This window comes from Lepidochelys olivacea (assembly GCF_965140295.1).
Source record: "Lepidochelys olivacea isolate rLepOli2 genome assembly, chromosome: 1".
NCBI classification, from domain to species: domain Eukaryota; kingdom Metazoa; phylum Chordata; order Testudines; family Cheloniidae; genus Lepidochelys; species Lepidochelys olivacea.
The window spans coordinates 251,123,229-251,328,767 of record NC_140411.1 but is presented as its reverse complement, the minus strand read 5'-3'; the positions used below and the strand labels follow the sequence as shown (position 1 = coordinate 251,328,767).

Genomic DNA, 205,539 nt, shown 5'->3' with positions numbered 1-205,539 from the left:
ATGCTATTGTAAAACATCAGCTCAAATTATATGATCCCCACAGCCAGTGAATTGCAAAGCTTCAATCAGCTGCCTTTTTTTTTTCTTTTCTGTAAAGAGAGAGGGAGACAGAACTGTTTCACCAACTTCTGTTGACTGTTCCTTTTTTCTCGTGATTGAAATGTGTTGTTAAACAAGATCCCACATAATCTCAGTAGAGGGTTTCTCTCTCTCTCTCTCCTTCTGGGAAACTGCGATCAGTGCCATCGGTATTTGATTATTTGCAAACTCCCTTTGCTTTTTTTTCCCCGTCTCCCCCTCTCTGTCTCTGTCTCGCTCTCGCTCTCGCCTCCAATGCAACTTTTGCAGAAACCCCCAACACACACAGACATGTTGAGCTGAGAGCTAGGGGGATCGGCTGAGTCCCCCCTCCCCGACCCCAAGTCCCAAATCTGGGGGGGGGCCTCTAATCACCTCTCCCCCCACCCTTGACCTGTCCACTGTGCATCGACCCTCCCCACACCTCTTCCACTCCCTGCTCCTTTTTTTGGTGGTGTTTTTGTTAGATGGACAGGATCAAGGGTGGATTTTTCTGTCTCCCCCCTGATGAAGTGAGGCGGTGATGCAGGAGGCTGGCAGCTTCGACTGTACGGAGAGACACAGGCTCAAGATGGCAGATTTGTATTGAGTTTGGGGGGCTGAGATCTCGCTTCATTTTTAAATGTTTTAATATATTTTTTTTTGCCATGAATAACACATTCTTGCACCGATGGCCCCTATGTACGAAGGTAAGGCAGCTCTGGGTCTTTTATTTCCTTCCACCCCTCCCCATCCCTGTCCTTTGGCTATCTCTGGGCACCAGGCACCCCTCACCTCCCACCAAAAAAGAGAAAGAAAATGACCACAGATCTGAAATCAACATTATAGCATAGCTCATTGTCGCTGCTGTGAGGTTCAATGTATGGCTCTGCCTTTTAAAAAATTAGTATTCTTAGTATTTGAATGGAGGTTGGTTTTAATTTGCTTTCCATTTCTTCCTTCTGTCCACCCATGATTGTCTGTAAAATTCCTCACCCCCTCTTTATTTTATTTTATTTTGTTTTGATTATTTCGGTCCGTGGTCACGAAGGAAATGGGTGGAAAAGTCCATTTCAGTGCCGAGCCGAACAATGAAATTGACTAAGATTGCCCTGTAATTGCTCTCTCTCTCTCTCTCTCTCTCTCTCTCTGTATGAAATGTAGTTTAAATTCAAGGGCTGAACACCCTATTGCTTTAGCCTGTACTCCAGAAAGCATTTGCTTTGGGATTTTGCTGATCAACTATATTTTTAGGTTAAAAAAATAATAGCGTATCTAGGCATATATGTCAGGAAAAAATTCTAGCAGCAGACTGTCAGTTCTTTCAGTTTCTAGTTAAATCCAACCGGCGATTGCAGTGAAAATTGAAAGTGAACTTAGTTTTTTTTTTCAGTTTTTAAATCTCTCTCTCTCTCTCTATCTCTCTTTTTAGGACTCGTGTTTAAAAATAAATCCGGCTTAATTTATATCACCTACCGTTGTATTTATGTCCTTCCTTTCTGTCCCTGTCCCCGTCCCCGTCCCCCCTTTTCTGGTTGAGAATTGGTTAGAGAGCATTTATGTAAACTGGATAGAAATCCTCAGTTTATTTTATTTTATTCAGAAATGTCTTGACGATCGATTTATAGCAAGGGAGATTTTAATGTCTGGCAGGGGAAAAGGCATGCGGGAAGCAATACTTTATCTGTAGTGCGTCTGATAAAACTTATCTGAGAAGAAAATCGAGTATTAGTTGGAGTGTTCTAAAGGAACCAGTTTTTCTGACGGTGTAAAGTTACCGATGTTTTTATTGATGGCTAGGATGCTTCAGGGTGGTTTACAATTGTGGGGCCTGTAAATAGTCTGAACTCTAAAATAAACAAAGGGGATTGTTTGAAGGCAACACAAATAAGTATTATTCCAGTTCTTTCTTCCCTGATCCTGAAGAGCATAGGTTTAATGTAGCCATTATTTTTTTCTGCAGTGTGACTAATGAAAGGCAAATGCAAGAGATCTGCTGAAAAAAGAGAGTGTGCAAAACAATGAGGGACATTTATTATTAAACTGTATCTGTAAAAAGGGGCTACAGTCAGTGCTGGAACTGTCTGGGGTGTTGAAATGAAATGAAATAATGTTTCTCTTTAAACACCTCCTGAACTCGCCCTCTGCTGGACGGTTAAGGTCTGGTTTAGAAAAGAAACTTGCCACTGAATGAAGAACTGTTAGGAGCAGGCTTTGCCCTTTCAAGGGAAAAGAAGTGTCTCTATTTGGAAAGCCTTTCTTTTGCAATGCTCATGGTCATGGTTGGATGTGAGGCTTGTGGCAGCGAGATGCTAACAGAAATTGCTAGAGGCAGGTAGGTGCCCACCCTGCTCTGACATTGCACCTCCATCCTGACCTGCTGTTCCTGTCCTGGGCTCCATACTTCCCAGCTGTGTAAGGGCATCCGAATCTTTACCTGCCTCACTTCCCTGCTAGTCTAGATTTGGGGCCCCACAGATGGTAACACTGCCAATGCATTTTAATCCTGACCAAATCAGTTCCCTGCTATTGCAGCGCTGGACTCCTTACACAGCTAGTCCAGTGCACTTTAGGCCTGTCCTACATCACAGTGCCTGCTGTCCCCGTCCTGAGCTTCTCTGCAACAGAGTCTACTAATCAGGTTGGATTATGCAGTGATTTTGTGATGTGGACTAAAATCCACTGTGGGGTAGGATGAATCTTCCAAGATCATGTTCATTTATGATGTCCCCCAGGTCTCCAGAAGAGGGACATTTAGCTTACTGTCACACTCACCCCCTTGATCTGAGGAGAGAATAATTAACGGTGTCTATAGGGCAGTGTGAACATGATTTTTACCTTATCTCCTTTGTGGAAAACTGAGCTCATTTCTGTAAATGTTTCATTAAGCCTTCTTTCTGCAAAAGTGCATGGCACCATCTCCAATTGAAATATTACAGGAAGATTGAGTCTAATGGACATCAGCCTGGTGGGAGCCAGCATACTGGATTCTTCTCTAGATTCATGGTGACGCATTGAGGCTTTTAGCCGGAGTTTAACAGTTACTGCACTCTCACGTCAGCTGCTTCAAGGCACTTGGGTGATTGAAAAAAAACCCAACAACCTATAAAGAAGGCCTGTTTGGAGCCATCTATAACAGTCTTGCAGCAGGGAAGGTCCCACAGCAAAACTTTGCAGCCTATTAAAACATCCCAATCCTTAAAGCTGGAAAATCTGCAATATCCCAACTCTCAAGAGTCCACATAAGGTACAAGGGGGGTTGAATTTTGCATTAAAATAGGTTTGTGGGTTGGACTGTTTTTTTTGGGGAGGAGGGGGCGGGGGTTTCATGGCTATGCTGTCCTCCCTGATAGTCATGAGAGTTCTTCAGAGTTCCCTGACACGTTATAGGGCAAGGATGGAAACTTGCACTTACTTGCATGTAGAATATGAATCTAATCGTAAAAGGAGAGTGTGTGGTTCTGGTCTTTCCTTCCCGAAATGATAGTCTGCATATCACAGGCTCTCTTGAGCCTTCCTCCCGAGCATCAGGTACATTTAAGCCACTGATGGAAGCATAATTGTAGAGGTGCTGGCTCAGTGCTGTAGTATGTAACAGCTCCTCTGTTCCTATTGTTTGACTCTTGCGCTGTCAATGGATTACTATTGTAACACACATACCCCCCCTACACCCACCACCACCACCAAAACGGACGATGGAATATGTGAGAAGATATCTTTCCCAGCGGTACGGGTTTGAAAGCACAGAGCTCTTTTACAAAAACATGTTGTTAGAAAATGTGACACATTAAAAGATTTATTAAATGATTCCAATACATCTCTGTTTAAGTGAGCTATGTACAAAGACCTTTCTGAATACTTCGGTGCGTGCTCTGCGTGACGATACTAAACTGCTGGCCCAAGTAGCAGCTCTTGTGAGCCAGACCGTGCATAATAAGTAAATACATAGGATGAAATCCTGGCCCCGGTGACATCGAGGAGAGTTTTGTCATTGACTTCAGTAGAGTCAGGATTTCACCTGCCACATGCCTGTTCTCCAGCCTTTCCTGTTCTTTTTCCTTTTTAGAACTGAAAGGGTAAAATGAAGGAAATAAAATAGACCGAGCAGAATAAAAATAGAAAGGCAACTAAAACTAACGTTCAGCACCTGGGTTGGATTTGAGTCGCTTTAATCTTAATGGAGAGTGGAGAACTTATTGGGCTAAATGCAGGAATCACTGAGTGAGGTTCTATGGCCTGTGTTATGCAGGAGGTCAGACTAGATGAGCATAACTGTCCTCACTGGCATTAAAAATAAGTTGTCCAGTTTCGGAGTTGGCGTTAGCTGATGAAGTTCCCCTGGCTGCAGCAGAGCTATCCTGAGTCACACCAGTGGAGCACCTGGTCCCATGACTCTGAGAGAGGATGGCGCCTCACCCTGTATTGACCTTTCTGCTCAAATCAGTTGTGATACTTTCGCTGGGTGAAATTCTGCCCTGTGCAGAGGTCAAGCAAAAAGCCTATGCACCACTGAAGTCCCACTCAAGCCCTATTTTAAGGGTGCATAAGCTGGACTTAAGTGGTGCACAGACTTTGTGCAGCCTTCTGCATAGAAGTGAATTTCACCTGCCCTTTCCTGGGTGGCTCACCAGCACCTGAGATTGGCAGCCTTCAGAGCACAGCATAAAGGGGTGTTAGTTTGCTTTAACCTTTATTTTTAGAATGATTATTACCTCTTGTTTTGGTGTGATGCTGTTGTGCTTTGCTTATTACTTATCTTTGACAACTTTGTTGCAATTTACAGTCTATTATTAGCAGCAGCGTCAGTAGTTTTATGTGTGGGTGGCTTATAGAATTAATATCTGTATTTTCTGTAAATTCTACCTAGCCACTACAGGGACATTGATGGGGCTTCATGTGGCAGAAAGGTTTGCCCCCAGGGAGCTCTTCGCAGGATCAGGTTGTTGGAGGCATGAAATTCTGACCCTGAACATGTCTAAGGTCAGATCCTATTTAACTGGCTAGTGTTTTCCCAGAGCTTCTGGGACAGGCACTTTACAGAGGCAACATGTGATCATTTTAATGGATTAACCTTTGGCACTTTGTGAAGGGCTTTGCCCCAAAACTCTGTGCGCTGGGATAATAACTGAATGGAGCTTCCTGTTTATGAGGTAATAACCATCACCTGAGCTAAATCAGTGCTGGGACCAAAGGCACAGGTTTTTATTAGCTCAAGAGGTGGTTGTTTCCAAGATAACAGAAAATCCCCTCCAGTTATAATTATTGTTGTTATCATACTGAAATGTCTAATGATTAAATATTATTGAGATGAAATGGGTGAGAGATGTTGTTTTATTTTCTGAAATGGAAGAAACCCTGTAAGGGCTAGGATAGTGCGGGCAGATAGACAATGTGTTCTGAGGGGAACAGCCACTCAGAATGCAGGAATATGCATACTGGCCACACTTCAGGCTTGGGCTGGCTCCTGCATGGGCTTACACATCGGCTTAAGTTAACACAAGTGACAAACCCCATTGACTTCAGTTGGATTCCTCACCGTGCATGTAGAGAGTTAAGCACATCCATAAGTGTATGCAGTATCAGGCCCAAATTTGAAAATCATGGTCAGTTTGCAGAATAGGGGCTTAGGTGCCTAAAAGTTTAACTTGGGCAAGTCACCGTCCCTCCCAGTGCCTCAGTTTCCCCATCTTTAAAATGGGGATAAAGATAGTGACCTCCTTTGTAAAGCTCTTTGAGAGCATGAATAAAAAATACTATATAAGAGCTGAGTAGTATTATTATTCATTATTTTAGGCATCTCAATGATTGCCCTGATTTTCAGAGGTGGTGAGTATCCACAACCCTAATTAACTTCCATGGGTATTTTGAACACTCATCACCTCTGCAAATCAGGCCACTTGGAGACTAGGCTTGGATCTAGGTGCCTGCTTTTAGTTACCCCAGTTTATAAGTTTGGGCCACCACACAATGTTGGTTTTCAACCGTTGGCATATGGTAGCTTTGGAGAACCTCTCTGGTGATCTCCAGAGTGAAGGTTTTTGAGAGCCAAGCCATTATAGGATTGGGGTGTTGGGACTGGAGGTGAGTCCTTGAGAGGGTCCCTGTGTCTCACAAAGTGGTCCCCCACGTGAGAAATTTGCAGAGCCCTCCATTCTTACAATTACTGAAAACTGTAGTTCAGATGTGAGTACAGCATCCCTGTGTTCAGACTGGCAGAGACTATTTCACTTCAGGATGGTGTAGCACGGACCAGTGGTAAGAGCAGGTGTCTGGGGAGCTGGTTTGGTGCGTGACTTTGGACCTGACTGTTAGAGTAGGATTTTCCAAAAGCACTCGGTGTTGGCCTTACTCTGGTCCTATTGAAATCAATAGGTTTCTGTGCAGTAGAGTTAGGCCAAGACTGTGTGTTTTGAAAATCCCACCCTTAATCTATGGCCTTAATTCGGGAAAGTACTTACATATGTGTCACGCTTTAAGCACATGAACAGTCCCATTGACCTAGACTCTGTGCCTTAGTTAGTCCATTTGTAAATGGACTACTCACCCTCACTCGGGAATTTGTATTCTGTAAGTTCAGTGTATTACTATTATCATTGCTGTCTTTTATTTGTTGCTCTAGTGGAAGATTTATTTACTTTATCCACCTCTTTATTAAGGACCAGTCCAGCTACAAACATTGCTGCATAACCAAAAGAGAGATGTAAACCCTAATTAGAAAAAAGGGTCTCTTACTTATTTATATACCTAAATATGGATTTAGGAGCCTAACTTTAGGCATCCTCTTTTGGAACTGTTGGCCTAAAAATTATTTCACTTTTTTAACCGTTCTAAAAATCTACATTCAGACCCAAATGATAACGTTCCTCCAAGTCAGCAGCTGCTCAGTTTGTGTGTATATAGCATAGAAAAAGCAAAGTCACTTTATTTCCTGTGAACATTTACAGCTGACCGGTGGAGAGAGTGAGCCCGATTCTCCTCTCACACCAGGGTAAGGCTCCGATTCATGAACGCTCTTGAGCATGGGGTTAAGCGCCATTCCTGAATACGGATGCTTTTCTGAACGGGGACCTGAACTAAGAGTAATTCCATTCACGCTAGTGGAGTCACACTGAAGTAAATGAGCTCCCCATGTTCCCATAGCATGGTGTGAGGGACATTTCCGGATTCACACGTATAACCTTAGAGAATCAAAAGTCAGGGTTAAAAAGAATAAATAAACCCTACTGTCTATTGGTATAATAATAATAATTAATAATAAATTCCCACCGTGCACTTGTGTAGTTCTTTGCATGTTCAAAGTATTTTATAAACTGGCTGACGAATCCAGGTGAATTTCAAGCCAGTGGAGGAATGTCAGCCCTGGAGAATGAAGTCCTCTACTTATCTACAATGTGGGTACAAAATGAGCAGCAGCACTGTGAACTTCCCCATGCCCAAGCTTCTCTAGCCAGTTCTTGGCTTGATTCTGGTCTCACTTACACCAGGTGTAAATCAGCAGTAATGCCACTTAAACTAATGGAGCCACACAGGTATAACACTGCTGTAAGTGTGTTTAGAATCAGGCTCCATAGACTGAATTCTGAAGACAGTGGGAGTTTTGCTGAGTTGCGGACTACAGAATGTACTACAGTATTTTTAAGGTCTCCCCAGCAGTTTGATAATGTAGCAGTGTCTGTCAGGTTCCACTGAACGGGCTATTTGATTAGAAAAGTTGAGCACTGCTTTTAATCACGCCCCTTTCTCTTCCCTGCTCAGCTTCCAGTGTCTGCATTGACAACTACCTCTAGAAGAAGAAAGGGTAAAGAGATCACTTAAGGCTGCCACATTTAAAATGTGATAAAATAGTCACACCACAAGGTGATGATGTTCTGTCAGACCCAATGATATTCCAGGAAGCTTGGCAATCCCAGAAAACTCAGGAGGGCAGCAATGTTTCCTGTTCATTACAGTCTTTACACTTAAGGGGATTAGCAAGGCTTGGTCATCTGGAATAACATTTCCACAATGCATAGCTCCTCACTGAACTCCTCTAAAGACTGACAACTTCATAGGGACACAGTGGCTCATGCCCAAATTTCACCCCCCATCAAAATATCAGCTTTGTTTCCCACTGTGCTCTCCTGATCCTGGAAAACAAGGGAAAGGCAAATAGGTTAATGTAAAATAGGAGCCAAACCTTGGTCCAAAACTTGAACAAAGTTCATTTAGCAACTTCCCTGTTCCGTTATTTTTCATCTTTGTACTTCCAGGCACTTCCTGGCTCTAGCTGGGAATGGAAGCAAAAGGGATGCTATTGCCTGAGAAATTCCATTCACGGGAGATTCCCAGTCCAATTCCACATGATTAAGAAGTTCATATAATCTGGGTAAACTCTGGTGAAGTATTAGAATTTTTGGAGGTTTAATTGATCTGATTCCTAACACTGAAATTCTTGGGGTTCCCCCATCACCATTATCAGCCACTCCAAATCGAGGGCTCAAACACAGAAGCAATTCAAATAGACCCACCAGAAGACCCCTACAATCCCTGAGTGCTGAAATTTTCTGCAATTTTATGTCTGCGCATAATGCGGCAAAGGCACGTGTGGCTGTCACATAATCTCTCCTTTCCGTCTGTCTGCCCCATTCTCACGATCAGGCCAGGTGATTGAAATGTATAAAAATCTAAAGGTGCATCCAGTGTGTGTGTGACTTAGTAAATAGGTGTGCCTGGCATGAAAGCTGGATGGCTTGACAGCATTGGTCCCAACGTTCTCTTTTCTCTAACATCAGATCAGCTGTACCAATGTATTTGCCATTGTATCAATGAGGCTCTGCTTTTATGCTTGCCTAGGAGGACAGGAAAGAGTCCTTCTTGCTTATCATTTTAGGTTAGTGAGTTTATTGCTATTGGATGTAATCCACTTGTTTTTTTCATAGATTCCAACGCTAGAAGTAACCACTCTATTCATCTAGTCTGATTTCCTGTAAAACACAGGCCATGGAATTTCCTCAAAATAATTCCTAGAGCAGATCTTTTAGAAAAAAACATCCAATCTTGGTTTAAAAATGGTTAGTGATGGAAAATCCACCACATCCCTTGGTAAATTGTTCCAATGGTTAATTGCTCCCATTGTTAAAAACTTATGCCTTATTTCCAGTCTGAATTTGTCTAGCTTCAACTTCCAGCCATTGGATCATGTTACACATTTCTCTATTAGATTGAAGAGCTCATTATTAAATATTTGTTCCCCATGTAGATACTTATAGACTGTAATCAAATTATCCCTTAACCTTTTCTTTGCTAAACTAAATAAATTGCGCTCCTTGAGTAGATCATTCCGAGGCATGTTTTCTAATCCTTTAATCCAGTGATACTCAGAGTGAGGCTTGCAAGCCACAAGTGGCTCTTAAATGTGTCCCCTGCGGCTCTTTGCAGCACATGATATTAAAACACTGTGTGATTTAATTATTAACCAATCTAAGTTATTAACCAATCAGATGCTTTTACTATGTTATTAACCAATTGCAGTTGATAAAATAATAATACTTGGTCAGTCATTTTGCTGTGAGAATAATATATTTCCCCTCTCATACTGTTGAAATGTGAATATATAGTACTATAGTAAACAAAACAATGCATTCACACTACTGTGGCTCTTTTGGATAATGTTGATTGCTAATTTGGCTCCTGAACGACTGAAGTCTGAGTATCACTGCTGTAATCATTTTTGTGGCTCTTCTCTGAACCGTCTCCAATTTCTCAACATCCTTCTTGAATTGTGGGCACCAGAACTGGACACAGTATTCCAGCAGCGGTCGCACCGTGCCAACTATAGAGGTGAAATAACCCCTTTACTTGTATTCAAGATTCTCCTGTTTATGTATCCAAGAATTGCATTTACCCTTTTGGCCATCACACGGGGAGCTCATGCTCAGCTTATTGTCCCTCATGATCCCCAGATCTTTTTGAGAGTCACAGCTTCCCAGGATAGAGCCCCCATATCCTTTAGTATGACCTACATTCTTTGTTCCTCGATATACACATTTACATTTGACCATAGAAAAATACATATTGTTAGATTGCATCCAGCTTGCTCCAAGCAATTCAGATTGCTCTGTATCCCCAGTCATCTTCATTATTTATCACTCCCCCAGTTTTTGTGTCATCTGTAAACTTTATCAGTGATGATTTCATGTTTTCTTCCTGGTCATTAATGAAAATGTTAAATAGCACAGGGCCAAGAACCGATCCCTGCAGCATCCCAGTAAAAACACACTTGTTTGATGATGATTCCTCATTTACAGTTACATTTTGAGACCAATCATTTAGCCAGCTTTTAATCCATGTAATGTGATCCATGTTAATTTTATACCTTTCTAGCTTTTCAGTCAAAATGTCATGTGGTACCAAGTCAAATGCCTTACAGACATCCAAGTCTATTACATCAACACCATACCATTATCAATCAAACTTGTAATCTCATCAACAAAAAGATATCAAGTTAGTTTGACAGGATCTATTTTCCATAAACCCATGTTGATTTGCATTAATTATATTACCCTCCTTTAATTCTTTATTAATCAAGTCCCAGCCGCTCCATTATCTTTCCCAGGATCAATGTCAGACTGACAGGTCTATAATTATCTGGTCGTTCCATTTACCCTTTTTAAATACTGGCACAATGTTAGCTTTCTTCCAGTCTTCTGGAACTTCCCTGGTGCTTCGAGACTTATTGAAAATCAACGTTAATGGTCCAGCGAGCTCCTCAGACAGCTTTTTAAAAACAACTTATCTGGACCTGCTGACTTAAAAATGTCCTACTTTAGTAGCTGCTGTTTAAAATCCTCCTGAGATACTAGTAGACTGGAAAGAGTGTTAGCATATAATATGAGTACATCCCTTGTTTCTCCCCCCAAAATACAGAACATAAATATTTATTGAACACTTGTGCCTTTTTGGCATTATTATTGGTAATTCTGCCATTTCTATGTATAGTAAAGGACCAATACCACTGTTAGGATTCTTTTTGTTCCTAGTATATTTTAAAAACTTCTTATTGTCCTTAACACTGCTGGACATAGATTTCTTCTTGTGTCCTTTTTCTTCCCTTATCAATTTTCTATAATTCCTAGCTTCTTATTTATATTCATTACTATCAACTTCCTATTTCTTGTTTGTTGTATATATAAATATTTTATTTTTTTACAGCTGCCTTCACTTGCCCACTAAACCATGTTGGTTTTTTAACCAATATGGCTTTCTTCCTCAATTGTGGCTTTTTGGGCATCTAGTAAAGTAAAGTTCTTAAACAAGTCCCGATTATCATTTACATTTTTTTTCTGTTAAAAATCTTCCTGCCAGATGATTGGCTCATCCTTGTTTTCAGCTGAGTGAAATTGGCCCTTTTAAAGCACCAAGGATATATATCCCTGGTCTGAACTATATTCTGCTTGCACAAGTCAAGGTCATTGGTTGGTTTGAACTAGAATAAATGGTGGATTCTTTGGAATTTGAAGTCTTTAAATCAAGATTTGAGGACTTCAGTAACTCAACAAGAGGTTTTGGGCCTACTACAGGGGTGGGTGGGTGGGTGAGGTTCTGTGGCCTGCAATGTGCAGAAAGTAAGACTAGATTACCATGATGGTCCCTTCTTGTCTTAAGTCTATGAGTCACTTGTACCTAAATTACTATTAATTTCTAGTTCTGTGACCAGTTCCTCTTTATCTGTCAAGACAAGGTCTAATATAGAATTCCCCTGTATTGGCTGCAACACTTTTTGAGTTAGGAAATTCTCCTCTATAATGTTCAGAAAGGATGTTTTAGTACTGGGTGCATGAGATCTCCAGGATATGTCACTCATATTGAAGTCCCTCAGGGTAGCACGTTTTTCCCTACACATTATAGATAGGTGTCAAAGGAGCTGGTCATCCTGTTCCCTAGTGTGATTTAGCAGTTGGTAGCAGACACCAACTAACACCCCACCTTGTGCTTTATCTGTTAGGACATTGACCCATAGGTATTTAAGAGCATTTTCTTCTGAGTCATCAGTGACTTGGAAACAAGTTCGGAGCTTCTCTATTTATTTCTGATTAAAGATCAAAAGGACCCATAAGATGGCAGCCAACCAACAAGATCCCTACTGATCAGCCATATTGTTACAGGTGCATTATGCCAGCACTTTTGATGGGAGTTCTGGAACACACACAGTGTAGTGATGTGAGGGAGACCCAGCCTCAATCAGTGAGTCTGAGAGAATATCCTCCACAAGGAAACTTGCAAAGAATTTCTGAGAAAAACTAATTTTTGAAAATGCTTAAACAGCTTTGCACAGATGCTTTTTGCTTCTTGGGGTAAAAACTGTAAACACCTTTTTATTTTGAAAATGATGGGCCAAATTCTATTCCCAGTTACAGCGACATCAATGCCACTTGTTTGTTTATTTTCCATTTCACATTTGCTGTTCCTGGAATGTCTCCTACTCAGCAGCTATTTGTAGGTGTCTTTTTCTCTCCCATTATAATGTACCTTTTCTTCCTGTTCAAGACATCTATAATCCTCTCTTTGTGACATCATAGTTGTTTCCGTAGCAACAGATTATGATACTAGAACAGAGGATAATGTCAAACAGGAGGAGGAAGAGATAAATTATGGTGTGTGTGTGTGAGAGAGAGAGAGAGAGCATGATTATATATTCCTACATATATTCCAAGGATGCTGTCTGTCTGATTTCTTTTCTGTCTTACTTTCCTTTGAAAGGTAGAAACCCCCCCGCCCCCCCAGTGGGTAGCACAATATGTGCACATTTATGGGTCAGCTCAGATCTGGTTTGCTGTGCTTTATTCTTGATACCAGCGATAGCCTCTCCTGTGTGTCTCCTGAAGGTGCATCTACACTATGAAAAAATGGAAGCATAATTCACCACTGATGCAGCTTCACAATTATTATTACTATTTGTTATGTGTATTACAATAGCAGCTAAGGACGTAAATCAAAGGTAATTGGGCTAGGTAACGTACACAAAGAAGGCAAGTATCTTTCCCAAATAGCTCATAATGTCACATCAGAAAGGACATATCGGGTGGCCACATCAGACAAATAGACTGTGTGTGGTTGGAAGGATAAGGCAACACAATGAACAGTGTTAGCAGAAATATAGACATCTCACAGGTGGTAGAAATGTTTCAGTGTAGACAGGGCTCAGATATTTTTACCACCAGCACTTTTGGTCTAACCCACTAGGGCAACAACAGTGGTAAATATGTCTTAGATCTGTCTGTACGTTAGCTTTCACCCGTACTATTGCTGATGGAGTTGCACTGGTGGTGAATTAGGTACCTGATTTTTGGCAGTATAGATAACTTTTGGTGGCTCAAGAACATAACCTCAGACATCTTCTGGCCTTGCCCACAATGTGATTGAAACTGCTGTAGTAATGTCTGTGGTGTTCTCTACTTCCATGGATAGAAGGGATGGTCATGTGTTTAAGGCTTGACGCTGGGAGTGAAGGGCATTTAGCCAGGTGCATTATGGCCTTTTTTTTTTAACCTTCCTGTGAAGCATTTTGCACTGATGGATTCCAAATACAGAATGCTGGCAGAGAAGGTCTTAATATTTTGAAGCAGGCCTGCAAAATGATTTGCCTTCTCCCTCTAAGTGCAGTCAACTGCTAGCCACCATTATCAACCCCACTATGCAAAAGACTGGCCTCAGAAGTTGGGGGGAAAGTTGGTAAGAAGATTCTTGGGACATGTCCCTAGCTTATTAGAAACATTTTACATTGAAAGTGTGTATGTGATCTTTAGAGTCCCCTCCTCTCAGTCTAACAGCCAGCTCTGGGTGCTGAAATAGCCAGACCAGTGGTCTGATTGGACATGGCAAGCCCTATGTGACACTCTCATTTTCCAAGCAATGGTGTATAGCAGGGATGGCTTAACTGTGGTCTAACTGCAAGCCACATGTGGCTCTTTTACCATTAAAGTGAGGCTCACAAGTGCCCCCCCCCGCCACCCCATTCTCCGCCTACCAGACTGGGTGGGTGGGGCAGGGAGAGCTTGGGACCTCTGCCTTGCACTGTGGAGCAGGGGGATAGGAGCTTCTGTCCAGTGGGAAGGAGGGCTCGGGGCTTCAGCCCTGCAGGGTTCACCTGCCAGGGCTTGGAGCTTCAACGGGAGTGGGGCTGAAGCCCCAAGCCCCGGCTCCTGGCACGTGTGCTCTGGCTCTCAAACTTCTGAAGATTGTTATATGCGGTTCAGAGGGCCAATAAGTTTGGCCACCCCTGGTGTATAGGCTCCGTAGGCCAACATGTAGGCAGTCAGATAACACAGCGATTAGTGGAATATAAGAGCCTGAATAGGATAGAATGTGGCGACCACTGCTGCATTGCCATTCTTAATCTCTCTCATGTAAACTGAATTGTTTGGGAGGAAATGGGATTCTTTTCATCTTCAGGCTCTCTGTGTGCACCTCAGGAGCATGACTGTAACACAATTTACTTAATATTGCAGTCGCCTTTTACAAACCATAATTAACTAATCCTCACAACACCTTGATGAGGTAGGTCAGTGGGTAGTATTATTATTTATTTCTATTTTACAGAGACTTTAAGTGATGTTCCCAAGGCCTCATAATAAGACAGTGGCAGCGCTGGGTTTAGAATTCTGGTATGCCTGGTCCTCAGCCCTGTGCTCACTCTACTAGACTACACCATATCTCTGTGACTTCTGGACTTTGGGTCAGGGATCTGGGATGCCCATAACATCTGGGAAGGACAGATTTTGCTTCCATATTGAATGATGGGTTTTACTGAGCCGTTAGGGTGGGGAGGACGGACAGGGAATTGAAGTGTCTCAGTCTGTGTGAAGTGTAGTCAGGGGTTAAAGTAGTTTGGAGTGTACCTGAGCACAGAGCACCTGCCTGGGAATCAGTGGGGAGGACACCTGCCTGGGTCACAGAGAACACAGGTTTACATTGCCAAGTCCCGAAATTGTGAGACCCCGCATTTGTGGGCTTCTCCTCATGGGTGGTATTTTAGACCAGTAGGGCTGGTGCTGAATGACTGTGGAGGTTGATTTTTTTTAATTCCAATTTTGATGAAAGCAAGTAAACAAATTGGCCTAGTGGTGTCAGGGGGCATCAATACATGGGGTTCAAATTTGGGGATGAAACATGGTCCTTTCCTTCCTGGTGAAGAAGACAAGGCGGGGAGTGTGGTGGAAGCAGCACCTCATGTCACTCTCAGGCAGCCCCCTCTGATTGAGGTGGCTGATGAGAGCGGTTGACAAGCCCTGGAGGGAGCTCTGTTTCTGTAAATCTCCACTGAAGTACTTCCTATGCTACGAGTGCCTATCCCATAGATTTAAATATGCAATACAATAGAATGTGAAGGGCTGCCCATGCATAAATCAGTAACTGCCAAACCCTACTGACTCCCAGCCCCTAACCTCAAAGCCCAAGAAAAACCACAGCCTTTTCTTCATGCCCAGTAGGTTAGGAAGACCAGGCTCTGGCAGACCAAGAGGGGAGTTCCAAGCTCCAGGACCTCTCACGGAGAACACCCTGCTAGAAACCCCCTCTGTTTATAGTGAGAGAGCTCTGGCTGGAGCCCCTTTACTGGACTTATTTCAGCTGTGTCAGTAGGACCAGGTGCCAAGCAATATTGGTTAAAACAAACATGTTGAATTCTACTTATTGCTTATTGACCAGCTTACTAATTTAATTGCTCCCACCGTGTGCAACTCCATTTAATAAGCAGGCTATGTTGTGCTGCACTAACCTCCATGTCTCGGTAGTCTCAAGATGTGGTTGCCTGTAGAATACATGACACCAATCAAATGTCCAAGCGGTGACAACCGTGGCAACATCCTTGCATAGGAGGAAAGGTTGCACCTTTCTCGCCAGACTTAGCAGAAAACGAGCACTCCTGGCCACAATCACTACATAGGCACCCAGGAGCAGCCCAGGATCTAACAACACACCAGAGTCACGTATTGTGTGACAAATGGGGTGTCGGGCTCAGTCAGGCAGGGGGGAAAATCTATGTTCCATCCACTTTTCTGGCTGCTTCACCAACCAGAAACCTGCATCCCCATAAAACTTTGGCTGCTTCACGCACCAGAAACTTGCATCCCCATAAAACTCACTCTCTGCCAACATCAGACTGTGTTTGTGCTCTGCAAAGGGGATTCAGTCGTCTTATACACCTGCTGTAAAGTAGCTATGCAACATGACGGAGAAGTTTGTACCCCAGACTTGAGACGATCCCATTGGTGGTGACCATTTTTTTTCTTGCACTGTCATTTTCTCATTGACTGGAAAGGGAAGGATGTGAGTTCCTGGAGGATGAAGGCTGGCAGTTTCTTATAGCCTGAATGCTGGAGTAATCGCAAAGCACATATGAGTATGAAGAGGAAGGAGAGGATGCTCTGTGTGTGTGCAAGCACAAGTGACAGGACATATGTAAGGCTGTGGCAGGGAGTGTGGGGCACGGGGCATGGAAGGGTCTATCAGCTTTGTATAGGGAGGGCAACGTGTGCCTGATTCTCATTAGGATCTCTTTATACTGCACTGTCAGTAAACTACATTTGAATCCACATTAAAAAGTGCTAGAAAAGGAAGTGCCAGAATGCAGGGTACCAGGAGGCCTGGCAGGGGAGCAGGGGGAGCTGGGAAGAAGATAGGGGAAGCTGGGGGAGGCGCAGGGGAGAAGAGGCTGACTCCCCGCAGAGCCTGTCCTGTCTCTACCACCTCATTAACTGTGCCCATCTCCTGCTTTTCACGGGGGGGCTCCCATATTCCCCTCTACAGTTCTTCCTGCAGCATCCCCAGCTCCTTCCTCACTGACCCACCACTGAGCGATGCCCCTGGGTCCAGTACCGGCACCTGCTGGGTCAGGGGACCCTCTGCAGCTGGGGAGGGAAAAGAGCCGCTTGGCCCTGACCCAGCAAAGGTATTGGAACGCTGTTCTGGCCGCCCAAAAAGGTGTCGTCATGGCATTCCTGAGCGTTCCAGCATGACTCAAGCACTCACGTGAAGGCCCCCTTAGGCTGTCAGCGTGGTGCAAAAAAGTCTGAGTGTAAATGTGAATCAGGCCCTCAGTGTGTGTACATGAGGCTCTGTCAGGATGGGAATTTGTGTCAGTGTGTTTGGTGACTGTATCAATGGGTGCACCAGACGTGTGAGGTTGCTTCAGAGTTTCTGTGTGTTGGGAGTGAGGTTAGTGTGTTTATGTAGAGGGGTGTTGTGACAGCGTGTGTGAGAATGGCTGAGTGTGTCTTGCCAGTGAGAGCCTTCTTCAGGAGTGATCTGTAATCCTGGATCTGCCAGTTCACCTGGCCTGCAACTTCCACAGCCATAGGACCCCGCCCACTGCTCTGCTGATGCGTATCAGCTTTCACCATTGGCATCCCTGTGATTCCAGTTCTGGGGTTCTTCTACAGTTCTGCTAATGCACCCTTCACTATTTCAATCCCAGAACAAATCATGCCAATCATACCGAGTGCAAAGATAGTTCAGCGATATAGACAAATGCAGTATCAGTTAGGGGATCAGTATTTATCTATCCATGCATCTACCCATACCATGCCAGGCCCTGCCACACCGTCCCATACCATACCAGTCACCATGGTAGCTGAAGTAAACCCATTCCAATAGAGGAGCTGTGTCTTTTCCAGAACACTCCTTAGGCCTCTGAGCCATCATTACGTTCCAGTTCCAATGTGGATGGTCGCATTGCATGGACAGTGTGTCCTGTCTCTGGAGTTGCCGCCTTTAGGATTGAGTTTGGCCTTCTACTCGATCCGATTTAAACATTTTTCCTCTTCTTCTGAAATCATTCCAGTTTCCCAGAGGAGCACATGACTCATTATCAAGTCCTGCATTTCCTCTAAGCTATGAAAGTCTGAAGGGATTTCAGGCAAAGGATGCTTTACAGGGGGATGTCTGCTTTTTCCTGCTGTTTTCCATCAGACACACAGCCTGGGCTGTCCTTGCCAAAGAGGCCCTGAACTTTGAAAACAGTGTGGGGAGAGCAAGGGAGGAGATGATGGCGTATGAGTGAATGGCAGGGTAGGGCAGGTTTTCAGGTGAGATCCCTGTGACTTTTGATATTGGGAGCAATAAAACAGATGTTTGTGGTTGCACTGGGGGTGAGTGGGGGAAAATGTGTGTATGTCATTTGGCATTGCTGGAACAAGTTACAGGTCATCGATTTTCAGTTGCGTTTAATTATGTCCCCACAGCAGCCGTCAACAGCTGGAAAGTTCCCTCGAATGCTTTGCAGATGCAGTCAGTAGTCCTGTCCACCTCACTCTCTGTCATTGCATTTGTTTGAAAAGTGGCCTGATCTTTTCCTTTCCTTTATTCCCATCATATGTTTTGCAATGTTCTGTGGCTCATTAGCACAATATTCTCTCACTCTCTCTTAGGGTATGTCTGTGATGCGATAAAAAACCTGCAGCACCGAGTATCAGAAACCAGGTCAGCTGACTCAGGCCTGTGGGTTCAGACAGCAGGGTTGAAAATTGCCATGTAGACATTCAGGGTATGTCTACACTGCAATTAAACACCCGCGGCTGGCCCGTGTCAGCTGACTCAGGCTTGTAGGGCTTGGGCTACTGGGCTGTAAAATTGCAGTGTAGACATTTGGGCTCAGACTGGAGTCTGGGTCTGAGACCTCACAATAGGGCAGAATCCCAGAGCCTGGACTTCAGCCCAAGCCTGAATGTCTAAACTGCAATTTTGCAGCCCCACAGCCCGAGCCTCGTGAGTCCTAGTCAACTGACACATGCCAGCCGCGGGTGTTTAATTGCAGTATAGACATACCCTCAGGTGTGGGCTGGAGCCTGGTCTCTGAGACCCTTCCCCTTTGCAGGCTCTCAGACTTTGGGCTCCAGCCCAAGCCTGAACATCTACCCTGCAATTTTATAGTCCTGCAGCTTGAGCCCTGCGAACCCAAGTCAGCTGACCCGGGCCAGCCACAGCCATGCTATGGGTCTTTTATTGCAGGGTAGACATAGCTTTTCTCTGCTAGCTTGGTTGAATGCCACTGGCAGCCAGTCACTGTAAAGTACATCAGGCGGTGGGAGGAGACAGGAGGAAAGGGGAAGCCTTGTGTCTGGAGATAGGGGAGTGTTAGGGGGTGACATTCTTGTTCCCCAGTGCACGAGCCATTAAAGCAATAGCTGAGAGTTGCCCTGTGCTCAGCATGTGTGTGCATTTGTAGGTATGGTACATTGCACAGCAGCTCCGGTGGGGAGAGTCTGCCAGAGCCTTCTCTGTTACTAAACCCCAACTCAAACAGGCCTTTTCAAGTCCCAGCCCGGAAGACACCATTTAAAAAAAGTTGCTAAAACTAAAGTAGCCCATTATTATTATTTTATTTATCTGTTTATTTATTAATTAATTGATTTATTAAATCACAGCAGAATACGCATTCTCAACCAATTCTCCTCCTTCAACCCCACATTCAGCTATTCATGACCGCTGCTCTTCAGGTGCACCCTGTGACAGTTTCTATAGAGCTGTATAACTGGGACAGTGCCTTACTGGGAGTTTCTGGAATCTGTGGTTGGTTGTAGATGGCTGAGCAAATCTACCCCAGCAGAAGACTTGACACAGAGAAAGCAAACAAGCTCCCAACCCCCATGGACAGCCAACTGGAGATGCACAGCCCACAGCTTGGGAAGCAGTGAGGTAGATATGAGGGCCACGCCATTCTTCCCCATTGCTCCAGAAGCCACTGGGATTACTGGGGTTTATTTATGATTTTATTTGATTGCAGAACCAGGGTTTTGCAGACAGAAAATGTCTCATCCCACCCTCAGGGGTTTTCAATGTAAGTGATAAGACATTGCCAAAGCATTTTAACACATCAAGAGAGAGCTTCTAAACATCCAGGCATAGATTTCTAGCCCATCTAGGGTTTTCATGGCAATGAACTGTGGAAATGCATTCACCAAGGACATAAAGGACTCAGACTTTCTAAATCCACTGATTTTCAATTGGAGTTGGGCACCCAACTCCCATAGGCTCCTGAAAAAAAATCAGCCTGTATGTATAGAATTGAGTGTGTGTATGTGTGTGTGTGTGTGTAAATTTACTGGAAGACTCTAAAGGTTCAGGGGAGAGCCTGGGAATGTAATCACTTGGTAAACTGGGCACAAGCAAACAATATGTATTTTAATATGGCTAAACGAAAATATTTATATCTAGGAACAAAGAATGTATGCCATATTTAGGGAGACCAGTTGTCCTGATTTGATAGGGACAATACCAATATTCAGGGCTTTTTCTTACATAGATGCCTATTAACCCCTGTCCCTGGTCCCAATTTTTCACACATGCTATCTGGTCACCCTAGCCATACTTACAGGATGGGGGGCCCTGTCCTGGGTAGCCATGACTCTGAAAAAGATTTGGTGGATAATCGGCTGAATATGAGTTCCCAGTGTGAAGCTGTGGCTAAAAGGGCTAATGTAATCCTTGGATACATAAACAGAGGAATCTAGAGTAGGAGCAGAGAACTTACTTTACCTCTGTATCTAGCTAGCATTGATGTGACCACTGCTGAAACACCTTGTGTGGTGCCCACAAATTCAAGAAGGATGTTGATAAATTGGAGAGGGTTCAGAGAAGAGCCACGAGAATGATTAAACGGTTAGAAAACATGCCTTATAGTGATAAACTCAAGGAGCTCAATTATTTAGCTTAGTAAAGGAAAGGTTAAGGGGTGACTTGATCACAGTCTGTAAGTACCTACACAGGGAACAAATATTTAATAATGGGCCCTTCAATCTAGCAGACAAAAGTATAACATGATCCAATGGCTGGAAGTTGAAGCTAGACAAATTCAAACTGGTGTAAGTGATTATCAGTGAGAGTAATTAAGCATTGGACCAACTTAACAAAGGGTGTGGTGGATTCTACATAACTGACAATTTTTAAATCATGGTCTGTTATGAAGAAAACTGTACTCATTTGTTCTCCATGTGCACTGGAGGAATGACAAGAAATAATGGGTTTAATCTGCAGGAAGGGATATTTAGGTCAGATTTTTAGGAAATTCTGTCAGGGTAGTTAAACTCTGGAATAGGCTTCCAAGGGAGGTTGTGGAACAGGTTGGACAAACTCCTGTCAGGGATGGTCTCAGTTTACTTGGTCCTGACTAACTGCAGGTGGCTGGACTTGATGACCTCTCAAGGTCCCTTCCAGACCAACATTTCTATGATTCTATGACTAGCCAATTAGATCACTCCTATTATCCAGCCCATCTGCATAGATTTAGCTATGTATGTTACTATTTTTATCTACACAGTGAACCTCTCTCTCTCTCTCTCTGTCTCCCCATCCCAATTGCTTCTCTCTGCTGGCATTAGCAATGGACACAGCTAGTTGGTGGTAGCAAATAACACCCCCTGCAGATTCCCTCCCTGCAAGGAAGCCAGCCTTCTACAGGCAGCTTTGCCGTTGCAAGGGTGCTCAGACAGAAGCAGCTCCTCACTCCCCTCTCCTGCCCACCTCCTCTTTCCTCCCCCCGCCCCCCACAGCTGCTCTTTACACAGTCACCCCCTTCATCTGGCACCCATGCAGCCACAGCTCCTGACCCTGGCTGTGGTGCCAGGGGCCGGAGTTGCTTGTCTGTGAGAATACAAGGCTCAGTCCGTTGCTGGCACCAAGTGCTCTTCGGCTTATTGATAATCACCCCGGTCTTGGGCTTGTAACTTGTCTCTTTTCATTCTTATTTATTTATTTATTTATTTTTAATGACTGTTCTTTGAATTTTTCAGCAAAGGAATTTTATAGACAGCAAAGAAAGAACCTTGCTGCAGAATTTAGGCCACACCCTTAGGTCTGGGCCCCAGTGAGTTCAGCACCTTTTCCCACCAGCTGAGGGTCTGGCTTCTTCTGTTCATCTCATTTCCCAGGACTTTTGGGGCCTGTAGAGGTCAATTTATTTTACTTTAAAGGCTCTTCATTTATAGACACTTGTGCTGTTGCTTTAGGAGAAACATATGGAAGAGAAACTAGGCAGGTCTAGCTTTGGAGAATGGAGGCAGGATGTGTGCTGAATTACTGGTGAGTTGCTTCAGAGGCTGACTTGTAGTTTTAGGAATGTGTGTGATGTGGTAGTGCGTGTATAAGTGCCTGTGTGTATTTGGACTAGGGTGACCAACTAGCAAGTATGAAAAATCGGGACGGGGTGGGGGGTAATAGGTGCTTATATAAAACAAAGCCCTGAATATTGGGACTGTCCCTATAAAATCGGGACATCTGGTCACCCTAATTTGGACAGGTGTAGCGGGAGGAGCCTGTAGGCTGCTGAGAGCCTCCTGTGACATCCTGAATCCCCTCAAATCTCATCAAAGTCTGTGGGAATTGAGAGCCATCGGCATCTTCTCAGGATTTTTGTACTATGTGTCTAGAACTGGAGAAGGGATCATAGGTGACTATTCACCTTTGTAGGAAGACAGATGGTTTATTAACCAAGACTAAGAGAAAAGCACAAACTGATGGCTAGGAGATGGATGTAAATCCTGAATCCTGTTTGTGTAAGTGCATTTTGTTTCAGTGTTAAGGAGATTTCTCCTTTCCCCAACTATGCACTGACTTCACAAAAGTGAGAATTTAGTTTGGATTCATTTGGATATAATTTTGCAGTTTGGTCAAGGGAGGCTTTCAGTTTCTATTTTGCACATTATTTTGGGAGTGAAGATGAAGACTTTGGAACCTCCTGGAACTAGAGATCTATGGATATTTTGTCTTTCACATGTTATCGGAAGAAAAAAGCAGAGGGGACTAGTTGTCTCAGGGGAGTGAGAATATGGAGTCTAGGCCCTGGTCTACACTACGAGTTTAGGTCGAATTTAGCAGTGTTAGATCGATTTAACCCTGCACCCGTCCACATAACGAAGCCATTTTTGTCGACTTAATGTGCTCTTAAAATCGATTTCTGTACTCCTCCCCAGTGAGGGGATTAGTGCTGAAATCAACATTGCCAGGTTGAATTTGGGTTAGTGTGGACGCAATTCGACGGTATTGACCTCCAGTTGCTATCCCACAGTGCTCCATTGTGACCGCTCTGGACAGCACTCTTAACTCGGATGCACTGGCCAGGTAGACAGGAAAAGCCCTGCGAAATTTTGAATTTCATTTCCTGTTTGGCCAGTGTGGCGAGCTCATCAGCAGAGGTGATCATGGAGTCCCAGAATTGCAAAAGAGCTCCAGCATGGACCGAAAGGGAGGTACGGGATCTGATCGCTGTATGGCGAGATGAATCCGTGCTCTCAGAACTCTGTTCCAAAAGATGAAATGCCAGAATATTTGAAAAAATCTCCAAGGGCATGAAGGACAGAGGCTATCACAGGGACCCGCAGCAGTGCCGTGTGAAACTTAAGGAGCTTAGGCAAGCCTACCAAAAACCCCAAGAGGCAAACGCCTGCTTGGGGTCAGAGCCCCAGACATGCTGCTTCTATGATGAGCTGCATGCAATTCTAGGGGGTGCCCCTATCACTGCCCCACCCCTGTACATGGACTCCTGCAAGGGAGGAGTCTCACGGAACAGGGATGAGGATTTTGGGGATGAGGAAGATCATGGGGAGGGGGAGGTTGAAGATAGCACACACCAGGCAACTGGAGAAACCATTCTCCCCGACAGCCAGGAACTGTTTATCACCCTGGATCCAATACCCTCCCAACCTGGGCTCCCGGACCTTGAAGGCAGAGAAGGCAGCTCTGGTGAGTGTATCTTTGTAAATATAATACGCGGTTTAAAAGCAAGCGTGTTTAATGATTAATTTGCCCTGAAGATTTGGGATGCATTCACGGCCAGTACAGCTACTAGAAAAGTCTGTTAACGTGTCTGGGGATGGGGCGGAAATCCTCCAGGGACATCTCAATGAAGCTGTCCTGGAGGTACTCCCAAAGCCTTTGCAAAAGGTTTCTGGGGAGGGCAGCCTTATTGCGTCCTCCATGATAAGACACTTTACCACAGCAGGCAAGTAGCACGTAGTCTGGAATCCTTGCATAAGAAAGCATGGCAGCGTGTGGTCCCGGTGTTTGCTGGCATTCAAGCAACATCCGTTCTTTATCTCTCTGTGTTATCCTCAAGAGAGTGATATCATTCATGGTCACCTGGTTGAAATAGGGAAATTTTATTAAGGGGACATCAGAGGTGGCAGTTCCTGCTGGGCTGTTTGCCTGTGGCTGAAAAGAAATATCCCTGCTGTTAGCCATGCGGTAGGGGGTGGGGTGAAGCGATCATCCCAGAGAATTGGGTGTGTGTGTGTGGGGGGAGGGGTTAGTTGGGTTAGTGCTGCACGTTAACCCGAAAACACCAGCCCCTCCTTTTAAATGGCCAATGTGTCTTTTTCAATTTTAATCTCCCTTTTTTCCTCCAACAGCTACAAATGTTTCAACGCTGCAACTAGCATCTCCGTCCCAGAGTCTAACGCAGATAAGAAGGCGAAAAAAATGCACTCACGATGAAGTGTTCTCTGAGCTCATGCAGTCCACCCAAACTGAAAGAGCCCAGCAGAATGCGTGGAGGCAGACAATGGCAGAGTCCAGGAAAGCACAAAACGAACGCAAGGACAGGAGGGACGTGTGAGAGGATAGATGGCTGAAGCAACAGGAGAAGTGGCCGCAGCGTGATGAGAGGAGGCAGGATACAATGCTGAGGCTACTGGAGGATCAAACTAGTATGCTCCAGTGTATGGTTGAGGTGCAGGAAAGGCACAGACCACCACTGCAGCCCCTGTATAACTAACTGCCCTCCTCCCGAAGTTCCATAGCCTCCTCACCCAGATGCCCAAGAAAGCGGGGGGGGGGGTGGGACGGGGAGCTCTGGGCACCCAACCACTCCACCCCAGAGGATTGCCCAAGCAACAGAAGGCTGGTATTCAATAAGTTTTGAAATACAGTGTGGCCTTGTCCTTCCCTCCTCCCCTCATCCACAACCCCACCTGGTGCTTAGAATCATAGAATCATAGAATCATAGAATATCAGGGTTGGAAGGGACCCCAGAAGGTCATCTAGTCCAACCCTCTGCTCGAAGCAGGACCAATTCCCAGTTAAATCATCCCAGCCAGGGCTTTGTCAAGCCTAACCTTAAAAACCTCTAAGGAAGGAGATTCTACCACCTCCCTAGGTAACGCATTCCAGTATTTCACCACCCTCTTAGTGAAAAAGTTTTTCCTAATATCCAACCTAAACCTCCCCCACTGCAACTTGAGACCATTACTCCTTGTTCTGTCATCTGCTACCATTGAGAACAGTCTAGAGCCATCCTCTTTGGAACCCCCTTTCAGGTAGTTGAAAGCAGCTATCAAATCCCCCCTCATTCTTCTCTTCTGCAGGCTAAACAATCCCAGCTCCCTCAGCCTCTCCTCATAACTCATGTGTTCCAGTCCCCTAATCATTTTTGTTGCCCTTCGCTGGACTCTCTCCAATTTATCCACATCCTTCTTGAAGTGTGGGGCCCAAAACTGGACACAGTACTCCAGATGAGGTCTCACCAATGTCGAATAGAGGGGAACGATCACGTCCCTCGATCTGCTCGCTATGCCCCTACTTATACATCCCAAAATGCCATTGGCCTTCTTGGCAACAAGGGCACACTGCTGACTCATATCCAGCTTCTCGTCCACTGTCACCCCTAGGTCCTTTTCCGCAGAACTGCTGCCTAGCCATTCGGTCCCTAGTCTGTAGCTGTGCATTGGGTTCTTCCGTCCTAAGTGCAGGACCCTGCACTTATCCTTATTGAACCTCATCAGATTTCTTTTGGCCCAATCCTCCAATTTGTCTAGGTCCTTCTGTATCCTATCCCTCCCCTCCAGCGTATCTACCACTCCTCCCAGTTTAGTATCATCCGCAAATTTGCTGAGAGTGCAATCCACACCATCCTCCAGATCATTTATGAAGATATTAAACAAAACCGGCCCCAGGACCGACCCCTGGGGCACTCCACTTGACACCGGCTGCCAACTAGACATGGAGCCATTGATCACTACCCGTTGAGCCCAACAATCTAGCCAGCTTTCTACCCACCTTATAGTGCATTCATCCAGCCCATACTTCCTTAACTTGCTGACAAGAATACTGTGGGAGACCGTGTCAAAAGCTTTGCTAAAGTCTAGAAACAATACATCCACTGCTTTCCCTTCATCCACAGAACCAGTAATCTCATCATAAAAGGCGATTAGATTAGTCAGGCATGACCTTCCCTTGGTGAATCCATGCTGGCTGTTCCTGATCACTTTCCTCTCATGCAAGTGCTTCAGGATTGATTCTTTGAGGACCTGCTCCATGATTTTTCCAGGGACTGAGGTGAGGCTGACTGGTCTGTAGTTCCCAGGATCCTCCTTCTTCCCTTTTTTAAAGATTGGCACTACATTAGCCTTTTTCCAGTCATCCGGGACTTCCCCGGTTCGCCACGAGTTTTCAAAGATAATGGCCAATGGCTCTGCAATCACAGCCGCCAATTCCTTCAGCACTCTCGGATGCAACTCGTCCGGCCCCATGGACTTGTGCACATCCAGCTTTTCTAAATAGTCCCTAACCACCTCTATCTCCACAGAGGGCTGGCCATCTCTTCCCCATTTTGTGATGCCCAGCGCAGCAGACTGGGAGCTGACCTTGTTAGTGAAGACAGAGGCAAAAAAAGCATTGAGTACATTAGCTTTTTCCACATTCTCTGTCACTAGGTTGCCTCCCTCATTCAGTAAGGGGCCCACACTTTCCTTGGCTTTCTTCTTGTTGCCAACATACCTGAAGAAACCCTTCTTGTTATTCTTGACATCTCTGGCTAGCTGCAGCTCCAGGTGCGATTTGGCCCTTCTGATATCATTCCTACATGCCCGAGCAATATTTTTATACTCTTCCCTGGTCATAAGTCCAACCTTCCACTTCTTGTAAGCTTCTTTTTTATGTTTAAGATCCGCTAGGATTTCACCATTAAGCCAAGCTGGTCGCCTGCCATATTTACTATTCTTTCGACTCATTGGGATGGTTTGTCCCTGTAACCTCAACAGGGATTCCTTGAAATACAGCCAGCTCTCCTGGACTCCTTTCCCCTTCAAGTTAGTCCCCCAGGGGATCCTGGCCATCCGTTCCCTGAGGGAGTCGAAGTCTGCTTTCCTGAAGTCCAGGGTCCGTATCCTGCTGCTTACCTTTCTTCCCTGCGTCAGGATCCTGAACTCAACCAACTCATGGTCACTGCCTCCCAGATTCCCATCCACTTTTGCTTCCCCCACTAATTCTACCCAGTTTGTGAGCAGCAGGTCAAGAAAAGCGCCCCCCTAGTTGGCTCCTCTAGCACTTGCGCCAGGAAATTGTCCCCTACGCTTTCCAAAAACTTCCTGGATTGTCTATGCACCGCTGTATTGCTCTCCCAGCAGATATCAGGAAAATTAAAGTCACCCATGAGAATCAGGGCATGCGATCTAGTAGCTTCCGTGAGCTTCCGGAAGAAAGCCTCATCTACCTCATCCCCCTGGTCCGGTGGTCTATAGCAGACTCCTACCACTACATCACTCTTGTTGCACACACTTCTAAACTTAATCCAGAGACACTCAGGTTTTTCTGCAGTTTCGTACCGGAGCTCTGAGCAGTCATACTGCTCCCTTACATACAGTGCTACTCCCCCACCTTTTCTGCCCTGCCTGTCCTTCCTGAACAGTTTATAACCATCCATGACAGTACTCCAGTCATGTGAGTTATCCCACCAAGGCTCTGTTATTCCGATCACGTCATACTTCCTTGACATCACCAGGACCTCCAGTTCTCCCTGCTTGTTTCCAAGGCTTTGTGCATTTGTATATAAGCACTTGAGATAACCTGTTGATCGCCCCTCATTCCCAGTATGAGGCAGGAGCCCTCCCCTCACAGACATTCCTGCCTGTGCTTCCTCCCAGTATCCCGCTTTCCCACTTACCTCAGGGCTTTGGTCTCCTTCCCCCGGTGAACCTAGTTTAAAGCCCTCCTCACTAGGTTAGCCAGCCTGCTGGCAAAGATGCTCTTCCCTCTCTTCGTAAGATGGAGCCCGTCTCTGCCCAGCACTCCTCCTTCATGGAACACCATCCCATGGTCAAAGAAGCCAAAGCCTTCTCTCCGACACCACCTGTGTAGCCATTCGTTGACTTCCACGATTCGACGGTCCCTACCTAGGCCTTTTCCTTCCACGGGGAGGATGGACGAGAACACCACTTGTGCCTCCAACTCCTTTATCCTTCTTCCTAGAGCCACATAGTCTGCAGTGATCCGCTCAAGGTCATTCTTGGCAGTATCATTGGTGCCCACGTGGAGAAGCAGGAAGGGGTAGCGATCCGAGGGCTTGATGAGTCTCGGCAGTCTCTCCGTCACATCGCGAATCTTAGCCCCTGGCAAGCAGCAGACTTCTCAGTTTTCCCGGTCAGGGCGGCAGATAGATGACTCAGTCCCCCGGAGGAGAGAGTCCCCGACCACCACCACCCGCCTTCTCCTCTTGGGAGTGGTGGTCGTGGAACCCCCAACCTCAGGACATAGCATCTCATGCCTTCCAACCAGCGGAGTCTCCTTCTGCTTTCTCGCCCCAGACATATCATCTGGTCCACTCTCCGCAACGATACCTGTGGAGAGAACATGAAAGCGGTTAGTTACCTGTGTCTGTGTTACTGGAACCCGGACATTCCACTTACCTCTTCTGGAGGTCACATGTTGCCAAGCTTCTTCACTGGCCTCTTGGCTCCTCTGTGCAACCTGCTCTATATCTGTAGAGCTTTGTGCCCCTAGAAGCCTATCCTGAGTTTTGTCCAGAAAATCCTCAGTTTCTCGTATGCAACGCAGGGTTGTTATCTGTTGCTCCAGACCTTCAATCTTCTCTTCCAATATGGAGACCAGCTTGCACTTTGTACAGACAAAGTCGCTTCTGTCCTGTGGAAGAAAGACAAACATGGCACATCCAGTGCAGGTCACAACAGCTGAACCCCCCCCTTCCATATCACCTTCCTACTACGAGCTTCCTCAGAGCAGTTTGCAAGACGTAAGCCTCACTGGGCTCACTCCAGGCGAACTCCCAGGCAAACTCCTGCTGTGAGCTGCTCTGCTGTCCCCGCTGCTCAGCTGGTCCGCCGCCGCTCAGCTGGTTTGCGAAGCTCTGGCTATTTTTAAACAGCCAGGCTTCCCTGTCGCAAACAAACAGACACCCTACTGCCCGCCCCCTGCAGGCTAGCAGCCAATCAGACACTCACTCAGGCTCTCACACTGCCCCCCCAACAAACACACGCTCGGATACTTCCTCAGCAAGCAAACAAACACACACTCGGATACTTACCAGTCCCAGGCAAACTCCTGCTTCCCTCCTCCCATACCCCTGCCAGGCTACTTTGGCAGTTATCCCCCTATTTGTGTGATGAATTAATAAAGAATGCATGAATTTGAAACAACAATGACTTTATTGCCTCTGCAAGCGGTGATCGAAGGGGGGAGGGGAGGTCGGTTGGCTTACAGGGAAGTAGAGTGAGCCAAGGGGGCGGATTTTCATCAAGGAGAAACAAACAACTGTCACACCATAGCCTGGTCAGCCATGAAACTGGTTTTCAAAGCTTCTCTGATGCGCAGCGTGCCATGCTGTGCTCTTCTAACTGCTCTGGCTGCGCGTAATCAGCGGCCAGGCGATTTGCCTCAACTTCCCACCCCGCCATAAACGTCTCCCCCTTACTCTCACAGATATTGTGGGGCACACAGCAAGCAGTAATAACAGTGGGAATATTGCTTTCGCTGAGGTCTAAGCGAGTCAGTAAACTGCGCCAGCGCGCCTTTAAACGTCCAAATGCACATTCTACCACCATTCTGCACTTGCTCAGCCTGTAGTTGAACAGCTCCTGACTACTGTCCAGGCTGCCTGTGTACGGCTTCATGAGCCATGGCATTAAGGGGTAGGCTGGGTCCCCAAGGATAACTACAGGCATTTCAACATCCCCAACGGTTATTTTCTGGTCTGGAAAGTAAGTCCCTTGCTGCAGCTGTTCATACAGACCAGTGTTCCTGAAGATGCGAGCGTCATGTACCTTTCCCAGCCATCCCACGCTGATGTTGGTGAAACATCCCTTGTGATCCACCAGGGCTTGCAGCACCATTGAAAAGTACCCCTTGCGGTTTATGTACTGGCTGCCTTGGTGCTCCGGTCCCAAGATAGCGATATGAGTTCCATCTGTCGCCTCGCCACAGTTAGGGAATCCCTTTGCAGCAAAGCCATCCACTATGACCTGCACATTTCCCAGGGTCACTACCCTTGATAGCAGCAGCTCAGTGATTGTATTGGCTACTTGGATCACAGCAACCCCCACAGTAGATTTGCCTACTCCAAATTGATTCCCGACTGACCGGTAGCTGTCTGGCATTGCAAGCTTCCACAGGGCTACTGCCACTCGCTTGTGAACTGTGAGAGCTGCTCTCATCTTGGTATTCTTGTGCTTCACGGCAGGGGAAAGCAAATCACAAAGTTCCATGAAAGTGCCCTTACGCACATGAAAGTTTCGCAGCCACTGGGACTCATCCCAGACCTGCAACACTATGCGGTCCCACCAGTCTGTGCTTGTTTCCCAGGTGCAGAATTGGCGTTCCACAGCATGAGCCTGCCCCATTGCCACCAGGATGGCCAAATTGCCGGCGCCTGTGCTTTGAGAGAAGTCTGTGTCCATGTCCTCATCAATCTCGTCACTGCTCTGCCATCGTCTCCTCACCTGCTTTTGCAGGTTCTGGGTCTGCATGTACTGCATGATAATGCGCGAGGTGTTTACAATGCTCATAACTGCCGCGGTGATCTGAGGGGGCTCCATGCTTGCTGTGGTATGGCGTCTGCAGGAGAGCAGGGTTGCAGGGGAAGCGGTGGTTGGATGACCAATTTTGCAGACCTACTGCACCGTCTGCTGCCAGGACACGACAGCTGAGCGGGCTGCACATTTGCCGTGGTATGGCAAGACAAGAGCAGCCGAGCAGAGTTGCAGCGGAAGCGGCCCTGCGAGACCACAAGGAGAGCAGGAGAGCAGAGTGCCAGCGGAAGTGGTGGATGACGACGGTCATATAGAGGACCTGCGAGGTGGATTCGTAGCATCAGGAGAGCAGAGTGGAAGCGGAAGCGGTGGATGATGACGATGACGACGGTTAGCAGTCCTACTGCATTGTCTGCTGAAAGCAGTGTGGCGCCCGCATGGAAAAAAAGCGCGAAATGATTGTCTGCTGTTGCTTCCACGGAGGGAGGGGCGACTGATGACATGTACCCAAAACCACCCGTGACAATGTTTTTGCCCATCAGGCATTGGGAGCTTAACCCAGAATTCCAATGGGCGGCGGAGACTGCGGGGACTGTGGGATAGCTACCCACAGTGCAACGCTCCAGAAGTCGACGCTAGCCTCGGTACTATGGACACACTCCGACGACTTAATGTGCTTAGTGCATTAGTGTGGGGACATACACAATTGACTGTATAAAATCGCTTTCTAAAAAATCTACTTCTATAAATTCGACCTAATTTCTTAGTGTAGACATTCCCTAGGTCTACAGTTCAAATTCATCCCAGCCTGGTAGTAACCAAAAATGATTACCGTTTGGCGGCCTATGTGTAATGAGTTTTGTGGCCTCACCCACATGCTGGTGGACAGGAGTCTGTATCACAATCCCTGCAGAGATATCTAGGACTGAAGATCCCTTTCACTTCTGAAAGGAGTCCCTCCAGAATGTAACTGCAATGCATTGGCAATGGGGTGTGGAGGAAACTTGCACTGCCCCTGCCTATGCTTTATCTGTTTTGGGAGGAGAGGACTTTCTCCCCAGGGCTGTCAATCATGAATCTTTTATCTGCACTGATTCACTTGAAAACATTACAACTTAAAAACCAGGGCAAAATCACATTTGTTATTTTTCATCTCGTTGTCCCAGCATCGCACCCCTCCCCCAGATGCTGTGTACAAAGGGGAGGGGGGAGGGGGCGGGAAAGGAAAAGTCACGTGGTAGATTTATCTCAGCTCCAGTTTTGCAGCCAGTGTGCTTGTGATGATTGGGGCTGTGACTTCCTGCCATGCTCTCTTGCCACACCGGTGGCTTTCTTGACACCACTTTTAGCACCTGGGGCTGGGTGTAAAGAGATGAGAGGATGGAGGAGATGGTATCAACTAATACAAGACCCAGTCGGAGGCAGTGACAGCCAGTGTTATTTCAATAGGTTGAGTCAAAACTTTCTCTCCCTGGCTCAGTCTGTCTCTCTTCAAATTGCATCTTAGTATCACTAGAATTGGAAAGGAGGAATTTGGGAGTTGTTGTTCATCATCCAATCATTGGTAATGAATATGCTGTTTGGTGTCATAATTCATAGCCCAGCTACAAAGTAATTCACTCCGCATTTGCAGGGATGACATGGATGCCGTAAGAATTCCACTGTTAGCATTAGTCAAGCATTAGAGAGAGGATATGAAAATAAATGGTGAGTTGTAGTTTTTTATGATTCATTCCAGGCACTTCGTGCCTTTGCCTTTTTTTCCCCCCCGTTGGGGAAGGAGGGGCCTCTACATTCCTTTCACTTTCACAGCCCTTAGATTTCTTCTGCTTTCAGCCCCACATGAATGTACAACTGTCCTCTCCCCACAACTTCCATATCTCACACCTTGACCACCAACTTCTTGGCTGAAGATGCTTGGCTGGGGCTGACACTGGAGCCCTGTCAAGGCTGCTCTTTAAGCGGCTGCAGGAGGTCATTGCTGAGTGACATGGTGCCAGAGCTGGCCTGAGCCTTTTGTGGTGGGCCTACAAAACAATTTTTTGTCCCCATCCCTCACAAAAAGTAACCAACTCCTGTGCACCGTGATCTCACTGCTAGGCACAGGGTGATTCTTTGGGACACTTCTGGACTTTCAGTGATTCACATTACATAAGAAAGGGAGAAGGATATTCAGACTGTCACCAGTCTTGTGCTGCAGGAGCTGAACAGAACGGAGCTGCTCGTGCTTGGGCCTGTTCATAGTTGCCAACATTAAAAAAAAAATTTCAAGAGGTTCTGTGGGCCACTTGGTCCATAACTGTTAGAGTAGGGTGACCAGGTGTTTGGTTTTTGACCGGAACACATCAAAAAGGGATCCTGGCAGCTCTGGTCAGCACAGCTGACCGGGCCATTAACTGTCAGTTGGCGGCACTGTGGAGTGGGGCTGGCAGGCTCCCTGCTAGCCTCCGCTTCACACTTCTCCCAGGAAGGGGCTCGACCCTACCACTAGAGCCCTGCAAATCCGCGGGTATCCGCTTTATATCCGTGGACCATATCTGCGGATAGCAGCGCGTATGCAGATACAAATTTTGTATCCACGCAGGGCTCTGATGATAAGAGCAGGCAGGCGGCTGTGGGGAGCCGCGGCGGATCCTCCACCTGCCATGGGCAGAGGGCCTGGCGGGCAGGGACAAGGGCTGGGGGGTGCTTGGACCCGACCCCTTCTCCTCTCCCCTATTTACTGGGTCACGACAGGCCATCAACATTTACAAATGTGTCCATCCAGAGTCCCAAAAGGTTGAGAACCACTGTACCAGACCATGCTGTTGAGCTGCCCCCTGAGTCCTCCGTCCCTTGTAGCTATAGGCCACACTGGCTGCTCAGCAGAAGAGTTGGCTCAGCTGCTGCAGATGGCTGGGAAGGAGCTTGTGGTGACCCTGCTGCCATTAAAGACACACTTCCCCTCAGCACTGCAGACCGGTCTGAGGTCCCCTTAAACATCAAGAGACCCATTTCCCAACTCCCACAGGCCAGCCCTGGGTGATTGTAACAGGGGTCATGAATACCCAATATCTGAGGGGAAAAGGCATGGTGACAGACTTTGAAGCACTAGCCACCAGTTATACTCTCAAGGTTCTCTTTGTGCAAGAAGTAGCCGTGGCCTTTGTGGGCCCAGAAAGTCAGCTGTGCATGAGACACGCCCATCCTGGATGGGCTGTGTGAAGGCCATTTCTTTTTTTTTACTGTTTTCCTTGCTCCTTACCCCAAATGGGGATTAATCTAAAATGTATGTAGGAAAAAGGAGCTGTCTTATTTTTCAGTTCATTGGCATTGTGAAATCAAAAGGCTTTGTATTCCACCACCTCCCCCAATGTGTGCGCTATGCGACCCTCTCCACACAGCAGGACTAATGCACCTCAGTGGGGAATGACCTATAGCATTTCCTGCCTTTCTAAGTCTGCCCCCGCTCCAGTTCTACCTGTGTTGCTCAGTCCTAACTTGACCTGCATCACTCCCTGCTATTCTAATGCTGATCACGTAACCAGCTCTCATCAATACACTTCATCGCTGTCCTGCAACTCTCAGTGCCGCTCTAGGAAATGGGAACCCTACGTTGCTCTGCCAAAGCACTTCAGTCCTGAGATGAAGCCCTGGTCCTTGCTGGGCTTTCGGGCATGGGCATCTCTTGAGCCACAGACTGATGGCTGGCTGCTGTGGGTTGTGCTGTGATTTTGCAAAATGCACAAATGGGGGATGACACCATCCAGCTCAGTTTTTCTTGTGATCCAAGATGGGTTTTTAATTCAGACCTCAAAGGGCAAGCTGTGTGATTTACCATGATGTTACTAATAGAGGCATATGACCTCATGGTATGAATAAGCAAGAGGAGATTAGCAAGGGAGAAGTAAGCATCTACTGAACATAAATGTCCACAGAAGAAATGACTTAACAGGATTTAGCAGTCTGTGTAAAAGAAAGCTGGAAAAAGTGACTGACGTACTCCTTTATCTTACTTTTATTCTTCCAATTGGATTCCAATTACTCATTTTTGATCCAGGTTTCTCTCCGTCTTGCCTTGGCTCTATCTGTTCTTTCAGGGAGAGAGAGGGAAGGAGAGAGAGGGAGGGCTGAGCAACGTAAGAGTTAATAGGATGTTTAGTGGGGATTATAAAACAGCCAGGCACTGGGAGATGTTTAAGAAAAGAGAAAGGGCTCTGCCAGGAGGGAGTGTGGAAGTGGAACTGGTGGTTTCTTTTTATGTCTCCCTACCCGGCACTGCAGAAGGTACTCCTAGAATGGGTAACAAGGTGAGTAACTAAGAGGTAATGGGGCAGATGGGAGGATGGGGGCTTTAAAAGTGGAATGGGGAATGGACTCCCCAGTATTCCTGCACCCTTTCAACAAAAGTCTCACTGATTCCTTAGTGATGTACTCCCTCTGGATGTGTGTCATTCCCATCAGCCGTGCTAGGAATTAGGGCCCACAGTGAGAGGGGATACTCGTATCCTGAGGATGAGATATACTCTTGCGTATTCAATACAAGAGGCAGGGCAGTGTCCCACTGTTGTCACTAAGCTGTGTTTTGGAAAGGTGTGTGTAGTGAAATCAGTGCTTGCGAGAGTACAGAATGGGTAGCAGTGGCTTATGCCAGGCAAAATGCAGGCAGGTCCAGGAAACCTGAGTAAGGGTTGTATCATGAGAAGTGAGTGGTGCTAATGGTTGTCTTTTGTGAGTCTGCCTGGTTGCAGAAATGTTCCGGCATGATCTAATGACATTGTCACATGCTGCTATGACATTGCATTGACTCACACGGTTATTATTTTTATTTATATTACATTAGTGCCTAGATACTGGGCACTGAGATTGGGGTCCTGCTACCTTAGGCACTAAACATGGACATAGTGAGAGACAGTCTCTGCCCTGAACAGCTTGCTGTGTAAAGAGACAAGACAGACAAAGGGTGAAGGGGGTAACACAAACTCACAGAGGTGAAGTGACTTGCTCAAGGTCACAGAGCAGGTCAGTTGCAAAGCCAAGCGTAAAATCCAGGTCTCCTGAGTCCCAGTCTTGTGCACTATCCCCAGGACCATGCTGTTGGTGACATTTCACTGCTTCCAAATGTAGTGGCACAATTTTGTGACCTAATGCCATGCCTCTGCTCAGGTGCTTTAACATCCTAAGAGCAAGTCATATGGCTTGCACTGTGATAAGTGGGGCTACCCCACAAAATCTAGGCTCAGCCTTCACCCTGTTCTTCACTCCTACCACATTGTCACAGGTCTTGAACATTGCACTGGTATTGTGGAATGACTGGATGCCCCATGCACATTCCCCTGTGATCTAGTTGAATGTAGCTGGAGTGCGTGTCTGCAATCATCCATATATTGCAAACAGAATCATTTTCCGCAGGGGTGAACCAGATGCAGTGTGAAGGGAGGCGGGTCACTCGCTTTACAAATGTCAGGGATTCTGAGGAAACAGCAGGAATTTGCTGGCTAACATGTGTAACTTAGTTCAGCATATCATGGGACTGTGAAAGATAAATACAGATGTAAAACTCCTTCTTTGATTTCTCAATTAAAACAAAATGTTAAGAAGAGAAAGGAAGGCGTGGGGAATCGCTAATCAGCCCCCTCCCCCCATAGTCTTTGTCCCACAGCCGGGTCATTTCTCGTGAGCCAGCATCCCTAAATTAAATGTTAATATGAAAGAGTGGCCTTTCACCTCTAGGTTACCAGCTCATGCTGGTGAGGGCCCCTCACTCTTTTAGCCCTGACATCAGTGTCCTAGCTTCAATTTGGAGTGTTTTGCATGGCGGGTAACCTTCCCCCCCCCTCCCCTCCCACTCCTTGTCTTCTTGAGGTGATCAGATGGCTAGTGCCCCCCCCACACACACATTCAGAGGAGCCCGCTACAGCAAATCTGCAAGTGGCAAGAGCCAACGAGCCAGAGTAGGGAACTGGGCCCAGGCCCAGCCCACAGGCCAAGAGCCATTGCTGTGGGGTGAGGGTGGAGCAGGATCTCTCTCCAGCCTACTCCCCTGTGCCTCTCCTTTGCACCAGGCCAGGATAGAGACAGTGACCCCCCCACACACTCCCCCCCCCCTTGTCCACACACACACACACACACACACTGGAGAGCGAAGCCTGACAGGTTTACTCAGTCCCGCTCCACCACCAAGAATATTTCCTGTGCCAATGAAGGAGCTAATCCTTGAGGTTCCAATAGCGGGGGGAAAGGGAGGTGGGACCCAGCACTCAAAGGACCATGTTTAGTGCATCTGGATAATATTTATCAGTTTCCTCCCCTCTTCTTTTTTTATGGGGGGAGAGAATACTTATTTTAATGGACTGGCTACTGACCTGCTGTTTGACTTTGGGTAAGTCTTTTTATGTTACTGTACCTCAGTTTATGCATCTGTAAAATGGTATAATGAGACTTACCTTTCTTTGGAAAGAGCTTTGAGATCTCTGGATAAAAGATCCTAGATACAAGCTCAGGTTTAAATGTGACTAGTGATTTGGAGTGCCTTAATTTTGGGTGCCCAACTTGAAACCCTTTGAAAGGACCCGATTCACAGAGAGTGTCGTGCTCAGCTCTTTCTAAAAATCCGGTTCCTCGGAAGTGTCTCAAGTTGGGCACCCAAAAATTGAGGCTGACAATATCACGAGCCACTTTTGAAAATTTAGGCCTAAGTATATTATGTAACCTGTTCTATGATCCTTCAAAGCCTGGCTCCGTGACCTGTTTACCAGGACAGCTCAAGTACCACATTCTTCCATCATAAATACATTCCACGAACCTGAACAGGACAGAAGCTGGAGGGAACAGGCTCTCTCAGCATGGGCTGCTGCTTTCCCAATAGTAGCATGTCTCATGCGGCTTGAAAAACTAGGTTATATAGCAGCTTTGATAGGGCTTTTTCCAGACACTGATTGACCTGATTCCTCAGACCAGCTGTTTTATTTATTAAGCAAAATAGGGAAAAAAAATTGTCTCTAACAGAAATTTGTTTTATGGGTTTGTTTCTTTGTGGGGAATAGGGAAGATTTGCATCTTGGTTTAATCCCATTTCTAGAGAGAGATTTATCTAATGTGCAGTGTTATTTGTGTAATGTGCAACTCTGTATGTAGTGGATACCCAGATCCAGCAGAAACAGCGGGTATTTAGGCACTGCTCTAAATCCTCCTGTAATTAAAAATAATACATTAGTCTATGTTAGCAGAGCCAGGAGTCTTGACTGTAGCTGTGAGGCAGGAATATGGAGTGAGGTCTCAGAACAGGACACAGAAACTGAGCATGTGTTTGTCTAGGGTGTGTGTGGTATGAGTTGTTGGGGTGGGGGAGCAGCATATTACGTCATTCACCAGGAATATAACTTGGGTGGCAAGAAGAATCATCAGGAATTATTCAAGGGATAGACTTTGCTTATTCATGAAGTGAATTGGCTCCTCCGCCAATTCCCTTGCTAGCACTCTTATCATTTCACTTCATCTCTGAGTCTTACACACACTTGATGGACAGTTGCAAGGCTGGATTTTATGCTTCTAATAAAGTAGTACTAAAAGTAATTTATTGTTCTGAAGAATGCTGGCACCTGGGGTCTTTCTTTCTTTCTTTCTTTCTTTCTTTCTTTCTTTCTTTCTTTCTTTCTTTCTTTCTTTCTTTCTTTCTTTCTTTCTTTCTTTCTTTCTTTCTTTCTTTCTCATCACCATGGTATCCAAAATGTTTTTTATTTAACTTCCTTTCTCTTACAAACAGAACACGAGGCTAGACAGAGTTAATACTGTAAGCAGAAGCTGCTGTTCAGAATTGAGTAACAAGACTTTGTTACTGTGCATTAAGATTAGAAATAAATGATTCCTGTTTATCTGAACAGAACCAGGAAATAAAATAGAGCTTTATCTGCAATTTGCATCTCAGTTGGGCTTCATTGTGTCTGTGTAACATCTGGCATATGTGGTTTCTTCTGTCACTGGATAACACAGTATATGAAGGAAACTTTTACATGTCTGTTTATATTATTTATAGACAGGGCTGGTAATGCCACTTTTTATTAAGGTTGCCCAACACTCCCCATTATAAAACCTTATTTTCAGATGCTTATAACTTTGCCAGACTGTAATCATTTGGGCTCAGATTTTACATGCTGAGTGTCTGCCGCAGGCTGATTTTTCTGGGGAGAGTTCAACGAAAATAATTCAACTGTTTCAGAGAACGAGGCTAGAGAAAAATAAGTTTTTCCCCTCATGTTAAAAAATTCTGGCAACCTTTTCTTTGAGAAGCTCCAGTGCCTCCATACTTTGGAGCCAGGACTTGAAATAAGGCAGGAGGGTAGCTTTTATGCCAGGGATTTTCCTTTTGCAGTCCCCATGAAAATCCATCCAAATTTGGCCAAGTTATAAGCCTGAAAATTTTTGCAGAATGAGCATGCTCAATAGAGACGTCTTAAACTTTAGCAGCTAAATTCCCCCAAAGATTCCATCCCCACAGAGCATGCTCCAGCTTGGGGAAGAGCCAGACTTTCCCTGCAATTGCAGTTCTGGGCTGCTGCTTACCATACTGGGTCTGGATCCAGGCACCTGAACTGAAAGAAGGAAGCCTGTCTGTCCTGTTCCCTCAGTGATCCTCCTGCTGGCATCCAGGGGAAATCTGTCTTCTTCAAATACAGAGGGGACAAGAGCCAGACTTTCAAGGGTGGTAAGGGAAGTAGACTGGGACAAGAAGTCAGGTGAGGAAGAGAGCCTGTGACTGGAGGTCGGTGGGAGTGGGAGATGGAGAGAGGGTAACTGGGCCTGGAAAACTGAGTAGGGAGGAGACTGGGACTAGCTAGGCAAGGAGACTGGGAGTCTGGAGGACTGTGATTAGCTGGACAAAGAGACTTAGGATTGGGAGATGAGGAAGGGAAATAAGGGTGAGGGGGGAATGAGATCAGATGAGGACCCAGGGGAAGACTGGGACTGGCTGGCCAAGGAAATTGGAACTGAGAACCAGTGGGGCAGGGAGAAGTAGATGAGAGGGGATAGGAGACAGATCTGACAAGGAGCCAGGGTGCAGGGGAGAACTGAGACTGCCTGGGCAAAGAGACTGGGAGAAGGAGCTGGGGAGGCAGACAATTTGGCCAAGGAGTCTGGGGAAGAAGTAGCCGGTGTGAGGTGGTACTGGAGGCCAGGGTAGAGAAACAGATTGGATGAGGATACTGGGGGTCCTGGGACTGCATGGGTAAGGAGACAGGAGAAAAGGAGCTGGGAGGTTGGGAGGGGAACTGGAAATAGCAGGGTAAGGAGACTGGGACTGGGGAGGACAGGCACGGGGATGCGGAGTTGAGAGTGTGAGACTTGGACTTGCTGGACAAGGAGACTAGAACTGGGATGAGTCGCCTGAGGAGTGGAGACTGGGACTGGCTGGGGAGGAGAATGGGACTGGTATGAGGAGCCACAAGTGGGGAAAAGACAGGATCAGGGCAGGAACAAATTGCAGGGGATGGGGCAGAATAGGACAAGTTTGCTGGGGATGGGAAGAAGAGTCTGTGCCCACTACAGCACACTCCCCTCCAGAGGCTGGAAAGGAAGGCAGGATTCCTGAGTCTCATCATTCCTCTGCTGTCAGCCAATGTTCTTCAAACCCCACTGGCAAAATGTCCCGTCCTCCTCTCGTGCTTGTCCACACAGAGTATGACAACCTACTACTGCTATTAATTACTTCCTTAGCTCAAGTGGCAGAGGTCTCTGTCGTGGAACTAAAGGTTCCAACAGTGCTGACAACCGATGTGGGTGTCAGTAGGAAGCCACATGTTTTTTTTTTCAATTCGCTTTTTTTAAATCCAAGCTAATTCCACACAAAAACATTAAAAGGACATTATTGGAGTTGCAAAGTCAAGCACTCACATGTCAGAAATGCCAGAATTAAGGTTGCCTGTGCAGTGACCTACTGGTTTTTCCACAGGTCCCCTACCTTATTCAGTGCCTAACATGGACCTGCTCTGTGGATGAGTCAGGGTTTAGTGAAGGAAACTGTTGTCTATAGGACCTATGACTCATTTGTTGCAGAAGTTGGAGGGTGGGTAGAGAATACAGCAGGGGCCTGCAGGAAGAGAAAGGAGATTCTCATGTGATCATGTCATTAAAGACTGTATCATAATGCATATGTGCAAGGGGACTGAATTCAGGTTAGACAGGACACCTTAGTTCTGGCATTTCCTAACACGAGTGCTTGACTTTCAATCTTAATAATATTCCTTTAATGTAATTTTTGTGTGTAATAAATATACAGATGTAACATGTACACAAGAATGAGTAAACAGGGTGTCATGTTTGGATCAGGAAACAAAAGGGCCATGCTAGGCCTTCAGCCTCTACAGCAAAATCTTCTTGGTGAAGCTTCTGCACCAGGGAGATTAAGATTTTGAACACAGATGTGCCAAAAAATGGGGCAAGTTAGAGAACAGAATAAAAAAAAGGGTTGCTTTTTTTTCCTTTTGGGGGCTGTTTAGTTTGTGCTGGCTTTCCAAACCTGTTCAACAGCAGTGTGCAGGAGTGCCCCAGATCACCACATTTGATCATTATGTTAAATCAGGGTAAGATCAGAAATGTAGCTATTTGGTATGGTTGTTATAGGAATGAAATCTTGAGTTTTATACAGGGAGTACAGAATTCTGATTTCTTTCCTCAGATCCTTCCCTCGTGGAGGCCTGAATGGCGCATGAATTAGTGTACTAGCCTCTAAACCCTAGAGGTTTTAGCTCAAATTATGCTCATGTCACTGATGAAAAGTTAGATGGCTTGATCATACTCTTTGCCCGTGTCACAAAAGCGCCACAAAGGCTGGTAAATTTGGCTGTGTCTTCTTTGTTGGCTCAGTAGTGGAATAGCAGGTCATTATAAAACTCCGTGCCAGACTAGGAGTGGAAGAGCAGGGGATGCTACAGGTCAAGATTTAGATGCATTGCTACAGTTGTATGGATACCCATGCCTTCAAGTGCTGCAGTTCAAGACCAAGGTGCATTGCAGAGCTGTTTGTGTACAAGAAGGTTGCATAACCTCTGCCTACGTTATGAGTCAAACTGGGATTTTTTAGTTCCTCACATCTATAATCCCTAAAATCCATTCACTGTTTAAAAACTAAACTCAAATAACTACCAGGGCCTCTTCTCATTGTAGTCATCTGGTTATGCCACAGTCACTTTTTCCCATGGAGTTTCTACATAAACTACATTTCTGTTTACTTGTTACCACTGCAGTTTTCAGAGAGCAAAATCACTCAAACTCCATTCTTTTTCAGAAGAAAACACCATCCAGGTAATTTGTATATTTTTCTCTCTCTCGTTTGTAATACCAGCTTGTAAATGAAATCGGTTTCCCTACAGAAACCTTTCCTTCTTCCTTTCCATGTGAATTCACACACAGGTTTGTCATGGTAGTTGTGGGGCTGCAAACAATGGTTTGTTATTGTAGGGTTACTCATGAGTATTAGGCTACTGGCTTGGATGTTGCCCTTCAGCCAACAATACCAGTATTTTTTAATGGGAACCCCTGTGCACATCCCCACCCTCGCACACACTAATAGAATGATATGGAATTTGCAAACATCTAAGGGGATAAAAGCAGGCATAGTTTTTATTTAATTGACCGTGAGAATGTCCCATTGTGGCTTCTGAACGTCACTTGATATGTAACTTGTTCTGGCAATTGGAAGGAAGGCCCTTTACTAGTGGAATAACAAACTATGGACCCTGTTTTTCACAGGCCTCTGACAATTTCTCACTGTATTGGGAACTTCCCATTGACCTGGATATTTAGCGAGAACACTGAGACACTGCATCACAATACCTCACTCCCCGTTCAGGGCCTATCACTGAGCCCCATGCATGCGTTGGCAGTCAGGGGACTACTTTAATGGATGGTTTCAGCCTGTGGCCAGAGTGGAAGTCGGGGTGCAGTGCCACAGTGTTTGGTCCCACCAAGAAACAAAATGAATGGTGATTGGTATTGGAAGGACTATGCGGTAGTGGAAGCTGGTTGTCTAGCGTCCCACTTCAAGAGAACTCTGGTTGTTCTTCTCTAACAGTGCCCCATCCCTCCCCAACCTTTTGGCTCACAGAAGAGATCTGGGACCGTTTCTCAGCATCGTACAACCACTGGAGATGAAGAAAAGGGGAGAAGATGTCTGTTAGAATCTTTCTTACCAGAGAAAGGGTTGACCATGGGTCAGCTCCATGACAAGAGACAGTGAGTGGGTTTGTGTGTCTGTGTACTGCTGCCCTCTGCTGGAATGAAACTAGCTTCAGTATCTATCACTTCCACTGACCACCTAAAGTAGCAGAACTGCTTCTTTAGCTCACCAGGTGGAAGCTCAGGTTTTTCTGGTGTCGAAACGTGGTGAATTCTACTCCCCAAGCTTCCAGGTAGTTGGTTGGTGACTCTTGTGTGAATGAATCACTCTAAATGCCTGATCTCTCTTTGTCTGGGAGAGGAAAACCCAAGGTCATTCTTAAACTTGTTCCTGTTGCAGAGTTAAAGATGCAACACTATGCTGGATTTTTGGGTTAAGGCTGTTGAAGCAAGCCCATCAGCCTGAAGAACTCAGATTTAGAAACAGAGGCCCAGATCCTCAAAGGTGTTTAAGCATTCAACTCTCATTGATTTAAATGGGAATTAATCTTCCAAAGCTCTTTGTGGATCTGGGTCAGAGTCTATAATAGCAGCCCCTGGAGTCAGTAAGGTATTATCAGTCCTTCATTGTAACAGTCCTGTGTATCACACCATTACTACAGGGTCACCATTAGCTTATTGTAAACAGTTCAGTCCTAAGGGGTGTTGGGCATCATAAGTGCAGAAGGTGTTTTCCTCCTTTCCTATTTCCTTCTGAAGAGCTAATAAAATTCCAGAGGCTGAAGGCAGAAGTTGGAAGGCAGGTAGGGAGCTTGCCCCATTTGAGGATCCAAGTCCTAATGCTATATGTTACCTCTCTAGGACTTGGCCTTATCTAGGAGATATAATTTCATTACTGCCTCTTTGAAAATGTCTTGTGAACATCCACTCTGACATATCTTAGTGTGCTAGTCAGGTGCATTGTCTGTCAGATCAAAGCTCATGGGTAGGGCTGCAATGGATCTGCTTCCTGTCCTTTTCATAAACATCCAACAGGCTGGCAACAGTACTTCTTTAGTTTAATTCTGGTTATGGTTATAACCTCTGCTTTTCAGTACATGTCTGGATGGGGGTCGAGATGGAGGGGGTTGGTTTTTTTAAAAAGTTACATTAATAAGTGACTTAAATGAAAAATTTCTTGTAGAAACATGGGCAGCATTTCCAGCTGCTTGTGGATTTATGAAGTATTTGGAAACACACAGTACGTTATTTCCTGAGAGCTGTTTCTTTTGCACAGCAACAGTGTTTGCTCACTCTGGGACAAGGACAAGACACAGAGGTCTTAAAAACCAAATGAAAAAAGGGTAGTAAATACATATTCCAAAGGCTGATGAAGCCAGTTTGCTTTCTTAACACAGTGGAAACAAAATGAAAGATACTTCAGTGTCTCTTGTAGAACTTTTAAAAACATTCTGTGTAGCAAAAACTCTGTTTATCATATATTTTCTGTATTTCTCTTCACATAACTTTTTTTTTTAATTTTTTTTTGCTACTGTGAGGGTTATTTACATCAAAACAGGATCTTTGTTTCTGAAGAGTTCATCTGGTCCTGCTGCTTATTTTCCAGTTGAAGTCACAATGGTCTGTCTGTGATATCACAATTGACTGCAGTGGAAACGATGTGTCATAAAGAGAGGATTTTGACACCAGGTGGGGAATATGCAGCAGGAGCAGATGAACTTTTCAGAAATCAAAGACTATGTTTTATACACATCACAGAAGATAAAGAGTGAGGGGAGGGAAAAATAATATCAGAAAATTCAGGGTAAAGGGCCCGATCCTGCATTTTTTACTCAAGAAAAACTACCTGCTGAGTCATTGGGAGTTTTGCCTGAGTAACAAGTGCAGAATTTGCAGCATTTCTATAGACAAAGCATTTCAAAGTTTTCCAGAATAAATCAATGGCTCTTTGAAAGCTTTAGAGGATCACGTGTTTTACTGTGCATACACAGTCTCTTTCCTCTGTTCCTTAAAGAGGACATTTATCAACTTGAAAACTATTCAATTTCAAAAAGGGAGTTAAAGTTGTTTCAAATGCTACTCCTGTTCGTGAGCCCCACCTGCCAGTTTTTGTGGTAAATGTTTTTCTCTCTCCTGTTGCTGTGTGAAAGACCCACGCACACAACAGGGGAAGCTGACTAATGCCCTGATCCTGCAAACACTTATGCATGTGGTTAACTCTGAGCGTCCTATTGAAGTCAGTAAGACAACTTGTGCTTAAAGTTAAACACATGCGTAAGTGTTTGCAGTTTGACTATACAAGAGAAAGAGACAAACTTAGGATATACAAAATCCTGCCAAATACAAGCACAGTCCCTGACCTGCAGCATTTGCTGTCTAAGGCCCCAGTCCCGCGAATACTTACCTTTTTCCCTTACCCTTGGTCTGTTGGCTCGTTTAATTTCCTACAATTACTGCAATTACTGTGCTGTGCTGTACTGTTGGGCGTGTCTGTGAGTGTTTGCAGGATTGTGGCCTATGAGATTTTGCAAATTTTTAAAAGAAGAGAAATATACAACTGTCTCCAGTTGCCCCTCCAGCTGTCTATTATTAGTTGACTAATTTCTTGTAGGTATCATCAGAGAAGTGGATCTTCTGGAGGGATCTGTGTGTGGATAGGGTGGCGGTCTTATGGAACAGCTCAAAAAGGTTGTGGGGGACAGCATGGAAGCCATTTAAACTGCTATTGCCATGCTGGCTGGCTGAGCCTCACAGCTGCATGAGCATGTGTGAGAACATAGAATCATAGAATATCAGGGCTGGAAGGGACCTCAGGAGGTCATCTAGTCCTGACCCTCTGCTCAAAGCAGGACCAATCCCCAATTTTTGCCCCAGATCCCAAATGGCCCCCTCAAGGATTGAGCTCACAACCCTGGGTTTAGCAGGCCAATGCTCAAACCACTGAGCTATCCCTCCCCCTGTCCCCCATGTGATTAGGAGAAGGTCAGTGCTGCTTCTGCAGTGCTACTTTCCTGCCTCAGCCTCCACAAATTCAGCAGGAGGAGCAGCACTGGGCAGACACCTCTTAAACAGCTAAATAAGCTCCAAGATGTGTTCCGTAGACACCCCCAAGCAATCCCATGATCCTCTGTGACAAAAGAGTAGCCCAACACATGAATGTTCCATCTCTCACAAGCCCCTATGCAGCCCAGGTTTTAACTTGGCAAGTCTTAAGGTTTTCAGTGGGATGAGGTCAGCTCTTATCCTTACCCCACTCAGCCACTTGGAAAAGTCTCCAAGTGTCAAAAGCCAGGGATATATATAAAACATGTCATTGATAAAACATCTGACTCCTGTGATAGCCGTGGCAAAAACGCAGCCCAATGGATGGGATGTTGACATTAGTTTGTTGTTGCAGGGCTGGCCGTGAGCATGAGGTTGCACACGCTGGTTTGTTGTTGTAGCAATACACACGAGTTAGAGGTTGCACAGTCTGTTATGCTATTGTAAGGTTGCTTTTGAGCAGTGAGCTGCATGCTCTGGTTTGCTATTGTAGTTATGATGAGCAAACTCCATGGTCTGGTGTGTTATTGTAGGGTTGCTCATGAGAGCTGGGATTTGGATATTCATTCGTGGTAGGGCTGCTATGAAAATGAGATGCCACCACTGACTTTTTAAAATAGAAAGAGCTTTGAAGCATTGGTTTAGAAATTTTAAAAAAATAACACAGAGAATGATGTGTATCTTGGAACCAATGGACAAAAGAGAGAAACCACCAATTTTGGGGCATGCTGATCTTGCCAGGATCCATTTCATATTTATTTACAACGTGGAGGAATAAAGTATAAAATCTGGAGGCTTCAGGGTCAGGCTACTTTCCCTGTCAGGTTTTCACCTCCAGCGTCTTGCTTTGAAATGTTGTGTTTGGTGTCAGGATGGAGGTGGGATCTGTCACTACAGGAACCGGGCAGATATTGTTATTTTATGTTAACAACTTAAAGACTTTCCTCCACCAAGCCTTTAAAAGTCTAGCTGTCCAGTCACACCTGCTCCTTTTTGACATCCAACTTCCCTAAGGCCTAAACACCATCCTGACAGGTTGGGTCCTTTAGTCACTGAGATGTCTGTGTTTCTTTCTCTCAGACATATTCCTTCTTGTAAATAAAACAAGTTTGTCAGGGCATCAGGGAACAAGACGGTACACTGCAGCACACCCTGTTTCTTTCTGCTGTTGCAGAGAGAGCAGATTGCAGATGGCTGGGCACAGAGAGCCGGTGAGAGGGATGCATCACAGTTCAACTGAAATCTGGAGGTGGGCTTGAGAGAGGGACCCTCTGAAGTTCCAGAGGGAAGCTGTCAGGGAACTAATGACTGGTAAATATAGAACAAATCAAAGGAAATACAGTTCTGCTTCATACCACATACAGTCACCTGTGGGGTTTGCTAGTGTGGGATATCACTGAGTCCATCATATATTGTGGGGGGCTGTTTTTAAAAGGGATAAATGATCTTGTGTTTCAGATTTAAGATGGTCACATGTGGAGGTCAGAAAGGGCTCCGCCCGATCCCTTCACTTGTAGCTGGCCAGTTACATTATGGGGTACTATCTTTCAAGTATTGCCCACTACAGGATGCAGAATACCAATCTAAACTTAATAAACTAATGGTCTGGCCTGGCATGGCAGATTCTTTATTCCTCCTTTCCTAAATTGGGAAGTGGCAACAGTTTTCAGAAAAGACTGTGAAAAGAAGAGATTTTAAATCCCTCAGATCAATCATTTAATGCCACATAAAACAAAGACCCTAGAAATGAAACTGTTATATTAACAGAGACTGTTAGAATCACCAGAAGTGTAAACTGCACACTTGAAGCAATAGATATGCTTGGGACTGAGGCAGAGCGGTTTAGTGCTCTGAAGTCTACTGAAGACGGATGAGAAATTTCACTTTTTTGGAAACAAGTGAAAATGTCTTTGGAGATTAGGACTTGCCATAACAGATCTGATCAGTTCTCCTAGTTCAGTATCCTGTCTGTGACAGCGGCCAGCACTAGATGCTTCACAGGAAGAAACCCTGCAGTGGGCAGTTATGGGTTAAACTTACCCCCATGGACTGTGTCTTCCTAACCCTCAACAGTTAGATGTTAGTTTATGTCATGAAGCTTGAGGGTTTATATCACTTTCAAAACTTGTTTATTTTTTAATATTTATTACAATATGGGATATTTCATTATCCATATAAATGTCCACTCCTTTTTTGAAGTCTCCTGAGCTCTTGGTCTCAATGATATCTTGTGGCAATGAGTTCCACAGGCCAATTGTGTGTTATATGAAAAAATATTTCCTTTTATTAGTTTTGAATTTTTCTTCAACTGAATATCCCCCAATTCTTTTGTTATGACACAGAGAGAACAGACATTCTCTAGAGAGGTACCTTCTCTAAGCATCCATTATTTTGTATAGTTTCAGCTTGTCTCCTATTATTTGCCTCCTCTACAAGGTAAACAGTCGCAATCATTTCAATCTCTTCATATGAGAGATTATCCATGCCTCTAAATCATTCTCATCGCCTATCTTTGAATCCCCTCTATTTTTGCTATAAATTCCATGAAGGTAAGGAATTCTTTACAAAACATGGATAAAGACAAGATCTGTGTCCTGAGGAGCTTACTGTCTAAACCCCAGATTCTGCAAGCACTTATATATGTTTTTAACTTTACACAGATAAGTAAAGATAACCATGTGAATAAGTGTTTACAGGATCAATGCCTAACCCAAATCAATAAAATATTTTCATCTTAGTCCATTCAAACCCATTATAGAATATGTCACATAGTGTGTCATGACTGGCAGCCTCTGCTCCTAAGGGTGGTGTAGCAGGTCAGGATCATGATAGTGTGTTCAGAACAGAAGTGCATTGTCAGATGTATGTGTGGGGTGGACGGAAGCTTGCACAGCATCTGCTCCCAACATGCCCAACTCAAGCTAGTTCTAGTCATCACCCTTTTTCATGAGCACTACACTCGCTCACAAAACTTTTAAAATAATCATAAAAGAGTCTGTAAGACAAATAATCTTCTGTGCACTAAAGTAATTGTTCCTGTTCACTTTTGTTCTGAAAACAATAGACTTCTAAATTAAACACAGACCTGTGCTTTCAAAAAGGTGACAATTACTCTGTACTCAGGGAGGTTGTATTTTGAACTTGAAACCGATTTCATAAAGATTTGATGGCAGTCTGGAGAAATGGAATTAATTGGTGCTTTGTCTGTAAAAGTGTGAAGAAAGGGTTAGCAGTTGCCAGAGAGCTGGTGGACAGAAGAGGAGACCATTTGTGGGGTCGGGAGCTGTTCTGACTGGTGTGGGGAGACGAGGTGGAAAAGGGCCTTTTGTCAGCTGCAGACTAGGTGGCCAGTGCTTGTTATCTATCCTGTTGGTTTCTTCTGAGCTCATAGAGTCATAGAGTTTAAGACCAGAAGGGACCACAAGATCAGGTCCTACCTCAGCAGGATGAAGTAATGGCTAGCAGTGATGCCAACCTTCAGCTCCTCCCGGTTAATGCATGACTGGTTGCTAAGAAGACTGACATCATCCACATTCTAATCATGTGGATATTTCCAAGCCTTGGCTGTATGACTCTGCTGGTCCTGTCATGACTCATCTCAGTCCAGTGTGGCTGTTCTGCCCAAACCCAAGGAGTGTGTCCATCCTGGAATAAAATGAATTTGGGATTTTGACTGTGTGCAGACCTCAGCTCAGTGGAATGCCTTCCTAATTTGCTGAGTTCTTGTTGGACCTGGTTGCTTAGTTCATCTTGATCTGTGTCCACCTGGATTCTCACGTCTGGGGAGAGAATTTCAAAAGCACGCATGGGTTTTGACTGTACAAATCTTGTTGAAAGTCAATGAGATTTTAGCTCCCAAATCCCTAAGGGCTCTTTTGAAAATCTCCGTCTTTGTGCATTTACTTGGGTTCTCATGCTCACCATAGCAACAAACATGGGACTACCCCTGATGGTTTCTCTCGCATGTCATTCTTGTGGTAGGCAAAGGTAGGACGTCCAAGATTTTATTAGATCTCTCAGTAGCTTTTGATATATGAAGTGTTGTTAACTTGTCTGCAGGATCTTGTGGGAGTGGATGATGTGGCTTTTCAGTGGGTTTGTTCTTCCTTGTCAGAAAAATCCTAAAGAGTGGTGCTGGGCAATGGCTGGTCCTCCCAAAAGGCTTCCAAAAGATGGGAGTGGGATTCTGTGGGGTTCAGTCTTGTCACCCTTCCTGTTTAATGTTTATATGAAGCCATTGGGTTAGACTGTGGGACAATTTGGGTGCAGTGTCACTAATATGCTGATTATATTTAGCTCTGTGTCTGTTGTTCATCAAGCCTAGATAGTACAACTTCATTATTCTTCCAATGTCTGAAAGAGAGAGGGGTTCTGGATGAAAGGGGGATGGCTGCCACTCAAGTAGGATAATACTGAAGTGACGCTTGTTGAAAGGGATAAGCATTAGAGGAATGGGTGGTAGTAAGTGTCTGCCCCATCTACCGATAGTGTATGCCCACTTGTTGTTTAAAGGGGTCAAGTTGGATCCATCACTGCTCCTGGTTTCTCAGATGAGAGTGGTGACCTGTTGTGCCTTTCATCATCTGCAGCTGGCCAGGGGACTATGGCTAATCCTTTCTAACATGGATTTCGCAGGAGTCGGTCGTCAATGCTTTCATTATAGCCTGTGTTGTCAGGCAGTCAGACTAGATGATCACAGTGGTTTCTTCTGGCCTTATAATCTATGAATCTCTAGGCTTGAGTGCTGTACTTTGTCTCTACCCATGAACACCACATAGAAACTAGTAAAGAATGCAGTTGCCCATTGCTTGAGTAGTGCGCAGGTCCCTGCACTGGGTTCTTGTTCCATTCTAAGTGCAGTTCGAGGTGTTGGTGTTGAAGCCCTGATTTTTGGGGCTTGTTTATTTGAGAGGTGGTCTCTCACACTACACCCCATTGAGGCTGTTAAAACGCTTGCTATTGGTCCATAAAGTATGAATACCCCATGTCTGCCAGCAAGGCTTTCTCAGCTGGGGGCCTTGCTTTTGGGAATTCACTCCCCTTGGTAGCCCATCAGAGCCTGAGTTTTGTAACCTTCAAGGCAAGCTGTAAAAGGTCAGTATTTTGCATAGCACTTGATTTTCTGCTTTTGCTTTCTTCCTTTTATTTTGTGTAATAGTTTCTATAATGGAAGTGGTCTAGCTGCCATGGCATTAAGCAGAATAGAAATGAGGAAATAAATATGTCAACAAATATAAACTGCATGAAAGAGAAACCTGGTGTGCAGATTGATGGCAGCCAGAGAGTTCAGGTGAAGGATTTTACTATTTTCTTTCTCTTAATGACTTCCCTTCCTCTGCTTTCTTTTCCTTCAGAGATTTGAGTGGTAGTACTTACTAGTCTCCCTGAACAGCTTTTACTGAGCTGCTTCATCACACTCAAGGGTCTTATATCCTTTCTCCGCAAGTCAGTTATCCTTTCGTGACCTTCTGGATGTTTCCTCTTCACAGCCATGAAATCCGTCCTTTAGTTCATCCCCAGCCCCAACTCGGGTTTTCTTTTAGGGCTAGAAATCTAGGGCTTCCTGGATCATCCAGTTCATCCCCCTCAGTTAGACAGGATTGTCCTCCACACTGAACCCGAAGTGACGGATGCCCTACAGTATCTTATTTCAAACAGAGCAGTGGTGAAGATATTTGGAAACCCATCAGTACATATCAAAGGATACAGGTCCAGTTTCACTAGGAGTATAGAGTAGGGTGGGTGTAGAGGGCTCGTATTTGCTTGTGACTAGAAGTTAATCTGATGGGATTGCTCTGTTTGGCTGAAGAGTCTGTCATTTCTTTCTGGAAAAGAGATGTCACTGCATGCAGTGGCACATCCCATGGCTCTGCAAGTATATGGGCGAGAGAGAGAGAGAGAGAGAGAGCTTACATTACCTAAAAGAAAATAAACAATTGGGATGGCCTGTATCGCACATTAATAGGGGCACCCAAAGATGTTCTCTTTGCCTATAGCAGTGTGTAATGTTCTCACTTAGAGTGTTTCACCTCACCATCCTTCCAGTCTCCCTTAAACTGTTCAACACACTCTGATGGGAGAAGGAATTCTGGGGATCGTTTAGTTACGTGGAATCTTCCGGTAGGGCCCCCTTTTCAGCTGTGTTTTAAGGAGAAAAGTACCTGAATCAAAATCCTGGATCCTAAGCCCCCAGAATGTTGGGGATGTTTGGATCTGGCCTGACTCTGAATTTTGTTGTTCAGCCCCAGCTCTAGTTCTGAGTTCTCCAGGCCCTCTCCCTTCTCATCTCCAACCCTTTTGGGCCTGACAGTCTTGCAACAGTCACCTTAAAAGACAAATAAAAACAAAGGAGATTGCTGAGGATTTGTCCATAATTTTCACTGCACAGGGTTTTTTTTGTTTTTGTTTTTTGTGTAGGATAAAGGCTAAGAAAATGGAAGGAGAGGGAGAAAATCGCAGTTTAGACAGGTGTTTCCCTGTGGAGCCAAAGGGCTGTTTTGTGTGCGTGTACATTTATAGCATTCTTTTTTTATTACTTAAAATGAGAGCAAATTGACTAACCTGATGGGTTCTCATCCTTAGCTTCCCAAAGTATCCTGTATTTAGCTGGAGATTCTTTGTGAGGGATTGTAGTAAGGCTTGTATTTAGCAGCTCTTATTTAGCCGTGAGGTGTTGATACAATTAAGTTAACCCTAATCATGTGACAGTTAAAAGTCTCTCTTTCTCTCAGAATCGTCTGAGATATGTGTAGCAGGCTTGAAGCAGTGTTTTCCTCTGTTTCCCTGCAGAGTAATCCATGCCCCTGCAGCCAGGTTCCTGTTTATCGTACTAACCTTATCCAGAGGCTTGTCTCTCTCCACCAGGTCTATTTCCTGATGGAAACAAACTGAAGGGAGGGACTCGCAAATCGGCAAACTGACCTTTTCAGCCCAGCTAGTGGCTGATATGAGGTTCAGATCTCATAAAAAATGAAGCGCTGACTGTCACGCAATGGCCTCTTTGCAAATGAAACACTTAAAACTCCTGAGCATAAGCGGCTCAGACAGGGACTGCAGAAAACTGCCCACATCTTGCTTTAAGCAAGGGTTCCTGCTGTTGACAGTGGCACACGGGAAGTGCTGTGGTTTCACTACTGGTAGGGACGGGCTTTACAGGTGGAAAGTCACCAGGTGAGGAGGCTGTGGTGGGAAAGTAGCCATAACATCCCTTCCAGTGAGGACTCCAGAAGCACAAAAATGTGTCAGAGCTAGGCAAGGGAGGGGGCATGGGCAGGACAGAAGAGGGATGCACTGATGCAGTTCATCCCCTGTGTAGACTCTTCTGGAGCTCCTGATGGAAACCAAAGGCACTCTTTCCTCCGGATCAATCTCCTCTCATGGGCCAAGAGGGGGACCAGCTGGTGCAATTTGTATGAATCTAGACCATAAAATAATTAAGGATCATAACCTCCCAGTGAGATAGGTTAGTACTGTTAACCCTGTTTTGAAGATGGGAAACTGAGGCAGACAGGTTAAGTGACTTGTTCAAGGCTACACAGAAAGCCAGTGCTATGCAAGGATTCTTCTGTAGGGAATACTGCACTCCTAACCCTATGTACAGGACATATCTTGTCTTCAGGATATCAGCAGATTAAAACTGCCAATCCATCCCCCGGCTGGGTAATGTTTAAGCTTCCATGCTCTGCCTTGTCTTCTCATTATGAAACTGAAAGCTGAAACTCTTGAACAAAACACCCTCATTGAGACTTTTATCAGTGCACTCCAAGAGATATGACAATAAAGCTTCAAAACAGAGTTTCTGTCTGTCACAATTACGAGTCTGTTTGGATCGGCAATATTCCCCCTTCCCACACTATCTGTGCTAAGGGGAGTCTCTCGTCTCCCCCTTAGGACCTTGGAAATCCCAATGTTTGGTGGCAGCACTGGTTCCTGACTTCACTGAGATATGCTTTTCTAAAATGTCTTTGCACTAAGCTGTTTGTGTGGGGCTCTCCACACCCCTTTGTAGATCTTGATTACTTTCTGCGGCTGTTGTCCCCTCATTCTTTACCGTGCTTCATCTTCACCTGATCCTGGGATTCTGCTAAGTGCCTAGCTCCGGAAGTCATCACAAGAGCCGGTGGCTTCCTACCCTGGCTCTAGAGGTTTTTGCTCAGCAAGATAAATATGGCAAGACTTTTTCACTGTTAAGTCATCGAGACCTTCCTCAGGCACAGTGGACTCCCAGATATCTTCTATTTGTCTGAAGAGCACTTTGATGACTTGGTGGATTTCCACAGAATTTTCAGGATTTCCTCAGAGGTGATGGTCTTGCTGCCATTCTTGACAGGTCTGCTGAAGAGGACTGGCTTGCCAGAATCTAGCTCCATTTTGTCAATGGCATAACCTATCTGATTTATGCACTTGCCGCCATCTTTTACTTCACTTTCGATAATATTTAAGGCAGACTGAGGAAAGGAAGGTGAGATGGCTTCTTATAATTTTCCATTATCCACACTGCCAAGCTCCTGTCCCTAAGATGGTATCTAAATAGTTAAGGTATGTCCTGGGAGTGCATCTCTGAATGTTAGGCCCTTGTCAGTTTTCCCACACCAAGAGCTAGAAGTCTCTGGAAGGTCAAATGGTTGGAGAGTCTGCAGAGAAGTAATTAGGTAGCAGAGACTCTGGTGAGGCATCTGATTTAACCGTCATCCTCAGGTTTTACATTACTAATTAAATAACATGTGAAACAGAAACATGGCCCCATAATTTACTTAAGAAATATATAAGATTTGTTTCCATTGCAACAATTCAAATATGAAGCGGGAAAACCCCCAAGAAATTCTCAAAACACAATCCTTTGCTAAGTTATAGTTAAGTTTCCAAATATAAATATATTGATCTGCCCCTGGGATTCTGTGTTAAGTGCCTAGATCAAGAAGATGTCAAAAGAGCTTGGCCTTAATACTTTGGATCTTGGGTACCTGGACCACATCAGGAGGATGAATACAAATAGTGATTTTCTAGTGTATATAGAGGGTAGATAGGATAGTTTGGGCTTTGTGGCTTGGAGTGTATTGTTTGTGAATTGTAATTAGATGATAGGATGTGACAAATGTGGTCTCTTGACTCTAGAGGAAAGGTTTGCTATGGTAGGGACAGATTTTTGGCATATTTATGGAAAGAAAAATGTGAAACAGTGTAGATGAGGCGGACGAATGGTGAACTGGAGGCGTGTCTGTGGTTGGGTGGGTGGCTTATAATTAGTAGTTACAGGTAAGTATTTAGCAGTAGTTACACCAAAGGTGGATGTTTCATACATTAGTAAGCAGAGTGTGGGACAGTTTGGGGGTGTATATTGCTCATACTGTAAATGCAGGAGAAGTCCGGTGTATGGGTGTAAGTATGTCACTGATATATAGGTGTAGGTCAAAGGCAGTAGGAAGGGGGCAGGGTTACGGTTGTTTTTGGAATCATAACAGCATTTCCTGACTTTCCTAACTGCAGCATCTTAGTGAGATTATTTTTGTTCTGGTACAGTATGTGTGTGTGTGTGTATCTGTGTGTGCAAGTTAGATATATTCATGTCATTAGGGCCTGATGAAATTCATCCTAGGTACTCTGAAGCAATCTCAGATTCCTTAACGATTATCTGTGAGAACTCATGGAGAACAAGTGAGGTCCCATAGGACTGGAGAAGGGCAAACATAGTACCTATCTTTAGAAAAGGGAACAAAGAGGACCCAGGGAATTATAGACCAACCAGCTTGACTTCAATACCTGGAAAGGTACTGGAACAATCTGTTACTAAACAATCAGTTTGTAAACACTAGAGGATAACAGGATAATAAATAATAGCCAACATGGATTTATCAAGATTGACAAACTAACCTAATTTCCTTCTTTGACAGGGTTACTGGCCTAACGAATGGGGGGAAGCTGTAGATGTGATATAGCTTGATGTCAGTAAGGCTTCTGACACAGTCCCACATGACATTCTCATAAGCAAACTTGGGAAATGTGGTCTAGATGAAATTACTGTGAGGTAGGTGCAAATTACTATAAGTAGGGCCCTACCAAATTCACTGCTGTGAAAATGTGTCATCTGGTCTTCTGTGTACTTTTACCCTATACTACACAGATTTCATGGGGGAGACCAGCGTTTCTCAAACTGGAGGTCCCAACCCAAAAGCAGGTGGTGGGGGGATTGTAAGGTTATCGTAGGAGGGATGCAGATTTGCTGCCCTGCTTCTGTGCTGCGTTCAGAGCTGGGTGGCTGGAGAGCCGCAGCTGCTTGCTAGGAGCCCAGCTCTGAAGGCAACCCCCCGCCAACAGCAGCACAGAAGTAAGGGTGGCAATACTGTGACCCCCCTTCAATAACCTTGTGACCTCCACACATTCTCCTTTTGGGTCAGAAACCCTATAGTTACAACCCTGTGAAATTTCAGATTTAAATATCTGAAATAATGATGTTTATGATTTTAAAAATCCTATAACAGTGAAATTGACCAAAATGGACCGTGAATTTGGTAGGGCCCTAACTATAAGATGGGCACAACTGGCTGAAAAACATAGTCAAAGAGTAGTTATCAATGCTTCCCTGTCAAACTGGGAGGCTGTATTTAGTAGGGTCCTGCTGGGGTCTGTCTTGGCTCCAGAACTATTCAATATTTTCATTAATGATTTGGTAATGAAGTGTAGAGTGTGCTTATAAAATTTTCAGAGGACACCAGGCTGTGAGGGGTTGTGAGAACTTTGGAGGACAGGATTAGAATTCAAATGACCTTGACAAATTTGAGATTTGTTCTGAAATCAATAAGATGAAAGTCAATAAAGACAAGTGCAAAGTACTACACTTAGCAAGGAAAAATCAAATGCAACTACAAAATGGGTAATAATTGGCTAAGCAGTAGGACTGCTGAAAAGGATCTGGGGGTTATAGCGGATCACAAATTGAATGCAGTTGCCAAAAAGGCTAATATTATTCTGGGGTGTATTAACAGGAGTGTTGTAGAGAAGACACGGGGGGTAATTGTACTGCTCTATTCAGCACTGGAAAGATGTGTGGACAAATTGGAGAGAGTTCAGAAGAGACCAGCAAAAATAATAAAAGGTTCAGAAAACCTGACCTATGAGGAAAGGTTAAAAAACCTGGGCATAATTAGTTCTGAGAAGAGAAGACTGAGGGGGAACCTGATAACAGTCTCCAAATATGTGAAGGGCTGTCATAAAGAGGATGTTGATCAATTGCTCTCCATGTCCACTGAAGATAGGACAAGAAGTAAAGGGCTTAATTTGCAGCAAGGGAGATTTAGGTTAGATATTAGGAAAAAATTTCTAGCTATCAGGGTAGTTCAGCTCTGGAACAGGCTTCCCAGGGAGGTTTTGGAATCCAGGTCACTGGAGGTTTTTAAGAACAGGTTCATAGATTCATAGATATTTAGGTCAGAAGGGACCATTATGATCATCTAGTCTGACCTCCTGTACAACGCAGGCCACAGAATTTCACCCACCACTCCTGCAAAAAACCTCTCACCTATGTCTGAGCTATTGAAGTCCTCAAATCGTGGTTTAAAGACTTCAAGGAGCAGAGAATCCTCCAGCAAGTGACCCGAGCCCCATGCTACAGAGGAAGGCGAAAAACAAATGCCTGTTGGACAAATGCCTGTCAGGTCTAGGTTTACTTGGTCCTGCCTCAGTGCAGGAGGCTGGATTATGTGATCTGTCAAGGTCCCTTCCAGCCCTACATTTCTGTGATTCCATGAGTCTATATAGCTATTTCTGTGTCTGTACGGTCTGGATCAGTTACACGATCCTAGAACTGTGCAACAGCTTATCTGGGAATATAACTGTGTGATGGTGCAGCTTATAGACTCTATAGGGTAAATAAACTCTTCTAAAAATGATCTAAACACTAAGAAAACTACCACTACTGTTGCTAACTACTGTTGATGACACAGGAAAGCATGATCTAAAAAAACAAATGAAGGATGTGGATGTGGAGTGAAGGTCCTGACCCCCTCATCTAGCCAGGGAGAAGGAGCTGAGACAGCTGAGAACCACACTGCCTTTTGTGTTTGGCTCCAAACATTCATTGCTTCAGGGCAGGGCGCTCATATGGCCTCATTATGGACAGGTGGTTTTCAAAGCTTAGCAGCACCAGGAGACATGTCTCACAAATAAGACCATGCAGAGGCAGGCCACCTTAAAGAAGAACACAGCAGAGTCTCCATACCCTGCAGTTCCTTCCTTCTCTGCCTTCTTAACTGAGGTGCAGAAAGGAGTATTTTAGCTCCTGCTTCCATGGGGAAACTGGAAGATATTTATTTTCAAGTGTGTCTTGGGTGCATCAGTGATATGCTATACACAAGCCATGCACTTTCAACAGTATTTTTCAAATAGACACGGTTGTTCTCTCTGCAGTCAGCAGCCTCTGGTTTCAGTGAGTCAACAGCTCTGCAGGTATTGCAGAAGGTCTTATTGCCTGGTTAATACAGGGCAGGGTCTTAGTCTCTTGCCACCCCTAAGGTCCTCATTATACATAAGCAGTCAGTACAACAAATAGAGAGGAAAAACAGCAGTGTCTTTCAAATTGTTCCTTGTTTAACTACCAGCTGTAATTCTTGCAATTTGGGGAGAGGTTTGGGGAGGAGGAGCTGTGATCTTTCCTCTGTTTGCTTCTCTGGAACTTATTGGATTTGATATGAACTATACAGAGGCAGGTCTATGATTTGTGTATGTATGAAGGAAAATGCTGTCTGAATTAGAAATTACTATTTAGTGAAGGCTGGGTAAGGAGGGGTGGTTGAGACTCAAATCTTTCAACTAAAGCCCTTTAATTAGTTTTAGAATTGTCCCCTCAGTGCACTCTACATACGTTAACTCCTGTTAATGCTAGGGGGAGTTACACGACTCATATCAAGGACAGAGCAGTCCCCATTAAATCCAGTTACTATCTATTGCGTGAGGGCCTTAAATGACTACACTAAAACTCATTATTAAAGGAAAGAACTATCAGCTTTATTTAATGCATCCTATCTGACCTCATTTCTGCATACGACTAACTAAAACTATCACAGTCGTGACCCAATATGCACAAGTGAAACCAGATATTGATTTTCCAGGGGTTGTTTTTATATTCCAGAGTCCTGGCTACCTCTTGACCATGTAAATGGAGTGACGGAGTTACCCTGCATCTATGCTTGGAAAAAGGCCACATTTAGGTCAGGCTTAGTTTGTGTGTGTTAGGTAAGCCCAACCTAAAGCAATCACTTTTCCTAGTCAAGACAAAGCTTCTGTGAACACAGGTGGAGCTCCTGAGGCTAACCTCAAGGTAGCCAGAAAGCCCTGTAAACATGGCTGCCAATTCTGTGCTGTGGGAGAAAAAGGCTGCTTCTTAACTCTTCCCTTTCCTGTTCCTGACTAGAAAGTGTGAGAAAGGCTGGTCCCCAGCTGCATCCTAAATCCCCTTCAGCAATTAGAGGTGGCACCATATTGGCAGGATCCTTGTCTGAAGTGAATTTAGAGGAGAGACACAAAGGCAATTATAGTGGTGCAGCTACTCTCAGGAAGTCTTTGCAAGTCTATGGGCTGCAGTTTGAGAACTCATGTTCTAAGAAGTATAATATCCTATTTCCCTATTTCCACAGTTTATAGCCTTTCAGTCTCTTGATGACCCATGGAATGATGACATTTCTCCAGCAGAGAAAGGTTGTGTGGGATGTTCAGAGCACATCAATGTCATATGTAGATTGAGCTGGGCTGGGGGTGCGGTCATCACATAGCAGCATAGGTTTGTTGCTTCCTTTACATACTTCTAGCTTTTGTCATCCTAAGGAACTAAGATGTTGGAACTGTGAATCATAATCCGGTCTCTAACATGGAACTAGAGAGCAATAACCACAGGGCCTTCCCCTATTCATGTTTTGTATTTTTAATACTGTAATTGAGCAGAGATCTTAAGGAAACACCCACCATCATCACCACAGTTTTTTAGCATCTGCCAAACATTTTGGGTTTGCATTTCTCTCAAATTAGACATGCAGACAGCATTGCAATAAAAATTACTTTGCTGCAGAAACTCTCTTTCCCACACGTGGGCTGTCAGTCAGACTATAATTTCTTGGCACCAGCTACATTGAGCAGCTACTCAAGCCGTTCTCCTTATGCCATGTGCCCCCAAAATATCAGCTGTGAAAAAAATGATCTCAGCAAAGGGAGGGAGTTTTAATATTTCTTTTAAAAGAAAAACTCTTCTAGTGCAGTGGTTCTCAATCAGGGGTACGCAGAGGTCTTCCAAGGGATACAGCAACTCATCTAGATATTTGCCTAATTTTACAAGTTACATAAAAGCACTAGCGAAGTCAGTACAAACTAAAATTTCATACAGTGACTTGTTCATACTGCTCTATATACTATGCACTGAAATGTAAGTACAATATTTATATTCCAGTTGATTTATTTAATAATTATGTGGTAAAAAAGAGAAAATAAGCAATTTGTCAGTAATAGTGTGCTGTGACACTTCTGTATTTTTATGTCTGATTTTGCAAGCAAGTAGTTATTAAGTGAGGTGAAACTTGGGAGTATGCAAGACAAATAAGACTCCTGAAAGGGGTACAGTAGTCTCTCAAGCCACTGTTCTAGTGAATGTTGTGCCTCATGGAGAGTGAAAGGTGCTGGACTGACAATGCTAGAGTTCAAAGCCCTCTATTTAGCCAGAAGGCAAGTACAGTGTAGGCAGCCACAGTTCTTTGTCCACAGCCTTTATCAGAGGGATGTGTTCTTGTGGTGACAGGATAGTTCAGTCTTTATGCTCATTCTGTGTTTGTTCTCTCTGTAGAGACTACAAAGAAGGGTGTCTGGTGCAGAGGGATTTTTAAATGTGGATCTGTCTCCAGGAAAACTGGACTGAGATCACCAACTTATTTCACTAAGGGGCATAGACAGTGATCTGACATCAGCAATTTTTCAGTGACCGCTAATCCTGGTTGGTATCAGGACAGATCCTCAGAGGATGTAAAATGGCATATGCCAATTTACACTAACTGGGGATCCGGCCCTTAATGATGGCTATTAATTACAGTAGCACCTAGATCAGGGTTTCTGAACCCATGGGTCACAACCCAGAATTGGCTCACCAGAATTTGTCAAAGGGTTCCATGGGAGTCCTGGGGGTGGGGTGTCAGTAGAGTGACCAGATAGCAAGTGTGAAAAATTGAGACAGAGGGTGGGGGGTAATAGACACCTATGTAAGAAAAAGCCCCAAATATCTGGACTGTCCCTATAAAATCGGGACATCTGGTCACCCTAGGTGTCGGGTCCTGCCCTGGGAGAGGGGAGGCCTATGCGGCTTATAGAACACACCCCACACTACTCCTGCAGCTCCAGTCTCTTGGGGCTGGTTGGGCTCAGCTCCCTGCTTCAGGTGTTGCAACCTGGTGCAGAGGGTCACAGTGCTGCTCAGTTTGGCCCAGCTGTCCCTCCATCATGATGATGGCAGTGGCGTAGCAAGGTGGAAAAAACAGGGGGAGCGGAAATAAAAAAAGGCTCACCTGGAGGCGCTCTGGGTCTCCAGCAGCCCTTCGGCGTCGGGTCCTTCACTCGCTACGCGGGGGTAGGGGGGAAGGTCCAAATTGGAGTGAGTAGCTCTGTGCCCCATGTGGCAGGGCAGGTCACAGCACCACTCACATAAATTTGGCCTGGGGACTCCTCATCCACCAGGCCAAACCTGAGTGGCACTGTGACCCTAGAGGTTGCAATGTTTGGAGCAGGGAGCTGAGCCCAGACAGCCCTGCAGGATAGGGATAGGAGATGCCACTATAGTACACACGGTGTACTTATTTAGCATTTATTACATCAATGTGTATATTATTTATCGTGGGTAAGAAATAGTTAGTAAGCAAAATGTTTTTTTGCACTAAAGCTATTCACTGGGTTATGAGAGGCCCCAATGGTTCCTGAGCCCAAAAAGGTTAAGAACCACTGACCTAGATAATTACAGCTGTTGTGCTGTGTATCGGTGGCTTTAATTTTGGGGTGACTAGATCATTTAAAGTTATTTTTAGAGCTATCTCTTATGGCTCTCTCCCCTTTTTTGTGTCAGGTTTTTTAACCTTAGGGATGGTAAGCAAGCAAACTGGAATGAAAGCCATAAAGCTATAAATTACACCTCTACTAGATCCACAATATGTTACCAATTACCTCTGCTTCATTATTCATGTCCCGGGGGAAAACATGCATCCAACCACCCCACAACCCCAGAAAGGTCAGTACTAGAATGAACACTGTGACGCTTTTTAATTAGTGGAAAAACAAACATCGCCTCTGCCTCACATATGATATTGGTGTCCAGGATGACAAGTTGAGTAATTTTGCTGCAGTTCTCTGAGCTCATTGCGTACCACAGGCTAAGTCATTCATAGCAACATTGTCACCCTCTGGAAAGTAGGGAGGAAAGCAGGCGCTGTGGGAGAAGGGTTGAAAGATCCCAGGAGACTGAGTAACAGGGACCTTGGAGGTTGTTTTTTTTATACAAGTGTCAGCAAAGAGTGTAGAAAATCACATTAAAGCTAGGGGTCACATCGGTAGACTATAGCAATCTGTACTGCTTCATCGCTGGAGGTTACAGGAGCTTTACACAGCAGGTTTTGGTGTTGGGGTGGGTGTTCCCCTTGTCCTGATTACGTTTCTTTGACTCTGCTCTATCTTTAAAAGCTGCTTGGGGCAGCAGGGCTGAATAGAGGGATTCTGGAGCAAAGTGGAGTGCTCAGCCTGCTAGCAGGGGTGGAAGTGACTTAAAAGTCTTACTAGTACGGGGGCCTGGCCCTGGGCCTCAGAAGGGGCAGGGCCTTGGGCCGAAGGGGCAGGGCCTCGGGCAGAAGGGACAGGTCTGTGGGTCAGCCTCCCCCAGCCAACCCTTTGGGAGGGCAGGGGGCCTTATCGTTGGCTGTATACAGGCCTGTACCGGCAGCCACTTCTTACTGGTACACCGTACCAGCCCACTTTCACCTCTGCGTGCTGGTGATTTACATGCAATTACACCGAATGCACTTTCAGCTCACCTCAGCTATTTCATAAGAGGTTCCTGGTTTCTGGCTCCTGGGAATTAACTGAAAGATTTGTGTATGTGTTTGCTTAACTGCGTTCTTTTCTCTGTGCTAATCAGCTTTGAAACTAGGAAGTAACTATATATGTAGCTACATATATATATATATATATATATATATATATATACACACAAACATAAAAGGATTTTAGAACATAGCAACACACCTGGGAATGGGCTAGAAGAGAGCTGGTTTCTCTCAGCAATTATGAGGAAAAAAAGCTGAGCTTTGTGCACTCTTAATTCCCCCCTGCCTGGGAGGATGCTTCAGGTCATCTGTGTATGTGTTGATTTTGTTGTATTTTTGTAAATGAAACATTCAGCCTTCAAATATTTTCCTTTTAAATTTAAAACAAGTCAAGGTATGTTTTCTCTTAAAAATTCAGTGATGGTGGAAGATCAGAATACTATTTTTTTCCCCCTCCACTGTCAGTCTTGGGGTTTATTACAAAACAAAGATTTGCAACGCTTGCTGAGAAAGGGCATGGCTTTCTGCCTTAACTCACTCCTAGTGTCGGGCTTCTTAAATACAAATCCACACTCAGCTTTGTGCGATTCACTAATTCTTCTTGCCAGCCCTATAGTCTCTACACTGGAGGAGAAACCTGGGAGAAGTTCTGTACTTGGTCTTCCACCTTCTATGGATCTCTGGTGGGTTCCCACATTTGTGCCTTTCTAACCACAAGGTTTTGCTTGGATTTTTTAAGTACCTGGGTAATTAGTTCTGTTTTGTTGTTTGTATAAATATCTACAGACTGTTAAGAATTTTTAGATTCAAAGAAAAAGATTGCAGGAAAATAATTTATGTCTTTTTTAAAATTTTGCATTAATTTAGAGCTAGATTCTGCTGCTCTCTTACTCATGCCAAATGTTACCTTATTCCAAGAATTGTCCTTTTAACTTTCAGCAGGATCTACTTTCCAGCTATGGTACTACTCACTATGAATGTGAATGGAAAAATGTGGCCCATTGTGATTTATGAAACCAAGGGAACTGACAGCAGGAGCTAAGGCTAATCTTTGCATAATACCTGTTTTCACTATCCATAAATGCTGACAAGCATTATGCAAGATTCCCACATACAGTTCTGGCAAGGGACTTCAATTATGACTTGAAACATCACCAGCTATTCCAGTTCTGGGTCCACAAACTTCTCTGTCAGCACACCTCAATTCTGACTTTCAACACCTCTTCCTATTCCCATCCTGGACTTCTGCTGAGCAGAAAACATGAACTGTACGGTGGTTTTATGTGTACAGAAAGAGGACTTGAATGAGACCCCACCCAAACGATGTCATGTATGACATACATCAGGGATTGGACTTTGGTCCGCAGAGGTAAAAGACTATTTCAGTATCCCACTACACCATCTCTCCATCAATGTCAAGGCCTTGTCTATACTACGGGGGGCGGGGAAGAGATTGATCTAAGTTACACAACTTCAGCTACATTAATAATGTAGCTGAAGTCAACATACTTAGATCTACTTACCACGGGGTCCACACTATGCTATGTCGACAGGAGATGCTCTCCCGTCAACTCCCCTTGTGCTTCTCGTTCAGGTGGAGTACAGGAATCGATGGGAGAGTAATCTGTCGTTGATTTAGCGGGTCTTCACTAGACCCGCTAAATCAACTGCTGATGCATTGATTGCCGTGTATCATCCCCCGGTAAGTGTAGACAAGCCCTAAGTTGTTGCTGGAGACAATGGGACCAGAAGGATGTTTAGTCGCAAAAGGTAAACCTAATCCTTAGATTACTGATATTAAAAAAATAGAGAGGGAGACTAATGGTCACTATTAATATATATGATTCAGTTAGTGCTGACTCTTTGTTTTACTGTACTGCACTTTATTTGCAATGGATACGTCTCTCGGTCTGTAAGAGCCTGGTCATTCTCCAGCTGTTCCTGAGGTTTCCCTCCCCATCATTCCATTTTCCCTTATTGCAACTGAAATGAATAAAAAGCTGGGGAAGAAATCTTGACACTGTTGTTTCTTTAAATGTTATCTTGCAGGTATGGCCTCGCATGTGCAAGTTTTCTCCCCTCACACCCTTCAGTCAAGTGCCTTCTGTAGTGTGAAGAAACTGAAAGTGGAACCGAGTTCTAACTGGGATATGACTGGGTACGGCACACATAGCAAAGTCTACAGCCAGACCAAGAACGTGCAGTCCTCCCAAGCAGCAGCAGCAGCAGTCAACGCCTCCCTCCAGATTCCCAACCCCAGTATCCCTTACGAACAGACCATCATCTTTCCAGCAAGCACGGGGCACATCGTGGTGACATCTGCCAGCAGCACTTCTGGTGTCGTTGCAGTGTCTGGGCAAGCATTGGGTGGACCTCACAACCTGATGCGTCGAAGCACTGTGAGCCTTCTGGACACCTACCAAAAATGTGGACTTAAGCGCAAGAGCGAGGAAATTGAGAACACAAGCAGTGTGCAGATAATTGAAGAGCATCCACCAATGATTCAGAACAATGCCAGTGGGGCCACAGTAGCTACTGCCACTACATCCACTGCCACATCCAAAAACAGTGGCTCCAACAGCGAAGGGGATTACCAGCTGGTACAACATGAAGTGCTGTGTTCTATGACCAACACATATGAAGTATTAGAATTTCTTGGCCGGGGAACCTTTGGGCAAGTGGTCAAATGCTGGAAACGTGGCACTAATGAGATTGTAGCTATCAAGATCCTGAAGAACCATCCTTCCTATGCCCGACAAGGTCAGATTGAAGTGAGCATCCTGGCCCGGTTGAGTACGGAAAGTGCAGATGACTACAACTTTGTCCGAGCCTATGAGTGCTTCCAGCACAAAAATCACACTTGCTTGGTCTTTGAAATGTTGGAGCAGAACCTCTATGATTTTCTAAAGCAAAACAAATTCAGTCCTTTGCCCCTTAAGTATATCCGGCCAATCCTCCAGCAGGTAGCAACAGCCCTAATGAAGCTGAAAAGCTTGGGACTGATTCACGCAGATCTCAAGCCAGAGAACATCATGTTGGTAGACCCATCCCGACAACCATACAGGGTCAAGGTCATAGACTTTGGTTCAGCTAGTCACGTGTCTAAGGCTGTGTGTTCAACCTACCTTCAATCCAGATATTACAGGTAAGAGAGTTGTGTCAAATAATGTCAAGGAAGATGTTTTTTTCTGGAAGATCCTATAAAAACCTCTATGGTCAGCTGTTTTTTCTTGCCATCTTTTGTATCTGTACTGAATGCTGAATTGTGATGGCTAGACTCTCATGATGGGTTGTATGTCCATTGCCAAAATGAAAGAAAAGTAATTTAACATCTTGGGGTGATGTCCATTAAAAGCCATTGTTAATTTGCAAATAACCTTCAAAAATTGACTGATTAAAAAAGGAGTTTGTCAATTAAAACTGACAAGATAATTTAGAAAAGCATCCCTTCTCCCTCCCCCCCGACTCCTGAGTCTGATTCCACAGTGTGAGCTAGATCCTCGGAGTTGTTGAGTTGGTGCATTTTCCTGCAAAGTCAATGCAAGCTACAGCGACTTGAATTTTAAAAGTTTTTTTTATCCGTAAACAATGAATTAACATTTTAAATATAAATAACCAGATTTACAGGCTTCTTTGTATGGCTGAAATGATGGACTTTATAAAAATGATGTGCAACCATATAAAGAAGTTGTACAAATCTAACAGTTGCCTTGAAATAGTAGTTTTCCAGGCTGTGGGCCTGATGCAAAACCCATTGGAGTCCACAGTCAGAGTCACATTGACTGCAGTGGGCTGTGGGTCAGGCCGTACCGGAACACATTTTAGTATATAACTTTGTTTTAATGGTAATTTATTTTCAGTGTTTGAAATTTACTCAGTGTGACAATCTGTACACTTATGTTCGCCCCTTTTACAAGACTATGATACATTTTGTACAGAGTATGCCTTGTGAGGTATCATTTGAAAACTCATAATTTGCTGATCATTATTGTCCTGATAAAATATTTGTGGCAACATTGTATGTAAAGTTATAAAATTCTACTACAGAACGTTACTGAGATGTTCCGATTTTAGAAAAGCAGGCACAGACCAGTTCCTCAAAGACCAAAGGCAAACTGATGCCTCAGCCAGGTGTCAACAAAATCAAATAGACTATCATCCAGTTAAGAGGCCACTCTTCAGCAGGAAAAAGGGTGTGAGTGAGAAATTTACATTTTGGAAAAGAAACTGCTAGAAGTTCTTGTCCCCACAGACTTTCTCTTTCTTGAGCCCCAGGCTGGAGAATTGATGGGACACAGCAGTTCATCTGTCCAGATTGTACCCTGGATAATGTCACAGCCAAGTAGGAAGGATGAATGAGTATTGTCCATATTTCTGGGTGGGGTTGAGACTGGCATCCTGGCTAAGGTTTATTGTTCTCCATTCATTGTACTTTTTACCCTTTAACCACAGGCAGGTGCTGTCTTAGGGTGAAATTCAGAATTGTACAGAGGGCACACCCAAGTTGCATGTACCATTTAAGTTCTGCTTAAGTCTGTAATATAGGGCTTTGGTAGTACCTAATCCTTGTGCATAGAGAGGAAAGAGGGTTAGGGCACTAGCCTCGCACTTGGGAGACCAGGATTCAATTCCTTGTTCCAGAACAGACTGCCTGTTTGCCCTTTAGCCTTTTTGTCCCTCAGTTCCCCAATCTGTAAAAATTTAGGATAATAGTTTTCAGAGTAGCAGCTGTGTTAGTCTGTATTCGCAAAAAGAAAAGGAGTACTTGTGGCACCTTAGAGACTAACAAATTTATTTGAGCATATATATAAATTTGTTAGTCTCTAAGGTGCCACAAGTACTCCTTTTCTTTTTAGGATAATAGTATTTCCCTACCTGACAAGGGGGTTAGGAGGATAAAGATTGCTAAAGATTGTGAAGTGCTGTGAGATATATGGATAAAAAGTGCTACATAAGAGGTAGGTATTATTTGTGCAGCCCCATTGGGGTGAATTTCATCCTTGGAGTGTGTCTTAACTCAAGGATGCAAAGCTTCCTGTGCAGATATATTCTCTCTCAAGAACCTTCCTATTGTCCCAGCCGCTTAGACCCAGAGCATTCCAAGGCTTTAGAACTGTGGCACCTCTGCTCGAAACAAAGAGAGAATTAGTTTACAGATGACAGCTGCATTTAGACATTTTCGGGAATTGTCTCTGTTGTCATAAGTCTCTGAAACAGCAGCGGTACAGTGGTATGGTGACTTCTTGAAATGATGATGACTTCCGTGAAATGATAACTTGTTGATAACTGATTTGATCAAAATCTGGCATGGCAGCATGCCTGGCTCATGGGTTAGATGCAATAGCTGTTTCTTGTGTAAAAGCAGATTAGTTGCTCCACTTCTAAAGAGGATGTTCATCTTTTACAACAGGAGGGCTTTTCAAACCCCTTCTCCCCCAAATAACTCAGCTTTCAGACACTACAGGCAAAGCCCAGCAGAGCTGGGAGGTGGGGAAGAGTTAATTTTCACAGTAACAGGAATTTTGACAGCTGTAACACTGCAGCAGCTGATTGTTATCTCTTTGTCCTTTCCTCTGAAGGAGGCCAAAAAAAGAGGAAAAAAAAGCCAGTTTATACCTCAGAAGAGGCTTAGTAAATGAAATATTCCACCTGATGACAGTCCCATCTTCCAGGGGAGACATGTTTCTGCTATAAATATGCAAAAGGTTTTAGGGTTGCAGTTACCTTGCTGGGTGGATGAAGAAAAATTATAATGATAATTCGGGCATTTTGTTGTCGAGTTATCTGCACTGGTGGCCCAGGTCCCAAGCTGAAAGACAGAAGGGACAGCTGGAATGAAATGTGAGATACAAAACAGAAATGAAAGAGAAAAATGGTTGGTTCTCAGTGACAGTCACAAAGTGCTTTTGTGACAGTCTCTGGGGAAGAAAAAAGCTTAATAACATTCTCTTATTATGCTTTGAAATTTTATTCCTGCCCAGACTGAAGCTGCAACTTGTTAGATAATAATTTCTACTCAACTAATTCCTCTCCTGATTTCCATTCCTGATGCGAGGGGGAAAGGACAGTAGTTCATTAAAAAAAAAGTATTTGGGATGAATTACATCGGCAGGGGGCTGCTGATGAAGCTAAATTCAAATAATGGACAAAATTCATATTATTCTTCCTTATGTTCTTATTGGGGCGGGGGGATAGCAGAAAATAAAGGCCTGCTTTATTCCAAAGAGAGGCATTTTCGTACTGGGGTATACATGTTGAATAATAAATCCATTTAATTGATTTTCTTGCCATGGCTATATAAGAAGTGATGGAATGACAAGCCAGGTGCTTGGCTGGCTGGTTCTTGCTCACATGCTCAGGGCCTAACTGTTTGCTATAGGAAAGGAATTCTCCTCCAGGACAGATTGGCAGTGATCTCCAGGGTTTTCCGCCTTCTTCTGCAGCATGTGGGTGCGGGTCTCTTGCCACGATTTTCTGGGTATCTCTCACTTAATCATTTTCCTGCCTTTGTGAGGGCCTTGAGCATTGGTGCATCTTGGTCCCCCCTATTCTCTGCTTGGGTTGTCTGCAGGAGCCTCCCCAAGCACCGGCTCTGCAGCTCCCATTGGCTGGAAACACTGCCAAGGAGCCAAAGGGACATGAAAGAAAGAAAGAAAGAAAGAAAGAAAGAAAGAAAGAAAGAAAGAAAGAAAGAAAGAAAGAAAGAAAGAAAGAGGCAAGATGTCCGCTGTCTCCCCCTCAACCCCCCCATCCTGTGTGCTGAAAGCTATATCTAAGCGGTTGACACTACCGGTTCATTAGTATAAGCCCAGGCACCTGATGGTTTCATAGCCAAAGAGCAGTTACACTTGTATCCTTTTTTTTCCCCCTAAATCACTGATCAGCCATTCAGGGACAATCCCACTTAGTTCTAATTTAGTTGTAAGCCTTTTACAGTAGCCTTTTCACCCCAGGCAGAGATTCTGTCAGTGTTGTGGTCAAAGATATAAGTGAAAAGGGGAATGCAGTGTGGTGAGGAGGAGACTTTTTTCTCCCCCACTTCTTCACTGCGATATAAATCATGCCCATTTCAATCAGAGCAATACGCATCCTGTATCACTCCTACCCTGCCTGATGCCTAAATGGTATATAAAATGGCACCTGTGGATGTGACTGGGTGCTGCTTTAACTTTCTAATAGAAATAGTTCCTAACCTGCATCCCAATAACCAGGGGCTCTGTTCTTGCCAAGTATCGCAAGCTAAGGAGGTTTGGGTCTGACCAATGAATGTTCAAAGAGAAGGTTAAGTGATGACTTGATCCTAATCTATAAGTACCTACGGTGGGAACAGAAATATGACCAGAGAAAGCTCTGTAGTCTAGCCAACAAAGGTATAACAAGACCCAATGGCTGAAGCTGAATCTAGACAAATTCAGACTAGAAATAAGGTGCACATTTTTAGCAGTGAGGGTAATTGATCACTGGAACAACTTTTCACTGCAGAGGTGGCTATATTTCACTTGTGGGGGAAATAATCACTTTATGAAGTATATATACATATATATAATATATATATATATATATATAAAATGCATAACATGCTTTGCAATCATTTAGGATTTAGGAGGCAGAATACTACAAATGTAAGATTATGACTATCACTCTGCCCTACAAACAAATAAAAATAATTGGAATGCTTTGTTTTAAAAGCATTCAGAATGTACTGTAAGTGGCCAGGGCGTTGGATGCTTATGTTGGAGGTAAGTAGGAAATCCTGAAATATCCAGGCTGTTGAGAATGAGATTTGTGAGTACTTTGGAAAGATGGTTTCATTGTTGCCACTATTTCAGATGCTGCAGAGAAATGTATAGATATTGCGTGCAAAGCTTTCCTGCCGTGTCTGGTAATACTAGCGATTTGATACTACACACTTATTGGCTGACAAATTTCTAGACTATTTTAGTGGGTAAATGACTCTCTGGCTATTTTACAAGTTTCTTTTGCCTGAATTTGTTAGATTAGCCAGGTAAACGTTAGTATTTGTGATGGCGAGAACTGGACATAGTGTTTCCTGACCCTTAGTTCTGTTAAAGCCCCTTATTCCTGTCCTGCCACAACTTGTGCTCCTCCAATCTCCTCAAATGGCAAAGCTAATGCACTTAACTTGTAAAACCTTCTGCAATTCTGAGCTTCCACACTTCTCTCCAAACATACCTCCAATTTAGATCTGATGCACCTTCTGCTTTTCCATCAGCGGAATCCACATAGCTCTCTCCCAGTGTGCTTCAATCCTTCTCTGCTTTGCCTGTCAGGTATGTCTCTGAGGTCCAGACTGTCAATTGTGCAAGATTACCTGATGGTTTTGAGAGGATGTTCCCTCTCTGGACTAGAATGAAACCACCAAGTTCATCACTGGTAATCTAAGGTCACAAAGCCTCCCTGAACTAAATGCACAGTGCATAAACTCACTACCTACAGGGCACACTTCCTACTCCTCCACTAAGGTGCCCGTCTCACTGCTGCGTCATTGAATTTTCTTTGTGAGCATTTGTTTTCAGGTCCTCACTTTAAAAAGTGAGAAGCCTGAAGAGCCATTTATCCAGCTCTGAAGGGATTAGGAAGGCCATACATTCTGTACCCTTTGGCTAGCTCCAGGGGCTCATTTCAGAGCCGGCCAGCCTGCTTTCCTGCTTTTCAGAGCTGGACAGCCTGGCCTTTTTAATTTTTGTTGAACTTGTGAGTATGAAGTGAAGGGCCGTCGAAGTTCTTCCATGAAAATCATTTCCATAATCCCATTTACCAGCATCTTATTGCAAGCTGATGGGCACACTGGCATGCAGATGTGCTCCTAGATACAGGACTGTAGACATCTTCCTTTCTGTATTGACATGAATGGTCCCCTCATCTTTCCATGCTGGTCTCTAACACTCCCTAGTCTCCATCCCAGTGGGTTGGTTGTGATATAAAGGTACTTTGGATTATAGCGTGTAGCAGAGACAATACAGACCAATACTGGATTTTATAAAGGGCAGTGCAAGACTGGAGTTCCTATTCGCGGTTGGTAAAGTCTGGTCTATTTAATTTCTCCTCCCATTTCAGGGATACAGAAATGTCAGGTTTCATGCAGTGACTTTTGGGTGCCACAGTATTGCAGAACAGCGGGTACATTTTAGAAGACTTGTGGGGTGGAGAGGGAACAAATATCCCATTTGAAACAATTCTGCATCGATACCAGACACGTACCAAGGAGGCTGGAGTTTGGATTTGCTTTTGCAGAACAAAAGCTCAGCTGAGGAAGTTTTGCAAAACCAATACCAAGGTTAGCTTAATCTTGGTTCCATTTTATCTAAACCACCAAAGTTGGGAGGGAAATTGAGGTTCCAGCTTGAAAGCTTTTGGCTTTTTCACAACACTTGATGGCCAAGCCAGGATGGCTTTGGTTTTGCAAAACCAAAGCAGGAGTGGTTCTAAGCCAGGTTCCATTTTATCTAGATGACCACAAAATGGGGATGAAAAGTCAGTGGAGCTCCCACAGAGCTCTGAACAGAGGTTATGTACTGTGTATATGCTAAATTTACCCTCTTCCTGGGATTTGGTTTTATTTAGAATAACAAAACTTAGACCTCACCCTAAGCTTTCTCATCAAGCCTGGCTGTCCCTAGGGTTTTCCCTGCAAAACCTCCTCTGTTACACTCCTAGTTCCCTCCACTGAGAGAGAGACATTCCAGGTCCTCTTTTGTCCTGTTGAAGTTAACAAGTGACCCCTTTCTGTATGACTGAGAAGTAATTACACTGCATCTCTCAGTCTGGGGCAGGCTCCTGACGTCAGGATGCCTTGACTAAGAAGCCTGGCATCCATCCTTATGCAGCGTCTTAAAGGCTGCTGTTCGGTTCCAGGGAAGTTCAAGAAAAGGTAGTTTATGTATTTATTAACTAAATGTATAAAATATGTCCAGTTATGCATATCACAAGATACACAATATTAATAATAATAAAACACACTATTGTGTAGAAGAAAACAGAGGGGCACTTCTCAGAACACTGCTGATCCAAATAGAGATACTTCTCATCCAAACATCCCAACCCAAGCCCCTAAAGCCTGAGGAAAGAGAGTAGTCTTGTGCTTTGCCCTAAAGGTTAATCCAGGCTTATTTCTGAGCTGAAGAAGAAATGAATTCCAGAACTGAGGGCCCTCTACTTAGAATGCTGTATCTAATGGTCCCTAAGGCAATGGATACACAGAGGTCTTCCAAGGGGTACATCAACTCATCTAGATATTTGCCTTGTTTTACAACAGGCTATAAAAAAAGCTCTAGCGAAGTCAGTACAAACTAAAATTTCATACAATGACTTGTTTATACTGCTCTATGTACTATACACTGAAATGGAAGTACAATATTTATATTCCAATTGATTTATTTTATAATTATATGGTAAAAATTAGAAAGTCAGCACTTTTTCAGTAATAGTGTGCTGTGACACTTCTGTATTTTTATGTCTGATTTTGTAAGCAGGTAGTTTTTAAGTGAAGTGAAGCGTGGGGGTAGGCAAGACAAATCAGACTCCTGAAAGGGGTACAGTAGTCTGGAAAGGTTGAGAGCCACTGTTCTAGGTGACTAAATCTGGGGCCTCTTAGATAAAACACCCCAGCACATCTCGGCTTTCTGGCAGCTCATGGAGAGAGAGCCAGACCCCAGAGCAAAGTCAAAAGCTTGAATTGTACCAAGAAACAAACAAAAAGACAGCATAGTGGTTAGAAGACAGGTCTACTATGTTCCCAATGGCTAATACTGCTGTTGAGGTGAGCAGGCTCATTCTACAGCGGCTGTAGATTCCAAACATTGCAATAATCCAAGGAGGCACAAAGGCATGGTTCACAGATCCAAGAGGAAAGGTTGCAGACATCCCATTGCACGCTCAGATGAAAAAAGATTTTTGCCACCAAAGTCACCAGAGGAGGAACCAGAGACCCAAAAGCACTGTATAGTCTGGGCTTTAGCCCATCTGTTATCTATACCTTGTATTTTCTGTATTTCTTTCCCATTGTTCTTCGCTGCTAGGGTTATTTGCATTAAAAAGGATGTTTGTTTCTGAAGAGTTCATAATTTCCAGCTGCTTCTCTCCCTGACCTGAAGTCATAATCCCTGCAAGTTAGGGGCATCACAATTGGTTAATATGGAAATGGACAGAATTTCCAGAGTGACAAACAGAGGTGGATTATGACTTCAGGTGTTGGAATAAGCAGCAGGAGCAGAGGAATTTCTAAGCAAAGATCCTGTTTTTATGAAAATGGCCATTGTACAAAAGAACAATCAAAATACAGAAAATAAGAGAAATGCAAATTTGTTTCTAAAAAAAGGAATGTTTTCCCAAAGCATCAGCAGCTCTTCAAGTGTGCCAGTGATTCGCCATTATAGCAGGTGCAAAGCTTTAAAACAAGCAGTGCCTTCTGAAAGATACCTTCCCACAGCTTTCAAATGTATCTATGTATGGCTCCTTTAAATGGTCAGATGTTTTTTGTGGTTCAGGCAGTGGACTGGGCCTCAGAATTCAGTTCCCAGCTCTGACTTAGATTGCCCGAGGGACCTTGGGCAAGTCACTTCATCTCTCTGTGCCACAGATCCACAATTGTAAAATGCTGGATAATAACATTTCCATTCTCCCACCCTTTGTCTGTCTTGTCTACTTAGATTTTAAACTCTCTGGGCAGGAACTTTCTCTTTCTGTGTGTTTGTACAGTGCCTAGCACAATGGGGCCCCAACCCTGGGCAGGACACTACCATTACACAAATAAATGTAGGGATTATTGGGTGATATAGGGAGATTCTGTGCCTGGATCAGGGTGATTAATGCAGCAGCCTCTGGTAATGGTATCATTTCAGAGCAGAGGTACTTATCCTGGCAAACCTACATGGCCACCTTTGTATTCAGTGGCGTTGCAGAGCCCCAAAATAATTACAGAGTAACATCTTGCCATTATATTATGACATCTGCATCACTGTGATACAGCGCCATATTCTGAGCTGCTGCCATGCTACCTTGTAACATCAGGACATAGCATCACAATTGTTTTGTGCATTGGCATGAGGCAGGGTGAGGATCCACCCTTGTGAATGGCATCTTTGCTGACTGCCAGACCTGGGGAAAAACAGTAAACAAAAAGCCCCATGCATCCCAGTTTTGAAACAAAATACTTTGGCAGTGTCTACGCACCTCTGGTATCCACTTTCCACAGATATCCTAGCAAATGAGTTTCCTGGCAGGAATGATTCCAGATTTTAAGGTCTGTTGAGGAGGAACCACAGAAAGCCAGTGCTGACTATGTAGACAATTTTGCATTGGAAATGTGATTGTAAATTACACTTACCCAGTCAGGGAATAGGATTGTACTGTAGGGTATCACATCAAAACTAAGCAAGAGCTGACGTTTCAAAAATCCACAAGTATTATTCGCCAAAATGCGTTGGTGAATAATTTCAAACACCACATAAGTCGAGGAAAATTGTGATCTGATCAGATATCTTGTGAAAAGAAAAGAAGACAACCGTCAAATAAGCTTTGTTAGCAGTTTGCCCAGCTCCACTTACAGAAACTCAGGAGCTGGAGCACAAAGTGAATTACTCAGTGAAGTATTCACCCAGGGTTGCATCGTAGTGCAAAACCTAGCATCCCTGCTTTTGCTGCCAAACTAGTTTTGGTAATGTGAGGAATGATCAGGATTTCAAGGTTACATACATTAGACTGAGCCACATTCCTTTCTGATATTCTGTCTCTGATATTACCACAAGAACAAGCAAGTCACGGGATTTCCTGCCTTCTGTTTTCTTCTTTCAAGCTCTGTAAGCACAACAAGTCTCTTCCTGGGTTGCAGCCTGATAAGGTGATATAAAATTCAAGGTCACTGTGCTATTTACTGTACCAGGGCAGGCCCTGAAATGGCTATAAAGAGTTTGTTTTATTTAGCAGCAGCTGTTTAAATAAAAAAGAAAAGGAAAGAAATCCAAACCATCCTGTTTCAGCCCTTGGCTGTGGTACTTTAGGTTATGTCTACACTACGTTGTAAACAGACTTGGGCTTGTGGAGTTGGTGTTTCCAAACCCATGCTCAAGCATTCACATTTCATTATAAACCTGGGCTTACAATTGCTAGACCAGGTCTCACAGGCATGCTGACGCATCCATACTGCACTACTCAGGCCTTCTGACTTGGATCTGCGGCTTGAGCTGCATCCTCATTGCAAAATGACAGGGCTTGGATCTGAGTCAAAGCAGGACTTAGGCTCTGACCCTTGCCCCTAGAAGGGTCCTAGGACCCAGGTTCTGAGTGCTTGCTGGTCCAAGTCAGACTGATTTGTATATGGACAGAAGGGAGGCTTGGGCTCAGACCTGAGTCAGAACCTGGCTTAGTATGCAGTGTAGACATACCCTTAAATTAGGGTTGCCAACTTCCTGATTGCAGAAAGCTGAACACCCTTGCCCCACCCCCTACCCCGTTGCCTCATCCCTGCTCTGCCCCTTCTGTGAGACCCCACCCCCTGTCACTCCAGGCCCTCTCCCTCCATTGCTTGCTGTCCCCCATCCTTGCTCACTTGCTGATTTTCGTTGGGCTGGCACAGGTGTTGGGGTGTGGGAAGGGGTACAGGCTCTGGGCTGGGGCCAGAAATGTGGGGTTCAGGGTGTAGTAGGGGGCTCTGGCTGAGGCAGGTGTTTGGGATGTGGGAGGAGCTTTGGGGTGAAGGCTCTGGGAGGGAGTTTGGTGCAGGAGGGGCTGGGGCCAAAGTGTTGGGGTACAGGAGGGGGTTCTGGGTGCAGGCTCTGAGCGGGTCCTGGAAGCAGCCGGCATGTTTCTCCAGCTCCTATGCAGAGGCGCGGACAGGCGGCTCTGCGTGCTGCCCCCATCCACAGGCACTGCCCCCACAGCTTCCATTGGCTGTGGTTCCCAGCCAATGGAAGCTGCAGAGCTGGTGCTCGGGGCGGGGACAGTGTGCGGAGACCCCGTGGCTGCCGCTGTGCATAGGAGCTGGAGGGATATGCCGGCTGCTTCCAGGAGCCACGTGGAACTGAGTAGGGAGCCTGCCAGCTCTGCGCCAACCAGACTTTTAATGACCTGGAGCTGCCAGGGTCTCTTTTCGACCAGGCATTCCGGTCGAAAACGGGACACCTGGCAACCCTACCTTAGCTTGCTGGTCCCTACTGGTGAGAGGTGTACTGCATGGTAGTAAAGATACTCATAAACCTCTGGTGGATTGGGAAGGAACACATTAAAATACACTGCAAGGTACTTTCTTATTCATTGTCATTTCCAAGTCACAGCACAATTAGCAGGGCCTAAACAGGAGCTGAGGTACGAGTTAGCTCTAAACTGACATGTGAGAGAACTTGAGTTTGATTTTCTCTCTTGGTCCCTCAGGCCCAGATCCTGAAAAGTATTTAGGTGCCTAACTCTTATTGAAATCAGTGGGAGTTAGAGGCCTAAATACCTTTCCATGGCTAGAAGCACTACAGTTTTCCATCTCCTCCCTGTCAGGTCACTCCTTTAGCATGGAAAAGGGGGAGAACGGAGAAAGGACTCATTTTCTCAGGCATTGTAACAGCGTGGTGGCAGCTGTTCTTTAGGAACAGCAGAGCATGGCAACCCACAAGCACTGCTCCAGGAAGAGGTGGCTGATGAAGGAGAAAGTGCAAAAATAACATGTCATTTCATGATTTTGTGTGTCATTTGCCACTTATTTCAACACTTGTGCCAGGTCATTGTGCTCGCTGGCGATTGGCCACCGAGAACCACAATGAGCTGACGAACCATTGGCACTAGATCAGCACCCGAAGTGTGAAAATGAGATTAGTTGCTAGGGAGACTCATCATCCATGCCTATTGAATAAAAAAGGCAGCACTAAGGACACCATTTACACAGGACTTCAATGGGTGTTTTGCCCAAATTGGGATTTGGTACCAAATGTTTAAATACATCAACCTGCACCTTAAGTGCCCCCTTTCCCTGCAACATTGCTCTCAGTAATCAAGAGCTGCATGTGTTATACAGAGGCAGGTGTATTAGACAAATCAGTACTTTGGTGAGGTCCATGTGTCCCCAGCACAGTGCAGTCGGGAACTAAATTACACTGGCCTTATGATAAAGAGCATCTGGAGTTGTGGATAGTATCTCCCACCTTACTGCTTAATAGGGGTGTTGCTAGGTAAGTGATTCGAGTTGGTTTATAAAAGGATTCAACAGAACAAGTAGAGGTAAATTACCGGAAGAGAACTTGGTCAATACATATATATAAAGAGGGTTAAAGAGTCACACCCTTCAGACTCCATCCAGACTGACTTTGGTGCCTAAAGTTTCTGCCTCAGTGCCTGCAAACTATTGCTGCACCTGTGATGCTTTAAATTGGTCCCAGCTGGAGGTAAAGGCAGCTGCCTGTCAGGAAGTAGCTAACAGCTGCAGTGTCTTTCTCCACGTCAAGCTGGAGGAAAAGAACATTCTCTATCAGGTGAGAGTTTCTACCTTGGCTGGGTCATACCTGTCTCTCTGCTTGATGTTAGTTGAGCTGTAGCTACTTAGTTAATTGTTTAAATTGGGAAATAGGGACAAAAAGTTTGCTGTTCCTTTTGGGGAAGGGTTGTGAGGAGTGAACTCTGTAGTGCTGTAAAAGAAAAAGGACACACAGGTACCCTATGATAAACATTCAGTGCAGACAGGGAATTAGAAATCAAAGAGGGATGTCTCTAGGGTCCTGGAGTGGGGAAGACACTTAGCAAGCAATTTTCCCCCTAGTATGTGGGTTCCTGAGAGCCTATCTTCCCTGGGTAAAAAGAAGTGTGGGGAGGAATTTAAGGCCAAATTTTACCACTCTTTTTCACTGTGAGTGGTTCATCACTCTGTGAATCATTTCAGTGGACTTACTTGTTAGATTTACCAGAACTCCTGGGTAAAGGACAGTGTGTAGTTGTTCTGTGACCAGATCAGGGAACAACTTGGGATGGGAGCTAGGCGAAATACTTTTAAATAGTAAATTTGTTTTAAAAAAAGCAATTGGGGGGCACTGAAACTATTCATGAATATGGGTTGAATTTGGCTAGTAGTTTTGTTGCTCCTCACACTCTTTCCCCCTCCCGCCCTGAAGTTTGAGAGCATTGAAATGTTTTGTTTAAACATTTTCAACACAAACTTTCAATATTTCTTTTTTGAATCAATATCTGAAGCATTTTGTTTGTCCTGAATAACATTTTTTTTTCATCTTGGTGAAGCTGCCCTGAAAAAAATCAGTTTGTGTTTGAAGCTCGTAATTATTTTTTCAGAGTTTTTTTGATGCAGACATCAAAGTGAAAAATCACCTATTCACTCAGCTCTACGTGGGACTCTCTTAGTTATGAATTGGTCCTTGGTCCAGTCGCTCTAGGGCAGAAGTAATCTGCATCAGATGCTTACTTGGCACAGCTTTTGGACCCATTTATGCCAGCTTGGTGATCCTGGCTGGTGTGTGGAGGGTTGAAGTCAATGTTCTGCCACTTCCCATTCCTGTGTGCCCTGCATCCAGTTCCAGGAGAGGGGGAGTAAAAGCTTTCTATGCATTGCTCCATCACATAAAACCCTTCACACCCTCAGAGCTGTTTCTCAAAGCAATTTTGTGGGGAGGATAGGAGCGGTCTTGATGTCTGAGAATTTACCTGAATCTTACTGAAGCAAACCTGAACCAAAAATTGTATGGTTCACATAGTCAGGTTAGTTCTTTCTCATTATTCTGCCTTTTCACACATCTCTGCAATTCCTAGTTCTGAGTGGAAGCAGAAGTTCCAAAGTACAAGAAGGAATTTTTTTGTGCTGCTTCTAGCCTGAAGATCAGAGGTTCTCAGCAGATTCAGATGAATATCTAAAATGTGGAGTGCTCATCAGAACCCAAGCTCAGGCAGTTGGCTCACAAGGCACAGTGGGGGTTTTTTTGTTGTTTTTTTTTCTTGCTCTATTTAGAAAATAGGGAGAACGGTGTGTGCTCCTGTAATTGATTCTAATGATAGTGCAGCTTTTGAGAACAAAAATCAGTAATGTTCCAGCTAAGTTTGATGGTGATCTTGTAATGAGCTGGCTGCTTGTGTTTTAACTCTTAGCTTGTCAATGGACTAAGCATAATTACTTTCTTTTCTTGATATACAACTCGTGCTTCTGTTAATAACATTTCCACATCTCTCTCACACACTATTTTTTTAAACTTGAGAAACTGTGATAGACTAGGATTGCCAAGTTTGTAATATCTAAAAACTGGACACTCCATCATGAATGCCAGAACCTCCCCTTCCCTGCTCCTTCACCCACCCCAAGGATTCGCGCCTGGTTTGCCCCTTCTCCACTGCGGCCCTGACCCCCCCCCCCATTTGCTCCTCTTTTTTCCCTCTCCCTTCCTGCTCACTGCTTTTGCCCTTTTCCACCCCTCCCTGCATGGGTCAGGAGGGACTCACCTGCAGAGCCAGGGCTGGGAGCTGCAGCTGCCCAATGCAGGTAGGAGGTGGCCCCGGCTGAGTAGGGGCTAGCGCAGGTGATGACTTCGCCTTCCTCTGTAGCGTGGGGTACGGGTCACTTGCTGGAGGATTCTCTGCTCCTTGAAGTCTTTAAACTACAATTTGAGGACTTCAGTAGCACAGATATACGTGTGAGGTTTTTTGCAGGAGTGGTAGGTGAAATTCTATGGCCTGCGTTGTGCAGGAGGTCAGACTAGATGATCAGAATGGTCCCTTCTGACCTAAATATCTATGACTCTATCTATGAATCTATGACTCAGCGCCTTCCCCACCCACAGTAACCAGACTTTGGGTATCTGGTCAGTAGATCTGACCGGACATCATCAGGTCCCCTTTTTGACTGGACTTTCCCATCAAAAACCAGACACCTGGCAACCCTATGATGGACAAGTGAAGGTGGCCTCTCTTCATTTAGGGCAATCAAGGGACTGTCACAGCTATTTGTAAACTGTTGCTCCATTAGGAAAAAGTTATATATTTGTGTCTTTTTCCTCTTGACACAACAATAAACAGCATGAAGAAACCACATATATAGTTGTTTTTATTAACTGTGTTTATTAAATATACTATACACAAACATGGCAGGCCTAGCTGCATACATACTGCTGCTCTGACTGGTTTCTAGCAGCTTGTAAACACAGAACACTGAGTACCATCAGAGTGCTCACAAACTCTTTAAAGGGAGTTTACCCTGTTCCTATTCGCTACAACATTCTCTGTGACAAACTGTCTGGCGTGAGGCTCTGTGTCTGGGAGGGAGAGGAAGGGGTGAATAGAACTGGAGTGGAGTTGTGTGAATATATCTGATGGTGTTTACGTATGTGATTGTGAGGACTGGCGTGTACTTTTCTGTGTGAAAACTGTTACGGATGGTCTTTTAATCATGTTTAACAGGGTAAGCATTCAAATTTAAACTAGGTTTCAGAGTAACAGCCGTGTTAGTCTGTATTCGCAAAAAGAAAAGGAGTACTTGTGGCACCTTAGAGACTAACCAATTTATTTGAGCATAAGCTTTCGTGAGCTACAGCTCACTTCATCGGATGCATACCGTGGAAACTGCAGCAGACTTTATATATACACAGAGAATATGAAACAATACCTCCTCCCACCCCACTGTCCTGCTGGTAATAGCTTATCTAAAGTGATCATCAGGTGGGCCATTTCCAGCACAAATCCAGGTTTTCTCACCCTCCACCCCCCCACACAAATTCACTCTCCTGCTGGTGATAGCATTTAAATTTAAACTAGTTGCTGCTATTTACAACACTGAAGGCTATGGACACAGAGAAAACTTCTGGTGGAAAAGGAGAGTATTTGGTCTCTTAGACACAATAAATGACACTTTTTAAAAAGAGTATTTTGACTGCCCCTGGGGGACTAAAAAACATGGAATCCTCCGTCAAGAAGAAAATGGAGTGTTTCATTTTGAGTGTCACAAATGCTATTAAGAAAGACAGATTGGCTGATTTTTTCCAAGCCACCACACTAAGATGTGGATGATGAAATATTACAAGTTGATTTCAGCAGGCAAGAGGCTGGGGGGCGAAGTCCTCTATTAAAAATAAAAATATTCCCCATGAGATATAGTCCCCCTAGTTGCCAGAAAATAGCTGCTCTTGTTTGTTAGTACTGTCGATCAGTGAACCAGATTCATGGGATTGCGGGGGTACAAACAAAAGCAGAATTTGGCCATAGAGCAGTTTTACGAAGGTCTCCTGGAGACTCATTTGATACCCGATCTCTTCTTCGCAGATGCAGGAACGCGGGTCAAACAGTAATCTCAGTTACACTGACGTACCTCTGGAGAATCTCACTGAAGTCAATAGAGTTACTCCCAGTTTACTCCTCCTGTAAGTGGGGTCAGAAGCTGGTCCCATGTATATAATAATGAAGGAAGATAAAGAAAGATAATAAAACTGCATTCAGGACACATAATGTTATTAGTGCTGATATCATTTTCAGCAAACAATTGCTGTAATTACAGGTATCTTCCTTCCCCGCCTCCCCACCCCCCACCTTTTGTTTAACTTGTCTTCTCAGTTTTCTTATGGCCACAAAGGGACATAATATATATCACCGTGGGTTGTAACCCAGAACTGGGTCGTGGAATGGAAGGGACTGAGTCGCAGCAGCTCTGGTCAGCACCACTGACCAGGCTGTTAAAAGTCCCGTTGGCGGTGCTGCCCGGCTAAGGCAGGCTAGTCCCTACCTGTTCCGACACTGCGCTGCGCCCTGGAAGCGGCCAGCAGCAGGTCCAGTTCCTAGGTGGGGGGCCCACAGGACTCCATGCGCCGCCCCTGCCCTGAGCACTGCCTCCACACTCCCATTGGCCAGTTCCCGGCCAATGGGAGCTGGGGGGGCAGTGCCTGCGGGTGGGAGCCGCTTGTGTACCTCCGTCTAGGAGCCGGATCTGCTGCTGGCTGCTTCCGGGGGCAGCGCGATCCGCGGTGCCGGGAGAACAGGAAGCCTGCCGCTGCGCCACTTATGGGAACCACCAGAGGTAAGCCTGCACTCCAATCCCCTGCCCCAGGCCTGAGCCCCCTCCTGTATCCCAAACCCCTCATCCCCAGCTCAGAGCCTGCACCCAGAGTCCAGAGCCCTGACCCCCTCCCACACCCCAACCCACTGCCACAGCTCTGAGCCCCCCCAAACCCTGAATCCCTCATTCCCAGCCCCACCCCGCAGCTCTCACATCCGCACCCCAACCCTCTGTGCCAGGCCCTCCCAAACCCCTCATCCCCAGCTCTGTTGGGTCGCTGGCATCAACAATTCTCTTCAATTGTGTCGCCAGAAAAAAAAGTTTGAAAACCACTGATATATATGGACTAGCACCAAATTAGGTTTGCTGTATCATTTAGAAAAAGGTTTGTAGTCATGTTTTTGGCCGTTGGCAAAATTATAAGGGCTGTTCTTGAGAGTCTAAAAACAAAAAAAGCAAAAACCAAAAGAAAATGCAGCTTTTTTGACTGGCATAATCAGTAACCCTTCGAGTCTGATCTGTGTTGTTGGAAGTAAGGAGACACAATATCGGTACTAGAAAAGCCATAAAATGTCTGTGCATTTTTTGCAAAGTAATCAAAATCTTTCACTTATTATCTATATATTTATGTTCATATAAATACACAGTGGGTATGCTTAAAAAGTAATTCTGGTTTTAAAGCATTCCTGGTTCCCGCAATCTTCCCAGGTCTTAAAGGCCCCGATCCAGTGCAGCATTTACACACGTGCTTAACTTTAAGCATGCGAGTAACCCCGTTGGCTTCAAGAGCTGTGAATTAAAATTAAAGTATGTGCTTAAGTGCTATGTTGGGTGGGGGCCAAAATGAGGAATCCTGGTAATACATCTGAAATGTGTTCACTCTACGTATGTATACTGGATGTGCATATCTGTGTGCACGTAGATGGGTATTATCTTAAATAAAAACCTGTTTATTATGTTGTTTTTGCCAACTGGTGCCCAGACATAGTGCACAATCTTCCTGTCTGCTGTGCAAACACCCTGAGTATGTACTGCAGCGGAGTCTAGAACCTGCCTAGTGCATGGAAGCCCCTCTGACAAGGGAACTGACTGCAAGCTTCGCCCTGGTTCAGCTGACAGAAGCCGTGCAAAGCTGGTCCCAGCTATACATTGCATTTTGCACATGTTCCTATTTCTCAGTATGATTTTCGTAGAGAGGCTGTTTTCTGGGAGGTCTGACACGGTGGTCAGGCTCTTTGAAGGGCAGATTTTTCCCTTAAACCAAAACAGAAGTTTGAGAGAGAAGCAGCAGGGGTACGGTGGGGAAGTGATAGGTCAGAGCAGAGGGAAACTGTAGAATGGCCATGCCCAGAGTTGCTGCTGATACGCCTACCAAGAATGCAGTATTCACAGCCCAGTTCTATGGGGTTGTCTTCTATCCGGGTTTCTGGAGAGAGTCACATCCATTTTAAGGGGTGTGATATTTATCAACCCTGGAGCTCTAGCATCTTCTAGACATATCTACAGCTTTTACATTAGCCTTGGGCTACTGAATCTAGCATTCCCAGAAATGGATCACTGACCTAGAAATGGTTATTTTAAGTTGTGTAAGGACCCTAAACACCGAGAATAATTGCAATCCTTAATTCTGTGAAGGACAACAGTCTGGCAATTGGATGGGAGGGGGAGACTGGAGAGGGAGCTGCTTATTTTACTGCAGAAACCCCATCTGATTTTATCTGTTTGTCTCACTCAGGTGTATCAAAATAAATGGCTATCAGGGGCTAGTAGCATTGAGGGGTGGCTGGCTGGGGTCTTATGGCCTGTGGGGCCATTTGTCATTCCCAGGTGACTTTTCTGGATGCCCACTTCTATTTCATTTCCCCTACTCCCATTTCAGATCCAGGCAGGTGTCATGTGTGTCTCCCTGTGGATGGATCAGAATTGTCATGCATTCCTTCATCACTTTGAGAGTAATGTGTGTTTTATCCTATTGGTTTATGTGGATTTAAATGTGTGCAGGACATACAGGATCATCATACTACTTGTTCCGGCTCTTCTCCCAACAGCAGACATAAGCTTTTTGTGATGGCATGGCTGGGCTGGGGTTAGATCACTTCATGCTTTGTAATGGCTAAAAGCCCTTATTACCAACAAGGAAAGGATGTGCATGTGTTTATGGGAGAAGAACCACAATGGAGTGGAAAGGACAGGGCAAGGGTTGCTGTGGCTTCTCAAGGGACCGCTAGATACATTGGGAATAATGGTGGCACAATGATTGCTGGGAAGGTGATGACACTGGGTCTGATCCTGCGGTCAGTGAAGTCAGCAGGCGTTTTACCATTGGTTTTGGTGGGAGCAGGATTCGGTCCTTACCCTGTAAATAACTTCTTGTTTCTCCTGCAGGCCAGTGACACTTCATCAACAACAGTGATAAAGACATTCATTGGGGATCAGGGAATATTTGATGGAATCTAGGGGGCGGGGGGAGACCTGTAATGTAGTTGTTCAGTCACAATAAGTATCTGAAATACTGCATTGGAACCTGATTATGAAATCCTTACTCACATCGGTGAGCAGTTACACACCTAAATAGTCCCATAGAATTCAGTGAGACTGATCATAAGAGTGATCGCTCTGCAGTGCATGTACAAGTTCACAATCTGATCCTCTGTATTTAACTGAGATACTCTAACAGTTGTATCAAATGTTATGTATGTATCTTAGATACCTAATCTGCCAGGGTCCATGGTAAAATGTTGCTTTAATTAAGTGTCCCCATGAATTGTTAGCCAGTATATGAAGATTGTGTGTGTATATAAAACAACTAACGTAACATAAACCAAAAGATCAAATGGTACTGCCTGAAAGAAAAAACACTGAATTGCTGTCCAAAAGGTGCAGCCATTAGAGAATAATATTTTTTGTTTGCAATGCAGCTGGGTCTACAGATGCAGAAGGAAAGACCTCAGTGATCTGTGCAATGGCTTAGTTTGTTTAATTTGCTAAAACGAAGAGCTGAAAAGCAGACAGGGTCTTCGCAAATATTCAGAATGATTCTCTCTGCCTGTGTGTGTGTGTCTCTCTCTCTCTGTCTGTCTGTCTGCATGTGTACATGCTTCAAATGCAACTAATCTTAATTAAATGCTCCTGAATGCCTTCCGTTCCGCATCTCTTGTCTAAATGCTGGAGCACTCTTCTGCCACGGAGTTACTATTTGGATCTGGAAAATAAACCAGTAATTTAAAGTCAAACAGCTACATTTTATAGTGGATTTTTTTAGCTTTTCATCCTTTGTAACGAGCTCTTAGTAGCTTGAAAATGAGATTACTTTCCTTACTGACCTTAGTGTTTTTCTATCTACTTAGCAAATATTGCAGTTTGCTATGTTTCTAATGGTCAGAAGCCAATGTGACTTTTTAAAATTGGATTCTTTGTGTCTGCACAAGAAAATCAATGGTGTTATCTGGCATGTGCACAGAGCTGTGAATAGTGCGGAACCAGCAGGGGTTGCTTTCACAGAGGGGTGTGGGGAAAGTCATACCAAAATGATTGCTTTTTATTTTTACATTTAGTGACAAATGAGAGAGCATCTTGCTACTTTTAAATTTAAGGTTCAGGAAGCATTCTTCATCCAGATATAAATATTTTTAAACTGGTTAAAATTTGGGCCTAGAAATGGGCTAAACACAGAGCCATTTATCCTGCCACCCAGAACTTCAGGAATTCAAATAAATTGGGATCTGAATCATCCTCTGGCTTTGTATAACTCTAAAATTATAGTGTTTGCCCCACTTCACCCCATTCTCACTGTGGGCCCCTTAAAAGACATAGAAATAGATATCAGATATAGGCACAGCAGCTGGTAAAAGGTTTTCTACTCTCATAAAGCTGAGTGTTTGTATGCAAACAAGTGAGCTGTGAACTTATCTGCCTGTGTTTATCTTTTGTGGGGGAGTGAACTTACTACTGCAGAACCATCATGGGAAATTATACTGCAGAAATTATTCTGTGGTATGGGGGGGAAAAAAACCTTGTTGAGTGTTCCAGCACTAATCTATAGCTCCGGGGAGAACAGAATTTTATTGAATGGAATGGGAGGAATTGACTCTTTCAGCATCTTTTCTTCAGGACATCAGGGGTAGAGTCATTTAATTAAGTGAATGTTGGTGCTGGCCTGATAGCAGGAGAGACTGGTCTCCTCTATTTATCCTCGAAGCAGATCCACCACATGCAGTGCATGCTTTCCCTGCTGCACTGCCAACATGTCCTCACCTGTTCTGGGGGACCAACTCTAATGCTGCAATGGAAGTTCAGCATCCATTCCAGTCTGTCCTTGGCCCTCTGTCCAAACTACTAAATGTGACATAGACACCTGTCCACGAAGAGCTAAACTGAGACGTCCATCTCATAGTAGGCCATCAAACAACCCTCTGTTTACAACCACTTTCAGCCACTACCAGTCTGGATCAGATTCAAACTAGGGACATTCTTTCCAAATGAAAGACTCCATAGCTAGAGTTGTGTAAAGAACTGTTGTTTGTTTGTTTTTTTCAGTCCACTGGCAATTTCGAAAACTGAGTCAAGTGGACCCAAAAATAACTTTAAAAAAAAATTTCAGCGAATTGAAAAAACAAATTAATTTGGGATCGAACTAAATACTTTGTTCAAATTTCAAGCATTTTAAAACATTGTTTAATTTTTTAAAATTAAAACCAGAGGAAATTTCAAAACAAAAGGTCGTTTTGATCAAAACTTTGAAAAATTTCATTTAAAATATCAAAACAAAATGTTAAGAATTTTTTTGGATTTTGTTCTGTTTTCTCCCCAACGTAAGCAATTAGGCAAAATGGTCAATAATTTGCAAAATGTTTCTATACTGCCGAATCTGCATTTTTGTCTAACAGTTTTGGACAAAATTATTTGCTCAGCTCTATCCAATCTACTTTCTGTCACCTTACACAAAAGCATGTGTGAAGGAAGTGAAATCAACCTTCTGAATGAGAACAGTCAACTTTCCTGCTAACCTGCAGACAACAAGCAAGCCTTGAGGAGCAGGAATGTCATGAAATGAAGGCTTTTGTCCAGCAATTAGTTTCACAAAATGACGTACTTCTGCTTTGTGGTGTTCTGCCTTTCAGTTGCACAATAAAGTTAGTATGTCAGTATATTTGGCCCTCAGTATGAATTACAGACAGATGGAAAGAGAGAGATGTATTCTAGCAGTCTTAGAACGGGACTGATAGCCAGGAACTCTTGAGTTGTACTCCCGAACCTGACAATTACTTCCTCTGGTGTTGGTCAAGTGACTTAGAAGACAGTTTTGAAAATTGGCACTAATTTTTGTTTTCAATGTCCAACTTTAGACGCCCAGGTTCTTATTTTCAGAGGCGCTTAGCACCCACATCTGCCACTGACTTCAGATGGAGCTGTGGATCCTTGGTCCCTCTGAAAATAAGGCCCGAAAATGGGCATCCAAAGACTGAGAGACCCAAAATTAGAGGCCACTTTCAAAATGTGGGCCTTAATCTCTCTGTCTTGTCTGTAAAATAGGAATTTTGAGCCCTATTCTCAGCTACCGTAATTGGGCATAGCTTCAAAGACTGGCTCATAATATGTACCTGTTTCACAGGGGCATAATGAGGATTAGTTAGTTCATATTTGTAAAATGCTTTGATGACTAAGAAGACCTAAGTGTTGCTAGTGGTAGTTAAGGCTGCAAAACTGCTTCCATGATATTCCTCTGTTTTTACTTGCACACAACTTTTTAAAAATTTCATGCGTTTGACTGAAATTTTCCATGCCTGGTCTCTGCCCCCAAGGTGAATTTACGTATTGACTTTTCAAGTTGGAGCAGAGATCTTTTGGCTGTTTTTTGTATTGGGTGATGGTGATTGTTGTGCCCAAAATGGTGTTTAGCAGAATCTAACGGTGTCCATAACGTATAGACAAACATGCACACACACTGTGAGTTTACTCTGCAGCATGTACAGTACCTATAAATGATATAGGCAAAATTCTTCTACTTGCTGACCGTTTAAAATAGTATAAATATTTTTTTTCATTCTGTCCATTCAAAAAGCCCATGTAATCAAGTGCATTTCAGTAGGGACTGAACAATATGTCTTCATTCTTCCCCGCCACACCATGCACAAAGAATTTATTTATTAATTTGCTTTCCAAATTTCCTGGCACCGTGGGTTTTTCTTCTACTTACAATTCATGTAAGAAGCTGCTTTTAGTACAAATGTGTCCAGTTAAGGGCTCACCTAATAGCAGTTTTAATAACCATTTAATTTTCATGTGCAATGCAGTTTCTAATCAATTTAGTGCTGTTTGAAATGTGCCAGAGCGACAGCCTTGGAGACTTATGTACTGCAAAGAACAGGTACATAATAGGCAGGCGCAATGTAGCCTTCCCTCAGACTGCTTTAATAAGTTCCCAAGATGGATCCGTCATTTCCTGGGGAGACCTCCTTTAAGGATGGGGGCAGAAATGTTTCCATGCTGCTGTGATATTAGGTCTCTGTGCTCAGGCTGTCAACAAGCTGGTCTATTGTGAATGCTGGCTCGTGAGGTGTTCAACAGGAGCAAGAATGAAAAACCTCCAGCTCTCTAAACAGCAGTATTGTGGTGGGTTGTTTTTTTTGTTTTGTGTTTTTTTTTTTTTTAAATCACAAGTTAAGCCCCCCAAAATCATGAGACTGGCTTAAAAATCATGAGAGTTTAAAAACAATAAACAATAGGTTCTTTGTATTTGCCGTCTGTTTTCTCAGCCTTTAAGGTTCATGTTTTCAAGATATTTGCCATAGCCACAAAGGCTAGAAGCTAACTTTACGTAAGCTCTCCATTTTTGAAAATCACATGACTTCAGGAACGGAGGGTTTAAAAAACACCTGATAAAATCAGGAAAGCTGACAATACAGGAACGGACATCAGGGGGACATTTGGGGGCTTACTGACCTTTGCTAGATGTAGATTAGTGACCTAGAGGTCAAAGGTTCCATTTAGAGCTAGCTGGGAAATGACTTTTATTTTCCCCGTGTAAAATTTTGCCAAAAATAAAACGTTTTTGTTGACAATTTGTTACCAAAATTTTTTTGGGTTTTCATGGGAAAAAATTAAAACTGAAAAGTTGTTGAAAAATTGAAATTTTCTGGTTTCGGGGTTATGAATGAAAACAAATACTTTATCAAAAATGAAAAAAAATTGATGAAATCCTATTTCTGAGGGGGGAGAAGTTTTTTTTTTTTTTTTTTAAACAGAGAGAGAGAGAGAATTCAACCAGCTCTGATTCCATATCCTGTTACCAAAGTCAGCTCCTTCACTCCCCTCCCAATTTGTTAATGAAATAGACATAAAGGTGAGGCTTGGGATACAATCGGATCGCTTTTCAGCTTTCCAAAACAGTGAAGGAAAAAGGGGAAAATAGTGAGATTTAAAAATCAGCCACTTTGTTGTCTTGGGATATGCAACACTGTACTTTTTTCAGCAAAAATTGGATTGCAGCATTATAAAAACAGACTGGGAATCAGGTTTACAGTAAGAGAAACAGAATTCATACCAAGCAAAGGATGTGGGAAATCAGTATCACTGTGATGACTGCTAAAACAACCAGACAAGCAAAACCCAAACAGATTAAGTAGGGGTTTTCCACCGTGCAGAGTAATTGCTGAAAATGACTAAAATCCATTTGTTCTGGGACCATGTAGTCCATCAAAGGGTTAAAAGTTTGGAAATAGCAGATGCAGAGCAAAGACCCTGCCACACTTATAAGACTCAGTTATCGGGAGTGCAGCACTGCTTACTTATTACATTTGCAAGAAAATTAAAAGAAAGCAAATTAGCTGGGAGCTTTTCAGAACTCTTCCTCCTTTTGCTGATGTTAATGAGATTTTCCCCATACCAAAGCAGCCCTAATAACTTCCGCCAAGTGGCTTCTGTAAGCCAGTGGTTATAAAATGAAACAAACTTGGTGTGACAGCACCTAAGTGAATGCCAAGGGGGAGGGGTAGAAAAAATAAGGGGGAGGAGAGAGTGAAAGGATCATTAGAGTATTTTGCAGTAGGATCTTACTTACGCACTCACATGCTAGTCAAATAGACTCACGCTCATGTGAAGATACATGTGCAAATTCTGTATGTGCATTACATGACACAGTCCTTTCATGCACATAACACCCCCCCTGCCCCCGAACATTTTATACTCTGTGGAGGCGTTGATTAGGATGATTCAGGAAGTAAAAGGTTTGCACACAACTGAAAAAAACTATCACAAACTATTCCCAGGCGTGGATTCAGCCACGGCGCTGTGGAGACTTCCAGGAAGATGAATTTCCTAAACTGGGGTGGAGGTCGGATGAGAAGGGAAGAAGGGCCTGCATGAACTCAGCTTCCTTAACAAGAATTCCTACGTTAAGTAAGAATCTGATGCTTTCCAGGAAACCGAGCCTTTCAGCATCCACCCAAGCGGAAGCAATCCTTCAGAGAAAGGAGAGGGGTGGAGAATGGGAGTGAAATGATCCATGTGTTGGGAGGCCCCTTGGTGGGGAACTGCAGAGCTGCCAGGTCACACTGAGCAAAAGCCAGGGGATCTATGGGCTGCCACAGATGGGAATGGCCAGAGCTCCTGTGCTGAAGGTGTCTCTTTAGAAGTGATGAAAGTCTATATGGGTTTGGATTCCAGAGTGCTGCAAAGGTGGTTGAGCAAAAGCCATTGGAATTCCAAGACATTGTCACTCGCTTCTGTTTTTAGTGTAATAATTCCTCTGAATAGATGGACAGATCTGTGCCTGTCTGAGAATGGGGGGGAGGAAACACACCTTTGCTTCCCTTAAAAGGAGTGCGCTAAAATGCATGCAGTGGGCATTTATACAGCATCTATGGCTATATGCACACAAATACAATATGCTGTGTGGTAATATTATATTTGAATTTCTGAGGCCTGTGTCCATGAAGTTCCATAAAATATAACCGAAAGCAAAATCACCATGACCTAATAAATACTAGATATGTAGTTTGTGTCTCTACTATAAAACTAAATTTCTGTGTATTTTGCACTTCCTGGTAATTATTGCCAGTTTAATTTCATGTTAATATTCTTATGCTGAGAATGTTCGGTTACATTTCACTGAATTCAGAAAATTGTTCTAAAATTATTTTTAGAACTAATAGTACAATGCACAAATCTAGCAAAGCTAAATAGCAATTCTAACTGATTTCCTGGTAAATGATACCTATATGTGCAGTGACAATGGGGCTGTTTCCCTCAGCTGTTTTTTCTAGGCAAAGAAACCTCCCTGTTGTTGTTCTAATGGTGACCTCACAACTTTCAAATTATTAAAAGTTGAGTAGGATTCAGAACATTCTATTCCAACAAATTCTGAACACTCTAAATATTTCATACCTGTCATCTAAAGCAGTTTCAGCTCTTCAAAACAGCAGGAGAAAAAATTATGCATTGTATATGTATAATACATGATGGCTGATCTCTTCTGACATTTATCTTCATTCTAGAGGAGAGACAGGATAACTCACTTGTGGCTATGAAGATAAATGTCATACCAAGATCCCATTATGTATTCTATTTATTAACCCCTTGGATTATTTTTCTTACCAATTACATTGGTTTAACAAGCAGTCATATGACCAAAATTAGATTTGCACTATTGTCCTCCCAGTTGGAGCCATAAGATTCTCGCTAGGGATCAGGACAGAAATGTGCAGCCGCCATGGGATTGATGTCAAACACTGAGGCTGCTGAAGGATGGGTGAGAATACCAAGTTACCATCCAGGAAACTAGTACCCCACTCACTGAGGTCAGATACAGTGTTGCCAGCTCTTGAGATTTTTATCATGAATCTCATATTTAGTGGAATTTTTTTCCTTAAAGTCTCAGCTCCTGCAGTCCTGGGATTATGGAGGAATCTCATATTTCACTTTTTAAAAAGAAAAAGTATGTTTCTAGCCCTTGATTATGGAGAAAAGCTTCAAAACATGACTCCTACGGGCTAAAACACAGATGATCAATTAAGACCCCAAATGTATAATGATTTTCAGATGTCAGGAGTTTTGGGGGCTTGACTAATGGTTATTGAATGGTTAGGGTTTTGCAATATTGGAAGAGGATATGCCTAGCCAGGTGACTTGTCCCCAGATTGTCCTTGTCCTCGTCCTCCTCGCAAAGCCTGCTTGCTTATTGTCATTCTGCCATTCTTGTTTACTGTTCTGAGTGCAGAATCCTGCACTTGCTGCCAGTGATGGGAAAAGACTGGCGTTCCCTCACCTTCCTCCAGTCTTGATTGGTTTGATAGGAGAGAGCTTTGGCTTTCCCTTCTACTTCCTAACTTCCCCTACAGAAAGTCACACAGATTTTGGACACCAGGGGAAGAAAGGATTAATTAATAATAATTAATACCATAATATAAAAATAATCCATTCAAGCCTCAAAACACAGAGCAGCATTTCATCCCCTGGAAGTCTGTAGATGTTTTGATCCAGTGGTTTCCCTCAGCCCATTATAAGGACAAAAGCCATTTTCAAAATCCAGATGTGGATCAGGGAACCCTTGCAAAGCTTGTGAGCTAGTGGCCAGCCTAGTCTAGGGTTTTGGTTTGGACCTTTCCCTACTAACAATGTAATTTATTAAGTGCCTCCTTGCTTAGGGATGTGGACATACAACATACTTTATCCATGGTATAATACAACATAGTAAACTAGCCACATTTTAAAAAAAACTAACAAAGTCAGTCAGGAATTGGGGAAATGGATAGCCAAATATAAGATATCAGCTCAAATCATCGCGTCCTATGGGAAAACCTGTGGGAGGGGATTCTGGGTGAGGAAATATCTGTGAGGATCTCTGGCATTAAGTTAAACTCAGACCTGATTCTCCTCTCAGTTAAACCAGTGCGGCTCCATTGACTTCCATGGAGTTGGTCCTGATTTACACTGGTGTAAGTGCAAAGAGGTCTAACTCATAGAGTTATTGGTCCTCCAGTTCCCAGGTAGGTTAAGGTTGTGTTGTACCCCCCTTATTATTATTAATATACAAAGGGACTTCTAGATTGGAGGTCCTAAAAAAGCACAGGGGTGTGTTTCTGCTCACAAAACAATCCCCTCATGGAGATCTCCTTCATGCATTATTGCCTTGTATGTGGTAGGAGGGTGGGGCAGTGTTTGTCCCCCAAGGAGAAGCTGAGGGTACCCATGCCAAACCTGGGAATCTCAAGTATCTACAGGAGGCCAGAGTTATACTCTGAAGTCCCTGTGCCTTTGCACTGCCCTCTGGCAGGGTCTAACTCCCTGGCAGTGCAGCTAGGGTTGCCAACTTTCCACTCGCACAAAACTGAACACTCTTGGCCCACCTCCTGCCCCTTCTCCGAGGCCCCACCCCTGCTCACTCCATCCCCCCTCCCTCTGTTGCTTGGTCTCCCCACCCTCACTCACTCTCTCATTTTCACCGGGCTGGCTCAGAGGGTTGGGATGCGGGAGGTGGTGAGGGCTCCGGGGTGGGGTCAGGGATGAGGGAGGGGCCTCTGGGTTGGGGGGTGTAGCGGAGGGGTTCCAAGTATGGGAGGGGACTGAGGCAGAGGTTTGAGATGTGGGAGGGGGTATGGGCTCTGGGCTGGGGGTATGGGCTCTGGGGTGGGGCCAGGGATGAGGGGTTTGGAGTGCAGAAGGGGGCTCCAGGCTGGGGGGTGGAGATGAGGGGTTTGGAATATAGGAGGGGGCTCCGCGCTCGGGCTGGGGGTGCAGGCTCCGGGGTGGTGCTGGGGTTGAGGGGTTTGGGGTGCAGGAGGGTGCTCCAGGTTGGGATTGAGGGGTTCAGAGGGCAGGAGGGGGATCAGAGCTGGGGAAGGGGGTTGGGGCATGGGAGGGGGTCAGGGGTGCAGGCTCCGAGCAGTGCTTACCTTAAGTAGCTCCCGGAAGCAGTGGCACGTTCCTCCTCCAGCTCTTATGCGGACATGTGGATGGGCAGCTCTGCAACGCTGCCCCGTCTGCAGGTGCTGGCCCAGCAGCTCCCATTGGCTGCAGTTTCTGGCCAATGGGAGCTGCAGAGCCAGCACTTGTGGCAGGGACAGCGTGCGGAGCCTCCTGGCTGCCCCTACACATAGGAGCTGGAGGGAGGACATGCTGCTGCTGCTTCTGGGAGCCATGCGGAGCCACGGCAGGGAGGGAGCCTCTCTTAGCCCTGCTGCACTGCCAACTGGACTTTTAATGGCCTGGTCAGTGGTGCTGACCGGAGCCGCCAAGATTCCTTTTCAACTGGGCATTCCAGTAGAAAACTGGACACTTGGCAACTCTAAGTGTAGCTCCACTGGAGCTGTGTCACCATAGCCTTCCCCAGCCATGATGGCCCCTACTCTTCCTGGTGTGGCTGTATGGAAAGCCTTGGCTGTGTTGTTGTTTTTGGGGTTTTTTTGGTCTGATTTACACAGGGCAGACCCCCTCCTCCCCAGGCTAACCCAGTCTCTACCTCTTTCCTCAGCACAGGCACTGTGTGGTACAGAGAGGCCTCCATGAGGTATGCCATGGATTTGGCTTTAGCCCTTAGAACTTTCCTCTCAGAAACAGGGAAGTCCGCACATGGATGGTCCTCTCCATGCGCAGATCCAGGCAGCACTTTCTGGCCCCTTAAGGTTAGGAACAAACTTTTCAGGAAGTAAACCAATGAAGAAACAAAGGGTGCACATAATGGTCATGGAGGCGTAACTGGCAAAGTGGCCAAGGGTCAATGCAAAAAGGAGGTGAGGACCAGGAAGGAAGGGAATGATGGCCATTGGATTTGAAAACAAGGAGGATAGAAAGGAAGTCACAAAGTCCAAGAAAAGGACACCACATGTTTTGTTACAAACGTTTTTATAAGGAAAGATTGTGTAAGAGATCAAAGGCAGAAAATCCAGAACTTGCCAATAACCACTGAGAGGGGCAGAGACAGAGGAGCGCTGATAGCAAGCCCATCTGAAAGGAAGGATTTTGATCAATTACAGCTTTATTTCATCACCAAACTGGCCGGTGTCAGACAGCACATTGTTTAAAACTGAGAGGAGAAACAGAAAATGCACTGTAACTAACTGCTTTGTGATCTGTCTTCTACCTGTAGGCAGCTGCAACTAGCTCATGAAAGCATCTGAAGGGGACAGGTTGAAAATATCAAACTAATCAATAGTCAAATTTGTAGGAAGCTTTTTCTAGTGGTTACAGGAGATCTGGAATGGGATCTGTTCTCTACCTACGAAGTGATGAAATCTGGCAGCCATCTACTGGCTTATTAAGGCTTTATAAAACTGCATGTTCTAGGCTGAAGCTTCTCAGACATCTCTACATACATTTTTAACAGGGTACTGGTGGTGGTTTAAACCCAGAATGCATGCCACCTTATAACCGTTATTGGCTAGTTTACATCCTTCGAATTCTAAATATGTATTAATGTTTTTTTTTTAAAAATCCACTATTTTGCATCCTTAGACGATTTGGGTTTTAAAAATTTTAGGACTTAAACAAAAATAATGTTTTATCCCCTTGGTTTCCTGTGTGATGGCAGTTAAATAATAAATAGTGTTTTCACAGAGCTGTTAAAGAAAGAAATGAAAAAGCCATGTTAATTTCAAACTTCAGTAGAAGAGGGAGGAATTAATGTTTGCCAAATGAAGAAGGGCTGAGCTGGTAGGAAGAGAAATTTTATTTTCAGGATTTTGAGAGGGTGTTACAGACAATGAAGGGTGAGGAGGGGTGTTTAAATCACAGCAGATTTGTACCCAACAGCAGGTCAGATTTTGCACTGATTTATGTTCATGCAATCCCACTGAAGTCAATGGAATTTCGTGAGGCATAAATCAGTACAGAATTTGAACCAGTGACCTTATGGATGTAGGGACATTTCTGCTCTCAATTACACCATTGCAAATCTGAAGTCACTCCCATGTAGTCAACTGAGTTATGGTGTAACTTACAGAAGAATTTGTCCCACACTTTATCCTTGTGACTTTTCAATTCACATTCCTGATTCATCAACCCAGAGAGAAACGCAGACTGGCCATGTGCTTTGAGAGAGATTTCAACCCAAACTGACCGATGATGCAGGACGTAGGAAACTGGCCCCCATCCATTGAATATGTGTCTCTTCTGGATCTGTAGGCTTCATAGCCTGTTCTTTCATTTTAGTCTTCAATATACATTATACTTGACATGATTTGAAGTCCCTAGGACCCGATCCTGGAGTCCTAACACAGGCTGGACTCAAAGTGGAGTTCACTGAAGTTCTGCTGGTGCTCAGAGTGCAGGATCGGGCGCCTGGAGACGTTTGGCAGTGGGTTAGGTAGTCTGAGGTGATCCCTGAGGAGTCATGATCATGTCTGGAGGTGTTGCCACCACCTTCCTTTCCTTTATAGCAAGATGGAATGAGGTCCCAAAACTTTTCTCAGTTAAAATATGTTGTTAGAGTATGGAAAATATTGAAACCCAAAGATCTAGAGCTGTAAGAACCCTTCTCACCACAGGTATAACTGGTAGCATGTGGGTATTTGCTGCCCCATGCTTATTTAGCCCTGGGTCTCTCACTCTAAATTAGCCTACCAACGGCAATTCTTCATTCCTCCAAGACCTGGGATGCACTGAGGAAGGACATTTGTACTTGGCACTGTGGATACATGCTGCACGTGTGCCTCTGCTGTACTGAAGGTAATGGGTTCCGCCTTTAAAAGACTAGAAGGCCTGACATGCAAGTGGCCATGGGAACGTCTGGAGGCCTGACACTCAAACGGTTAAACTTTCCTAAGTGCTTTTTCCAGTGGAAGTGAAAGGCCTGAAACTCCCAAGCCTCCTGCCTCTCTGGGATTCAGAGATGAAAAGACAGAGACAGCCCTCTGAAGCTATTGAGTAATGAGCCTCAGTTATGCTTAAATTAGCAGAATACCAGGCTGGGCAGCTAAAATATCAGAGATAAAATGAAACACCTTTATTGACTCCTGGTGTATCATTAGGAGGATACAAGGAGTCTTTAAAGGGTCAGTTCTGTGAAATACCTCTTTCTGGGTGGGACAGCTCACAGAAACATCGCCAACGGGTCTGTTGGCACAGCTGCTTTGCGAAACTCTTCAGACCAGGCCTCCCGCAGGCTTTGCGGGAGATCTGCAGCTCCCCAGACCCTGGGCAAGAGCTGCTTACAGGTCAGAGTATTAGGCTGAACTCTGCTTCAATCTTTTTCCTCGGAGGAGAGGGAGCCAGGCCTGTCTTGGTGGTGGTGTGAGGCAGAAGAGTAGTACTGATGCTTGCGGAAGATGCAGTGATTGGAACAGCACTACAAGTTGGCTTGGAGGACGTCAGCCTGGAAGGTGTCCTGCCTTGGTCTGCAATAGCTCCCCCGTAAGCTGGACGGGCTTTCTAGCCCTCAGTGGACAGGCCAGTCAGTGCTCAATCCCCATTCCCCATACGACACTGCCATTGAGTGCAAGGGAAATGTAAGCCCAGAGTCAGTATCATCGGGCTTAGTGGAGCTATACTGAATGGGGAAGAGAAAGGGAGCTCTATTTCTAGGGCAAGGTTTGGAAATCACCTTTTTGCCCACCATTGGCATTCAGTGATGGCCAGCAATACAGGGAGGCTTCGCTCTGGTGCTAGGCTTGAGCTCTTAAAGAGAGGAGAGCAATTTACCATGCTTTATCGCTGGGCTTTGAGATGCTCACTGAGCAGAGAACACCGAACTTGTTTCACATGGTGCTGAGGGGGGTGGGGAGAGGATGGAGAAACAAGTGAATACTGCATGAAATAATCCAAGTATATATTGTACTGTGGAAGGACGTACTGAAATCTGCCCCTGACTGTTATCCATTAGAGGAAAGCGGGGAATAAAGCCGGCACTGCAATTATAAAAGCTAATGGAGTCTGATTTACATTTCAGAATTTATTTCATTTTTAATTGGGAAATAATTTGAATTGCAAGTGAAATAATTAGATTAAAGAAAGCCACTCAGCAATTTACTGCTCGTATTCTCCAGAACTGGACTCTGGATTCATTGAGTAATTGTTAATATTTTGTGAGCTGTGCCTGAGTTTCCCCTACTCCCTTTGCCCTCTTTTCCTAATGAATTGCTTTCTAGAGGTAAAGGCATGTCTTCATTAACATTTGTATTTTGAATCAGGGCTTCCAGGGGGAGCGGGGATCACAAACGACAGTTTGGCAGTTTATTTTATTTTTTTTTTTGAGCTATGAAATTCATGAGAACCTGTCATGGAGGGGTTGGGGAAGGTGTAGTGGATTTCTCCAAGCCATTAAATCTGTTCCAGAGCTATACTCTAGAGGGGAAAGAATGTTCATGTTGGCCTTGGCATTGGGTCTTGGCAAGCAGTCAGAGGGATTCCAGGGTTGTTGAAATGAGGGAAAATCTGACCTAGGGCTTTAATAAAAAGAAAAGGAAATAAAGGACCAGATTCACCAAATGGAGGAGGAGATGCTCAGTAACCCACTGGTTAGGACATTACTTGGTATGTGAGAGCCCCACTCTGAAACAAGGACTTGAGTCCAAGTCTTCCCTCTCCTTGATAAGCACCCGAACCCCCAGGCTATAGGCTGTTTTGGACCAGGTCTCGATCTTGCCATGGTGGGCCATTGGCCTCGTGAGAGAGAGAGAGAGAGAGAATGTGTGTCCCTTCAGCCAGGTGTTAGGGCACACGCCAGGAAGGAAGGGCAACTGGGTTTTAGTCCCTGTTCCACGGAATATTTAATTAAGTGGAACAGGAGAGATTGAGAGCGACATGGCCCAGAACAGCCTACAGCCTGGGGGTTAGCGTGCTTATCGAGGAGGGGGGTGACCTGGACTCAAGTCCTTGCTCTAGAACAGGGATTCAAAGCTGGGCCTCCCACAGCCCAGTATGTCCTAACCACAGGGCTATTGGTGGGGTGGGATATGGTGCCAGCACCATCCTCCCCCTTGATTTTGCGAATGGTGCTTAAGTCTCCATGTGAATCTAGCCCAGAAAATTGGAATGGCTCATTGCTGATTTATTTGTTTGACCGATACAGTTTGCCAAAATTGCCATGAGTTTGCTAAATGTTCTGGTCCACACAACTTTGCAATTCCGTCCCGCCCCGCCCCCAAAAGAGTTTCAATCGAACAATGTCCCCCACCTCTGTTTGTAGGGTCACATCCTACCTACCACCCCTCTCTCTATATCTCTCTCTCTCTTATTATATGTATATAATATGGAAGAGATTCTTTCTGATTTGGGGAGTTACCTAGCAGTGCTCAGGGTTATTAATGTTATAAATCACTGTTTACTGGTTCATAAAAACAATCTATCATACATTATAGATCTCAAAAAGACAGTATCTTACAGAGCTCATCCAGAAACCAATCCATTTACTGTTTACTGTCTTCTTTCTCATTGAGCTAGTAGACTGCTGATTATTTTTCGATTACTTCTCCATTGTACGCCATCAGCATGTGGCCATACTGGGTCCTGTGACTTCTTTGCCCCTACTCAGATAGGAATCCAGTATTGCCCAGAAGAATAACTGAAAATTGAACTCATTGTTCTTTGGCTTGAAGAGTAATCAGGTGCATTTTGAAAAATAATCTATTACTGTAATCCATCATATTAGCCACACTAGGAGCAGAAAGTAGCCCCTTACCTTTTTAAGGCAGGGTAGAGTTTGCTAATCTTTGATAACAAATACGGTTGTTTTTCCAATATAAAGACCCCTTTTTCATATCGCCTCTTTTCCAGCTTCCTCGAGTTTCCTTAATGACTGAAGCAAAAGCAGATATTGTTAGATATGCAGCTATAAATGATTCTGACAGCTTTGCATAAAGCATGTGATAAATTCTGAGGCCGGTGTTTTGTGCCAGGGTAGTCATCCCAGCCAAAATATTGGTGCCAAACTAGGGTGATCAGAGAGCAAGTGTGAAAAGTCGGGACAGGGGTGGGGGTAATAGGAGCCTATATAAGAAAAAGACCCCAAAATTGGGACTGTCCCTATAAAATCAGGACATCTGGTCACCCTATGCCAAACTAACAGGGAAAAGCGTATTCCAGAAACTCGTAAGAGAATTACCACTTCAGGCACTGGTTCCCAGCCTTAACCTGGTGGGGCTCCCCCTTGTGGGTGTTAGTGAACACTCACCCATCCTATGTACCCTAGTCCAGTGGTTCTCAACCAGGGATCCTGAGCCTCTGGGGGGCCCACGAGCAGATTTCAGGGCGTCCTTCAAGCATGACCGGCATTAGACTCGCTAGGGCCCAGGGCAGAAAGCCGAAGCCCCACCATGCAGGACTGCAGCCTGGGACCCCGAGCCCATCACCCAGGGCCAAAGCCTGAGCAACTTCGCTTCATGGGGTTCCCTGTGGTGTTATCTTTTATTTTTAGATGGAAACATTTGAAAGGCACATAGGGATGAGCTAACCATGTAAGTAATTAGGCTGGGAGTGTAAGCAGAGGGGGCCATCCACACTCATTATTTAAGAGCCAGCTTCCTTATTTTTGCTGCTTGGATGGTTAGCTTAGCATTGATGACATTTAAAGGGACTCTGCCTTGTAGACTAGAAATACCTGGCCAGGTTCCTTTCAGAAGGGAGTTCAGAGGTTGGACATGACTCTCAGGGAAATTAAAATATAATATTTTGTATTTACCTAGCACTTTTCAATGCTAAAGATCCCACAGGATTTACAAACCACACAATCTATACAGGAATCCCTTCATCTGTCACTGAAATGCAGCCACCTCTGGGGTCAAATATGGGAGCTGTTTAACTGCACATGGTAATTTACCCTGATATTTTAGGGCAGGAACTGAAGAATATTGTATCTATCTGAAACTACAGGAGGAATGTAAGGCCCAAATGAGCTCAATTTTGCAAGGCACTATCAAACTTCACGCATACAGTCCTTGCTCTGAAGAGCTGACAGCCTAATGTCTGTCTTCGATATAAGTATTAACTATATCTGACCCTGCTTAGCTATTAGATGTGATGCGATCACAGTCCAAGGTGGACCAAAATATATTGGCTATCCCTGCTTTTCTTCTTCATGCCTAGGGTTATATTTTTTGGTGCACTGTTGGGACTTATCCCAATACCCTAAAATGAGAAACCATATTACTGTATCGCAGTTCCCTTGTACTTCCTAGCCACATGCTCTTCCTTACTGTGTATCACCCTCCCCTGCTGCCTATTGCGTACACTTTGGCTCTGGCCCTGCAAGCAGCTCCGTGTGAGCAGACCCTTACACTTGCATGGAGCCCCATTGCAATGAGTGGGGCAGCACACAGGCTCAGGGATCTGCCCGCACATTGCAGTTTGAAGGCTCAGGGCCTCAGATCATGAACCATTGAGGACAGGAGTGCCTGGCATGCTTCTAAGCATGATATAATAATAATTAATAATCCTGTCTGATCTCCATTTCTGAGCATTGGTGCTATTTTATTGGAGCACTTCTCCTGCCATCTAAAATTACCCAGAAAAATTAAAAGGCTCAGCAGCCACCTTGTCGGTGGGGGACCGGTTGGTTCTTCAGCAAATGACAGTGAATTAACTGAACCATACGTATCTCCAGGCTGCAGATGAAACGGTCTCACCTTGTATGTTCTTTGTTTCCTGGCTACTCTGGCCTTTAGAGCAAACTTGTGCTGAGCTCAGGAGAATTAATTGCGGCGGCTGCCACCCTTGCGTGCAGTGCTGCTTTGTTGCCATGTCAACTGTGCATGTCATTTGTTTACATTTGATTTGGCAGAACATTCCATGATAAGAACCAAGGTCTCCAGTGACTTTGAACTGCGGGGTGGTTGGCAGGGGATCTAAAGGATGGGGAAGGAGGAAGAGGGTATGTGTCTTCTATCCCTACGTTTCGTTCTGTGGCTACTTGGCCCCTTCTCTCACTAGCTCATTTCCTGGGAGGTGGAAGTGTGGGAAGCAAATGCTAATGCAACATGGTTAACCCAAGAGGTAAAGTTTTTCATGGTTGACCCCAGAGGCTATATGGCTGTTTCACCTTCAATTTCCATACCTATTTTATACCAAATTTTTCCCAGAGTCCTCATCATTTTCAGTACCAAACCTGGTTAGTTTGGAATTTTTTAAGTATACTATTGTAACTGGAGCAGCTAAAGACAGTGGGCCAAATTCTGATGTCATGGCTCCTACCAACTTCAGTGAGAACTTGACATGAGTAAGAAGAACATCAGGAGCAAAAAGATTTTCAAAATCGCTGCTGAATTGTTTTTTGCAAGCCTTGTTTCTAAACAGAGAGCTAGCTGGGAAAAGGTTGGTAAGAGGTAAGAAAATAGTCCAATGTCCTCTTAGCTGTTTGACAGAGACTTTTTTCCCCTATATTCATTGTCCCACGGGAGGTAATAATATCTCCATTTTCTTTTCCATACTGTTCCCCGCCATCCTGACCCTATATGCTGTACTTCTAGGGTCAGCGGGCAATATATGCAAAACTCAAATGCAGGGGGAATGAGAGAAATGGTGATTTCCCCTCCATTACATTAATCTCTTTGATTTCAAGGAACATATGTTGATGGGGGAGGGGAGCTCCCATAGTAAATGCTCCCTATTCACACTCTGAGTATGGTGTGTATGCAGGGGTGAAAGTAACTTAAAGGACTTACCGGTATGCCAGAGTCCTGAGCAGGGATGGGGCCTTGACCGGAAGGGGCGGGGCCTCGACCGGAAGGGGCAGGGCCTTTAGAGCCCCAGGCCCTTTAAATCGCCACTGGAGCCCAGCTGCTGGAGCCATCGGCGATTTAAAGGGACCCGGGCTCTGCTGCAGTAGCGGTGGCTGGAGCCCGGGGCCCTTTAAATCGCCGCCCAAGCCCCGCTGCCAGAGCCCCTGGAGTAGCGGCAGCGGCCAGGGTCTCCGGTGGTGATTTAGAGGGCCTGGGGCTCCGCTGTGGTAGCGGTGGCTGGGAGTCCCTGGTCCTTTAAATTGCCAACGGAGCCCTGGGGCTCCCTTTCACCTCTGCTTATATGTACATTCTCCTATAAGAGGGGCATCCCTTTGTCAGCCCTTCATCAGAGTGCTGAGTGAGACCCACGAAAAATGTTGGATTTTTTTTTAGTATTAGTGAAAATACCCTTCCTGTATGATTAATGGCCAAAACGATCAGTACCAATTAGAAACACCGGGCTAAGGGAAAGTGGTGGGGAGAGAGAGTTTTTGGGTGCCAGTTGGATCTCAGTCTCTCTTTTCATTGCATAGTGTGGCTTTAAACATTTGCATTTGACAACTTGACCCTGTGTCCATTGGGTCAGATTCAGCTCTGTGACACTGGTGTGAGTCTCGGGTTTTAAGGCTAGATAGGGCCACCAAGGCATCTGGTCTGACTTCAGGTATATATCACAGGCCACTAACCCCATCAAGCCCCCTCTTGTATCTTTGTTGCCTTCGATGGTGGTGTAACTGAGAACAGAATTTGGTCCATTGTGTTCACTTTGGGGGAAATTCTCTTAGGAGATGTACACAGTGGTACCCAATTCCAAGATTGTGCTCTCCTTAGATGTAGGATCTCCCACTGACCTCAACAGCAGTTTGGCACATGTTGGAGAGCTAGGTATAGAAGATGGGCATTACTGTGAGGTTCTGATGAGAGAATTTTGCCCTTTATTCATATGTGGGTGAAGTTTCCTTTGTACTTTTCAATTTTTCATGACCCAGACAGACCACATCTCTAGTTGGAGTGTATCAGTCTCAAGACCTATTCAGTTTTTAACCTCTCTAAGACTGTCAGACATGGTGCCAATTTCTACCAAATGTATTTGCTGCTGTAAAGCACCTGTCTCCCAAGAGGCTGAATTGCAGCCATCAATGCATTTCACATAAGTTACCAAACAGCCATTAGAGAGAAACAACTTTTGCATACTACAGACCTGGGTAGGATTTAAACTGGCAATCTAAAAGTGAAAGATTCCATAGTTCATTAATAATCCATCTGGCATTACCTAGTTCCTCCTTGTCAAAATTCCACTTAATGAAAAAGTTAGGTGCTTTCCTAAGGACATAAGATTTTTTTTTCCAGACACTGGGTTTGCCAGATCTGCTATGGGAACTAGGTGTCCCCCATGTTTTTTGGAAAGTTCTTTCGTTCTTCTGCACTGGAAATCAGCTCTTCTTTTCTATGTGGAAGACCTTTGCAACTTGCAGAGCTCAGGTGGAGTAGAGAGAGAAGGGAAAGAGGGGTAAAAGAGTGGGTGACACTTAAAAACAAAATAGCAAAGAAAGCTGCTTGAGCTTCAGAAGAGGATGTGTGCGGGTGAGTAACACCCACAGTGCCACTTAGAAATAACTGTAGGTATATGTTTCCCAAATAAACAAGACATTGCCAGTGAACAGACATGAACCTATAGAGCTGGCTGCAATAATAATAATAATAATAATTAATAAACAGCCTATCAGATAATGGTGCAGTGTGTGATTCATAAAAAAGCAGTGCATCTTGGGCCTGATCCAAAGATAATTGACGTCAATGGCAGTTGCTCCATTGATTGTGCAGCCTTTGGTCCAGACCCCTTATAAAGACATCAACTGTGCAAGGATTTCAGTTGTTCTCTTGTTTCTCAGGCCCTTTTTTAAAAGAGCTATTTGAAGAAAGCTTCAAACACAATGGGTGGAGGAAGCACATGGAGGTAGCCTATTTGTCCCAGCAGTCCTCTAGGAGGACAGAGATAAGTTCTTTATATTCATTTTTCCATGGCTGCTTTGTCCCAAAGGACTCCTCATTTGCCTCCACTTCTGTGCTTGAGTCTCTGCGTAACATTCCCCACCATCCTTCCATCTGACAGGTGATGCCCCTTTGAAGTCTTGCCAACCCTGCTGCTTAATCATCTAGAAGAGTCACTGCTGAGTGATGCAAGGTGCTCCTTCTTTCCTAAGGGCTTGAATTCTCTCCTAAAATCCAGCTCTCTGGAGGTGTGTGCTACCCAGCGCAGTAACAGGGACACTTTGCTTTTGTGTTTTATTGTAGGGTTCCCAACTTTCCAATTCTGGAAAACTGGACCCCCTGCTCTGCCTTCCTCCCCCGCACAGCCCTGCCCTCCATTCACTCCTCTCCCATCCCGCCCGCCGTTGCTTCCTGCTCTCCCCCATCCCTTTTCTTGTTGCTCGATCCTCATCACCTCCTTCTGTTCCAGGGATGGGATGGGAGCTGCAGCCTGATGCAGTGCCTGCTTCCTGCCTGCCTGCCCATGTGATGCAGGGAGGAGGCAGCCCTGACTGAGCAGGGATTGGTGTGGGTTAATGACCTGGCGCTTCTCCCCACCCACGGTAACTGGACTTCTGGTGTTGGGTTAGTACATCTGACCGGACGCTGCCAGGTCCCCTTTTCGACCGCACTTTCTGGTCGAAAACCGGACACCTGGCAACCCTAGTTTATTGGTCAAGGACATGCCCTGATTCCCTCGTCGCTTTCAGCAGATGAGCTTTCTAGGTGGGAGCCTGGCTTCCAAACAGTTCTTCACCAAAGGTGACACATCTTAAACTGTTTGTTCTCAGGAAGTACTCGATTATAACCTTAAAAATTGCAGTCTTTCTTTAGAGTATCATATTTCTGAATGTGATGTTACAAAATGCAATGATAGCTATTACCTAATAAAACTTAGCTCTTATATAGCATTTTTATCTAGGAGTGGTTTTGGGGTTGAGGCACAAGGCTGGGAATCAGGTGATCTGGATTCTATTCCTGTTTGTGCCACACATTTCCTGGGTGACTTTGACTAAGTCACTTAACCTATACATTCCTAACTTTCCCATCTATAAATTGGGGATAATATTTACCTACTTCACAGGGCTGTTGCCAGTTTACATTTGTTAATGTTTATAAAGAGCATCAACCTTATGGATGGAAGATGCTACAGAAATGTAAAGCATTAGTATCTTCATAGTGCTTCTCAAATATTAACCTCACAACACAGCCATCCTCACAACACATATCTAAACAAAGCCAATTAATGAAGGCAATTGGCTGCAACCATAATCAGTATATTTAGCAAATACCCACAGTCAAATTCTGCCCTGGTTTATACCCAGTGCAATGCTATCAACTTCAAAGGGGCTGTGCAGAGTGCAAGTAAGGGCAGAATTTGAGCTCCATTAGCTATCTTTAGCTATGCCTAGCTAGATACTTATCTGGCCCTTTGCTGTCATATCTAAGTACTCTTGAAACCGCACTGATGACCAGTAGCATAAGTGTGGGTAGAATTTGGCCTGCAGAGTCTTTATTACTGGTGATGATGCATGAGAACAAAAGAAACTGGTTGGCTCTCAGATCCCTGGTTGTATTTGCAGGACTAACTAGCTTGTGGGGAAAAAACAAAACAAAGAAATATAACCTTTTGTCTGGAAACTGAGCAAATCTGATATGGAATCAGTGAGACAGTATAAACATAGAACCCCATGATTCCACTTTTACAGAGTCACTTTGCAGAACAGAACCATTTCAGTTAGTTTCACAAGACGGAGCCTTAGAGAGGCAAACGCAGGGTGCAGTTCTCACACAGCAGCATTGCAACCTGTCATTTTAAAGGATTAACTGAAATGTCTTTTGATCACAGCACTTTCCATGATACAATTTATTGCCTCATTGTGATGCCAAAAAGCCTCCCTCTTTCATGGTGAACTTCAGTACCTTCGGCCCTAGCACATGCATGCACATGTGTGCATACGCGCACCCATATTTCTCCCTATAAACTGAAGCTCTTCAAGACATGTTTTCTCCCTCATCCATATGATTTTTTCTCTAGCTGTTCCCCTGGAGTTACACTAATGTGCTAAAATAAGATCTACTGTCTTTGCTCTGAGCCTTATTTGCATATTTGTTTATGCCCAGTGTACAATATTAGATGGAGAAGGTGGAAGGGGGGAGTGGCATGTTAGGATTTCAGTGCTGTCTAAGCACGGAAATGCAATGAATTTCTTTTTATGGAAAAATTAATAGGCAATGTGTTAACTGTCCTCAAACTGTCATTTTGCTTGCCCCAGAATGTCAGGATTGGGGCAGTACCTCCTGGTTTGTTTTTCATGTCATATTACATACAATAGAGCCTGCCCTCTTTATACCGTGAGCCATGTTAGCAACAACCGGGCACTGCCAAAATTATGCCTGACAACTGTTTCCTAGCTCTGTTGTTGCTAACACAGTTGTAGCACAGCTTCCCTGTAGACAAGGATTTTTTTGAATAACCATAGAATGTGGGTGAGGTAACCATGAGGCCACGTTTCCAACTTGCCATGAAGACCGTGGGAGCTGCGTGGCTGCAAGTACAGGAGCATCTGTCCCCATGATGAGTGTGGGCATACATCATGCTACAGCTATGTCCAGCTGTAACTGTGTCTAGAAATGATTTCAGCCCTGATGACAGGTCAGAGCGTGGAAAAGGATCAGAGGGAGGCAAAGACAAAGGAGTCAAAAAATCCCGAAAGAAATCTGAGGGAAAAGATAAGGGGAAGAACGCAAGCTCTCTACCCAAGCCACAGCCCTCAACTTGGACCTGAACTGCGCTTACCTGAAAGAACGCTTCTTTACCAAAGTATTCAGTGAGCACTAATCACCCCCAGGGGGTGTCAGGCTGAAAAGTGCTGTTACCTACCTTAATTCAGAGTGGCAGGGGTGGTTAAAATTCAGATCACTGCTTATCCTAGGCATTAGCCCGCCTGTACATCTGTTTTGTGTCGTGTGTAGAATTCAGCGGCAGCACATGCTAATCAAGCTAATGTTATCACATTATCTTAGGCAGCTATCTGGGGGCTTATCTACTAAATGTGTGACTTTGGGAGGTGGTGGCGAGGGAGGCAGGATGATAGATTGGTCACTGGGCAGGTGGATTACTGGAGGCTGGGAGATAGGCGGGCATGGTGACTTTGGAGCAAGAATGGGATGGGGGTGGGAGGACCTTTCAGAAGGAGGCTGGCCATCTTGCACATAGTTAGCTGTTAGCAACTGTAATCTGGTTACTAGATCCTAGGAGCTGAAATAGTATGGTTAATGTGGTGGGAGCAGATTATCATGACCCTGGGAAAGGGACTGTCTTTACTCTAAGGAATAAATCAGCCGCTCCTGAATTCATCCTGAGAACAGTGGCTGGTTCATGTGCACAGGGCTAAGTGCCAATGGCAGGTTAACCGGCAGAAAGGGGAACTTTTGTAACTGGCTCACCTGCTACCCATTAAAGGCAGACCTGAAATGGCTGTGAAAGCAGAGGCAGCTCCTTGCATTTACTTCCTGGGTTGTTCTACCACTGATATTAGAGGGAAGAAGGGAGAGAGAGAATCCCTCCATTAGAAAAACTGTGTGATTTATCCCTTGCAGTGTTTGCATTTGGCCATCATTGTGAACACTTTACTTGCAATGTTGCTTTACTGGTAGGCCAGAAATCCATCAAGCTTGGTCTCCCCATTCACGCAAATGGCTCTTGTACTAACTCTGAGGCCTCAACTTTCCCCAGAGTGCCACATAGCTGAACTGAACTCCTCTTTGCAAAGTCTCTGTTTGCACAGGTGCTTCCACCCACCATGAAAGAACAAGCATGTGGTATCTAATATCCGGTCTGCATTCTAGGCTCAGCCATGTAAGGGTCTTGGTTAAAACATGGTAATCCCAGAACATGGCTAAAAACCAGTTTGGTCTCGCAGTGTGGATGGGACCAAGTTATATGTGGACCATGTTCCTGATCTCTGTGGCAGCATCATTTGGCAACACAGTTGTTATAACATGGTTTGCTTCTGTCTGCACTGCAAGCCCATGTGGTGGGACTACTGTGTTTGAACTGAATCCTCCTGCCCCTTCCCTGTATTGTTGAATTTATAGAGTGGGCAGAACCTAGCAGCTGTGGAATTCCAGTGCTGTGTTGAAAGCTGTGAGGTGAAACAAGGCTTATAGGTCAAAGGCCCAATGTAGAAACCACTAGCCTTAGTCAGTGGGGAGGTGTGTCTGAAGTTGGGCATTCATTACTATTAATACAAATAAAATATTTAGGTTACAGTAGCACCCAACAGTTCAACTTGGATCTAGTGTGCTGTATCTTTACCAAAAAAAAAGTGAGTGAACTTCATTGTGAAAATGTGATAAAAGCACTGGTGTGAGGAAGGTATAATGTAGCAGACCAGGCAAACTTCCCTGCCCTTTCCTTCCACTGCCAGCACGCTTCAGTCCTGACCTGTGACTGCCCCCCTGCTATTCCTGTCCAAACATAGCTCTGCTAATACATTTCAATCCTGAGCTGTCTTCCTTTGCTAGTCCAGTCCTTTTAGGGCAGGGTCATGCCCGGCACATAAAGGATCCACCTGTAAACTTTGTTTTTTCCACTGAAGTTGCCAAAGAATTATTGCGCGGCACTGTAATACCACATGTATCTTTTTGTGTTATGGCCTGTTTAAGTGGAACTCTGGTCCAGCATTCGGCCACTCCTGTGACACAGAGTGTATGGGAGGGAAACCAAGACCATGTAACGAAAGGGAATATACTGAAATATCCGCAATTAGATGCCAAGTGCTTAACAAAAACCCACTTCTGTAATTTCCCACAAGAATGGGAAAACCATCCCCTGCCTCTGAAGAATTCAAGGCTCCACATTCATATTAAAACTGCTTTTTTAAAATAGGGGTTTTGCTCTTGACGTTATTGAGGAATTTTGAAAATGAAAATAATATTTAGCATTTTCCATTTTCCAAGGGCTTTACAAACATTAACTAATTACTCCTCCTTGTAGAGGGGAGCTAGATGATATGAGCAATGTCAAAGCAAGGATTTCTTAAATGTAAGTAAAATGAGTTCCCAAATTGCCTGTCTGAATCCTGAGCACTGTGCCTCTCCTGCTCTTAACCACATCATACTGCTTTGTATGGTTTGGTTGGTTTTGTTCTTGTTTTGCAGGGAAGTTTAAAAAAAGAAAAAGATTTCTAGTTTTGAAAATTAAGATACTTCCTTCCCCCAGCACACACTTTGCAGCTTAAAGGGACACTGTGTACTTGATTTTTTTTAAGTTGACTAATTAGACAATACATTCTGATAGAGCTGCCTTTAAATATTGTGTCCTCAATTTTATGAAAAGTTCCTTTTCAAAAATAAGTGTTTTTCTGCTCCTTTCTTGATTTTTTGAAAGGGTCTTTTGGGTGTCCCAAAGAGCAGCACCATCAAACCTATTCAGGCTCAACTTTCCATCTTCCCTTGGACCCTGTGCACCCTGCCGCCTGCTCAGTTTTAGCTTTGTTGCTGATGTTAAATACTCTTTTGTAGATCCTGGAGAAGGGCATGCACTGACAACAGAGCAATGACCCAGCCTTCACACAAAGTGATGTCAAATGCATAAAAGTAAACACACTGGAAACAATTCAAAAGAATCTTTGGGGGATACTAGTAACAGCAATAGGTATAATGTTTTCAGATGGAAATTTGGGGCCAACTCCTCTGCAGGTGTCAGTAGGTGTTGCTCCATTGACTTTAATTGAGCAATAGTTGTTTACACCAGCTGGGGATCTGGACTGTGATTTGAGGGTACAGGGTCTGTTTAGCATATAGAAACGCTCAGTACTCTTGACACCACTTTTAGCTGTCAAGAACCTCCACAACAAAGGAAGGGCATGTGATGATGTCAACAAAAAAGGTCATGCTCAAAAAAGAGTTGTGTAGGGTTTTCTTTTTAAAAAAAAAAACTGGAAACAAATCCAAATCGGAGCCTCCAGTAGGTTTTGCTTTTGATCTTGGCTGGTTGGCAGACCTGGCAGACATATGAGGATCACCATTAATCAGCAGTGGTCTCTGTAGAACAAATAGAAGTTTTAATAATGGGATCCTCCACTGAGTAAAGCAGGGAGCTGCAAAGGTTGTGTGGGGAGGGTCTGATATGGAGATGCCCCTGGTAAGTACTTTATTGCCACAGTCAGCATGAAAGACCAGAGGTAGCTCTTGTACCTACTCCTGCAGTTCTTACATCTTTAATGCATTTTCAGCTAAAGGCAATCTTCCCTCTTTGTATGTTTCATGTGAATTGTATGTTTCATGCTGTAGAACTGTACATGCAGTTATAAAAAAAAAAGACTTGGGAAAGAAGGAATTTGGTCAATGAAGGCTTAGGATTTTTCAGGAGGTTGGGAAGGGGGAGATTTTCAAATTTACCAACTGATTTAGGAACCCAAGCCCCATGGATTTCCAATGGGACTTGTGCTCTTAAATCCCTTAGGCACATTTGAAATTCTGTCCCCAGACAGACTTCTTGGACAATTTGTTGCAAAAACATAATAAAACAAAGCAATACAATAATGCCCTAGTATACTTTAGGCATGCAGTCACACCTGCTACGACTGGGGAGTTTGGGAGGAGAGGCAGAAGATATTTGGATTACAGAATCCTAGCGATTAGAACTGGGTAAAAGCTGTATTTATTCCCATGCCAGTGCAGGACTGTTCCCTGCTCTACACTCTCTAGTGCTTTATTTGGACTAGTTCTAAATTTTTTCCAGGGATGGGGTTCTAGGGCTTTGTGTGGGAGGTTGCTCCACAATCCAGAGGATCAAGACAGTTTTCCTGATGTTCAGTCTATTTTTTTTTCTCTTTTCTTAACTTTACACTATTAGTCTTGATAACAACCATGCCAGACAGTTCCAAACTCTCCATGGGGTTTACACCCTTTAAGTATTTGTAGGCAGTTCTGTCTCCCATCATTTATGCAAAGGCTCAGATATTTAGGTATTTGAATCTTCCTTTATAAGTCAGTCCTTCCAGGCCATTAATCATTTCTGTTTGCTGTGTTCTGAATTCCCTCCAATTGCTCTTCATCGTTCTGGAATGGAGCAGTGCTTTAAATTAAGTGTGTGATTTCAGGGATTGCACACATCTGAAGCTTCCTAGGCAAAGAAAGGAAAATGGGGACGGGAGAATGGGCACAGAATGGTAGCGGGAACAAACATAATTTAAAGAGGAGAGCGAATATATATAGGAAAGGTCAGTTGTGCATAGTGTAATCTCTCTCTCTCTCTCAAATCCAAAGGATGGAAGGTTGTCTATAAAGAGAGAATGCAGTACTTGGAAAAGGTTGTTTCATTTTCTTTTGTGTTTCTGGTTCAGTTATACTTTTCATAATGATTTTCCACAAGCATCGCCTTTTTATGGCTTAACATTTGGCAGTGTATAAGTAATATGCCACTCACTGTGCTTTCTATGTTAAACTTCTATAGGCATTGGTTTGAGAAGAGGAATAACTGTTGTTTGAAAGCAGGGTAATCCCGTTTGAGGCCAAAGAGGCTGTCTGATTAGCCTATGTACATTGGAAGATTTATGTACTATTGTAAGATTCCCCTTTTTCTGTTCCCTTAGATGCAAATTTGTGGCATTTTGTATTCCTGCATATTGTATGTGGTCAAGGGGTTCACTCCACTCAACCACTGGGACACCTCCTTGCCTCTTTTCTAAGGATTACCTCACAACTGGTTTGATGCCTCCGCTTGTGGTTTCTCAGCCCCTTGTCCTAATCTCTCACTGTGCAGCCTCTCATGCCCCATGAGCTGCACGGCTTCTTTGGGGCTTGGCCCTCTGGCCAGCTCCCTATAGTTTCCATGCCACTTTTGGGGTATCAAACAAACTGCCTCAAACAGTTTTCAAAGTCCACTGCCCTGTACATGCCACTCTCCCAGTGGCTGGTAGGGGAACCCAGGCCTGCCCTCTACACTAGGAGCCGGTCTAGGGACCGTACAATCAGCATCTAAGGTCCATGCTGTCTCACCCTTGCTGCTGTTTTCCCTAGACTTCTTCCTACTCCTTTCTCTCAAACCTGTGAGTGATTGCTGACTCTGTCCCCCAAGCAGTCCCTTTCTGCATGCCTTTCCCTGACATAAGAACGTAGGAACGGCCATACTAGGTCATACCAATGGTCCATCTAGCCCAGTATCCTGCTTTCCGACAGCAGCCAAAGCCAGGTGCTTCAAAGGGAATGAACAGAACAGGCCGTCATCGAGTGATCCATCCCGTCATCCACTCCCAGTTTCTGGCAAACAGAGGCTAGGGACACACACAGCATGAGGTTGCATTCCTAACCATCTTGACTGACTTCATACAAGCCCCTCCTCTTCCTGCCCAGCTGGGCTTCAGGTTCAGTTAGGGCTGTATATCCAGCCTACACCTCACCAGGTGCAGCACAACCAATCAAGTAGCTCCTTCTGAGCCATTTTAGCCCCTTTGGGGGTGGTGTGGGCTGAGCACCACATCATAGTGATCATGTAATGAAAGGTGCTGTTGTAACACATGGGAGGAAAGGGGGCAGAGCTAAGGTTACATTTGGAATCTTAATTCTGAATTTCTTGACTTTTTTGTGCAATTAAAATTTTTAAATTTAACTTTGCATTAATGTAGAGTTTGCTACATAAATATATGTATTAAAATTAGAACATACTAATGATCCTACATTTAACGCTGTTGGAGAATTAATTGAATGCTTTTTTTTCCCTCTGATGGGATAGAAAAAGGGGCAGGTTAGGAAAATAGTTTCAAGGTGGTAGAGTGCATACCCAGTGTTTCTGTGCATCAGTTTATTTGAAAGATAGAGGAGCTTGAAGTATGTTTGTGTCACTGCTGCACAAGGAAGTTTTCTTATTTTAGACACAAATTTACCTCTGCCCCACTGCAGCAGGGGTGGGAAATTTTTTGGCCCGAGGGTCACATCAGCATTGCGAAACTGTATGGAGGGCTGGGTAGGGAAGGCCGTGCCTCCCCAAACAGCCTGGCCTCTGCCCCCTCCCACTTCCCGCCCTCTGACTGTCCCCCTCAGAACTCCCAACCCATCCAATCCCCCCCTGCTCCTTGTCCTGGGACCTCAACCCCTATCCAACCCCCCCTGCTCCCTGTCCCGACTCCTATCCACACCCCCGCCCCCTGACAGGCCCCTTGGGACCCCACCTCCTATCCAACCCCCCCGTCCCCTGACTGCCCCCAGGACCCCCTGCCCCTTATCCAACCCTGGCTCCCCCTCCTCCCCCCGCCGTTAATATGCTGCTCAGAGCAGCAGGAGCTCGCAGCCCCGCCGCCCAGCCAGAGCCAGCCATGCCGCCAACGCTGCCCGGCAGGAGCGGCTGGCCAAAGTGCTGGCGGTGCGGTGTGCTGAGGCTGCAGGGGAGCGGGGGCAGCAGGGGAGGGGTCGGGGGCTAGCCTCCCTGGCCAGGAGCTCAGGGGCCAGGCAGGACAGTCCCACGGGCCGTAGTTTGCCCACTTCTGCACCATAGGGAATGTTGGATCCAGAAATACTGCATCATAGAGATAAAAATAAAGTATAGATTCTTAAAATAGGTTATTGTGAACCTTTCCAAAGCAACGGGAAAAATCCTAGGCTTCTTATATCAGAAACACTGAACCATACTTCGAAACAGAAATGTACTGAGTCCCCTCCAACATCACTGTCATTGAATTATGCCTTGAGTTTTACTTGTCTATCTCCATATAACATTATGTTGCACAGGCCTGAGAACATAATTTAGCCTGAATAAAGTTTATTCCTAGTTGAGAATGTGTGAGAAGAAATGAGCCCATCTTGAGTTTGCAGTACTGGCCCTGAGAAAAATCATCTTTTTCTTTGTAATCTGATTAAATCTGTTCTGGTATCAGTGAGGGACATGGTGCCATTTTCAGGTGGGCGCTGTTCAGACTCAAAGTGTACTTTCAGAGGCTGCTGTATATTCAGCAGCGGTTACAGTGATTTCATCTGGATGAAAATCTGTAGATAACTCTCGAACTTCCAGAAAGGAATTGTCTTTCCCTCTCACATCTTGATTTGCCCTTTTACATTGCATTACAAACATCAAACTCTGTTCTTATGCCATCTGTATCCCATATATTCCCACACTGGCCTTTCTGAGTGTTTTGAACCTCCAGTGCTGCATGCTAGAGGGGGGAAAAAAATCAGACCCCTTTCCACATGTCCCTCTGGAATTAGCAGGAGTTGTGTTGTTTAATCCTTCAGCCACTGGGCCATGTTGCGGGGCAGTAGCAGCAAGTGTAAACAAAATTCATAATTAATAAAGAAGTGGGGGGTTGTATTCAATTCTTGGCAGGGGGTAGGATGTTGGGGAGAGGAGGGTGGAATGAGACTGCGAGGTAATTACAGATTTGAAAAATGAATTTGGAACTCACAGTAACCTTTCTAGGTTAGCCGTCTCTGTGATCGATGGCCTGCATTGTTTTCTCTCTGACCTTTTCATGAACTTCCCCTTAGACTGAGAGGGGAAATATAGTTATTCCCTTCCCAGTATTGTTTGTGAGTAATGCGCTCAGGTACAGCCTTATTTTTGTGCTCTGAACACTGCTGTTTGTGGGTAGCAAATCATATTGCAGGGAAATAGAAATTATGCCTTTTGAAGAGTCCTTATAGTTGTACTCCGCCCCATGCAAGGAAAGAGTTTATGGTACTAGATTGTTTGCCCATTCAGGTAATGATAGCCAACTCTGCTGAAAATGATAGTGACCGGGCGGGGTTGCTGTTAAACGAAATGGAACAATCTGTAGAACTGAAGTAGACACAGGCAGGGGGGGATTTGAACAGAAATGGAGTCGGGCGTTATACAGTGAGAAAGGTGATGACACCTAAACTGTGCACTAAGATTAGTGGTTCAGGACAGTGACGTTGCCTAGGCTAAGGTGCAGAGGTGACTAACGTATGTGCCGAAGATTTACGTCCTGGGCCTAGAAAAAGATATTGTCACGGGGAAATGATGCTCCAGTAGTTTTACCTGCTGCTTGAACTTGCCACCACTTGATCTTCCCAGTCTAGAGTGTGTCACTTTCTCTGTCTAACCGATTTGAACCACAGCCCCCAAGCAATCCGCCTGGTGAGGGTCACCATGATGTTTTTAATCTCTGAACGCTTTGTAACCACATGGATGCTTCAAACCAGCATCCATAAGTTAAAAACAATGAGTTCGGTTCAGGCACATTAGAGTGAGGAGTTTGTGACTGCCAAGCAAAGCTTCCAACGTGCCAAAATTCTCCAAATACGCAGTGGGTTTGGAAGAAGGGTGTGCAGATACTTGTCTGGCGTGCAATCATAGTAATTGCATGACCCAAATGCACACACAAGTGGGTCTCTATCTTATAGAAAGGATGGGCCTTTGTTTCCATGTCTTGGAAAGTTCCTTTGATTGTAGCATTTGTATCCCTGAAGTAACTATGGAATTCCCATCAGCCAAAAGAATTTCTGTTAAAAGGGGAATTTCTTCACCATTTACAAGGACTGCATTGGCTATTTGAAAAAGGAGTCAAATTTTAAAAACAACATCCTTATTGCAGCAAGAGCCAAATGTAAGCGGGGTAATAGTCCTGCTATTGTGGGGAACTTTCCTGGCTTCTGTACTACCCCGGTGAAGTGGGCTAGCGAAAGGATCTGAGTCCTCACTCCCACTTCCTTTACCTAGTGGCCTCCCTGCCCTTCAGGACTCCCCTTCCACTCTCCTGTCTGGCAGAGTCCTCGTAACCCCAACAAGGCTGGGCCCAGAATTCCTGGGGGGCTCGACTCCCAACCCTGCTGCAGTCACCTAGGACGGGGCTAGGGTCTCCCCACTCCGGGGTACTCTCTCTGCACTGGGCACTTCTCTGACCCACTGACCATTACATACAAGTTAAAGCAAATGCAAGTTATTTAATCAACAATTAATTTTAAAAAGAATAAGGAAAAATGGGAAAGGTGAAAGGAAACACATCAACCCGCTCTGTGGCGGGGAACATCACAAACAGTGTCTCTGAAATGTCCGGGCAGTTCACAGTCTCCTCCTTGTAAGTCCCCGGCCGCCTTCTCCGGCCCTGGCTGTGCTGCAGGGATGCTGTGGGTTGGACACTTGCTCTGGTGGTGGCCACAGGCTCTCAGGCTCTAAGTGGTAGGACCCTTCTTCCCAGTGTCGCCCCCGCCGCGTCGGGGTTACGATCCAAGCCTGGCCTGCAGAGCCTCTTGGCTGAGGTGTCTCCCTGTGCTGGGCCCGCTGCCAGGGTCCCCCTCACTCTTCCCACCCAGCTCACCGCACCCAGCCCCGGACTGCTCCAGCCCCAGCTGCACCACTCTGTCTCTGCACTGCTGCTGCTGCTCTGCCTCCAGCTCCCTGGGCTGCTTCTCTGGCCCCTCTGGCTCGGGTTGCTGCAGCTCTGCTCCCAAGACAGGTCTGCTCTGCAGGCTGCTTCTGTGACTCTGCTCCCAGCACTGACCTGCTTCCTGGGCTGCTTTTCTGGCCCCTCTGGCTCTGGTTGCTGCAGCTCTCCTCCCAGGGCAAGTCTGCTCTCTCTGGGCTGTGCCTCTCACTTTGGGGCTGCAGCTTTGCTCCCAGGACAGGGTCTGCTCCCTCTGGATCTGGCACAGCTCTGCTCCCCAGTTCAGCTTGGGCCCCTGCTTTCTTAGCTCGGCCCCACTCTGTCTGACCCAGGCAAATCCAGCTCACATGGAGGATGGGACCTCCCTGGACTCCTGTCTCTCTGATTAGCCTGCCCACCCTGTCATTCAGGCTGACCTCGAGCATTGGTCTCTCCCCATTGTTCCTGGGGACTGTCAGTCTCAGGGTCCTGATTCCCCATCCACCCTTCCCCCTTTTTAGTACTGGGAGCTACCAACTAAAACACCCCCACTGAATGTTAGTAAGGGGGCAACAGTCCCCTTACACAAAGACCGATTAGAAGTTAAAGTCAGATGGGAATCTTTCCAAACTTTACCATTGGCTGGTTAAGAAAAAGAAAAGTTTAACTTGTGTGAAAAAAACTACCAAGTTTAATCTCTCCAGTGATTCTGAATCATAGTCACCTAAGATTTTAATATGCAGAAAATGTTTATATTTTTTACATCATCAAAGTAAGTTCAAAAATTTGTTTTGGCAAGAAAAAAGGAACCTGGAAAAGGAGACACTTGAAGAGTCCCAGAAACTAATATATGACTATGTGTTGACATGTTATGAAGGTGTTGGTAGCAACTCCATAGTTAAGATTGTGTTAAAATTTGCACTTAAAGCAGACTTAAATCCCTCTGTTTCACACTTGAATGATTGAATTTAGCCTACAGATTTGGCACAGTATCTTTTTGGAGGACAACTGAATTTTCTGTGTAATTATTGTGCTTAAAGTATTACCTAACTTTTTCAGAGAAAACATTTAAGAATGCTTTCTTTTTGAAATTTTGTCCTGTTTCTCTCACATTTCTTTGGGTTTGAAAAGAAGCCACAGGCTCTACAAACTATATGCACACAAACTGGTTTTGAACTGACAAAGGTTGTTCTCGAACTTTAGAAATGAAATACATTCCCCTTTTTCCTCACAACCAACTTTGCCCCCAAGCCAGTAGAACTGCTCTGATCCTTCTGCTCTGTCCGTTCTTAACAACAACAAAAGTGAGAATTTTCAAAAACGTTCTTTTCCATGCTTATCAATATTTTCTGACAAAGTGTAGAGCAAATGGGGGGGGGGAGTTCATGAAGAATGTTGCTCTGATTGATAATGTTCTACTTGCACTATCTCTGACTTCCCAACTGTGCTCTGTGCACACTGGGGAGTGAGGGAGGCAGGCTGGGCATTGGAAGACATAGGGACGGGCTCTGGGGGAGACGGTAAGCGGATGAGCAGTGATGTGGAAGGGGGCCAAGCAGAGTGAACAGGGACATGAGGAGTAAAGCCGGGATTTAGGGAGATGGGGTGGGGGAGAGAAGGGGGAGGCCTTTGGTGCAGGAGACCTGATGGAGGATGGGCAGTAGTTATGCATAGGGTCTGCAGTGGAAAGAGGGAGCCCCGCGTCTCTGCATTTGAGGCTTTGGCTGTTCGAGGGTTCCCCCAGAACCTCACCTCTCCAGTGTCATTGGTGCTGTTAGGCACTGTGTGCAGAAAAGATGGTAGATAATAGTTTTCCATACTTCATTGCAAATTCCAAACACTGGATTCTAAACTGAAGCATATTGGAAGAAGGTTTGTGTGCTGTCTTATTCTGGGCAGCTGTATGCTATCAGCAGCCTGAGATTCCAGAGGGGACCCTTGATCTCTTCTGGAGATTTGCCTACCCCTCATTTTATTATTTGTGTTAATTACTGACTGTGGAATGTTAGTTGTCTACATAAGACCTATTTGGGACTATTCAGTGGGACATAAAGTCACTAGTTCCAGCGTATTTGTAGGACCCAGGCTTTAGATTGTAAGCTCATTGGGGCAGGGACTGCATCTGCTATGTCATGTAAAGTCTGACTACATAGTCAGTGCTTAGCAAATAATAATACTTGGTACAGGTAGATTCCATTTACCCAAGTGAGTGGGATTTTATAATTAGATGGTAAGCTCTTGCCTACAGGGACTTTTTCTTATGTATTTCTACAGTACGTAGCACAATAGATGGGGGGTGGCAGGTGCTACTGCAATACAAATAAACAATAATAATGAAATAAAGAGGTGATTCATAATTAATGTGTTCATTTAATTCTGTAAAGGAGAATAATTTTTCTCAGCACTCTGCCCAGCAATTTGTACTGAGAGCTTTTGTCTGTTTGCTATTCTGCTTTGTGGTATAATTTCATCCTAGTTGGGCATGATTGAAATTCAGGATATTTAGGTGTTTATTAATGCTATTATTAAAATTTAAAGTTTAAAAAAAAATCCGGTTGGCTAGGTCTTAGTGTTTGTAGACCATCATAAATGGGTCTAGTGTGGAGATCATACCCCGCCTTCTTTGTGTTTGTTGAAGTTTACTCTCCCCACCCCCCAGGTGCCCAGCAGTTGCCACTCTCCGGCCACCCAGCTCTGAAGGCGGAGCGGAAAGCAGCAGCTGCTGGCCGAGCACCCAGCTCTGAAGGGAGCGCCGTTGCCAGCAGCAGCACAGAAGTAAGGTGGCGTGGCGTGGCGTGGCATGGTATCGCCACCCTTACTTTTGTGCTGCTGCTGGCAACGGCGCTCCCTTCAGAGCTGGGTGCCCGGCCGGCAGTTCTCGCTCTCCAGCCACCCAACTCTAAATGTGCACAGTAAGGTTTTTCCCCTCCTAAAGCTTCTCACACCCCCCTCCCCTCCCCTCCCAGAATACATCCTGCGTGTCCCCCAGTTTGAGAACCTCTGGGGTAGAGGACTGGAAGTCAGGAAAGCTGGATGCTGTTCTTGGCTTTGCCACTGACCTGCTGTGTGATCTTTGGCAAATCCCTTCACCTCTCTGTGACTTTGTTTCACCTTGCGCCATATTTCTATTTAGAAAGTAAACCCTTTGGGACAGAGGCTGTCCCCCCCCCCCAATCTATGTTGGTTCAGTACCTGGCACAATGGGGCCGTAATCTTAGTTGGGGCCTGGGTGTGTCTCACTAATATAAATAACATTAATATTAAATATGCATAGCTTTCAACAGACGAATACATAATGGCAATGTCCCTGCTCTGAAGAGCTTGTAGTATAAGAATTTTACTTTTTTTTTTAACTTTCAAAAAACAAGCACACATAGATAAATGGAAAAAATTAGAAAAACCTGAAATAATTTGACATTTTTAGGTCCACACCCTGCCAACTGGCTTTGCTTGAGCACGAGGGGGCGGGAGTCTGCCTGTGTTGGGTGAGTCACAGGATCGTGGCCTGAGTCAACTTTTTATAAATGTTTCCAAGGTAGAAAGCCTCTGGATTCTCTTTCTATTGGCGATCACCTTGATAGTCAGTGTAATCCCAGGTTGCCCAGATCATAAAACCACCACAGCCTGGTGTGTCTGGCAGTGTCTGCTCAGGGTGGGAACAGCACTGAGAGCTACAAGTCCGAACTGAGAAGGTTTGTTGGGCTGATCACTGCAGGGGCCCAGGACTGGAATAACAAGGGGCTGGGGCTAGCTGCCTTCTCAGAGCTGGGAATGGAAGATAGGGAGGGTGTAAGCAACAAGATGTCAGCTCCAGTGACTGAATCTTTTTTTTTTTTTTTTAAATTAAATTTCCTGTCTGAAGAAAAGAAAAGTCTTAAATATTTAACAGTGAAAACAATAGATGAAAAAGGGGGCGGGGCAGTTAGAGTCAAAGCTTGGCACTGGTGGGTGTTTGGCTCTGAGAGAAGCGAGAGCGGCTCAGATTTGCATAAATTGCATAGTGCGGTCAGAAAGTGGAATCAGAATTGTGCTTTCATTGCAGTGGCATGAATGGAAGCACATAATTGACATTCTTCCCCTTCTGATCATATGTCTCCTCAAGGGGAGCTCACCACCCAGTACATTGTGGCTCATCCATTCAGGGCCGGGCTTGGACAGGGCTTTTGTTTTCAAATTATTATTTTTCTATTATGTGATTTCTTCTATCACCTGGGAAAAACCCTGGCATGGCCTGTTCCCCTACTCTGTGCCCCCACCCTTTGTGTCACACAACAAGAGATCGCATTGTATTGAGTAGAGCTGCTGTTTCACATCTTTCTACATTTCTGGATCATCATGCAGCTGAACATGCATTACGGGTAACAGCAGAGGTGCTTTCCATTGTGTGTCTCCTCATGATCAACTGGATGAGGTTTTCCTGAGAGATGCACAGGGAAACTCCCAGCTGAGAAAAACTTAGCACAGTTCCTAGCTCAGCCAAGGTACAGGTTTCTTTTGGCTCACCTGACAGAATTACTTCCTGTGCATCACAAGGTTCACAGTTCAAGTGTGAGGAGGACATGCCCATTGACTCCAATTCACGAAGCATTTAACATTTAACCATGTACTTAAATCCTAATGGGGCGTAAGTACTTGCTTATAGTTAAGCATGTGCTGAAGTGCTTTGTTGAATCGGGGCCACAGCCGGTCCAGATAGGAATACACCTCTACCCCGATATAACACGAATTCGGATATAACGCGGTAAAGCAGTGCTCCCGGGGGGCAGGGCTGCGCACTCCAGTGGATCAAAGCAAGTTCAATATAAGGCAGTTTCACCTATAACGCGGTAAGATTTTTTGGCTCCTGAGGGCAGCGTTATATCGGGGTAGAGGTGTATTACTAAGGACTGGTCTACACTACAAATTTACATCGGTGCAGCTGTACCACTGTAGTGCATCAGGTGAGGAAGTAACCAGAGCTGGTGGGCATGGGACAGAGCCAAAGCTTGTGTCGAAGGGGGAACAGAGCAGAGGCCGGGACTGGGAGCCAGAGAGACTGCATGCACTGGGTCACAGAGCCACTCAATGGCCCAAACACCTGTCTACACTCATACGGGGGTGGGGCTCCATCCCACGCCACCCAAGTCTGGGTGCCTGTCTGCCAATGGGGAAGCAGTAACTACAGTTGGGTGGTGCAATGGCAGAGCACCTTCCCTGCTGGCAGGGAGGGGTGGCTGGGCCAAATTTGAGTGGCATTGCAACCTGGTGCACAGGGTCCTGCTGCTGCTAGTCTCTGCCTCTGCTCTGCTCCCCCATAGACACAGGCTTCGCAGAGCCCAGGACTGCAGGCAGGAGCTCACGCGCCAGGTCACAATGCCAGTGAAATTTGGTCCAGCTGCCCCTCCATCATGCCAATAGGGAAGGGACTCTGCTGTTACACCACCCAGCCCTGGTTACTGCCTCTCCATTGGCAGAGATGTGCCACAACCCGCCCATGGCTGGCCACAGTCAGATATGCAGTAACATATAATATGTAACATAAATAATTTGCTGTGATATCAAACCTTTGGTCATTGCTTGTCCACCATAAGCTGGGGTCCACCCGAATTTCTACTTCTAGCTATGCCGCAGGCCGCCAGGCAACAGACATTACAGCTTGCATCCTTTCAGGTCTGGATCTCAGATTTTCCTCCATCCTGCCTTTTCAGCCCCATGGGCCCTGTTACCAACCACAATGCTTTCTCCCCATGTCCAGCCACTGGAATTGCATCAGAACCCTTTGCTGGTCCCGATCCCCTCAGACACCTAGAGTGCAACTGAACTATGCCTTGCCGTGTGGGACAGGCAAGGGGGAATCTGTGGCCACCAATGCATGAGCCCTGTCGTTCATGGTATTTACAGAGGCTCCCTTAACTCCGTGGCCCCCAGAAGATCAGGACAATGATGATGATTTTCATATTCACAGGAGTCGCTTCGAACTTCCAGAGTCTTGGTCTTTCCATAAAACACACACACACACACTGTAACTTGCTGGCGAGATCTCTCATTTCTAAGGCACAGGGAAAAATCAGAGTGATGTTTATGAAGTATAAACCAGGTGAATTTTGATTTCCCCTCTGGCTCTAGAGGAGGGGAGCAGCTGGTGGAGAGTGGATGAAAAATGCTTTATCTGTTGTATTTTGGTGACCAGGAGTTGAGTGATTGGTTTAATAATTGATAGAGCAATTTAGTAGTGGTCCGTAATCCTGAAAGAAGCCCTTGCTCCCCCCCGAGACTGACAGGCTGCTCTCAGTGGCTTTGCCTGCAAAATTTCAGTCCTTGGTTTCAGTAAACAACATGGTTGGGGGGGGGGCGGGGGGCGAAAGCAACTGTTCTGAACCTTTTGTCTTGTTTCTGTGAACAGCTGTGCTGTTTTCTCCAGCTCAAAGCTTCCACTGTTTGTTTGCGTGCTCTTTCTCTGTCTCTTGTTCAAAGTGAGCAGGAGGTTTCCTTTCGGGCCCTCTCTCCATTAAAGGCAATTCCCTGGTGTACATATGGATGTAGGTATACCCCTGCAAAACCCCTAATAGAGATGTCAGGACTTACACCCTTGCAGCTTGCTTGGCTAAATTACAGGGTTAACCAGGGCCAATTTCCTTAATGTAAAGAGGCTCTCTTAACTCTGGTTCAGCTGTTTTCAGGCCGTGAGGATCCCAGTTTAGGTCATATTTTTAGTCAGCCCCTGACTTGTGTGTCTGCTTGTGGTGCCTGTAAGTGACTGCACCTGCAAAAGTGGATGTGCCCAATCTGCACTTGCACAGCCCACTGCTTTAGTAGCACATCCATGGTTCCACTTTTGTACATATTTTTTCTGCATGCATAGGATGGTGTACACCCTCTTTACGTGTTTATAATATATAATAATATTTCCTAGCCCTGTGTGTTTAAGAGGATGCACACATGGTGGTTGCGGGGGGAGCGGGGAAGTTAGAAAAGAGACATGGAGATAGAGAGTTTGGAGGGAGAAGAGGGACAGTTTGGAGGCACCGAAGATATAGAGGAGGAGGCAGAGAAGACAAATACAGGAAAAGAGAGAGAGAAAGCGAGATAAGGAGCTAGAAGGAGAAAGATAAGGTAACAAAGAAACAGTCACTGAGGACCAACAGGAAAAGAGTTGTCATGCTCTTTTATAAGGAAAGGAAAAAAATGTGGAGTGAAGCCAAGTAGGGAAAATGAGTACAAATAAAGGCCTAATAAAGACACAATAGTAAGTTACACTTTTCCACATGTATTATATAGATATTGGATTGACAATATGTCACAAGTAAGCACAGTATGCAATAGGCAATACTTGACTCTTCTATTCCGTTTAATTGCAGAGGGCCGATGTCCAATAAACTATGTAGCTGATAGAATTGGTGGCATCCCTATGTTGTGTCCTTCCCTGCCACTTCACTGTCCCCTGGCCTGACTGAAATCTGTCTAGTGCTGACTATTGATCATTTTAAAAATGCAACAGTTTTCTGGCCTAGTAGCCTAGTGCTTGTGGTAGTGCTCTGTTTTGCTGTGTGAGAGACTCCGGTCCATGGCAGATCTCTTGTGACCGGAGCTAGGCAACTACAGGGATAGGGTGCTAAGTAGAGCTGGGCACCAATACCAGTTTTTGGTGAAAAATGCTGATTCAGTGGCACCAAATTTGGGTCGGTTTTGTCAGATTGTTTCAAAACAAAACAAATCTTAAAAAAAAATCCCTGAAAAAATCAAAATGTTTTGTTTTGATGTTTCCAACATGAAACGTTTTAATTTTGAATTAAAAATGGCTTTCAATTTTAGTAAAAAAGCCCAAACCAAACCAAAAAGAAAAAACATGTCAGAGATGTTAAATGCTCAACATTGAGATGAAATGTTTTTTATATGTTAATTACGAATTGAAAAAAATCTGTTATTCACCTAGTTAGTGTCAAGCCCTGTTAGGTCATAAGGAATTTCTGCTATTTTATAGGGATTCCTCTGGCTGAGTAAGGAGCTGCTTAAACAGACTCTGAAGCCAGCCCCTCCAGAGCTCACTTCAGTGAGTCTATATCATGAGAGGGGGCATTCCCCCGGTTAAATGTTTATTCCTCAGACTCTGCAGCTTCCACTCTGAACTACAGTTCACCTTGCTATGACCTGCAAAATCTTACAGTGGAAACTTGGACAAAGAAACAGAGTTATCTGGCTAGTAAAGAATCAAAACAATTGCCAACTCACCAAAGAGAATGTCGACTGCCTTTGATGTGCAGGCTGTGAATAGCTGCTATGCTTCATAGTTTGTCTTTTCTAGAGGCCACTGAAAGATATGAGATGCACAGCCCTGGATACCGAAGTACTTTATTCATCCACAGAATGGGAAACATCAGTGAAAGTTCCCCCTTGCTTCCCACAACCTTCTTCTAAAATGACCCCCATTGGGGATGAGAGGGTAGCATAGTCTGGTGAGGATGCCAGTCAGTGTCAAGGATGCGGTGATGGTTCTGTGTGATGTGGGTAGTTGTACGCTAGAAATTGGACTGAGACAACCAACTTCGTGTTCATGTCGGCCACCAAGAGTGGTAAATAATGTCTGCCAGGTTTGGCAAGTGTGGAGTGAGCTGTGTGATGGGTTGTTAGTAAGTTCCACCTTCAGTTCTGTCTATTGGCTTGGTATTTTTGCATGTTATCATGCCAATGTATTATGACCCCCACCCCCTCCTGTCCAGGATCTGGTATAAAGGTGTATGGGACCTAAACAGCGCCCACATTTCAAAGGGGGCATCCCAGGAAGACAAGAGTGACTCTCTGAGTCTTCCTGATGCGTCTCTTCCCCCCGCACCCAGGTCAGTTTCCCTTTTGGGGTAACAAAGCAGCAAATATATCAGCATGTTCCTCTGTACACAGGCTTCCCTGGAAGGACCCTCACTGGGATCCCCCACTCTGAGGAGCCAGCTGCCCTGCCCAGCCCTGCATTAGGGATCTATTTGCTGAGACTTGCAACATGGGCTCCATCTGTCCCCTTCCCACCCCCAGTTGGGCTCTGCCTGGTGTCAATCTGAAGAGCACCCTAGGGTGCAGGAGGAGCTGCCCCAGACCAGAGGGGATATTCCTGACATGAAGAGGGAGGGACATACCATACGTGGGTGGAACAATGTCGGGGATAATACAGGTGGGCTGGAGTCTGGACACAGGTTGGGGATGGAGGTCAGGACATGGGAGACAGATCAGGTAGGGTCCAGGATGCAGTGGGGGACAAATAGGATGGCAGGAACAAGGACATGCAGGGCAGGTGGTTGGGGAGAGGCTAGAAAAACAGGGAACAGATTATAGGGCACATGGGCTGGGGGGATGGGATACAGGGGCAGGACACTAGAGAAGGGGGCTGATGGCATGGGGGGCAAGACCTTGCTGGGTAGGAGGACTGGAGATGGGGGAGGCCCTGAGGAGCCGATGGGCAGATGTGGGGGCAGGACCCTGGGTGGGAGATAGGCTAGGACAGAGAGGGGTGATGGTGGAGTGGAGGGTTTAGGACACAGTGGAAAATGGAGGGCAGGTGGGTCGCGATAGGACACAGGGGGCAGGGCAGGACCCCAGGGACAGCTGAGATGGGAGGGGACATGGGGAGATGGGGACAGAGGTGGCCACTGCATGTCCTAGTCCCTGCCATCCCATTTGTCCCCCCTGGTTCCCACCTGTCCTGGGAAGCCATTTCTGCTGGAGCTAGTCCAGGGAGAGACCACCAGGGGCCACGCAGGGCTGTGGGCCCTCCCAGGCTGGGCTTGATCTGTGCAGAGGCCTCTATGTGTATGTTAAGGATGACATCCCATTGCTGAGAGGACTAAATCAAAGCTTGTTAAGAAACCATTAATACTAGTCAGGGTGCACGTAGTTAGTCCACACTGTGGCAGACTCATGGGGTAGAGCACATCCCAGCTTCCTGCAAATCTGCTGCCCTAGCCAGCTGCCTAGTTTGCCTATGCCTAAAGTGTCTCTGTGCATAATGTGCTTGAAAAGGTACCACACATACACGTAAAGAACCCCAGGGAGTGTGGTCACCTCAGGCCCCTGTTAGCTCCACCACTGATCTGAGGGTGGGCACCCTACGGGGCAGTTTTAAAATTTCAGAAGGAGCCCAACTGTCAAAATCCAACTCTGGGGAAACGAAACTCCTTGGCAGTCGCTTTCGACATCCTGTGATGGGTGGATGAAAAAGCCAGTGAGCGAGACTGGTAATTAATTTTCCTGACAGAAACATCAGACAATGAAATTACCCTGCCGCAGAGCAGGGTCACTGAAGTAAATATTCTGCCAGAGGCAGGCCTAAAAGCGGCATAGGGTCACGTGGCAGGAGAGAGCAAACAAAAGAAGCAGCATTTCTTCATTTGGGGAATTGTGGGCATCACAAGCAGGTTTAGGATGCTGGCATCCCTGTTGGGTGGACAGAGTGAGGGTCGAGTTCTCATGCCAGCGAAAACAGCTGTCTAGCAGATGCAGTTCTGCTGTAGTTCAACTCCAAGAGGAGAGAGGGAATGGAAGGAAGCAACACTGAGTTCCCACTAACATTACAGACACTTTAATCCAGTTCACCTGGTGCAGTAATTAAGTTGGGAAGGGGATGAGAGTGCTAAGAGGTGAAGGCAGGGTTGGCTGTTGTTATCTCAGAGGCTTAAATGCTTTTGGCTGCCTTTGACCTCCTCCAGGTTGGCTGCAGATGGCTTTTACTTTCTATCCCCTAGTCACGCTATTGAGATTTTGTGTCCTTTAAACCTGGTTCATTCCTGTGGGTAGGGAGCAGAGGGAGGTGTCTTGCTGGAAAGAAGTTTGAGGAGGTTTGTGGAAGAGGAGGGCAGGGAGTGTTTTTTCCCACGTAGCTAATGACTAATGCTGGAGCCACAGATTGTACTGCAGCAGGGCTTTAAATACACAGTCGTGCTTTGCCAGGGCAGAGATTATAAACTTGGGACGTTCCTGCACATGCTGGGGTGTCCAGTGAGCTCACCTTGTTACCTCATTAGCTCCTGAATCTCTCCTTTCCTACAGGCCCTCAGCTCTAATGCACTTTTCTGAAGAGTGGGATGTTATTGGCAACAAAAGCTTGAAGCTGGTTTTGGTTTTACTTTTCCAAAATACAAAGTTTGCTTTCTCTCTTTTTCCCAACTCTCCCGTGCCCCCGCCCCCGGCCCCTTAGGTCCTGGGATAGAAAAGTGTGAGTCACCTGGACCAGGTTTTGTGCTTTTAGACAGGGATAGCAGAGAGAGGTGGGAGGGGATTAGGGCTGGCGTCTGTGGAGAGGGGTGTCCGGTGGAGGAGGGGAGAGTAGGGATGGATGTGGGAGGTGCATTTGTATAATCCTGAAAAAGGAGGAGCTCCAGTTAACCTCACTGCAAAGGTGGCTTCAGAAACTCTGCTGGGCCTAGTGTTGGCTGCTTTTGGTGTGCGATTTGCTACCCATTATCTTCTATTTGTCTCTGCTGGGCCTTCCTGTGGCATTGAAGAACTTCCCCTTTTCCTTATAAACTCCTGACTGTGGGAGGAGGTTGAAATACTCCGTCAACAGAGGTTCTAGGTCCTCGTTGCCTTAGGCAGGCTGGGAGATACTTCTCCTCACAACATTTCTCACCACTGGCAAGCCTAGAGCAGCAGTCCCTGCTTAGGAAGTCAGGGAACCACAGTGATGTTGGAGCACAGCATCCTCCATGCACACAGCAGATACCACACAAACCTTACCCTGCTGCACTAGCCTGCACTTTAACTAGGTCCCCCTGCAACACTGGTTCAACACAACCTCACCCAGACTTACTCTGAGCAGGTTGAATTGACTCTGTGCTGAAAGTGGCTGGTAGAATGGTAGAGTCATCTGTGCAAGAGCTCCTAATGTTGCTAGACTCTGGTGCAGCTGAAATGGTGTTTTAAGATATGACAAACTTTTCCTTCCTTTGGAATAAAGTTATGCCACTCTTTGAGTATCTGAGCCGAATTTGAATGATCTAAGAATGAAAGTATAAACAAAGGGGTGACTCAAGGTCTCATACTAGAACCGGAATTTATTTCATATATTTATTCACAATCTGGAAAAAGTAGGGAACCATAGGGTGCTAAAATTTGCAGATGCCACAGAATTGTGAAGGTGAGTCAAGATTACCAAAGACAGTGAAGAACTGCTCAGGCACTTAACCTGGGAATAGGCAGAATGGTGGCAGATGAAATTCAGTGTTAACAAATATAAGGTAGCTCACATTGAAAGGAAAAAAATTGAACTACTCCTTGATATTGTTGAGTTATAAATTAATTGTAACCACTCAGGAGAAAGACCTGTGTGGTGGTGTTCAGGCTAAACATCTGCTGAAATGCACAGCATTGGTCCAAAAGCAAACAAAATGGTAGGATCGGGAAGGAATGGGATGTAAAATAATTCTGCAGCTCTTCTAATACCATTATGTAAATTGATGGTACGTCCCCACTTTGAATACTGTATTCACTTCTGATCATCCCATCTCTAAAAAGTTATAGCAAAAATAGAAGGAGTTTAGAATCGGGTACCAAACATGACTGGAGGCATGGAAGGACATTCTCATGACGGAAAACTGAAAAAGATTAGAACTGTTTAGTTTAGAGAGACCCACAAATAAGAGGGAAATGAGAGAGGTATAAAAATAATGAATGGCATAGGAGAAGATGAATCCAGTGCTCCCTTTTAACCTTTTGCCCGTTATAGTAACACGGGGATGTGAAGTGAAAGGCAACAAACTTATCCTATAAAACCAAATACACTTTAACACAACACATAGCCTGTGAAACTCATTGCCACAATTTATCTTTAAGGTCAACGGCTTAGTAAGATTAAAAAAATTATTATGCCCCTATAGATGGATAAGGAGAGTATCCCTTGTTATGTTAAATTAGATAAAAATTCATAAAGCAAACATATGCCCATACTTCAAGACATAAACCAATGTCTGACAGACAGTGGTTTGGAAGAAATTTCTATGGGCAGGTTATTTCTTTACAAGGTTTCTGGCCCCCTCCTCTGAAGTAGTTGATATTGACCGCTGTGCGAGAGAGGCTACTTGACCAGATGGATCAAGACCTGATCCAGTTTGGCAATTCCTATGCTCCCAAAAATAGATATGAATTTTAGTCCTGTAAAATACAGAGGAGGTATCCAATGGCAGATAATCTGGAAGCACATGTGGAAGCTTGTTCTTTGGGGAAACAGAGGACTGCAGTGTCCAGGGCTGTCAATCTAGCTCCTTACAGGAACAGTAAATAAATAAATAAGAATGGTCGAGATGAGGAAGTTGTTGTGGATAGTGGAAGGGTGATACCTGTATTTGGCAGCGGTGGAGATGATTTTTCATGGGTGGGGAGGCTTCTGGATAACATTCTATGTCTTCCCTGATGTGGGGAGTTAGTGGATGGGATTTCAAGTTCAGACAGTGCGAGATTGAACTCTCATTAGTGACCAGGGAGGCTTCATTCATAACATGCAGGCAGACAGGGAGAGGCAGATGGCTTTGAATGCAGGATTTACATAGTAATGAGATTCAGGTCATCCTAGCTGTCTTCTTTCTCTCTCTCTGCATTTTTGTCTGGGTGTCATCCACTGTGGAAGGAATGAAGAAGCGGACAAGGAAGGGAGGGGAATATAGATGAAGATCTGGAAATTAACCCTTTGCCATTCTCCTGACTGGCGCTGTAATACTGGAATAAAAAGTTGGCAGTGACAGGCATACTAATGCAAAGAATGGTGGGTATAAAAGCTTATAGCAATCACAAAAGAAAATAGGAGCGCTGATGCGGGATGATTGTTGTTGTTTTTTTTTTAACTCAGACCTATAGTGTACTCTGTGTGGGGATGGCAGAATCAGCCCAGGCTTAAGGTGCCTTAATTTTCAGATTCTGGGTTGCTGGGTTTGGAGCCAAGTTTTTGTTTTTATTGCTGCAAGTCAGCCCAGTGTTGAAGAGGGTTTTGTGCTGAGATTGGGGTATGGGCTCTCATTGGTGTGTCTTTGCTTGTTTCTTAAATAAAGAAAACCTCCACCGTTTTGCACAGCTCCTCTCTGACGTTATGTCTCTTCATGAGTAAGCAGTGGTGTTTGCTGGAAAACAATATGTTTTCAATTGCAATTAGCAGGTCTGAATCTCCTGCTGGCATTGGTTGCTATCTCAATGAAAAATGACATGCTTCAGGAGACAGTATGGTGGTTGAAGAAGGGGTTTGGGAGTCAGGACTCCTGGATTCTAATTCTCACTCTAATATGGACTGAGGCAATTGATCAATATTGCCAACACAAGCATTTGAAAACCGTGGGTCAGTCCCCTACCCCCCCATTATGAGATTAGTTTAAAAATCATGAGACTTTAAAAATAATACATTTGGGGAGCTTTATTTTTCTGATGGTGTTTGAGCCTTTAGGGTTCATGTTTTCAAGCTTTTCTCTGCAGGAAAGGAAAGTTGAGAATCTAATATAATCACCTGACTCCAGAAGCTGGGGCTTTAAGGAAAACATCAAGTAGTGTGATACTCAGGATAAAATTGTGAGACTCACAATAAAAATCACAAGAGTTGACAACACTATGTCTGTTCCTCAGTTTCCCCATCTGTAAATGGGGATAATGATATTTATCTACTTCACAGGGGTACTGAGGCATCATAGGGGTGATGAGTTTTCATTGTTTATAAAGGGTTTTGAAGCTCTTGGACTAAAATTGCTAGGAAAATGAAAGTATTTTTGGGACACTAGTGTTCTGTGGAAGCACAATCTAAGTTTTTAAAATGGTCTCAATTTTAATGCTGGAAGTCTGTGTTTTAAAAACGGGAAGAAAAGCATTTCCCCTGTTGTATGGGTGTTTCTGCTAGTGGTGACCTGAATGGACCAAAGCTTTGCAGATAGTAGAGGGCTTTTGTTCTTAAGCACTTCATTAAGTTAATCATTAAATACATGCATCCAATGAAGTGAGCTGTAGCTCAGGAAAGCTTATGCTCAAATAAATTGGTCAGTCTCTAAGGTGCCACAAGTACTCCTTTTCTTTTTGCGAATACAGACTAATACGGCTGTTACTCTGAAACCGTACAGTATCAAGCAGGCTCAGGTAAGAGACTTCAGTGCCTCCTTTACGTTTCCTAAGCAGAGCTAATGCTAAAATGTACTGCTCAGAAGTCTGCTTTGCTTCAGCTGGCGTCTATTGAAACAAACCAGTCATATTTGGAGAGACAGATAAGGGGACCCTAAATATCCCCCTTCTCCCTTCCCTAGCTGAAAGCAGATGGAAAATGTGGCCTGTGCCTACAACACAACCTTGGGAGCCAGGATTCCTGTGTTCTTTTCCTGGCGTTGCCTATAACTCCATGTAGCCATGGTGGTGTTGTGTTATTTCTCTGTTCTACAGTACATTCATCTGTAAAATAAGAGCAACAATGCTTTTGTACCTTACAGGACTGTTGTAAAGCTTAATTAAATATGAATATTTATAAATCACTTTGAGTTTTATACATGGACTGCCGTATGTAAAAGAGAATCAGCATTATGCCATGACGAGGGCACTGGACCAGGCATTGGGAGACCTGGGTTCTATTCCCAGCTGCAGCACCTTGGGCGAGTCACTTCACCACTGTGCCTCAATGTCCCATCTGTAAAATGGGGATAGTGATACTTATCTCTTTTGTTAAGAAAATTCACATCTATAGATGAAAAGTGAAATATAAGAGCTCAGTATATGGTGTTATAGGAGTGTCCTATAAAGGTGATGTCTATATGTGTGTTAGGAGTTGGTTAACAGATAAGGTGCCAGAAGACAGCACTCTCGAATATATACCATGGTTCCTGGGCTTTATGGGACCAATAAAACTTCTTGTTCACTGCAAATAGCTTCTTGAGGGTTGCTGATTACATGGAATTCTAAACAAATGACAGTGTGTGTTTTACAATGGTTAATGCTTTCTCATCTGTTCTTTTGCAGAGCCCCTGAAATCATCCTTGGTTTACCATTCTGTGAAGCAATTGACATGTGGTCTCTGGGATGTGTTATTGCAGAGCTGTTCTTGGGCTGGCCTTTATACCCAGGAGCTTCAGAGTACGATCAGGTTGGTATGGATGCTGCACTTGCTGTTAACAGAAACACAGAAACTTTCTTCTTTCTTGTGTCAGAAGGGACAGACTGTTAACTTTCTATTCTTTGCTGATGGAAGATATGTGTGTTTGATTTTTAATATCCTAAGACTACTTTTTCATCCACCTGTAGCGTTCTAGGTAACCAATAAGATATTTAGTACTGTGCCTTTAAGAACTGACTGCCTAAGTGAACTGTCAATCAAGAGTATAAGATCCTGTTGACTAGAAAGCTCTGTAGATGATCTCTAATCACTGAACAGAGCTGCCATCCTTACTCTGCTTAACAGCAAGTATTAAATGAAGATTTATTTGTTATAAGAAATTGTATGAACTCAGCTGCTTTTTATAATCCCTTAATGAGGACGTATATTAAAATCAATGAAAAGAAAGAGAATGGTCTTTGGGGCAGATCCTCAGCTGCTGTCAACTGTCATAGCTCCATTGAATTCAACTGAGCTGTGATAATTAAAGCTAACTGAAGATCAGCCCCATAGACTTTAATGTTCCTCTCCTATCTCTGTAACAGGAGATGCAGCAACCTCTACAGTTCAGGTTAGATAACAGTTTCTGTTCTAACCACCTTTTTTCAGTTGCTCATTCCTTTCTGAAACTGGGGGCTTGGGCTCTGTCTGAAAGTGATCTTTTTGGGGAAAGCCTAAGGGAAAAGGAGAGTGATGAAAAGAAATATAGTACACTTTTTCCATTATGAGAACATTCCTGAGAGTTTTCTTTTTTAATAGTATTTCAGCCACGGCTTTAAAAGTGAAATCTGGCATGGAAATAGCCCTCACTGAGATTCAGTGCCTTTAGCTGTTCCAGCGGAAATCGGTTTTGTGCCTTTGAAAATCACATACTGAGCATGAGCAGTAGACTCCCCTCCAGAGATAAACTGAGAAAGTGCACAGTTGAGGAAGGACTCCTCACACGCCTGTATACGGTTGACTTATAGTAGTTCAAAGTCTGCTCTAGTCAAGTATATTGTGGGCTCCTGTGGAGCTTGTCCAATGGGCCGGCACAGAAACTGAGTCTTTGCCTCAGGCTATGTGGATTTGTAAGGTTGGTAGTGGGCTGAAGAGGGGCTATTGAAGTTTGTAAAGTGTGCAGGAGGGAGCCTTGCTTGGATGTACCGAAGGAGCTCCACAGCAAGGGCGGGCACTTCGTATGGGCGAGGGCCAGCAGCGTTTTGAGGTCCTCAAGACTGAAGCTGCTTCTTATGATTTTTTTTCATTTCTTTCCATCTTTTCTTTGAAAAATACCGAGCGTTTTGTCTGTGGCATTTCCTGCATTAGAAGGACATTAAGTTTTCAAAGTGAAGCAATCAAGAAGTCAGGAAATGCTGAAGTTAAGGGTTCATATGCCATCCTATGTCAACATTATGTCAGCCTTTAATTACATGCTCACATACTTTTCCTCTACTAAATGAAAAAAAGAATTCTCCGCTCTTAGACACGTATGTGTAACGTCCGTGGTTCTGTGTATGCCAGCTAGGCAGAGTCCGTGAAAGTCATTGACATGACAAATGCAGTAAGCAATATATACACTGTAGATTTAGTACACGACACAGAATGATGGTGTACATTTGCTTCAATACATAGGCTGCTTCGGTTCACCGATATTGGCTTCATCTGCTTTATCCTCTGAGCTGCTCCAAAAAAATAAAAGAAGTCCCAAGTTATTGAAATTACATACCTTATAGAGACGAGAACTTACCATGAAAAGCTCTAAGTCAATAAAAACACACCATTAAAATGTGTGGTCATTCTCTTTTACCTTTAAAGTCTGAAGATAAAGGGAGAAATTCCCACAGACTTTAGAAGCTAAAGGAAGAATGTTTTATAGACTTCCAGGGTAAATGCCCTGAGACATTAATGATAAAGGTGGAAATGCCATTAAAGTTTATGGGAATTCTCTTTCTTTCATTCCTTTTAGTATATCCTTGATAAAGCCCAACTAGACACCACCCTTTTCTCTCTTTCTTTGTTCCATTGTTTTAAATGCCTCCTGCCCTCCTGAAAGGAAGACCACCACATATCTTCACCAGATGAACAGTGACCTCTCATCCTTCTCTTACAGATTCGCTATATTTCACAGACACAGGGCTTGCCAGCAGAGTATTTGTTAAGTTCAGGGACAAAGACAACAAGATTTTTCAACAGGGATACAGATTCACCGTATCCATTGTGGAGGCTAAAGGTAGGAAGATATTTCCTTGTTTCCTTCATCTTGCAATCGTAGACTGGAAGTAAGGCGACATTCTGTTAAGTCCGAGTGTGGGTCTCATCTCTTTGCAATGCATTGAGATGCTTCCCAAACCTGAGATGTTGGGATGGGTATGAGCTGAGGTAAAACTGTTGTAACTAAAAGTAGGCAGCCCTTGGCTGGCCAATGGCTTTGCAATTAGTGCCTGGCACTGCATTGTAGAAGCTTAAAGTCCAAAGTGAACCTTAAAATCTCTCCAATCAGGAGCTGCCCAACCTGGGGATATTGCGGATGGGACTATTTTAGTTTAACTAAGGGCATATCTGCACTGCAAAGTAAAAACCCACAGCAGCAAGTCTCAAATGATGGGTCCACTGACTTGGGCTTATGCTCTGGGGCTAAAAATACCAGTGTAGATGTTCCCACTTGGACTGGAGACCAGGCTCTGAAACCCGGTGAAGGGGGAGGGTCTCAGAACCTGGGTGCACGAGCGCGAACATTTACGCTGCTATTTTTAGCCCGGTAGCGCAAACCCCATGAGTCCGAGTCAGCTAACCCAGGCTCTGAGGCTCATTGCCTCGGGTGCTTTTTATTGCAGTGTAGACTTACCCTTAGAGAGAGAAGTACTAGCCTATCAATTTAGGGTTGTTGTTTATATCTTCCCTATCTATGGCTGATAGTTGTAGTTGATGAAGTGATGTTTAATTTAACCTGCCCCTGGGTGGAATTTGTTTTTAATACCTGTCTAGTTAACACACACATTTCCATTTTAACAATTAAAATAGATGATGGTACAAAAAATTGTTCCTGGATCCGTGATAGCAACATGTTCGGCTGCACTGTGTCTGGTGTTGTCAACAGTGAGCCCTTTAGCTTAACAATGATTGGAACTATCTTAGTCAGGAAAGCACTCTGGGATTCTTTATGCATGAGAGGTGCTATATAAATGTGTTTGGCTACTATTTTGGTTACTAGTTCGGGGAAGAGACAGGTGGCTTTGTCCATGGTGTAGTTTGGGGAGGGGGGCCTGGGGAGCGTTGCCCCCCAAAACTGCAAGCCTCGGGTAGGCATGGAACTTTCCCCCCATGTGCAGCCTCATTGGCCTGACTGGAGCTGCCCCCTTCCCCCAAAATACAGAAGTCAAACCATGCCTATGGCTTTGTATAGAGATGGACTTTGAGGTATCCATCGGAGCTGGCATATTACCCTACATAGATGCAAGGGCCACTCAGGTAACTGCCTTTCCCCTGTCTTGAGCAGACACCAGATGATCATGAGGCAGAGACGGGGATTAAGTCGAAGGAAGCAAGGAAGTACATTTTCAACTGTTTGGATGATATGGCACAGGTAAGAATGTTGGTGAGTAACTAGCGAGATCTCTCCTTGTGCTTCTGAGCAAGGCAAACAAATGGGGCGCGACATCACTTCTGCATATATGCTGCTTTGGGCAAACCCCTGAGAAACACCAGGTCTACACCAATCCAGCCAACCCCCAGTTATCATGTGTTGGATCCCTCTAGAAAAGACCAGATATATAGTCATAAAAGTGACATAAAGCAGAGTGGTTGAGTAACTAGGAGTTTCACACGTACAAAGGTCTATTTCTAGCTCTGCCACTAACTTCCTACGTGACCTCGGGTGAGTCACTTAACTTCTCTATGCCTCAGGTTCCCCAGTCTGTAAAATAAGGATGTTTACCCACTTTGTAAAGCACTTTGCTACCTGTAAAGGAAAAGTGTTTATTACTATTATCTATTTGTTTTGTTATTGTAATAGTGAACTTGGTATGAGGCTACTAAAGTTAATGCTAACAAAATGACCCATGACATTTTTGATCCAGAGTTTGTGTAAGATCATTCTTGATATTTTAGCTTCATTAGCTAAAGTGTAGAAAGAGAGGCTTGGGATCAGGAAAGATTTTAATATGAAGGCTTTTCCTGGTATCTGATATATAAATAGTGATGTTCCCCATAAACTTACCAAGATCTTTTTTGTTTGTGGTTTTTTGTTGTTGTTGTCATTGCAGGACACACAATTAAATAGTCTAATTGTATAGTGCTTTATTTGATACATAATGATTGTCAGAGCTTGTCTATTACCACACAGAAGCAGTTCAAAAGCTGCAAAGGGTGACTAAGATCTTCAGTAGCCATTGACCCAAATAAGCTAGATACTTAACAGCCTGTGTAGAGATTTGTCTTGCACTAGCCTGATGGTGATTTGATTTGCCAGTTCAGATTCTTCCTTGTGACCTCAACAGCTACTCTTCCAGAGACAGAAACCTGGTGGAGTCAGGAGAGAGAAAATAATCTGCTGGAGACCTGACTGTCTGCTTCTCCCTTCTAACTGTTGTCCCTTCTCTTCCAGGTGAATATGACAACAGATTTAGAAGGAAGCGATATGTTGGTGGAAAAGGCAGACCGGCGGGAGTTTATAGATCTGTTAAAGAAGATGTTGACTATAGATGCGGATAAGAGGATAACTCCGATCGAAACTCTGAACCACCCCTTTGTCACCATGACGCACTTGCTTGATTTCCCCCATAGCACACAGTACGCTTCCTTCTCTCTGCCTTGGGCTGGGTTTTCAGAGAGAAAAAGCAGATGAAGAGGATGGGAGGGGAGACTGGGCTGTAGGGTGGACATTTGGGTTGATAAAAGGGCTTGGCAACGGTATTTTAAAGGCACACCATTAAGGAGTTTAGGCCCAAAGATTTTAATTTTTGTTTAAAAAACAAAACAAAAACAAAAAACCTAATATGACTAAGAAATGTGTTGCTGATGCACGGCATTCAAAAGACTGCAGAATGTATTACGTTCATTGTGTAAATATTCAATAATTACACACATTCATATTAAAATACAGAAAAAAATATATGCAAGTAGTATCAACTCAACTTATGCATGTGGCAGAGGAAGCATAGTCCAGGGGTTGGTGCTGTGGTTCTCAACATTATCCACAGTGGACTCCACCCCCTCCTCCCAGAAACCCTTTCCCATCCAGCTGGAGTCTGGTCGGGACTATTCTCTGTTTAACAGTCTGGAAAGAGGGCAGAGTGGTCATAACCCCAACACTCGTTTTCAGCCCCCTTGTTGAGGATTCCTGACTTAGAGCAAGAAACTGGAAACAAGAAATCTCAGTTCTGCACCCAGCTCTCTCTCAGACTTGCTATGTGACCTTGAACAAGTCACTTGAACCTCAGTTTCCACATCTGTAGAATAGAGAAATATTCCCTGGCCTGACGGGGATGTTGTAAGGCATGGTTCATTAGGGCCTGATTCTCATTAGAATAAGGCCTGAACAGGACTTTGGAGACCTGGGTGCAGTTCCCTGCACCACTATCGACTTCCTGTGTGACCCTGGACAAATCACTTAGGACCAAATTTTTAAAGATATTTAGATGAAGATAGGTGTGCAGTGGGATTTTTAAAAGTGTCTAGCTGCCTAACTCATTGATTTCAAAGTGAGTTAGGCACCCGGTTTTGAAAACCCCAGTAGGTGCATATCTGCATCAGCACGTACCTACAAACCTTTAATAATCTAGCTCTTAGACTGTCTGAGCCTCAGCTCCTCATCTGTGACTGAGGGATAATAGCACTGCCATAACTCACAGGGCTGGTGTGAGGACGAATACATTAGAAATTGTGAGGTGCTCAGACACTGTGGGCCATATAAGTTCCATAGATAGATAAATAGATACTGAGGTGATGAATGCAATATGAACACAAGATAATTGCTGTAAACAGAGAGAAAATAAACTCTACTTTCGTTTAAAGCTGTTCATAAATAAGTCAGTGTTTTATGAAAATATTGAAATAATATACAAAAATCTACTTTTATATTTGTAATCACATGCTCTCATTTGCGACAATTCTTTCTACATGTGCAGTAACTGCTTAAAATTTTAGAGACTCAGGGCCCAGTCCATTGCCATTCGGAATCGTTCCATGGATCAGGGCCTCATTTCTGAAGTTCTTACCCTTGCCCTCCTTGGGCAAACTTCCTAGCAGTTCTTATTCAGGAATAACTCGGTGGAAATTTTTGTATGAGTTAGATCTTCAGGATCGGGCCTCTAGATGCTAAACATCCTGCCAGCTCAGTGTGCAACCTCATTCTTCCTCAGTTGGAAATGTTGATTGGTCAGAACTGCAACAAGCTCTAAACAATGTGGGTTGGCTGATTTGAAGTCCGGCCTGTGATTGTCCTGAGAATAGGAACTTCAAAGCCTCCAGGATTGCTGGGGACTGTAATTGCTCTTGAAAGTAAATCAGGAAACAGATGCAAATGTAGAGAAGACATAGTTGCTGGAAGCAGTTTTACTATGACATGCTTCAGAGAAAGACTACAAGTCTCAAGAACCCTTGAGGCTTTGTACTTGTTAGTCCCAAAGCAGCAGCAAAGTGAGTCCAGTGTCCAGCTTTGCATCTTCTGATTGCATGGATATTAAACTGTGGGAAAGGCCAGTCTTTCTGACTTGTTTGGTCACCTTTCCATGCATGTTTTTGCATACACAGTATATTATTGCACTAACTTACAGGGAGCAGGTTATATTTTTGTAGTACTCTTTTGTAACGTGCAATGGTAGTATCATGTGAAGTATAAGTATGCTGTTTTCAGTGTTTTACTATAAAGTTTTTTGAAAAATAGTTGTTAATTGCTAAAACCTACAAAAAAAAAAATCCATGCAATAGCATTCTACATTTGCCACATAGATATTTTGACTTTTACACAGATTTCTAAATATTTTACAGATTACTTGTATTTCATAGATTTTAAAAATATGTACATAATGAAAGTATATACATATTCTCTTACATCTGATTCAACATTGAGTAATTATTGAACAGATATAATCATAGCCAAATAGCTATTGAGCTTTTGAGAGGAAGCAAAGTCTCTTCATTAAGGGACAGGACTGGGTGGTCAAGAGTTTGGGAGTCTATTCCTGACTATTCCTGTGTGGTCACGGGCACGTTTCTTTAAATGGACACTATCATCTTAAAAATAAAGTATCGTCTTTATCTGTGTTACTGATAACAGCTGAGATTGTTGAAAGTGAAATAATTTTACAAATTCAAGCCTGATGCGCATTACTTAGTTAAAAAAATTTCTCTCCATTTAGCAAATGAAAATCAAGGAAATGAGTTTCATTTTTGTTTTCTTTATAGTCAGTCTCACTGTCAGGTTCTTAGTTTCAGGTTTGGGTATAAAACACTGGGAGAAATATTGGATGAAAAATAACCATTTGAATTGGATTTTAAAACAATATTGAAAAGTACCTGATTATGGACAATGTTTAGCTGGTTGGTAAGAGTCATGGTCAGGTCGGTACATTTTGCCCATACTTAAATTGATAGTGTCCCTTTAACCTCTCTGTGCCTTCGTTTCCACAGCTGTAACAATGAAATAATAATAGTACTTACCTACCTCATAAGGACTGTGCTGTAGTAGGGCAGCAGTGTTTTATATACTATATTGCGCGGTCAGTATATTGCTGCATTCTGAGGATACAAAATATTTTTCAATACTTCCATTGCCATGTAATATATATGTGTGTGTATATTTAATAAGTAGGGTTTTTTTGGTAGTGTGGAGGGATTGTGGGGGAGAGGATTTAAACATTCCCCCACTGTTGGTTCGCAGGCTGGGACAACCTCAAGGCCCGATCATGCAAGGTGTTGAGCATTCTAGCCCTGATTCAGTAAAGTCCTTAAGCCATATAACTTCAAAGGGACTGCTCATATGCTTAAAGTTAAGCACATGCGTAGGTGCTATACTGGAGTGGGGCCAATGTGTTGAGCATCTTGCAGGATTGAGCTCAAATGACCAACATTTTTTAAAGTGCTGAGCAAGATTTCAGATGTCTCATTGACCACACACAGCAAAATCTTCCTCCTAAGAGGGAAAGACTTTTAAAACTGCCTTAAAGAGCATCCCAAATGAGCCAAGACTATCTGGCCCTTCTCCCCATTCTCTGTCACATTACAAAAGAAGACCCACTATTTCTTGGTTTGATTTTTCTTCCCCTCCTGTCTGACTGCTGACAGCTTTGGCTGCTGACTATGACTTACGCTGCAGGACTGAGGCTGTGTGGTACACTCAAGAATCCTAAGCCAAAGCAGTCTTCTATTGAATGCCAGCTAGTTCCCTTTCATTACAAACAGTGCGAACCTTGGCTGTGGGGAGAAGGGGACTTTCAAACACTGATTAATCTAACAAGTGCCAAGCATGGTCTGATCACTTGTCTCAGCCATCAAAGAAATGCTGACCTGAAGCTAGGCTTCTATAGCTGACTGTTAACTATGCTCACTGGGGTTTTTTTCCTCTCTTTCTCACCCTCTCATTCCTTTTTCTAAACAGTGTCAAGTCCTGTTTCCAGAATATGGAGATCTGCAAGCGGCGGGTGAATATGTATGACACGGTAAACCAGAGCAAGACCCCATTCATCACCCATGTGGCCCCGAGCACATCGACCAACCTGACCATGACCTTTAACAACCAGCTGAACACTGTCCACAACCAGGTATGGGAATTGGCAGCAGCCGGGGCCTGAAAGCTAGAGAGCTCTAGAAAATGGAGAGCAGACATAGTGCTCCTCTCAGCACACACCCAATAAGATGGTTCCTTTCTGCCTTGTGACTAGAACATGCCACCCTCCTCCTTGAGCCCTGTCTAGTTGCGTGGTGTTTGATACAATTAGTTTCATGGCACTTGTGTGACTGTAAAATATTGGCTTCTTAGTCTATCTTGTTGGAGATGATTCGACCTGCCTCCCTGGAAAGTTGGTATGAAAAAAAAATCTGATGGCAGTGTCCTTCTATGCAACAAGTAGGATTGCACTCAGTGATAATCAGGCAGACATGAGTGATTTATTCATATTATTGCTGAGGTAAAACTAAATCCTCATATCACAGACACAATACTCTGCAGTACCAACAAAATGAAGTGCTCTCACTTCTTGTCTTAGCATTTGGTGGTGGTATTTCGCCTTGTGTATTCTTTGTCTTTACAGTAGTACCTACGGGCCCTAATTGAGATGGGGACCCCATTGTGCTAGGCACTGTATGTACGCGCAATAAGATACAGTCCCGACCCCGAAGGGCTTGCAGTTGAAGTTGGTAGATTCATATCTACTGCCTACACTTTGGTCTCCTGTATCATAATAGGAGGGTTTTTAAAGATTTTAAAAGAGGGTGCGTGTGCATGAGAGTGGGACTATCACATGATCTTGATATGTACAGTGTTGGTGTATTTTAAACAAACAGTAGCTTAAATTGTTTCCCTTGGAATTGTGTTACAGTAATTAAAGGGAAGGGGAGGTATTCTTGGATAGGACAGTAAAAGACTGAAGTATGGTGAGGTTGCCATCCTTAGGGTTTTGTAGAGCTCTTTGGTGTGGGAGCCGCCTTGTTTTGATGTTATAACAAGAAGATTTAAGGGTGATGAATATAACTGTGGCATGAGGGACTGGTGCCACAGGAATAGAAGCTCCAAAAGAGTCTGATTTGCAAAGTGATCCCATGTATCTTATAAATCCAGATTTCATGCTGGCTCAATTTTTGGGCATTTATGGTAAGAAAAGGCTTCTTTACATTATTCATAAAGCTGTGGGCACCACAATTGTACGCAGTGATAGATCATTAGTGTGTCATGGTTAAATGTAGTGGGTTGTCAGTTTAAAAATACAGGTATCCTTGCTTGCTTGCTTTTGGAATTCAGACTGGAGAGTCAGACTGCTTACAAACTCCCCAAATTCCTGCTGCTTAACCTCTCCCAAGCACCAATTGGCACCATTTACTATAACCAAACACCATCACCACTACTGGAAGGGCCAGACTCTGTCACCTTTACTCACACTGAGTAGTTACTTACTCCACCAAAAGTTCCTTCCAATGAGACTGTTAGCGCTGCTTAGCCTGAATACGGGTGGAAGAATCTGTCCCTGCGTGTCAAACAGTAGCAAAGATTTGGGTGAGGCTCTGCCAGTATCAGGAAGTTCCAACATTCTTACTGTAAGTCAAAAACCAGACTTATGGGCCATTTCTCCTGTTTCATCTCCCATCCATAGGTTAGGTTTCCAACTATCTCTTGTGTTTCCATCATCTAACGCCTGGTTTTTTTTTGTTTTGTTTTTTTAAGTGGGGGTGGAGGGAAGGGAAGAGCTGCCTTGGGTTTTCTCAGCAAAAGAAATGTGTAGTTGTGATGGGCAGATGAGTGGGAATTTCCAAATTCTCCTAACAAGTTTGTGTTGGGGGCAGAACTGATCTTGCCAGGTTTCCCACAGGAAGTGCCAGAAGCATTTACAGAGCAGCTTGACTTTGTGTGACCAGTTCCTTTTGAGCCCCTTTCTTTCCTGTCTCCTCCCTATTGGCCCAAATCAAATCCATCCTCAGGAGACGTGCTCCATTCTGGAGACTCCTTGGACAACAAACTGGGATGTGGGGTGGTTGGAAGCAGCCCCAGTTGATAGAAGGCCTCACTGGTCATGCTCAGTGTGCTCCTTTTGCCCATGTCACCCACCCTTGCCTCTGCACTCCTCAGTTTTCTGTTTTGCTCCTCCTTTATTTTTTGTTTGCTGGTTTTATTTAGGTTCATTTATTTTTAGATTTGCTTCTTCCAACATACCATCTCCCTCATTTTTTTTGTTTTGTTTAATTCCCATCATTCCTTTAGGCCACCAACCTGGCTCCCACCTCCACCAGTGCCACTATTTCCTTAGCCAACCCTGAAGTCTCCATACTAAACTACCAATCTGCACTCTACCAGCCTTCAGCAGCATCCATGGCCGCAGTGGCCCAGCGAAGCATGCCCCTGCAGACGGGAACGGCGCAGATCTGTGCCCGGCCTGACCCCTTCCAGCAAGCCCTCATTGTATGCCCTCCAGGCTTCCAAGGTAAGAAACAGGCCTTCCCCCTCACAGCCAGTCCCTCTGCAGTTTGATTGGGTTCTCTTTTGAAAACTCCCTCCAGCAAATCTTTCTGAAGGAAAAAAATCTGGAAGTGAGGAGAACCTTTGGAGCAGTTGGGTTGTGGCTGATGACTCGGGGGTGGAGGGAGGGAGGTGAGATTGTGATGCTCATTGTTCATTACCCTGATCAGGGTATTTTCAAGAACCTCCGTCTTGTTTTGGCAAACCTGAAAAGAATGGAATATTTTACTGACCAGTTCCCAGGTTGCTCAGTGATCCAGTTTCCACAGGGTGACTCAGCAGGTTAATGAGCTAGAAAGTAAGATGTCTAGCCTGGAAATTCACCCCAATTATGGGCATCAGTGGCCAGTCATCAGTACAGCTGCACCACTGCAACTAGTATAGACAGGCATAGCTGCTGTTTGGCCCTGTGGACAATACTCCTGCTTGAAACCAGGGTAAGCAGCACTGGGGCACACAGCAGCTTTGCCTGTCTATGATAGGGGCTGCTCCTGCATAGTTACACCAATAGCTATATCAGAGGCAAATCCCCAGGCTAGACAAAAGCTGAGATTTGGTCCTGGTAGGGCAGAATCTCTCAACGATAATACTTGGCAATACTCTAACCCCTTTTATACAAGGATCTTGCAGTGTTAACTTTCACACCAGTTGAAGCCTAGAGTCCCCCAAAGTAGACAGGGCATTACTGACACTATAGCTTCAGAATGTGTTGAACTAATTCGTTCTGGTGATGTGCCTTTAAATCCTAGCCAAGTCCAGAGTTACAAAGTGAGTCAGTGCAGAGTGGAGTGTAGAACCCTGTATTTTTGATTCCCAATCTCCCACTTTCATCAGCAGGCAGTACTCTCACCCTGGAGTCTATTTTCCTAGCCATCTATGGTGGTTGTCTCCAGCCAGACTAGAGAATAACAGGCTTAATTTGAAAAAAAAAAAAAACATTAACTTGTGCCTTCTTCCTGTAGAATTGCCTCCAGATGTAGGTTATGTTATGATGTCTTCTACTACATTTAAGACATTCTAAAAGCATGCACAAGGTTTAAAGAGGGGTAATCTGCTGGTGTCCTTGGAAAAGTCTTGTCTTCGGCCTCGTGCGTGTGTCGTGTCTGCCAAAAGTTGGTAGATCTCCTTGGGCTGGGTGTAATACATTTGGGTGGATGTAATAAGTGGGAATCGAGGGCCTGATTTTTCAGAGGTGCTGAGCACCTGCCGTTCCCATTGACTTCAGTTAGAGTTGTGGCAGCAGAACACCTCTGAAAATCAGGCTCCTCTTCTGGCCGGTGCTGCTGCTGATTAACTCTGTCCCTTCTCTGTTCATGGAACAGGATTACAAGCCTCCCCTTCAAAGCATGCTGGGTATTCTGTACGGATGGAGAATGCTGTTCCGATTGTCACTCAGGCTCCTGGGGCCCAGTCTCTTCAGATCCAGCCAGGTCTCCTCGCACAGGTAATTTCCTTAGTCTGGGTAAATGTGGATTGGGCAAGTATAGGTGACATTTGAATAGTCCTATACAGAGCAAGTCTTTTTCATTTAGTTTAACTTTTACGTGGTGTGGGGGAAAGGGTGAAGTGGTTTTTTTCCCCAGCCCCTCTGTGGCTCAGTTTTAGAATGGGACACCCAAGTGAGCATCTCCAGCTTTCCATGGAGCATCCATCTTTCCTCAATCTCCCTTTCATCTTGCAGGCCAATTTTGATTTCTGAAAGGCTCTAACAATATAAGGGTTAATAGCTCCACTCTCTTTCTCAGTCCTCCTCTTCACAAGGCCTGATGCAACTCCAATTGAAATTAATGGAAGTTGTGTCAGACCGATGGTGAGAATGAATCATTAATACTTTTCTAAATCCTACTAAGCTCTTGGCCCTATGGCATCTTGTGGCAATGAGTTCCACCGGTAAATTGTGTATTGTTTAAAAAATGTTTTGCTTATTTTAGTTTTAAATTTGTTTCCTTTCAGTTTTATTGAATGCTGCCTTGTTCTTGAGTAGTGGGAAAGGGTAAATAGGCAGACGGGAGGGCCAGGGCAACTGAGTCAGTGAATCTCTGCAGCAGCCTCTATTGGCCAAGTTCTTGGGGGGGACTCTACTGGGAGATAAATGACTCCCCAACCATGGAAACTCAGGGTGGGGGCTGGCACTGGCAACAGTGCCTATTCTCCTTCAAGGTGAATCCCCAGCCTTCTGGCAAGGGAGGTGCAACTTATACCTCCTTGTGCCAGCTTCAGTGAATCTGGCCAACTTTACTTTTTTTAAATGGTCTGAGACTTATTGGTTCTGTTGGTATCAGGAATGTCTTTGATGGAAAACAAATATACTTAACATAAGACACATAGAGCTTCACAATACCTCCTGGAAAAAGTGATCCGGAGGTAAAATACATGCCTACTGTGCACTGATTAATGCCAGAATGTTCATTTGCATTCAGATCTCAACAGACTTTAAAATCATGCCCAAGCACTGGATTCCCTGGGTTACCTGTGCCATCGTGTGTTGTTGGGATTACTTTCCTTTGCCAGCTGCCAGCTGAGCTTATCTGGTGAAGACAGAATGAAACACTACCTAAAGCCTGTGTGTTTTTTCACTAGCTATGTGCACCACCCATTCCTAATAAAAGAGTCTTTGTTACAGAGCTGACTCTTGGCGTAAGTCTGCCGCAAAATGGAATCCATCTTTGCTGATGACTGTCATAACCTTCAGCCTGGCAAGGTTGGGCCTTGTATCCCATTCAGTACAAAGCAGGTGTCTAAGAAGCAGAGCAGTGGAAACGAAAAGTCAGATTTTCAAAGTTATGAGCAGGAAGATGTGCACACTGGAATTAGGCACCTGCAATTGCATTTGCACAAATGCCTACCCCTTGCAAGAACCGTTCCTTGATGCAGTGAGAGGCTCCAGCAGCGGGGAACTGCCAGACCCTTTCCCCACCACCTCCCACCTGCTAGAGCCTTTCATAGCTGCAGGGAGCTACACACCATAGTGAGAAGTGTGAACGCAGCCTGCCTTTACTGCAGCATGTAGCACATGCAATTGTGGTTGCACAAATGCCTCCCCCTGCCAGAACCTTTCATCAGTGCAGTGAAAGGTCATGGTAGTGGGGAACTGCCAAATCTTTTTCTGGCTGCCTCCTGTAGCTACACATGTACTGCCTGTATTCTACAGGCTGCTGTGAGTGTGGACAATGCATACATCATAAAGTCTCTGAGAGCAGCCATTGGGGCTCATCCCCGCATCAATATACTCCAGCACTGGTAGTGGCTGAATGCCAAAATTGGACCCTTACCATTTATTCTCTATATACTTTCAAATCCAGGAAACAGGGCCCTGCAAATGATTGCAAGTCCCTCATCCTGAGGCCCTTGGATAAGCTCTGCCATCACGGTGGTGATGGATAGGGGTGTATTTTGTATATTGTCTCTGTAAGCTGATTCTTGCAGAAATGAAAAGTTAGACCTAACCACTGCCTGCAATCTGCAAAGCGGGTGGTGAAAATAACCCTTACACCCGACCTTACCGGGTCCATTTTCACCCACGTGAGCAAGTATACCTGTGTGTGGAGGGGAGACAGGTGAAAGAAGGCTGATTCCAGTCTTTAACAGTGCAGTAGCTTCACATCTTAAAGGGGCGGGCGCCATGTATTTCAGGGGTGTTTTTGTCCAACCTGAAATTGATGTTGTCATGCATTGAAAAGCCTGATACAGTGCTTGTCCCTTCCTTCCCTTCTCCCTCAGGAGTGTTCTGCATTCCTGCATTTTCTCACTTTCACTCCTTCCCAACAGCACTCCTAGGCAGGAAACCCTGCTTGGCTGCCACCGGCCCCTTCTGAATAAATAGGGCCACATCCATTTGTGCTACTTTCTGATGCAGCTCACTCCCACTTTCCTCATCTGGACCTAGGATTGAGACACCAGGGGCCAAAGTGTGCTCTCAGTCACACCTGTGCAATCTTACTCAAAGCAGTGGACATGGCAGCACTGTCCCAGTGGACCAGCCCAAGCAATCTTTTCCTGCCGATGAAATGATTCCAAGGTCCTTACCTGATAAGTAGAGAGTTTGTGCCGGGGACCTCACCGTGGATCTAGATTCACGCCCTAAAAGAGGCGGAGAGCTGAACAAATCCAGGCTCCCTCCCCAAACAAGGAGGAAGTGGCTTTAGCATGTAAACTCAGGTAATCTCTTGCAGGGGAGCAACAACAGTTTATTTACCTTTTTTAAACCACAGCTGTAAAAACAAAAATATCCCCACCCCTCATCCACCTGCCTGCTGGTGCTAGTCCTTTGTTACAGCACAGTGTTGTGAACAGCTCTCCAGAGTCCTGTGACTGAGTATCCTTTCCAGCCCTGGTTCTGCAGATGTGGTCGAGACAGAAAGAGGCCCACCATAGCAGCCCTTTCATCTGACTCAGAAAGGCAGAAAATCCCAAGACACTCAACATTTGGAGCTGGGCTGGAAAGTGTGGGAGTTTTGGGGGGGGGGTTTTTGGGGGGGGGAGCTGGAGGGGCTACAGGATGGGGAGAGGTTTAGGGTTTTTGTGTAAATCAATCTCTGAATCTGGCTTAGGAAGGAAGAGGGTGAAATACCTTCAAGCAGAGACTCTGTTTACAGTGTAGCCCCCTCAGTGCTGTGTGGCTACACAATGTGAATCCAGCACAGTGGCACCGATATGACCCTAGAGAGGGATGTAGCTGATGCCCTTGAATTCCATGGCTCAGTCTCTGAGCACGCACGCTCTCTATGCCAGCACTCGAGAGATCCTGCTGTCATGTTGGTGGCATCTGAATATGACCAGGTTGTAATAGATTATATGATTCCTAAATTAAGTCATCAGAGCAAGATGACCCTGGGAAATCTTTGTAATAGTGTGCCTGGACGGATACGTACACAGGGATGTGATTGCTGAGCTTGCAGGGGAGAGTGTCTAGCTCTGGCACTAAGGGGCACCAGTTTAGAAAATACCAGGGAGGGTACTGAGAGGACAAATGTAATTCGCAGACTTGTTTGTTAGACTGAAATACTCTTATTTTTTGTTCATATGGAATGGATTTTGGTGTTAAGCAGCGTCTGTCATGCTGCAGCCAATCCCAAAGCAGTGACATGGGATGCTGTGCCGGGCAGTGGCTAGAGGCAAGCGCACGAGCCACTCGGCCTGATTCTGCCTTCAGACGCACCCGTGCAACTCCTCCATTGAAATTGATGGGTGATCTGCATACATATTTGAGGGAAGAATCTAACCCATTATGCTTTAAATACTAGCTCCTACACAGCTTTGGACACTAAGGCTGGGTTTTCAAAGGAGCCCAAAGGAGAATTAGAATAGGATAGTCTAATAGTATAGAATGGAAGAGAATTTCTGTGGAATTTCGGCATCTAACTCCCCTAAGGCTCCAATGCCAGTCAAAAACATGTCTGATTAAGAGGAGGAGTCTGAGCTAGGAAAAATGGCAGGGATTGGTTCACTCGCAGCTCGCCTTTAGATTCTCTTCTGAAGTACTGATCAGAAACTGAGACAGAAGGAGGCAGCACAGAAGAAGAAAACGGCACAATCAGCTGCCCAGTAAATGCCCCACGTGGAAGGCCTCCTGCTATGGAAAGTGTCTCCTTGGGGACTGGATGGCTTAGCTAACTGAGCTGGGGAACATTTTTATCCCTGTCCCCGTTTTGAATTCAGCCCAAGTCAGTAATCACTGAAAGTTTGTTCCTACCGGGAGCTGTTAAATGATCTGTGTGAAATGGGATAACGGTCTCAGTCCAGTTCCCAGCAGTCAAATGTTCATGTTGCAGAAACCACCATCCCAATAGACATCAGCTGCCACCCTTTAGAGGCCTCAACAAAGAAGCTAGGTAAGGAATGTTCCAAAGACGTCCCTAGGGGTGATGGCTCCAGGTCCGGCTGGAGAAACATTAGAGGGTCAGGATGGGGGGAGCTTGCAGTAGCACTGCCTGTGCTATACAGTACCTGTTATGTGGCTAACCGGAGGAGTTCACTCCCCAGGGAGGTCAGCCCAATGCTAAATTCACTTAACGTTTTGTAAGGGTCATTCAAGGAGGTAAGAAGTGATTTTGTCTGTCTTCGAACCCTTGCCCCTATAACTTCATCTGCCATTTGTTCTCACTTGGTGCCCATTAGGTCTTGATTCAAAAATATAGTGTTGTTCGGACAGGGCAGGCTCATAATAGACTGACAGCCCCATTCATGTAGGGGTAGGTGATTAAAGAGTAGGACTGACAAGGCTCTGGTATACTGTGCACCATTGTGTTAAGGCTGTTCTCCGTTCAGTTCGTGACTCGTGTGCAACTTTAGGAAGGAAGGATGAACATTAAAGGGGGCATAAGCAGAAACTATTAGGTTTTAACAAATAAATGATATTGCTTTTATCTACTTTTGTATGTTAATGACTAGCACTAGTGATAATGGCCAATTTCCTCTGCTTATAGAAAGCAGCCCTTCATGAATACCAAGCAGATACCACTGTGACCTCTGTTCTTCAACCATAGGAATTGAGTGATTATCAATAAAAATTGAAATTAGAAATAAATTTGCAATGGGAAGGCAATTACACAAAAAATCTATTGTGTGCTGTGATCTCCTCGAGATCTCACAAGCTAAGTAGGGTTGGACTGGGCCACTGTGGATACGTCTACACTGCAGTTAAAGACCTGCAGCTGCTCTGTGTCAGCTAATTTGGGCTCACAGGACTGTAAAATTGCTATGCAGATATGGCTCAGGCTCTAGCCTGAGCTCTGGGAGCCCACGAGGAGGGAGGGGCCCAGACTCCAGCACGAGCCCGAACATCTACACTGCAATTTCACAAACCCGCAGCCTGAGCCCAAGTCAGCTGACACCGGCCAGCTTCAGTGTTTATTTAATTGCAGTGTAGACAGACTAGGTGTGGATGGGAGTCCCAGGTGCTGAAGAAAATTGATGTTGGTGATCTACTAGATGTTACTTTTCCCTCTGAGTTACTGTTGAACCAGTGTTGGAGGGACACTGATTCTGGAAGTGTCACCTTTCAGATGAGTTAAAACCAAGATCTTCACAACTTCCAGTCCTTAAAGATTTCAGAGAACTTTTTAAAGAAAAGATTTGTTAATGCATTTGCTCTGGGCAAATATTAACTTAATAATGCTCACTGAATAATACTTTCCCCCACAAATATTCCCACTGGTTTCAGTGGAACTGCTTGTGGAGTAAAATACAAATATGTATTTGTAGCCTTCCCCCACTCTCCAACCCCGCTCTCCCCGCTCCAGGCTAGACATATCCACTGACTGTCCAGATTGGAGCACCAAAGCCTGCTAGCTGGCAGAACTGTGCTTCCGAACAATTTTCCAGCAAGGTGGCGACTGTCATGCTTTGTATTTCAGCACAGACGGAGTCCTAGCATATTTCTCATTCTCAGATCCCTCAACTCTCCTTTACTGCCTGAGCAAGTCAGTGAAAGTGGGCATTAGTGCTCAGAATCCGCTGTTTTTCAGTCAGTGTGAAAACATGACACTCACACCTTTCATGCATCAGAAATTGTTATTTGTGTAAAGTAACCAGCTGCTTTACACCTGAGTGACTTGCACATACTAAAGCTCCTTTAGCTGAAGTGAATTCAGGGCCAGATTTTGATACTCTTACTCGGGGCTGAATAGCACTTTACTCCATGGAAAGTTCCATTGACGTCAATGAGACAATTTGGAGAATAAAGTAGTACCCATGTCAGTAAGAGGATCACAATCTGGCCCTTAGTCATCAAAAATTTGTTAGGATTAGGCATAAGGAATTGACTCTCTTTTGCCTCTGGTAATATCTGTTTTGAATTTAGTTTTTAAATCTCACATTTTTCCGCCTGTGCTTTAGATGTGAGCTAACTGGAACTAGTGAAGTAGATTTTGTGTGAATAAGCCTATCTGAATCTCATGAAATATCCATTTTTCTACCAGACCTGTTCCACATCACATTCCCTCTTTCCAGTTCAACTAGATCCTTCCTTCATTCTTCTCTGATCCCATCCTCCCGCTCCCCTTACTCTCAGTTCCTTCCCTCCAGCTATCCCTTTTCTTTCTCTCTCCTTCTCTACTGTAAGACTCCTAATACACAACTCCCTCTTTGACCTTTAAATCCCTTTCACTTCTCCCACCAATCCTCCTAGCCCATCCTTTCCCTTTCCTGATCCTCTTGACTCTATATTCTGTTCAGTTCTGTTTGGGGTGGCAAGGAAGAAAATATTTCTGATCTGGCACACACTCTGTTGGCCTTTAGCCAGCTGTTTTGTTTCAGTTTTAGTAGCCTAGGGTGTCCCTAGCTCAGAGGTGACCTAGGTTTTATTAACTAACCCTTAGGAAGCCTGGGAACTAATGAGATTTGAAGACAGCATCCAGCCCAGGAAAATATGCCAGGCCTGCTGAGACCCCAAGATGCATTTCCGCAAAGGCAGAAGGCCTGATAAGGGGAGAGGGAGTGAGTGTGGTGGGGCCTCTGAGCCAAACTGATCTGAAGAACAGAAACAAAAAATTCTGGTTCTAGTTGAAGTTTGGGTTGAGATTCGGGCCAGTTCTCATTTTCCTATTCCTAACTGTGACTCAGCTGCTGCCTTAAAATATATTAACAGGGATTTCTCTACTCCTTTGTGTGCTCTGTACTGAAAACTATTTTACTGTAGTTTCCTGAAGGCATTAAAACCTCCCTCCTAGGATGGGCTGGCACCAAACCAATGAGTGGTGATGCTTTTTAACCACCAATTTCTCTTCTGTTCAACAGCAGGCCTGGCCCAGCGGGACCCAGCAGATCCTGCTCCCTCCAGCCTGGCAGCAATTGACTGGAGTAGCCGCCCACACCTCAGTCCAGCACGCAACTGTCATACCAGAGACCATGGCAGGGACCCAGCCGCTGGCAGACTGGAGGTAAACCTGGAGTATTGTGTGTATATCTGTGAGACACCCACTATATGTGAATGTCTGTCTGACAGCCTCTGTGTCTGAGTAGTTTCTAATATCCCAGGGTGTCCTTCTGGGCTAACACTGAATGCACAGTGGGCGCAGTCTTTGCCCACACAGTCACTGGACTCCCAGCATCTGACTTGGTTTGGATATTTTGAGTATGAAGGGAACCATCCATCATAAAACCAAATTCAGGTCTAGCCTCTCTTAAGCTGCTCCTTACAGGTCTGTCCTTGTGACACGATAACATCTTACAAGAAAAAAGACATATGCTCCATTCTTGATCCCAGCATCTTCTCCCCGACCATCCGCATCCGTCGTGGCTTGTTTAAAAAGCCAAATAGCCCTATTGTTTTGTGCTGTGTTGTATCCCAGATTCAGTTTGCAGCACTTTTTGCGCTGGTGAAAACTTCCTGAGAGGCAGGATAATTCTGTGGGGGGCGACATCTGTGGAGAGTTATGCAGGAGAGCTTTGGCCTTTGGCAGTCTCGGTGCAGGCCTGGAAAGTGGGTCTTTGGCGTTTTCAGGCAGAGTGGGAATGGAATTCTGGCCGGGTCCTGTCTGTGCTACAGTTGTTTGTGAAATCCTGACCCCTGTCAAAGGATTAGGGATGGAGAGGCACTTCTCAGGCCAATTACTTTGAACCCGTTCATCATGGTGGGCCCTTCCCGAAATTGTTCCATTAATGGTTTATTTCATCTCTCCTGGAACGAGGGATGTAAAAGGTTAACCGGTAAGCGTTAGACTAACCCTTAACTGTTAACCCCAGTGGCCCCGCACCAACCGGAGGGACTCCAGCCAGGTGGCTTTTTTAACCGATATTTACATCCCTACCTGGAACATCTCCAATGATGCTGTGTCTACCTTTGATAGTCTTTCCACTGCCAAGTTGCTCTTGCTACTTCAGAGGTCAGTGTGAGTAGGCACTGAGAGGAGGCAGTAGTGAGGATGGGAGCTGCAATGCAAGGCCTTGAAAGTAAGAGGATTAAAGTGGTGGGTAAATGGGGTATCCTTCAAGGCTCTCGTAAGGCCAAATCCTTTGCCCCTGAAGCAAATTCATATGAGATGTTAGACTGGCAAATCCCCTTGTCATTTTCACCCTTTATACTTTATGAAAACGGGCACTAAAGAGGCGCTAACTCTGCTCTTGTAGTCTCCGAGACAGTCAGTCACAAGCACAGCATAGTTAAGGAGTTTGAAATCTGTCCATCCCCAAAGGAACCTGGTCAGATTGTCACTTGCTCCATTGCTGTGGTTTATTCCACAAATAAGACATCACTACTGTGTCAAAACATCAGTTGCTTTCCCGGATGGTTTCTCAGTGAACAGTTGGTGGGTGGAAGATTTTTGTTTCAGCAGGCTGTCTCCTCTCCTTTTGCCTGTGGGCTGTGCAGATCATCTCTACTTTGAACCTTAGTTGGAAGAGTGCCATACCCAGGTGGTCCAACAGCACTGGTGGGAGATTGCTACTCCACTGTGAGTTGGCATCTCACTCCAAAGTCCTTGTTATACCGCGACCTTAGGGAGTGTCAGCTACCGTTGGGACTCGGAGACTTCTTCTGGCTTCCCTGATAGCCTGATGTGACATCTGAGTTGTGGGGAATTGCTTTTGTGTGTCGCATCTGAAGGAGCTGGAGAAGGTCTTCCTGAAGGACAGAGAGGGGATTGGAGCATGTAGGTGGATACGGTAGGCAGAACAACAAGCTATAGAGAAAAAGCTACCCACGTGGTCAAAGTATGAATGTGTGTGTGTGTTGTTTTTAAGCCTTAGCCACAGGCATACTATTATAGTCGGGTGATAGGATGTATCCTGCCGCAGAGACGGTTTGGTTTGGGACTGAGCTGAGTCCCTTGTTCCTCAGGCAGAGGTGGGGATCGGAGAACTGCAGAGGCAGTGAGGTCAGCACTAGGGGAAAGGGTGACGTGCATCCCTCTCACCTGCCCTCTGATGCCAACACAGGCAATGGCCCTGAGTGGCTCCAGTGGGGGTATGTGTTCTGAATATAAACTAAGGGTTTGCCGCCCCCATCCCTGCGAGAGAATGAAGCAAAGGCCTCTGAAAAACAAAGGGAAGAAAGGGAGAAAAACACCAACCCAAGCTTGATGCCAGGACTGGCATGCCCAAGGTCACATTTAGCTGGAGGCATTTCTGAGGCTAATGAAAGCCTTTTAAGAACTGATACACATTTAAAATGCATTTATCTCCAATTTCCCTCCTCTTGCAGAAACACACATGCTCACGGCAGCCATTATAATCCCATCATGCAACAGCCTGCGCTTTTAGCTAGTCACGTGACTCTTCCTGCAGCTCAGCCCTTGAATGTGGGTGTGGCTCATGTCATGAGGCAACAGCCGACCAGCACCACTTCCTCCAGGAAGAACAAGCAGCACCAGTCATCTACGAGGTAAGTGGCAGGGAGCATAGCGGAAGCCTAAGGACTCCGAGGGCCAAATTCACTCCTGAAGTTGACGGAGCTGCATGCACTGAGGCTAATGGCAATTTTGGTGGAAATAAAGAGAGGGGAGGAAATGCCTTTTTCCCAACAGACACCCTGATTCTTCTCTCATGTGCACCATGTGTAAATCAGGAGGAACTAGTTGTAAGTGAGAGAAGGATCAGGCCCATAGTATTCTGATTCTCCGTATATGTACTGTAGTAGGGTTCTGCTCAGCTTTCCAAGAGAGAGGAGAAGTCATTCAAACAGAAGGGCATGCAACTGTACCTATTTAAATCCATTAAATTGATGTCTTGGCAGAATTAGTGGATATTGAACCACTTAAAAGCCCCGTTGCTTCCACTTCAGTGAATATATATAGAACAGTAGTTATAAATATAGACTGCATGATGAAGTGAGGTGTCATACAATTTTAATGCCCTGTGTTGGGGATGACCACATCACTGCGAGCGGCAGAGCCACAAGTCAATTGTATAAGTCTCCGCAAATTAATGCCAGTCAAAATTCTTATTACCTACCTACCTCCCCCGACAAAAAATTATCTGTATTCTGTTTATGCAATTCAGATGTGCTGATTCAGAATGCCCCAATCCCAACATATCCGCAGACAAAAGGTGTAACCGTCTCCCTCTGTCTGATCTCAATGACACTCCTAAAAGTGGCCACATTTCCTCAACATTGTCATCCCCTCAAAAGGCCACATTTTCAGAAACAATGGACCTACGGCGTGCACCTAGAATATGTCCATTCAAGAGCAAATGGATGATTGCCTATATGCAGGGATAGATCCACTGGTTCAGCTGTGATGCATTCGACACAAAGTGAAGGGCAAAGATAGCCCTAAGCCGCCTGTACTCTTCCCTCATTCTAGACGTGGGCCACTCCCTGGCATACATTAGAGCAGTCTTCTGGCTGCCCTAGCTTATGCTCGTCTACAATGGCCCCAAAGGAATCATGGGGGCGTAAGAACATCTCCTGCGCCAAGGTCTGGGACGGGAGGTGGCATAGGGGCCACTGCAGGAGTTCTGTGCCACCCAAGGATTCTCCTACACGGGAATTTTGGGGGGCTGGAGCCATCAGTTTTATGGATGTTTTGTCCTGCAGGAGTGGGGCCAGGTTCTGGCCCATAGCATGCAGTTGCATGAACAAAATGCAAGAATGCATGTGCAATAACCCTCTCGCTCCTGTGGTAATCCGTGTGGGTGGGGCGCGTATGTCAAAAGTATACTTTGCTGCCGCTTGTGCTGTAGCTGGTCTGTGGACAGAGAGCTGAGGTCTTTAGGACTGTTAAACCAGCACCTTTAATTAGCACTGATTTTTTCTAAGAAAGAGCAAGAAAGAGAGAGAGATCCAGAAATGGCGTGCTCTTACAGGGTATGTCTACACAGCAAAAAAACACCCGCAACAGCGAGTTTCAGTGCCACGTCAACTGACTCAGACTCTTGCTACTTGGCTAAAAATAGCAATGTAAACGATCCCACTGAGGCTAGACCCTGGGCTCTGAAACCCTGCAATGGGGGAGGGTCTCAGATCCCAGGCTCCAGCCCAAGCAGGAACATCTAAACTGCTATTTTTAGCCCCATGGCACAAGCCTTGTGAAACCAAGTCAGTTGATCTGGGCTCTGAGACTCGCTGCTGCAGGGTTTATTTGATTGTGTAGCTGGACCTACAGAAGGGGAAAAACAAAGGAGCTCACAGCTCTTAGGTGACCAGATTGGGGCCAGAGAAACTACTGAATTCACAACCAGTTCCACTGTACATAAGATGCCAGTATTCAAATCCTTCCTGTTTGTCTGCTCTCTAATGTGTAATGTTTCATTTACTTTGAGAGGATTCCAGCCGTCTTACACCATTCGTAATACAGAACAGAGCCAGTTAAGACCCAGCAAGCCAGTAAAACAGGAAATAGATCACAATACATCTGGACATACAAAGTGTCTCCCCGGGCCCCAGTAATCTGCCACCAGGGCACAAGGCATCTGCATTAGGAAGGAGTCCGACACTCTCAGAGCAGCTGCTTTCCACGGTCCTCTATTTTACGTTATTTGTGATGCTTTTGTATCCAAATGAGGGATATGCTCTTTTCGAGAAGAGGATACTCCATGTTTCTCATTGGTATTCAAAAGGCACTGCAAATGCTACTGTGCAGTCATTTGTTATGCAAAGGAACCTGTATAAGTCAGTGCAGTGTGATATGTCCATAATTTCTTCCCTTTGATACATGCCACCTATTCCTTTTGTTAGCTTTCAGGCCAAACCAAAAACACAGTCAAAAACTGTCTGTAAAATGGAACCAGAACTTTTCTTCTTTGAGTGCTTGCTCATGTCCATATTAAGTGTGTGCTCGCCACATGCATCAGTGCTGGAAGCTTTTCCCTCAGCAGTATCTATAGGGGAACCAGCTCTGGTGCCCTCTGGAGTGGCGCCCGCATGTCGCAGTATAAGGGGCGCTGCCGGCTCCCCGCACCCTCAGTTCCTTCTTGCCGCCAGTGACAGTGCTGGAATGTCTGCTGCTTAGGCTAGCATTGATTCCTTCTCTGTTCTTGTGAGCTTTGAAATCCTGTAAAATGATTTCCCTGGCTTCTATTATCCCCTCCCTGGATCCGGGAGACTGGTATGCTCCCCTCGACTTGAAGGACACATACTTCCACATAGTGATCTTTCAAGGGCACAGACGCTTCCTCCTGTTTATGGTGGGGCCCCAGCACTACCAGTTTGTGGTCCTCTCATTCGGCCTGGCGACAGCACCGAGAGTGTTTAACAAGTGGATGTCGGTGGCAGCGACTTACCTCAGGTGCGGGGGTATTCAGATCTACCCATACCTCAATGACTGTCTCATCAAGGGCAGCTCCAGGTCTCAAGTCCAACGGGATGTTGTGGTGCTTCAGGCCATGTGCCGCTCTCTGGGCCTACTGGTAAACAACAAAAAGTCGACGTTCGTGCCAGTGCAGAGGAGAGAGTTCGTTGGAGTGGTCCTTGACTTGACCAGCGCCAGAGCGTTCCTGCCGCTGGAAAGGTTCCACACGTTGACGAACCTCATCGCATAAGTCTCCACGTGCCCTCTGACTACAGCCAGGGTCTGTCTGCGCCTCCTGGGTCACATGGTAGCATTCACTTACGTGGTCTGCCATGCCAGGCATCGAAAGGGGCCCCCTGCAATAATGGCTGGGGGTGGTCTATTTTCAGTCCAGAGACCCCCTGGAAAAGATCGTTACCATTCCCCAGGTGATACTTACCTCGCTGCAATGGTGGACTGGTGGCAGAACAGTCCTGGAAGGGGTTCCGTTCAACAACCCCCTTCATTCCATCAAGTTGGTGTCGGACGCCTTGGACCTCAGCTGGGATGCACATCTTGGCAACCTCCAGACACAGGGGATGTGGTCCCTGAAGGAGGCAAAGTTGCACGTAAACATCAGAGTGCTCCAAGCAGTCCGGCCAGCGTGCGGAGTTTTCCTGCCCCACCTGTCAGGCAAGGTGGTATGAGTTCTGATGGACAACACAGCCTCTATGTTCTACATCAACAGGCAAAGGGGACCACACTCGTCGGCTCTCTATCAAGAGGCACTCTGCCTATGGGACTTCTGCATCAGCACGAAATCCACTTGGAAGCTTGTCACCTTCCTGGTGTCAAGAATACGCTGGCGGACCAGCTCACCAGGGATTTCTTCTCTCACCACAAGTGGTCGTTCCATCCAGAGGTATCCTGCATTATCTTCCAAAGGTGGGGAACTCCCCAAGTGGACCTGTTCGCCACCAGACAGAACAGGAAATGCCACTGGTTTTGCTCTTGGCAAGGTCTGAGCAAAGGCTCCCTCTCTGATGCCTTCCTCCTGTCATGGTTGTGGGGCCTGATGTACGCATTCCCTCCGATTCCACTCATCAGCAGGGTCCTGGCAAAAATCAAGAGACACAAAACACGGGTCATAATGATCGCCCTGGTGTGGCCTCGCCAACATTGGTTAGGCATGCTCATGAGCTTGTCAGCAGCCCCACCCTGGCCCCTGCCCAACCTCCCGGACCTGCTGTCACAGGACCACGGCCAGCTCCTACACCCCAACCTTGAGTCTCTCCACCTTTCGGTATGGATGCTGCGTGGCTGAACCCGGAGGAGTGGACCTGTTCGGAAGGAGTCCAACAGGTCCTCCTGGGGAGTAGGAAGCCCTCAACCAGACTGACTTACCTGGCCAAGTGGACGAGGTTTTCCCGCTGGGCGTCTGAGCGTGGCATCTCTCCTTCGCGTTCTTCTGTACAGGCTGTTCTGGACTACCTGTTCCATTTGAGGAACCAGGGCCTGGCACACTCTTCCATTAGAGTGCATCTAGCAGCCATCTCCACTTTTCACCCGCCGATCCAAGGACAGATGGTGTTTTCCCATGACATGACGGACATATTGTTGAGAGAGCTCGAGAGACTCTTCCCGCAGGTATGGACTCCTGTCCCACAGTGGGATCTTAACTTGGTCCTCTCTAGGCTCACCGGCCCACCCTTTGAGCTGTTGGGTTCCTGCTCCCTTTCCCACCTGTCATGGAAGGTTGCGTTGCTGGTGACAGTGACGTTGGTGAGACAGGTCTCTGAAATTAAAGCCTTGACCTCAGAACCTCTGTACATGGTATTCTTCAAAGATAAGGTTCAGTTGTGGCCCCACCCGGCCTTCCTGCCAAAGGTGGTCTCCACCTTGCATATGAACCAGGACATCTTCCTCCCAGTGTTCTGTCCCAAACCGCACAAGACCAGTGAGGAGAGGCATCTTCATGTCCTGGACATCTGGAGGGCCTTGGCTTTCTACTTAGAACGTACCAAGCCTTTCCAAAAATCGACTCAACTCTTCATTGCTACAGCGGATAGGATGAAGGGTCACCTGGTGTCCTCACAGAGGATTTCCAATTCGATTACCTCATGCATAAAGATCTGTTACAACCTGGTGGGGTTCCGCCACCGCCGATTGTCAGAACCCCCTCGATGAGAGCACTGGTGTCTTTGGTGGCGTTCCTGGTGCACATCCCTATCCAGGACATCTGTAGAGCTGCAACGTGGTCCTCTGTTCACACGTTTACCACTTATGCCAGCACTCAGCAGGCCAGGGACAATGCTGGGTTCGGCAGAGCTGTGCTGCAATTGACACATCTGTGAACTGCTACGCACCTCCAGGGGTATTGCTTTGGAGTCACCTAATATGGAATGGACATGAACAAGCACTCAAAGAAAAGACAGTTACCTTTTCCGTAAATGGTATTCTTTGAGATGTGTTGCTCATGTCCATTCCATGACCCACTCCCCTTCCCCACTGTCACAGTTTCTGGCAAGAAGGAACAGAGGATGGGGAGAGCCTCAAGCGCCCCTTATACTGCGCCATGCAGGCACCACTCCGGAAGGCGCCAGAGCCGGTCCCCAATGGATACTGCTAAAGGAAAAACTTCCAGCACCGATGCATGTGGCGAGCGCACATACCTAATATGGAATGGACGTGAGCAACGCATCTCGAATAACACCAGTTATGGAAAAGGTAACTGTCTTTTTTCCTTTGACTCTGAAAATGTTGTGCTGGGGGGAGGGGAAAAAAGGCTTTAGAGAATAATGATGTGGATACTAGAGAATATGCATTCCTTCTTCATTCAAGGTCTTTTTGTTGCCTCCACTCTTTGCCTCCACTGTGTTTAGGGTCCTGATGCAAATGAACCCCCATTTTCCTTATTTACTTTTAGTGCAGGGGATTGAACTAGGAAGATAGAAAGGAGGGAGTTGAGAATATTTCCCCACTAGTGAAGAAAAAACTATTTACTTCTTCCACCCTGCACCCACTGCCTTTGCCACCTCACATCAGAGCCAAATGAAACTGAGAAGGCTGGGCAAAAATTTTCTGTCAAAACTTTTTTTTCTTTTTTTTTGGACAGGAAATTGGATTTTCAACTAAACAACAGCTTTTTGTGAAAAATGTCTGCTTTCCATGGGAAAACTTCCAATTTTGGGGGGTTGAAAAACTGAAATATTTTGGATGAAAAACCAAATATTTTGATTTAGAAATGCAGCAGTGGTGCCTCATGTGCCCATTCCCTTCAGTGTGCTGGGATGCTTGTCTGGACTACATCTCCCAGGATGCACCATGGCCAGGCATTCCCATGAGGCAGCATTTCCAAATTGAACTATTTTGGTGTTCAGACTGAATTTTTTTTTAAATTTTTGCCAAAAAAAATCCAACTTTTCCACAGGAAAGAAACCCAAACATTTTTCAGCCAGCTCTAGTGGTGAGTGATGTGAAGCGCTCCCTTCCTCCCTCCCTTGAAGAGGCGAGTACACCAGTTCTGTAGTGTGCCCAGCCCTCACCAACAAAAGAATGTGAGAGAGGTTGACGCCAGGACTCTAAAGCCAGTAATACCTGAGCAATCCAAGCTTTGACCAACTGATCGTTTTTGTCATTTTCAGAAACGTGTCCACATATGAGGTTTCGTCCTCTCAGGCCATCAGCTCCCCTCAGCGATCGAAACGCGTGAAGGAGAACACGCCCCCTCGCTGTGCCATGGTGCACAACAGCCCGGCCTGCAGCACTTCTGTCACGTGTGGGTGGGGAGACGTGGCTTCCAGCACCACGCGGGAGCGACAGCGGCAGACGATAATCATTCCTGACACACCCAGCCCTGCAGTCAGTGTCATCACTATCAGCAGTGACACAGATGAAGAAGAAGAACAGAAACATGCACCCACCAGGTGAGCAGTGATTCTGTACCCCATCGGGAAACTCCACAGAGTCTTAGGAAATAGGCTTGGAATTCAAAGACCACCTAGACAATCTAGTCCATTGGTACACAATCTGTGCTGTGTGGGCCAACAATGGCATGGAAAGCAATTCCTGGCAGTCGCCCTAAAGAAACACTCTGACAGGAAAGTTAGCAGGGTCCAGTGGTGAGAGTGCTAACCTGGGGCTCAGGCGAGCGGGGTTCAATTCCCTGCTCTGCCATAGACTTCCTGTGTGACCGTGGGCAATTTACGTGATCCTTTGTGCCTCAGTTACTCCATCCATAAAATGGAGATAATACTTCCTTACCTCACAGGGATGTTGTGAGAAGAAATATATTAAAGCCTGTGAGGTGCTCAGATATTAAGGTAATAGGGGCTATATAAATATCTAAGATAGGTTCATAGAACAAAGCAGTGAGGAATTGGGGTTGGGAGAGCAGATAGTTCAAGATCAGATCTCTCTTTTTAGGTTATCCATAGAATGAAAAGGTCAGAGAATATCCTATCTAGTCCAGTCCTCAGCCTCTGTCAAGAAGGCTACCACACTATTACTTCCATGTACAGTGCTTCTCCTAACTTAGTGTTGAAAAACTCGAATGATTATGTCATGAATACCTCATTAGGTGAAATAAATTGTGAGAAGTATCTGTCCAATTCTCATTAGTGGTCATATCACAAAAAATATCACCACTTTTAGAACAAATTGGCACCTGTAGCGAAGAGAAACTCACCAGCGCGGCGCCTCCTGCTGGTCATCCTGGGAATTAGCTCTTTTCCAGCATCAGAGCGCCCTCTGCTGGCTGGTGGCTCGCCTGCCTCAGGCCCCGTGTCCCTTTAACTCAGGGTTCTGCCCCCAGCAACACCCCCTTACTCTGGGACTCCCCTCTCAGGGGAACCCCCAATCCTCTATCCCCACCTTGCCTCACTGGGTACTCCCAGTCATCATCTAGCCCCCACTCACTGGGGAAAACTCTACAGTCTGTCATGGCCACTCATCATTGGCAAGGAGGTTAGGACCTGCTGCCTTTGCCTATCCCCAGGCTGCCCCTCTGCAGCCCCAGTACCTTTTGTAGGCCTTCATCAAGGCCTGCAGTCTCGGGGTTTACCCAGCACTGCTCCACTTCAGGTACCTCACTCTCAGGCAGCTACCCCTTCCCACTCCAGGACTTGAATGAGACTCCTAGAGCTCCTGGCCCTCAGCCCTTTTATAGGGCCAGCTGTGGCCTGACTGGGGAGTGGCCCCAGCTGTGGCTGCTTCCCCTAAGCAGCCTAGCTTTTGCCAGCCACAGCCCTCTCTGGGGCCGCTTTTACTATTGGCTCCCCCAGGCAGCCGTCTCCCAGGGCTGTTTTAACTCCTTCAGGGCCGGAGCGGGGTGACCATCCCGCTACAGCACCCATTGGTTGCCTCAGCAAGGAGACAAAAAACAAGTGGACCGTGAAGACTGAACTTCCCTCTTCTCATAGAATTGGTCAACCCAGTCACAGCAGATGCAGTGGTACAGGGAAACTGCCTTTGCTGTTCTTGTTCCATGGATAAAGAGAGGACTTCTTTATCCAAGGCTCTCATTTCAGGACCTTTCCTCACATGCGCACAGTGAAAGCCTGAGCACTCTAAGCTTTCCCATCCTACATCAGTCACAAAATGTCAGTCTGTTTTAGGAACTGCAGAGAACTAGCCTTGCAAATAGCTGAATAATTACAGAATCTTTGTGCTACTAACTCAGCTGCGAATTTGCTAACCTTATCCCTTCAATAATAAAAGATAAAATTACAGCATCTTTATTTAGAACCTGCTCCACGGCAGATTGGCCTTCAATCATTTGAGATATCTATATCTCTGAATCTCAATACTGTGATGATTATTAGTAGTGCACTGAAAATGTGTACAGAACAAATGAGATGGTGCCTACCTCCGTGAATTTACAACCTTGTATAGAGAAACCAGGCATCACAGGGCTTTATTTTCAGAGCTTCTGAGCACTCATATGATCTCAGTTGGGGTGGTGGAAGCTCAGCACCTCTCAAAATCAGGCCTGTCATGTACCAGATGACTGGAAAGATGGAGAGATCACAAAGCAGAGCTGGATATTTTACAATGTTTTTTGTAAATAATTATTATAACAGTTCTTTGGTCAGTTGGTTTCACAGAAGAAGTGTATTTCAGGAAAGAATTTGGAAGAGAGGGTGGAAGCCAGGTGCAGTAAGAGAAAGGTATTCCAACCATTGGCGATATCATGGTAGAAGGTACAAAGATGAGAGTGGGAGAGGGATACAAAGGGAAGCTGAGAGGCCTGGCCGGGGGAAGAGAGGAGATTGGAGAGGTAAAGAGGTGTGGATTTCTGCAGGGCCTAAAAGTTTAGAACAAGAAGCCCTGAAGGGATGGTTAAGAGGACAGCGATCCACAGAATGAAAAATCTGAGAGAACCCCTCGCCTAGTCCAGTCCCCCAGAATCTATCTAGAAGAATGCTACAGTCTTCCAGGATTATTGGAATGGCAGACCAGAAAGATTATCTGGATTGGAAGGGAACAAGTTGGAAGCTGGAGGATGAGGGGGAGAGGCAGTTGCAGTAGTCCAGATGAGAGATGACCAAGGCCTGGATAAGGAGTGGAAAGGATGGATTTTAGAGATGGTGCTAGATTCTGCCAGGTTTTTTCTTTGGGAACAGCCAATACTGTAGGGACAAGGAAAGAGAAAAGTTGAAAACTAATGTTGTGAGGCTTAGTGAACAAGAAGGTGGTGGGACCGTCAAGGATGGAAAATGGAGAACTCAGGAGAAAGAATGGGGATGGAGTTTTCATCATGTTACATTTTGAACTGGAAGCACAGTATCCATGCTAGTGTGTGAGGGAGACAGAGGAGAGGCTGGATGAGAAAAGCAAAGGTCCAGGGAGAAGAGACAGTGTTAGGAGATGCCAGCATGGAAGAGTATATGAAGTTTCCAAGGGATAACTTGTAAAGGGAAAATAGGAGTGGGCTGAGGACGGAGGCCTCAAGGGCACTGGCAGAGAGCAGGCAGAGGAGAAGCTCCAAACTAGGGCTAGGTGAATAATCAATTTTTCTGTTTGGCCATTGAACCAAATAATAATAATAATTTTAAAAAAGGTTTTGGATTGGACTGCAACATTTTTGTTTGTTTTTCTCTAGGAAATGAAAAATTGGAAAAACTACATTTCAGATCAAACTAAACATTTTGTTCTACCCAAAATTTGTTTTTGTTTCATTTTGGTTTTAGGGTTTTAAATATTTTTAATTTTTTTTAATTAAATTGAGGGAAATTCTGAAACAAAATGTCTTTCTCAAATGAAAAATCAAAACATTTCATTTTTGAAATGCTGAAACAAAATGTATGGATGTTTCTGATTCAACCTGAATCTGCATTTTTTGTTGAAAAAACTATTCACATAAAAAAATTCACCAGCTCTACTCAGAGCAGAATGATTGGAGAGGCAGGGAAGGGCCAGAGTCACAGAAGCAGAGGGAGAAGAGAGTCCAGGATGAGGGAGTTATCTTCGGTGAAAGCATCAGAGAGATTGAAGTCAAGTTGCTTGGGACCCTTTGGCATGGCCAAATCTAGGGCTAGATCCTCAGCTAGTGTAAAACAGAGTAGTTTTATTTGAGTCAAGTGAGCTCTGCACCAGCTGAGGATCTAATCTGTAGTGTGCTGTCTGAAGTTTGTTACCTTTACCTAAGTTTCTCCTCCTCATCTTTCTTGTGTCTCTCAAAGAAAGATGGGAATTCAAATTAAATATATGTGTTTGATGGGAGAGAATGGCCAATTATACAGGACTGTACAATAGGGGCTGCAAATTGGCCTAAAATAAAATTGTAACACTTGGAAATCCTGCAAAGGCTTTACTGGACTCGTATGTATTTGTGGAAATTTTAGCGCAACGATGAGTGCTGGTAGCATGAAAGCCAAGGGGATAACTTGGCACACGTTATTTGGCAATGTCCTAATATTAGACACTTTTGGTCAAATGTTACAGAATTAGTATGAGATCATAATTTGCTAATTGAGTCAGAACTAACGGTCTGTCCCAAAGCTCATTGATGTCAGTGAAGTCTTTCCACTGTCTTCCCTGATTTTGGATTAAGCCCTAAATTTATTACATGATTTTCCTTGAGACCCTGGGACTAGAAAGTTGTCTTCTCCCCCCCACCCCCACCCCAAAATTTAAATAAATAATTTTTCAGGTGTCCATGGTTGTGCAAAGAGGTTGATCCTTAGCAGATAAAAAAGTTCTTATGTCCCCATTTTAAAAGACCGGTAATATTGACATGGACAAAATTGTCCCACCTGCATATATTGGGCCTGATTCTCAGTTATGCTGAGGCCCCTTCACCGTGCTCTGGCAGAATAAAGGAGTCTCAAAGTGAGAGTTTACTCCTACTTTAAGGCGCTTCTGCAATGCTAGGGCCGTACAAAGTGGCTTTCTAATAAAGGAGGGTCAGACCCTTTATTTGTAAGAATAAGGAGAATTCCACATGTTATGGGAAGAATTTCTTTCCTATCTAATGAAAAACACAGGTGTGCAAGTGAAAGTTTTGAGATGTCGCCAAGGCGGTGTAACAGGCAATCCAGGACTTTGTTTAATTCTTTTCTTCTGTGTATTTTACATTGTTGATAGGTATAGCTTTGTATAATGATCTAAAAATCAATAGATATTTTAAAAAATTGTTAATCCCCCCCGTTCTCAGAAGCAGCAGGGAGCTATAAAGTTTCCATGGGAAGTCCTATGGGTCTTTGGAAGCATGTGGCTTCCAATGTAGTATTACAAAAGAGTGCCACCTACTGGAGACTGGTATTAACGTCCTTGCCATAAATTACAAGGTGCCACAAGTACTCCTTTTCTAAAGAGAAGAAGACAGGTTTCAGAGTAGCAGCCCTGTTAGTCAGTATCCGCAAAAAGAAAAGGAGGACTTGTGGCACCTTAGAGACTAAGGTATGCTCAAACAAATTGGTTAGTCTCTAAGGTGCCACAAGTCCTCCTTTTCTTTTTAAAGGGGAGAAGAGTTAAGCTTGTACAAGATCTTTACCACCAAGAGATCTCTAGACGGCATTCTCAGTTCATTGTCTTTTCCAAAGCAACTTCCCTGAGCTCAGCATGCTTAGGTGGGAAAAGATGAGCTGTGCTGTGCTGTGCTAAAGAACAGCAGTTCTGTGAGTTATTTCTCTGGAGAGAGAAGTTTAGGTCCCACTGGTTTCTCTGGAGGCGTGAGGAAGTTCAAAACAGAATTTAGATTTTACAGATTTCTTATGAATTGAGAGACTTGGCATTTTTGTAAGTTTCTGTAATAAAGTCCTCCAATTCTATGGCAATGGAAGGCAGCCAGCCAGATTGACAGCTAGCATTCCTCACTCACAGTCGCCTGAGCTGTGTAGCCCCTCCATAACTTTTCATTTTGTAGGTTCTTTTTTTAGGTGTACATACTCAGCTGATTAAATACTTCTGAAGTTAACAGGGGAAAAATAAAACAGCTTAAATATAGAACAAAAGCACAAATGCATCTTGGGACGAATAAATTATGGATATAAGCGAGAGAGAGAATGTGTGCGCTGCTCATGAATGAATGACACACAGGACGAGGCCAGCGGTAATAGCAGCAGGAGGTATAATTTCACATGCCGCTAACTCTAGCGTAGCAGAGCATGGCAGGAAGAAGTGATTGAAAGGAGGGCAGTGAGGAGGTGCCCTTCGTGACTTTATAACAACAAAAACAACCACCCTCACAACAATTTTCTAAAAAGAAAACACTGATGATTCCTTGGCTTAGAAGGGGACTATTTAAAAGAGAAAAGAAGCAGCGGTTGTACCCACAAGGAAGCATGAGATCCTTTCACCTCCCAGTTGTCATCCAGGCCAATGGGGGCTGCGGGAAGTGGCATGGGCCGAGGGATGTTGCCGATCCCTGGTATAAAGCATAAAGCAAAAAAAGTACTGTCTAATTTATATACACATCAGCACTTGGGATGAAATCATGTCCCCATTAAAGTCAAGGGCAAAACTCTTATTGACTTTAATGGGGATACGATTTCACCCTTAGTATTTAATATATAATGGTATTATTATTAATGCTGTTATACATAGTCATCACATTGACTAATCACAATCATCAGAGAACAAAGTTAGAATTCGTATCCTTTCTCTAAAACAAGTAAATAAATAAACCATCCCAGGCAGCTAATGCTTGAAATAACAGCCAGCAGAAGCTCTCTCACCAGGCCTGCAGTAGCAGAACCATTACACACTGCTAAATGCTTTAGCAAGTCTAACCAATTTATTTGAGCATAAGCTTTCGTGAGCTACAGCTCACTTCATCCGATGAAGTGACCTGTAGCTCACGAAAGCTTATGCTCAAATAAATTGGTTAGTCTCTAAGGTGCCACAAGTCCTCCTTTTCTTTTTGCGAATACAGACTAACACGGCTGCTACTCTGAAACTTAGCAAGTCTGACTCCCTCCAGTAGAGGGGAGTGATGAACACACATACAGCTCATTGTGTACCAAGTTCAAGTGCCGGGTTAGGTCTCAGACAAGTGAAGACAGATCCAGTAGGCTCAACATCATTTCTAATGAATATTTCTCATTTCCACAAGCACGGACTGTGCAGTTCTGCGTGATGCACCAAGAGAGGTGAAACGAGAATAGCAGGACATGTCAGAGGTCCGGCAGCCACGTAGCCAGGTGGAGGGAACGGGGGGAGCGATCCAAAAGAAAGGCTCCACCCACTGCGGTGCTTTTACTCACCCGGCGGCGCTCCGGCGGCAGGCCCTCACTCGCTCCGGGTGTCTTTGGCGGCACTGCAGCTTCCGCTGCCGAGGTGCCGCCGAAGACCCGGAGCGAGTGAAGGTCTTGCCGCCGAAGTGCCGCCGAAGACCCGGCGCGCCGCCGGGTGAGTAAAAGCACCACAGCAGGTGGTGCCTTTTTTTTTTTTTTTTTGGATCGCTCCCCCTGTTCCCTCAACGGGAAAATTCAGAAGGCGCCAAGACACTGACAAGGCGCCACTTGTGCTCAGTGGGGAAGCGGCTGCTGCCCCGCTCCCCCGCTAGCTACGCTACTGAGGTCAGGTGAGGAGGTGGAATGGCAAAGATACATAAGGTCCCAGCACTGAAATAAGTGGCAAGTCATGTTTCAGTGTTAGGGGATTTCAGCCTTGGGCGTGGGAGTTCCTTAGTTTTTGTGGGTTTATGTGGGTAAACTTTCTTTGCATAGGGATTATTGTGGTTCATTCTGAGGTGGCAACAATTCAGAAAACTGCAAGTTATTGGGCCTTCAGAGCCATAGAAGAGAGCTGTTGTAGGCTTAGCCCAGTTCTGTGCATTGGGCCATGTCAGAATGTACCATGATGTGGTTTCTGGAGAGGTAAGGTGGTATGGTGTAAATGCCCATGAACCAAAAGGTCTGTTTGTGCAATGACTGCCATTTTTGTCAGCCCTAGGGCCTGAACCAGGGAGCCTCCGCAGCTGGAAGCATGAGTTGCTACAGTTTGAGCTAAGGAGCCAGACTCTCAATCTGAGAGCTGTAACAGGCCCTGACACATACTGACCAACGTGTTACATTTGCATCTTCTGGGACTTGATATTCTCAGTTAGGAAAAGAAGATCTTGGTCATGAAAAACTGTCAGTCCTAAAAGACTTAGGGCCCGATCTTCAGTGGGTAGAACTCTGCTTCTCTGGAGCAATGTTGATTTACACAGGCTGCAGTGCCAGCCCTTAGTACTGTGGTCCCCAAACTGGGGGGCACGCCCCCCTTGCGGGGGAGTGGAGGAACAGTCAGGGAATAGCATGGCGGGGCCAGGGAGAGCCTCCATGGGAGATAGGGAGGGAGTGCTCCGACCCTGGCCTCACTCTTCCCCCAACCCCAGTCAGCCCCCAGTCCCGCTCTGTCTCCAGGCCCAGGCCAGCCCCCATGGGGGGGCGGGTAGGGAGCGCCACACTTCCAGCCCTGTGCCGCCCTGCCCCAGATCAGCTCCACCCCCAACCCCAGTCAGCCCCCAGTCCTGCACTGCCTCCAGGCCCAGGCCAGCCCCCATGGGGGGGCGGGTAGGGAGCGCCACACTTCCAGCCCTGTGCCGCCCTGCCCCAGATCAGCTCCACCCCCAACCCCAGTCAGCCCCCAGTCCTGCACTGCCTCCAGGCCCGCTCCACCCCAACCTTGCTTTGCCCCCAAACCCCGCTCTACCCCCAGCAGCAGCTCCACTCCGCCCCCTGCTCCGCCCTCTCTCCCTCTCCACCCCCAGCACATCCCAGCTTCACCTCTAGCCCCAGCTCCTTCCTCCCGCATCCCCCGTGCTGCCCTCAGCTCCGCCCTCAGCCCAGGCTCCACTGCTGAGGGAGCCTTGGCAGTGCAGTACTGCGGGGGCGGGGGCAGTGCAGACAGATTCTGTTACTGGGAATGTTGGCACATCGCTGCCCCTGGGGCAGATCACACCACCATTTGGCCAGGCTGCCCCCCACGCCCCATCTGCCTTCAGACCTTCTCCCAGTGCACCAAGCATCTTCCCTTTCCTCCTTCAAATCCCTTCTGAAACCCCACAAGCCTTGCTCTGCTGATCTCCTCTTGGAAAAGGGGCCTGGCTCTTTCTCTCAGCTGCACCCAGGCCATTTTGATGGAAGTCACTGGAAGCTGTCCATGCATGTTTGAGAGCACAGACATGCTCAGGGTCTCCATACCTCTTGGACGTGAACTGTTCTGTGGTCTGAGTTTGATCTCAAGCTCTGTAGGGCAGAGCACTTGTCTTTCTATGCACCTGGTAAAAACACTAGGCGTACATATAGGGATTTATAATTAATAAAGAATAGTCCTCTTAAAAGGCAATTTTTGCAGGTGCTACAGTAAGAGCAGCATGACCGTGCAGAATGGAGTCCTGGCTGCAGAATGGATATTTTGTTAATCTGTGAGGGTGGACTGCCACCCCTCTCAAGACTGCATGCCTGGGCTACTGTGACTGCAGCAGGGAGAGCTGCTGTCCAGGCAGCAGCCATGAATATACACAGGTGTAATAAGAAGGGTGCAGGGCAAATCAATGTTTTTAACTGTGTTTCTGAATAACCTGGAACTTCCACAGAAAGCTGCAGTTGTGCTATAGAAATACAGAAAGCCTGCCAAGTAGGCTACCTTACTGGCGTGTGACAGGGTGCAGAGGCCCTCTGATTTTCAGTGAGCCAGGAATTAACACCCCTTCCCAGATTCATGTAGGTCTGCCAGGTCTAGTCCTGTAACACAGCAGATCATGGACTAAATGCCCATATCTGACTCTCATGAGAAATCAGAAGGGAGAATAACCACTTGCTAGTTGGAAGGCTTTGAGAAGGGAGAGCTCCTGTGTGGCCTCAGTTTCAGGGTGGGATTTTCAAAAGGCCTGTTGAAATAGGTGCCTGACTTTAAATCTGAGAGTAGTCCCACTGAAATCAATTTATTTTCAGTGTAAGTTGGGCGGCTAACTCATTTAGATGCTTTTGAAAATCCCATCCTGAATCTCTTTGACCCCACTTCAGAACGGTACTTAAGCAGGTACCTAGTTGTAAATATATGAGTAGTCCCATTTGGCTTTTCTGTGTTCTCTAGGGAGAGATGTATGGGCTCTAACAGTGATTATAGTTATTAACTTTTATCAAGCAAATCAACTTGGATTTTCAGTGGGACTACTCATTTTCTTAAAGTTAGGTACCTTACTGAATGGTTAGGCCATGATCCTGCAAACATTTACGTATGTGCTTAACATTACTACCTGGAGTCATCCCATTGACTTCATTGGCACTACTTATAGTGGTAAAGTTAAGCAGATGCATAAGCGTTCGCAGGATTGGAGCTTTAGTCTCGCTCAGTTCCCCGTCTGTAAAATGAAGATCATAATACTCCTCCCTCTCTTTAGAGGGCTGGGGTTTTGTTCATTTTATATGTTTGATTTCTAGTGCACTTGATTTTCTTATTGTAATCAATGCACCTCGAGGAGGAAAACTTTGCTGATGGAAACACAGTTCTTTCCTTGATGATGCCAGCTTACATCCTGTAGCAAAAGAAAATAACTAAACACTGTCGTTATTGTTGTTATTTGTAATAGGAAGAGGCTGGTGGCCCCAGCCTTGTTCCGCTAGGCAACGTACCAACATCTAACAACAAGATGACTCTGCCTTCAAGATCTCTCAATCAAAATGGCATAAAATATGAAAATTCTAGAATAATAAAACACAGAGATTTCATGTCTAGGAAAAAGTGCACTTCCATTCCCACAGCTGAGCCCCTTGCATACCAAGTATCAGCCAGGAGCAAATGTTTATAGCTCAGCCACTAAGTCCCATATGTAAGGAAGGAGCTATAAAAGAAATGCAGTCAGAACCTTATCAGTTGTCAGAGCACAGTTCAGTGACTTGATTTTTCTTTATAAAATGTAATAACACTCAGTGTTAGAGAACAAACGTCTCTCTTTCACAGGCAGCAGAGGGCAGTTGCAAAGGGCAAATATTACAGATACTCGTAAATGTGAAATTACAGCATTTCTATTAGGCAGATGGAATATTGATGACAGAGTCATTTTTATCAGCTTAATGTTCTTTCTCGCAGCACCATATCAAAACTGTTACATCTTCCTTCAAATAAGTCAGTTGTCATTCTAAGTCACGCCATTATTCTCTCCATTTCAAACACAGCACCCTGTCCGTCTCTTGATGGAAGAGGGGATTAAATTGACAGTCTGTTACTGCAAGCCCTTTAAAAGAAGTCCTTTACTCGTGGGAGGAGTGGATTCAATTCTGTGCTCTACCCCAGGCTTCCTTTGTGATCACTTAATCTCACTGAGCCTCAGTTCCCCATCTGTACAATGGAGTCACCATTCCTCCCGCCCTTTATCTGTCTTGTCTATTTAAATTGTAAGTGCAGAACGGGGACTGTCACTATGTGTTTTCTACAGTGCCTAGAACAATGAGGCTCTAATCTAGGTCTGGGCTTCCTAGGTGCTCCTTTAATCATCATAAAGCCTTTGAAATCTGTGTGGAGCTCCCTGAGTAAGGATTACTCGCCTGAGAAAGCATTGCAGAATCAGGCACTGGAAAATTTGGTTTTTAAAGCAGCACATTAGTGGACATTTCACTTGAAGGACAAAAAATGAAATAAAAGCTTTTCAAACCCAAGAAGCAAAGGGAAAGCTGGGCAGTTGCCACCCAGGAAGGCTGCTGGAAAGGCTCTTTATCAGTGAAATGTGGTGAAATCAATAATGCTGCTGAAGAGGCGTAGCTCACTTTTTCTTGCACTGTTAAATAAATAAATAAATACATGCACAAATAAATAAAAATTGCCTGCAATGCAAGCTGGTCTGGAGGTCTGCAGCATTTGCCTACAGTAACTGGGATAGCTAGTAATGCTGAGACAAGAGGGCAAAATGCCCACCTGTGGCTGAATCCAGAATAATCAGATCCTCTCTTGAGTTAACAACATGTCAGAGAAGGGATTGAACTGAGCCTCAATGGGGAAGGGAATAAAGTGGAAAAAAGAGTTGTGCTCAAGAGGTTAAGAGATGTACTGTTATTTCTATATGGTGTTTTTGTTCCTGTTGGGACTGTTTCCACTACTGAGTCTAATTACTTAGCTCTTTATGCGCTATCCATTTCTTTTCATCATTTTAAAAACTTCAGTTGCCATAACAACATAATGCAATCAGTGAAACATAGCAGCTATTTTCTGTAGTCAAGGTCTGTGCGCTGTCAAGGATATGAGCCATTTAAGCAAATCTTCTCCCTCTCTCCCATCCCCCACCTCGCTCTCTTTTTTCTCTAAACAAGCTCATAATGGGAAGGATAAACCATCAGGAATAATTAGACACAGTAGTGGAGCGAATCCCAACAGCGCGGGTGCAGTCTAGCCTAATGAACTTCTAGCAATAATCCTGGAAATGTTGATGTTGATGTTCCTTTTTAATCACTTCTTTGATGCTGTAGATAGATTAGGTGCAGCAGGACCTCAGTAATTCGCATTAATGTCAGGAGACCTGTTGCGAATTACTGAATGTTGCAAATTAACAAGTAAGAGAATAAAACCCAAGGATTCTGCATAGCAAAATATATATTGTTCATTTTCTTCAGCTGTCCTTTCGTTTCAAGTATGTATGAATATATATGCTGTATAGTGCATTAATAAATATAAAGTTGTATATTTTGTAAAAATGGAATTTTAATCATATGAAACCTCACTGTAACATCTATTATTAAATCTTTGCTGTGGGAGGGAGGGAGACACTGCATTTCTGTGTGAGTGGTAAGAAATGCAACTTAGTGTAGTGTGATCTACTGAGCTTCTCCTGCTGAGAGGTAGTAAATAGCTTGGAAATAAGTCTAGCAGGCTGTGTGAGCTCTATTCTAAGGTGTGCATGTAAGCTCAATTATAAGATCCAGACTCAGGATTTTACTCAGTCCTTGCTCAGACAAAACTCACGTGACTTCAGTGGAGGTTTGCCTGAATAGTAAGAAGTGAGTTCAGGAGCACAGGATTTGGCTTAGGTGGCCCTGATCTGGCAAAGCACTGAAGCACATGCTTCACTTTAAGCCTGTGAGCACCCCGGTTGTTAAAGGAGCAGGCTGAGGATGGAATGGAATGTTGGTATTCAGACAATTCTTGCCTATTCACTATCTTCCATGTTGTTTGATTTTCAGCACCCTATCCAAGCAAAGAAAAAACGTCATCAGCTGTGTCACAGTGCACGATTCACCCTACTCCGATTCCTCCAGCAACAACAGCCCCTATTCAGTGCAACACCGTGGGGCACACAATAATGGGAACACCTATGATACAAAAGGGGTACCAGAGACCCACTACAATGGGAACCCCCGAACTATAATCGTGCCACCACTGAAAACCCAAGCCAGTGAGGTGTTGGTGGAATGCGATAGCCTGGTACCAGGTAAATTGCACTTCTTCCCTCAAGAAAATAATAACAAGAAATAAACAACAATCTTGGAAGAATCTCACTCTTCGGGTTCTTTAAAAAATAGATGCTATGCACCTTCTCTCCCCCAACACGCCTGGCACAGCTGTTCTTGGGAGGCGTGGAGCATTATTAACATGTTGCACGGAGGCACTTCAGTGTAGCTGGGAGTCATAAGGGCTACGTTTTTTCTCGGTTACATCAGCGATTGTCGGAGAGCAGAATTTGGCCCCTAGTGCAGACATTGATATCGAGGGCCCTTACACCAGCTTGAGCCAGGCTTGCCATGTAAGGTTATATATTTATTCAAAAATGGGCAAGAGTTCCTTAGATTGAAAGCTTTTTTTTTTTCATCCAAACCTGCTAACGTTTCTGGGGGAACAGGCTCCCCTGGACTGGGTGTGTCAGGTTCGCTCACCCACCTTCAGAGCCTCCGCTGTTCTGGAAAACACGCCGGATCAAAAAGGGCTTTCTTCTGTGGTTCCTGCCTCCTGGCGCCGTGTTCGGAGCTGTGTGATTGTCCTTTTGTTTCATACATTGCAGTTGCGAGACTGTGCACCAAGGTGCAGAGCGTGGGCTCTCCCTTGTTCTCCCTCCCTATTCACAGTGAGGCTGGCCAGGTTAAGGGTTTTCCTTGCTCTGCATTCCAGGCCTCTATCTTTTCCTTTCTCTCCTTAGCATCTGCCCACTCGCCTCCTGCCAGTCCCCAAGCAGAACACTTTCTGGCACTCCTGTGGGTTCTGTAAACCAGCCTCCAGACCCAGTTAGAGATTCACATAGTGGAGTTTGTATTGTTGCCTTGGGGGCAACTGGCAGGCCCATGTTTGTGAGCTCCCAGAGGTACTGTTAGGTAAGTACCTTCCTATAGCTAGGAGGAGCCATTTTCAATGCACCCTTTCTTATGCGCCTCTTTCCACAGGCCACCCAGAGACGATTCAGTGAGGGAAGGGTTGGTTAGATGATGTAAGACATTATTTAAGAACAAATGTGTTTTCTTTGCTGTCACAGTCACCACCAGTCATCATTCATCCTCCTACAAGTCCAAGTCCTCCAACATCGTGACCTCCACCAGCGGTCACTCTTCAGGGAGCTCGTCTGGAGCCATTGCCTATAGGCAGCAGCGGCCAGGACCACATTTCCAGCAGCAGCAGCCTCTTAATCTCAGCCAGGTAAGGAACCTGGGAAGGAGGCAGCAAGTAGGCCCCACAAAAATGTGCCATCTAATGTGTATTTTGACATAGTATCTTCCTTATGTAACCCACACCCACTCAGTGTAGTACTCTTTTGCCCTCTAGTGGTGTGTAGGACAGAGTTACGTCTTTCAGCACAGAGAAGAGGGGCTCATGCTTTTAGAACCAGAAGTCCCCAGTTCAATTCCCACTGCTAACAATCCACACAGGGTTGCACATACATTGAACATACAAATTATCTGAAAAGTCAAAACGTTTAACCTTGAGAGAAAAGAGAAGTAACATTGACAGGCAGGTCTGTGTGCTGATTATAGGGGAGAATGGAGGGGGAGGGTATACGAAAGGGGTGGGGATTCATCTCAATTATAGTCAGATGTCAAGACAAAACCTTTCGAGTGAGGTTTGAAGGGAGGGTGTGACTGGCTGTTGGGGTGGAAGACATTTCCATTCAGAGGTGACAAGTGGAGTGGGCATACAAATTGTGGCCAGCCAGAGATGTAGTGTAGTCAGAAGTCCATTTCAAGATCACTTAATCTGGGCCAAGATTTAGGCAGTCCCTGGTGGGTGACAGCAGGCTGTACCAGATGTGTCTCTGAGTCAGAGCCGGAGAAGCCCGGTGCTGCCCAGCAGTCTCAGTAAGAATATTCTTTGAGTTTACTACATCTGAGACCCATCTTGTCTCTATTGCGAGGTAATGGCAGTCAGGAGGGGACAGCAAAGATGCCAAGATTTCAGGAGTGGGAAGCTCTGAGAACTCAGAGGGCAGTGTTGACTTTGATACAGAGCTGAATAAAAGAGAAGCTGTTCAAAAAATGATAACATTTTCTGGCAAAACCCGTGTTTCAAAATTTAGCTGAAAATTTGAAAAAATTTGACTAGCTCTAAATTAAAAGTGAGTGAAACTGGTGAAAAGTGGAGATGATGGGATCCTGTTTACAAGAATGAGAGTGTAGTTTGGCTGCAGCATTCTGGACCCTAAAGATTACACAGGAATGATTTAGGAAAATGATAAAGGAGAATTGGAAAATAGAAGTAAGAAAGATGGGACAGTGTCATTCTTGTTTGGCAATTGTTTTCTAATTCCTGTTTTCTTGGTTATTTAATACTTTGACTGCCAGATTGCACAATAGTCATAACTGACTGAGGAAGCGCTTTGGCACCATCATGCAATGTAAGGAACCAGCTTAGAAAATTCCTAGTGTTTGGGAAGAACATATCTTCTCTCCTAAGGCAAGAACAGCAGTTACCTTTGTTCAAGAAGTTACAGCTGATTACATAAGAGTTCTGAGAGAGGAAAGTCTTCAGGATTTGTTGGGGCTCAGGGTTGCTGGGGGTGTATGTTAGGCTTCCAACCAAGGAAATGAAAGCAGCAAAGACCACCGTTATTAAATCAATACATAAATCAATACAACTGCCTCTGCCCATGCTGGACTCCAGGGCTTGCAGTTCAGCAGCTTTCATCAGTGTTAAATTCACTGTCAAATTTTAAAAAGATTTGTCTGAATCTAGCCATGGATCTCATAGTAGAAATTCTTACTGCATCACTGCGATGCAAGGTTGTGGGAGTCTTACTGGTAGCTGCCCTTCCAGGCAATGGGGAGTGCGGTCTTATGATATTCTCTGGAGAACTGCTGTGGTGGACCGATGGAACATAGGTTTTGGAGGGACCCTGTGCAACCCTGCTACTTCCAAGGGAAGTTTACTGTGACATTGAGAATTTGAGGAGGAGGGGAAAAACACATGAGAAATTGTGACCCCAAAACCCCTCAGAATCTCCTGATCCTGGTGTGTCCATTCTGGCTTGTCAAAGAATGTCATGTGAGGTCTTAAAAGAAAGCCAGGATCATGATGGTCATTAATAGCATTGTGAAATGTATGTACAGACACTGTGTAAGGAGTTATGTCCGTATACTGGAAATATGTTCTGAAATCTGTATCAAGGCAGAGTTGACAGACAGGTTTTCTGTCAGACAAAAGATGTTTATTGACTTATCTCTCTGTCTGCATGTAAATTAAGCATTGTAAGCCAACACAAAGGAAGCCCTATTTACATATGAAATCAGTGGGTGACGCACTGGAGAATAAGTCACAGGGCTTTATCCTGCCTCTGGGTACAGACAATGAACTTTGGGAGAGATAAGGAGAAGGCTAGAAAGGCAGCCCTTTATCTGCACCTAGGAAATAATTAGGCAGTGTGATTGTATTCCTGAAAATGGGATCACAACTAAACTTGATTGGTTGAAATGCTGCAAGGGTCATGTGAGGGGAGGTTAAATTCTTTAGACAGAAGGTTAGCCTGTTAAGTTTAGTCTCTAGAAACCTGGTAGCCCTTTTGTTTCCATTATCCTTACTGTCTCTCACTCTCAAATCTTTGATGATAACCTTATTGTTATTTTCTATACACATATCTCAGTGCTGTGGTATTATACCTGATCCTGAGTTTAGGGTTCAAAAAAGAAGTAGCTAAGTTCATGGAGGATAGGTCCGTCAATGGCTAGTAGCCAGGATGGCAGGGATGGTGTCCCTAGCCTCTGTTTTGCCAGAAGCTGGGAATGGGCAACAGGGAATAGATAACTTGCTGATATCCTGTTCTGTTCATCCCCTCTGAAGAACCTGGCATTGGCCACCGTTGGAAGACAGAATACTGGGCTAGATGGGCCTTTGGTCTAACCCAGTGTGGCCGTTCTTATGAGTTGAATCATTCAAGCTGGTGTGCACTCTGTTCTCTTGGGGACAGCAGACCTGGTATTTCTGTGGGTGTTCAGTGGAGAAAGAGCTGAACTCTACAGGGGAACGCTTCAAAGGGGTTCAGAGTCTGGGGTGCCCCTATTGTTAACCTTCAAGGAAAAAAGGAAGGGCTGGCATAACCCAGAGGCGAGTGCTTGGATTGTGAACAGGCTGGAGGTGTCGGGAGCAGACTCCCACTCAAGCATAAGCAGGTCTTCCCCCAGGAGGCAGGGAGCTAACAAGGTGACTTGTACTCCTGGGTGCCTCGAGAACCATCACAGAAATCACCTTGGCTCTGGAAGGAGCTCACTCCAGGGCCTAGAGGAAAAGAACAACCTGTTGTCCTCTAACTGTCCTGTATTGTGCTCTCTTTGTGCAGGCCCAGCAGCACATCACGACTGATCGCGCAGGGAGTCACCGGCGACAGCAAGCCTACATCACTCCAACAATAGCTCAGGCTCCGTACTCCTTCCCACACAATAGTCCCAGCCATGGTACGGTCCACCCCCACTTGGCTGCGGCGGCAGCGGCTCACCTTCCCACCCAGCCCCACCTCTACACGTACACCGCCCCTGCTGCTCTGGGTTCCACAGGCACCGTTGCTCACCTGGTGGCCTCCCAAGGGTCTGCTCGTCATGCTGTGCAACACACCACTTACCCGGCCAGCATTGTCCACCAGGTTCCTGTCAGCATGGGCCCTCGGGTTCTGCCATCACCCACCATCCACCCAAGTCAGTACCAGGCTCAGTTTGCCCATCAGACCTATATCAGTGCTTCTCCCGCTTCCACAGTCTACACTGGATACCCACTGAGCCCCACCAAGGTCAACCAGTACCCTTACATCTAAACACTGGAATGAGAGAGAGAGAGAGAGAGAGAGACCCGCAAAGAGGGAGTGAGGTGGCTGTTTTTATACTGAAGAACATGACAAACAATGCAATGGGAGGCTCACTTGAAACTTGAACGAAGGAGACTTTAAGGGAGAAATGAGAAAGGAAAGAAGGAAAGAACTAATTCTACACTTTTTATTTAAAAAAAAAAAGAAAAAGGAAAAAAAAAAGAGTGAGAAAAATAAAACAAATACAAAACCATTTTGCACCAAACTAGAGGGGGGGAAACAGATGGACCCAAAGTGGGTCCTGTTTTTGGAGAACTTCACCAATAGACTTTTAAAGATTATTTTAATCTGATAATGAGCTACATTTAGGAATTTGTTGTCCAGAACACCTAAAACAAAATACATTAGATTTTTAACCCAATAAATCTACGGATTAGGGATTTATCCAGAATTTCAAAGGGATAATGCCCCATTTTTGCACTGGTCTCTGTAACCCAAAGGTGTGTGAAGTGTTTTCCATGGGGAAGGTAAAGGGAGGGGAGTGGACAGGGGTAGAGGGGGGGAAGGGAAGGATTGTTCCATCACTCTAAATTTCAGACCTAGCACTGATACGCTTAAAACGTTTACACACAAACAAGAATACGCACCATTTGTCAAGATCAGAAGCATTTGGAGCTATTTTTCCCTTTCTGTGAGCACCCTGGATAAATCCCTGAGAAATGTTATTCTTAAAAAATGTCTCTAATAGTGTATGTTAGATTTCAGTTTCTTTATTTTATTTTATTTGGAAATTTTCTTTTTAATCCCCAGCTCTTTTAGTGTAGGAGTAGAAAATTTCGCTGGCCCCTTGGTAGAATGTAGCACTATACAGTACGTACACCCTTTTTACTATATTGTGTTGAACTTCAATGATACCAATAGACTATTCCTCAATGTGATTGCACAAAAACAAAAACAAAAAAAAACAAAAAAATATAACATAGGCATGTAACAAATGTGATTGTCCAGGTATGTATGTGTGTGTGTGTGTGTGTGTGTGCGCGTGTGCTGATGCTGCCTTCTCTCTGTGGTGTGTTCCTCAGCACAGCCATTACAACTGTCACAGTCTTAGTTTTACATCATTCCCTTGTAGTGCCTTACCGAACTACAGATGCGGTTTAAGGGTTTACTTCCACTGGTACTCCTAGAAACTGACTGAGGCTAGTCAGAATTTCATCTGAGCTCTTCTTTTGTGGTGGTGTTGATTTTCTTCTTCGAGGTTATTTTTCTGCCCCTGTTGTTACTCTTTAGTCATTTGCCGATGTGCAGGGGTCAGGAAGGCTTGTGGGGGCTAGAAGGACATACCCCAGATATCTGTTTAACAATGTACAGGCTAGAAGTGACCAGATTGGTCATGAGACCCAAATGTAGCTGCCCAAAGAGTCAAAGGTTTTGTTTTTGGGTCTGGGTTTTTTTTTTCCCTTTGGGAATAAAAATTTCCCTATCAGTAGTTTAATTCTCATTCTGCTATTTGCTAACATTCTTAGAGGATTAGAAGAACAGATTCCTCCCATCCTTGCTTTACAAAGCTCTAGTGCGTTACATTGCCTGAGTACTATGTCAGAGAGAAGGGGGAGTGGGGATTTGATCCATCAGAGGGGGAATGCTTAAGGACACTTCCAGTAGAATTCCATAGATGGGGGGGGGGGGGGGGGAAGAAAGCAAGAGAATGAGAGAATTCAGTCTAGAGAGTTAAACTCAGGTTTCCTGAGTGAAAAGAGAAAATTTTGAGACATCAAGGCCCTACCCATTGTAATGTAGTTCTGACCGTGTTCTTTCCCCTCCCTCATCCCATTTGTATAAAAGCTGTAGTAGAATGCTGTTTGAACTTGGTGAAAAAATTCTTGCTCTGGATCCTCAGCTTCAAAGGAACTCTAAACAGTCTTGTTTTCGGGTAGGTTTCCAAAGAGAGATTTTCTTATAGCTGAGAGGGTTTAGAGGGAAAGGGCGATAAAAATGGGTGCACCATTGCATCAATACTTAGAATTTCATATGTACTTGTGGCGGGGAGGGGAGAAGAGCCTAAGAAGAAGAAGGTTTGGTGGTGTGTTCCCATCAAAGATTAGGTCTGCATGGCCACTCAGTGCCACTATAGATCTACCTAAACCGAGAGCAAGGAGTGTTTCAAGGTTTACTGCAAGATGCTAGAGAATGGCAGGTCAATTGGCACAGTGAAGAGGGATGGATCCCGTGGATGGAGTTAAGGAAAAGGTCTCTCGAGAGAAACTGGCAAGGCAGACAAGCACTGCTGTAATATCTGATCATGAGCATTTGTCCAGCCTTGAAGAAGGAAGGGATCTCAGTATGCATAGATTGGGCAAGATTATTTTATTTTGGCAAACCATCAAGTATCCCTCATGTTTGCCATTTCAGATTCATAAGCTATCCTTGCACTGTTTTATTTTACCATCTCTCCCTCGCTCCCACTAAATGTAATGTAAATCAGGATCTGATCTCTCAGCAGTCCATGCACCTTACATTCTTCCTTTAAAAAGACCACACTTTCCCATTTATCAAAGCCAGGAAATTCCCTATTCTCCCTGTACGTTTCCGTTGCATTCCTCTCATGTCCCATTGGTTCAGGAATGAAAGCGTCATGCTGCTTGTGTCATTAAAAGGAATAATATTGTTATTTTACTGTATGATTGTTCTGATTATTATTATTATTTTATTATTATATTTTACTCTGGGTTTTAATTGCACACGCATTCCTGCATCTTTGTGTTATTTTTCTCTTAGTATTATTATTGATGTTGTTTTGTTAATTTTATTATGAATAGTTTCTCTTCATCAGTGGCATCAGAGGGGTTGCTGTGCCTGTGAGAACTGCAGGAAGAGAGGAAGATAGTTTTGTTCTGAGAAGACAAACTGCAGAGAGCATAGAGGGATCAGGGAAGGGACATGCCATAAGGACGTGTCCTTTAGGGATGGAATATTATCCCACATGGCACCCCTGCATTTCAGCACAATGCCAGAAACTTTCCCTTGGAGGCAGAGACCAAACAGCAACTCGCGTCATTTTCTAGCAGCAGGGCTGGATTAAAAGAGCATGAGGGCCCAGGGTCCATTAGGTCCAACTCACCATCACATTGTAGCAGCTAGTGTTTGCTGAGGCACTTGTGTGAGACCAAGACCAGGCCATGTTCCCATAAGCCCTTTAATTAACCCAAGCTGAGGCTAAGTATTAGAGCTCAGTTTCCCAGAGGGGCAAACAAATGGTTGGCTCCTCCGAAGGTGCCCTATCTACCCTCCAAGCTCTGAATGAGAGAACCCGAATGGAGGAAAGAATGTGATCCCCAGTCCAGTCACTGGATAAACAACACTGGCAGACACTGAAGATAGTAGCTTGTTAAAACCAAGCAGCAGGAATAGCAAGGTACCTGTCCTGTTCTACCATTTCTGAAGACTAAAGGTGTGTCCATATGGCCAAGATATTTGGCTCGTGTTTCTTCCTCCTTGATATAGCTGGTCTTTTAATTATTACTTATGAAATTTTATTAAGCTTTTTTGTTGTATGGAATTATGTTTTCAGTTACATCTCCCACCCTTATTAAAGCTGTGGGTGTAGAGTCTGTGTAAAGGCCTAATTCAGCAGCACTTTTAATCACATGCTTGAGTGCTTTGCTGAATAAGGATGGACTTTAAGCACATGCTTAAAGTCAAAATATTTGCTTACGTGCATCACTATATTTGGGGCCAATAAAGCAGGGAAGAGAGGAAGGGTTGGTTTTAATCTCACTTACCAGAATGTTTGATTTATTTATTATGTTTTGCCTGTGCCCAGGTCTTTCTCGTTCTTCCACTATGCACGAATCTGATTTCTGTGGCAATAGGGTGACAGAGCTTACGACGGTGCATTCTGTGATGTGAAGGAATGCATTGCAAAGTGGAAGAGGCAGTTGTTGGTCCTGTTCATGCTGAGAGCAGAGTTGGGCTAGCTATGGTTCTGATCCCAGTGCAGTCAGAAGCAGTGTTGCTGGAAGGGGTTGTAATAAGGATGAACAATGTATCCGTAATATTGTGTTTATGTTGCAATGCTAAGTGAGGACTGAGTTTTCTGCTGGGTAGGGAGACACAAAAAATGCCTTTCCCTCTCTCTCTCTCTCTCTCTCTCTCTCTCTGAAAATATAGTATGGTAAGGGCAGTACTGTTAGCCACACAGAGGGGAGACAATGTTAGTAGAGGAGCTAAATTCTTGGCAGGCACACGGTTGGTGCTACACAAGTAACAATTGCTGAATTATTTAGCTTGCAGAGACCTTTGGAGTTGAAAATAGGATTGATGTGTTTTGGAATGAGCTTGGGGTTCTTTGTGTGTGTGGAGTAAACTGCTTGGAAACTTGAGGTGGGAGGTGAATGGTTCAGTACTGGAAGTATTACCGGTGGTTCCTGGTTGGCAGTGACCCCTTTCCCCATCACAGTGTCTTGCTTTCGTCTGATGCTGGAAACAGGAGAGGTGAACAGACATTGCCTCTCTTAGAGCTGGACATTCAAAGTGCTGCTATGAAACCAGAATATACAAAGAGGTGGAGGGACTAGTTACCTTGAGCAGAATGAAACAGGATATTGGACGAGCTAGAACTTTTCTCAGTGTAGACTGGGCCAAATCCAGCTGTTTGAAGAAGGAACTACAATTGCATTCCCCTCAGTGGAGTTGCACCTGCTTATACCGGGGCTGCATTTGACCCTCTGGGGAGATTTTTACTCCCTCACGCTCCATAATAGTTCTGTCAAGAAACATTCCAGCAAAGGGACACTTCTGTTTCTGTCATGCTTCTTTTTTATATTCTCAAGGGATTATGCCTCCGAATTTGGTTTGAAAGAAATTCCATTACCAAACCAGAAGGGAAGATAAAACCCCATGTCTTTCTTTAACCAAAGAAGCTTCATAAAGAAATTTAAATAAAGAGAAAAAGAGACCCTACCCATTACAGATACAGAATTAAGTCCCAGGCCCTGACTGTCAGGCAATAATGACACGCTATGGAATTCTTTCTTTCTTTCCTTTTCATTTCGTTTCTTTCTGTTTCTGTCACTCGTTTATGTTTTGATTAGCTAGCTTCTTGAGTGGAGAAATTCAGTCACACTAAAATATTGCTGCTATCCTAAACTTTAGAGGACATCAAAACCATTATGCTTCTCTCACTGTTGTTGTTGTTGTTATTATTCATAATAATTACAATGTATCTTATCACTGGCAACAATGTGATGTTGAAATTGTGAACTGTGTAATGGGAATAAGCTTCCGTAAGCTCCCCATGCTTCTGTAGTGTTTAACTCTCCTGCTTTTGGACTCTGTTTGCAATCTCTGTGTGTCAGTGCAATGCTGTAACTCCTGTCATGATGAAACCTCTGCAAAGTTGGGCAAATGCAGCAGAAGTGTTTGTGGAAGTGTGTGCAGGTTTGCCATGGTTTGGCAATCAGCCCAGCAAAGGGGTATGAAGTGCTGCTTACGGGCCAAGTTCTGGACCTGTGAGTGCAGGGTCTGACTAAATGTTCCTTGTTCGGGGAGTTCTGCAGCCACTGGGAGAAATAATCCTCTCCTTCCCTGACAGGGTGCAAAGCACCAGTGTGACTCAGGCCATGGGCTGCAGTAGCATCTGTACCCGCTGTGTTCCCCTTCCCCCGTGTGGAGGTTGAGGTCAGTGGATCTGCAGTTGTGGACACTCTGGCCATACCCCCACTGATCCCCAGATCTCCTCTGCACTACTGTAGAGACAGCCTCTGACGATAACTGCTTTGCAATGTGCATGATGTGTGGAGTCCTCCAGATTCCCTCTCTGGAGTCTGGTCCGGTGCATTAGGATCACTTTAGTTCCTCTGCATTTAAGGCCTCAGTTCTTAGAGAAAGGAAAATGGTACTGAGCTCTGTGCATCCAGTCTTTGAGTCCACATGCTGTCATACTCTTTGAAGCCAATGGGAATTTTGCCTGCATGTAGACCAAGTTAAGACTATCAGTTGCGTTGAGCAAAATACCTTTTCTACACACTATTTTACAGCAAAGGTCACAAATGTTTGTCACACTACTGTAAGCTATAGTGTCTTGGCTCGTTGCTGTAGTATTGTCTTTAAGAATAGGTCCAGCCCATGCTGCCTGCCCTGGGTTCCAGGTACATACTATGTCACCATTAGATGCTGTGATGCCAGCCCTTCAAAGTTTGCCATTATAGTCTGTTGCCACCCAGAGGCTGCAGCCCTGCCCAGCCCTGAAGCTACTTAATTGCGTTGGGCAGTGTCACTGCAGGGTTAGAGTTCAGACCAGATGGCTAATTTGGAACTCAATCCTGCAGGTGCTTATGCCCGTGAATAACTTTCCTCCACTTTGGTCCCAGAACATTACTGGAATCACTCACGTGTGTAAAGTTGCTCAGGTATGTAAATGTTTGCAGGATCCAGCTCTAGATAAGCAGACAAAGACTGATCTCAGCAAACACAAGTTGCTCTCATAGGAGAAGGAAACACACGTTTTGCATCAAGTGTGAAATTTGAATGGGGAATTAGCTTAACTTTTCAGGAGTCTTACGAAGCATACTATGAGGCTTTGCTTTCTGCCTTTATAGAATCAGATTGAAATTTACATTTCTCACGTACGGGTTAGCTTGTCCTTCCAGTTTTAGCAGTGCTGCTATAACAGACTCTTCATGTGCGTATGAAGGTAAAGTTTTTGTTTTCAATCTTTTGCTTGTCATAGTTAATCCAAGAAAGGCAATACTAAAGGTATATTTTTTCCAAAAATGATATTTTTTACTGCACTGATAAATATTGTGACATCTCTGATCTTAAGTCTTTAGCTGTAGGGGGAATTATGTGCAGATTCACATAGATCTTGTAAATACTTGTGTGTGGGTCTGACAGCCAGGGACTTTTTTTTTCTTTCTTTCTTAAAAAAAATAAATACAAATAAAAATCAAAAGGTTTCCTCTTTGAGACGGAAAGAGATGGACAGCAATGCTGAGAGCAAAAGAAAAGCTTATCCCACTTTCAGAACATAGCCAAGGAGCTTTTGCAGTGCTGGCATGGAGTTGATGATAATGCGGACATGATATTGATTTTTTTTCCAGTGAATTGATTGGAAAGGAGTAAGTAAGTTAGAAAAGCTTTGGTCTGGAATTCTGATCAGAAATGCTGTTCATCAGCCACATGGCACCTCTTAGGGTTTTGTTATATTTTGTCTCTTAATTCATCTTTGTCGACTGATTCGAGGCTTGTTTGCCTGGGTTCTAGGTTGGTCTATATGTGTTCTACTGTTCTAGAACTCATTGACTCCATTGGAAGCAAACCCATCTGATCAGGATTCTGGATTCTGATTGGTTGCAAAGGTATTCTGGCGCTATGGTAGAATACCTTCCGTTTTTTAAAGAAGGATTTAGATACTTATATTACACAAACTGTGACCTAATGGCAATAATTACCTCAAATGTGGGCATTCATCCTGGTTTTAGCCTTTTTGAAAATATGTAGCCAGCTTGAACTTGGGTTTCAAAGACTATAAACTTTGTATGGGCGGAATAATGATAAATGCCCACCCTGGTCATTGTTGCTTGAATGAATTCTGAAGACCGTGATTCTTTAAAACAAAAACAAAAGAAACCAAGGAATAGATTACTCTTTTATGTATTGTAATCAATTGTTAAAATGCACATGTAAGTATATATGTTTATAGCTACTGTAAAATGCTTTGGCCTTCTAGAAGTTATTTAATGAGTCACATTTTAAACCAATATGAACTGAATAACAGACTGTGGCTACTTAAAGAGTTTTCTGGCTACATTTTATAGTTATTACAGTGTTTTATAGTTTACATTTAAACTGGTACTTTTTAAGGGAAATTTCTGTTTGTAAATGACACCTTCAAAAACTCAATACAGCTGCCTCTATTTTTTAATTTTGCCCTTTTAAAACAGAAAAGAGCAGGTGTGTCTTTATTATGTATATTCTGTTTTGAGATATAACATAGTATTGGAAAGTGAGTTCTGATCAAAGAATCCACCTTATTCCAAAGTATAGTTAAAAAAACCGCTCCACACATACTGAAGTATAGTCCAATACATGAGCTATTTATTTTTTAATAACAAACTTTAATGAAATTCCTTGGGTTGAAGCATGGAGCACAATACTTCCAAATCAACTATCCTCTGTAGGACCATAACCTGGATGAAGATACCTGTATAATGAGAGAGAAGGATATTCAAAGGAAGGGCTGTATTGTTTTGTTCATAACTCATTAGCTGAACTATTGATTCCTGAACTAGTGAATCCCTATTTTGTTTTGGGATTGTTGGTTGTTGGTTTTTTTTTGTGTGACAGCCACTCAGAGAGGCAATGCTGTAATTTGGCCTTCATTCTGTTCATCCCTTTATACAAGTGACTCCACCCTAGAAACATTTTGAACCAGTGAACTAACTACAAAATCCACTGACCATCTCTCTGTAAACTTTATTAGCGAACGGTGGTACCCTTTGGTGTTGTTTTGTTGTTATAGGTTGTCGTATATTTTGCATTTTGATGTAACCTCTTCTCTTTTTTTCAGTCTCACTTCACCATGAGTATCTGTCTAGTTTTGTCTTTGTTTTCTTTCAGTTGGGTAACCAATGAACACAGTGTCAATGTCTTGCTGGGCAAAGTAGTACTTTTAGATAATAAAAGTACCTGAATTGGCATTTTAAAAAAAGTCTGTCTGAAGTACTGAGCTTCAGTTGTGGCGCTCAGGTAATCTCAGCAAAGCTCCTTGCATCTTTCAGTGAGGCCTGACACAGCTGCACTGTTGATCTTGGCAGTTGAATGAAGTTACTAGAAAACAACAGTGATACTTTACAGTTAGGCCCCTGTGCTGCTGCTGGTAAAATCAGTGTCCAAACTTCCCATTGACTTCAGTGGGAGCAGAATTGGTCCCTAGCCCCTCCAGTAACTCCATTCAGTGCCAGGTACCCTCACTGTAACTCACATTACCAAAGCGATAACTTATCATGACTGGGGTTGCCATTTGGTGAACTAAATCGAGGACTGTTAGTAGCCCTTGGGCAAACTGGAAAATGTCCACCCCCTAACAGGCCACAGTCACAGAATCAACAGTCACTAACCATTTTGCTGACCTCAGCAACAGCCTGTTCTGCCTCGTTGTGGCACGAGCCAGTCCTGGAAATACCAGCTCGATTGGTTGAAGGAGCTACAGAGTTTTTTAAATACTTTGGCTTGGAACTTGTAAAGCAAGAAGGGGTTTCTAATACTGGCAATGCACATCCCTTACAATCTGAATGGTTACATATAGCACTTCTGTCCTCAAAAAGGAAATAAAACATTCTTCAATGCTTCCACATTTGGTGGTTACATACAACACTTCTGTCTTTTTTTTTCTTTATTCCTTATTTGTTTGGTTTTGGTTTTCATATTCTTAAAATGATACTTCCATGGCTATTCCAGGGCACAGCCATTTCAGTTGTAGAAAGTATCTGCTCATCCCATGTGTTTCACCAACAAAGTAAACAAGGCATTTTGGGGGTATCAGATTCTACTTGCACAGAATTGGAATGTAGCTTGTATATTCTATACCAAACCAAATTTCTGAGAGGAGAGGAAGTGTAATGAATAGCTTTATTAAAAGGAGAGTGAGAGAGAGAGAGAGAGAGAGAGAGAAAGAAAGAAAGAAAAGGCATCTTGGAAGTTGAAGAGTCTAGACGAGGGTAGCTAACTAAAACTAAGAGGTGAAACAGTTTTTCTAAATAGTGAAATCCTCTTATAAAAAGGGGAAAGTGAGAAAATGTTTTATATTTTTTGACTGTCCACAAACCCAATGTACTCTAGATGGAAAGTGGAAGTTAGCATACGCTGTGCCAGAATTGTAAAGAAGAGAGGAAAAAAAAACATGAAAATGTTGTAAAAAATGCAAGGGAAAAGATGCCCTCTGGCCCCCACCCAGAATCTTGGATGGTTCTTTCTCTACAGTGTCATCTCAGCCCAGTAACCCCATGAAAGCCCTGATCCGTTGTGTTCCTCCACTGTGCGGTTTCTGTAATATGAGTGTTAATTTTTGTGAAAATTGTATGCAACAGTATTTTCTTGTGTACTGCTTTTTTCCTATGTGAATTGTCCCTCTTTTTTTCTTTTCCCTTTTTGTCTTTTTCTTTTTCCCCCACCCTTTTATTTTTGGTAAATATGTATTTCTTCTTTTTTAAAAAACAAACAAACTGATGTGTTGTAGACCTATATGTAACCTATTCCTTAGGCTCATCTTATAGGTATGTTATAAGAATGGATATTTTACTTGGCTTTAGAATGTTTTACAAGAAAACTAATTCTTAACCAATCAAGTTCTTGCTACTAAAAAAAAATGCTTGTGTTTTTCATCATGACGTTGTGTGCTTCTAATTAATAATCATTTTCGTTGTAGAAAAATGGAGTGAATTTATATTAGTCTTGGAAACTAATAATAGCATTGTAAATTTATGAGATGATTTTAACAGAAAATACATTATAGAAGAATATAGTTATTTTAATTGTAATATTACTAACCGTAGGGTGAGAAAGGAGGTCCCGTTGTGGTGAACTATGTTATAGCTTGTTATTCACGGTTTCTTTTTGATCATTTTTTCGGTCTCTGAGGTGAAACGAGTTATTAATCAGAATTTGTAAACTCACATATGCATATTGTATATGTGTAGAAATGTAATCACACTTTGTCTTGGAATTACATTAAACTGTTTTAAGTCACTGCAAAGTCCATGTCTGTCTGCCTGTCTTCCCACTGGCTAGGATTAGGTGTGAATATTATATGGGGGGGGAGGGTTGGTTGGGTGGGTGGTTGCTTTTTAACAGCCCTTGGAAGTCTTTGGAAAAGACTAACTTCAAAGGGAAATGTTTTTTTTTAAGTGACAGTTTTTAGATTTGCAAGACAAATTAGATAAATATGATCTTAAGTAGTAGTGCACTGAGCTCAAGCTTCACCAAATCTAAGCAGATCTAAGCTTCACCAAAATGTGAGGGGGTGCTCAGATCTGAGGTTTGGATTCAAATCCTTCTCTAGTTCCCAGGCACTTTATATTATTCTTATTGGTCTGTGGTACTTAGAATTAATCACAAGTTTGGTTCTTCTCTTTGTTGCCTGTGAACTGCATTTTCTTCCTCTCCCCTCTCTAGGGAGTTCAGCTTCACATTAAAGAGATCATCTAGACTATACACCATTTGAGTGATCACATCTCTCCTAAAGCTGCTGCCCACCAATATCTGACATCTGGGCTGGGTCAGATTTCATCTCTAGCTTCAGTAAGGAGCAGCCTGGTGGCAGGATTTGTTCCGTAAAAGGTCCTCTATTGCAAAACATCATCCTGGAGGAGATCAATCCGTGTCCCCTCAACAACCTGTTACAGTACAAAACCCACCTGTTGGGGTTGGTGCCATTTCCTTGATATGGGGGTTGATTTTTTGAGGCTCTTGGGTTTCCTTGCCTCCAAATTTGTTTAGTTTTGTCAGGCTACATATTCTAGCTAGTGGCTTCTTCAAGTAAATTTTAGTGTTGTATACTTTGGCCTCTCCTGGGGGGTGCTTATCTGCCTTGCCATATACATCTGATCAACGGGTTTAACAAATAATGTCCCTGGAATTGTACAACACCAAAGGTCAGTGGTCTTGAGCTCCTAAATAAATCCTGAGGTGACACAAAAGGTGTTTATCCACAATAAATGTTTTGGGGCAAAGCCAAGACTCTCATTTTCCCGGCTGACCCTAGGACAACATTCTATCTCAGAGATTTTCTGTCTAGAGCATCAAATGAGTGGTATAGCTTTTGTCATCTTATCGGTAGCTGTTGGAGCAGGTGAGCAACAGGAGCTCACAGCATCAGTCTACCAGCTGCCTTTTACTGGGGTAGATTCTGTTGCAGCAAAGCAATTAAAGCAAGTCTATCCCTACCCCCTTACCTTGAAATTTGTGCATGGGATTTAAAAGCATGTACTTAAAGTTAAGCATGTACCTAAATGCTTTGTGAACGGGGATGGTTTACTGGACTGGGGTCTTAAAGAAGAGACCTACCGGGGCAGATTCTGATCTCAGTTACATGGATGTAAATCCAGAGTAACTCCATTAACAAACATAGAGTTGCTCCCTATTTACATTGTAACTTTAATATTTGTTTTAATAAAACATACTTGTGTAATTTTAAAAAAATTTAATTTCATTGTTGGAGACATAAATAGGATTAAAATGCATTGGAGTCTAGGAGTGTGATTTTTTTTTTTTGATCAGTTGTTCCCAGAGGGAAACTAATTTCCATAGCTCAGCAGGAATACCTCGAATGCACCTTTTCATGACTCTTGGGATGGCAGGGAGGAAAAGACCAATGAGTTTATAACTTACAGACAAAAGGCTGAAAGTGTCCTTAAAGGACAAAGAACAAAGACCCAAATTTGGTCTGTAGACTTCCTAGCACCAGGGCATAAGGATACCTTGGGTTTAATTCCCAGGCTTGTGTTCTGATCAGTAACTTGCTCTCATCTCAATTTGTATGTGCCTAGGTTTATTTAATGTTCACTGGCTGAAATTCTGACCCTGTTGAAGTCAATGGGAGTTTTGCCATTCACTTCCAAGGAGACAGGATTTCACCCACTATTTCTATCAGGAATTGATCCTGACTTGATCTCCCTCCTCTCAGTGTGTGTGCTGTGCTGGGTCAGGGATGTGGAAAGCCCAGAATGCATAGGGACCACCATGTTTGTACTGTGCAAAGGGAAGGCCATGCAGGAGCTTGGAGATATCCCCAACACACTACTGAGTAGTGCTCAGCAATGGCTCCCTCTATGGCACCATAGAGGGGGTGATGTATGGGTGAGCCAGAGATGTGGAGCTTGGGTCCATAAACTACCTGGATCCACTGCAACCAATGCTGTGAGGGAGTGACAAGCTGTGAAGCTGTTGCTGTATAACCCAGGGACTGTAGTACTGTGCTGGTCAGGTGCTTTTCAGACTGGGAAGAGTCTATCCCTCTACTCCCATGCAAAGCTGGTTTATTCAGGGTGGGAAAGGTTTTCTCCAAAGACAGAAGGAGGTGCGTGTACACACATGCACGTGCTAGGGTTGCAAGGTGTCCAGTTTTCGACCGGAGCGCCTGGTTGAAAAGGGACCCTAGCGGTTCCAGTCAGCACCACCGACCGGGCTGTTAAAAGTCTGGTTAGTGCAGGGCTGGCATGCTCTCTTCCTGGCTCCGTGCAGCTCCCCAGAAGTGGCGACAAGTCCTCAGTTCCCTCTAAGCTGCATGGCTGGGCGGCCTCCCAGCAGGCTATCAAGTGCCACGTAGTTCAGGTGTCCCTCCCCCCACTTCTGCATTGCTCCTGCCCTCTGCTGTGGAGCTGCTCCTGGAAGCCTCCTGCTTGCTGTGCGGGGGGGAGGGGGGGGGAGAAAGGGGAAGGACAAGAGAGGCGCTGATGTCAGGGTATACGTCTCTCTCCACCTCTGTACCCCATCTCCACAGAGCGGGGAGGTGGTGGGGGGAGAGTACATGACAGACCTAGATGGAGGGAGCTTCCTGGCAGCTGCTGTTGTGTCTGAACGTGCTGATCTACTTAAAAGGGCAGTGTACATAAAGTGGGGCAGCGTACTTAAAGGGGCAACATGCATCTCTGTCTCACACGCGCACACACACACATTCATACTCGCCTCCCAACACATACTTGTATTGTTGTTGTTGTTACTTCTTGATACTTCTTTCAAAGTGTGTTATTTTAGTTTTTTAACTGGTCTATGCATTTCATAATTTTTATTTCTCTCTTACGCTTAAATTTAATTCTTTGAGTAGTGAGTTCTAAAATGCCTAACCTACCCTAGCTGGAGTAATTATCCCTATGGTAATTTTAAAAAAATATATATTATATCTTGGTTTTTTTGTTTCTACTGATAATGCACATCCGCACATTACCTCAATATGGTGCACATAACAAAATTCATTCCACACATGGATGGAAAAAATTAGAGGTAACACTGGACTAGTTCCTTGACTGCAAAGCATAGGGGCAACCAGGAAAACTTCAGCCAGTGAGAGCTGCAGGGGCAGCACCTGTGGACAGAGGCAGTGTGAAGAGCCCCCTGGCTGCCCCTCCACCTAGGAGCTGGAGAGACATGCTGGTCACTTTTAGAGAGCCACTCGAGGTAAGTGCCACCCAGATCCTGCACCCCATACCCCTTTCTGCACTCCAAACTCCTCAGCCCTAGCCTGGAACCCTTTCCTGAACCCCAAGCCCCTCATACCCACCCCTAGCCAGAGCCCTCACCCCCCCTTGCATCACAACCCCCAGCTCGGAACCCCCTACCACACCTTGAACCCCTCATTTCTGGCTCCACCCTGGAGCCCACACCCCCAGCTGGAGCCCTCACCCCTCCTGCACCTCAACCCCCTGCCTTAGCCTGGTGAAAATGAGCATGTGAGAGAGGGTGTGGGAGAGCGAGCAAGCAACAGAGGGAAGAGGGAGATGGAGTGAGCAGGTCCTCAGAGAAGGGGCAGGGGAGGGAATGGGGGCAGGGCGAGGGTGTTCCATTTTGTGCGATTAGAAATTTGGCAACCCTAGGCCATGTGCACTCACGCATGCACATGGAAGTGACAGAAAGATTAGCATGAAATGATGCTTTAAAGACAGAGGCCAATATTTTTAAAGCTGGGTGTCTAAAGTTCCGCTCCTAAATTCATTTCAACAGAAGTGGCCTGATTTTCGTAAGTGCTGAGCTCCTATGGGCTTCAAGTGACATTCTAGGTGCTCAACACCTTTGAAAATCAGGCTCCTTCCCTTTTGGTTTCCAATTATGGGGTTAGGAACATCACTCTGGACACCCACTTACAAAGCTTTTAAACTCTAATCCTTTGCTTTCTGATTGTGCAGCTAGATCCAGCTTATTATTCTAGTCAGCCCAGGGCCAGTATGCCTAGGTCAGCGTTTTTCTGTCATGCAGCTTGCTTTTCTGTTTTCTGCTGTGAGGTTGTTGTGTAAATAGTGTGCAATAACTCTAGAATTTAAGAGCTCCCTGACTGCACTGTACATCAGGGTCTGTGCTATCAGTGCCTGAAACCTCCTGGCGTCAGTCCAGTTCAGGAGTGGAAGACTGTTCCAAAGCAGTGTCACCACATTGCCTGCAAACGTCAAGCTGACTCATGAGGACCACGACAGACCCTGGACACCATATTCTTTAACAGTGTGAATTATTAGCCTGACTGCGTGTTGCATATTAGTCCAGTAACAAGGCCTAGTAATAACAAATGCCAGCTGTTTTAAACATGCTTAACATCAGCGTGTTTTGAAAACAGACATTTGGAACTTACTCAGACACATACATCTCTGATGCAATCCAGGTCTAGCAGACAGTCATGCAGGGACTATACCCTTCAGTTCCATTAAAACAAGCACAATTGCACTGCTTTGTGAGCTTGTTAAACACAAAAGGGTCGTTTTCTTCCCCTTTTATTTACAAATTTGCAGAAATTACGAAGTGTAATGTCACAGAAAAAAGTTGTAAAAAGAGAACCACCCCAGCACTGTGTATTTCAAAAGCACACTGATGGAGCCTTGTTATAAAACGCAAATCCCCTTTAGACACATGGGGCAATTTAAAAACACGGGGAAAGAATTCATAAACAAGCAGAAAATAAAACTTCAGTTAGAAAGAGTTAAAACTGGAAATAGCCAAGCTGACACCAGGAACAACATCCCTGTCTCTTTAGGGGCTCTCGACTGGGCCTAAGGAAACCCGGATTCTATTCCCAGATCTGTCCCTGACCTTCTGGGTGACCCAGCGCATGTCACTTCACTGCTCTGTGTCTGTGTGTCCCCTTCTGCCCTTTGACTGGACTATCTATTTTGGTTATAAACGCTTCAGGACAGGGTCTGTGTGTGTACAGACCCCATAGGTTCTGGATCTAGGGACACTGGGGTGCTGCCACACTCCCTGGCTTGAAGTGGTTTCCATTATATACAGGATTTACAGTTTGGTTCAATGGCTCTCAGCACCCCCACTGTACAAATTGTTCCAGCGCCCCTGACAGAACCTGTCATCTTGGTGGTGACCTGTAGTCACTACCATAATACAAATGCTCTGAAATGCTTCCAGTTCCCTATGCAGGGCCAGTCAGGCAGAACTGCAGGGTCTCAATCTGTGGATGAGATGATGGGGCAGGGAGGAGGGGTTTAGATTTATGAGGAACTGGGGAAACTTTTGGGAAAGGGGGAGCCTATACAGGAAGGATGGGCTCCACCTAAACCAAAATGGAACCGGATTGCTGGCACATAAAATTAAAAAGGTCGTAGAGCAGTTTTTAAACTAAGGGCTGGGGGAAGCCAACACGTGTGGAGGAGCACCTGGTTTGGACAGAGCCAACCCTTAGGGGAGGATCTATTAATGGAGATTCTCTATGTCCTAGTAAGGAGGAGAGGATGGAAGATGATAAAATACAGGTAGGATCTGATGAGAAACAGTTAAATGAAAAAAAGTCCCATTCAGTTACATCATGTAATGGCAGACAGCTAAAAAGTGACAAGTTTTTAAAGAGCTTATAATACAAATGCTAGAAGTCTAAATAATAAGATGGGTGAACTAGAATGCCTCGTATTAAATGAGGATATTGATATAACAGCCATCACTGAAACTTGGTGGAATGAGGATACTCAGTGGGACACAGTAAACCAGGGTACAAAATATATTGGAAGGACAGAACAGTTTGTCCTGGTGGGGAGTGGCACTATATATGAAAGTAAGCATAGAGTCAAATGAAGTAAAAATCTTAAATGAACCAAACTGTACCATAGAATCTCTATGGATAGTAATGCCATGCTTGAATAATAAGAATATAGAAGTAGGGATCTATTACCAACCACCTGACCAGGATGGTGATAGTGACTGTGAAATGCTCAGGGAGATTAGAGAAGCTATAAAAATAAAAAAATCAATATTAATACGGGATTTCAACTATCCCCATATTGACTGGGTACATGTCACCTCAGGCTGGGATGCAGAAATAACATTTCTTGACACCTTAAATTACTGCTGCTTGGAACAGCTGGTCCTGGAACCCACAAGAGGAGAGGGCAATTCTTGATTTAGTCCTAAGGGCAGCACAGGATCTGATACATGAGGTGAATACAGCTGGACTGCTTGGTAATAGTGACCGTCATATAATTAAATTTAACATCCCTTTGGCAGGGAAAACACCACAGCAGCCCAACACTGTAGCATTTAATTTCAGAAAGGGGGTCAAAACAAAAATGAGGAAGTGAGTTAACAGAAATTAAAAGGTACAGTGACTAGAGTGAAATCCCTGCAAGCTGCATGGAAACTTTTAAAAGACACCATAATAGAGGCTCAGCTTAAATGTATACCCCAAATTAAAAAATATAGTAAGCGAACCAAAAAAGTGTCACCCTGGCTAAACAACAAAGTACAAGAAGCAGTGAGAGACAAAAAGGCATCCTTTAAAAAGTGAAAGTTAAAGCCTAGTGAGGAAAATAGAAAGGAACATAAACTCTGGCAAATGAAGTGTAAAAATGTAATTAGAAACGCCAAAAAACAATTTGAAGAACAGCTAGCCTAAGATTCAAAAAGTAATAGCAAAAAAAAATTAAGTACCTCAGAAGCAGGAAGCCTGCTAAACAACCAGTGCGGCCACTGGGCAATAAAGATGTTAAAGGAGCACTCAAGGACAACAAGGCCATGGCAGAGAAACTAAATGAATTCTTTGCATCAGTCTTCACAGGTGAGGATGTGAGGGAAGTTCCCAAACCTGAGCTATTCTTTTTAGGTGACAGATCTAAGGAACTGTAGAAGATTGATTTGTCATTAGAGGAGGTTTTGGAACAAATTGATAAACTAAACAGTAATAAGTCACCAGGACCAGATGGCATTCACCCAAGAGTTCTGAAGGAACTCAAATGTGAAATTGCAGAACTAATAACTGTAGTCTGTAATCTATCATTTAAATCCACTTCTGTACCAAATGAATAGAGGATAGCTAATGTGATGCCAATTTTTAAAAAGGGGTCCAGAGGTGATCCTGGCAATTACAGGCCAGTAAACCTGACTTCAGTACTGGACAAACAGGTAGAAACTATAGTAAAGAACAAAATTGTCAGACACATAGATGAACATAATTTGTTTGGGAAGAGTCAACATGGTTTTTGTAAAGGGAAATCATGCCTCACCAATCTACTAGAATTCTTTGAGGGGGTCAATAGCATGAGGACAAGGGGGATTCAGTGAATATAGTGTACATAGACTTTCAGAAAGCCTTTGACAAGGTCCCTCACCACAAGCTCTTAAGCAAAGTAAGCAGTCATGGGATAAGAGGGAAGGTCCTCTCATGGATTAGTAACTGGTTAAAAGATAGGAAACAAAGGATAGAAATAAATGGTCCATTTTCAGACTGGAGCGAGGTAAATAGTGGTATCCTCAGGGGTCTGTACTGGGCCTAGTCCTGTTCAACATATTCATAAATGATCTGGAAAAAGGGGTAAACAGTGAGGTGGCAGAATTTGCAGATGATCCAAAACTACACAAGACAGTTAAGTCTAAAGCAGACTGTGAAGAGTTACAAAAGGATCTCACAAAACTGGGTGACTGGGCAACAAAATGGCAGATGAAATTCAGTGTGGATAAATGCGAAGTAATGCACATTGGAAAACATAATCTCAACTACACATCTAAATTAGCTGTTACCGCTCAAGAAAGAGATCTTGGAGTCATTGTGGATAGTTCTCTGAAAACATCCACTCAGTGTGCAGCAGCAGTCACAAAGGTGAACAGAATGTCGGGAATCATTAAGAAAGGGATAGATAATAAGACAGAAAATATCATATTGCCTCTATATAAATCTTGAATACTGCATGGAGATATGGCCGCTGCATCTCAAAAAAGATATACTGGAATTGGTATAAAAGGTTCAGAAAAGGGCAAAAAAAATGATTAGGGGTATGGAACAGCTTCCATATGAGGAGCAATTAATAAGACTGGGACTTTTCAGCTTGGAAAAGAGACTACTAGGGTGGATATGATAGAGGTCTATAAAATCGTGACCGGTGTGAAGAAAGTAAATAAGGAAGTGCTGTTTACTCCTTCTCATAACACAAGAACTAGGGGTCACTAAATTAAATTAATGGGCAGCAGGTTTAAAACAAACAAAAGGTAGTATTTTTTCACACAACGCACAGTCGACCTATGGAACTCTTTGCCAGAGGATGTTGTGAAGGCCAAGACTATAACAGGGTTTAAAAAAGAACTCGATAAGTTCATGGAGGAAAGTCCATCAATGGCTATGGGCAGGGATGGTGTCCCTACCTCTGTTTGCCAGAAACTGGGAATGGGCGACAGGAGATTGATCACTTGACGGTTACCTGTTCTGTTCATTCCCTCTGGGGCACCGGGCATTGGCCACTGTCAGAGGACAGGATTCTGGGATAGATGGACCTTTGATCTGACCCAGTATGGCCTTTCTTATGTAAAAAAATTACAAAAGTTTGACCCCATTTTAAATACCCTAATGTCAGGAAGCCTAGAAATGAAGATTCCAGGGATCCTGAGACTTGGCTGCCCACTATTGCATAACCATTCATCACTCACTGGCATCTCACCCAAGCTGCACCATCCACCCAGCCCTACCGCTGCCTGCTAAAATATACGCAGAGGTCAGAATAGCACAGAGAGAGAACACAAGGGGCCAAAAAGAATAGAGGGGGGACACTTGAGACAGAGGAAGCAGGCGAAAAGGAAAGAGGACTGCTTGGGAAACAGACACTGAGTAAATGACAAGTAGACACAGAAGAAAATGGTGCAGCGAAGGAAGACAGAACAGAAAGGCAGATTTTCCAAGGGGCTGAGCACCCACAACTTCAGCTGAAGTGGATTGGGAGCGGTGACAGTGCAGCACCTCAGAAAACTAGGTGCTGGGTGGGCCAAATTTTTCCAACCAGCCTCTAGCTTCACTTCTACCAATGGATGTTGGGGGGAGGGGAGGCAGGTTGAGGTTTTTGTTTTTATATCTTACACTGATGCTAACATTTGGAGGAACAGTGACCCTGACACCATGGCCTTTGGGAATGAGCTCCTTACGGTTCTTATTGTTCATTGTGGCTGGTAACTTTAATTAGGTTAAAAAAAAGAGGCTTAGACACTTATTTGAATGAGAATAGTATCTGTAGTTGCACCAGCTAGAATAAAATTGCAAGGGCTACTAATCTGCATGATTCAGAGTACAAGATAATCACCATCGGACAGTAAAGAAGAAATAACTTGCATGCACAACCGTTGTATTTTTATTGCACAATTGGCCAGGTGCATTCACTATATGCAGGTTTTTTTTGTCTTCATCAGTAGTACTGTATTTGTAAAGGCAACTGTCTAACAGCACCCTGATCTACTCTAGAAGGGCCAGTGGCCTGTTCCAGGAGGACACGTCTTTGTTTTTTCCATTGCTCAGTTAAAAAAATAAAAGCAAAATATCTTCTGATGGAGAATGTTGATTTTGCATAGGGTAAATTGTAAGAGTACATTCTGCCCCTATTTCCACTGTCATGCACAAGCATATTTCAGGTAATGGTGTCATCGATGAATGCTGCACACGCTCAGACTAAAGCCTACAGGCACAAAGGATTCCTTGATTCAGGCTGCTGGGGAATGAAGACCTTGTCTACACCCACAAATTGTGCCTCTTTAACTATACCAGTATAACCAAAGTGGGACAACCCCTGTACTGGGGAGCTCTCGCTAGGAACTTACTTGGCCCTCAGCACTGCAGTTTTTGAGCTCCTATGGATGTTGTGTTGAAACACTCTTAGGCCTGAACTCCACACAGACTTTGTACCAGTGTAACTATTCTGGGAATGTGTGTGTGATTTCCCCTCCCACCCACCCCCAAAATAGCTGTACCAGAAGAACCCCTTATTGTGGACACAGTTGGTACAAAGAAGCTTATGCTGCTTGATTGTAAAATACATCATGGTGCGTCTGCCCTCTGGTTCTATATATTTTAAAGTAAACATTTAAAGGGTTGTTACCAAACAACACTACAAAAGATCTACTATCAGGCTGGAAAAACAGACAAAGATTTATTGTGGGATCAAAATCCTGAAGCAGTTGTGTAACATGTATGTTCATTCTTTGCTCTGCAATCTCCTCCTATGGCCAGCAGAGGGCTCCCAACTTCTACATGTTGAAGCAATGATGAACGATTGCTATACTGAGGCAATTTATTATTCAATTTATTATTCATACACATGCTCGCTTTTATTCATCAATCCTTTACTGATGGTGGTATTTTTATTTAAATATCACCTCCCTCCCCTACTTCCTCCAATACACTTCAGGATGCTGTATAAAAAGTGCAATATCACAGAACCATAACAAAATCCCTGCTTCTTAAAAAGATGAGCACATCAAAACGTGAGCTCAGATTTTTTTTTAGAAAAGGATTTAAAGGGACGACAGTAAATATAAACTTTATATTAGTGTCTATGAGTGGTGAGGGAAAGCTCCGAGACTGGAAGTGAGTCAGACTTCAAGAGGGAGTGAATAGGTGATGGGAGGTTAATGAGCTAGCCAATTATCTTTATTTTTCTCATACAATAAAAAAATAATTGCCTTCATTGTATTTTATTTATTATCTGTATCCCAATAGCACCTAAAGACTGCAACTCGGGTTTGGGATGGTAAGTAAAGAACACACCGAAGAGAATACAATCTTCCCCCCTCTGCAAAGAGCTTACAATCTAAATATCTGAGATAAGTTTGACTATCATAGCAATAGACTAAGCTTGATTTGTTATCTTTTACATCACACAGATAAGGCAGAAGAATGACAGTGAAATACCACATCCCTTCATTGTCATGTACAATGCAGTTTTTGAAACTCAAGCCACAATGTATTGGCTTAATCCACAATAAGGGAGGTTGAGGTTAGATATTAGGAAAAACTTTCTAACTATAAGGATAGTTAAGCACTGGAATAAGTTACCAACGAAAATTGTAGAACCCCCCAGCACTGGCAGTTTTTAAGTACAAGTTAGACAAACACTTTTTAGGGATGATCTAGGTAAACACTGTCCTGTCTGTGTGGGGAGGCTGAACTAGATGACCTCTTGAGGTCCCTTCCAGGTACCCTATTACTGATGGAATGGTTAACAGTCTCACCATCCTAAGCCTGTCTCTTGGTTGTGATATTGTAGCTGGGAGTGTGAGCCAATGATTATCGGAAGCAAATGCAGCAGAGGCAGGTATAAATGAGCAATGTGACCGGAGGGCAGGAGACAGCATACAATAGACTTTCCCAGGCATTGCGTGTAGATCTGTAAAGGAGAAGCTGAGCATCTGGACCCTGAACAGTTACAACAAATGAAGAGTATATTAGTGAAATTCTTTGCATGAGGTGGACAAAAAGAATGAAGTGGAAACTTACCAAGGACATACGCTGCAGATCACCAGGACTGGCGGAGAGCAAGAATAAGAAGTTCCCAGACCAACTCTAAAACGTGCCCTAAACTGCGTGACATGGTAATCAAGAAGGATTTTAACAATCCAAATTATATTTGTTATGCAACACCTCTCAAACATACATCACTAAAGAGGTTCCTGCATTTGGTAGGAGACAGAAAGCAGAGACTTCTACCAGAGGAAAAGCCATCTTTCCTCATCCTACATACTGTGCTTGAAAATTTGAAAGGACATACTATGAAAAATTAAAACCAGAGATCTTGAGTTACTTGAATTTAGCATATGAAAGAATGAATTCACAGAATACATGAGCATTAGATTTCAGAACAGAAAATTTGAGGCATCACAAAATCTATTATTTGTCTTATGATAGCACCTAGGAGCCCGAGTCGTGGACCAGGAGCCCAGTATGCCAGACAAACACAAAATAAAAAGACAGCCTCTGCCCCAGAGAGCTTACAATCTAAGTGCAGAGGCCAGTGAGCTTCAGTAGGGTAGTAGGCGAAGTATTAAAAGCTCATCAGTGTGGAAGAAAGCTGGAGAATCTGTTGAGACACCATAACTAAAGCACTTCAGCCTAATTGCTCAGAAAGACAAAGAAGAATTCTGGGACCATAAAAAGATGGCCAACTGCATGGGAGCATTGAAAGATTTGAGGTGAAGAAATATTAGGTACTAGAAGAGAGAACGAAACCTAACTAGAATTACTCAACAGTCAGTTAAGGATCTGAGCCAAAAGTAAGGTGCCACAAGTACTCCTTTTCTTTTTACCATCCAAAATGTTTGAAGGGAAATAAGAAGGGTTTTTACAAATATTTCCAAGGAAAAAAATAGTTAAAGAATAGTTAAGGCTGGAAGGATGTTCAGTTATCTCTCGGCAACAATCCCAACAAAAGAACCTTTAAAAAAAGAACATATGTGGTCCAAAACTTTGGAAAGCTCTTTTCAGTGGGGTGTGTGTGTGTGAGAGAGAGAGAGAGAGAGAGGATTCCTGTCCTTGCTAATTTATACCTAAAGAAATCAACAATCTGTCCCCAATGAGCTATGTTAAGAGGAATGAGTTAGTATTATGGTTGGTACTGGGTTTTGGTTTTTTGAGAGCTGTCAGAGACTTCCTGCCTAATTCCTAACCCTAGCAAGTTCTATCCTACCAATTTCTTCTCCCACTGAGAACAAAGGAATAATTTCTGAGTGCTAAAAAGAAAATTACACTCAAATAGGATGTCAAGACTCAGAGTGCACCAGCAAAGTTAGTCCTGAGCCAGAGGAGGCCTGGATGGTGCACTGCTGCAGCTCAGGAGACCTGACACCTGAAGTGATTCATGACATTATTTCCAATCAGACCACAATTAGCCTGACATGCCAAATTCTGTGCAGTTAAGTTCTTCCTGTGATCATCTTCATTAGATCGACTCATCTCCCACGTGAACGAGTTTCACAGTGAGATCAGAGCTGCGGAGCTGTTTGCGTCCACTGAAACTGCACATGCTGCAGCTCAGTTGCTTCCGCAGCCTCCTAACATAAGGTGCCCTTTTTAGAGAGAGAGCAGGGAAGAGGGTGCAGGAAGCAGAAGTCTGAAGCTCAGGCGATGGGCTACGGGTGGAGCTGGGGGTGTGACTCCCAGCTCAAGTAGACATACCTGCGCTAGCTCTCACTCAACTAGCGCGCTAAAAATAGAAGTGCAGCATAGGCAGCAGCAAGGGGCAGCACAGGCTAGCCACCCCAAGTACAAACCTTCTGGGGTCCCCTCCATACATATCTGAGGCAGCTAGCCTGTGCCGCTGCTCGCCGCTGCCCATGCTATGCGAACTGGTCTACACTACTGTTTTTAGGGTGCTGGGTTGATGAAAGCTAGTCCGAGTATGTCTATGCGAGATGGGACTCACACTTCCAGCTCCAAGCATAGATGTAGACTCAGACTGGCTGGGTTTCCTGAAGTTGTGGTCCTCTGGCATTTTCTTCTACCTGGATTCCCCAAATATTCAACCTTGAACTCAAGAAAGGGAAAAATCAAGAAGGCTCACAAGGCCCCTAGTACCAGCACTGGCAATGGCTCTGGACCTAAACCTATAATCAATAGGTTTCATAAATCCATCGACTTCCAGAGCATCTTGGCTGTGGC

The 205,539-nt window shown here is 44.6% G+C and overlaps 1 protein-coding gene across 2 annotated transcripts; it reads left to right on the top strand.

Moving 5' to 3' along the window:
• Window positions 1-300: 300 nt before the first annotated feature.
• On the top strand, window positions 301-182,583 carry HIPK2 (homeodomain interacting protein kinase 2). 2 transcript variants are annotated; one of them, XM_084646693.1, is made up of 15 exons: window positions 301-767; window positions 65,021-66,116; window positions 133,879-134,002; window positions 136,104-136,223; window positions 137,490-137,576; window positions 138,597-138,781; window positions 142,590-142,752; window positions 144,996-145,122; window positions 146,480-146,601; window positions 153,894-154,036; window positions 156,298-156,477; window positions 162,949-163,230; window positions 175,909-176,156; window positions 177,189-177,349; window positions 180,477-182,583. In XM_084646693.1, the coding sequence occupies exons 1-15, from the start codon at window positions 749-751 to the stop codon at window positions 180,942-180,944; spliced, it is 3,525 nt and encodes a 1,174-aa protein (XP_084502819.1). In that variant the 5' UTR covers window positions 301-748; the 3' UTR covers window positions 180,945-182,583. The 2 variants fall into 2 exon arrangements, with proteins under 2 accessions (XP_084502819.1, XP_084502818.1); XM_084646692.1 differs by having other exon boundaries at window positions 144,903-145,122.
• The last annotated feature ends 22,956 nt before the right edge of the window (window positions 182,584-205,539 follow it).

Coding starts and splice junctions, on each gene's coding strand:
- HIPK2 (XM_084646692.1), top strand. Junction 142,753..144,902: donor TGAACACTGTCCACAACCAG/GTATGGGAATTG, acceptor TCATTCCTTTAG/GCCACCAACCTGGCTCCCAC. Junction 163,231..175,908: donor CAGAAACATGCACCCACCAG/GTGAGCAGTGAT, acceptor TTTGATTTTCAG/CACCCTATCCAAGCAAAGAA.